General features: G+C 38.7%; 10 protein-coding genes, 1 long non-coding RNA gene and 1 other non-coding gene across 24 annotated transcripts in view; 9 read left to right on the top strand and 3 right to left on the bottom strand.

The window, feature by feature from the left end:
* The window catches only part of sacm1la (SAC1 like phosphatidylinositide phosphatase a), a 23326-nt gene extending 20290 nt beyond the window's left edge, over nt 1-3036 (bottom strand). The window contains exon 1 of the mRNA XM_041809994.1: nt 2978-3036. Coding sequence (XP_041665928.1) covers nt 2978-3006 — 29 coding nt within the window. The 5' untranslated portion in view covers nt 3007-3036. The remainder of the gene's footprint in view (nt 1-2977) is intronic.
* Nucleotides 3037-5932: 2896 nt separating this feature from the next.
* On the top strand, nt 5933-8500 carry LOC121524141. The gene is made up of 7 exons (XR_005993096.1): nt 5933-6306; nt 6560-6629; nt 6816-6848; nt 7541-7587; nt 7936-7978; nt 8171-8242; nt 8330-8500. It is a non-coding gene; the product is annotated as an uncharacterized LOC121524141 (long non-coding RNA).
* On the top strand, nt 6889-6957 carry LOC121524603. The gene has a single exon (XR_005993139.1). It is a non-coding gene; the product is annotated as a small nucleolar RNA SNORD52 (small nucleolar RNA).
* A 3965-nt stretch (nt 8501-12465) lies between the features above and the next one.
* On the top strand, nt 12466-26059 carry c16h6orf47 (chromosome 16 C6orf47 homolog). Of its 3 annotated transcripts, XR_005993080.1 has the most exons (5): nt 12466-12713; nt 14754-15352; nt 16156-16900; nt 20591-20649; nt 22839-26059. XR_005993080.1 is itself a non-coding variant. In XM_041809071.1 (4 exons), exons 2-3 carry the CDS (start codon nt 15176-15178, stop codon nt 16891-16893), a joined length of 915 nt encoding a protein of 304 aa, XP_041665005.1. In that variant the 5' UTR covers nt 12466-12713; nt 14754-15175; the 3' UTR covers nt 16894-16900; nt 20591-26059. The 3 variants fall into 3 exon arrangements, 2 of the variants coding, with proteins under 2 accessions (XP_041665005.1, XP_041665006.1); XM_041809071.1 differs by having other exon boundaries at nt 20591-26059; XM_041809072.1 differs by having other exon boundaries at nt 12481-12532; nt 20591-26059.
* A 457-nt stretch (nt 26060-26516) lies between these two features.
* On the bottom strand, nt 26517-39426 carry ppp1r11 (protein phosphatase 1, regulatory (inhibitor) subunit 11). Its single transcript, XM_041808711.1, has 3 exons — nt 39073-39426; nt 36633-36741; nt 26517-32461 (listed from the first exon to the last, which is right to left on the bottom strand). The coding sequence occupies exons 1-3, from the start codon at nt 39148-39150 to the stop codon at nt 32283-32285; spliced, it is 366 nt and encodes a 121-aa protein (XP_041664645.1). The 5' UTR covers nt 39151-39426; the 3' UTR covers nt 26517-32282.
* Nucleotides 39427-42193: 2767 nt separating this feature from the next.
* Nucleotides 42194-66870, top strand: vars2 (valyl-tRNA synthetase 2, mitochondrial). Of its 4 annotated transcripts, none has more exons than XM_041809903.1 (31): nt 42194-42402; nt 42530-42761; nt 42844-42925; nt 44703-44803; nt 45030-45151; nt 45450-45516; nt 45780-45877; nt 45967-46048; nt 47018-47137; nt 47492-47600; nt 47684-47772; nt 48007-48097; nt 48200-48327; nt 48407-48510; nt 49986-50067; nt 50149-50225; nt 51556-51643; nt 52388-52484; nt 53823-53893; nt 53970-54095; nt 54585-54689; nt 55034-55102; nt 55194-55272; nt 57469-57602; nt 58388-58540; nt 58630-58869; nt 59509-59620; nt 59924-60126; nt 62542-62691; nt 66391-66524; nt 66638-66870. In XM_041809903.1, exons 2-30 carry the CDS (start codon nt 42531-42533, stop codon nt 66475-66477), a joined length of 3297 nt encoding a protein of 1098 aa, XP_041665837.1. In that variant the 5' UTR covers nt 42194-42402; nt 42530; the 3' UTR covers nt 66478-66524; nt 66638-66870. The 4 variants fall into 4 exon arrangements, with proteins under 4 accessions (XP_041665837.1, XP_041665836.1, XP_041665835.1 ...); XM_041809902.1 differs by having other exon boundaries at nt 66611-66870; XM_041809901.1 differs by having other exon boundaries at nt 66391-66870.
* A 2710-nt stretch (nt 66871-69580) lies between these two features.
* mgat1b (alpha-1,3-mannosyl-glycoprotein 2-beta-N-acetylglucosaminyltransferase b) lies at nt 69581-96253 on the top strand. Of its 2 annotated transcripts, none has more exons than XM_041808965.1 (3): nt 69581-69900; nt 81025-82232; nt 90401-96253. In XM_041808965.1, exons 2-3 carry the CDS (start codon nt 81369-81371, stop codon nt 91100-91102), a joined length of 1566 nt encoding a protein of 521 aa, XP_041664899.1. In that variant the 5' UTR covers nt 69581-69900; nt 81025-81368; the 3' UTR covers nt 91103-96253. The 2 variants fall into 2 exon arrangements, with proteins under 2 accessions (XP_041664899.1, XP_041664900.1); XM_041808966.1 differs by lacking the exon at nt 69581-69900 and adding an exon at nt 73834-73878.
* Nucleotides 96254-106898: 10645 nt separating this feature from the next.
* polr1h (RNA polymerase I subunit H) lies at nt 106899-115016 on the top strand. 2 transcript variants are annotated; one of them, XM_041809922.1, is made up of 5 exons: nt 106899-107273; nt 112399-112520; nt 113391-113491; nt 114677-114786; nt 114868-115016. In XM_041809922.1, exons 1-5 carry the CDS (start codon nt 107200-107202, stop codon nt 114890-114892), a joined length of 432 nt encoding a protein of 143 aa, XP_041665856.1. In that variant the 5' UTR covers nt 106899-107199; the 3' UTR covers nt 114893-115016. The 2 variants fall into 2 exon arrangements, with proteins under 2 accessions (XP_041665856.1, XP_041665855.1); XM_041809921.1 differs by lacking the exon at nt 106899-107273 and adding an exon at nt 111069-111252.
* Nucleotides 115017-116855: 1839 nt separating this feature from the next.
* gtf2h4 (general transcription factor IIH, polypeptide 4) lies at nt 116856-130426 on the top strand. Of its 2 annotated transcripts, none has more exons than XM_041809919.1 (14): nt 116856-116994; nt 119105-119223; nt 119809-119913; nt 120225-120356; nt 120857-121042; nt 121202-121310; nt 122199-122267; nt 122370-122453; nt 125467-125641; nt 125757-125887; nt 128268-128315; nt 128464-128542; nt 129439-129500; nt 130099-130426. In XM_041809919.1, exons 2-14 carry the CDS (start codon nt 119108-119110, stop codon nt 130207-130209), a joined length of 1407 nt encoding a protein of 468 aa, XP_041665853.1. In that variant the 5' UTR covers nt 116856-116994; nt 119105-119107; the 3' UTR covers nt 130210-130426. The 2 variants fall into 2 exon arrangements, with proteins under 2 accessions (XP_041665853.1, XP_041665854.1); XM_041809920.1 differs by lacking the exon at nt 116856-116994 and adding an exon at nt 117695-117871.
* A 3874-nt stretch (nt 130427-134300) lies between these two features.
* sh3bp5lb (SH3-binding domain protein 5-like, b) lies at nt 134301-144736 on the top strand. The gene is made up of 6 exons (XM_041808198.1): nt 134301-134766; nt 135202-135264; nt 136549-136677; nt 141703-141864; nt 142173-142346; nt 143461-144736. Exons 1-6 carry the CDS (start codon nt 134503-134505, stop codon nt 144094-144096), a joined length of 1428 nt encoding a protein of 475 aa, XP_041664132.1. The 5' UTR covers nt 134301-134502; the 3' UTR covers nt 144097-144736.
* Nucleotides 144737-161025: 16289 nt separating this feature from the next.
* Nucleotides 161026-263373, top strand: gabbr1b (gamma-aminobutyric acid (GABA) B receptor, 1b). 5 transcript variants are annotated; one of them, XM_041809853.1, is made up of 25 exons: nt 161026-161329; nt 175404-175487; nt 181315-181377; nt 181615-181679; nt 183188-183326; nt 183531-183716; nt 184139-184156; nt 209453-209613; nt 221524-221658; nt 224245-224415; nt 224548-224649; nt 225199-225264; nt 225373-225564; nt 229498-229743; nt 232039-232102; nt 233318-233395; nt 244915-245065; nt 245563-245695; nt 245807-245923; nt 248544-248651; nt 249262-249355; nt 249454-249581; nt 256541-256669; nt 258352-258495; nt 259439-263372. In XM_041809853.1, the coding sequence occupies exons 2-25, from the start codon at nt 175412-175414 to the stop codon at nt 259712-259714; spliced, it is 3042 nt and encodes a 1013-aa protein (XP_041665787.1). In that variant the 5' UTR covers nt 161026-161329; nt 175404-175411; the 3' UTR covers nt 259715-263372. The 5 variants fall into 5 exon arrangements, with proteins under 5 accessions (XP_041665787.1, XP_041665786.1, XP_041665788.1 ...); XM_041809852.1 differs by having other exon boundaries at nt 248541-248651; XM_041809854.1 differs by lacking the exon at nt 181315-181377 and having other exon boundaries at nt 248541-248651.
* A 5697-nt stretch (nt 263374-269070) lies between these two features.
* On the bottom strand, nt 269071-272244 carry tnfa (tumor necrosis factor a (TNF superfamily, member 2)). The gene is made up of 4 exons (XM_041809448.1): nt 272045-272244; nt 271626-271653; nt 271364-271420; nt 269071-269740 (listed from the first exon to the last, which is right to left on the bottom strand). The coding sequence occupies exons 1-4, from the start codon at nt 272192-272194 to the stop codon at nt 269262-269264; spliced, it is 714 nt and encodes a 237-aa protein (XP_041665382.1). The 5' UTR covers nt 272195-272244; the 3' UTR covers nt 269071-269261.
* Nucleotides 272245-288358: the final 16114 nt, after the last annotated feature.

The raw sequence follows: 288358 nt of genomic DNA, 5'->3' as shown, positions 1-288358 counted from the left end.
TGATATCAAAATCACAACAATCAACATGACTGCTTATTGATTTTAAAACATCTGCATCACATGAATTAAATAAACTAAATTTCACAAAGCATTGGCAACATTTGGACAAGACAATAACGCTGGAGAGGAGTGAGGGAAACCCCTTGTTCTGGTACCAAAACCAATATTTACAACACTGGTAAAATTTCGTGTTTTATCATAGCTTGTAAGAAAATTTCCAAACAAGATCTAACTTGCCAAATATTTTGACAAAGACGATAGGCTTTTCATTTTCAAATTCTTCTTGATTACTTTTCCATTGCAGTTTTTTTAACCACACAGTTTGACCTTACGCTTGATAAAAACTTGGAATCCTCAATCACATTTTTAACAGATAGCGAAAGAGAGCATTAAATAAATTGCAAGTTGGAAACCTAAAGTGTGAGGGCAGAGCTGGAGAAGAGCAAAGGCAAATCCTTGTTTAGCAACCAAATACAATATTGACTATAATAGGATTTTACTAAGTTACCTTAGCTTGAAGGTAAACTCCTGCAAATCTAAACTGAACAAATATGTTGGCAATGATGATAAGTATGTTAGTTTTCCATTCTTGATTACTTTAAATTATATTTTGGTATTTGAACGGTTGCATGGGAAAAGCTTTACAAAAACAACAAATTCTCAGTCATATTTAACAGAAAAGAATGATGAACCACTGTCTCCATTACACAAAAACATTGGCAACAATTGGACAAGAGGATGAAGCTGGAGAGGAGCAAGAAAAAACGCTTTTTTCTGACCGGAATCAATATTGCCAACACTGGGTAATTTATCATTTTAAATTATTGCAGGGAAACTCCTGCACACCATCTCAATTGCACAAACATGTTAATGATGGATCAGTTTGTCATTTTTTTCATAATTTACCACTTTTTGTTACCACATTTCTTTAAGAACCTGATCGTAGGTATTGAAAATGAAAAGTACCAAAGCTTTACCAAAACTAAAGATCTTCACCCATATCTTTGAACAAAGGGGGAGCGATGTCTAAATTGCACAAAACCTTGGAAATGTTTTTGCACTGTTTAGAAAATGTGCAGGATTTTGCCTGCATAAACAGGGATTAACAAACAACAATAAATTACACAATACTGAGGGCGTAATGACGACAAACAGGCATCAATATGGTTTGATTTTTACTAGATTCACATTTCAAACGCTGACATGGCCCTATTTTTGCAGATTTTTTTGCAGAACACAACACACACTGTTTGACAACAGATGAGACATTTACTCTGTTTTTGAACACATTTTTATTATCAGATATTTATGAGTCATTTTAATCCCCTAGCTCATTGTCTTTGAAAAGCTTTATCTAACTGCACCATGCAGAAATTAAGTGTGAGAAAACTACAGTATGATCCTTTAAAGTTTCCGTTAAAACCTAACCCAGACAGCGATGGGTCCTCTGACTCAGTATTGACAGGTAGGACAAACAGGTATGACTAGGTGGGTGAGCTGCTTTAACGAAAGGTGTGTCAGTGAGAGTACACAGAGATCTGTCAACTTTAGGAGGAGTTAAACAAAGGAAGAGCTAACGCCAACAGGGTTCACACCAACAGTGAATTTAAGAATAAAACTTAATAAATACCACCACAATTTAACCATCTCAGCTGCAGTTAACAACTGTATGGTGTAAAAAATGGCTTAAATATCCAATAGGACTGTTAAAATATTCAATACTTTTATATCTTTAGATCACCATTATATTAATGATCAACAATATTGAAAAGTACTGATGCTTTGTAAAGAAACATCAGAACTTTAGATCTAATTTTAACCAGCAGCTGCTGTAAGATAAATGAAGACAGCATTATCAGAAATGGACAAAAACAGCCAAGGTTCCAGGACTGAGAAATTGCTAACATGTTTGAGCAATTTATAAAATGTGCATGCAATTTCTGTTATGAAAATCAAACTAAAATGTGATGCCTATGACTTTTATTTTTGGTTATTGAGATAATATCAATAACAGTTTTTGGCTTCCTTACCAAATTTTGCCAGTTTATTTATGCAATTTAGACAAACATCACCAACATATTTGCACAACCAAGACAGCTGGCAACATTTTGTCTAAATTGAACAAAGTTTCTTTTGTCTCAGCTGCACAAATACATGTATTTTACATTGCAACAGTATTATAAAAACAAGGCCAAGTGATTCTTGCAAGTTGGGGAAAAAGTTGAGTGAGGGTTTGCCTGCAATTTTAGTCGATTAAAGTCAACACAATATGACATCTTGGGCGTCTTTTTGTTGCTATGGAATCAAAACAGATATTTATGTTGTTGAATTTGTAATATAATCATATACAAGTTGGGTTGCGCAATGCCAGATTTTCAAAAGTTGGTAATAAAATATTGTCAATGTATTGCTGCAATTTGGCAAACGTTTCCAAAGTAATTGTGCAATTTCAACACCATTGTCAACATGAAGCATATGTGAAATTTCGATCATGTAGAGGAGTTGTCTTGTGGTATTTGTTAATCATAGTCAATAAACCTGGTATAAGTTGCCCTGGGCTTGTATTTTTTTTTTTATCTCCGTGATAAATCGTATTGAAGTTTAAAATTGTGGAATGGTGACAGCCCTTCCTCCTGCATCCTAGCAGAAGATCAACCCCTCTCTTTAAAACCGTTTAAACCCAGCACTAAAAGCTCTATCAGCTCAGTATATCGATGCCTTCATGTATATTTAATTACGTTTATTTTATAATGAATGAATGTTGAGAGAAACTTGGCTCCTTCCTGCTCCGACAGCTCAGCCAGTCAGCGAACTTCAGCCGCTGTGTCATCCGAACACCGAGCGAACGTCGCGGGTTCTCTCTGACGACAGCGCCGCTGAAAACCACGGTCGTCAGCGGTGTCTCTCGTCCTAACGTTAACACGATCACATGCAACATAAGTCTCAATAAAATGTTTATTTCAGGATTTGTACTTACAAATTGTATCTCTCGTAGGCGGTCGCCATCTTCGCTCCGTCTACCTGACCTCAGTGACGTCAGCAGAGAGAGTTCCGGGTGTGTTGCAGCCAGGGGCGGCGGAGAGGCGGGCAACAAGGGGGCTGAAACCCTGAGAATAGTTCATTTATTGTGGCTTGTGCTTCCGAATAGTAGATGGAATATTATCATATAACATTTTTTATTATTTTATAGCTGTTTAGATTTGTTTTTTAGCCAAAATGTCACAACCATTTAAAGTGAACTGGCCACGAGCTACCTGAGCAAGAAACCATTACATGTAGGAGAAGTCACATTTCTCATGTAATCAACCTCATTTTATAATAAAACACTTTATTTACAGTCTCATTCAGCAGCAGAAGAGCTCAACAGTGTGGCTACGGAAGTGAAAATCCAATTCATTTTATCATTACTGATATGAATATTAGCCATATTATCCGATAAGTCAGACTTACCATGAGCTACCTGTGTAACACATGGTATATGCTACTGTACAGTCAAAAGTTTGTAAGATAACAATCTATTTTTAAGGAAAGCAGTTCATCTGCAATCTCTGATTGGCGGAGTCTCTGGTAACTGTCAAAATACGATGAATAGCTACTCAAACTATAATATATTAAGATAGTATCAAATAAAATGTAAAGTCTTCAATAAAAATAAGCATTGGTGAAAGGTACACATACTGTTTTAAAGCTTGAAAAACTGTCCTGAACAACAAACAAAATAAATCATAATGGATTATAGGACATGTAGTTCCTGCAGCTTCGTAAAAGGAATGTGTACACAGTCTTGTACCTTTTCCCTTTTCTCTGCTTTCGAAATCCGTTTTTGCACTGAGTCGTATGTTTTATAGTCATGATGAGTATACAGGTAGCTGGTTAGCTTAGTTCATACACTCAAAGCATTGTAATGATAATTTTGTTTCTGGAACCAGAGCTGCGAAAAAGTCCACGGGCCATGTTGAGCTATTCGATACCCTATATGAGGAGCGAGGAGATGGCTTATAGAGCTCAAGCCCCAAATCTTTCAGGTTGGTTAAAAGTATTTACTTATGTATGCTATGATAGATAAAAATGAAAACAAAAGTATTAAACATTTGGGCCTTGCTGATCACAACATGGAAGTTTTATTCTTAAAACCAAGCATGATAAAAAAAAAAAAAGTTTGCATATTGGTAAATGAGTATTCATAATCATTGTCGCATCCCTGCCTGTTACTCATTTCAGGGGTAATTGTATGTAGTGTGGTCACACTGATAGGGCCTCTAAAGGAGCTTCAAATCACAAGAAGTTCAAACAAGTAGAAAGCTTTTTACATTTCACGGTGTTGTTCTCATTAGTGGGTGGTGCACATGTGACGCTCCCTCTGACTTCCTGTTTAGTATTCTAAACTTTAATGTCTATAGCCTCCACTTTGAAATGCAGTCCCGCTGTTTTGACCGCCTGTTGCTGTTTTGTCCACAAGAGGTCAGTATAATGTTTATTAATAATAATGATCATCATCGTCATAAACATCTCAGGGAAATTGTTCACTATTTGCTCTTTTTCAAACTCACGTGAATGAACAAAAAATAAAGACTTGAACCCAAGCCAGTATGAAATTCACTGACTCTAGCATAATCATATTAAATGAATTAATAGCATAAATGGGGGCTCATAATTCTTACTTTAATCTCAGAAATCTGATATTAATGGCAGAATTCCGAGATTGAAGTAAGACTTCTATCTTGAAAAGAATTAAGACAAATTTTAGAAGAATTCTGATTTAAATGTTAAAATTCTGATATTAAGGCCAGGTTTCAGAGATTAAAATCAGAATTCTTGGATCAAATTTAAATTCTGAGATTAAAGTCAGAAATTAGAGATCAAAATCGCAATTCTGAGATTAGGGTCAAAAATCTGGGGGAGAAAAAGTCAGAATTCAGAGATCATAGCTAGAATTCAAATGAATTAAAATGGAAATTCAGAGATTAAGTTCAAAATCGTAAATTAAAGTCAGAATTCAGAGATTGCAGTAAGAATTCGGAGATTGTCATCAGAATTGTGGTGTGACTGTCTTCAATTTCCGAATTCCAACTACAGTAAGTAACTTTAAAAACGCACATTGTAAAATTTGCTAGAATTGTCATGAGATGTACTCAGATGCTTCAAACAACTTATCAGACACACCATATACCTTTGTTCTGCATGACTGATTGTGCCTTTTCTCAACCACAGACCAATTCATGAGAGCTGTACTCACAAGTGTATAAACTGGGTAGGTGAGTGAAATACTGGCATGGGATAAATTGTTGACTACAAACGTGTAGACGCGTACAGCTCTTCAGGAGGAATGGCAGGCGATCCCACAGAGACAGATGAATGGCCTCATAACATCTATGCCTCGGAGAGTGGCCGATTTGGTGCGAGCAAATGGAGGTCATACCAGATATTGAAATTTGGACTTGTAAGAATGGGTGGTACTGTCAACTTTTTATATTGCGTGATTGAATAAACTGTTTCCTTGATTCCTGATTTTTGTGTGTATGTCTCCCACAAGATGTGTGCAATAAGAACAATACCTATAATTGGAAATACAGTTCATGAATTACAAGTAATATATTCATGAATTTCAATGTGCGTATTTAAAGTGACTTAGTGTATTTTCCTCGGAGTTAAAAACACACACACACACAAAAAAATGGATCTCGGAAAAAAAATAGTGGCCCTTAGCCTCATACGTGATTTTTTATCTTTTATTTTTTTTAAACATATTACAAAGCAATCATTTCCGTCTATTGCAATGTCCAGTTTTGAAAATTTCAGTGAATATTATTATTTCTTTAGAAAATTTATTTTAGACACAACAATCATCATAACAGGAGTGAATATTATAAACAGGCAGTATAAAGGGCACCTTAGTGACGTCATGCTGTGAAGGACCCGCCTATATAAACAATTGACTCGCTCTGATCTTTCTCTTCTCACTGACTTCTCTCTTGGAAGTTGACCGAGAGTATACTTGACAGTCAGTATTGTCAAAACGTATTCTGTTTAAGTATCGAATCGTGCTTATTAATTAAATTGAGTCTACTTTTAAAGAGATAATCGGCCTATTTTGTCGAAAGTCTACTCGACGGTAAGATGGTGCCATCAGCAGCGCGTGCTCTGATTCCGCCATGCCCTGCACGTGGCGTGGCGGGGATCTCGCAATGGAGGAATAGAGACATGATTACTTAACTTACTTATACGGTGTTTTAATAATGTTAACTCGATTTAACCCATGAGACCTTGTGGATTTCATGGTGGACCGTGAGCGCTGATCTAACAGCGGTGAGTTCTTTATCAGTAATTTATCTTGGTTATTTTTATGCCGTTAAAATACTTTCACTAAGTTTTTTTATAATACAGATTTTTAATATCAGTGCCACTTTTGGTAAAGGAGAATAATTTCAAAGTGGGGAAGTTCGAAGTAATGTTGTGTATAATATAGTTTTGCAAGAATACATTTATTTTTGTTATGCTGTTTTAGGGCTCTTGGAATTGCTTGCTCTCGTGCCTAAAATAAAATTCTTTTGTTTATCAGGATGCAGCAGAGGTTCCTCCCCGTGTAGACATCTGCAGGCCTTCGTTCAGTCTGCAGCCATGAGCTGATGGTGAGCATCTTATCTGTGATCCACTGGAGATATAATGCTGAAACAATGCTACTATGATGATTCACAAGACTAGAGTCTCTGATGAAACCATGAAGCTCTTTCACAGTGCACTGAGCATGCTCATTACTGATTTGATACAAGCTAAAGAGAGCAGGCATCGTTTTAATGCAATTCTTTTCTTATCAGATTTCACATTGGAGTAGCTGGTGTCTCTTCTTGGTAAGTGTAAGATTTAAAGCCTTTTCCTAGTTTCTGATTGTGGGATGATGATTTATTAGACTAGAGTCTCTGATGAAATAGTGAAGTTGTTTTCACAGTGCACTGACCACAAACCCACACCAGTGATTGGATGTTTTAAAATCAATGTGCTGCTCATCATGGAGCTCATCACTGCAGTGCTTTTAAAGCATTCTTAATTTCATGTGAGACAGATCATCTTGAAATATTTTCTTTCTGGATCTCTGCATATCAACATTTCAATTTGGCAAAGGCGTAGTATATTGATGAATCCTTAAGGTTCTGGCTCTCATATATTCAGAGCTTTAGATGTAGATACTTTTAATGTCACTCCCCTTGTTCAGGTTATCAGCCACTGTTTTATGCCTCTACTCGTTGTAAATGATGGAAGCCCTTTTTGTCAATCATCTTTTCATATGGGGGCTACAAACAACCTTGTTTCTCCCGTCTGCCATCCTTGCATGGTTTACCAAATCAAAAACTTGCATTGAAAACATGCCAAACGTTTAATTGTGGTATTTGTTTTAACATCAAGTGCTTGTTGAAGAGATTTAGTTCTGTTGAAGAGAAACTAAGCAGTAAATGAGTTGAAACATCCAAACACATTCTTAATGACCCTCAACTTTTTCCTTTTTTTTCATGTATTGGATGTTAATTTACTTTTTCTTTTGCAGGAAGTTCACACAGAGTCAAAGAAAAGTGCAGTGGACGGACCTCAGCTGTGAGTATAAATGCCTCTTAAAGTAAAGCCTCATTAAGGTTTGGTCTTACACCGTTAATAACCTCACTTTCAAGTCATGAAAGTGGTCTAATGGTGATCGTCCACATGTAGTATAGACTATTTTCCATCAGGGTTTGTACTGTGTATTGTAAAGCTTGTATGATGAGGCTTTTTTCATTCTGCTCTGATGTCTGAGTTTGTTGATGATGATTCAGGTTTTCGGTTCTACTGATCTAAAGTGAAGTTTTACTCGCAGCGCACTGAGACTCTCAGACTGTCAGACACTCTGCTAGAATAGATTTAAGAGTTAGACATGCATGAGGACTAACTAATGTTCATCTGTTTCAGGTTAACTGTGGCAGCTCATGCACATAGAGATGGAAACATAAAGGTTTGTGTTTGAGTCTGACTGGCTACATGCCACAGCATTTTCAAATCTGACTGTTTAAAATTGTGGTTGATCAGACAAAGAACAGATTCAGATTTTTATTTTCACACTTAAAATGAGTGACATAATTCCCTTTAGTACAGTTCATATCACATTTGCAAAATGATGGCAATTTGATTTTTTTTTTCTTCAAAGGATTTCGTCCTAGAGCAGTGGTTCTCAGCTGGTCTAGCATAATGACCATCACCTCAACAATGCACAACAAAGGTATTTCTGAAATCATAACCAGTTGTTCTGAAGTGTTTTAATGCTGAGTTTTGCTGACATTAACCTAGAGATTTTCTTTCTTTGTAGATGGTGCAAGTTTGGACCAAAACGCCAAGAGATCAGAATGACCGAAGGAGTTGAGGGTCATTGATTTCATTTGTTTTTAAGTCTTAACTGTTTTTCTTGAAACAGCCTTTATTTTTGAAAATTTTAAATAAATTGTCCATGTATTTTCTTTGTTTGAAATCAATAAAAAATTGAGCCTTTTTGGTTTGTAATGTTCCTTTTTTGTGTATATAGTATGTTATTTAATTGCCGTAGAAAGTCTTGAGGGTAATTTTTAAACCCTGCATTAAAATGATTTGACATGCTTAATTGTTCCCTGGGGAGAAATTTGTTGACTTAAAGTGGTGCTTACATTTGACTGATTTGAGAAACTTTCATGCAAATTATGAACCACAAATATGGACAACATAAAATGTATTCTCAGCTTTACAGTGGGATAGGGTTGAGATTAACATAAGCTATGTTGCTTCAACTAAGCTCAGTTTAAGGCATTATGCAGTTTGATTGTAATCATGTTAACCAATCTGTTTAGAGCTTGCTTTATAATGGTTGAAGTTGAAGAGTTATTCTTTTGACGCTTTGTATGCTGAAGGTAAAGACTTTGACTTTCATGAAAGAGTTTAGGAAGAAAATGTGATGGAAATTGTTAGGATGTACTGTGAAAGAAATTCAAAGGAAGTTTCCAAAGACCTTAACGTTAAGATTTTGCTTGAATGTGGATTTGTTAAGGTTTCCAAGAAACTGGAATAAGAGCTTTCAGAATATTTCTTACATTTGAGTGATTTATTCGAGTGTACGGGTGCAATCAGTGTGAAATTGAAACTGTTTTGAATGTCGGAAAGACAAATTCCTTTCTCAGAGCTCACCACAATAAAAACATTCTTTTGTCAGCAACTTGGATCAATGAAACAATGGTATATTTTTTTAACATGTTTCATGAGTTCTCACCCATTGTTTAGTAATTTAGAGTCCCCAATATGAGACCCCTCTCCAACTGAAATCAGTCAGTGAGTGAACAGAATATTTTGAAGTATCTTTGTTCAGGTATCAAATTCAGAGAGCAACAGGACATAACCAAATAGCCAACAGTACTTCATCAGAACGAAATGCCCCATTTTATGCATAATGTATGCTTCTAACTAAAACGGCCAAATTATACAAAAATATATATATATCATTCGTTATCCCTCTACCATTTTTAGAACACGTATACCAACAGTCTTTCCCTTAGTTGACTTTCTTTTGTTGGGAATTTTTGGCAAAGTGGGTTGAACTGGCAAGTAACGCCTCACACCTCGCCAGTTCCTCCCACTTCCTGAGGCCTACAAGTAAGCCAAACTAAGCACATCCTAATATTTATCATGTCTCTAGGCCAGGTTGACCTTGGAAAAACAAAGAAAACAGATGCTCACTATTACTGACATCTGTTCTGACAGTAATCAGATAACTGGATTTATTGAAACTATTTTACCACAGTAACCCACCAATTCATTGTTTCAGTGTATCTATGGGAAACTACCTAATTAACATTAGACTGATATGAAGACACCTGGGGGCTTTATTTAAAGGAATTTAGACCTTCCTGTTGGGACCGGGAATCCTCCTCATTAACCTTTAGATAAATCTTTTTTTTATGCTGTTTCATTCATTCTTGGTACGTTATTTCCATCAAAATACATGTCCAAAATAAAGTTATCCACAGGTTGCATTATTCGAAAGTAAAGCTGAGTGAAATATTTGATTCAATCTCCCCCCTGTGCGACAAGTGTGGCACTGCAGAAGGTTCACTAGTGCATCTGTTCTGGCAGTGTCCAGTGCTCAGTAAATTCTGGTCTGACATATTTAACTTGTTCTCCCAACAGTATCAAATGACTATTCAGCCAGACTGTCTTTTTGCAATATTTGGTTGCTCTGACAGGACAAAATCCCTTCCATCCCATCAAAAACAAGCCCTAAGCACCGGCATGGTGGTTGCAAAAAATTAATATTGTTAAATTGGAAGTCTCCAACACCCCCATGTCTCAAAAAGTGGCTTAATGAGATGCTTTCTGCTGCTAAGATGGAACAGATCCGTGCTAGCTGTTGAAACTCCCACAGCTATTTCTTAAAGATGTGGAAACCTTTTCTGATGTTGCTAGACAAGACTTAACCATAAGAATTATAGTGTTTGCTGCTACCTTGTATCTGCACTCTGTACATGTTCCTCCTTGATGGAATACTGTGTGATGTAAATAGCAGAACCCCACCAAATGTGTTGTTTTGTTCTTGTTTCTTGTTTTATTTTATTCTCTGTGTGTCTGTCATCCTTGTTTGTATTTTGTTTCCACCCAGGATGGTACGATAGTGGGGCTGTTTTCTTTTAATTTTTGCTGACACCTGTCAGTTCTGAACTACATGCGACATCTCACTTCTGCCCCTATAGACTGTTTTTCTTTAGCCTATATATTCTTGTGATACCATTGGGTTCTTTTGTCCTTGTGTCTGCCTGTTTGGTTATACTGAAAAACTCTAAATAAAATAAAAAAAGAAACAAACATGTCCAAATCAGTGAAATCATTGAAAGCCATTTTAACTCATATTTGATGTACACCTGCATACTTCTTATGGCCCTAGGCGCATGCCAACCTTTACCTAGTGGTTAAACTGCTAGTGGGGCCTCAAAAATCACTACCACTGCTTGGAGATTAGACAAAATTATAGAAGGCTTACTCTAGAGGAAGTTTTTAAAGCCAAAGCTGAAAAGGGAATCAGATAAGTCAATATTCTTATGAAGCCTTTTTTTTTTAGTGTGAAAGGCATTAGTGTAGTTGAGGGTATATGCGGGTATATGGAGTATACCCACTTATTTTTTAGTCTCCATACAGTGGGCCCACTTCTTAATATAGAGTATATCTGATTAAGAATATGCAAATTAAGAATATACCCACTTCTGCATGCACCACAACACCACTTGTGAAAAGGTAAAGAACCCATTTCTGCCACTTAAAAAAAGAGAAAAATTGTGAAAGTTAGGTAATTATTTCTTTTAAATCTTAAATCGTTAGTAGTATTTGTAGTATTGTAAGTTATTATCGTGGGAAAAAAGTCTAAATTTTTCGGGTAAAAAGACATTGTGAGATTTAAAGTTAAAAATAAGTGTCATAATTGTGATAGAAAGTAAAAATTATCGGAATCAAAAAATCATAAGCTTAAAGTAAACATTACGAAATAAAAAAGTAAAAATTATGAGATTAAATAGTCAAAATAAGATAAAAAGAAAAAAGAGATAAACAGTCAACATCATGAAATTGAAATAGTCACAATTGTGAGATTAAAAAGTCAAAATGAGATTTAAAAAAAAAACCTTATGAGATAAAATGTCAAAATAATGGGATAAAATATGAAAATAAAAATTAAGGACAATTAAAAAGACAATATTATGATCTAAGTTATAATCATGAGATAAAAGACTGAAATAAGGAGAAAGCAATTCAAATATAAGATAGTAAGTATACATTTAGATGAAAGTTGAAAACTAGATGGGATGTCATAATTGTGACATAAAAAGTTTTCATTTTGACTTTTCTCATTATTATGACTAGTATCTCATAATTTTGACTATTTTTTTCTTTTTTCTTTTTAACTTTTTTTTCTTTATTTTCTAATAATTAGTTTTTGTCTTATAATTATAACTTTGTATGTTACCGTTATAACATTTAACCTTATAATTTGGACTTTATATCTCATGGTTGGATTTAAGGTTTAAGTTCTTTAAAAATCAGTGATCTAACTTTAATATTTTGTTCTTTTTTAAGTAGCAGAATGGGCTTTCATTGAAGTGTGCTTCAAAAGAAAGGAGCTCTGTTTTGAAGTTAAAAACTCCTTAACACGTGTCCAGCCGCAGTCACTTGATTATATGTTTCAAAAGGCTAAATTATATTTTACTGTTGTAGACCACGCCCTAAACAACACCCATGCTGAAATATGTACTTTATATGCCTTATACTTCATGTTATAACTGTTACGAGACAATGGATGTAAATCAGAGTACTAAAAGACACTAATTCAGGAATTAAAAAGGCAAAATTGTTCTTCTTTGATCTTTTTGAAAATTCAAGGAGGCTTGGAGACTTTTATTGTGAAAGGTGTAGAACGGACTTCTTCTTCTGGACTTCTTTGTTAAATTGGGTGAACCGAGCCGAGCCAAGTGGAAGACCTGGACGATACGGTGTTTTCAGCAGGCCGGTACATGACATTTTTAACTCTGAATTTATCCTACAAACAAAGAGGGATACCCAGGAAACACGTGAGATTCCCCTTGTGTTGTTTTTACAACAATAAGTGTCAAAAGTTTAAGTCTGTAACGAATTCTGTGAAGCTAACAGGAGGCTAACCTAGCTGTACTCTGAAGCTAACGCTGATGAAGGTGAGTGTTTATCATCGATTATTAGATTAACTAGCCGATTTAAACTCTTAAAATGATTCTCAGGAGCTAACTGAGAGCGGGGAACACGTTTACTTATCTTTCTTTGTAGTGAAAACAGATAGGTAAGCAGGGAATCAATGCGCATGTTAGCTTATAAAAACATTTACAGGTTAGCGAAGTTACCGGAGAACCGTAGGTCAGCTAAAGGTATCTAAATGCACAGGTGTGCTCATTTAAAACCTACAGGTAGGTTAAGTCTCGGTTAGGTGAGGTTGATTAAAGTGGTAAATATAAGCAGTGAAATTCAATGAGGTTGTCAACTGAAGTTGTTGATGGACAGTAATGTCGTCACTGTTACCACACTATCTGTATCAAAAATGTTGTCCCTGCAATTTTAAATAAAGCTCTAACAAAATATAAAAAAATCAACCGATTAATGTCTTAGGAATGTCTTTTTGTAGAGTTGCACGGTATTGCTTACATTGTATCGTCATCAGCTGATGTGAAATAATGCAACAGTGTTTACAATAGTTATATCTGCTGTTATTAGTTAATACTGGCCTATATTAACTGTTTATATAGCTATATACAGGCTGTTAATATTGGCTTATATCGGTTGTAAATAATGGCCAGTATCAGCTGTAAATATTGGCCTATATGAGCTGTACATATCAATCGATATTACCTGTAAATATTTGCCAGTGTCAGCTGTATTTATTGGCCTGTATCAGCTATAAATATTGGCCTGTATGAGCTGCAAATACTGGCCTATATTAGCTGTTAATATCAGCCTATATAAGCTGTACATATCAATTGATATCACATGTAAATATTGTCCTATATCAGCTGTAGAAATTTGCCCTATATAGCAGGGGTGGGAATCACTAGTGGCCCCACGATACGATAACAACACTTGGGTAACGATTTGATAATTGATAGTAATGCAGTTTTAAACATTTTGTGATACAGGTAGTATTGCGATTCCATATATTGTGATCTGTACCATTTTTTCAACCATTTAGCTGATGTAGCATTATTCCTGCCCTCATGTTTGTTGTATTTCTGTAGTATTTTATTATCATGTAGCACTTCTTGCAAACCTCATGTGACATGTCCATCTCATTCGTGCCTGCTTGGATTCCTAATGTCCTTCCTCTGGTGCTGCCATGTTTGCTGTACTAAGTTTTTCCTGCTCTATGACCATCACCTCTTCAACCTCACTGGATAAACAATTGTCCAAACAATTTATTTTATTTTTCCATTATCATTAGACTTCAGTTTATATTAGCGATTAATTTGAAAACATCAATACATGGTGGATGAGATGATGTGATATATCACCAGACAAAATATCACTATACTATGCTGTATCGATTTTTTTTCTCCCACTCCTACTATATAGCTGCTATTACTGGCCAGTATCAGCTATAGATATAGGCTTTCATCAGCTGTTAATATCAGCCTATATCAGCTGTAAATATTGCCCCATATTAGCTGTTAATAAAGCCTGTATGATCTGTAAATATTGGCCTCCATCAGCTGTAATTATCAGCCTATACTGGCTCTAAATATGAGCTGTAATATCAGAATTTATCTGTTATAAATATCAGCCTATATTGGCTGTAAATATTGGCCTTTATAAGCTATAAATATCAGCATTTATCAGCTGTAAATATCAGCATATATTGACTGTAAATATCAGCCTATGTCTGTTATAAATATTGGCTGTAAATATCCTCCTATATCATCTTCCTATATCAGCTGTAAACATCAGCCTTTTATCCAAAGTGATGTGCATCTGAGACATAGACAGGTGTTCATGGCATTAAGAACATTGCCCAAGGGTCCACATTGGATGCTGATTGAGCCCAGGCTGGGATCTGAACCCCTGATATCCTGCATCAAAACCATGTTTTTCATATCATTGGTCCTTAAAATAGCTGAGATTGCTTTGTCTAAGAACAGTTATTAAAAATTTGACAACTTTGTACTGCAGTTGAAGAAGGGGAGGATTTTAAAAGATTTGTTCTGTCGTTGCAGGTTTGACAAGTGAAGCAGTTAATTCCTGGTTGCTGAAAAACAAGTTTCATCCAAATTGACAGCATTGACCTGAAGCCTATTTAACTTAGACCTGGTGTTAACCTCCACAGCAAACATACGTGACGGCAGTCTGGACACTTCAGCAGGTCAAACCAAAGACATGTAGACGAGAAGCTTGACTCCTAAATGCTCCCTTCGTCTTGGAAAATTACCTGCTCAAACACACCCCCAGGTGTTTCTATGGCACATACCTCTGCCCAGGCCCCGTGAGCAAGTGCTTCGAGGTTAACGGCTGAGCTGGCAGAGCGTGCATGCTTTCCCAGTGAGCTCACATAGCTGCTGGGCCAACTCAAGCAAGAGGAGCTTAAATCATACAGAGAGGACTCATTTTAATTTGGCTCCAGGCGGCTCACTGAGCCAGGATGACAGCTGTGGTGGGTCGGGCATGGGGGTGGGTTCGCTCCTGGGGTGGTGGCGGCAGTAAAGCGACGTCTGAGAACCCCCATGAAGTAACAGCTGAGGCACAGAAGCCAGTCAGCCAGAAGGGTGGTGGCGGGTGGACGTCCTGGATCTGGGGAGGATGGAGGCGTCAGCGTGTGGTAATGACACTTTGCTCATTTATTTCTGCAGATTTTTAAAAATGTTGCACTGCTATTTATGCAATTTAGAAAAATGTCAGCATTTTTGTGTTATGTAGATAGTTGGCAATTTAGTTTAAACTGCACTTAGTACATTTTTTGTCTAAATTGCAAAACTACATTGATATTGTTTAGGACTGAAAGTTTGCCAATACATTTGTGCAGTTCTTGAAAATATTCCCCTGGTACAGTGTGTTTATGACTTGAAGAAATATTGTCAAAGTATTTTTGTGCTGTAAATAGTTGTTAACATTTCATCAAAATTGCACAAAGTTTGGTTTTATTTAAATTGCACAAACATGTTGGTGCCAATTATTTTTTTCAGATATTTGTGCAAATGAGACAGATGTTGTCAAAGTATGTGTGCAGTTAAGATAATGCTTCATTTAAATAGCACAAATACATTGACAGCAGTGCTACTGAAATGCTTGTGTGTTTGAGAAATTTAAACAAATGTCAAAGGAACTGTGTTATTGAGACAATTTGCAAAATTGTCATAATTGTGCTAACACATTTGCGTTGTCTGGTATTAAAATTCTGCTGATGTATTTGTACAGTTTCTAAAAAAGTTCCTGAGATATTTTTGCAGTTTAGACAAATGTCAGTGTTGTTTTTTTTAGCATTTCCCAGAATGCATTTTTTAAAAATGTCCTATTAATTGAAGCTATAATGACTCCTGGTTTGATGTTGTGGCAGCAAAAATCAATGTTTGAGATGTCCACCATCGGCTAATTTATTGCTTATTTGATTTTTTTCATCGTCAGATTGATCTTGGCAGCCCAGCTGAGGAGTTCTGGGAGGCACAGGAAAAGTTGCAGCCAATGGAAATTGAAGTTGTTGGTGCAGGGAAACAGGAGACAGAAACCAGCCAACAGCAGGTTTCCAGATGGTGGAGTAAATATGTTCCCACCTCTTACCTGTCCTGGCCAAGAAAAATTGAAGCAAGCGGAGTGAGGCGGAAAAGACGTGATGGTCGGAGTAGAGATGATGTTGACGGGGACTTTTCAGACTACGGGACGCCACCTCCATCTCCAACTCCTCCTGTAACATCTCCTTTCAGACTCTTTGTCGACGGCTTTAAGATAGAAATCCTCCCAGAGCACCACGAGATCTGTTTCAACTTCCTGCGACACCTTTTTGATCTGTTTGTGGTTGGCTTCTTGTGGACCGTGTCCCCACCAACAAAGCTCATCCTGGAGGTGCTGGGGGTGCAGGGCGCTCTGAGGCTATGGCTCCACGGCATGGCAATGTTCTTTGTGTCCACAGTGGGGATGGCGGGCTTACTCTGGCTTGTTCAGGAGTACCTTCCTCAGTTCGCTCTGATCTACGGGATCATCCAGGCGCTTGTGATATCTGTCAGCGTACGGCAGAGTGTCATCCTCGGCATGGAGGAGGATGGCGGAGGAAAAGAAGAGGACGACAAAGAGATAGATGACACTAAGGACAGCAGGGAACAAAAAGAGACGCTCACATCTGTGAAGGACAAGTTGAAGACAAGTTAGACTTTAGGTGAGTCTGATTGGCCTTTAGTAGACGCTTTAGTATTATTGATACTATTGATCATTAAAACAACCAAGATTGTGCCATCTGGCACCACATGTTGAAAGGACAGACTTCTCTGTGCGTTGCCTCATAAAAATACTAAGAGAGTAGCATCATGATGAAAACCTGCTGTTCAACAGGAGCTGACGAGTGACAAACACTAGAGGCAGTAGTATTAATATACTGTAGCTCCTGTCTGTTCAGCCTCAACTCAATTTTAAAGACCATTAATCCAGCAGCTTCCTGTGTTTTTAAGTTTTTTAGAGCGTAACCTCTGTGAAACACTCTGGAAATAACATCTTATTTCTCTCCTTTAATGTCATAATTGCCTCTCTGTCAATTTCTCCCTACTTGGTCACCCACTGCTTCATACTCCACTCTCTCTTTTCAGTTTTTTGCCCAAATTTAATTTTGGATGGACAACCATTCATAGACCAGTGAATTCACCAACAGACTGGAGGGTGGGAATAGATTGTTTGCAGATGATGTTAAAATATCAACATTTAGTTCTGTTTAGGGCTGTTTAAACCACTCAAATTAAAAAAAAAAAAAAAAACACTACAGCATTTTCAGTCGTATTCAGTGGTTCCGTGCAGACGTTACCTGAAACGATCCTGTGTTAACGGAAAACTTTATCTAAACCAAACAGAAATACATTGTTTTTGTCTCTGTGTGAACAAGGCCTCAGTCTTGTGCACTTTTATACCAACAATCTTTCTCTTATGTTGACTGTCTTTTGTTAGCAGCTTTAAAAAAGTGGGTGGAACTGGCAAGAAGTGAGGGAAACCCTTGCTCCTCGCCATTTCCACCCACATTTTGTGAAAATGCCCAAATAAGTAGACAGACGCTGAGCAATGGTTTGGTCATGAACAGAGCTGAGTAAGTTGTATTTCCCTGTGAGACAAGTGAGGGGGGATTGAGCTGTGACTTCTTGCAGAGAACCGGTTTATAGAGTAGTTCTTAATGGAAACAGTGAAGGTGGATGTGACGTCAGTGGAAGGATCAGAGTGTATTTTCATGTTTGTATTACATCTTCAATCATGTTGGGAGACTAGAGTTTGTTTAACGTTGGATTATTGAGCTTTTATTTGTTAAAGGACTCTGCTGAGAGGACTTACTGGTCTAGAACAGAAGATTCATGTTTGTCTATTTAAGTCATTCTAAATAAACCTCACACAGTGAGGCCATGTTGAATCTATTTCGATCCTGTTACCATAGCAAACTCAGTATGACTTTGTCTGATTGGTGTGAAACCTTCGACAGAGAGCAGCTCACATCCTGTGGGAGATTTACTTAATTCAGTTTATCAGCCTGAGGCGTCTCATCAGCTGCTGCATGGTTTTAAAATCAGCTCTGTATAAAGACTCCTTTATATTTGAATAACCATTAGATAGAGAAAGATGGGATAAGTTTTATAAGCATCTCTTTACAGTCCTTTTTGGTCAAATAACCATCAGATAGAAGGATACTACATTTTTCTAATCATCCTTTTATACAAAAGGCCTTCATGTTCAAATAATAGCCCACAAGGAAGTGATAGATACTGAAGTACATTTGGTTAATAATATACAATTTTACTATACATTTACAGCTTTGGAAGTGGAAATATATAGGATTATGAATATACTGGTGTTTAGTTTAATACTTGATCATTATCAATACCACAGGTTTTAACTGATATAATCTGTTATTTTAATAGTCATTTGTATCAAAGAGAACACGATTATCTGGTTAAGATAATCAGCACCAGATTAACTTCTCAGTTAATGTAAGTCTTGGTATTTTTAATTATTTCAGGCCTACAACCCTAGTCACATGCACTGTCTAAACTGCAACACATCTGTCCACCACTAGTAGCCACTGATGCTCCAGTTAATAGCTACTTCCATGATGTTAAAATGCTCTCGTAAACAACTGTGAACTGATAGCACCGATAGCGAAGCGTAGGAACGGCATGGTTAGCACAGTTTTAATCTTTAAAATGGGGATAAAGTTATCTGTAGGTTGTATTAGGTCAGCATGAAGCACAGGTGTGTGGGCGTTACCTTACAAAGAGGATCAAAGGATAACAGTACAGTACAACCTAACATTGTTTATCCACAGTCTTAGAGCAGTTTTGACTGTTTCCTGGGGGGTTTCTTGACATTAAGTCGGCTAAACACTGTTATGATTAATGTTTGATTGGATTTAAAATGAAATGATTAGCCTAGGACTATTACCAATGATAACCTGGATGGAGAAAACGAAAACCAGCGATGCTAGCACTGCTAACTACATTCGTGACAATACCAGAATTTAGAATTTCAATATGATACTAGCTTAAATCAAACAAACTGATGTCTGTTTTGAAACCACACCAACAAATATGGGTACCTTCATTTCTTCCCAAAATCAAATATATTCTGTATATCCTGACATCTGCCTGCAGGCTGTAAAGGAAAACTCTGATGGACCAGGAGACATCTCTGTCCTCTGCTCTATCTGTAGCACACACTTATGTTAAAGGAAAACTTTTATGACCAGGAGATATCGAACTTGTTTCTAAGGGCCTTTGTATTGGCCTCTGATTCAAGACAGAAAATAAACTTAAAGAAATAGTAACAAAAAGAGGAACTGTTGTATCTAAACTTATAACAAGAAGGGGAGCGGGATCTGGGTAAAAACTGACCACTTGAACAACAGGATATCGTAATACATAATACGAACTACCATCAAATGTGTACGATACAAACTCATACAGGTAAGGATTTTACACCTGGCTTATGTAACTCCACACAAAATTAACTCTAGGGTGGCGTATTTGTGCTGGCATGGGTGTGGACATATGTTGTGGCACTGCCCAGAAGTAAAAATATTTAGGAGAGTCTAAAACATGTTGAGTCTAATATTAAATGTATACTAGTATTTCCAGAAGTGTGTCGGTTGGGAGTTAAAGTGGATGGTGTAAAGTCTGTAGAAACGCAACATCTGTTAACATTGGCTTTCCTGTCTGTGAAAAGAATTATTTTAACTAATTTGGAAGTTGGTAGATTGTTTTTGTTGGAATAACTGGTGGAAGGACTTTGCAGAACTAATAATGACACGTGCAGCCTCAACCCTGCAGAGGCTTCATAGCAAATGCTTAGATGGAGCGTGGACTCTAATCGGGGAATATACAAACAAAAGGCATTTAAACTAGTTTACGAAATTTTTTATTATTATTTGTTGAATGCTCAATTGAATTTTCCAGTTAAAAGGCAGAAACCCCCCTGTATGCAGCAGTGATCATGATTTCCTACGCAAGCTATTCCATTGAAACTAAACTGTAGTCTCTGGTGAAATGTTTTTGTAAAGTATATTTGTATTGATTTGTACTGTGTTGTGCTTGAACTTTGTGTTTGTCTTTGAAATGTAATTGAATTGCCACAAAAAATCTTCATGTCTGTGCAGAGTCGTTGGTGTGCTTCTAACTTTTTAATTCTCGACAGTATGAAGAGTATGAAACATTTTGACAACTGCTGACATTATCCACACTCAGCTAACCCATTTCACATTGTGTTTTCTTTACTTATGACCAGAAAACTAAACAATTAGACAGAAACTGACTTTAATACTCACTGTTTTTCCCAGACTAATATGTTTTCTTTGTGGATAACAGAATTTTGTTCTTTTCTACAGATGCCGAGACCTCTGTCTGATCAGGAGTTCACCTTTATCTCACCTGTACCAAAATGCAGGTGTGTGATATCACACAGAGACATTTTACCTGGAGCTGGACTCACATTGTGTTGCACATTTCTAGACGTCGTACTCGTGTCACTTTATGTTAAACACTGACGACCTGCAGTTAATCATCACGTCATATTTGATATTGAGTTAGAAAACCACGATCAGAAGAGGGTTCATGAATGTCAGAGATGGACGAGGTCATGCAGTATTTAAGGGATCACATGTTGGATTTTATCTGGTTTACTCTTTATTTCCTGTTCTGTTTGACTTTATTTGTTCTGATTCTCTAACAGAAGCCAACTGTGTGCCTTTGGTGCAATCTGAGGGAGCAAAATTTAGCAATTCAGCATAAAACGATACAAAATGGCAACAAGGATGAGCAAAAACTTGTAGAAGCACTACCAAGAGGAGAAAAATGTGAAATTTGAAAAAAATCAGAGCAGTCTGGATGAAATGTTGATGTTCTACCATAACAGATACTTAGGAAAAGTTTTGTCTGATTCACATGAGTGCATTTGGCTGAAACGTTTCCAAATTATTACTAAATAAATTAAACATACTTTATAATTTAGAAAAAATGAAATGTGAAATCCAGATGAAAAACTGAAAGTGGGCAAGGTGTTACAATTTCCCAGAATTTGGGTCAAACTCCTGCATACGTTCTTAATTGCAAGAATATTTTGACAACAGGACATCTAAATAACGCATGTATGTTTGCAATGTTTTTTCTAAATTGCACAATCTGCGACAATGCGACTGTAAAACACTATAAAAAGTTGCCAACATTTGTCTAAACTACACACTTTATTCTGTTTTGGATATTTTTTTAAAAATAAATTGCATCCATACATTGGCAACATATTTGTGCAAATTTGTGAAAAATGAAATGTTCAATTGAGATCAAATGTTGTCAACTGTCCAAATTGTACAATTATCTTGGCAGCATTAAAAAATGCATTGATACAATGGCAATATGTGCAATTTAGAATTAATGAAATTTCCTAAAGTGCAAAAAAAAAAAAAAGGATGATAACCTTTAATTAGATTTGCACAGTAAAGTTGCCAGTAATTATGGGGAAAAAAAAGTTTTTTTGCAGTTCAGACCAAATGTTGCTCCTACATTTCACAAATTCTTTTGAAATGTTTTGTCTAAATTGTACAATTATATTTGGCTGGAAGGCTAAAATCTTTGCACAATTAATTCAAATGAAACCCTATACGATGTAGATTGATTCCAATCTTCTAAAGAAGCACAAAAATAATGATAACCTCCTTCATGAATTCACTGCCATTGAATATGTGCAATTTTAGACAAAATAAACTTTTGTACAATTTAGCCAAAATTTAGCTTAAATGTCGTGTCTGAATTTCACATACTGTATACATTAGCATGAAATGTTGCCATCTTGATTAAGTGATTTAATCAAATGAAACCTAGTTCATCTTAAACAGAATAAAGTTTGGTGCAGTTCTGCTGAAATATTTCTGATGCTCTAGATTCAGTAATTAGTACTAATTACCCTCTACTTGTTTTTTTCAAAATTGCAAAAATACATTTGGGTGTAAAGTTGTCAACATTTATGTGCAATTTAAACAAGACAATTCATAAAAAAGAGAAAATTAAATGTACTATTTAAATGAAACACTATCAGCTTTCTAAGTACACAGATGTTTCGAGGACCTTTAATCTAGATTTCTTAGATAGGTTGCCATTTTACTGGGGCAGTTTTGATGTATTAAAACGTGACTGTTTCATGGTTTAAGGCGTTCAGTGGGAATATCCTCAAAAGGCACCTAAGTACAGACAATCTTCTTGCACCGTGCTCATGTTTAAAAAGATGAAAATACTTCCTGAACATCAACACCTAGGTGAAATGTTCACAGACAGATCAAGCTGTTAAAAAGCAGCTCCCAGTGTCTGATTGATTAGTGATCATTACATTTATAAAAGTCCATGTTTGGTGGTTTCTGAACTCCTGTAGGTTTGCAGCTTTATACTCAGCCTGTTGTTTTTGTTCTGAGCAAGAAATTTCAGCTTGACTCCCTTTAAAATATTCACCTGAGTGGATCACACAACCAGTCATAATTTTCATATTCAGTCATACTTTGCATGCTTTACACATGCAGTGACCCTGCCACCATCATCATCGAGCTCTCTATGGACTAAGGCTCAGTCTCATTTACCCTTGATTTCCAGTGTCCCCTTCAGAGTTGCAAGGACATCTTCCCTGTGAAATGAGACAACCCTCCAAGTTACTGATACGCCATCAGTAGTCATCGACAGTTTTTATGGAAACTGACAAGATGGCAATCCTGGACATTTCTAGTAAGATGCTTGTTCTTAATCAAAAGGACCATAATACATTGAAAAAACATTGTTGGGTTCAACGGTGCGTTTCCTGCAGTAAAATTCACATTTCTCCATCATGGATTTGATTAGTCGCCATAATGTCATAACCACCCAAGTTAGACTTCAACATCACTTGAAGAACAACATGGTTTATTCACAACCTCAGGGAAAACAACTACACTACCCATGATCCTAGAGAGCCACAGCAATGTCTCTGATTGATGAAGACTGCTGTTACCATGGAAATGTTTGATCTACAAGTACATCAACATTATGATTAAAAGTATTAACACTACAAAAAGATAAATGTTGAAAGACTAAAAAGCTATCATTGGCTGAAATGTCACACATCTGTGGTGCAATTTAGACAAAAAGAAACCGTTTAATTGTCTCAGTTGCAAAAATACAATATTAACGTATTTGTCCAAATGTTGCCAATACATATGTGCAATTTAAATGAAACACATTTTACAAGTTAGACAAAGTTAAATGTGAAGTCCAAATGAAACACTGGCAACTGTTGTAAAGTGCACAAAAATGATGGTGATGTTTCATCTTAATTAGAAGAAGATGTTGCTATTGTATTGTTCAATTTGAATGTAAATGTTTTGCAATCCAGACATCCAATACTAGACAATTTATTCTTTTAATTCTGAACATTTTGAGTCCTTGTGCACTGTCTAAATTATACAAATACACTTGCAGTGTTTCCTCAAATTTGTATTATATATTGGCAATGTTAATAATGATTGCACAAATGCCATCTTAAGGTCTTTGTGCAATGTAGATGAGATTTATTTGTTTATTACCATGTAGTACACTTTAAACAGTTGGCAACATTTTGTCTACTACACATTTTTCGGATAAATTCCAATTTCAACATGTTTTTGTAATTGGTTAAAAATGAAATATTCTGCAGTTTAAAACTAATTCTGCCAGCTGTCCCATTTGCACAATTACTTTGGCAGCATGTTGTCTTAATTGCTAAAATACATTGGCAATATTTTGTCTAAATTGCCCAAATACCTTTTCAGTGTATCTGTGCAATCTGGATGAGATGGATTTGTTGAAAAAACAACACTTTGCAGTTAAGATGACATGTTGCCATCTTTCCAAAGTGCACTTTTTTTGGAAATTGCATCAATACAATGACCAAAAGTTTCCAGCTCTGTTAACTGAACTTATACTTTGGCAGTATTTGATCTTAACTACACAAATACCTTTGGCTGAAATTTTGGCAACATATTTGTACAATTTAATCCAACTAAATCCTAAACAGTTGTTGCCAATTTACTAACAGTATATTAAAATGTCCAAACATAACATTTTAATCTTAATTACATGAATGCATTGTCATTGAGGATATCCAGTTTAAACACGGAGGAAATATGTTGGTGGTGGTGTAGAAAAAATATACCTGATGATAAAAAAAATCACAATTCTGACCTTTTTTCATGATTTTAAGACAATCTTGTTAAATGTTTTGCGGCATGCTATGTTTATTTTCCTTTCATCCAAACTGAGGAATGTTTCGTTTTTCTCACTAAGCCTGCGTTTGAAATGATAAAGGTTATTTCACCGCTGTTTTAGGACTAAAACCTCTGCATGGCTTTGCTGTCCTGTCGTGCTGTCAGAGATTAACTGACAGATCGTGCCTTTTTGTCTGAAAGAAGGACGAGCTACCAACACTGCAGACATATAGGTTATAAATAAAAGTTCAACGTTAAAGCCATGAGAGATGTTAAATCGAACATGGACTTTTTGCAAAGATTGTGGAAGTGAAATTTGTGTTTGGAGACAAGTGGAATGGAGTTGAATGTTTGGTTTTAACAAGCATCAGTCAGCCTCACCAGTGTCCTGTTCTTTGGTTTATTCTCAGTAACATGTTCTTTTAACGTTCAGGATTCCTGCTGGTTAATCTCCTTTATTTTAATGTTTCCACAAAGAGACTGTGAGCCATGGAAAAGACTTTTTCTCCCACTATGGGACACAGATCACTCAAAAAATGGACACGGTATCATGGATGTTTGAGATTGAACCACCAGCAGCACACCTTCATGTTTCTGTGCCACCATGTTGCTCGTTTAAATCTTCATGGGGAATGTAAATGAAGCTAAGACGTGTTTGTACCAGTTTATACTTCCTTGTTATGCTTCAGTTGAAGGCACAAAATAAATAAAACAAATGTGCTCTTTAGTTTCACTTCATCAGAATATTAGATTTGATGTGATTAGAGATTCAATATTAATGTCAGAAACAGAAATCAGACATACCAACTTATGAATAAATTCCAGTGGTATTTGTGCACTTCAGACAGAATGAGATGATGCCAACTGTCTGAACGGCACAATTACTTTGGTAATGTTTCATCAAAATTGCAAAAAAAAATTTGGCAAAAAAATGCCCCAAAATTATATGGATTTTAAATGAAAACGTATAAATTGCACAAAATACATTGGCAATGTTTTGTCTAAAATGGATAAAGCCATAGTTGCAGAGCCATATCAACTTATTTTTGCAGTTTTTCCCACAATTATGCAATTCAGAAAAAATGAAACATTATTTTCTAAATTACACAAATTGGCAATTTTTCATCTCAAAATGGACAAAAAAAACAAAATGTGGCAGACATATTTGTGTTATATAGACAAAAAATTATCAACTAAATCCTGACTCTCTTCATAATTGCACAAATACTGTTACTTTGGCGATTTTTGTCTGAATTAGACACATATTTGAGAAATGTGTCATTATTTGTGAAATTTTAATAAAATTGTTTTTGTGCATTTTAGACAGAACGAAACTTTGTGCAATATAGTTGAAACAATATTAAATGGCTTAGTTGCACAAATACAATAGTAACAGAATTCCTAAGATTTTGGATGAGATGGTTGAGTGTTGAACTTGTCTTTTCACATCAGGAGAATAAATACTTTTTCTGTGACAGTGAGTTGACTTTTTGGAGATCATAAGAAAACAACTAAAATGTCTTTATTATCACAAAAACTGGGTGAAATAAAATGTATGAAGCATGTCTTCCTAGGGCTTTAATTGTCTTCAGTGCCAATGTGGATATTGTGCTGATAAGGTTTTAAGGATTGTCTTTTTTAATATTTCACTAAATATGATTATTAAACATTAAATATTCACCTTAAAGCAGCTATGAGGATTTTAGTGTGTGGTTTTTGGTACCCCCATGTGGACAAAGTAAGTAGTGTTAAGACTCCTTGAACTCCGGTTTTCTGGATGTATAATCCTGGATCAGATCGATAGAAAACACAGGCAACAAAGCACTGGAGCACTTTTGTCCAGAGTAAACATTTGACATTCAAGAACTTATTCAACCTTTTGTTGTCATCAAGACTCCATCCATCGATTCCTCTTCTACTCCAGGGCCAGGTCCCAGTGTCCACTATATAGTATTTAGATGATCTTTATTATACCTAACCACCAATGACCATCAGGGCACAATCAGCAAAAATAAATGGAAATAAAAAACTTAAATAAATAAACCACGAGTTCAAGTCAGATTAATCACAGTCGAAAACTTTATTTCACATTAAATCGTCTCTCATTATGCTTTAACATTATATACAGAAAGGTGCATTACAAGAACGATGTACATATTTAACAATGTGTGTCGATAAGAGGACGAATAGCGAGCCGAGCAAACGCCACACCTCGCTGTCAGAATGAAGACAGGTGTGCCGATAAGAGGACGAATAACGAGCCGAGTGAGCGTTAGATGTCATCCGCTGTTGGAGTGAAGACTACGATGGAGGCTTGGGCAGGTGAGTCGCTGCACACATGCACCTTTACCTTCAGCCCACCTGCCGTCACGCTTTTAACAGTGGTCTGACCAGGGCCGTCACGATGACCAATGTTTAACTTCAATATCCTTTGAGTAAAAGTGTAATATTGTCAATTCCACTATTCAACAGAAATAGGCAACCAAAACTGGCAAATTTATGGTTCTAATAAAAACTCCACGCAAACTCCTGCACACTGTCTGAAATTGCACAAACGTGTTCGGACAACCTGGCACCAAAACGCTGACATATTTTTGTTTCATTTATATTGCACAAATCTGTTGACTTGATTAGTACTGAGGATTTGAAAATGGATGTGTGGGATTTATAAAAAGCATGCCAAGATATTTGCACTATTTAGAAGAATGTTGACAAAGTATTTGAACAATTAAGACAGATGGCAATGATAGGTCTAAATTGCCCAATTTCATGTTTCATTTAAATTGTACAAATATGATGACAACGCTTGATGGGGAACTTTGACAACATACTGTATCTGCACAATTAAGACAAATCTTTTGGTAAATCTTGTCAAAGTATTTGATCAGTTTTGTTTGTTGGCAGTTATGTAACCTTTGTTTTGCCTACACTTCCCAATGTTTGTCATTTATTTTGCATAAGTAGGTTGACAATCTGTGGTCCTAAGGGTCTGCCAACATGTTTATACAATTTAATCATTTCCAATGTATTTGAGCAATTAAGACAGTTCTCAATATTTTGTCTTAAATTAATATTTAAGTTGCACAACTGGCTTGTTTATATAACAGATATGTTGACAATGTGCTGAAACTTTGACAACAGATAAGTTCAATATCAAAAATGTTGTCATTAAAGTAGGGCTGCCAAAATTAACGAGTTAATGCGGATTAATCCATCATCATGATAATCTGATTAAAAATTTTAATGCAATTAACCCATCTACAGTGCAGAATGACTCAAAATCCCTGAAATGTCTTCGGCAACGCATTTCAGGCAGTTTGTCCAAGTAAGTTTACCGTCGAGCATGCCGCTGCGCACGGCAAATGGACCGTTGATCTGGTAGTGACCAACCAACTCGATATGGGAGATGCTAAACTGCACTTTGGCCCTCTCGGTGGGAGATTTGAGTACAAAAAAACAAATGGAACAAAAATTTGGCCCAGTTGAAATTGTAATTCAATAGCCCTGGCATATATATTCCCTTCTTTCTTGAGTCTGTTTGCTTATGCAAAATGAAACGTGATTAATATAGAATAAAAATGAATGATATCTATTCATGATTAATCAAAATTAATCGATAGCAACCCTGTGATTAATCCGATTAAAAATTTTAATCGTTTGACAGCACTACATTAAAGTATTTCTGTTTCTTCTGACATAAAGATATTTGTCAGATTTTAGTTATGTCAACTGGATGTTTCATTTCCTCTAAATTGCACAAGTAGGTCAGATAAATATTGATGAGATATTTGTGCAATATTGATGAAATATTTCGAACGTAATAACCAAGTGAAACTGCCTTTTTGATACCAGGGAAACTAAAGCAGAAGTCCTACATACCCAATATTGTGTATTTTAATGATGAAACAGCTAATTTTGGCTAATTTGTTGTTTAAACATCAACAACCAGTTTTGTTCTTTGTGAAGTTTAAACAGTGCACAGGAGCTTTTGGTAGAAAAATACGATTTAAGATCTGCTTCTTAACTTTTGGATGCTGTGGATCAATAATTCAGTGACTGGATTGTTTATTAAAACCTTAATTGTTTTTCATACCATGTTGTTAATGTTGACAACTTTTTATCAAAATATTGAATAACCAAAACAGTAAAATTAAACTTTACCTCATCCTCAATTAAAGTTGACCCTCCTTATGTGGTCACTCAGTAAAAATGTGAAGAAATAAATATTAAATGTGTCCTATAAATCAATATTTGCCAGATTGTCCCGGTGGGAAATTAGTGCAGAAAAAAAATCAATCAAAAGCAAATCAACTTCCTTCAATTAATCACTGAAAAATGTGAAATAAAAACAGATCAAATCAAAGCAGCCAAGAGCCATATCAATCTGATTATTTACAACAAAAACAGAACAATGTTTGACTGATGAATAAAGGTGAGTCTCACTATCAGCCTGTGATCACAAATACTGCAAAAACTCAAATCTTTCAAATCCCTCACTCCTCAACAGCTCTTCTGTCATCCAAAGTTTGCCAACATTTTGTGCAAGTTTTGTGACAGTTTTCTTTGTTTCTCTCGTGGCGCATGTGCCAAAATTTGGGTATTGAGGAGTTACAAACATATTTATATGATTAAGACAATGTGGACGAGCTTTTTGGTTAAAATATGAATGAAGAACTGATCGTTAAAATAAGAGAGAGACTTGTCCAAAAGCTGCCAACATATTTGAGTGATTTATAAGTTGCCCTCTGTTACTTTCACTTGTTGCAGCTTTAAAGACTTTTAAAAAAATCTTTAGCACTTCTAAATACTATTGATGATTAAAGTAACTGAGAATGAGTCATACAAATTGTAAAATAGGGGAATTTTCTACTTTATGTTGAATTTATAAATCTGAGTAAATTGTTCCACGTATGAAGAAGGCAGGAGGGTGAAACTCTAGAATAGTCAAACATCTTTATAAACCTGGATTATGTGATTTTAGTCTAACAGTGATAAAAATTCTCTTCTATTAGTGGCGTTATCACGCAGGCCATGGTCGGCTGCTCGTCAAGTATCAGAAGAGTTAAGTCCAGAAATAAATAAAATCATAAATACATTGCGAGCTGCACTCTCTTTGTGCTGCAGTAAGAAAGTCCATCAACAAAAACACAGCTCTTCATAAACAACATCATATTAACACAGGAATAATTTGGGGGGGCTAAAGACGGAGATTTTAACTCATTATTGATGAATCAAGTTACATTTCTGCAGATCCTTTTCTTAAACGCTTCGCAGTGTTCTAAAAACAAAAAAGGGGGTGATTGATTTTTTGACTAAAACCAATCAGTTAGTGAAGCTATTATTTCAAGTTTAATTAAAAGTTATCAAGCATTTTCATTTAGTAAAGCAAACGATTTAGCTTGAGAAACATGGGTAAGGTTCTGAACCTATGAAATATGAAGAATAAAGGGCGTTAAAGACAAAACAGAATAATCCATTATAACGTATCGATTAACGTTTGTTACACGGCAATAAGAGCAGAAGTCATAAACCTCTAATGAAGGGCAGGGTTTTTTTTCAATGTAACAAAAAATGCAAACAAAATGGCAACATTCTGTCTGCATTGCGCAAATATGTATGAAACATACTGTCTAAATTGCAGATATACATTGGTAATGTTTTTGTGCAATTCAGAAGAAATAATATAAGAAATTTAAGCAGAACAAAATCTGCCCTTTTATTGACAAAATGTTGCCAAATTTCTGAATTGAAATTGTAATAGTAGTTTTTTCATTTATTTTTCACATATACTTTACCAACACTTTAATGCAATCATTAAAAAAGAAATGGTTTATAATTTAGAAAATATGTTGCCCATTGTCTAACTTGGAAATTTGCATTGCAAAAATAAGTTGATTTTGGGGAGATAAATGTCATCAACATATTTGTGCATAGTCAACCGAACAAAATATTGAGAAACTTAAACAAATTGCTGTCATTTTTGTATAACATTTGTTGCCAAAATATGAGTTAAATTTGAAATGATTGAAATGAGCAGTTTTGATGAGATGTTGCCAACTGTCTTGAAAACCTTTTATTAAAAATGTACGTCTTCCTTTTCAAAATTGCACAAAGATGCTTTAATTTTTTTGTCGAAATCACACAGCGTTTCATTTGATTGAAATGTTGCCAACATGTTTGTGCAATGTACACAAGGGATGCCCTCAGTCCTCTGTGTTCTCTTTCTTTGTCTTGTTATGAATTTGGGTTAATTTGGTGTTGCCAACATTTCTGTGCCAGTTTAAACCGTATTCTCTCTCTCTCTCTCGTAGTAATAAAACATTTCCGAAATATTTATGCATTAAAAACAGTGTGGAGTTTTTTTAAATAATGAATGAGTAGTTGTAATTTTTTTTAAATCAATCAATGCTATTGATCACTGAAATATCAGAGATTGTGTCATTTGAAACATGTGGTACCAAAAGAAGTTTTGAAAATGTTTGAACAACTCGAGTGAATAAAGTTTTGTACCAATGTGCCTATGCAACACCAACACAACATATTAAGTTAACACATTAGCGTCAAATCTGGAATATAAACTGAAGTCACTTTTTTAGAGTCTCTCAAAGGAAAAACTGTCCAGTACCATCTCTTTCACTGGATGGAGTTTGCACTTCTACTACCAATGATGTGGTAGTTGAGCTCATCCACTAACTATAATACGGTAGTTGAGTTCTCAGCCTGCAGTGATTAGACAGACTCACAGCTCTCTGCCCTCCTCCATCTGTCACTTGTTGTCTTTAATCTAGGAGTGTTTTCAGTCAAGCTCGCACTTTAGAAGCTTTATTTACTGAACACTTACCTCCTCTTTATTTTTACATGCAGGATTATGACCTGACAGGACAACGATGGTAAAAAGTGGCGCCTAACCCTCATGGGTGTGGTTTGCATTGCTGTATATCTCAGCAGGTTGTGAGCTATGAAGCAACCACTTGAAATAATGGGAGCAAGTTTTCAACCACATCAGATCACATACAGTGGATGATTGTAACACTAGTGGTATTGATTTTAGAGGATGAAGACAAATTTTAGATGAAGTGGTAAAGGTTTGGCCTGTACACTGGATTTTATGGCAAGTTGAATTATGACTTTATAAATCAAAACTAAAGATTCTTACCAACTTATCACTAAAATACTGGTAAATGGATCACTGATGGTTCAAATTTTAATTTGGGAGAATGTGCCAGTATGTTTGAAACTGAGCACATGAATGCGAAATGGAAATCTCCAGTCTTTGAAACAAAATTTTCCAATGGATTTATTCACAATAAATAAAATCACAAACCTGCGCGCATACATGGATTTTTTTTAATCTCAGCTCATCTTCTTTGGTCACGTCACATCTACACACTGGACGATTTTAGGCCTGATTCGACCCCCAATGATCAGGGGGCGTGGCCTGATTTATGGATTGAAGTCAATTATTAATCCAATAATCTTCATCTGTTTTTTCTGACGTCATGTTTGATCACGTGACTTCTGTGAGATGTGCTTCGCCTTTAAATCAGTAAAATTTGAAAACCATCTCGTGTGCAGCTAGCCTTTAAGACTTTTACAAGTGGGCGTGTCCTCATCAGTCCATGTTTATGTGATTGGCTGGCAGGTTACTGAGCATGCTCTGTGCTGTTTGAAGCAGATAAATGGATGATTCATGGATGTTTCTCAGCAGGACTTTCTGACCGTCGGCATCCTCTCTGCGATGGAGCTAAACTAAAGACAGTGCAGTTTATATGACGTGTGAGAACCCCACCCTTCCCTTAACACCCCCCCTCATTTAGCCTCATTAGTGTGCCCCTCCAGTGTTTGGGGGCCCTGGGGCCCCCCGACCCCCCCTCTGTCCGTGGTCTCTCCTGCCGTGGCCTAGGATGCAGTGAGCGCTGCCACAGCCTTCATCATCATCCTCACCCTCGCTCTCAGAGGACGACTCTCCAAACTGTCGGGGCTTCTCATAGATACAGCAGCCTACAAGACAACAACCAGGGTAACAAAAATAAATACATAATAGAATTACTCATATAATATGAGCTGATATACCAACAGTCTACAAGACAACACCCAGAGTTTAGACAATTTAAACTTAATGTTTTAATATGAGTGATTGTTACACACCGGCACCAAGGCTTAGAGAGAGCGGATGACAAGGACAGGGACTCAACTCTAACCCCAGTAATAGTCAGACCATCTCCTGTGGACATATGACCATCTTTCCTTCACTGATGAGTACCATGCACCACTCCAATAAATGTTAGCCCATTGCAAATTGATCCTCCTTCCACAATAATAATGAATAATCTAGATCATCTAGATCATTAAACTGAGATTTTCTTTGGCAGAATAAAATCAGTGTTTTAAAAATGGATGTGTTAGTCTACTGCGTCCCAAAGTTTAGGCCAAAGTCCCCTCATGGTCTCCAAGGGTATTGCAAGTGTGCTGGGAGAAGTCATTTAAAATAAATAAAAACCATCAACAGCAGGTTAAAAATCAGGTTTTAAATGATCATAAAATACTTGTTACATGTTTATATACATACAGTGTCACGGTTTAACTAGATTAGGTGGTAGTTCTGATTTTTCTTCAAACTTCCACTAAACTCTGCTTTCTGCTCCAAACTGTTGCTTCTGCTTGTTTGTAAAACTGATTTTTCTCTGCGCACTTGAAACTTATCTCTGCTTCTGGATTTTCTGATGAACCAATCAATAGGAAACAGGTAGAGGATGGACCAATCATGATTGCTCCGCCCGTTGTTGCTGTTTTCTAGGAGACACTTGGATTTCCCAACATTCTATCACACACACAGGGTAAAAGTATTTGAGCCAAAATCATCATGAAACTTTCACAGTTATTATCAAACATCTGTCAGACATGAAAAAAGTGAATCCAGCATAAACAGCTGAATAATTTGTCTACTTTTAAAAGCCAAAATGAAGTCTTCAGGAACTGAGTTGGAGTCGTAGGGCTTGGAAGTCGCTTTAAATAATGTGTGTATTTAGAGCATGCAGAGAAAGTTTTGTACGTGTACAGAGAAAAGCAGAATCAAGCTGAACGAAATGAGAATGGTTTGAGTAGAGTTCAGGAAATTTAAGCAAAATTTGAGAACATCAGACATTTCAAGCACAGAGAAAGTCTAAGCGCAAAGGGCAGTTTAGAGCACAAAAGCAGGTTTGAGTGTAAAGTTGAAGAAAAATCTGAGACCAACATCATTAAGTCATGACCTCAAAATGATAAAATATGCTCTGATATATATATATATATATATATATCAGTTATGAGTTTTTCAACAAAATGAAGTTCACACTTGTCAGTGTCTTTGGCAACATTAATGTGACTTTGCAGAAACCTGATCAAATAAATACATACAGTGGTAGCTCCTTGATTGTACTTTTCTTCCCCAAAATTGCTTTCTCTCTAACAATGTGGGTTTTGAAACAACTGTAATTTGTGCATCATATCCAAATAATACAGGAAAAATGTCAGTCAGTATGACTGACAAAAACACAACCTGGGTAGGAACATGTGAGCAGAGCAGAAACATTGTTCAGGACAGCTGGAAATGCAGATGCTAACTCTTTGTTGCAATAAAATTAGTAAATTATGAACATTAAATTCTGTATTTTGTGCCTTTAATTTGCAGCAGCAGTCATGTTCATTTGAAAGATAGGGGGAGCACTGCACAGGAAGTTCTTGTAGAATCCAAACACTGACGGACGCCATCTGAAGGCGTTTGTGTTGTCAGGAATAGAAACTAAAGTGAGCTAAAAATAACCTCAGCAGCTCAGTCTGATCAAACAGAGTCGTGCATCACACAGGGGTTTAGATTTTAAGTAGTCCTACATCAGTGTGCATGAGTACAGAACATGGTGGATGCCAAAGTTAAAAACAACATGTTATTTAAATTCTGTAAAATTTAAAGACATCCAGCAGAACACCTCCCAAAAATCTGATCTGCACCTTTTTATATTTTACTTTATTTTTCTTCAATTTTCACTCATTATGCATGCAAAGAAGAAGGCCCATCTGGCTGATCGGCTGCAGGTTGTCATTACTATGTGCGGTCTTTACATAAATGCTTTTTGATTTGTTACAGTGCTGTGAAAAGTATTTGCTCCTTACTGATTTTGTTCTCTTTCTAAATTTAAATTGTATTTATTAGGGAAAAAACCGCTCCACACCTACCTGGCCCTATGTGCATAGGCAAAGCCCCCTTCAGTGAAATCATGAACTAACTGTGATTAACCATAGTTTTTTGGAAAGCAGAGTTCAATTTCATTAACCATACCCAGACCTGACTGCTGCCAGACCTGCTGAATCAAGAAATCCCTTAAACAGAACCCGTCTGACAAAGTGAAGTCGGCTACAAGATGTCAAAAGGCAACACATCATGGTGCCTTCTAAAGGCATCCAAAAACAGATGAGAAACAAAGTTATTGATCTATCAGTCTGGAAAGGTTACAACACTATTTCTAAGGCTTTGGGGCTCCAGCCAACCATGGTGAGAGCCATCATCCAAAAATGCAGAAAACTTGGAACAGTGGTGAACCTTCCCAGGAGTGATCTGTGTGTGTTATGCTCATTGAGGATGTGCATCGTTAAAATGAGGAAATGGGAAGCTTTAGATTAAACACGACAGCACACCTCAATGAATAAGCAAACTGAAGAGACGCACCTCCTGTGGACTTCCTCTGCTCTCTTCTCTTACACACGCTCCTCCGTCGAGCACATCCAACGGTAATAAAATACGGATTTAAAATAATAAACGTTTAAATTTGGAAGTTAAAGCCTGTCTTCTTTATGTGGGTAACAGATTAATTGATGTGACCTACCATGAATCTTTACTGATGACTGTGTTTACCTTCGTAAAGGTTTTTAGTTAAAGTTTGTGCAGCTGTCTGCTGACATGCAGACACGCTCAGCCAAAGGAGGCAGCGACACACTGCATCTGGCTACTCGGGGGCTCCGTAGTAACAGAAACAAGAGAGGAAAATAAGAAAATTAATGAATAGAAAAGCTCAGTTGTGCTTGCCCGATCGGGCAAATCCTTACAAGTTTTGCTTGCCTGTCGGCTTTTTGAAGTTGCCCTGGGCATTTGGGCAACCGTTATTAATGTCGGACCCTGAAAAACAACATCAAACCAACAAACAAACAAACGTGGTGGTGGTAGTGTGATGCTCTGGGGCTGCCTTGCTGCTTCAGAACCTGGACCACTTGATGGAACCATGAATTCCAATCTCCAGAAATAAATCCTGAAGGAGAATGCCCAGCCATCAGCTAGTGACCTCAAGCTCAATCTCACTTGGGTGATATAGCAAGACAATGATCTGAAACACAACCGCAAGTCCATCACTGAATGTCTTAAAAAAATGAAAACGTTTTTGAGTGGCCTAGTCAAAGTCTGGATCTGACTGAGATGCTTTGATATGATATTAAACATGCTGGAAAACCTTCCAATGTTGCTGCAAAGAAGTTTTTTTTTCAGTTAGCAGGCCTGCAGCAGCATTCAGATCAAGCTGGAGACGCTGAAGGCTAGCTGCTCCAAACATACAGAGGCTTACAGTAATCCAGCCTGGACATGACGGAGGCATGAATGACTCTCTCAGAGTTAATTTGACAGGGATAAGGTTTTAACTTTGGCTGATAAGAGCTGGAAAAAGGGAGTCTGAACTTCTGAGACTAACTAGCTTCCAACTAGCTAACCATGTATGTTCCCAAAAACCAACACTGGATTGATTCCAAACCGAGGTAAACACCTCAGCATGAGGTTTATTAAGCATGAACTTTGTCAGCTGATTCCTGAACATTTTTCTGCAGGACAGAGTTGTGTGGAGTCTGAAAGATTTATCAATTATTAAACATATTCTGGTGTTTTCCTTGTACTTGGATGTGGATTGCTGCTGCAGGATGGAGGCTGTAAAGCCTTCACAGCTCTTTAGAGACACAGTAAGCCTCAAAATGTTGACTCTGGAGTGACCGCCCATCATACTGTGATATGTCAGGGCTCGCTGGAGTGGGGATTTATTTGATCAAATCCCTCTACTTTCAAAATTTTCCAAACAACATGTAAAGCAGCAGAGAAACATCTCCCCTGCAGTGCCATTAAATACATTTCAGTGTGGTATCAGGACAAGGATAGACTCACACTTCGAGGATCTCCTCCCCAGGTGCTCATTGTCAACAGTGTCACTGGACCACTCCACCTTCTTCTCTGTCTTCCTCTTCCTCAGTTTGATGGTCAGACTGCGTCCCTCCTGTCAGACACAAGACAAAGACACTGCCGTGAGGATCAGATGGATACAACACCCCTCTTAAAGGCAGTGTTAGTGCTGTTTGTGATCAAATAAGAAACTCCTGAGTGCTGCTGTATGGTTGATAAATATTTATGTTTACTACAGCTTGAAGATTTCCCTCACTAAGATCGTCATCACGCCAGAGTTTTAAACTTTATGATACTAGCAAATATCAGACAATATTGTTTGACATTTGATAGCACAGCAATAAAAACAGACTTCCTAGACAACCAGAATTGGATAATTTGTTGTTTTGAAATATCAAAAATTGCTGGCAAACTCCTGCACATGGTCCAAACCACCTAAATAGATCAGCTAAGTTTGGACAAAAGTGAAGCTGAAGAGGAGCATCTTTTTATAATAACATTAAAAAGGTTGTCAAAATCTTTGATAATTTCATTCCTATGTTTTTAAAATGATATAGTCTGTGTTGTTTTAATGATCGAAAGTGAAAAAAAAATCAAAACTCAAAAAAAAAAAAAAAAAAAAATCAAAAGCAGTTGCAAGTGAAAGAGGAAGCACCCTCTAGTTGGCAACGCTTCGTCTATATTGCACAATGTGTCAAATCTGTATTAGTATTGTATTGAGATAAAAGGCTGACAAAGCATTTGCTTAGACACTTTGCACTGCTTCATCTAAATTCCACAATGTATTATTTAGACAAAATTGCAATTTTTTTATATTGCAAATGTATCTGTGCATTTCAAACAGTTGTCAACATCACTTCTAAACTGCAAAAAAAATTAATTCTGTCTATACTTCACAAATACATTGGCAACAGTTTGATACCAAAAAAGCAATTTGTGCAATTTCAACAAAAGGTTGCAACTTATTTGTGCAATAAAAACAGTTGACATTTTATCTAACCTGCATATCATTATAGTTGATATTGCACAAATATAGAAATCCATTATTGTCGTCATACAATACTAAAAGGAAATTAGAAAACATGTCCCCAAAAGGTTGTCAACCCATTTATGCAATTAAGACCAATGCATTTTTGAAAATGTAGTAAGTGCGCAACATTCAACAGTTTATTCTAAATCACACAACATTTTGTTTGTAGTATGCGATGCAATTTAGACAGCTGGCAATCTTTTCTTCAAATTACACAACATTTTGTTTTATTGAAAATAGGGATGCACAATTGTATTGGCACAGTATCACTATCAGCAGCAATAAAAGACATTTCTGCTTATATTTACAACCGGTATTTTGACTATAAAACTCTGCCTCTATCAGCTATAAATAAAGGCTGTATGAACAAATAAGCTAATGAGGACCGACAGACCTACATCAGCTCAAGCCCTTATTAATCAACACTCCTTAAACTTTAATTTCTGTTAAGAACTAAAGGTTTAGGTCTGAACTACTTTTAAATATTGGTATCAATACCAGTATCAGCTCAAATTAATTTGTGAATATCAGCATATTGGATATCAGCAAAAATCATCATTCAACTCTAGAAAACATTTATTATCATTATACAGAAATACAAAGGAATATCCAACTATGTTGATAAAGTTTAGAAAATGTAGTCAAATGGAAACATTAGATAGCATTTTGTTTAAGTTGCACAACATTTTATCTGAAATTTGTTAAGAAATTTAGACATTGGCAATGTTTTGTCTAAGTGACAGAGCATTTTGATTTGTTGAAATTGCACTAACATGCAGTGCATCAGACACACAGTTTCCATCATGTGCATGCAGTCAAGATAGTTGGCAACATTTTGTTTTGTCACAGTTTCCCGCATTATTTCATCTGAGTTGCACAACGATTGTACATTGCGGCAGTATTTGAAAACTTAGAAGCAATGTTGCCACTTAGCACATTTTAACCAACGTTATCAACAAATGTATGCAATGTAGATGATGTGCATGTGTTTACCTGCTATTGTATTTGGCTGAACAGGAAAACTGACCCTATACTGGGTGTCTATGACATCTGTTTTTGTTTATATGGTTTCATTTCACTCAGAATCCTGTCAGTTATTCATTCTGGCGTTGACAACCATTTGTTATAGTGACCTGGTTTATATCGTATATGTAGATGTGATTATTATTGGTCGGTGTTGTCCAGCCCTACCTAGTACCGATTGTTGGCGTATATTGACCAGATCAGGCCTGTTGTAGCTTCATAAACAGATCAAACACTGTTGGGTTGATAACATGAACACTGTGTTCCAGCAAACAGGCCTATTAATTACTAATATCTTTGCCATTATGAATTAACGTTAATACTGCCTATCAGACCTTTAATATCCTTCATCACCATCAACATCACGGTTACCTGCTGGGGCGGCGGCGGGGTGCTGGTCTGAACCGTCTCCGTTATCGTCTCACTGGATGTCCCGGGAACCTCCGCCATACCTGCTGCTGTGCTAACGCTGCCGTTAGCTTTGAGCTAGCTCTAAGATGGAAAAGACCCGTAGTCCGTAAATAAAGGGTGCCTGGGATCTAATGTGCTGTTAGTTGCAGCAACTGAAGTTTGTTCCTCAAATTAGTAGAGATAAAATAGATAAATGTTGACGGTAAGCCTGAGGCTGGTAGTCACTTTAAAGGGATGTGGCTAATACTCAGACAAGATGTACAATCACGCTGCATTCACGTGCAGTGGAAATACTAGAAAAAGTGAGACTCATCCTGGAAAATCACTAAGTCACCAAAGTCAACTTGGCTTTAGCCATTTTTTTAAATCCGAACAAAAAGAGTAGCCTGTTAATTAAAGGCTACATACGGCATTTGATTACTTGTCTTGTCTATTTTGTTTTGATCGTATTATTAAGAGAGAACAATAAAAGGAATACTCCAACCGTTTACGCGGAAGAATCCGAGGAGTACTTAAATCCAACACAAACAAGACGGACTAAAACAGGAAGATAAATATTTTCACATTAAAACCACTGTTGCACGCTGCTGTAACAGCAAAATACCTCTTTTGTAATTAAATCATTCTATTTTTAAATGAGTTAACATTTTTATGTTTTCCTGCTTATATAAAATATATTTAGGAATATGTTAGAAAAAATAATTAGTTATTTTGATTAGATTTTTTTTCATCTATTTATTTAGTTTTATTTATCATTTACTTAAACACAATATTTTCACAAATGTATATTATTATTAATATGATTATGATTATTAATAATATCAATGTATTATGTCAGCAGTCCTCAACAGATCTAGCCTCAAGACTCACCATCAACTACTCAATGAGAAATCAAGACCGAAATTCCTCCAGATTTTCCAACACCTAATTTTAGTCAGAGTAAATGTTGAAATTTTCACCTTATGGAACAGATCGTGACTAAAAAAAAAAAAACAAGGGACAAAACAAGTAGGTTTAAAAGAGCAACATAAGAGCAAATGCATAAATATTTTTTATTATAACACATTTTGCCATTAAACATGCGAACTGTAGTTATTTTCTTGAAATCTTGGGAAACTAATGTGTTAATCATGGGGCTATTTTCCAGAGAAGACAATTCAATTCAATTCAGTTCAATTCAATTCAAAACTTTATTACAGATTCTAGGTCCAGAAAATAAAAAAAAAATAAAAACAATACAACATTAATTATATATATATATATATATATATATATATATATATATATATATAGATAGATAGATAGATAGATAGATAGATATAGATATAGATACAGTGCTTTATTTATTTATTAAACCACCTGTCACATTTGTCTCAGAGACCATCCAGCATCATGAAGTGCTTTAATGCGGACTCTTTCATTTTCAGTCAGCTCTCCACGTTTTACCATTTTGAACAGGAATGAGGGATTTCAAACTGAATTCACCCAAATTAAAGCCAGCTCACTGGGCTTCTCTGAGAAGTCAGAAATTCATCAAGCATAACATTCAACCAATAATATTCATTTTTCTGTTCAGGAATGCAAGTAAATAACTATAATTTGACATATTAATCAAGAAATAATAATGTGCTTTACTATTTTTTCAGTTTTTTTTGTAAATCAGTCAATTTAAAAATTCATGGATAACAATAATAATTATATTTTAGCATTAAAAATATCATTTGGGTTAAAGAGCTTCTACATATTGGTGTATTAACCATTGCAGAAACATAAAAAAAATGATTTTGGTAATTATCAATACTAATTTAGGGCAGCTGTGGCATAAACCTTATTTTGGTTAGGGTTAGGGTGGTCTAATACATTTGTTAAGCACTGTATATATATATATATGTATGTATGTTTATGTATGTATATATATATATATATATATATATATATATATATATTACACATACAAGGACAGAATAATACAAAAATGTTTTCATAAAGGCACAATAAAAGTTAATAAACTAAATTCAGTATGAAAGAACATAATACAAGATAACACTTAAAGGAGACATCTGTTCCGATGTTTCCATAGTGGTGACATGTATCTAACAGTACTATGTTTGATGTCAGTCAGGGCCAAAATGATTTTGTTCCCAGTGGAATCAAGTCGGCATATAAACTTTTACATCAGATTTCTTAATACAGCATGAAAAATATTAACTCTTGCAGTTACAAACATCTCACACTTGCACTGCATCATCTTGGTATTTTCAGTAATAATCTCAGTGCATCATTATAGGCTACTTGTAGCCTCTGCATACTTGATTTCTTGTAGTTCATCCACAAGTGTGCAGCATACAGAGGTGTACAATATGCCTCAGACAAAGACATCTTAACAGTATCTGAACAAAAACTGAACCTGCAAGCAAGAATGTTTGCTTGTGCATAAATCTTGCAGTCCTTTCTGTAGATTTCAATCACCCATCATTTTTTCTGTGATAAAATGATCAAGATATCTAACTTTACTACAGACCTCAAGAGCACCGTTAGACAGTATGAAACAGGAAAGTTCAACAACTGATCCTCTTTTGTGTGGAATATCACAATTGAGCTCTTCTTAGAAGTATATTTAATATCATGCTCGACACCATATACAGAGCAAATAGACAGCAACTGCTGAAGACCAGCACTACTGAGTCTAAAAACAACAAGGTCATCAGCACACATAAAAGAGAAGTTAGTCAGGATTTTGAGAAAACAACTAAAACCAACGTACTGTCATAGGAAAACCGCACAAAATATAGATTCAGCTTCCACACATAAAAGACTCATGACATCCAGGCACACTGACTCACTGGAAAGCTCCATGACCCAGTTTTGGTCCCGATTCAGCGGCTGGGAACCACTTAAAACAAAGTCAGAATTGCTTGAAAAAAGACAGATTTTTTTTTTCGTGGCTCTGATCCTGTTGCGTTCACAATCATTTTAGTTAAGCCCCCTCTTATTTTGAAATATTTATATAGGATGATTTCTCGATTAGCTTTACAGCGGAAGTGCGTTGGGGAAGATAATAGTAGACGGACAGCTTTGTCGGCAAAGTTTAGGTCCGTCGGGAAACCTCGTCCTCATGCTGAAACCTCAAAATATGATCAAAAAGTTACTTCAAATGTCACAATGACAGCACATAGACACGATTATTCAGCATCACTGCTAAATTAATAACTCGATACAAATTAACTTTCTCTGCCCTCCGTTTCCGGAGTAGCTGTTAAGTTGTTGCAGAGGTCGATAGAGGCATGCTAGGTAAGTCAAATCAGAAGTGGGAAATATTGAATATTATTCAATTAATTTATAATCTCACTGATTTGGATTAATCATGGACTTTTTACACTTCTCTCTCTTTCTGTGGTGTTATCACTGTGTTACTGAGGATGTGGAGGGCAGGTCGAGTCCTATGTTTGAGGTTCACAGAGGGAGGAGGGACCAGACTTTGCTCCAGAAAACTCCTAGAACCTTCCACCTCCTTTTCATCATCATATTCATCATCTTCATCATCACCATCATCATCGTCATCGTCGTCTCTCTCCTTTCCGCGGCCCCAGGCGGAGAAACAGAGGAGGAGGAGGCAAAAGGATGAGGCCATTCTGACATCAAAACACAGTGTAAGTATCAAATAAACTTCAGGAGGAAAAAATGCTTCAAATAAAAACATAAAATAGATTATTTTGATTGATTTGTTTGTAGACTATTGAAGAAAACACAATGAGATGGAGTGAAAAAGAGAAGATCGAGTACACTGGGTCAACTCCTCCCGGAGCAAAGAAAGGTATCAGACCACTATGGCTGGGCGACATCAACAAAAAGTTGTGTCTGTTTTCCCCCCAGTAATTTAAGAAAAAAAAGTTGAATCCACGTAAGGCTGGCCATACACTACACAACTATAGGTCCAGTTGTTGGTCAGGTTCCCCTTATTTTTCGTGGGTGTCTTTCCCATATGGAGGCTTGTTGCCAACGATTATTTGTCCAAATAATCCTCAACATGATTACTTTACTCAACTATGATTGAACTAGAGCCTCCCTGACCTCAAATCCTAAGTATTGAACATGTTTGATATTTATGATTCCAGGTTGTGGTGGCCCTGCCCTACTTACTGCCTGTCAGAGAGGGCGGAAGAATTTTGAATACTAATATTTTTCTATACTGCATTTTTATGATTATACAATCACTGTTATGTCATTGATCAATGGTAACAAAAGAATAAAAACATGATAAACAAAAACTTTTCAAACACTGAAAAATCTGCTAGTAGAGAATGGGGGACCACTGCCTAGTCTGCAACATTTAATCTACATTGCACAATGTTTTGTCTTTTCTAAACTGCACTAACACATTGGCAACATTTCAATCAGAAACACAACTTTGTTGCAATTTAGTCAAAAGGTTCCTGAGCATCTTTGTGCAATCTAGAATGTTGACAATGTTTCATCTAAACTGCAGAGTGTATGTTGTCAACATTTTCAAACTGAAATAAAACATTTTAGATGAAAGGTTGCTTTTCTATTAGTGCAATTGGGACAGCTTGTAACGCTGCATTTTAGCCAAAATTTCCAAACATGTTTTGTTGCAATATTGCCAACTTATTGTGCAATTGAGATAGTATTCTGTTGACTTGCAAATATATTTTGCTAACATTTTAGTGCCAAAATATTAACTGTGAAGTTCCAAGGAAAGGTTGGCAACTAATTTGTGCAACAATGACAGTTGATGATGTTTGTTGAAATCGCACAACATTCTGTGTTTTTATTTTTTATAAATATATTGATAACATTTATGAAATTGAAACTCATCAGAACATTTGTGCAGTTCAGATAAAATATTGACCATGTTTTTTTGTTTTGGGGGGGTTTGCAGTTTTGACAGTCGGTAACATTTAGTATAATTTGCAAATCTTTTTTTTTTTGTCCAGATAGCAATGATAAGTTGACAGACTATTTATGCAATATAGAGGAACCTTTGCATTTATGCAATTCAGACAGTTGACAACATTTTTTTTCTAAATTATGTAACATTATGTTCAGTTCAAATCTCAAAATTTTCATTTAAATTGCATAAATACATTGCTATTATAATGGTGCAACTTTGACATGTTGTATTTTTGCAATTTAGACAGTTGGCAACATTTTGCCTAAATTTTATAAGGTTTTTTTTTTTTTTGGTCCACATTTCCAACATTTTTTCATCTGAATTGCCCAAATAGGTTTCCATTAGATAAGAACAGTTTAAACAAAATATTGCCAACATATATGTGCACTTCAAACAAAGCGTTGCTGATGAATTAGGGCAATTTTGTCAAAAATGTTCTGCTATTTATTTATTTATTCATTTATTTTTTTTTTTTTTGGTGAAATTGAGAAAGTACAATAAATTACCCAATACTGGGTGTGTAGGACAGCCTGTTTTTGTTTTCATGTTATCAAACTAGTTTTGATATATGATTTGATTTTTAATAGTCAAATCAAAGTTTAAAATTCTGAGATCATGACATCCTTGATAGCCTTGTATATTTCATGGCAGACTTATTAAAGAGTGTTTGTCTCTGAAGACAGTCGCGTGCCATTCCCATCGGCCTACAGTCCGGATTTCGTGGAGTCTAGCTGGTATCAGTGGTGGGAGACAGAAGGATTCTTCAGACCTGAGCAACATGTAAGGATTTAAAATCAGCTTCTTGAAATTCATATTTCAGTGTTTGGATATAAAATGATTCTAAAATCACTTAGCAGTGGGATCTCCAGTATTTCTGTCCTTTGCAAAAACATCCATACATGTCTGTATATCTAAGTTGAGCTGATAATATCTGTGTTTTGGCTGTCATGGCATCTGTAACGTCTCTCATCTTCTCTAAACATTCATGTTGTTATCATTTCTCCAGGAGAGTCTACCTCAAGCCATGGACCGGACCTTCTCACTCTGTATTCCTCCTCCAAACGTGACAGGGACTCTGCACCTTGGTCATGCTCTCACTGTGGCTGTGGAGGACGCGCTGGTCCGATGGTACCTGGAAACATCACAATATTAACCAATGGCTTTCAAATAATTCTTACCCAAGGCACAACATATTATTATCCATGTGAAATAGCCTCTTTAACATGTGTTACAGTATCTCTAGATTTTTTTAGTTGGACTAATAATGGATGGTTTTAAGAATTCCCATGGCAAACCTAGATTTGCTTCGTAGAGCACCATTTGGGAACCACTTCTGTAGGCAGCATGCTGTGTCCATTCATGTTTAATATGTTTAATATGTTTTATCTTTGGATGGAGACGTAACATGTGCTTTTGTCTCCATTAGGAGGAGGATGCAGGGATATAGAGTCCTCTGGGTCCCTGGATGTGACCATGCAGGAATCGCTACCCAGGTATGACAACTTCCTCTCTACTTTATGAAGTTATGTTTTGTTCTGTTTGATGCTTGTGAAGAAAACTCATGATGAGGTAACTCAATAAAGTGGGTCAGATATTTATGACCTCGGTGGTCATATTTAGTGGAAAACAAAGGAATTATTGATGCTCTCTCACTTTTATAAATCCTTTAATTAGTCACTGCCATGTTGTTCACAATTTCTACATACTTAATCTCTGTGGATCATATTTGGGTCTTAAATGTTAAAAACCTGCGCAGAGTGTGGTGGAGAGGAAGCTGCAGAGGGAGTGGGGGCGAAGCAGGAATGATTACAGCAGAGACGACTTCTTAAACGAGATCTGGAAATGGAAGAATGAGTGAGTCTGCACTATAAGATCTTAATCTGATGTTTATCACACAGGGTACAAGTGTTAATGTGTGTCTTTTATGTGTGTGTTGATGTCAGGAAAGGAGATGAGATTTACGAGCAGCTGAGGAAACTGGGGGCATCTTTGGACTGGAGCAGAGCCTGTTTCACTCTGGATCCTGTAAGAATCTTTAAGAACTGTTTTTTAAAACTTCATGGACGTGTTGAAAATGATTCATATGGAAGGCTCAACTCTTCCGCCCTCCCACTGACGTTATGATATGATACTACAGCATACACTCCCAAGCGCTTCACACCTCAGGCTGTCAAATAGCAACATATGAGTGACACCTTAGAACAAAAGACAACAACTTAGCCCTACTCCTGCATTTGCACGTTTATGTTATTCTTGTTAGAAGTGCTAGGGCTACACGGTCCTTCAGAAAGAAATGTTCAAAAGGCACACTTGATCTGTGGATCTGGGGCATCTGATCAGGATCTTCCTGGTCTCCTTCTTGTGGAGAACGTGGCTCATCCAACTGGAAGGAGACCCCGGGGTAAACCCAGGACTGACTGGAGAGATTATATATATCTCCACTGGCCTGGGAACACCTCAGGATCCTGGTTAACAGGAACATACATGTATGAATGGATGGTTGGATGAGTAAATTAATGGATAGATGGATGGATCAATCAATGATGGACTTATGGTTGGATGGATGGATGATGGCGATTTGAATGGATTGCTGAATGGATAGACAGATGATTAAGTGGATTAATTGATGGATGGGTTGATGAATGATGGATGGATGAAGGGATGGGTGGTTGAATGGGTTGATAGATGGATAAATTGATGGATGAATGAAGATATGATTGGGATAGAGAACAGAGCAGGTATTTTAGTTTACGGTGATAAAAAAAAATCCAAATATAGATGCATTTCAATTTCATCATCACAAATAACTATCATTTTATCATGTTCCATTTTGCCCTTGTTGCTCCAAGTTTCCATGACCCCACAGCGCCCCCTGGTGACATTTCCAGTGGGTCATGACCCCAGTTGGGGCCATCAAGTATCACTACCATAAATGTAATAATGAACAGTCTCAGCTGATGTATTGGGCTTCTGTTGTTTTTCATCTGTTTTTAGAGTTTTAGCAGAGCAGTGACTGAAGCATTTGTCCGTCTCTCAGACCGCGGTCTCATCTATCGCTCTGAAGCATTGGTTAACTGGAGCTGTGCTCTGGAGTCCGCTATCTCTGACATCGAGGTAAGTCACATTAACAAAATGTTAAAATACAGTGATACCTTCTCATACTTTCTGATTTAAAATGTTGAATCTGTGTTATTATAATGACTGATCAAATCATAAACTGTATAAACCCTTAAAGAAAAACCTAACACCCTATGTCACATTTTAACCACAGGCAGCCACCAGAGACTGCTGTGATGTTGGCTGTTTTTCTCTGTAGGCATATCTTAACCTCTCCTAGATTGGTTTGACTAACTTTATTACTCTAAAACTGAAAGGGATATCAGAGGGACTTCACCAGCCTGATATTTTTCTGTTTGTGACTCTAAGTAGAAAGGTGTGATCACCCACAGTTGTTTATTATGGTTTTAGGTGGACTCTGTGGAGCTGGTTGGACAGACCATGTTGTCAGTTCCTGGTTATGAACACAAAGTTGAGTTTGGGACGATGGTTACATTTGCTTATCCTCTGGACGGACATGGTGAGACTTTAGTCATCTGAAAACGTCAAACATGCTTATTTTTTATTTGATATAAATATTTATATTTTATTGCCCCCTGTCAGACGGAGAAGTTTGTGTGTCTACCACGCGTCCTGAGACAATGCTAGGAGACGTAGCAGTAGCCGTTCACCCCGATGACCCTCGATATCAGGTGAGTATTTAGGCCTGTCTACCAAAAAGTCCAGGCTCCTGAACAACCAGGTGAAGTGGCCCTCTACAGGTGTGATTTCTTTATACTAAGGCATTTAACAGATCAGTAGTGTTGGCGCTAACCTTCTGACTAACATCTGTCTCCTTTGAGGTTATGAAAATGTTGTAGTTAATTTTTCTTTCAAATAAAGCTTCATTAACATGTTAGTATCATTTTTTTCCACGTATGTATCAGGGCGTTCATGGTAAACAGCTCCGTCACCCGTTCACTGACGGACGTCTACCAATCATCACAGACCGTGCCGTCGACATGACGCTGGGGACAGGTGAGAGGCACAGTCCTGTGTCATCAGAAACCGCTCCTGCACATGCTCAGTGAGTGTCTTTCTCTCATATGACCTGTCTCTCCGTGTGTTTTCGATGTTTAGGTGCGGTAAAAGTGACCCCAGCTCACGACCACGCTGACTTCCAGCTCTCTCAGAGGCACTCACTGCCTCGCCTCACAGTGATTTCAGGAGACGGCACCATGATGCCACCTAGTGGACACTGGCTGCAGGTACACCATCTTTAAACTATCGTTGAATGAAGGCTGTAGTTGTTTTTTGATGTTTGGTGTTGATTTTGTGTTTTTTAAGGGAGTGAAGCGTTTTGATGCTAGACAGCAGGTGGTGGACGCTCTGATGGAAAAGAAACTGTTCAGAGAAAAGAAGAGTCATGCCATGACCTTACCGGTCTGCAGGTATTTAATTACCTCCGGCAAGGAGGTTATGTGATCTTGTGGGTTTGTTCAATTGTCAGTTAGTTTGTTTGTTAGTTTGTTTATTAGCAACATAACTCAAATAATTGTGGTCGGAATTTGATGAAATTTTCAGGGAATCTCAGAAATGGCATAAGGAAGAACTGATTAGATTTTGGGAGCGATCCGGATCATCTTCTGGAACCGGGATTTTTTTTAAAGGGTTCTGTACTATTGGGAGATAGGGCTAATGGCAGAGGTCTGCGCTCTCCAAGTGCTTTTCTAGTTTAATTCTGTTTTAAAAGGACAGTTATTTACTTTAACTGAGTGGACAAGCTTAATGCTGCACAGAGACGTATTACCTTTACTAGTTTCCGGGGTGATCTGCTGGGGGCCTATCTCTGAAGAACAAGGGCTAACCATTTGGCCTAATACATTTTGACCTAAAGGTCTCATCAGTTCATCCTTAAGGGATAGTAAACACTTGTGCGGATTTTGAAGAAAATCTGTAAAAATTCTTGAGATATCCCCTTTCACAGTGGCCGTGACAGACAGAAGAACAGAAAACCTGAAAACATAATGCCACCAGCCTTGGCTATCGCTTGCGCTGAGGCATGAAAAAAAGTTGAATAAATAATTAAGGTCTGCAATTAAAGGTCTTAAATACCAAAATGAGCTGTATGATGAAGCTGGGAAAAGGGAGAAAAATATCAGTGATCACATGTTCAATCTCATTTGTTTTATCTTCTGTGATGGTAAATTAAATATCTTCAAACCAGCAGGAAATTAACTCTATCTCTGTTTCTGTTTCAAGCATTTAGGCTAAACTCAATCTTGACTGCACTGTGGAAGCCGATACATCCCAATTTTTTGGCAAACTTTCACAAAATGTCATAAATTACCGAGCAAATTGATTTCCTGCAGTGGTTATTCCTTATCCTGAAACATTTTAATAGAGTCTTTGCTGTCCTGACTTCTAAATATTTACTCAACTGTGTTTTATTTCTAGTCCAACTCTTCACTGTAACTTTTACTTTAATATCTTTGTGTATATCTTTTGTGGGTTTTATTTTCTTTTTCATCCCTTTTTACATTTTTCTTTTAAAATGTTTCTATTTTGTTTCTTTTTCCCTTTGTCATTGTATTGCCATTGAAGCCTGAAAACACAAAATATAGCCAGAAAATTCTAATTTTTGGAACTGAAATGTTTATTTCACTTTCTACTGAAATCCAAAGCATCCAAATTTCCATAGAATTAAACATATTTTTTATATCTCTTTTGAAACAGCAGTTGTATTCAGTAGTTTTTTTTATTAATTTATGATCATATTGGTTAGATAGGGGTATCATAAAAGTATGCATCAAATATGATACAACAGGCTATAAGGGGTTAATGTCCTGTGTGAAGCACTTTGAATTGCCTTGTTGCTGAAATGTGCTATACGAATAAACTTGCATTGCCTTGCCTTACTTGTCAGCCGCTCAGGAGACATCATTGAACCTCTGCTGAAGAAGCAGTGGTTTGTCCGCTGTGAGGAAATGGCTAAAAAAGCTGTACAGGTGAGCAGAACTTCATTTTTACTTTAATTTTTATGTTTAAAAGTTCAGATAAGAGAGTAATGACATTTGTTTGTGTGTCAGGTGGTGGAGGAAGGAGAGCTGGAACTCATCCCGAACGTCTACACCAAGACATGGAAGAGCTGGCTGTCTAACATCAGGTACGCTCCTCATCACAGGCTGGCACCAAATAGATGACATTCAGATCTTAGCTGATGTTTTAAACATGGTAAATGTAGGCTTAAGGACAGCTATATAATCCTCCAGTGAGACCAGACAGCTGCTGTTTGTAGTGGAGATTGCACAGACATGAGGGGGTATGGCCAAAATTAAGAACTGAAATTGACAATTTGGGGGAGAGGTGTCTAAGATGAGGCCCAAAATCAGGCCCCAAATGTGGCCAAAGATTAAACCTAAAACTGCGCTCTGCCTCCTTGATAGTGGGGGTTGTGGGTGGGAGGGGAGGTCCAGAGTGAGGACAAAAGAATCGAGCCCAAAGTCAGGCCAATCATAAACTGTTGGCAGCTGGGAGATAGGGCAAATCCATCCCAAAATCAGGCCTATGTCATGCCATGCCCTCCAGGTTTTGGGAAGTGGAGGGAACCTTGGCCCACAATCCAGGAACCAGGCATTAAAACTGGAACTTTGTACCAAAAGTTGGGCCTTTAAATTGAGAATAAAAACAGATCATGTTTTTTAGCACAAATAGAGGACGGGTCAGGTCCAAAATATGGCCTTAAATTAAGATTTAAACCAGGCCATGACGTGACAATCATAATATCAGGCCAGGCCCCCAGATTGTTAGAGGAAGCAGCAGGAGACTGGGCCCAAAGTCTGACTCGGACTTGATGGTTATGGGGCTGGGGTGAGAACTTTGGGCCTAAATTTGGGGCTTGAACCAGCTTAAAATGAGATTTTTTCCCCTTCAGATGTCAGGGGTGGGTTACAGTAAATCAGGCCTAAATTGAGCTTTAACCCAGGTGAGTGCCCCAGATTTTAGCAGGAAGAGAAGGTGCTGGTCAGGTTCAGAATCAGGCCTGAAAATCAAAGCTTGAATCAGGCCAAGACCCTGCAACCGTTAGGGGGTTGGTGGTAGGGAAAATCAGGCACAGAATTGCACCTGTGAGGTTTTTAAGATCGTTTTAACACATATAGACTCTGATATATTCAGCTACTCAACTTTCATAAATCAAACTCATTGCAGAAAATCATCACTGTCAGACTTTTTCTTAACCAAACGCCCTGCTCTTCCCCCTCTGTTCAGTTTTTAAATTCCAGGTGTTTGTCAACACGTGCTGCTCACTTGGATAAATCCAGACATTTCCAGGATGTAGAGTTTGGTATTAAAGGATCTTTAGTCAGACCAGTGTTGTAATGATAAACAATGCCTCATTGTGTCTTTACTGTCCTGACATGTGAGTGAAATGACCACAGCCTGATGATGAATGACCTCCTGTCTTATCAAACAATGTCTGTGTGTTTCCTGTGCAGTGATTGGTGCGTTTCCCGACAGCTCTGGTGGGGTCATCAGATCCCTGCATACAGAGTACAGCTTCCTGAGCCCACTGACTCTCAGCAGGTTAGAATCATGGATGTAAATATACAGTGCTGTTTCCCAAAAAGTTGGGACAGTGTGAAAAATGGCCATAAAAACAGAATGTGATAATTTCGAAAAATTTAAAGCAACAAATTTAATCTAAATAAAAAAAAAACACAAGACATCACATCAACCGTGAAGATGACAAATGTTCCGAAAAATTGTTTGTGCTTTTTGAAACTGTTGTCACCAACATGTTCCTACGGTGGCCTGGAGGTGTTAGAAATCCATCTCCAAAACACTTTGCATTAACAGATAGGAGAGAGATGCAATTAGCTACTTACATTCATGTCGCAGATTCTTGCAGTCTTTTTTTCTGTTCATTCAAAGCATTTTGTATATGCAATTGTCTGACACCTCCAGGCCACTGTACTTTCCACCTGTTGAAAGAAAAGAAAGCATAGATCAGTTACAGCATAGAAATGTGTATTTTACAGAAAATAAAGTTTCACATTTGAACATAAAATAAACCTCATCTTTGAATTTTTAAGTTAAAAATGTCACAGAAAATTGATGTTTTATTTTATTTTGATATTTTTCTTGTGCCAAATTTTCATGTTTCAGGTTTAAATTCATATGATTCATATGTATAGTCTCTTTTAATCCTGTTTGATAAATTAAATAACACTCAAAGGTTTGTGTGGTTAGACTTGGGTTTGAGCATTGGAATAATTTTCTGATTCATTACATTATTTTACTCTGTAACTGCATCATTGTATGTTCCAGGAGGAGCTGTGGGTATGTGGCCGCAGCGAAGACGAGGCTCGGCATCGAGCAGCAGATAAATATGGAGTCAAACAGGGAGACATCATTTTGACTCAAGGTGACCGGACCTTAGCAAAGCTCAGGGCCAGTATTCACCCACTCACAGTGTGAACCTCAAAGTACAGGAATGTTGACAACATATTAGTGCAACATAGGAGGTAAAAACAATGAAATCCCCAGTATTGGATGTCTAGGACATCTATTGTTGTTTCTGTGAGTTCATTTTTATTAGAATTATATCAAAGTTTATCATTCTGGTATTGCACCAACCCTCATGCCCATTAACTCTCTGAGACTGGCATTGGCATATTCGACAAAAAGAGACACAAATTGAATAATGTTTGAACCATAAATCATAGCCACTCCCTTTTTCCTCTGAAAGCCCTCTGTTGTGCTGTTCTAATAACGCTATCCATGCCTTCAGTAGATCTTAAAGAACGTTTTCTAGTGAGCCTGGAACTTAGCGGACTTTTCGGGTATTTGTGGAATTTAGACAGTAAAGCCTATATTGCACACCATTCTAGGTTTTCTTTTAAGATTTATTTTTGGGCTGATGAGAAAGCTGGTGAGGGACATGCAGGAAAGTGCCACAGGATGGATTCAAACCTGGGCCAACCACATATATGGGACTCATCTTAAACGACTAGGCCACCTGTGGCCCCATGTTGCTATTGTTTTGATGCAGTTTCCAAAATTTGCCCTCTGAACAGCATTTTGTCTAAACTGCAAAATTTTTATTTTGTCTACAAATGCATGTTTTGTTTTTTCTTACTTCAACTGCCAGTATTACTACTACTACCACTACTAATAATAATCATAACTAGAAAAGCACTTGGAGAGCGCAGACCTCTGCCATTAGCCCTATCTCCCAATAGTACAGAATCCTTTAAAAAATTCCTGGATCCAGATGGTGATCTGGATAACTCCCAAAATCTAATCAGTTCTTCCTTATGCCATTTCTGACATTTCCTGAAAATTCATCAAATTCCTTCCACAACTTTTTGAGTTATGTTGCTAACAAACAAACTAACAAACCCTGCCGATCACATAACCTCCTTGCCGGAGATAATAACAAAAATTGATAATAATATTAAAATTCACTGTTCTCAGTCATGTCTAGGTGCTAGTTTAGCTCAGTTAGAGGAGGCGTTCATATGCAGAGGCTACAGTCCTTAACGCACTGTAGCAGGATTGATTCCTAATCCTGACTCTGTTTGATGCATGCCCCCTTGATCTCTCCCTGTATATACTTTCTCTCTTCAGCTGTCCTGTCAAAATAAGATCAAAAGCCTCCCAAAAACCTCCAAAATAACCTGTGATGTCTCATTTTTCTACTCTATAGGTTTTAAATAAACATGCATTTCTTTAAAACCTTTGCTCGCTCTCTGTATCTCAGACCCGGACGTCCTGGACACCTGGTTCTCTTCAGGGTTGTTTCCCTTTGCCATGTTGGGCTGGCCTAACCAGGTAGGTCTCCTCTTTCCCATTGAAACATCACACAGCCCCTTCTGTGTCTGTTATAACACCCAAACCACCCCCACAGACCCCCGACCTGCAGCGCTTCTACCCCAACTCCATCCTGGAGACAGGAAGTGACCTCATCTTCTTCTGGGTGGCGAGGATGGTGATGCTGGGCATGGAACTGACGGGACAGCTGCCTTTTAAACAGGCAGGTACACCAGTTAAAGCCAAGACAGTTTGAACTGTACCCTCAGCAGTGTTAATTTTGTCAACTAAAACTCTGACTCAAAATGTTTCTTTACTACCTTTTTTCATGAGGAAGACGTGGTAAGATCATCTAAAAATAGATCTTTGATGACAAAACTGTGACAAAAAGTAGGTATAGTTTTCATAAAGGAGACTAAAACAAGACTAAATGTGTTTAGTTTTCATCAGACATTCAAAATCCATGATATTTCTCCACTGTGTGTAAATTCATCAAAACTCAACATATCTATATTTAAAGGGAAAAAATGTCAGACTCAGTCTCTTCATATGCCATCTTTAATTCCTACAACGCCTTTATTACATCATGTTTACCCTTCATGAAGTTGGAATGATTGTGGGGATGACTGTCCGATATTTTTTTTTAATTTCAAGAGATAATTTTTAAAAACAGCAATGTTATTCCGTCTCCAATCTTCCCATGATGTATTAGGTTCTCTTCCACTCCATGGTGAGAGACAAACACGGCAGGAAGATGAGCAAATCTCTGGGAAATGTCATCGACCCATTGGACGTCATTCATGGAGTCTCTCTGGAGGTGAGGAGCATCTCTCTATCTCTCTGTTCATTCATAACTACAGCAAAATCTGTGTATTGGTCACACTTCTAATACCTGTATAATTATCTAAAGAGTTGGCTGCATTTTATAGACTAGTGTTACCAGTATAAAACACTGAGACACACACTGTTGTAACCACAAATGAAGCCGCTGTGCTCTTTTTCTTAAATTCTGATTCACAACTTGTTTTAAAGAATTTTCATTTAGTCATTTTTTTGCTTGTTGGTTTGTACATAACATCACAATAATATTTTCTATCAAACATAGAATCTGACTCTTTCTTCTCTTCTTCTGTCTCTTTCTTTATCCTCTTCTTCATTCAGAGACTTGAAGAGAAGGTAAACGAGGGGAACTTGGATCCCAGGGAGCGGCTGGTTGCCATAGAGGCTCAGGTGAGCTCCTGTCTCTCTGATTTCTTTTTTCTGTATCTTCTTCAGACTGAGCGCACTCACTACTTTGTCTCTCTTCTCTATCTCTCTACAGAGACGAGATTTCCCTGGAGGGATTCCTCAGTGTGGGACGGATGCTCTGAGATTTGCTCTGTGCTCTCACAGGATCCAAGGTGAGTTTACCTGCAGAGGAAGAAAGAAAATAGGAAGACGAGCTTCATTATGACTTTCATAAAGAGAGCAACAGCAAAGAAACACCATTGTAGCTGCTGTCTTCATACCAGAATGATAAACCATATTGAAACCTGTTTGATACCACAACAGCAGCAATATAAGTCATTGTCGCCCAGTGCTGGACAGTTTTCTTGTATTTATTTATTTTTTAATTGCGTGCAAACTCCTGCACCCTGTCTAAATTCTCCAAAACATTAGTGAAATTTCCATTAAGATTAAACTGATTTGTACCATTTAAAAAGTAAAATTTGCAATTTATACAAAAGGTTACCAACTCTCTAAATTGCACAAAAATGACAGTAACCTTTCATCTAAAATGCACTAATATCTAACAAAAAAGCTAACTCTCAATTGCACAAAAACATTGACAACTTTTCATTAGATAAACTATCAGCATATTTGTATAAAACATTAAGTTAAAGCATTGTGCACTTTAGACGAAACATTGCCAAAATTTGAACTTTAAGAAATACTTCGGTAATTTTTCCTCTAAATTGCATAAAGCATATTTGCTGAAATGTTGCCACCATATTTTCATGGTTAACACAAAATATATTTATGCAATTTTGACAAACATAATCTTGTTCTATTTAGATGAAATGTTGCAAACAGTCTAAGCTGCACTAATATTTTGGCAACATTTCGTCTGAATTGCAAAAATATGTATTTGCTCAAACTTTGCATATGCATTTGTGCAGTATCAACAAAATGAAATATTGCCAGCTGTTCAAACGGAAAAATATGACTGCATCCTTCCAGCTAAATTGCAAAAATACAGTACATTGCTGGTATATTTGTGTAGCTTTGACAAAATACTGCCAACTGCCAAATTGCACAAATACACTGGCAACTTTTCAGTACATAAACTATTCCTGTATTTTTTTAAGACCAAATGTTTACAAATATTAAGCTTTGCTGAATATTTTGGCATTTTTTGTCTAAATTGCAGAAAACAAAATTGCTGAAATGTTTCCACCATTTTTTATGACTAATGTGCAATGCATATGTGAAATGTTAGACAATGTTGTGCAATCTTGATGAAACTTTACCAACTGCTCAATTGCACAAATATTTTGGCAATATTTTGTCAAAATTGCACAAATATGTGTTAATTTGTCCCACTTAATGGAGTGTATATGTGGTATATCCGTAAAATTGCCAGCACTTTAAAATTCATAAAAATGATCGTATCCTTCCAGCTAAATACTGTGCTGGTGTATTTGCATAATTTTGGCAAAATATTGGCAACAGCCAAATTGCGCATATACATTGGCAACTTTTCTGTATATAAACTATCATTGTATTTTGCAATGCATACAAAAGACATATTGTGCAATATTGGCATCACTGCCAAATTTCTAACTTTACCTAATACTTTGGCAATATTTTGTCTAAACTGCAAAAATCATAATTGCTGAAATGTTGCCAACATGTTTTTACAATTGAAACAAAATGTATTTGTGCAACTTAGATAAACAAAATGTTATGCCAAAATAGATGGAATGTTGCCAGCTGTGTGAGTTGCATGCACACAGTGGCAACTTTTCAGTACATCAACTTTGTAAACGTGGTTGTGCAACACAAACAGAGCAGAATGTAGTGGCATTTAGAAAAAAACATTGCCAACTTTCAAATTTGCAGTTTCTGCCATTTTGTATCTAGATTGCACGAATGCATATTTGCTGAAATATTGTACCAGTTTTTGTACAATTAAAAAATGTATTTGTCCAATTTTAACAAAAGTAAATGTTTTGCTGCTCCAAAGAAACATTAGCAACTGTCTTAATTGCTCAAATATGATGGTAACTTTTTAACAGGACTTTTGGATTAGTGGGTGGGCAAGACAGCTCCACTCTCTTGTCCGAAAGTTGCCAATGTTTTTGTCACAGGCTAAAATATCTCTAAAGAACTTAAGATTTTTAAATCTTATCATTTTTTGGCATTTATAGTTTTTTACTGGATCAATTTCTCTCCTTCACAGCCATCTGATTAAATAGACAGGGTTATATTTAGGTTCTTTATGTTACCATTGGTCATCAGAGGTTGTCTCTGGAAACAAGAGATATTGATAAAATATTGAATATTGAAGGTTTGACACATATGTCCCTCTTTGTCCACATCCCTGTCCTGCTCAGGGGACACCATCAGCCTGTCGGTGTCTCAGGTCCTGAGTTGCCGACATTTTTGTAATAAGATGTGGCAGACGCTGCGGTTCACCCTGGGAATACTGGAGAATAACAGCACCACAGCAGTGGCAACGCTAAAGGAGGTACGACACAGAAACATGCTCAACTGCATGTTTGGTGTTTGGTTTATGTTGATCTTTTTGAAAGAGTGCTGCTTTTGTTTAACAGGCATCATGTTTTTATTCTATAGGTTTTCAGGAGAAATCAAAGACAGAAGATTAAACTTATAAGGTGAAAGATCAGAAGGTTTCTTGGATGTCTCCTGTGAACAGAATGTTTTTTAGCTGAAAACAACATTAACATTTACCAGTCTTTTTAATCCTTTGTTCCTTGTTTCTCCTCAGACATTTTTCATGAGCAGTGTGGATCTGCAGCATTAAAACCTGCATGTTTTATGTTTTTATTTTATTTTTTATTTTTCTTATGTCTGCTCTTCTTCATATTGAACCAGTAGCTTTAAACCGTAATATTTTTTCCTGCCTTTTTTAACCTTTTGTTTCATCTTTTCTCATCAGATGTCTTTGCTGAACAGGGTGGACCTAAAACTTTTAAACCTGGATGTTTTCCTTCCAATTATTGTTTGTTTTCTTCTTTTCACTTCAGAGGTTTCCCGCTAGGACCATGCACATAAAGCTTTTAAAAAAAACTTTGATATTTATCTTTCTTTTTATTATTTTGATTTCTCCTTTTTGTTTCCTCAGATGTCTTCAGTGAGCAGCATGGACCTGTAGATTAAATAAAATATTCTAATATTCCCATCCTTTAAAATTTTTTGTTTCTTTTTGTCTCTGCAGACTTCTCCGGTCAGCACCTATAAAAAGCTTTAAATTTACTTGTTTCATATTTTGTTTTCTTATTGTCTTCTTAGACATTTCCCATGAGCAGCATGGACCGGTGGATCTGCTCGCGACTCTACAGCACGGTGTTTCAGGTGGAGAAGGCATTCGAAGCATACGAGTTGCACGTCGTCACATCTGCGTTGCACTCGTTCTGGCTGCAGAGCCTGTGTGACGTCTACCTGGTGAGGATGAGGAGCAGATCGCTACAGAGCATCATGGGAGCTCTTTAACGTCTCTTTAACCCATCTGTCCTATCGTCTTTGTCCTTCAGGAGTGCATAAAACCTTTGTTGACTCAGCATGGTGGGCGGAGTCACAGGGAGGACACGATGAAGGCAAGACAGGCGGTGGTCAGCGTTCTGTATCACTGCGTGTCCTTGTCTCTTGCTCTGCTGTCCCCCTTCATGCCATTCATCACCGAGGAGCTGTGGCAGAGGCTGCAGCCGTTTGGGGTCGGGGCTTCAGCGCCGAGCAGCCTCTGTCTGCAGACGTACCCACGATCAGAGCAACTGGTAACAACATACACGCCACAGCACATTACACACACCAGAACTCCTTATTTTATTTTCCATTTTTTCCTGATTTTACTAATCTAACAACATTATGTCCTACTCTACCTTACTATTGGTCACCACCACTTTAAAAGAACCTACAGCTTTAATGCTTGAGTTTTTTCTTTTTTCTTTTAAACTACAGTTACTCTGGTTAAAACTGAATTAAGTAAAGGTAAAAGTTTACTTTGAGTAAATATAATTAGTTACTTTCCACCCCTGGTTTTTACCAATACTCTTTTAATTATGTAGACTGTCCGGTGAAAGTGGTGAGAGGCATGAGAAACTCCAACCACTTTTCCAAAAGTTGTCATCTATATTACAAAATAATGAATCTAAAAATTATGGGTTTCACTTTTGGAATTGAACCACTGAGGTTAATTAACATTTCCATGATATTCTAATTTATTGAGATGCACCTGAATACCTCCAAAAAACTGCTGGTGTAGATGTGATACATCTCTTCATGAATCAGACGATGAAGTGTTTTTACTCTGCTTGTTTCCTCCCTTAAACCAAAGCCAGCTGGTGTTTTGAATCTTAAAGAGATGTGTTATTTTCCTATTTTAGCTGACATGTTTTGACCTCTTGTTCCGTCAGGCTCACTGGTTTTTCCCTGAAGAGGAGAGAGATTTCATGCTGGCACAGGACGTGATCGCAAAGGCTCGATCACTGCGAACTCAGTGTAGACTGACCAAACAGAAACCAGACAGTGAGTCTGTAACACGAGTCAACAAATATTCACAAATACGCAATACACAGTAAAACACAAATATATACAAATAAAACTAACAACCAATGAATACACAAAAATGACTGAAGAGAAACCAGAAGTATGGAACAAACACAACACAAATTCAGACAAATTCATACCAGCCAACTAAAGTGAACATAAATACACAGTTTAAACAGCTCACAGCCAGGTATAATACAGCTCTGGTTTATTACTGAATGAATAATTTAACATGTTTGTTTCCATGCTGGGTTTGTGTGTCTTTGTGATGTTATGTTTCAGTGTGGGTGGTGTGTTCTCCCGCTCAGGCTGACATCCTCCTACGCTTTGAATCAGCTGTTCAGACTTTGAGTCAACTCTCCAGCCTCCATATTTACTGTCCTGATAGCGCAGAAGGCCCACTCACTGTAAGCTCCACCCCTCCACCTGCAGGCAGCCTGGTCAGTGTGGTCGACCACACCTGTCAGATACACCTGCACGTCCAGGTAAGGATCAGTACTTAAAACGACTCTGACCCGAATTAAAAAATGTACTAACATGGATTTTTATCCATTTAGGCTATTCAGACCAAGTAGTAATCCTTAATATATGTGTAGACCACCTATTTATGACAACAGGAGGGAGAAAAACTGTTGAAGAGGCACTGCTATCCTATTGTGTTGACTGTCCTTTGTTGCAAACTATGGCCTACTATATGACAAAAGTGGAGGGAAAACGCCCCCACATCCCCAGCTTCATGAACACTCTGTCTTCTCCCTTTGATGGTGATGTCATCTTTTAAAGACTTTATGAAGGCTTAAGGATAACATGACTGTCATTATTTCCCAGCGCTATCATTGTCATCTTTAGTTGTTAATTTGTCTTAGAGCTCGCATGAAGTCTGAAATTACATACAAAGCACTTCCCTCACAGGGAAGTGAGGCCAAACCTCCTCCTGGCATGCAGCTGTAACACATCCCTAATCATGCAGATTGATACATAATGCTTACCTCTAATGTGATCAGTTGAGATGTAACAGTCAACCACAGTTTTCACAAATAAGGAGAAGAGCTTTAGAAGAGCAGGGCAAAATGCAAGTACATTTGACGCCAAAGCCTCCTGTGTCATGGCTGTTGGTGTCTCAGTAATGATAAAAACCTCCATAGTAGCAGGATTTATGCACAGAACATAAACATACAGTCATGGACGAAAATATTGGCACCCCTGGAATTTTTCCAGAAAATACACCATTTCTCCCAGAAATTGTTGCAATTACAAATGTTTTTGGTATACATGTGTTTATTCCCTTTATGTGCATTGGAACAACACAAAAAATCCGAAGAAAAAAAGACAAAATTGACATAATTTTACACAAAACTCAAAAAATGAGCCGGACAAAATTGTTGGCATCCTCAACTTAGTATTTGGTTGCACACCCTTGGAAAAAAATAACTGAAACCAATCGCTTCCTATAACCATCAACAAGCTTCTTACACCTCTAAACTGGAATTTTGAACCACTCTTCTTTTGCAAACTGCTCCAGGTCTCTCAGATTTGAAGAGTGCTTCTTGCAACAGCAGTTTTGAGATCTCTTCATAGGTGTTCAATGGGATTTAGATCCAGACTCATTGCTGGCCACTTCAGAACTCTCCAGCGCTTTGTCTCCAACCATTTCTTGGTACTTTTTGAGGTATGTTTGGGGTCATTGTCCTGCTGGAACACCCATGACCTCTGATACAGACCCAGCTTTCTGACACTAGGCCCTACATTGCTGCCCAAAATTTTTTGATAGTCTCCAGATTTCATGATTCCTTGTACACAGTCAAGGCACCCAGTGCCAGTGGCAGCAAAAATAACCCCAAAACATCCTTGAACCTCCACCATGTTTGACTGTAGGTACTGTGTTCTTTTCTTTGTAGGCCTCATTCAGTTTTCTGTAAACAGTAGAATGACATGCTTTTCCAAAAAGCTCTAGTCTCATCTGTTCTCAAAATGTTCTGAATTTTTGTGGAAGTTAACTGAGGATGTTTATCCACCATTCCAACTATCCTGCGTTGCATTCTTTTGTGAATTTTTCTCTTCGATCCTCGTCCAGGGAGATTAGCCACAGTTCCATGGGTTATAAACTTCTTGATTATATTACGCACAGTGGACAAAGGAATTTCAAGATCTCTGGAGATGGTCTTGTAACCTTGAGATTCTTCATATTTTTCTACAATTTTGCTTCTTAAGTCCTCAGACAATTCTGGGCTCTCCTCTCTCTTCTCCATGCTTGGTGTGACACACACAGGCACACAACACAAAGGTTGAGTCAACTTTCATACATTCTAACTGGCTTCAGGTATGATTTTTGTATTCCCAGCACCTGTTACTGCCACAGGTGAGTTTAAATGAGCATCACATGCTTGAAATAAAATGATTTACCCGCAGTTTTAAAAGGGTGCAAATCATTTTGTCCAGCCCATTTTTTGAGTTTTGTGTAAAATTATGTCAATTTTGTCTTTTTTTTCTTCGGATTTTTGTGTGTTGTTCCAATGCACATAAAGGCAATAAACATGTGTATACCAAAAACATTTGTAATTGCAACAATTTCTGGGAGAAATTGTGTATTTTCTGGAAAATTCCAGGGGTGCCAATACTTTCGTCCATGACTGTATGTTGACTTGGGTGGTTTCTGTAGTTGCCATGAATTCACTCATTGACACCAACATGTTTTTTTTTTTTGTTTTTTGTTTTCACGAGGCTGTAAACATGTTTGTTGTTGCTGTAAAGTTGGATGTTTTAACATGGGCCTCTATGGGGATTGACTCACTGCCTGAAGACATTCTCTAATGGACACTAGAGGAACTGCAGTATTTGACTTTTCTGCACTGTGCTGTTTCCTGTCTAAATCTCGGTATTTTCTTGTTTTTGTCTCTCAGAGTGGAGGAAATGTGGATAAACAGATGCAGCAGCTCTCTCTGCGCAGAGACAAACTCGTTCTAAAGCTGGAGACAATGCTGAAGAGAGTCCAATCTGATGACTATCAGACCAAAGTTCCTGCCCACGTCAGGCAGTCAATGGATGCAAAGGTGGGCACAGGATGATGCTTTGGTTTGATCTGAAGGTTTGATGATAAAATTATGCAGTGGAAGGATGAATATGGAATTAAAGGTCACACATCTTACCCCTTTAAGACAAGTTGAGAGGCAAGTATTGGTCTCAGAGGTCCCCAAAACATGCCTGTGAAGTTTGTTGCTGAAAAAATACTCCAGTATTGGATTTTTGCATGGCTAAAAAACCCCTGACTACACCCCTTTCAGGAAATGGATGTGGCCCTCCTGATCCTCCTCTCAGCTGGCAGTTGAGAGGAGAATCAGGAGAGGAGGAGGGCGTAACTTTCTTCCCAGTGGGGAGGGGTGGTGATAACTCCCCACATGACATCATGTGGGGAAAATCTGTGAATGGCTTGTTTCAGCACAAATTTCTTGAGAGGTGGAGAAAGAGGGGGGTTGTGGATTTTTTTTTTCTTCTTGGGGGGTTTATGGACAGGCTAGAGACACATTTTTTTGCTAGAAATGCCTGAATAAGTGTATTTTGCATAATATGTGACCTTTAAAGGTGTATTCACAACCATACTTTTACAGTCAAGCCTGAAATTTTTGTCTGTAATTGGGGTTTTTACAATACCAAATTTAAGATTTAATGTGATTGTACCAAAATTGAAACATCATTATGCTTCTTGATGTTTACGGTGGCCCTGAAGGCCAACAGGATTAATATTTCAAAAGTGTGAAATAAATTTCACAAAACACAAATACATTTCACAGAGCACAAAATATATTTCAGGAAAACGGAACGGGTAGGACCCTGGTACTTGTCTCTGATTGGACAAAATCCAAGCCATTTCTTGTTTCCAGTGAATACCACAATGGCCGATCTAGCTAAATATAAATTGTATACCAGGATTTAAAGTGTATACCAGGATAGAAAAGGACATTGAGCTGATAAGGCAATACTTTAACAAGGGACAAACATATAGTGTGATTCTTGAAATGCTCTCTAAATATTTACACATGATTGTGTCACTCTCGAATGTAATCTCCAGTATGTCAGGTCCCAGCAGCTCTGATAGTAGGCTATTTTCCTCTTATCGATATTTAATGAAGAATATCGGCTTCTTCTCCCAGTCTGAGGTCCTTTACGTTAGATTTAAGGGTTCCAAATAGGACTGGATGGTATCTGTTTCTTGATACTGTCATTCTGTCTCTGAATTTCACTGGGGTATACAGTGTTACCGCCAAGTTTTTACATTATAATCAAACTATACACTTTTTAAGATTTATTTATGTATTTATTTATTTATTTGTAAAGGGACCATGTGCAATGAAAAAACATAAATGTTTCCATTTGATGCATTGTACCAGAGTTAGCTTAAAGCTAATTTACATCTGCAGTCCCTTGACAGGTCACAATTAAAACATCAGTTATAAAATATCACAAAGAAAATAGAAACACAGTTGTCGGGTGGACATGCAAGCACAGCAAGCAGAGCATGCCTGCCCCAGGGTTTCATTAAATCCTTCATCAAAACGCCTCAAGTCTAAAAAAATATGTTTGTAAGGCAAGGTTTGCAAAAGCACTGGAGGGATTTGTAGTTGAGAAATTGTTCTTTATAATATCTAACTTTATAGAAAATAAGCTACGTTCCCTCTATTCCTCACTGTTTTCTTGCACGTACATGTGCTCTTTTCATTCCTCTTCCCTTGTCCCTTGTCCCTGATTTAATATGAGAGATGATAACCACTATCATAAAATATCTGGGGATGTGATTTTTTTTTTCCATGTGCTTTTAGACAGATAAAGACAGGCCTTTATTTATTTCCGTGTTGTGCGTAAATGGAGATCTCTGTCTAGCCACAGTTTCACTTCACAGCAAGCTTATAAAATATGAGAGACTTCAGTGCCTAAAAAAACCCACCAAGCACCAATCAACGATATCTATTTCACTAAAAGAGTGGTGAATATAATTTCAAACTTTTTAAAAACCTTAGATGGTTTTAAATGTTTCTGACTTTGCTGCAGGTCACAGCATCTATTTTTTATTAATAAACTTAAACATTCCTCATCATCAATCTACACACAGAAGAATAAATGTGTTTTTAAACTCACTCATGGATCAAGCTACAGCCACTGGTGCGAAATTAGCCCTGCATCATTAACATGAGTTCTTTAATCATTTGTAGTTCTAATTGATATACAGTGCTTAACAAATTTATTACACCACCTGTCATATTTGTCTCAAAGACCATCCAGCATCATGAAGTGCTTTAATTTGGATTCTTTCATTTTCAGTGAGCTCTCTACATTTTACCATTTTGAACAGGAATGAGGAATTTCAAACTGAATTCACTCAAATTTGAGCCGGCTCACTGGGCTTCTCTGAGAAGTCAGAAATTCATCAAGCATAACATTCAACCACTACAACTCATTTTTCTGTTCAGGAATGCAAGTAAATAACTATAATTTGACATATTTATCAAGAAATAATAATGTGCTTTACTATTTTTTCAGTTTTTTGTAAATCAGTAAATTTGAAAATTCATGGATAACAATAATAATTATATTTTAGCATTAAAAATATCATTTGGGTTAAAGAGCTTCTACATATTGGTGTATTAACCATTGCATGAAACATAAAAAATGATTTTGGTAATTACCAGTGCTGTTAATTTAGGGCACCTGTGGCATAAACATTAAACATTACTTTTATGTATGTATTTCTGTATGTATCTCATGATACGTAGAGAGCATTTTAAGAATTAAACAATATGTTTCTCCCTTGTTAGAGTATTGCCTTATCAGCTCAATGTCCTCTTCCATCCTGGTACACACTTTAAATTTCACACTAGATCGGCTATTCTGGTATCCACTGGAAGCAAGGAATGACTTGGGTTTCGTCCAATCGGAGACAAGTACCAGGGTCCTACCCTTCCTGGTTGCCTTAAATATATTTAGTGCTCTGTGAAATCAATGTCATTCATTGTCCTGCTGCCTAACCCAAGTGCACTTGAGCTTTAGGTCAGGAACTGATGGCTGGACATTCTCCTTCAGGATTTACTGGTAGAGAGCAGAAATCATGAGTCCTTCAAGTTCAGGTCTTGAAGCAGCAAAGCAGCCCCAGACCATCACACTACAACCGCCATGTTTGACTGTTGGTGTGATGTTCTTTTTATGGAATGCTGAGTTAGTTTTATGCCATGTGTAACTGGATGTAAAGTTCAACCTTTGTCTCATCAATCTACAAAATATTTCCCAAAAGACATGGGAATCATCAAGATTTTTTTTGTCAAATGTGAGACGAGCCTATATTTTCCTTTTGGACAACAGTGGTTTTGCGTTTGAACTCTCACATGGATGCTGTTTTTGCCCAGTCTCTTTCTTATGGTTGAATCATGAACATAAACCTTAACTGAGTCAAGTGAGGCCTGCAAGTCTTTAGATGTTGTTCTTGGTTCTTTAGTGACCTCCTGGATGAGTAATCGATGCGGTCTTGAAACCATTTTGGTTGGCCAGCCACTCTTGGGAAGGTTCAGCACTGTTCCAAGTTTTCTCCATTTGTGTATAATGGCTCTCACCATGGTTTGCTGGAATCCCAAATGTTTAGAAATGGCTTTGTTACTCTTTCCAGACTGATACATGTCAATGGCTGTTTCTCATCTGTTCCTGAAATTCTTTTTTAAATCTCTATAAGAGAATGTTTGTAACCCTTGTTGGTGTGTTGTGTTCAGGTGTCAGCATTGCAGCAGGAGTTGAAGACATTGGATGAGCAGATCATCGTCCTGCAGGATACTCAGAGAAATAACAACACCAGCTGATGGACGTCTCCATCTCTGTGAGGACATCGCAGGAAGTATTTAAGTCTGTAAGCTTAAAAGCTTCATGCTGCAGAGACATTATAGATTATTATCATTATCCAGTTCATAAAATACTGTTTAATGCTTCAAACAGTCAGACCACATCACTCACCTGCTGCAGGTATCAAGAGGACAACATACGGCATGATGGGAGCTTTGGTCCTAAACAGAGAGGATCTAAGTGTACACGGCTGCTCTGAATGTGATCTGCTCTGTTTACTGTCCTTCATATCAGTGATTGTTTTAGAAAATAAATGTTTTTTATTTATAAATGTATTTCTTTGGTGGGGAAACAGAATCAGTGCCCTGCATATCTGTCTGAAGAAATTGTAAATAAAATCTTGGTTTTGTGGAGTCTAGTCCTGTTGTAAATATGACAATTTACAAGCAGACAGTAAACATGGAAGCAAATCAGTCATTTACTAATATCTAAGGAAATTTAAGGAATGACACCACTGAGTCACATTCAGCAGGAAAACAAATCATTTCTAACAGACAAATATGTTTTAATCCTGAGACCCTGCATAAGAGGACATTACATTTGGGCTTTCCTACAACATAGAGATAAACTCTGTTATTGGAATTTTGAGATAATTTTCCCTAATTTCCATAGAAGTTTCAGTAATTTGCTTAGGATGTTTGGGGAATTTACTTTGAAATTTTGGAGAATATGTTTGTATATTTAGCTTTTATGTTTGTATATTGAGTTTTATTTGAACTTTTGGTGTGTGGATGACATTTTAGGTACTTTCATGGGAATTTGGGAAACTGACTGGAATTTTAGGGGGAAAGTTCCCTTGAAACTTTCTTCAGTATTCTAGGAGTTTGTTTGGATATTTTACATAATTGCCCAATGAATTTTGGTGGAATGTATTGGTAAATTGTTGTGAAATTTTGGGGAATTTCCTTTCAAATATTCAGGAACTTTCATGGGATTGTTGGAAAAAGTTTGATTTTTGGACTTTTTCCTGAAATTTTTACTTACATGTTTGGGGGGATATTTGAGGATAATTTGTGTTTTTATGTTTTAATTAAATGTTTAAGAATTTTCACAGAATTTTTTTAATAATGTCTTGGAAATTCTAGGGAATTTAGGGGGATTTTTTTTTTGGTTATTTCTAATATTTTTTAAAGGAAGTTTTCAAGAATTCCAGAACTTTAAGTGGAAATTTAGTTCATACTTGGCCTTAACAAGTTATTTTGGTCCATCAGAGTAATGACACCATACTTCTCTTAATGACTGACACCATCTCTTACCAACTGGCCCACACAGCCAAAACATATAATCAAGAATCTACTCAGCAAAGTGCTGATTCAGCAGAAAAAGGGCATTCTGGAGATGTGTTGTGCTGTTTAGTGTTGCTTTTTAGGTTTTACACTGATCAGGACCAACTTATCCAAAATAAGTGGGGGAAACTAAAAATGCATTACAAACAAAAGCTTTGGTCTCAGGAGATTAAACCTACAAAAACACAAATGAGTCAGATTCAAGAACAAGAGAATAACAATAGACAAATTTATGATCAAAAACTAGTATGAGGAAAAACATACAAAAAAGTTGCTTCACGTGTAAATGTCACACTTAAAAAAATAGAATATAATAAAAAAAGCTTTTTTTTTTAAACCAGAATTGAATTCAGCACTTTAAACTTCCATATATTGTGGATTTATCTCACAAAGTGAAATATTTAAAATGTTTTTTTTTTTTATTGTTATACAGCTCACTAAAATTAAAAGAGAATCCTGTTAATGAGAAGGTTTATGGAGACTGATTTCCTTTTCACCTGCACACTACCAGAAGCCAAACTACCAGAAACTGGTTTGCTGACCATGGTGATACTAAGTTTAATTGTGACCTGAAGACAATCTATAGATTCATAGAGAATCTCTGGGCTATTGTCACGAGAAGGATGAGTGACTCCGGGTTCAACAATACAGATGAGCTGAAGGTTATCAGAGCAACCTGGGCATCATAACACCCCAGCAGTGCTGCAGACTGATTGACCCCATGCTATGTTGGATAGATGTAGTAATTCATGCAAAAGGAGCCCCAACAAAGTACTGAGTGATAAAAAAAAAAAAAAAAGAAGAAGAAACAGAAATTTATGCAAGTTCGGCTATTTTGTATCATAAATCATTTTTGATTGGTGTTTAGTAATATTTGGATATTAAGATACGGTATATTTGGGATTTTCAGGAGTTGTAAGCTGTAATCATCAAGTCTTGAAATATTTAATTCTGTGAGTGATGAATCTAGAATATATGGTAGTTTTACTTCTTGAATTAAATTGTAGAAAATAAATTGACTATTTTGATGGCAGCAACACATCAGGGGAATGTGCAATATATTTTCAAATTGTTTACCGCAGTGAAGCCAGTGCAATATTACAGGGCAGGAGCAATATAAAATTCTACCTGTAACTCTCTCTTATTCTGGTCAATGTGGACCAGTCAGTCTCTGTGTATTGCCTGTTTGTTTTTTGTTTTTTTCTTCTTGATGAATGTATTGATTGTGAGCAGCACTGCACTTAATGTCCATGACAAATTTACCCCCGGGGATAATAAAGTTGATCTTATCTCAAAAAAGTCAGTCCAGGGCCATGATTACTGTTGTGCAGCAGCTCCTCTTTTAACAACAGTCTGTAAACATCTGGAAAGTGACGAGATCAGTTGCTGGAGTTTAGTGAGAGGAATGTTGTCTCATTTTTGTCTGATGTGGGATTCTAACTGCTTAAACAGTCCTGGGTCTTCTTTGCTGGATTTTTCTTTTATGATGATCCAAATGTTTTTGGTTTTATAATTTGTATTTGTATCAGTAACCAATCAATTTGAAAATGTTACATGTTACACATATTGCAGAAACTATTTCTCTATGAGTATGTACATTTACATATTTACATTGTTTTTTTGTTTTTTTTTGTTTTTGTTTTTGTTTTTTGGTTTCATATAAAGTTTCTGGCAGATTTGTGAAATATTTAGGGTCAGCTGGGTCATAACAACCGATGAATTAATCCGGAAGTGTATGAGTGTGGTGTTCGAAATCATTTCGTCATCCTGAGCAGAGAGGGCACCCTCAGGTTCAGCCAGCCGGACTGAGGAGAGCAGGAGCCGGCGGGAGGAGAGCGCCGAGCACCGTTAGTCCGTGGAGCTTAGCCCCGCCATCGTTAGCTGCTCCTGGGGCAGTTACCGAGCAGACCCCGGGGGGTGATGGGGACCAGAGGAGGGAGATCAGCCCGTGGAGGAGCTGCTGAGCACGGACACAGGAATGTACTGTGAATGTGACTCTGATGGAGCTAACGTTAGCCTGGTAGCTAGCTGCAGCCTGATGTCAGCCTCCTTGTGAAGATGAAGCCGCTCGGAGACGCTCAGGGGCCGCTGTGAGAGGTGAGGCAGAGCCGCTGGAGCTGCTTTATCTTCGGGCACAAACATGAATGAAACACCCTTACTGATGGTTAGTTAGCAGGGGAGCTAGCAGCCCGTCAACTGTTAGCTTAGCCTGCTATTTACATGGATTTAAAGCTATGAAATCTCCAGCAGAACACTGACTTTGTTTAAGGTTTAACGCGATACCAGAATGATAAAGTTCGGTACGATACTAAACAAACCATATCAATACCTGTGTGATACCACAGCAACAAACATAAAAGCCACAGACACCCTCTATTGGCTAATTAATTGTAAATGCAGAAAAAGTCCTGCACTGTCTGAACTGCACAAAAAGATAATGTTTTGACAAGAGGATGAAACTGAAGGAGAGGAGGATCTCCCTCCAGCTTTTCATTCAGATCATTAACTCTACAATAAATTCAAAATACAATTGTCATTTTATGTCAACTACATTTAAACACACAATGATGACATTTTATTCATTTTGGAGAAATATGCTTTTCACTAAGTCAACCTTAAACACATTGTAACGTCTTTGATTTAAACATTGGATTAATTATTCAACCCCCAGGACTTGTGTGGAGGATCTTAACCACTTTTGCTTTGATTTAAGGAAGATGACTGACCAGCAGCAGACAAGGTGATAGCGTTTTTATCAAGCAGACAGTTTAAGACACTGCATTTTAATTGACTGGTGGGTTCATTAGCCTATATTATGACATCAGCATTCAAACAGTGCTTCTCTCAGCTGAAGACATCAGAATAATTATAACACAGGTTAAGCAGGAAAGGAGACTCAAATTTGAAACTTGGACTTGTGTCATGCAGAGATGTGACTTGAGACTTCACAAGGGCTCAAGGCTTGAGAGTCCTGCCCAGTCATTTTTAATTATGTATTTCTGGTATAGGAGTTAAATGTCATTTTTTACATCATGTGTAACTCTCTGCATCTGGTGCGTTAGTGGTCAATTGGGCATATCACCTGCAGCTGCTATAGACAGGCCCGCTTAAGGCATATATGATTGTGGCCACGAGATAATTACCCCTCTTCCACAACTTCTAATCTAGTGGCCAGGACTTAATATTTTGTTCCCATATCTTGTTTTTGTTGTGGCCACACCTTATTTCTTTTTTTCCAGATGTCACCAGGGTGGGCTCCATGAGTTCCTGATTAATCATGACATCTCTCAAAAACAAACATAGACCCTTTTATACAACACATTAACAGGTGTTATGTCTGTTTTTGACACTCAGATACCAAGTGATAATCCTTAATGCTTTGTGTGGACACACCTCATTGTGTACTAAAAACAGTTTGACACCTGATGGCTTGGACTGCATACAGTGGTGGTCTGGGATGTCTCCATCTGGACTGGATTGGTTGTGTAGATCCAATGAGTACTGGCACCAATTAAACAGCATCCCATCAGCTGACTAATCAGCTGTGTTCTGCTACTAAACCAAAAGCATGGCTTATTTACATCCGTCCGGCCTTGCTCAGCGTGATGAGAACTGTGGCTCTTTTTAAAGATCTTAGATTATTTGGCTCAGCTCAGTAATTAGCCAGTCTTTCAGCATCCAAACGGCTCTTCATTTGGTTCCAGTTTGGCTCTTTTATGTGTTTTTAACAACAGCAAAAATGCAAAAAAAGAAAGCTGTCTCTCAAACAGGAGCCAGCTCTCATCTTTCACAAAAGGAGTCTACTCTTAGAACTTCGGTGAACAACACATCGCAACTTCCTCCTAACTTTTTATGACAACATGACGACATTAAAACACATATTTACTGACTATCTGTCCTTTATGTTAACTCTCCATTGTTGCCAACTATAGCCGAGTATTTGGCCCCCAACATCCTAGCTTCACCAACATTCTGTCCTCTAAATTTGAAGATGACATCATCCTTTAAAGCTTTTTATGTCTTTTTAAAGGATGACATCATCCTCAAAGGATGACATTCCATCCTTGCCTTTTGCATGCAGGCAAGTCTAGGACCCCAGTTGTCATTTTCAGTCTAACCAGTACCCCACAAGATTTATTAGCTTAATAGTATATCAGAGTATCCTGTAGGGATACCAAGCCACAGTAAGAGAGCCACAGAAATGATGGATGGGCTTTTACTTGAATTGGAGGAGGGGCAGGGAATACAAATACCCCAAACTAATCACTTATCAGTAATGCATCTTCTAACTGACCCCAGCGACCATACTGGCTGGTAAATCCCTTGTTTGTTGTGATTTTAGCCCAGTTACAGCACGGGTAATCCAGGTTTAGTAATCCTTAAAAGTTTGTCTTCCATTAAAGATAATCCAGTGTTGCTTTGAAAAACGTGTTAGTCAAAATGATCAGCCAATCTGGGATTGTAGAAATTGTGAGTGTTAAACCTGGATAATTTCAGTCTGGATTAAATGTTTTTTTGTTGCCCCTTACTATATGTCCTGTTGAACCAACTCTGAGTAACACCAGCCATTTGATTAACAAAGGGGACTTTGGAAGTCAATCTTTGGCAGTTGCTACATTGAAAACGCTGTCTTGGATCTAGCAAGTTTACTTTTAGTAAGAAATAATTGAACTATTGTGTCATTTTGACTCAAACGGGATTTTTCAAAGCCATTTTAACATGTAAGACTGCCTGAAATCATACTATATTAAATCTCTGAAAGTCAGACTAACACAGCTTAGTCAGGTTTAAACTCAACGAGGCATTCTGAGCAGGCTTCACAGTCAGTGATGGGAAGTTTGTCTCTTTATATAGATTCTGATCATTTGGCTTCATCACTAATACGATAAGAGCAGGTCTTTTGGTCTCCAAGCGCCTCTTCATTTGGTACCATTTTGCCTTTTTTCATGTCTTTAACATTCAACCCAACCAACAAGCGTTCCATCCTCAGCCTTTTAAGATGGTATCATCCTTTAAAGCAGTGTTTCTTAACTGGTGGGTCGGGACCCAAAAGTGGGTTGCAAAGCCCTTTTTAGTGGGTCGCAGATGTGTGCTTGGGAAAAAAATTGCACGATATTGTCTGTGAGACTCTGTAAAACATGCACATTTTGTCTTATTTCATTGTTTTTGTTACACCTTTTGTACTGTCTTAGGCCCAAGCTCTACTATTTATACATCTGATTGACCAAAAAATTCCCCCAAATTTGGGTCACAATTCTCCTTCAATAGTTGATAGTGGGTCCCGTGACGCATCCAGTTGAGAACCACTGCTTTAAAGGGTATAAAACGTTCCGTCCCCTGCCTTTAAAGATGTCATCCTTTAAGGTGTCTAAACACATTCCCTCCTTTCCTTTGAAGATCATGTCATACTTTAAAGCTTATAAAACATTCCATCTGCCTTTGAAAATGATGCCATACTTTAAAGCCTTTAAAACATTCTGCATGCAGGCCAGTCTAGGCCCCGCCCTCTTTCACCGTGAGTCCATGCTGTTGTGAGTCTGACTTGTCATTGTCTTGCTGAAGTTAAACAAACAACAAATCACAAATCAGCATTCTTATCTGTGGAATGTTCGATGTTTCTGAGCATTCCACAACTTTCCCAGCCTTTTCTTACCCCTGCCCTAACTTTTTTTGGAACATATTGCAGATGCTGATTCAACATAGGCTTCACTTTTATAAGGCCAGAGGTTACTGCTTGGTCTGAGGTGTAACAGCGGAGTTTGATCTCATCCCAGCTGCTCCGCTGCTGTTAGCGTTAGCCTCACTTAGCGTTTGTGATGTTAGCTCTTTGCGCTAACGCTCTGAGCCTCCTCAAAGTTCAGTCATGTGTTAGCGGGATGGTATACCGTCTGATGCCTGTGATGAATGATCTTACCAGCCGACTCCACGTGTCTGACAGCAGGGAGGGATAGAGGGAGGGAGGGAAGTTCCCCCCTTCCTCCTCCTCCTCTGTCCCTCTGATCGTCTCTCTGCGCTCCGATTAACTCCTCACAGAGCGGAGAGAGAGGACAGGTCTTTAGGCAGCTCTCAGCACAGGTAACAACTACTTCATGTACACAGTTCTGACCGTGTCTTTCCTTCATAGTCAGACTTTATTTCTGCTTTTATTCGTCTGTTTCATAAAGGTTTCTGTATGATAGTGCTGCTGATTGAACTTTCTGATCGCTAAGAAGTCTGCAGTTTATGTTGTTGCTTTTTTTGGTAGAGAATTTTTACATCAGTTGGCAAGACTAGTCCTCATTTAAACCAGAGCCAGTCTGCCTTCTTTAAGATACAGTCAAATGAAATGTTGATTTCAGACATTTTTAAAGAAAATCAAACTGAAAAAACAGCCATGGACTGAGCATACAAAACAAACAACAGAAAGAGAGAAAAGCATAATAACCATAATACTAACAATAAGATCAGAAGATCTGATTTTTTTTTCTTTTTTTGATGGCACTAATAATTAGACTTAGCACTGATAATCCTGTCCTGTCTCAGCCGACAGACTAATACTAAAATCCTGACCAATCATGTACGCTGTCTGTTCAGTAATTGGGGCAAATAAATAAAGTTAATTAATAAATCATTGATAATGTTGACTCATTGTAGGTTTTAATGGATAAACTCCATCAGATTAATCTCCAGTTGTTTTAATAATTTGGGACTTTTGCTGATTCATTTTTGAGTTAAAGAGTGTTTTAGTGAGGCTGCTAAATTATAGCAAGACTCATCAAAATCATAATCATAACTAATTCAGTTGGTATTAAGATCATAATTATTAAACACAATTACACATTAATTTTACTGCATCTTCATTATATGTATTTACTGAACTTAAAAACTCTACATTTTGCTTGTTTTCAAAGCAGAAAAGAAAAATAAATGAGTTGAAAAAACAAAAGACTGTAAAAATAATTATGTATAACAATGAAGTAGCAAAAAGAATGGCTTTTATGGACAAAATATTAGGAATGCATTGTAGTATCATTATATTGGTATCAGCAGATATTGGCTCAAAAAGCTGGTTATAAGTATTGGTGAATAAGAAAATTCACTTGAGCCCAAAAGACCCAAACTAGAAAAAATAAGATCCGTACAGTTCAGTTCAGACGACTTTATTAATCCCTGAAGGGCAATTCAGTTTATAGATCAGGACTTATTTTAATTGTTTCATTGACAGAACCCTAAGAACACACTTTCTCTCTCTCTCTCTTTTTTTTTTTTTTTTTTTTACAAAAGACCTCTGCATAAACCATTTGGTCCAGGTTTTGTTGAGATTAGCAAATCCAATTCAAAAACCTCAGAGCAGACAAAGCCTCATAACCCCCTTGAGGGTCCCAGACTCCAGGTTGGAAACCAGTAAATGAAAAAAATCCATTATCTTAGTGTTGTCAAGTAAATAGTTTCTTAAGTTAAAATGAACACCAGCAATGGTAAATCTGATAACTTCTAACTTCCTGGAGACTCTGGTGAGACATGGGGTTGTGAAAGTTTTTCAATACTTTTTGAATGTTGCCAGTATTTTTGTGTGATTCAAACAACATGCAGGATTCAGCCTGTGTTGTTAATTTAAAAAAGGAAGTAACGTTTTATTCATTATCCTGGACTTTTATTATTGTGACTATTGAAAAGAAAAGGTTTGTTTATGTAGGTTAACAGGTGTAATGGACTAATTTGTTGTAGGTGTGAGGTTTTCCTCTCCTGCAGATTACCGCTGATCTCTCCGTTTGCTCGACTCCTAGTCTCTAAAGGATTATTCTGCTCTATATTTATCGGCACTAATGGGTTTAAGTTGTCTAATGCTGAGGAGCTCCTCAGGAGGAGGAGGAGGAACAAGCTTCATCGTCTGAACTTGAGACAGAAAGTGAACACGGTGTACATGCTGACGTTTCAGCTTTATCTGATCTGTGTTTGTTGGCATTTCATTGTTTGCTCTGCAGCCTGTTTGTCCTGATGAGATGAACTTTGTTAACAGACACCAAATACAGGAGTCTCTAAACATTCACTACTGTAGTGTAGTGACACCGACCTCCTGTGGTTTAACCCAATGTGACAGAGAGATGTTTAACATTTCCATGGTGTGTGCGATATCTAACACGTTGTTTGGACACGTTGTTAGCAAGTGCTTACAGTAGGGCTGTCACATTAGAATTTTTAAATCATGTCAGTACCTGTTTAATACCAAAGCAACAACAGCAAAGACCTAAACACTCAATATTGAGAGCTTTATTAACAGGTGTATCAGGTAATACTCATATAGGGCAGACATTTACAGCCGATATATATGCCAAGATTTACATCAGCTGAAGTTTGATAATATCAGCCCATATAGACTGATAATTATAGCCAATATAGACTGATATTTACAGCCTATAGAGGTCAATAATTATAGCCTATAGAGACTGATACTAACAGGCAACATACATTCATATTATAGGTCTAAATAGGCTGATATTTACAGCCAGTGTAGGCCAATGAGAATAGCTCATGTAGGCATATATTTTCAACTGATATTGGTTGATATTTACAGCTTACATAGGCTGATTTTTAGAGTCAATCTTAATAATTACAGTCAATATAAGTCAATATCTACAGCCTGTATAGGCCGATAATTACAGCTGATGTTCGCTGATATTTACAGCCTTTAAAGGCAAATTATTACAGGTGATGATGGCCGACATTTTTAGACAATAAAGGCAAATATTTTCGGCAGATAAAGGCAGATATTTGCAGCTGATATATGCCAATATTTACGGCCAAAGACAGGTCGATGCAGCCCAAAAATTTTGGCTGATAATTAGAGCTGATGTGTGCAGATATTTACAGCTTATGTATTGGTTTCAACTATTAGCAGACACTTTCATATTAACTCATATTGGTATCATGCCTATGGTATCTTTAATTTATTTTCCAGGCCATTCTTATGAACTTTATGTCTCAAGAACATTTTGTGCACATTTATGTGCATATTTCCACTGGTACACATTTTCCACCAATCAAGTTCTTGGGTAAGTTAAGAGCCAGGGCTTTATCCAGCACCAGTTCTTTGTTTTCATAGCCAAAAACAGGTTTTGTGACAGAGGAACTGGTTCCAGCATGCAGGTTTGCCCACTTACTGACTGTGCCTCTGAAAGATACAGTAATTTAAATCTATCTAAATCAGATTTTTCCCTATGACTACGGGAGTCCCATTCATTTCTCTTTTTAGACATATCAATTTGCATTTTTATGCATTTTATATCTATGGTTAACAAGGCTGTATCCAACTTTCATGGGCCCCCTTTTTCGCCATGGCCCAGAAAGATTTCCCCTTTTAACCCCCTTATGTGCAGCCCTGCCAGCATGGCACTAACTCCTTGCTGGTCTAGGTTTATGTTTAGGCCTGTTTACCAGTATGCCTTTGGCTTGGGATGGTATGGCAATGTACAAATAACCAGGAAGAGCGTTGCTTGCCACCAGCAAAGCTTTAATCAAGACAGCAGGACAATGGTGCAAACATTGATGTAAAGGTGAGGAAGTAGTAGTTGAGGAGAGGGGCTGTCTCTGGGGGCCAAGGATAAAGAATAAAGAAAGAAAGTGCTGGGAAAACAACCCTAACCCAACTGTGAACCAGCTCCAGCTCTAGACCAGCACTTTACATATAGATGATTAATTATTTTAAAACAGCTTGCATTGAAAATCCATAGAAGTATCAAAAACTTCAAAACCTTAATCTTTTCTGATAGAAACCCGAATCATTGTTTGTGAAGTTGAAGCTTCTTCAAAGTTCCTCCGTCTTTTACAAGTTCGTCTTTGTGTCCTAATTTGGTCATGTGGGTTGTTGCTGAGTAATCTCACATATTTACTGAGTTATCGCCGTGCTCTCAGGGAACAATGCCCCCATCAGTAAATAACGTCAGTGATTAAATCCACTGTCTCCATCCTGGAGCTGCTCAGCAGGAAAAGAGGCAGAGTTTAAACAGCAGATGTGAGTCATATCCACAGAGCTTGGTAATGTTCTTCACTAATAAAAAGCTTCTGTTTATGATCTCTCTAACTCACTGTCTTAACATCATTCAGAGATAAAGAGTCCCTGCAGATGTCTGATCCTGAGTCTCTCACCGTTTATCCCTCATTCTCTAAAAGCTTTAACCCTCCTGAGTCAATCTGAGGACGTAATGAGCATCTACATTTCTGGATTTAACTTAAATGATAAAAATTTAGATCTATTTAAACCAGCTGCTTTTACACAGAGAGCTCTAGACTAAGGCTAACTGACAATGGAAAAAGTCATGATCACAATTATTTAGATTGATATTGAGATCATGATTATTAAACATGATCACTTTTTGATTTTACAGCATGTGCTTCTGTTGTTTTATATACAAGACAATCTCTGTTATTTTAATGATTGATAATTAAGTAGTATAGCTTTTGGTACCAAAACCTTGCAAATGTTTTGGGGAATTTAGACAGTTTGAAGGAATTTGTTGCATTTTTTGTTAACTGAAAACAAGTATTTGCTGTCTGTGACTTCTGTTTTTGTTACTGTGGTATCATGGTTATCTATATTTTTTGATTCCTACTAAGAGGATATCATTTTTTTTTTATTCTGGTATCATTATCAGGGTCTGTTGAATATCATTATGTGTAAGGGTGTTGTTGTGTTTAATGTACCATATGTAATGATATATTGTTCTAACATATGGTATAAGGTCATTTAACTGTTCACATTTGAATATTTGGTATCTGCTGCTAATATTTATTCCTAAGAAACCCTCTGCAGTAATTCGGAATAACTTTCTGTATCTTTCATATAGGGATGCATGCTATTGGATATTGTTGATATCTATATTTAAAATCAATATTTAAAGAACAAACAAATTTGATACTGATATATAGATGTAAACCCTGTTTAGACTTCAGCTGACGGTGATCTGCTGTTCCTTACTAAATCTCCACAAACTTCATTGAACATGCTGTTGATATTTACGGCTAAAATAGGATGATATTGACAGCTGATACAGGCCAATATTTAAAGCTAATTTATGCAGATATTTACAGCTAAGATATACCGATATTTACAGCCAATATATGCTGATATTTACAGACATTATAGGCAATATTTACAGTGGTTATAGGCCAATATTTACAGTTGTTATAGGCCGATATTTACAACTGATATATGCAGATATTTGTAGACAATACCGGCCAATATTAAAAGCTGATACATGCTGATATTTACAGTCGTTATGGGGCGATATTAACAGCTGATATATGCTGATATTTACCGCCGTAAGAGGCCAATATTAACAGTAGGGGTGAGTAAAAATATCGATTAATCAATGCATCGCAATATTTCCCCCCTCAATTCAATATCGATTCAGCAAATCCTCTGAATCGATTCACCTCCTCACTGTGTGTGTGATTTGCATTGTATGGATGGAGGCTGCACTCAACCAAACAACAACCAACCATAACCATGTTATGTGAGGTTTATCACAATTTCCAAAAGGAAAGAAATATTATTAAAGTTTCTATGCACTTTACTTTTTCAGTGTTTATACAGAACTGGCATGTTTTTTACTTTTGTACTCCTTATGCACAAATAAGTTATTATTGTGCACATATTTATTTTCAGATGTTTTATTGCTAAAAAAATGTGAGGTGACCTACCACATATGTTCACATGGGCATGAAAATTATTAAAAATTGTCAACAGGTCATTTGTGTATTTCTACTTCTTACTGAATCAACATCAAAGCATTTAAATCAATATCAAATCAATATCGAATTGAATCGCAACCTAAAGAATCGAAATTGAATTGAATTGTGTGGTTCTTAGCAATACCCAGCCCTAATTAACAGCCAGTATTCACCGATATTTACAGTCATAAGAGGCCAGTATTAAAAGCTGATATATGCTGATATTTACAGTCGTTATGGGCGATATTTACAGTTGATATATGCTGATATCAAAAGAGGCCAATATTAACAGCCAATATATGCTGATATTTACAGTCGTTACAGGCCGAGATTTACGGCTAATATATGCTGATATTTTCCGCCCATATGTACTGATATTTTCAGCCAACATCAGCCCATATTGACAGCAAATGTGCTTTTATAAACAGCTGATATAAGCTATTTACACCCTATAAAGGCCATGTTTACAGCTGATATCTACAGGTGATATGCGCTGATATTTACAGCCAATATAGGCCATTAATTAAGCTAATGTATGCCAAAATTGACAGTTGATGTAGGCAGATGATTAAGTTGATTTAGGCCAATGATTGCCACAATTAACAGCTGGTATTTACAGTCAATACAGGTCAATAATTGTCAACAATATAGGTTGATATTAACAGCAAATATAGGCCTATATTTACAGCTGATATACACTGATATTTAAGGGTGATATAGACCAATGTTTACCGTTGATAAAGGCCAATATTTACAGATGATATATGTTGCCATTTACAGCCTACATAGGCTGATATATACTACACATTTATACTGTTGGTCAGAGCTCCTACAGGCTAATAAATAGGCTGATACTTATAGAAAATATTAGCCAGTATTGCAAGCTGATATATGCCTGTATTTACAGCCAATGTATTGATTTTAAATACTTGCCAAAAAATGTGTATACTTATAGCATGCAGATAATTTCAAACATCCCTAGGCCAGTTAGAAAATGACAGGACAAATCAGCGTCAAGGGGCAGTACTGTCTGGCGGAATCGTGATGTATACAAGCAGCAACAAGAGACCAGTGCAATTATGGTGGAAGACATTAGTGTGGATGCTGCTAGAGTGTAAGTTTTATCAGAACTTGACAACATTTCTTTGTTAAAAGAAGACAAAGCATTGTGTTGTTTTCTTTCTTTTTGGGTTATAAGATACTCCAAACACACATGAATGAGCCAGAATACTGAAATAGTGGGTTTTTATCAATATGTCTTCATCTCTCAGCTGTCAAAGACTGGTCTAGACTTCCTGTGTCTCTGAATTGAAAGTAAAAGCACAAGATGTCATACTGTTGAAGAGGAAACTGACATTTACAGAGCAGAGAATTAAATAACTGATTCAGTTTTGACAGCAAGAGTCTGATGCTGCTGTGAACTGATATTTGATGCTCACTGTTGGGACAAGATGTGATGTTCACCTGTCTCTTCTTCATCCTCTTGATGTTGTTGTTTTGTTCTGTTTTCAGGATCATGTCTGAAGGATACCATCAAAAGAGGAACATCTAGGCCCAATGTAACCCAAGCTTTCTTCTTCTCTGACTATTATCTGACCATCCTCTTCCTACTGGCTGTCAGCTCACCATTGGTTCATGGACTGTGTGTGTTCTTCATTAGGATCATGTAAATTCATCATTGATGGGATCATTTTCCTGCTGATGGCCTCCTCACCACAGATGCCATGACCCTGTGTTTGACACCATGACCATGTGACCAAGTCTCAGCGTGTCTGTAGGATCCTCACTCTGCTTCCTTTACTCATTCCCTACCTGGCGGCCTTTCCTCCCCCCTCCCTCTTCTCCCATCGTGGGCCATGGTTCGTAAGAAAGGCTCTCTGATACTCTGCGGCGGTTTCCTCTTCGTTGCCTGGAACGCACTTCTTCTACTCTATCTGTGGGGCCGCCCCCTTAGCGGCCGGCTCGGGGAGGGGGGCGGAGCTGAACCGGGAGGGAAGGAGGAGTGGGGGGTGGGCCGGGGGAGAGGAGGGAACCTGGCGGGGGAGGTCATCCGGCTAGCAGAGGAGGTCGAAGTCCAACTGGAGACGCAGAAGAAGCTGCTGAAGCAGATCGAGGGTCACCGGGCAGTGTGGGCACGGCAGAGGGACGTTGGGAAGAGAGACACAGCAGCGGAGAAGAAGGATGCCAACGAGGAGGCGGTGCAGCGGGAGCAGAAAGCTCCTCCCCTTCCAATAGTCAAAGACAGCGAGGACGTCAGGGAGCAAACAGATGTGAAACAGACTCAGAAACCAGCTGCTACAGAAGCTGTGGGCTCTAAACCTGAGCAGCAGCACGCCACAGAGGTCAAACAGGAGAGCCAGTCAGTCAAATCATCAACACCCACCCCAGATGTCATCATCCCCATCCTGGTCATTGCTTGTGACAGAGTCACCGTCAAACGCAGCCTGGACAAACTCATCCAGTACCGCCCTTCCCCGCAACTCTACCCAATCATCGTCAGCCAGGACTGTGGCCATGCTGAGACAGCTCGCGTGATTGGCTCGTATGGAGATCAGCTGACACTCATCAGCCAGCCGGACCTGTCGGACATTAGAGTCCGGCCAGAGCACAGGAAGTTCCAGGGGTACTACAAGATTGCTCGCCATTATCGCTGGGCACTCAACCAGGTGTTCAACGTGTTTTTACACTCGACCGTGGTCATCGTGGAGGACGACCTGGAGGTAAGTGCTGTCCTTGAATTGATCATTCTGCTTCATGAGTTCTAAATGAATTCACTTTAATGAAGAGCTATTGTCATCATGGTATTAGTACTATATAATTTGATTTATTCTAGTAAACATTTAAAGTTATTAAAACCCTGACTGATACTATGGCAACAAAAACAGAAATCCTGACACCTATTGATGGGTAATGTTAAGTTTTTTTTGTCCTGGTTCATTCCTCCACCTACTGTATCAGACTGTGTACACACACAAGTGTGGCATGGTATGACATAATGATTCCTAATAGGGGTGTAAAGGTACACTTAATCTTACTTCACTGATTAAAATAAATAAACTGTGTTGCAGTTTTTTTTGTTACTGCAAACCTGCAGTATCTGGCCAGGTAGCATTTTCTTATGTCCAGCTTGGCCTTTGGTCATGTGTCAATGACCTTGTTTATCAACCCTCTAGTCGGTTCCATTAACCAGGTTTTTTCATGTCATGCAAATCCACAGTGTCTCTGTTTACAGCCTCCATTTCTTATGCAAACTAGAGTGCTTTTTCAAAAGTCAGTCCATCCTCCGACAGCAACCTCTGCTGTATCCTGTCTTCATTTACGCCATGGATCAAATGATCTCTCAACCTCATTGTCAATGAATAACCAAAGTCACAGTCCTGCGCCAGCCCTCTTACTTCTGCCACATAATCATCCACACTTTGCATATTACTCTGTGCCCTTTGTTGCGCTACGAAGCAGTAATATTCCACAGTCACTTCATAACACATAACAAATAATGTCATATTAGAATTTTATTGAAAATCTGTACATTTCTGATATCTTTATGGCACCACTTTTGAAGCGGTACACCCAAGAAGTCTTCTGAGAGGTGTCAAGGACAGTTGGAGCAATGGTGTGGCATGCAAATTGACACAGACAGACAGCCAAACAGACATTCTGCCTATTATAATTGCCTGTTAAATTGAATTATAACTAATTTTATTTATTTTGTGTATTTTATTTTTAATTTTTTAATTTTTTTTATCAATGTAAACAAGTTAAGTCAGCCTAAGAGCCTAAACAGTCGATGCTGTATTTCAGATAAGGGAAATTTTAAGTTCTCAACTAAGAAAAAGCAATCTTGTGTTGCATTTACTTCATCTACTCTACCAAAAACATACCAAACCATGACTTCAAAAATGAGGTACGCACCAAACCAAAATTTTTGCATACCCGGTCTGGTCATGCAACTGTTTTTTTAGGTTAAAAATTAGAAGAAAAAGCAGTATAAGTACTCTTTCTGAAACAGGGTGCAGGTCTTTAGGTAAGAAACCTAACCATATGAAATGTTTTGTGGTGTAAAGCCACACCTTAATTTAACAGAAATGGTACAACACTAACCCTAAAATCCCCCTCATTAGCTCTAAAATTCCTATAAAACAGAGTTTAGTGTTCCATAGTTCCACTGGGATATTGCATATTCCATGTTCTTAGGGCTGATTCATTCACTCTATCCAATGGAAATGGCTATTTTCCCATTTATTCCTTTGTTAACACGGGACTCTGACGTGCTCAGTAACCCTGCGGAGGATTTGGACCAATAAAGTCAAAGTCTGGACGTTTAAACTGTCTCATTTTGATGCTCCTGCTGTAGGTCTGTCTCGTCTGAGAGGCATCGACAGCCTCTCCGTGGTTAGAGTATAATTACACGTGGCCCACATTCAGAAGTGAGTTAATGATGGCTGGAGCTGTTCTCTCTGCTTCCCCATTCGTCTTAAATAATCTTCACTAAAGATCAGTTTCCTGTGAAGGAGCAGCAGACGCCCAGGCAGAAAATGTAGTTCTGTCAAAGTTTTCTAATATGAGAGCAGAAACACAGCTGTGGTTGTCACAATACCAGAATGTCTTTAAGATTTGATATCAGCGTAGTAAGAGTCAAACCATTATGATACCTGTGATGCCAGGGCATCAAAAATAGAGGACCTAGATGCTCAGTGTTTGGCTTTTTAATAGGGGTGTAACGGTTCATAGAGTTCACGGTTCAGTGCATTGATGTTAAAAAAAAAAAAAGTCCCAGATGTATAATTCTAAATATCCCTCACTTATTATTTGTCTCTCTTTTATCATCGTTAGTGCCCCTTTTACTATCATTAAAAAAAAAACATGTTAGAAATATGCATTTGAATCAATCAGTCAGTTAATACTTTGAGCCATCCATTAAAAACTATCATTGATAGTTGGTACAAACTTTAATATATTAAACATAAGACAAAAAAAGAGAAAAAAATAAGCAAAATGAAAAACAAAACATAAAAAAAGACTTTATAGATATAGACTAATAATTACATTTAATAATGGCTGGTATTTACAGCGTAAATAGGTGAATAATTTTGGCTGCTTTAACCTGATATTCACAGCTGATCAAGGTTGATATTTACAGCTGATAAAGGCTAATCATTACAGATGATATAAGCCAATATTTACAGCCTATAAAGGCCGATATTTACAAAATGTTTTTTAAATAATAATTCTTTTCAAATCAATTCAGCAGCCAAATCTAACAACAGCACTCAAGGCTGACAAGCACAACCGGATGTAATCACAGCAACCTCTTTTACCCACAGAAACCCTATTAAGGAATGCCAACCAATCAGACAGCAATAAAGCCAAATCATAGCAATGAAATCATGGATAGCTAAAGAAATGTTTGCTGTTTTAATTTGTCATTTTGATTCTTTAAATGTTTTACACACTGAAAGACATGGCTCTTAAAATTTACTTGATTAAATCCCCATAAAAATTTACACACACTCTAAGTAAATGTTACTGCTCTCTTATCATGTACAACTTACTTACGAGAATCAAGTAAAATATACTTACTGACAAACCTGAAGTAACAGCATAAATTAAGTAAATAGTACAAAACCAAATTTAACTTATAATTTTATCTATTTGAACTTACTAAGTCAATTTAACTTTTTCAGAAAAAGGGAACATTAGTTTTACCAAAATATTACATAAATGTAATGTATCTTTTATACTTACCATTATGGAATTCTTTAGTATTTTTTAATTATTCTTTCACTGTTTGACGTTGTTAATTACTTAGTTATATGAGGTAAAATAACCCTGCATAATCATGCATGTTGCTAATTTACTTTTGTTAAAGTTACATGATTTATAAAAAACATTTAACAGAATTTTGGTACAAACTAAACTTCTGCAAAAGTACAGTAAACCATGTTTATTTTTTTAACTCAAACTCCACGAATGGCACACAATATCACACTGTTAAGTTAGGAGACAGCTAAGTAACACAGCATTAACTATCACATTTGCACAACAAACCCCAAAAAATTTCACAACCATTAACTAGGAATGTTGGGTGGCTCTCTGCTGACAAAGATTAGACATTTTTTAATCATAAAACATAAACACTTTGTAAAAAAAGGCTTTGTGCCTGGGCAGTCAGTGGGGGCCCTCAGCAGAGTATGTGTTAGCTGCAAGCCATGTCTCTTCATTTTTACATGTCAGCTTGAATTTCACTTTGAATTTAATCTAAAATAAATATGAAACTGCTTAGTGGAGTTTGGTTTATAATTTTGTCTATGACTGGATCTACATATGTAGAGGCTGAAAATGTATTATGTCTATGTTAGAAAAGGCATCAATGCAATTTTTAAAACAGGTGAAAGACAAGATTAAAGTAGATAAATGAGCCTTCAGAGCTTTATCTATACAATAGTCTAAAGAATACATAGTTCATCTATTTGTCTTACACCTCTGCATAATTTTCTGCACAGACTGAGTGTGAAATGATCTTTAGATAGTCACCTTGACACTGCTGGCTGTTTTACTCTTTTTATTACATAAGCTATATCTGTACAATATGTTATAGACATGAGAACCAATTCTTTTTTTTTCCCAAAAATTAGTCACATAATTTTGTCTAAACTTAAGAATCTTTGTATACATGGCATGAAACATTCAGTTACCAGTATGTCTCCAGCCACACTGGTCTCACCATCTATATTAGTGTAAATACTTTAATTAGGCTGGCAACTAGCCTATGCCTTTAATGACGAAAGTTAACTCATATAAGAAGCATTTTTAATTTATTCTAATTTTATTCCATCAAATGACAAAATGGTATTTTTGAACCATTTAGTCATTTTATGGGAAAAATATACAGACCTTACACCATGCTTTAACTTTTTTCTTTGTTTTACACTGTCTAACTTCAACGACTGGTGCATTTACTCTAGCCTGTTTCAGACTACTGTTTCTCCTTTCAGAAAATTCAATGGTTTACTCATAAGTGTTGAAGAGGTGGAATTAATAACGTTAGAGCATATGTCTGCATACTTGGATGTGATAGTTATAAAAGCTTGTTAAAAAAATGGCTTAACTGCATTCTGAATCATATCGCATTTTGCTACGGACTTTATGGTCTGATACGCTACTACAATGGTATTTACATAGAGAAGCAAGCAATATTAGAATCAGATCAGTAGTATAAAGCTCAAAATCAAACTGCACACTTACCTTAATTTCTAAAATAAAAACAAAAAAAAATCAGAACTTACTGTGAAACTGAAAGTAGTCCAGTACTGATACTGCTGCTCTGTTGAGAAGTGAGGAAAGTTGTCTCCATCCAGCAAAACTGCGCACTGCGTCTGATTCAACTGAGCATGTGCAGATTCAAACAGTATAACTTTATTTGATTAACATTCACTTGTTTTTTTAAGTTTATGAGTTACTAGCACTAAACATTTACAAAGACTGAGAAAAATGGAAGTAAGATTTTCTTTTTGCACACAGTTAATCGATTATGATTATGATTTAAAAGTGTATATTTACTTGAAAATTCTAGTTTTCATCAAATGTTAATTTTACATAGTACGCATTATGACAGTAACCTTAGTAAATAATACAAGTGCCAAAAGTTTGTCTTTTTCAGTGTAGTTACAGTCATATTGGCAATGTTTCCATACCAAAATTCTGCCAAGTTTTTGTGCAATTTAGACAAGTGCATGGGTTTCTCTCTGATTTTCAGAAGTAGAAATACAGAAATACCAACTACTGGGTGTTTGACTTCTTTTTTTATTGTTGTGGTATCAGATTGAAATGGTTTGATGTTAGCACCATACTGAAGTTTTAACCCTTTGCTTGCCAGTGAACGGTGAGGATGTGAATGAAGTGTTAAAGCTTGAGAAAGCATTCGGCAGTAAAAAGTGCCTCAGCAGCAGGAAACAAGAAGCAGGAAGTTCAGAGTAATTTGTGTTTTTAGCAGCAGCTGGAGGAAGAGCGTGTTCCCTGTAAATCAGCTAATATTTCAGCTGTGAGGAAAAATCTGGATTTACTTAAGCAACTCCTCACGTCTTCCTCTTTTTCTTCACTGCAGGCAACACAAAGAACTTGATGGTTAAATGAAGACACATTAAATAAAGTTCTTGCATTGACTTATATTTTATTTCCATGCATTTGTGAAGGGATCAGTTGACTGAGTAAGGTGAAAGAGAGATGGGCCAAATGTTCAGCGCTGTTCTTCAGCCAGTGATGTTGCAGTGACAGTCGATGTTTTAAACTCTCTCCCTTACGATATATCCATGAAAAGGGTTTTAAACAGCTGTTTGGTGGATTTTTCTCTTCTCTGAGTAAAAGATCTGAAGGTCAAGGTTGATCAAGGTTGTGGTGATGTTCCTTGGAACCTGAATTTTGCTGGAAATGAGGAGGATAATTTCACATTTGATTTTTTGCAAATTCTGCTTGTGTTTTGTCGACCAAAGTCAAGGAAACACCAAAGAAAAAGATCAATTTGAGCTCTATTTCTTAAGACAGGATTTTCTGTCCACCTTCCTGAGCTGAAAGTCATTACTCAATGCTTCTATTATATGCTAATATTACTTGATACAGCCTACGGACAACTTTATCCCCATTTCCTAGATCAAAATAGAGCTAAAACGTACTTACTCTATGAGATGCTATCAGTGCTATCAGTTTTCTTGTTGTTTACATTGGGTTAAAGGGCATTATGGCAGCATGACATTGGCCATTAAGTGGAGCTACTTCTTTTGTTTTTTTTATCCTGACATGCTCAGGAGAGTGGGGATGGGAAATGTCAGTTGCTGGATATGCGAGCGACACTTCTGCAAGCTTTCCCAGGCCTGACTCACATCACCATATACTGGTGCCTGGGGCCTGGTGGGCTGGACCAGACCTCCTGGGGAGGCTGTGTGTTTCAGAGGGTTCAGCTGGGAGGGAACCTGGATAGATGGGGCATGGGCCTGGAGCACGACTTGATGATGGCCATCAGGAGACCAGAGCAGTACATGGCCAAGGTTGGCACAGCAAAGTGCAAACCCGGCATATACTCCTGTAGATGACCTGATCTTATTTTTATAGCAGTCAGTGTTAGCTTTCTACTTGATGCTTCAATTCTTTTAACTTTTACCACTGAATGACATAATTTAGGCAAAGAATTGAGTGATGCTGTCTAGGGGTGCCGGTATAAATGATATAAATTTGGCCTATGGTAGAGATTTGGACTCTGCCGACCAATCGCGATAACGCTTGTTAATGAAGTCACCATACCTGCCGTAGTGTGAGTCTCAAAGTCTGACGGTTGTACCGCAACAAAGTTAGTGTGCTGTCCCTGTCAGCCTGCCTGGGGTTTTAACACAAGCTAAATGCTGCTTTGGCTTGTCTCAGAGCCCAGCGCTGCAGCTCTTCCTCTTACAACCGTTTAAAAGTCTATTTTAACTTATGAATTTCCTTTCTAAGTCCACTGTGTCGAAGATCCAGGCTGCGATGTTAAATGAGGTCACAAAAGCTGCTGTAAACTAGCCGTATTCTCCGGTACGGCAGCCAAAGCTAAGCTAACTCAATGCTAAACACAGTACTTCCATCAAGCTTTTCAAAATAAAAGTCCACGGCTGTTTAATTTTCTGAAACGTTTTTATTGTGAACGCCTTCATTAGGAAACGTGTTCACGTCATTAGTAGCTTAACACACCTCATCAGATTAGAGATGAAATACGAAATTTGGAGTGCAGTTAAACAGAAGTAAACTTAGAGAGACTTAAAAAAAAAAACATGTTTTCTGTGTTTCTGTACTTAGAGATAACTTGACTATGCCATCAAAGGCTTGTTTTAAGGGGAAAAGGGGGTTAATAACACTTGAATTTGGATTAAAAAGCATTATCTCTTTTTAATTTTGTAATACCGTGATATAATACCGTTATCGTCAAAGGCAAGAAAAATACCATGATATGATTTTTAGGCCATATCCCCCAGGCCTAATGCGGGCAAGCAAAGATGAAACTTCTGGAGGGGTGGTAAGGATGGTTCAAGGACAGTGATAAAAATGATCAGTATAGATCTAAGTCCTTGTTTCACTGGTTTGGCTCACAATCCTGAATCTGTTTTGCTGCATGCCACACCCCCACTCTCTCAGTCCAGATTTTCCATCAAAACTAAAACTACCCTTACACCTGCCTTTGTATCTGCAAAGTATCCGATGACCAGACAGTGGAAGTACAGCAGTCGGTTAAGAAGGACTGAGGGGTTTTCTAGAATACAGATGTTATAAGCAAGTGATGACCAAGAGTTCTAATGGCACCAACCCTTGAACTTTGACCCTTCAAAACGCAATCAGGTCATCCTGGGGCCAGGATAAACATTTTCGCAAAGTTTGATGAAAACCTGTCAAAAGCATTCCAAATATATCATGTTCACCAGAATTGAAAAGCATTCCTTGAAAGCAAGGAATGATCATGAGTCCCAATGACCTTGAACGTTGACATATGAACTCCAAACTCTGAACAATTCATCCCTGAGTGAGGATGAACACTGGTGCTAAGTTTGATGAAAATCTGTCAGTTTTGTTGAGATATGGCCTTCTCAAGTCCCATAAACATAACACCACAGGGCTTGGCTATCACCTGTGCAGAGGCATTAAAATGCCGACAAAGATTTTATCTTTGCATTAACATAACAATATATCTTGCAAAGGTAATCTTATTTATTCTAAATAAACTGGTATTCTTAGTGAAAGAGGGCTAGATCTGGTAACAACAGCTCTAGAAGTCATACTTCTTTTAAGACTTCTTTAATCCTGTTTAGAGTTTGTCCCATTTTGACCTGAAGTCTCTCTTAAAGTCTCACCCCTGTCTGTCTCTGTCCTCCAGGTGGCACCAGACTTCTTCGAGTATTTCCGAGCCTTGTACCCAATCCTGCGCTCTGACCCATCCCTGTGGTGTGTTTCTGCATGGAACGATAACGGCAGGGATGCTTTGGTGGACTCATCAAAAGCTGGTCTCCTCCACAGGACAGACTTCTTCCCCGGGCTCGGCTGGATGCTGCTGAAGGAGATGTGGGACGAACTGGAGCCAAAATGGCCTTCGGCCTTCTGGGATGACTGGATGCGCCAGCCGGAGCAGCGTAAGGAGCGCTCGTGTATCCGTCCGGAGATCTCTCGGACAATCACGTTCGGCCGTAAAGGCGTCAGTCTGGGTCAGTTCTTCGATCAGTACCTGCGTTACATAAAACTCAACACGGAGTTTGTGCCTTTCACCAAAATGGACCTGTCCTATCTACTCAAAGACAAGTACGAGGTCAAGTTCATCCTCGAGGTTTACTCTGCCCACCTCGTGAAGATAGAGGATCTGCAGCAAGGGGCAGCCTTAAAGGGGCCCGGACCGTTCAGGGTCCAGTACTCCAGCCGAGACTCTTTTAAAGTGTTTGCTCGAAATCTGGGCGTCATGGACGACCTTAAGTCTGGTGTCCCTCGTACTGGTTACAGGGGCGTGGTCAGCTTCCTGCACCGTGGGCGGAGAGTGTTTTTAGCTCCACCTGAAGGCTGGACTCAGTATGACGTCAGCTGGAGCTGAGAGACCTGGATCAGTTGCGTGGACGGTGTCACAAAGGAAGAGAGGAGCATCCTCTCAGACCCCGTTCATACAATGCATTAACATCTGTTTATGGTATTTGGATACTAAACGGTAATCCTGAAGGCTCAATGTGAAAACAGTTTGATATCTGATACACTGCATACAGAGGTGGTCAGGGATGACTTCATCTGGACTGGACTGATTGGGTAGATGGAACACCTACTGGCATGCAGTAAGACCACCCTGTCTTATGTGATCTTCTGCAGTCCGCCAAACAAAAAAAGATGGTTTTATTTATGTCTGTCCAGTCTTGTAGGTCACTTGTCTTGAATCAAGTTGTCATTCCAATCCAACCAGTACCCCACAAGATTTGTTAGCTTAGTATATCAGTGTGGCCTTTAAATGCATGTTTATGACAGCATGAGGGAGAAAAGCTGTTAAGGAGGCTCCACTGGCCTCTTAAATACAAAAATCGGATGACGCCTGAGTGGCATCAGTCATGTGGTTACTAAAGAGGTCCTTCTTTAACCCAAACAGACAAGGGTTAAAAAATTCAGCATACTTCTCCTCTCTGTCATCATAAGAACACATATCTGCAATTTTTTCCCCTATATTGATTGTCCTTTGTTGGCAACTTCTGGAAAAGTGATAGAGCTCCTCACTAGTTCCAATCACTTTTCCAAAAGTTGCCAGCTATGGCCTACTATTTTGCAAAAAATGGAGGGAAAAAGCCCCCAACATCCCAAGCTTCACCAACATTCTGTCATCTGTCTTTGATGATGATGTCTTCCTTTACAACTTATACAATGTTCCATCTTCGCCTTTTGCATGCAGGCAAAACTAGGCCCCATCCTCTTTCACTGTGAAGCCATGCTGTTGTAGCTTGTGCAGTATGTGGCTCTATATTGTCTTTCTGATATAAGAACCAGTCACCAATTTACCTTTGTTTTGGTTTTTTTTTTTTTTTTTTTTTTTTTACCTGTGGAGCTTAGAGGCTAGTGGGGCCTCTTTAGCAGCTTTATCCCCCTCATGTCATAAACAAGCTTTCAAAGGACATGCTGATATACTGTTTAGTTTATTTTAGTAAATAAATCTTGTAGGGTACTTGTTAGATTGCACAATTTATGTGTCCAACAATGCTGGATGGACGTACACAAGCCACAACAAGAGAGTCACAGAAGTTATGCATGGACTGTTATTTGTGTGAGAGGCAGGACAGAGAGTCCTGATATCATGTTGCACTGAAGATTTATTATTACTGCAAAGTGTGAGCTTGGTCTCTTTCACCCAGCATGGATGTTAATGCACAGTGTAAACGGGGTCTCAGACCAAAGATCAGATCTGACACATGAAGGCGTCAGCAGCGTAGAGGAACAGAGGCTTCTAGAAATGTTGGTTGTTCAGTATGAACAGACTTTTAGGATGAACATCTATCGGCACCGTGCCTTGCTTTCTGGGTCCGTCTTTGTTCAGTTTATTTTCTATTCCTGTGAATTCACCGGCACATGCAGAAGTTTGAAGTGAAGTTTGGTAGCAGAAAACTTGGAACGATTGTCACCATGAAGGAAAATGTTTCATCCCAACCGCCTGGGAGACAGACAGTGTTATGGTAAAAATATTTAGAGGAGGAGAGGGGTGCATTTCGTAACATTTCTCAAAGAATCTATTGTTATTGACCCAAGCTTTCCGAACGGATGTTTCTGTTTAAATCTACTGAACTAATCAGAAGCAGAGCAGCGTGTGAATGAGGGGAAATGAAAGCAGTATTTAGCAGTAAACAGCAGCTAAGCAGAATCATTACATGAAGCCCCGATGGTTCATATTAAACACCATCTCCCACAGCGAAAGATGCTGACTTTGTGACCAACAGTAGTCCTGATCTGGACAAACAAACAGCCCATCACTACTGAACACTTCTGTCACCAAGCTGATCATTAAAGCTATCAAAATTATTCAATTACATCCTCAAAATCAACCAGGAATTTGAGATATAAGGTAGGCTGCCCACTCCCCTGGGGCCTTTGCATACTCCTTGTACAACCCTAACATGAGTCTCAAAGTACTGACTTATTTTTCTTAACATATACAGAGAGTTTCAACATGAAGGCTTGTTTTTTAGAGGCATATGGTTACTAGGAAAGCATTGGAAGATCAGTTTTAAAAATGATGCTTACTGTTTTTATTTCATGTAAATGACCTCTTGCAGCCCACACTTTGGGAAGCACTCTGCTTTGGTGACTTTCTTGTCCTGTAGATGATCAGGGGCTGATTTTATATTTGATCTATTCCTTTGATAGACTCTTCCTTCATCCTCTTGGTGACTGAAGTGTTCCTGTTCTTGGAGATAGGCGAATATAGTGATGTTTGGTTGGATGGTTCTAAAACTGAGCCTGAAGGAGTGCTGCTGATGTGTTTTAAATGGGACCATGTTTCTGTGGAAAACTTTAGTTAGGTAGACGTTGAGCTTTCCGGAAAGTGAAGACACTAAAAACTTGACAATACTCAGTAACAAAAAGTCATTTTTGTAAATGAAGAGTAGCATTTTGTTTAATGGTGTTTAAGGATGATTTAATCGATCAGCAGAGCTGTTCCTGAATCAGTTAGTGAACTCGGCCTTTAAAACATAATGACATTAAAACAAAGCAGAGATGATCTCAGTGTTAAACACTCAGGATGGTTCCGATAAACACCCTCAGATCACATTAAAACATTTTGAGAAGAGAAGTATCTCTGAATGAGGAAAGGGGTTTCAATTTTAAATTGGAGTGATCAGATTTACTAATATATAAGAGGAGGTGGGTTATTTTAGTGTTTTAAGAGAGTTAATTCACCTGTAGTTTCCACATTGTCTGCTTCTCTCCATTGTGCATTCAGAATCATGTTGATTTTATTTTTGACATCTAACTTTGTTCCAAACATCTTAACTGGACTTCAACATATCAAATTTATTTGCATCATTACATATCTTTCTGGATTTTTTACTCTGTGATCTATATACTTATCTTGACTATACTGTCAATGTTTCATTTCTATGCTGGGCATTTTGACTTTATACAAACTTTCCGTCTTAATTATCAACATTTCCAAAACTGCAAACCTCTGACGAATTTCTTTTATAAAATAAGAAAAATAAGAGTTTTTCTCTCAATTTTTCCTTTTCATTTGCTTTAACACTCTCCTGTCGAATCATCTCGGTAAAAGAAGATAAAAAATTTAGTCATCATGAATCCCAGAGCAGAATTAGTTACTTGAATGTTCTCCTCAGTCCCTCATGATTTAAACTGTGCTTAAAATAGGGCAAAATACAAAAAAGTTTCTGTTGAAGAAATTCTACCAGATCTGATGGGCTTTTATTTTGAAACATCCTGAAGGTTTTAATGTTTGATCTGCTGCTCAAGCTGGACTTGTAAGGCCTGAAATGATTTATTTAGATTTTAATTTTGTGTCTTAATTTCTTAATTTAAAATCTTTAATGTGATACTGATGGAACCCGGTCAGACCGCCACACATCCTTGGAGAAACGCCAAGGTCAGACGGCACGATCTAAGCTTGACTGATATGACAGTGGAACCTGACTAGTCATGATGATGTTAGAAAGGAGGGGGGTGGGGCTAGACAACACCTGAAAGAAGACCGTAAACAAATGTACGGGCTGTATTCACATGGTCTAGTGGTTCTTGCAGGACATACTAAAGTGGTCAAAATGCAGTGTGGGAACAAAAGCGAGATGTGCAGTTGATCAGTGTAGTTTACAGCTGAGGGATTTTTAAAAAAAAAACAGAAAACAGACAATTTTTTCCAAAAGAAATGAGTTGATGAGAAACAGTTTGTTTTTCATATTTTGTTTTTTTTTTCTGATCAAAAAAAGGAAGATCAAAGAACAGAACACTAAGGCTGGAACCTTCTTTTTGCACAACAGCAGGTCAGACATAATGGAATAACAGAATGTTACATCACCAGTGCTCTGTTCTTTGAGCTTCCTTTTTTAAACAGAACAAAAAAAGATGAAAAATGAACAGTTTTGCTTTTCTTTTATTTACACATAAAAATGAGGTAGAAAATGGACAAGTTTGTTTTTTTGTTTTCCAGTTTCTGATTCCCAGTTGGTGATAGCATTAACTTGAAGTGACTGAAGATAGAAGATGTTTGACATATTTATATAAATTAAACAGCTTTTTGAACAGTACATGTTCACAGAAGATCAAACCACACAAAGATACCGTCGATGAAGCTTAATAAAGAGGCATCTCATTTTATTCAAGCAGGATAACAAAGATAACAAAACATGGCCAAAGCAAAATGAATGCTTATAGATTAAAGTTAGAATTCAGGGAAAAAAAAGTCAAAATTCTGAGATCAAAGTGAGAATTCTGACTTTAAAGACTAATTTAGAAGAAAAATTGATCTCAAATTAAAAGAAAACATTATTGGCCATAATCTTCTTTCATATGACTTTAAACATGCAACAAAGAAAACAGCTCCAGTCTCGTTATGTGATTTATGCAGTTACAAAACTCCAAATGAATCACTTCTAGGATGTTTTCATACGAGATGTGGCTACTACACCTTAGTGATGCTAGTGGTTAGCTGTACTATTGTTGAATTCTCTCAAAAACCCAGCTCAGTCCCAGGCGTCCCAGATGTGGCCTTGACTGTTCTTCTCTATGACACACTGCGCAGCATAAAACCATCCATTTTCAGGGCCAACGAGTCCTGAAACCCTACGAGTGCTGAGTTGGGTTTAGTCATGGTAATGGTGTGTCGTCTGACCTGGGCATACAGAGAGAATTTGTTCATATGAAGGATTAAACTTTGATGATGTTTTCAGATGATTTAACGTTGCGAACTTGAAGTTCTAATATTTTTTAGCTGCAGATGAGATTGAAAAAAAAAACTTATTCTGACATTAAACTGACGATTTTCTGATGTAACATCCAAACGTGTGTTTGGTTGGCTTCGGTTTGTTCAAAAACCGCTGATTGTTTGATGACAGAGGATGGCAGACAAACGTTTATCACTGTACTGTAATCAGCTCGGGGAGGTTATCGGACACTGAGCAATCCCTGTCTGTATGGTGAAGTGTTCAAACACTGCCTGATGTGTTTATAACTTTAATACAGGATCAATAAAATCAACTATTTTGATATTTGTCCACAGGCTCATCGAGTCTTTCATTCACCAAGTTCATATGAATGTTTGTGTTTGCTCTTTTGTTGATTCAAGTGATGGACAAGGCCAACTGCTGCTGCTGCTGCAAAAAAAAAAACAAAAACATAAAAACCTCTAGTGTGGTGTTCAAATTAGGGCTGGGCAATTAATCACAAATTAGATTAAATCGCCATTTGGCCTGCTGCAATTTACAATCGCAAAAATTGCATTATTCCTGTAACTTGAAATGTGTCAAAATACCATTTTAATAAATCAATTTTTGCAGAGATTTTCTCCACATTATGCAAACTTTTAAGTGTCATTTTTTAATAATGGTTTACAAAAATCCTCCTTTTCGTGTTTTTATGTGTTTTTCTTTATCAAAATAAGTGGCATAAGAAGGACAATGTCCTCAAAGCAAATGACATCACATTTGCAATATGAGCAAAAATAGTAAGCTTATTCTAAATAAAACTGTTGAAGCTTAGCGTTATTTCATCAAAGTCAATGCTCAGCTGGTAGCCAGCTTCACCTCCCCCACCCCAGCTGCCTCCTTTATAGCTTAAAGCTTGTTGCACCCCCATATTCAGATTCATTCTACTGTGTATTAATTGCCTTTGAAATAATTTCACTGTTTTCAATGCACATGGTCTTATTTATGTAATTATTTATTGCTCAAATTTGCTGAAAAATACATAAGCTTGACTTAAGAATAATTGCATATTAAATCGCAATTTTTGGGTAAAAAAATCACAATTAGATAATTTTTTTGCAAATCATTCAGCCCTAGTTCAAATCACTTGGAGAAAAGTCAATTTATGTTTCTTTTTTTAATTTATCTTTTATTTTGTATTTATTTATTTATGTATTTAGTAATTTACCAAAGTATTCCCATATGGATACTAAAGTTTCTTTTCAAGACAGAACCTTTGAGACATAACTGTTTTGTTTTTTGTTTTTGTTTTTTTTCAATTTCTTAGAAATGAAAGTCTAAAACCTGAGAAAGAGTCAGAATTTTGAGGATTTGGAAGTCAAAATCTTTACATAAAAGTCAAAATTCTGATATTAAAGTCAGAAGTCTGTTGAAAAAAAAAACAGTTCAAATTCTGTGATTCAAGTATAGATTCTGTGAAAAAAAAATTCTGTTGGAAAAGTACAAATCTATAGATTGAAGCAGGAATTATGCAAAAAGAAGTTGAATCCTAAAATAAAATTCAAAAAACTGTGAAGTATGAATTCTGAGATTGATGTTAGAATTCTGATGATTAAAAGTTTAAATCTTGAGATTAAAGTCAGAATTTGGCAGAAAAAAGTATGAATTCTGAGATGAAAGTTTGAATTCCTCTTAAAAAAGCAGGATATTTTAAGATTAAAATCAGAATTCTAAAGAAACACTTTAAATTCTGAGAATAAATTCAGAATTCTGAGGTTTAAAAAACAAAATCCAGAGATTCGAGTCTGTATTCTAAGATTTAAGGAAGAATTCTTAGATAAAAGTTAGAATTCAGAAAAAAAAAGTCAGAATTCTGAGATTAAAGTTAGAAATCTGACTTTAAAGACTATTTAAGAAGAAAAATTGATCTCAAATTAATATAAAAAGGTAGTGGCCATAATCGTCTTTCACATGTCAGCACAAGAAACTTTACACATGCAACGAAAAAAAATGACTTCAGAAGTTGGTGACTTTTTTTGTAATATTCATTAAATTTAAAAAAATTATTGTTAAGACACATTTTACCAAAAATGATTTTGAGAGTCAAATGTAAAGGTCACTAGGTTTCATGAAGGCATATAACCACCAAGGAGGTACTACAACAAACAAGTCACTTAAGACAGTGAACTCTCAGACTTTCCTTCAAACAAATGAAACCTGCATCCTTTCCTTCCCTTGTGTTCTAGTTAGTTACAGCTGCTGCAGGAAACGTTGTTCAGAAATATTTCAGTTTATGCTGATGGTTAACGATCTCTCATGAGGCTGTGAGTGGAGATAAGAACAAACTGTTCACAAAGATAAACCCAAAAAACACTGACATATTCAGAAAGTGAGCTGACATCGGCGGTTTGTTCAGTTTCCTGACTTCCTGTTGAAGCCCTGATCTGTTTCCTGTTTCACAAACATGTCAGATACACACGGTGGGAAAGGACCCGTCTAACCCTGAAGCACAGTAAAAAAAAAAAAAAAAAAGTCACACAGTATTTATGTGCTCGATGGATGGCCACTCATTGGACTTGTATTATGAGCTTTCTTTCCTGATGTTGAGTCTAATCGTGTTTTCACATAAGAATGATTGTTTTGTCCCATGCCCAGGACAGCTGCTCTCCCCTCATCATCCTCATATGTTCTCTGACCACAAGAAAATTGAATTGAAATGTTTAATGTATAATATTTAAGTCACACTTGTTTCTCAACTTTACAGCTGTACTCTTTGGTGAGTACTCCATACTTGAGCACGTTGCATTCACATCTCCTGCATACCTTGCCTGAGTCCACTTCTTCAAGCAGAATTGGTCATGGTGCCTGAGTAAGATACGCTGGTGTTCTCACTGATCAAATGAACCGGCTTTGGTGTCTCTAATATGAATCCAACGTAAATACCAATCAGTCAGACTTTGTGTAGTGGTTGTTGCTGTTGTGTCATTAAGTAAGTATAAATCTCCACTTTTGGTACCAGCGTCGTTTATTTAGAGAACAACAGAGGCACAATATATACAGTCTGTCGCAGCCATTCTTATAGTAATAAGTTTCAAATATGCTGAAAGTTAACTATTTAGCTAACTGTTTGGTTAACAGCCTACACAATCAAGAACAAAAGTGCAGCTACAATTTTAGCCAGCAAAACTCAGGTCAAGTATGAGAGCATGTGCCAGTTAAGCACTTCCCCTCAACAATCTTGGCCCTGTACTGCTCCGTCCTCCTGGTGGCCATCGTCCAGGCCTGCTCCAGCCACATGCACCATCACTCCAGTTAACCTCCCAGGCCCTGACCTAAACTGACTGCCCCAGGGGTTCCTAAGACACAGAGAGAAGGTTGACCATTATTTCAAACTGTATATACACATACACTATATTGCCAAAAGTATTCACTCACCCATCCAAATAATTAAAATCAGGTGTTCCAATCACTTCCATGGACACCGGTGTATGAAATCAAACACCTAGGCATGCAGACTGTTTCTACAAACATTTGTGAAAGAATGGGTCGCTCATAGGAGCTCAGTGAATTCCAGCGTGGTACTGTAATAGGATGCCACCTGTGCAACAAGTCCAGTGGTGAAATTTCCTCACTCCTAAATATTCCACAGTCAACTATCGGTGGTATCATAACAAAGTGGAAGTGATTGGGAATGACAGCAACTCAGCCATGAAGTGGTAGGCCATGTACAATGACAGAGCAGGGTCAGCGGAGGCGCATAGTGCACAGAGGTCGCCAATTTTCTGCAGAGTCAAGTGCTACAGACCTCCAAACTTCATGTGGCCTTCAGATTAGCTCAAGAACAGTGCATAGAGAGCTCCATGGAATGGGTTTCCATGGCAAAGCAACTGCATCCAAGTCATACATCACCAAGTGCAATGCAAAGCATCGGATGCAGTGGTATAAAGCACGCTGCCACTGGACTCTAGAGCAGTGGAGACACATTCTCTGGAGTGATGAATCGCGCTTCTCCATCTAGCAATCTGATGGATGAGGCTGGGTTTGGCTGTACTTGTCTGGCTGCATTGTGCCAAGTGTAAAGTTTGGTGGAGGGGGGATTATGGTGTGGGGTTGTTTTTCAGAAGCTGGGCTTGGCCCCTTAGTTCCAGTGAAAGGATCTCTGAATGCTTCAGCATACCAAGAGATTTTGGAGAGTAAGAGTGTAAGGGTCAGGCAGGAGGACAAGGCAAAAAGAATGGAGGAGAATTGAAGTCAATGAACTAAAAAAAAGGCAGAATGTTCAAATCACAACTGAAAAAAAAACAACCACTCTTTTCTCAACATTTTAACTATTTTCTTGGCATTTCAACTTATATTTCCTGATATATAAACATTTTGTTGAGACATTTTTAACATCTTTACTTAAATGGTCAACTTTTTTACCTAATATTTTAACCTTTTTCTTAATGTTTGAGTTTTTTTCTCTACATTGTGACATTTCTTAATTTTCTAAGCTTTTTTTCTGGGACCTTTTGACTCCCATTAAAACCAGTTGTATCATATTTGATGCACACTCTGATACCTCTATCTAATCAACATAAACAATAACCTTTTGAATACAATCTGATTAATGACAAAAAGGCCCTCAGGGGATTATCATTTGAAAGATATAAGTAATGCTGCAAATGTGACACAAAAAAGTGAATTTTTATGGCAATTTTTCTTTTTTTGGATTTCAGTAGAAGGTAAAAAAAAAACTCTCAATTCCAAAAAAATGAGAACTTTCTGGCAATTATTTGAGGTGTCAGGATTTTAAGGGTTGATGTGTGATTTTCCCTTTGACATTTTGACTTTTTTCTGGCATTTAAACTTTTAAAATATATATTTTAACTTTCGTATCAGAAGTTGTCAATTTTATCTCAACATTTCTACTTTTTGACAATGTTTCTTCTGTATTCTTCACCAATACACCTTGGTTTCTCCTCATGTCGCATGTCCCTGTCTTTCTTAAGAAAGGATAAAACTGAATAAAGCTTCAGGACCTGATCAGATGCTGAAAGTCTGCTGCAGTCAGTTGTCTGGTGTTTTCTGCTCTCTCTTTTACCAGTCCCTGGCTGAATGTTTAACCCTAACATTTAAAGTTCCATATCATCCACCTGTGCTGAATTAAATTGATTGGTCATGGCTCGGTTTTTGCTCTGATATCATTGTCAGCTGTGAGGCCTTCTCTAGAGAGTTGTGTGCCACTCCAAAACATGTCCAATCAATTAATTTACCACAGGTGGACTCCAGTCAAGGTGTAGAAACATCTCAGCTACATTTCAAGTTTTGCAAAGGGTCTGAAACTCATTTCAGCTGCCTGTATCCGTGATCTCGTTCTTTCGGTCACAACCCACAGCTCGTGACCATAGGTGAGGGTAGGAACGTAGATCAACTGGTAAATTGAGAGCTTCGCCTTTCAACTCAGCTCTCTGTTCACCACAACAGATCGATGCAGAGACCACATCACTGCCAACGCCACACTGATCCACCTGTCGATCTCCCGCTCCATTCTTCCCTCACTCATGAACAAGACCCTGAGATACTTGAACTCCTCCACTTGGGGCCGTATCTCATTCCCAACCTGGAGGGGGCATTCCACTCTTTTCCGACTGAGGACCATGGCCTCAGATTTGGAGGTGCTGATTCTCATCCCAGTCACTTCACACTCAGTCACAAACCGTTCCAGTGAGAGCTTGAGGTCATGGCCTAATGAAGCCAACAGACCCACATCAGCCGCAAAAAGCAGAGACCTAATCCTTAGGCCACCAAACCAGACGCCTTCAAAACCCTACTTGCACCTAGAAATTCTGTCCATGAAAGTTATGAACAGAACCAGTGATAAAGAGCAGCTCTGGCGGAGTCCAACACGCACCGGAAACGAGTCTGACTTCCTTCCTGCAATGTGGACCAAGCTCTGACACCAGTCATACAGGGACCGAACAGCCCTTATCAGGGGATCCGGTACCCCATACTCCCAGAGCACCCTCTACAGGATTCCCCGCGGGACACAGTCGAATGCCCTCTCCAGGTCTTGGAGAAACACATGTAGACTGATGGGCAAACTCCCATGCACCCTCCAGGACCCTACAGAGAGTGTAGAGCTGGTCCACTGTTCCACGACCAGGACAAAAACCACATTGCTCCTCCTGAATCTGAGGATCAACTATCTGACGGACCCTCCTCTCCAGGACCCCCAAATAGACCTTACCGGGGAGGCTGAGAAGTGTGATCCCCTATAATTGGAACACACCCTCCGGTCCCCGTTCTTAAAGAGGAAAACCACCACCCCACTCTGCCAGTCCAGGGGCACTGTCCCTGATGTCCATGCGATGTCGCAAAGGCGTGTCAGCCAAGACAGCCCTACAACATCCAGAGCCTTGAGGAACACAGGGTGGATCTCATCCACCCCAGGGGCCCTGCCACCGAGGAGCTTTTTGACCACCTCTGCAACCTCAGCCCCATAGATAGAAGAGCCCACACCCGAGCCCCCAGACTCTGCTTCCTCATCGGAAGGCATGTCAATGGGATTGAGGAGGTCTTCAAAGTATTCCTTCCACTGACCCACAGCATCCTGAGTCGAGGTCAACAGCGCGCCATCTCCACAAGGTGTTGACAGCACACTGCTTCCCCCTCCTGAGACGGCGGATGCAGAATCTTCTTGAAGCTGTACGAAAGTCGTTCTCCATGGCCTGTCCGAACTCCTCCCACGTCCGAGCTTTGCCTTAGCAACCTCTGAAGCCACAAACCGCTTGGCCTGCTGGTACCTGTCAGCTGCATCTGGAGTCCCACAGGTCATAAAGGCCCAGTAAGACTCCTTCTTCACGTGGTTGAAGCTCTGTCGGAGGTGAGAGTTGAAGCGCCTTCTGACAGTGGACTCCACCAGACATTCCCAGCAGACCCTCACAATACGTTTAGGCCTGCCATGTCTGACGGGCATCCTCCCCCACCAGCGGAGCCAAATCACCACCAGTTGATGATCGGTTGACAGCTCCGCCCCTCTCTTTACCCCAGTGTCCAGGACATGTGGCCGCAAGTCCGATGATATGACTGCAAAGTCGATCATTGAACTGTGACCTAGGGTGTCCTGGTGCCAAGTGCACATGTGGACACCCTTATGCCTGAACATGGTGTTCATTATAGACATTCCATGATGAGCACAAAAGTCCAGCAACAGAACACCACTCAGGTTCAGATCAGGGGGGCTGTTTCCTCCAGTCACCCCCTTCCAGGTCTCAATGTCATTGCCCACGTGAGCATTGAAGTCTCCCAGCAGGACGAGGGAGTCCCAAGAAGGAGCACCCTCCAGCACCCCCTCCAGTGGCACCAAAAAGGGTGGGTATTCTGTGCTGCTGTTCAGTGCATACGCACAAACAACAGTCAGGACCAGTCTCCCCAACCGAAGGTGGAGGGAGGCAACCCTCCCGTCCACTGGGGTAAACCCCAATGTACAGGCTGCCAGCCCGGGGGCAATCAGTATGGCCACACAACACCACACCTAACCCTAACCCTAACTCTAACCCTAACCATGGGCAACTCCAGAGTGGAAGAGAGTCCAACCCCTCTCAAGAGGACTGGTTCCAGAGCCCAAACTGTGCTTTGAGGTGAGACCAACTGTATCTAGCTGGCACTGCTCAACCTCACGCATAAGCTCAGGCTCCTTCCCCACCAGAGAGGTGATGTTCCACATCTCCAGAGCCAGCTTCTGCAGCCGAGGATTGGACCGCCAAGGTCCCCACCTTCGGCCGCCGCCCAGCTCACATCTCACCTGACCTCTATGGCCCCTCCTACGGGTGGTGAGTCTATGGGAGGGGTGACCCACGTTGCCTCTTAGGGCTGTGCCCGGCCAGGCCCCATGGGTGCAGGCCAAGCCACCAGGCACTCGCCATTGAGCTCCACTCCCAGGCCTGGCTCCAGGAGGGGGCCCCGGTGACCCACATCCGGGCAAGGGAGATCGGATTCCGTCCTGCCGTTCTGCCATATGAGGTTTTTGAGCCGCGCTTCGTCTGGTCCCTCACCTAGGACCAGTTTGCCTTGGGAGACGCTACCAGGGGCATGAACCCCCGACAACACAGCTCCTAGGATCATTGAGACACGCAAACCCCTCCACCACGTTAAGGTGGCAGCTCAGGGAGGGGATTTTAATTAAATTTTAATTTCAATTTTAATTTTAGCAGCTCATGGAGGGGATTTTAATTTAATTTGAATTTAATTTTTATTTTTGGGGAACCGAAGCACTCAGAAAAAACCCACACCACACAGAAGTCCATGCAAGAGTTCACATGTAACTCCTATGTGGCCTTGTAGGGGCCCGAAGTCTGTCTTCATATCCTGGTTATACTCTTTGTGCTAAAAGGCAAAAGAATATCCTGGACATGAGGTCTGACAACAGGCCCAGAAGACCCTCCTCACAGCTGACACTCTGTGAGCCAAGAGCCAAAAGATGCCTTGCTACACAAAATGACGGCTATAAGAAAGGTCTGTCCCACCCACCCACCCTGAGCCTGTCGCAGATTTTTATCTTCCTGTGATGAAGTTGATGAACTTCCTGAAGCAGCTGATTTCTTTGGGTGCCAGGTGCTTTTTCAGAGTCTCCACCACAAACTCATTGACTGATGGAGACTGTATCAGCATCTTCCTCCAAAGTATCCCACCGTATTTGTTTCTCAGGTCCTTGATCACCTTTTTGCATGTCTTAATAATACTCTTGTGTCTTAAATCAATTTCAGTGCCTGATGCTTTTACCCATTCAAAAAGCATGTCTTTTAAATTGTTTTCAGTGACTTTGATAGCAGAATGGGACTGATCAATGCAAACGTCTTTCATGACTGTGACCACTAGCTCATGAACAATTATTTCACAAGATATTTCATCCAACATCACCACTGCTGAGGCTTCATTGCAACACTCAGGATTATCAACTTCTTGACAATCAGTTGCAGTCATAGGTGACCCATCATCATGATCAACAATATCAGCATCACCCTCATCATCCCTGTCAACACAGCCATCATTATTTTTCCCATCATCTGGTTTGATGGCTCTAAATGGCACCACATCAACAGTTTCAGCAGTTTCCTGAGTTTCCTCAATTTCATCATAGGTGGTTGAAGTAAAATCCCAACTGCTGATTTCGCAACAAGCATTTTTTTCTTCAGTCTCTACTACAAACTTGTTTGCTTCTGACTCTTGGAAGCCTGCGTCCAAGGTGACTGGAAGAGAGGCTACAACTTCTTCAACCTCCCTCATCACTTTGCTAACATTGTCCTTCCTTTTAAAATATCGCTGTGCCTCCTTTTTCAGCCAGGTCCTCATCCGCTTCATAAAAGAGTCCACTTCAGGCTCGACCTCTGCCCTTATGCAGATATGAGTGAACTCATCAGCTTCTTCTGCAGATGATTTCAGGTGATTGTACACAATATCACTCAGCTCCTTGGCAACACCACTGTGCTGGTCGCTGGAAATGTTGCTGGCAATCTTCTCATACAGGCAGACTAATGGCTCTGAACACTCTGTAGTAATCCCTGCGTCCTGGTCTTCGTCACCCTTGGGGATCATCTTTTGCACCAGGTCATCAACGCTATCAATGAGACTAAGGGTCAAAGATTTCTCTTTCTTTGTTCTGCAACACTTAAACTTGCTCTTTAATTTTGACACCATGTTCAAGACTGACTCCCGAACATAATGGCAAACAAAGAATGCTTTAGTTTTTCTTTCAAACCTCTCCTTGAGTGATGATTTGATTGATCTATTAGATTCTGTTGCCAATCTGATCTCCCCTTCAGGTATGTAGTCCAAATCCTCTTGGAGGTCATTGAATACAGCCTCAGCAAACTCTGATGCCAACTTCTCTGACTCCTTTGAGGATCTCTGAATGTGCATGTCATATTCCTTCACAGACATGTGAGAGGTGTGATCATAATAATCATTAACGTTGGTAGCGTTTTCCTCCAGGATTGACTTGACTACTTCCTCCAATGTTCCTAAATCCACAGACTGACTTTTAACTTCCATCTCATCTTGATGAAGACTTAAAGAGGTCTGTGCCTCTTCACTAACCTCCTCCAGATCAGTCAATGTTATTTCAACATCGGATTCTTGCTCTGATGTGGGCACTGCCTCATCCTGCCGAGATTTCCTCTTCACAGACCTGGATGATACCTTTGCCGCACATGTTGTGAGAATTTTCCCAATGTGTTTGGCCAAATTCTTAATTTTTTTTGTAAACACCACACATCCTTTGTTCTCTGCGCAGCCATCACTACTTCCCTCGCTTTCAGCCAGCTCTGACAGCTTTTCACATACCTCTTCCAACATAAGCTCCGTCACCTGCTCAGTGTTGGGGATAAAGATTTCACCTTGGACTCCCATCACCTCAGCCAAAGTCTCAGCAACTGCAGCACCCATGTCACCGAAACGCTGCTGCATCTGTTCTGCTGACACAGTTGTGCCTGTCTCTGGTTCTGCAGATCCTGAAGAACCTCTGTCCTGTTCATGTTTTTCATGTTGTGCTTGATAAAACGTAATCATATGTCTGACAAAAATGTCAACAATGTCAACGCACATGTTCATTAAGTTGTTTTTTGTTTGCCGATCAAAGGTTCCCATCTGCAGATTACTCCACTGAACGGCCGTCAGCTGCTCAAGAAAGTCACTGATTATCGTGCGCAGCATTTCTTTATCAACTCCTGCCACTGTCTCCTCCATGTCCTCAAAATCAATTGTAGTTGACATTTTACTGTTTGGCTTTTCCAAAAGGGATAAAAGTAAAATGTACTTGAATAAAATGTTTAACACCTAATGCCACACTTAAATGTCCTCAATAAAGAACTCTAGACTGAGGACTCTACTGAAGTTAAAAGACTATTATAAAATGTTGGTCTTTGAGTCATTGATGTGTGACGTCACAACATTCCAGTCCCTGTGTTTGTAAACAGGGATGACGTATGTATGGATGCGTGCGCATCTTGGCAACGGCGGTATGCTCAGTAGCGTGTCAAGCTAAGTGAGAGGATTACCTACAAAAGATGGCATTTTCTTACACTGACTGATGGAAAACTGCTTCCATATTCGTACAACATCAGTGAGTGGACAGAGGAAGTGGTCAAAATAGACAATGGTCGGATATACAAACGGATTTGATCAAGAAACCGAGCTTACAAATCACTTCATGCATACGCGTCCGTTATCTGTGGTCATGTAGAAAATACTAAGTACCATGATGTAGACCATGAATTTTGTGTTTTGAAGTCAGAAGTCCTTCTAAACCAGAGACACGATGAATACGGCTTGGGTGATACCAAACAAGACTGAGTACTACGTCCTGGCAGCGAACTGCATCTGCATGGTAGGGTGAGTATTATGCGTGATTGGTTTTCTAGCTAGCAACTATTTTTTTTGATTATATACTTCTTACATGGACACGAAAGCTCCAAAAAGCATCTTATTACTGTACCGCTTATCCATGTGAAGTCGGTATTATCTTGCCCTTGTAATGCAGTCCCAAGCCGGCATTGAGACTAACTTTTCGGTAATCACACACAGTCCAAGGGGTTTAAAAACTTCGGATGTATTTTTGCTGTCATAAGCTGACAGAGCTGAGGTTTTGTATGTTGGAGCGTCATGCCCATTAAAACTGGTGGGGATGTCTGATTTTTGAGACATCAGTTTTTAATATCTTATATAACAATGATGAGTAACAATTGAATTTGATTGCCATAATTCTACTTTAAACACAAGCCGTCCCCTCCCTGTATTTGGTTTGATCCAAAAGTTTGCTGCACGAGCTCAGCTGGTCATTCAGAGATGCTGACAACAGGTACCCTGTGTGAGTGAAGTTATAAAGGAGACTGTAGAGTATCAAGTTTTGTTTTTAAAGGTGTAAATGTGAAATTTAATGAGTTATACATCATTATGCACTGGTCAGATACATTTATTAACCATTAATTCAATTGGTTTATTCCCCTGCCTTGATAGTTAAAGAGGGAGTGAGCACTTGAACATTTTTTTCATCTGTACACTGAGGTATCTGACTGAACTATGATGAAACACATCAATGTTGGTTTTATGGCTGAAATTTGCACCAAACTGAAAAAAAATCTGGGTTTTACTGCTTTTAATTAGCTCAAACGGACATCTGCCTTGAAAAATCTTTTCTGAAAAGGTGTGCTGCTTATGTGACGTAGAATCCTGCCATCCGTAGAATTCTACATCACAAATTCTATAATAAAAGGTAGAGCGTTAACGCCTCTAACTGACTTTACCATTCAGAGACCACTCCCATGCTCTCCTGCCTGCACCTGCACTGCTTCAGCTCTGAGAGCTCCGGCTATAGTAACGCCACTGCTGGAGCAAAGGGACCGAGCAGGTAGTGCTCAGAACCACCACGGTCCGCCACCACTCCACAGCCTGCTTCAAGGGACTCTGGAGGGAAAAACTCCTCCACCTCAAAAGATCACTATGAGGCAGCATTACTGTGGGACTCTGTCTGTGTCTCTCTCTGACAAGGGGACGTCACTATCACTCCTGCCTCATCTGGAAAACCCTGTCCTTTTTCTTACATAAGGTCTTATAACCTTGATTCCAAAACCTGAAAAAGATGTGCTTCTTCTTGATAATTGGAGACCTATTTGTTTACTCAACAATGACTACAAAATTATTGCTCTGATATTTGCCAAAATAATTAAAGAGGTCTTTGACACAATGATAGACGAGACTCAGGCAGGTTTTATGAGAAATAGGCATCGAACAATATTAGACTCGTCCTGGACATTCTCAACTATTCGGACTTAATTTCTGAAGAAAGTTTCATTCTCTTCCTCAATTTCTATAAGGCCTTCGATACGATCGAACACCAATTCATCTTTCACTGTTTAAAGAAATTAGGCTTTGGTGACTTTTTCTGTACGGCTATTAAGACTCTGTGTGCCAACGGCATTAGCTCCATTAAGATGAAAAATGGCATGAACCCAAGATTTAATTTGAAATGAGGAATCTGTCAGGGATGCCCCATTTCGCCTTATATCTTCTTACTCTGTACTCAAATTCTTAAAAACCATATTACTAACTTTGCTGTGCAAGGAATCTCCATAGCTGGTAAAGATGTAACTATTAGCCAACTTGCTGATGATGCAACTCTCCTCCTAAAAAATGCTATCCAAGTTCCTGTTGCTCTCCATGTAATTAATGATTTCTCTAAGGCTGCTGGCCTGTGCCTTAACTTGCATAAATGTGAAAAACCAGTAATGTAAAATTCCATATGTAATATTCCTGTCAAAGAATAAGTCACCTATTTAGGTCTCCTGATCTCTAAAGATCAAAACTTGAGATGTAATTTAAATTTTGACCCAATCAGTAAAAAAAAAAAAAAAGTAAATTAAATCAGTGGTTACAGAGGGACTTGTCCCTAAAAGGCAGAGTTGTTATTACCAAAGCTGAAGGAATATCACGGCTCACATATGCAGCTCTCTCCATAAATCTTGACAATAAAACTATCAAAAATATCGACCGTTACTTTTTGATTTTATTTGGAAAAATCGTGTACATTATATTAAGAAAGGAGTTGTCATGAATGACTATGAGCACGGGGGGCTTAATTTTCTAGTTTTTGCCACTCTTAATAATACCTTTAAAATTAACTGGGCTCTGCACTTCCTTAAAAATCAAGTCTCAGTTTGGAATTTCATACCTCATTACATCTTTTCTGGTTTTGGTGGTTTAAATTTTATTTTGAGTTGTAATTATGATGTAGATAAACTTCCTGTAAAACTATCAGCTTTCCATAGGCACGTTCTTTTATCTTGGTCACTAATTTGCAAACATAATTTCTCACCTCACAGGTACCTTATTTGGTGTAACAGAGATGTTATATTTAAGAATAAGTCATTTTTTCTCACCCCCAAGGAATTTGCCATGGTGTTTGATGCTATCCCTTCAGGCACTTTAATGCTCTTTAGAAATCTGTCTAATCTTCCACTCCCTTCGGTCTCTTTACCTGACCCAACTGACTCACCTATTGGAAAGATCTGTTTTTCACCACTTTCTCGTAATAATAACAGACTTTTACATGCTTTGTTTCAGAAAGATGTTTCTGTTTCACATGTAATATCATATTGGAATTGTTTTGTGAACGACATTGACTGGAACAAGGTTTGGATGATCCTGCTAATCACTACATGGTAAAATTCAAGAGAGACATAAATACGAACTGCGCTTTCTGTGCGGACCACCCAGAGACAGTGTTGCATCAATTTTGGCATTGTCCACATACCAAAAAAACTATGGAAGGATTTCAGCAGATTTATTATTGATTATGTTTTCAAGGACTTTGCTTTGTCGTGGGAAAATGTTGTATTCTGTTTTTACAAAAGGGTCAAAGAAAGAAGAAACGTTTTTTTTTTTCTTATAAATTTATTAATTATTTTGGCCAAAATTTTCAGCCACAAATGCAAATATAGTAACAAAAAACCCAACTTTATCTTCTTTCTCAAAGATGTTGAACAATACATACAGCTAATAGATAAATCTGACAACAAAAACACAATCAAAACCATGAATATATGCTCCTATTTGAATGTTTTTGTTTTAATGTAACCCCTGGCTATGTTATGTTTTCTGTGTGTCTTTGTATACTGTTATTGTATATTTGTTTGGTTGCTAAAGATGTTTAAAAAAAACCTGTCCTTTCCCCCTCCCTCCTCTCAGTACCAAACGACCAAACTGCACACTTTCTTTGCATTTTTTAAATTTCAGAGGTGGGCAGAGTTAGCTCTGAGCAGGGGGTTCACTTACAAGTTTCTGAAGACGTTTACCAGAGATAAATCACAGGAGAGCAAGAACCTCAAACTACCACATTTTTTCATAAAATAAGGAATGAATAACAGGGAAATCACTGGGGGGTCAACAGTTTTATCAAATCAATTTTGAATGTACTATTTATAGTCTGAAAATCCCAAACAATATGACCACCTTCAGTTTACGTCTAATAATTGTTTTTTTTTTCTCTTAATTCAAGAATCAGGGGCTGCACAGGAATTCTTGTCAACATGTGAGGATAAAGATGGACAGGCCATTTATGATCAAACTTCTGCCTTTAATTAATAAACCTTTAATGATAACGAAAAAAATTAACTACAGTGTCTGATCTAGGTAAAACTACAACTATGGCGCGCACTAATGACGTCAGAGCGGGCGACTGTGAGTACCAGAAGGACCCAGTGCATGGTGTCCATGCATGCTTCTTTCTACAGAAACAACAACAGAAACGGATCGGATTAACACTGAAATCTACGGATTATTCCCGTTTAGTAACGTTATTGAGATCTGAGATACGGTAAGTGATTTATCAGTTAACCAAAGATTGAACAAGAAACTATGAAAATGACAGTAAAGAACTGTTTTAATGAAGGTCCTTTAGCGATTTGTGGAGCTTGAAATTCTTGAGTGGTTTTAAACCCCACATCAGTGGCTGTTTTATTAATCGTGTATTATTAAATCGTAACGTCACTTCTGAAACCGTTATTTAAACCGCTGGAGCAGCCAGTGTCAACAAAACTAAACCACTCTTATCAAACTAGGAATGGGCGTTACATCGAGGTTTTTGTTGTGTTTTTAATAATTTATTGATATATTTTCATAGTATAAAGCAATATTTCTTAAACTGATATGCTAACTTGAGTTGGAAAACATGCCGGTCCTAAAGTACATTTAAAAAAAGATCAAATTACAGTTTAGCTGTTCCTTACAATGGCATAATTTTTGGCAAAAATGGAGATGAACAACCCTCAACATCCCCAGCTTCACCAACATTCCATTTTCTACCTTTGATTATGTCATCATCTTAAATTATTAATAGGCTTTAGAAAGATGATGTCATCCTTTAAAGTGTATAAAACATTCCATCCCTGCCTAATATTTTTCCAAAAAATAGTTTTTTTCCTGCTGCCAAAATAAAGGTATGTCTACAAAGTGCAATGGTGACACTAATAATATACAGATATAATATACAGAATAAAATTACATGTTGAGAACCTCATCGTTCACCAGTTGTTAAAGGCACCTGCTGTATTGTGAGAGACATTTTTTGTTTCATACCTACTTTATTTTGAATAAACAGCGCAGCTTGACAGATGAATATTAGATTAAAAGTGTATTGGATTTCTGTTGATATTTTCAAACTCATTGTAGTTGATACTGATGTAACACCTTTTTTTATAGTAACGTACACCAAAGGTCTCCTGTCAAAGAGAGAGGAGCGGGGATTAGACAGTCTGGCAGTTGTTTTATGTTTATGTTATACTTCATGGTGCAGTAGACTATTTTACAGATATTTAAGGCCAACATATGATTATACAGATGATGACACATGAAAGTAATAAATTCCTGTTTACAGTGTACACAATAATGAACATAAACATCTGTAAACTTCCATCCGTTTTCCCTTCAGTTTGCTAACGTACTGATGCTCCCTTTTTCTCAGAGAGATGTCGTGTTTTTCTGCTGATCCAAACTTCTGTCCAGAGTGTGGGAGTGTCCTTCCTCTGCCTGGAGTTCAGGATGTTGTGCGCTGCCCCCGCTGCTCCTTCTCCATCCCTGTAGCAGGTGCCAACAACAACATCTATTTCTTTTTTTAGTACTGTTAAATACTGTGATTTATTCTGAATAATAAATTACATAAAAATTTATTAAAGAATACATGTAGATTAATTGCACTCTGACATTCACATCTTTGTAAACTTCATGAAAATACACGCCGTGAATTCAGTTTGCTCATAATTTTATTATTATTTTATCCGTCTCATAGATCAACATCATCTGATATCAGTTAATTAATACACAGCCTGTCCTGCACGTGTGCCTCTAGTGCAATACAAATGTGCTCACACAGAGAGGTGCAGAGATTCATGTAAACTCCATCCACATCATTCATGTTCTTATGTGCAGTCTTTTCTTTTTAATGCAAATCTACACATCCTGTTCAGGAGCACGCTCTGTTTGATTGTTTCATTAGTGTTATCATTGAATCTACCTGTAACTGTATCATCAATATATATGTGATTAATTGGTAGTGATTGATTACAAATTATTTAGATCAACATCTTCAAGCGATTGAGAGCACTACTTTTTTTTATTTTTATTTTTTTTATTTGTTAAGGCATCTCACACACAGGCAAATTCTCACAGGCACGCTTCTCAGGACTCTCATCAAACACATTAAAGTATACAGATAAATCAGCTGGTTAGACTTTAGAGGTCAAAGGTGACCTTACAGATTGTGAGGCTACTGTAACCTTGTACAATATTGTAGCTCCTGAGGTGAAATCCTTCTTTATGAATGACAAAAACAAATAGAGATAACAGAACACCAACAATCGTTAGTGAGCTCATGAAGGTGAATCTTGCTGTAGTTCTAGTTTATTGATTTTGGCTCTTAAGATCTGCGCTCTAACTTTTCTGTGTTTTACTGTGCAGAGTTCTCTGGTCAGGAAATCCGATCCACAGTCGTTTTTAACTCTGTTGAGCAGTCGACTCTTTCTCTGGACAGCGAGGACTCAGAGCTAAAAGGACCCGTGGTAAGGATGTCAAAATATAGGTTTCTTTTTGGCACCATGTGTTTTAAGACAGCATAATCCTTGTCATTTTAGTAATCAATAGAGTCAAATGTTCCAAAGCTAAAAAAACCTTCAGATTTAAACCAAGAACTCACACATTAATTGCACATTTCCTTCAATCTGGACTAAACATACAGAATGGAAATCTATTTGTGCAATTTAGATGAAGGGTTACAGCCATTTGTGTGCATTTTAGCAGTTGACAACATTAAATCTAATTAGCACCTCTCACCTGTCTATATTGTACAAACCTGTTTCATTTAAATTGCACTAGAAAGTTGGCACTGTTTAAGCCAAACGGTTTATATTTGTGCAATTTAGACATCACATTGCCAAACTGTTTTGACAGAATAGACAGCTGGTGAGCTCTTGTCTAAATTGTTAAATATTTAGTTGAGTCCAAATTGCACAAATACAGTGGCGACATATTTGTGATGAAAGGTATGGGTCATTTTTGTGTTCTTTAGACTGTTGGCAAGGCTTTTTGTCCTAATATGTTTGGTTGAAATTGCACAAAAACATTGGCAGCATTTTAACCAAATGGATCAGAGCAATTCAAGAAAAACTTTGCCAGAGTTTTTCTGCAGCTTCGACATTTGGAGATGGTTTGTCCAAACTGTTCAAAATTAACTTCCTATGTGTCAACGAAAAATTATTAGTATATTTTTTGAATTCTAAAAAAATGTTCATCAAGTATTCATGCAATTTAGACAGCTGGCAACATTTTGTCTAAATTGTAAACACAGTGTCAACCTATTTATAATGACAGGTTCTTTTTAAAGGTGATTTTGTGTACTTTTTCACCATTGGCAATGCTTCCTCCAAATAACGTTTCATTTTTGTTTGGTTTAAATTGCACAAATATGTTTGCTGATTTTGACCAATGTATCCATGGAATATTTTTGCAACTTTGGCAGTTGGAGATGGTTTGTCCAAACTGCACCATCTCGTTTCCTTTGTATTGCACAAATCCAATTATAAAGATAATATAATGAAAGGTTGACAGTTTATCTGGCAACATTTAGGCTAAATGGGGGTGTCATGGGGTGCCATCATTTGTATATTTTAAGTCTTAATTGCTTGGTATTGTGTGAGGATGTATTTGTTGTTGTTCTCTGTATTAATGGGTCAGTGTGCTTCCTGTAGATCGACCGGCGCTGCTCTCGCTGTAACAAAGAGGGGATGATTTATCACACCAGGCAGATGAGGTCAGCTGATGAAGGACAGACGGTCTTCTTCACCTGTATACACTGCAGGTAAACTACATGAACTCACCATGAGACCTGTCTCAGCTGCTGTGGGGTTGTCTTATGATTATTTTCATGTTTTCATTTCAGATACCAGGAGAAGGAAGACTCATGAAGAGATCTTTCAATCATCGTCTTCGTTTTTTTTTTTTCATGCTGCTGATCATTTTTTTGTTCCAACATATTTAACGATGTCTTTCTTCATTGTATCTTTAAAATAAATTTAACTTCAAAAGCTCTGCAACATTGACCCCTATCAGACGATGATTTGTTCTTACTTTGTGAGAGATAGATAGATAGATAGATAGATAGATAGATAGATGGATAGATGGATGGATGGATAGATGGATGGATAGATGGATGGATAGATGGATGGATAGATGGATGGATAGATAGATAGATAGATAGATAGATAGATAGATAGATAGATAGATAGATGGATGGCTAGATGGATGGATAGATGGATGGATAGATGGATGGATAGATAGATAGATAGATAGATAGATAGATAGATAGATAGATAGATAGATGGATAGATGGATGGATGGATAGATGGATAGATAGATGGATAGATAGATGGATATAGTTAGATGGATAGATAGATCGATAGATAGATGGATAGATAGACAGACGGATAGATAGATAGACAGATAGATGGATAGATAGATGATAGATGGATAGATAGATTGATAGATGGATATAGTTAGATGGATAGATAGATCGATAGATAGATGGATAGATAGACGGATAGATAGATAGATAGATAGATAGATAGATAGATAGATAGATAGATAGATAGATAGATGGATAGATAGTCACAGAACAAAGTCATGAAAAAAAAGCCCCAGATTGCAATGATAAACCCAAATCTTATGGTTTCCAGTTCCTGTAATGGATGTGGTTTAAGTGAATGTTAACTCTTTAGAATTCTGAATAACTGATGAACATACATTGTGTTTAGTATGGTGTGTTTGCTGTAGTCTTTTGAAGGGAAATTATTCCTTTTAGTTTGACCATCACACAGGGACTACTTTTCTCTTCCTCTAAACCTCACATCCAGTTGTTTAATAATCAGATACCTGGAGCTCAGACACCATTTATCTCAGATTTCATTAACAGTTCAGTAGTTCATATTGGAAACGGCAGATACTGCTTATCTCTGAGGCTTCCAATAATAAGATGAGGTTTTACTTTGAAAATTCTAATTTATTTACAAAATATGAAATTTACATTTCAAAGTAGAACAGAGCAGTTTGGTTCACCATTGTGTTAAGATCAACACTGATAAAACAGGAGCTGTGATTGGCTGTGAGTGCTGAGATTAATAATATATCACACAATGATATATATTGAAAATAAATCTTCTCTTGGTGTCAAACTTTAGTTCCTTTATAAAGCTTTATTTGAAAGGGAACTGTATGGGGGTCTGAGTGATTGAAGGGGGAAAAAAGAATTCTGTGATGCAGTGACCACCTATAATAGCATATGAGTAAAAAAAAATTGATAGCTGAGATTTTTGGGCCAAATTGGGCCTCTCGTGGCATAAAAGTTGAAACAGGTAATATCAAAATGTGGTGCTTTGGCCTACTGGAGATTTTTGGCCTTCAACTGCATTATTTCTATGGGATATATATGCTAAAATTGCAAGAAACTAGGCAAAATGAAATTTCATTTATAATGTGTGTGCCATCTTGAGTCACTCTAAGTAACATATACATATTTACACTTTTGAATAAATCTCACAAGTGTCCTCTTCATCATTGTACCTTGATCATTCACATAGAACTTGTAGTTACAGAGTTATACACATTCAAAGATGGGCTGGTAATTTCGAGCAGTACCCTTATAAAGGAGGCTAGGGCTTAACAGATTAAAGCACTTGGTAATACATTTGAACATTTAATAGTAGCACATGATAAAACATTAATTAAACCTTAAACAATGACGAAAAACACCCAATGACAGACGCTTGTCATTCAGATGTAGTTTTAATTTGTATCCAGCAGGCGGCGAGACCGCATGTAATTTGTTTTATGATCGCCTGAGGACAAAATTGAAGAAGACAAGGACCAATGGGAGCGTACTTTTCATGTGACGTCACGTAGAAACATGGCGTCTCAGTGACAGAAGCGCTGGATAACAACAATGCCGATGTTTAAATGATAAAGAGGAGTAAAACATCAGGAGTTCATTTTAAAGGTCATATCGATCCTCACGGTAAATATCATGTTTAATACGGAAGCGTTTGAGATTATTTTTAACCTTCTGCGCTGAGAGGGATGTTATAGAAACTGATGTGCAATCTAGGTTGACAACATTAACCATACTGTTAGAAATGAAATGCTATGATACGTTACAGTCTCATAATTTCAATCATCGTTAGTGAAAAAGTGTTAAAGCTTAAGCAAATTACAGACCTAAACATTTTTACAAAAGCCTCGAAAAGCGGGCCAAGTTGTGCTAAACATCCCCAACTTTTCCATACAGAAACGTTAAACAAAGTATGCCAATGTTAGATGTCTAGGACTTCAATTACTGATATTTTTTGTTTGTGTTCTATTGTAGTTGTGGTTTGTGCTGTGGTTTAGGGATGTATACTCTTGATTCAAGAGATCAATAGACATTATCCGGATCTGCTGTTCATGATGTGATTTATCTCAACTTTGAATCATTTTATGATTATATTATTGACGTCATTCTGTGTAAAGTTTATGATTCTTTCTTTTCTATTCCCTGACCATGGAAATTGATAATATCTAGAACTGTTAGCTTGAATGCATTTATCCCAGTGGAGTAATGGTAACTTCGGTTGTGGGAATACTCTGAATTTATCCCCCATCCACTGATCTATATAATTGATATAATTGATTAATATAATTAATTGTCCAGGTCTGTGCCAGGCCCATGCCCCACCTCACCAGGTATCCTCGAGAAAAGCATCTGATGTCCCAAGCATGGCCATAAGCCCAGCCTCATATGCCTATGCAACATCTGGCTCCTCAAGGCAAGAGACAATCTATTTTGACCAGAGTCAGCCTTCGTGTGGAACCTCAGCTGCAATTTCAGAGTTGTGACCAGAAGCTGCTTGTCGCAAGTAAAGAGCTGGGCACTCCCCTGCAATCCTAGAGCATTCCTCCAGTATTTGCCCATAAGTACATAGTCAATCTCCTTCTTTTTAATGCCATCATTGGTATAGCAAGTCAAGGGCCATGAATCAGGTTTCTGGAACCAAGATTCAGCAATCCTCAAGCTTCGACTGCTGGCAAAGTCAAGGAGCATTTAGGAGCTTTCATCTCGTCCAGAGCCGTGTGGACCCAACACATGCCTTGTCTTTGCCAGTAGTAGCATTGAAGTCACAAAGGATGACCAAGATATGCCCTCTATGGTCTGAACCTACCACTTAGTTGAGCTGGGTGTAAAATGCTTAGTAAACGCTCACTGACAGGCCTTACTTCTGATATCAAGGGGGCCAGTCAGCTTGCCAGCGCCATCTCCTCAGTGTGGCGTCCATTAGTGTGGCCAGACCAGTAATGGGTGTACCCACCCACACTAGTCTTGCCAGTGCCAGGGCGCCTCAGATCAGACAAGGCAAAAACAGCAGTCCCAAGCCGAGCCGGCTCCATCAACATCCATCAACATCGCAGGCATGCGGGAGCCCTCCTAGAGAGATGTCACGTTGCAGGACCCATCCTCAGGTTTAGAAGAACCGGTCAATGACACCTCAGCACCACCAATATTCATTGTAACTAACTGATATTTGCTGCACAGGGATTTCCTCCTTATCTGGCAACAAGGGTTCCAAGGGTTTTGCCACACTGCTTTTGTGTATCGTTCAGCTCATCTAATGGCTGTGGCATCAGGAGTACTTTCCCTTTGCAGATCTTTCATTTGTTGTAGTTTAAGGGCAGGAGAATTCAAACCCTGTGCCCCGAGGTCTTGGAGACAAGGGACGCCAACCACCTTTAAGCTACATAGCAAGTGCCTTGACCACGTGACCATTGCAAAACAGACTTTTTGCAGATTGAACTGTTGTTGATAACTATATCAAACACCTACTAGGTATTGCTACACCTATTATCAATATCTTTTATTTTAAACCGGAAATATATCCAAGTAAAAAAAACAAAATGGTATTGTGACCGTCCTTTAAAAGCAAATGCACATGTCAACACCTGAATTTAACAACCAAATATTGGTTGTTATCATCATTAAACAGAGTACAGTGTAAAATAATGATTTGACACTGTCCTTATAGGGCCTCGAGTTGAAGGAAATTTGATATGATCCCTGGTGGTATGTTCACTGACCACACTCTGTCCTGCTGCAGACGATGAAGCTTCGTGTTCAGCTGCAGTGTAAAAACCTTCATGAATATCTGAGAGAGCTGAGTCCAGACGTCCTCGACCGGCTGTACAACCATCCCGCCACATGTCTTGCCGTCTACAGGTACATTGTAAAGACAGACCATTTTTTATATGACGACTATGTCCTTTAATGCTATTATGCTTATGTGCAGACAACTGTGTGGTATAACGTTATCGTGTGTATATGCAGATGACTGTGTGGTTCACCATCATTGTGTTTATATGTAGAGGACTTTATGGTCAAGTAATTATCTTTATATGCAGACACTGTGTGATATAAAGTTATGTTTATATGCAGAGGATTGTCTGGTTTAACATTATATTCATTTTCAGATGATTTTGTGGTTAAAAGTTATAATCTTCATATGCAGACGACTGTGTTTTAAAGTTAGGTTTATATGCAGATGATTATGTGGTTTAATGTTATTATGTTTATGTGCAGATGTTTGGTTTAACATTTTTGTTTATAGGCAGAAGACTGGTTTAATGCTATGTTTTCTGTAGACGACTGTCTGATTTAATGTTACTGTGTTTATGCAGATGACTGTTTGTTTAAATGTTTTTTTTTTTTTTTATATGCAGACGACTGTGTGGTTTAACATTATTGTGTTAATATGGAATGACTTTGTTGTGTAATATTGTATTTATTACGATTGATGTCCCAAAGGGAGCTCCCGTCCTTAGCGAAGAACTATGTGATGAGGATGCTGTTCCTGGATCAGCCGCTCCCTCAGGCTGCTGTCGCCCTGTGGGTGAAGAAGGACAGCCAGAAGTGAGTTATGTCTTCATAACCTTATGCCATTCATCATTCAGTACATACACAAAGTTCATCCACAGTTATAGCTCAGTTAGGGCTGGACTCAACTGGACTGCTGTCCTTGTTCCAGTTTACAAGCAGTGGGGAAAAATCGATTTATTGTTGGGAGCATGCCTCACTCCGCTACACTAATGGAGCACAGATTTGAAGGCTGACATTCCATCCCATTCACAAAGTCTTTCAGGGAAAGTTGCTGTTTATACATCTGCAATTTATTTAATATATATTGTGTCTGTGTATGTGTTTGTGTTTGTGTTTGTATGCAGGGATCATGATGATTGTGTCTCAGTGTTAGCAGGACTACGTCTGTGGCACAGCCAGCAGCTGCAGGGCGGTCTGCAGGGATACATCCTGAACCCTGTGTTTAAAGAAAACCTGAGGATTGCTCTGCTTGGAGGGTACAGAAAACAGCTAAACACAAACTCACACAAACTGTATATACTTTTTGTGGCAGTGGTATCAAACAGGTTTTAGTAATGTTTTTTCTGCTAGTTATTTTCTACTAGAATCCCATCAGTTTATTGTTCTGGTATTGTGACAACAATTAAAGAGATTAAAGATGAAAAATTAGATTCTAAATATAATATTTGTAAAAACACTAAAATAAATTGCTAAATGGAAACATTCTTAGATGATGCAAAATGTAATAAATGCAAAAAAAAAGTTCATAAAAATGCCAAAACATTCAAACAAATAAAAAGATATAAAGAAAACACTTTAAATGTTTTACTAACTTAACAAAAAAAAATAGAAATTCAAAACTTTCTTTTAAATTCAAGAAAGATCTCATAAAACACATCTTTTCACTCTTTGATTGATTTCCATTTTTTAAATTTTAAGATATTTAACACTTTCTATAGTTTGAAGTCAAAATTTCCTCCTCCGTTTTTTAAAAAAGGGGCAAAGCGTGGGCAGACGAGGGTGCCACTCTGGGCCCAGATCGCCATGCTCGGGACATTGAGAGTCTGGACCGCTATGCCATGGAGCGCTGGGAGGTCATCTTGCACTTCATGGTGGGTTCGCCGTCCGCTGCCGTCAGTCAGGACCTTGCTCAGCTGCTCGTTCAGGCAGGACTCATGAAAAGGTACGTCACAGGTACAGGTGATGGTTTGAATCGCCTGGAGTAGACCTATGGGTAGAGCATGCAGAGTTAAGCATCAATAATAGTTACCTAATGCTGCATTGCCCATTAATCTTTCCTTTTTTCACTTGAAGCTGTCTTTTCTTCTTCTCTGGTTTTCAGCGAGGCAGGAGAGTCTCCGTACATCACTTCTGCTGGTTTCCAGTTCCTCTTACTGGATACAGCCTCTCAGCTCTGGTATTTCACCCTGCAGTACCTCAAAACTGCACAGGTAACTATTAAACAGACCTTCCAAAGCCGATATATTGCCCAGTTTCATGTCTGTCATGAGGTCCGTCCATCCTGGTCAGAGAATGATCTGACCAATCAGCATTTGAGCAGAAAGAGGCAGTAGCTACAGATGTGGTTTAGATAAAATTACTGCAAGCCTGTAAACGAGGGCAGCCGGTGAAGAGATTAGCGAGATGCAGCTGTAGCAGAGATTTAATCAGATCTGGACAACATTTCTTTATTAAAAGAAGAGAAAAAAAACGCTGAAAGATTTTTCTGGGTCGTAAAGATGCTTTTGCTCTTCCCCTAACAGGCTTCAGCAAGAGCTTAATTGTCTACCTGGTTCCACTGATAGTGAAGAATCCTGGATTGACATAAAATGGCTGCTCTGATTGCCCATAATGAATGTGACAGACTGAACATTCATCCAATCAGCTTCTGACATTTATTTTGAAAGGTTTTGTCCTTCCCAAACACTGTCTATGGGTCTGTTAGCCCTGATGAAGACCTACTTAGTGGAAACACTGGCTTTAAAAAAAAAAAAAAAAAAAGTTGATTATAATAAAGGCTTTTAAAGTATTTCCTTCTTCATTTTTTACATTATCATATTTGGAGTTCCTGGTTTCCTCCATCAATGGGAAATGTGAAACAGTCTATCTGTTGTGTCAGGCTAAGGCTCCATTCACATTGATGATGCCCTATATCCATACCATGTACCAGTTCTTGCACTCAGGTAGAATGTTACTGTGTCTAACTGTGACAGAATCAAGGATGTGCACAAAGAACTCATATTAACCAAACCACAATGGACTTTTGGAGTCAAAAAAGCTTATAAGCTTCATCCAAAATCCAAACACTTGTTTTTATGTTCCCCTTCTCTCTTTTCCAGTCCAGAGGGATGGACCTGGTGGAGATTTTGTCTTTCTTGTTCCAGCTCAGCTTCTCCACTCTCGGCAGGGTCAGTTTCCCTCGCTTTGATTTTGTTTGTGATCATATCAAAACAACACTGTCAGTTCGCTTTGAGTCTCTGTGTATTGATCATTTCCTGCTTGTGTTTCAGGATTACTCTGTGGAGGGGATGAGCGAGTCTTTACTCACCTTTCTGCAGCACCTTCGAGAGTTTGGACTCGTCTTTCAGAGAAAGGTGAGACACAGATGAGAAAAGGGAGGATAAAACCTTGATATACTGTCAGCATCTGGGTGATTTCACCTTAAAATGATGAGAAACTGAAACAGGAGAAACACGGCTGCAAAACACACAAGTAGCTGATGAAATAAAGGAACTTGGATGGTAGAAAAACAGCAAAATGTACAGGTGAGTGATCGGGTCAGGCATTAAAATATAAGAGGACGTTTTTTCATTCCCCTCTTCAAAAAGTCAAAATGTTCAAATTCAGATAACTTTATCTGCTAGGAACTTTGCGTAAAAGCATCAGTGCATATACACTCAACATACAGTGACAGCACAGAGCCTTAAACTTCATAATCTCTCATCACTGATCTACACACAGAAATAAGATTTTTTTTTTAAACTCAGGTATGCGTGGATCACATTACAGCCAGTGGTACACGTTCAGTAGTTGGCTTTAGAGAAGACCAGAGAATGATGCAAGGATATCTGTGCTGGCAAAGCTATATGTATGTTTTTTGTTTTTTGCCAGATTGGCCTGAAATCATTTCAAGATTTCATTTATCATGTTTAAAGCATCTTCACACACAGGCAGTGGTGCTACTGGAGGAGAAACACATTAAAAAACATGCGCTCATTACATGACACCATCTTCAAGACTGTAATCAAAGCAATATTATCACTATTTTTTTGATACCCGGGATACATTATTATCGATTATCGCCCATTTCTAATCTATAGAAAAATGAAGTAATATGAGTCTGAATATCCATGGACATATCCATGGACAACAGCTCATCACATAACATGCAGGTGAGCTTCATATACAAAAACATGCATGATTGTATATTGTGATGATGTATTTGGTTGTAACACTCATCATTTCACTCATTAATATTTTTATGTATTTATTTATTTTTTATTTATTTAACCTTTATTTAACCAGGAGAACAACCTCATTGAGATTAAACATTTCTTTTTCAAGAGTGTCGTGGCCAAGACAGCAGCAGCACAATCAAAGTTAAAGACAAAAAAAACGAGTAAACATACAAGTAAAATGTCAAACAACAGCACACTGAAAGAGAAAGCAGCAAGTAATAGTTTAAACCAGCTACGATCAAACATATCATTCAAAACATTTGCAGACAGATCTGAGTGCCTCCAAGTCAACCAACCTCCTCTTAAAAGCTTCCAGTGAGACCAGTTCACTAAGTTTTAGGTCTTTCTGTAAGTCATTCCAGGCAAAGGGAGCAGCAAATTTAAAGGCCTTTTTACCCAGTTCATATTTGGGTTGACCACTAGTTGATTCATACCTGTTTGATGGACAGAAATCATAGTTACGCTTCAAAGGCCTCCCTTGTCTCTTGCTGCCTTCACAGAAAACTTTGTATACATGAAGAACGATGAACAGACTATCGCCACCTTGTTCTCCATTGTTTTGATTTTTACTGTGCTCGCTTCTACAAGGAGGCTCCATGAGATGACATCGGTACGTGACGTATCCATGCTCAGATGTTTAGAGCAGTGTGAGTGCAGGCCAAAAGGGGCACTGGGCCGGGGGTTAATGTGCTTTAGCACGATATGAGTACAGGTTGCCTATTGTGAGTGTGCCCTTAGATGAGCTGAGGTGACTGTTGACTCAAACTGTTTGGCATCTCACTGGCCATGAAAGAAGACCCAGAGGATCAGGTGTGGGTTTGTGTACAGCTGCAGCAGTTTATCACCTTTCAGGTGGGGTTAAACAGCAGTAGATGCACTAGAAAAGTCCTCAAAGACCAGTGTGATTAAGGACTATTCAAATGTGTGAAAGTTTCATGCAGCAAGTTGAGAACAGCATAATCCACACTCCTGTGCAGTTTGTAGGCAAACTGAAGGGGACACGCCAGGATACTGACAACCTCCTGAGGCTGGAAAAGAACCAGCGATAGAATGCCACAGGTCGATAATCATTAATATAGGTTGGATTGGTCTTCTAGGCTTCTGGACAGACAACAGCAGATTTCCAGAGTGATCAGACAGAGTGTTCAGCCAGGGAGCAGTAAAAGAAAGAGCAGAAAACACCAGACAACTGACTGCAGCAGACTTTCAGCGTCTGATCAGGTCCTGGAGATTTATTTGGTTTTATACTTTGTTGAGAAATACAGTGACATGCTGAGAAAAAAACGACGTGACCAAGGTGTATTTGTGAAGAATAAAGAAGAAACATTGTCTAAAGGTAGAAATGTTGAGATAAAATTGACAACTTCTGATAGAAAAGTTGAAATTTTTTTTTTTTCAAAGTTTAAATTTCAGAAAAAAGTCAAAATGTCAATCAGGTTGTATTCAAAAAGGTTTTGAATAATTTATTGTTCATGTTGATTAGATAGAGGTCTCGGAGTGTGTATCAAATATGATACAACTGGCTTTAATGGGAGTCAAAAGGTCCCAGAAAAAAGCTAAGATATGAAGAAATGTCAAAATGTAGAGAAAAAAGTCAAATATTAAGAAAAAGGTTAAAATATTAAGTAAAACAGTTGATCATTTAAGTAAAGATGTTGAAAATGTCTCAACAAAATGTTTATTTATCAGGAAATATAAGTTGAAATGCCAAGAAAATAGTTAAAATGTTGAGAAAAGAGTGTTTTTTTTTTCAGTTGTGATTTGAACATTCTGCCTTTTTTTTTTTTTTTTTTAAGTTAATTGACTTTTTCTTGGAGTGCATTGTGAAAATCAATTCTCCTCCGTTCTTTTGGCCTTGTCCTCCTGCCTGACCCTTACACTCTAGGGTTAAAAAGGTTTAAATGGGGGCGCTGATTTGGCTCGTTGGTGGAGCAGGCACCCATGCTAAGGTTGCAGTTCTCAATGCACTGGTCTTGGTGCTGTTTGTTACATATCTTCCCCCATTTTCTCTCCCCATATTTCCTGTCTCTCTTCAGCTGTCCCATCAGATTAAAGACAAAAGCCCCCCCCCCCCAAAAACAACAAAAAATCTCAAAAAAAGGTTTGAATGCTCGTGGTTCTAAAATGTTTTCTGTGTTTCTGTCATCAGAGGAAGTCAAGGCGGTACTATCCCACCAGGCTGGCCATCACACTGGCAGCAGGGGTCACCAACTCCTCCTCCTCTTTGTCCTCCTCGTCCTCCTCATCATTGGCCTCCTCTCCTGGTACAGGAGATGCAGGCTTCATTGTGGTGGAGACAAATTATCGAATCTATGCCTATACCAGTACGTCTGAACAGTTGAAGCTCTGCGGGTTGCATGTAGATAAACAAATGTATATACCACAAACCTCATGTTAATTTCTCCCTGTTTATGCTCATGCCTCCCCTCTCTTCTCCAGACTCGGAGCTCCAGATCGCTCTCGTGGCTCTGTTCAGTGAGATGTTGTACCGTTTTCCTAACGTGGTTGTGGCTCAAGTCACAAGGGAGTCGGTGCAGCAGGCCATCGCCAACGGCATCACAGCTCAGCAGGTACTCAGACTCAAAATACTGCAAAAAATAAAAACTCTCCTGTCAGTCACCAAATCCTGTTTAACAGACCAGTGTTTCATGGCTTAAACAGCACTGTGCAGACATGCCTGTTTTACTTCCTTTTGTCTTTACACTTGCACACATAACTAATCAAAGGCAAATAACTCAATATTTGCAACAGTCTTCTCTCTGCTAAGAATTTAAATGTGGAAATGGTTGGATATCAAGTCCTGTTTACTGGTTTTAGAATTTATTAGTTCTTAAATATATATGTGTGAGGATGCTGATTGTAATGATGAGAACTCTGTACTGTAAAATCTGAATTATACTCTAAATCTTATCATTATACAGCAGGACAAAATATATAATATGGAGGTAGTTTATACAGCAAAAAAACGCCCCCTACTATGGTTCAGTCTCCAGGTCACAGAAGCAACAAAAATAAGATATTTAATATTTTCATTTTGAAAAGTAGAATTTATACATCTGTGATATCTAACTTTAATATGATATTGTCACAGTGCTTTACATTCAGGTTATTATATAATCAGTGTTCTTTACAATGAGCTTTTAAGATAACAAGTGTGTTTTGCCTCTTATAAGAAGCAGCATGTAAACAGGAGAAGGCCAGCCTAAAACTGTCTCAGATTGAGAAGAGAGTGGCTGTGATAGCTCGGTTATTATTATTAATGTAGGGAGGTAGACAATGATAAGCCAGTTTACGGTGGATAAACTGTTCTAGAGAGATAAACCGCTCTCTTCTGACTGTTCATGAGACTTGAAAAGATATTTGGGACTGAACTGTCCAATAGGCTATAAAACAAATAAAACATTTATTATGTTTGTTTCTAATCTGAATAGCTCTCATGGCAATCATAGTAGTTTTAATTCTTACATTTTAAATCACTGGATAAGCTCTTGTCTCTGTCTAATAGCCTCCAGCCATTTGTCCACACAAAAGTACACATAGCCAATTAGAAAAATTATTTATGTCTCCAGACATGCTTATGATCAAAAGCAAAATTATTTTTTTGTGTTCATTTATGGTCGGCTTTTAAACACCTTCCAGGTTAATACAGTTGAATATTTTGGAGTAAAACACTCCTCCTCTGTCTCCTATTTAAGGAGCTAAACGTTTGATTTGATTCCTCTCAGAGTTTCATTCTTTTCCTCTGAGAAACTACACTTTTTTTGCTTTAATCTCCCAAGATGTTTTCCAAGTGACCATATAGTGTACACTAGAACTTTGATAATTACTGTCGGTCTATTGTATTGTTAAAATGAATTGATAAAGAAACTGTCGTTCATCAAAGATAACAAATAATGATAAAATCAGCTGAGGGCGTGTGCTGATCATTATCATGTAAAAAGAAATATTGCTCACATGGATTGTCAGAGGTTTGGTGTAATGTGAAATACATTTTAAATGTAATATCAAATCTAACACCACCAGCTGTACAGCAAATCTATACTGAGTTGAAAATATTCACATACTGAGCATATCCACTGCCCATGTTCAGATTGATAAATGCAGATCTGGGCATGGAAATTCATCTACACCCCAGATTTCTGCAGTACACACATTTGAGAAATGAGGGCCATGACTCTAGCCTCTGCAATCGCTGGCACAGCATCATTAAAAAGTGCCAGCAGCCGTCCCAGAAGCCACTTGCAAAACGCGATTAATGGGGGGTGAATTTTTCACCATTTCAGGTCTTGTGTAAAGTGTGATGGTAGCGGCTGCATTTTTAGCTGTGATGGCACGTCTCAGCATTTTCCACTGGCATCCTGATCACATGGGTATAAGGGATCCAGCCAAGTTTTAAACTGTTTTTAGTTGTCATTTACTTGTTCAAAATAAAGACATCAGTCAATCAAAGTGCACCTTATACAATGGATTTTCATTAATAGAGCATCTAGATTCAGACGACTTCTTGTAAATCAAAATATATCCCCATCTATTAACAGTTTCTTACTTGTTAGTGTCGTGGCTTCTAAGCCTTTATTCCATTGAGCCACCCTCCCCAAAACCCCCAGGATAAAGGGGATTATTGCTGACAAAAATCAACACCAATTTTGACTGTTTCAATGATAAACCCTCAGAAAATTGATCCATGTGTTATTCTCACCAAGACCTTTGGATACTGTCTAAAAAGTGTTTTGTTGTAATTTTAGTTGATATGTGCAAATAATTTTGACAATCTCAGACAAAGCCTTAGGGGGTCCTGGACCCCAGGTTGGTTACCAGTGTGTTATTAGATATTTATTTAAGTACATTCAATTAAGCTTGATTTAAGATATGTTAGATCTTGTGTATATTTTAAGCTGGTTAAAATATGGGTACAGAGAAACTATGTTTTACACATTTTTAATCTTCTAGATTATCCACTTCCTGAGGACCAGAGCTCACCCAGTCATGCTCAAACAGGTACGTTACCTCCGTCTGATCCTCCAACAGTTCGATATGGTGATTATGAATGGCTTTAACATCTTTATTGAACATAATGACATGAGATTGTTATGATTGTCTTTCACAATTTAACACATCTGCCCGTTGTCTTCTCTGCATGTTTCAGACTCCGGTCCTTCCTCCAACCATCACAGATCAGATCAGACTGTGGGAGCTGGAGAGAGACAGACTGCAGTTCACTGAGGGTCAGACTCATTTATTTATTTTTAGAATTACCTTCATACAGTGCTGTGTATTAAGTAAGAGGTTTAAAAAAGGCTTAGAAATGTGTTTTATCTGAAACATACGCATTTATGAAATGAAAAATCAAACAATATTGACTCCTGTTTGATACCACGGCAAGTAAAATAGAAGTCCTACACATCCTTTTTTGGATACTCTTTATTTGTGAGTTTTTACATTTATAAAGCAAAGGTGTTACACCAACGCACATCAACAGAGATGAAGAGAACATTCAGGGTGGCCTGCATGAGTTGAAATAATAATCACACAGTCAGGACATTTGTTGTTTTAATAAAAATAGAATATGCAGACTGTCTGCAAAGTTATTACACTGTACAAATAACTTTGCAGTGTTTCAGTACCGGTATGTTAGCAACAAATTTGTGCAAAGTAGAGGGTATCCTCTGTAGTGATACAGCCCTTTAAGCTCTGATACCAATCGGATATCTAGACTTTGGGTATCTGCTGATACTGATCTAACGTCAGTGCTCAGTTAATGACTGTTATTACTCCGCATAGATTTGCCTCAGATATCAGCCCCATAAATACTGGCACATTATTGCCAATGCCTGATCTAGCTAATTCAGTCTGGATCAGACGGATGTCTAAGACAAGGATCAGCTCAGCCTGTCTCTAGATCTCTCTCTTCTTCTCTTGCAGAACCTTTTGGTTGCAATAGGGGTGATTGTATGGTTTAAAAATAAGGTATCAAAAAGTGCTGACAACTTAAAGTCCTTCCAGACTTTTCTGACAGGAAGACATTGGTTTTGTTGACATCAGTCATCAGAGGAGCTCAGTCGTTTTACCAAAGAAGTGCTGACCTTCACCTCTCTTATGTGTTGTGTTTTCTTTCCTTCAGGTGTGCTGTATAATCAGTTCCTGTCCCAGGCAGACTTTGAGGTGCTCAGAGACCGAGCTCAGGTTTGATTTTTTTTCCACTTTTTTCCACTGGATTTACATGGACTTAGGAATCTTAATGAGCTTTATCTTGTTTGATCATATATGGTAAGGTGTTTTCAGATGATATCTATGGTGTCTATTTTAGGACATCCTTATCTCAGAATCACCTGTCAGATCTCGGATTAAAAATCATCAGGTCTCAGGAAAAAAAGGCATCAGGTCTTAGTAAAGAAAGCGTTAGTTAACAGTGAAAAAAGGGACAGATACTTGTGCTGAAGGGGTCAAGTTTTATGAAACAAGGAAGAAAAACATATTTATTGACATGTTTATTGATCATAAATGTGTCAGACATGGAATATTATATATCATATAGGATTTTATATCATTTAGGATTTATAAATACATTAGCTATAGTTCAGTGAAAAATATTCATCAAGCCAGATGAAAATCATTCTGATCAAAGATTAACTCCGACCTTTCAATCTTTACACATTATATTAAAGTTCTGTTTAATGACTCTACGGCAGTAAAGCTCTCGTTCCTGCTGCTGCACTTCAATGTTTTTGTTCTTGTTGTTAATGTTTTAGTTGTTGAGGTTTTTATTGTCATTGTGTTTCAGGGTCTGGGCTGTCTGGTATGGCAGGATGTTGCCCACAGGGTGATGGTGGTGACGCCTCAGGGACACAGCGAGGTGAAAAGGTTCTGGAAACGACAAAAGACTCACACGTAACACGAAGATCAGATGCTAAGACTCACTTTAAACACAAGAACTACAACTGTACTCTCACATCACACAAAGACGTGAGACGACTTATGTAGTACGAGGGGGGCAGCAGACAGTAACAGTAATGATCACTGTTAGGATGAGGAGAGGATTCAGTTCTTTTGTATATTTCTGATGATGATTCCATGTGTTTTGGATTAAATGTTGAGAAGATGAACACAAACTTCTCTGCTTGTTCGTCATCTTTAAGTATACAGTATGTAGCTGTGTTTCTGTTGTAGGACCACAATGATCAATGATATCCTTCCAATGATAGTTTTAGACTGGTATTTCAGAATCTTTGACATATTTTGAGAACTGAAGGATGCATTGGTTTAAAATTGTTTGAATGTCTGCTGTAGACAAATTAACCCTGCTGCAGGTTATTTGGCTGTAATGTCTTGCAGCATAATCCTTGATTGATCATTTTTTTAACATGTTGTCATATTGCATTTCTTAAAGCAAAAGTTGATCAACTTTTTATGCAAGTTGCAACAGATATACAGCTTTCAGTGCACAAAAATATCTATTGTATTTAATTCTGGGCAATATTTTGTAAAATTAAGAGCAACTAGTTAAAAAAAGTTTGAATGTCTCCGATATGCAAGCTTCCTTAACATAAAAAAATCACATAAGGTGTGAGAAATATCTCATTTTTGATGTCCAGTCAACCCGTCTCCATAGTGAACTTTAATTCCCTTACAGCTGCTGGCTATTTATGACTATTAGAGCCACTCTAAGAAAAGAGAAAATTGAACAGAATCTGTTAATTTTTAAGGAATTTAAAAATGATTCAAGTTTAAAAAGCATAAATCTACAAGAACGAAAACTTTGAATTTTTGAGAATACAAAGTTGAAAATAGCCAATTGTGGGCAATAAAGTCTTACCAGTCAGAAGTGTTTGCCTTACACTGTTCCTGCAGTTGAGAGCCTGATGAAATTATACTTTAACTAGGACTGATCATTATGGAAACTGTGGTTTTAGCCTGAGTCATCACATTATCATCAGCATCTGGACTTAAGAGACATTTCTGTAATTTAGGGCTCTCCAACTACTGTTTTCACAAATCCCCTGACTTTTCTCACAAAAAACTTTGATTTTCTTGAAAATGAAAATGAATAGCTAATGACTCCTTTGCAGCATCTCCATTTTTAAGTAGCAGCAGCAACTTGGTCTGTGAGGACTTTTGAACTGGAGAGTTGCTGGTTCAAGTCCCAGTCAGACCAAGTCAGGAAATGTGATCTGGTAGCTGGAGAAGTGCCAGCTCATTTTCTAAGTACTGCTGTGGTGCCTCATGGGAGGACTCTGAACCTCCAACAGCCTGGATGCTTCTTTATTTTCTGCAGCTCCTGTGATGCCTTCACCAGTGTGTCTGTATGATCCTGTTTGTGCATATATTTCAGCTATGTGTAGGGCATTCAGCCTTTTTCCTAAAATTGTATTTGTTTTTACCAATGAAAAACAACACTGCTTATTCATTCCCTTGTTCACTAAATAGCCTCAAACTTAAAATTCAGAAGCAAAGCAGGCATCTGCTCTGGGGCCCTAGACCACTAGGGGGCCCCAGAGAACTGTGAAATTTCCATCTACAGCAGTGGCTAAATGTGCAAAGTTTGCAGTGACAGTAGGAAACCCCCCTAAAAGGGCCCCATAAGTCTTTCATTGTGCTGCTGAGCATCACATGGATTATTCCCATGAAAACTGAAGTATTCTGATGAAAGTAACCAGAGACAGAATAAAGAGGAATCAATATCCACTTTGTCCACCGAGGAGTGAATAAAGAGAGGGCAAAGAAGATAGCTAGTTAAACAGAATTTAATCTTTATTATTAGTTCTTTTGACTTTAATTATATATTTTGAAATTTTGTTTTAAAAATCTTTTTCAAGTTTTGAAAATACATTTTTGCCTACACCCCCAACAATATTCATTTTGGCAACTATATTAGATTTAGTCTTAGTCTTTATCTTAGTCTAATATTTATTTGGTTTTTGTCACATTTGAGTCATTTTTAACCTTTTTAATTTTAGTGAAGTTTTTGTCAAATTTTAGTCATTTTGAGCCTGTTATGGTTTTTTGTCACATTTGAGTCATTTTGAACCCTTTGTAGTTTTTGTCACATTTTAGTCATTTTGAGCCCTTTATAGTTTTAGTGTAGTTTTTGTCACATTTTAGTCATTTTGAGCCTGTTATAGTTTTTGTCACATTTTAGTCATTTTTAACCTTTATAGTTTTAGTGTAGTTTTTGTCACATTTTAGTCATTTTGAGCCTGTTATAGTTTTTGTCACATTTTAGTCATTTTGAGCCCGTTATAGTTTTTGTCACATTTTAGTCATTTTTAACCTTTATAGTTTTAGTGTAGTTTTTGTCACATTTTAGTCATTTTGAGCCTGTTATAGTTTTTGTCACATTTTAGTCATTTTTAACCTTTATAGTTTTAGTGTAGTTTTTGTCACATTTTAGTCATTTTGAGCCCTTTATAGTTTTAGTCTAGTTTTTGTCACATTTTAGTCATTTTGAGCCCTTTATAGTTTTTGTCACATTTTAGTCATTTTGAGCCCTTTATAGTTTTAGTGTAGTTTTTGTCACATTTTAGTCATTTTGAGCCCGTTAAAGTTTTTGTCACATTTTAGTCATTTTTAACCTTTATAGTTTTAGTGTAGTTTTTGTCACATTTTAGTCATTTTGAGCCCTTTATAGTTTTAGTCTAGTTTTTGTCACATTTTAGTCATTTTGAGCCTGTTATAGTTTTTGTCACATTTTAGTCATTTTGAGCCTGTTATAGTTTTTGTCACATTTTAGTCATTTTTAACCTTTATAGTTTTAGTGTAGTTTTTGTCACATTTTAGTCATTTTGAGCCCTTTATAGTTTTAGTCTAGTTTTTGTCACATTTTAGTCATTTTGAGCCCTTTATAGTTTTTGTCACATTTTAGTCATTTTGAGCCCGTTATAGTTTTTGTCACATTTTAGTCATTTTGAGCCCTTTATAGTTTTAGTGTAGTTTTTGTCACATTTTAGTCATTTTGAGCCCGTTATAGTTTTTGTCACATTTTAGTCATTTTTAACCTTTATAGTTTTAGTGTAGTTTTTTGTCACATTTGAGTCATTTTGAGCCCTTTATAGTTTTAGTCACATTTGAGTCATTTTTAACCTTTTTAGGTTTAGTCACATTTTAGTCATTTTTAACTTTTATAGTTTTCTTCCATTTTTAGTCCGTAAAATGTTAGTGTTTACTTTGAGTAAAGGCATTTATTTTCTTTGAAGTTTTTGTGGCCAAACTGTAACATTACTATAGATTTAAAACAGTCATATTAATACACAATCAATACTTTAACTGATTCAAAATGTACTGATAAAAATATTGACAAAGCTGAAATTCACACTGAAGAAATAGAATTGATTTTGAACTTTCAACAGTCCACCTCTGACATTTAAGTCTCCTTGATGAAAAAACTCTTACTTTTTGTCAGAGTTTTTATCAGCAAAACTTTTTGGAGGATTAAGGCCTATGGAAAAAGAAACATTTACTTGAGATGCAAAGCTTTTTCCCCAATTTTGAGAAGAAATGTAGAATGCTGAGATTAAAGTCAGAATTTTTACTTTTATATCAAAATATGGAAAAATAGCATCTCAATTTTTTCCACTGAATTTTTTTGGCATGTCTTGGTCGCTTCTACATGGAAGAAAGTTGGTCAAATAACATTTTAGTTTTAGTTGACAAAATTACCACTTAGCCCCAACAAACTCTGGGAACATCACTGACAAAACTCAGAATTCAACAAACTTGAATGAAAAGTTTTGGAAAAAAAAGGTTAATAATTTTTCTCTTTTATTTTCTATTTAGTTGTGATGGAAATCAAACTAATTATTTTCATTACTATGAAGAAACTAATCGTTTCAGCACCAACCAATACAAACACAAATATTTCTCCATTTAATGAATAATAAAAACAAATTTATACGAAGATAAACGGATGGACAGGTGGATAAAATGAGCCCGGTGGGGTAGAGTAGAGCAGAGGAGCTTCCCTCCTGTCATCAAGAGCAGAGAGTGAGTGTGGCAACAAGGCTACGAGCTGGCTAAGGCTAGCATTAGCATTAGCCACATAATGTTATTTAAACAGCGGCATAGTCGGACATGCTAACACTTCATTAACAGCGCTTAAGCCCGTTTGTCCTGCAGTATCAACACGGACCCGGAACCGCACTAACCTGGGAGATAAACGCCTCAAAACCGACGGCGAGACCTCAGGCCGGAGATGGAGCCGGGGACCTCACGTGAAACCACGACCACCGCGGGGATCACTAGCCCGGCCGGCCTGCGAGAGGAGACCCCGGGGGAAGAGGCGAGAGGTGGAGCAGGGAGCACGGGGATGCTGAGGCGGAGAGGGAGTGAAGGAGACACCGAGGAGGAGGTGAAGGAACAGGAGGAGGCTGAAGGAGATGCTGGGAGTCAGAATAAAGCCAGAGAGGAGGAAGAGGAGGCTGGGAAACATGAGGAGGAGCTGGACCCCAGAATACAGGTTATTATATTGACTTATACCGAATAATCAAAGTACAGGTTATGGTTTAGAAATATGGACTGGAATATGTAGCAACAAATTCAGGCATGTTTTATAACTATACAGGCATTCATTAAGAAATATACTTAAATATGCACATATTTAATCAGGACACAGGCATGTTATGGTTTTACTGAAGTATGAGTGACTTTTTTGCGTCTTTTGAACACATTTAATCTTGACTGTGTTGATTCATTCTTACAGCTGTAGCTAATATGTAGCCCACATGATGATACTGGTGCTGCTGGTACAGACTGGTACCCAGCATCAGCTGCCTCTCCCTGCATCACTGAGCTGCTGATGACCGCCCACTCAGCTCTGAATCTTTGCTTTACTTCTAGTCTTTCTGTTATCACCCGTCTTTTAAAGCTGAATTTATTTTCTTCTCGTTTTCAGGAGGAGCTGGAGCATCTCAACCAGGCGAGCGATGAAATCAACAAGCTGGAGCTGCAGCTTGATGTGAGACGACTGACTTCTTACTGCCTCAGCATGTTTCTGTCATTTTAGGGTTCACTGAATGTGATGGGGCATGTTTTGCCCTGAGTAGGGTTGTCAATATGTTCAATACCTCAGTTCTTTTCTGTACTGGATGTTTCAAACAATATGATCAGTTTTTTTAACTATCCATGGTATCAAAAACAATCAAAACTTTAGATAAACTTCATCTCTTTAGCCATTTTTGTAAACAAAAGCTGCTGCAAGGGGAGGAGACCACTGTTTTGTCCACATAGCAAAAATTCACAAGTAACTTTTCAGTAGGACAAGTGTTACAAAATTGACATGCAATTTGCCAGTATTTTGGTGCAATTAAGCCAGCAACATTTAAATTGCTGAGAGTCCTGTTAATTGCACAAAATTTGTGTCAAAGTTGCTTGACCAAAATGACACATTGTACAGTTTGTATGAAAGGCTGGCAGAATATTGTGCACTTAAAGAATCAGGTAAAATTTAATCTGAATTGCACACTGTTTCGTTTAGTCATAATTTGGATGGACACCAAACATTGAGCAATTTGCAAAGGTTGTGTCTTTGTGCAGTTAAGTCTGTAAGTCTTTGTTTTATTGAAATTCAACAAATATCTTAACATTTTTTCAAGCATTTGTACAACTTAGATGAAATGTTTGGAATATATTTGTGCAATTTAGATTAAATGTAGCCAACCAATCATGCAGTTTAGATAAAATTTCAATAAATTTGCCCAACTTTGATGGATTGTTGCTTTAATATTTGTAATATTGACATTTAATGTTGCCAGCCAGTTGTACATTTTACATGAACTTTTGCCAATATATTTGCACAGTTTAGAAGAAATGTTGTCAGTATATTTGTGCAATTAAGAAGAAATGTTGCAATAAATGTACATAATTTAGATGAAATGTTGCTAGTCTATCTGTGCAATTTAGACCCAATGTTCAACCAATCAACCTTCATTTGTATAACACCAATTCATAACCAAAGTTATCTCAAGGCAATTCAAAAATATACCGTCTCAGATTAAATGTTGCCAACATATTTTTGCAATATACACATAACGTTGCTAGTATATTTGAGCAATTAAGATGGAGTGGATTATTTTTTCAGTTTTTGATAATAAAACCAATAAATGGCACTGGTTTGAGCACCTAGAACTTTGTTTGTCTTGCTGTGGTACAGATATGTATTAATATCATTGTTTTGTTTTTTTTTAACCAGAATTATAGAAACATTTCTGATAAGGTGACGATCTCTGTTTACTGCCTAAAGGATGCTCGCTCCAGCTATAGGAGGATTCTGACCGACTCTGCCAGGAAACTGAATGGTCAGGGCTCACAGCTTGGTGCCTGCATTGAGAAAGCGAGGCCGTACTACGAAGCTCGAAGGCTGGCCAAAGAGGTGAGTGTTTCACCTGGACATGAGGCATCAGCATGGATGTGAGTGGATCCATGGCATATATTTATACAACTGTCTTTCATATTATATTGGTACTTATTGCATACTTATTGTATTAATTCTTTTATTTTATTTATTCTTAAAATCTTTTATGCTCTTGTGCACTTTTTGTTCCGCTATATTTTTAGGCCATGTATTTATAGTTTTTAGACTTGTTGTACAGTACTTCTTTAGGAAACTTAAATAACCTGGAAATAAGGTGCTTACATGAACGCTGGGACTGTATCACTGTTGTGTTATCTTTACGTCAGGAACCTATCATTCAGTAAGAACTTAAAACCTGCCAATTGATCATGAAGATGTTTGTTCACAAAAATGTGTCTCAGTTGCTGTCCAAGGTGCTGATCTGAGATCTCTGAGATGTTGGAGATCATCTGTCATTTGCACTGAAAGGATTTACAGCATTTTCATTATAGTTTATTTACACAAACTAACCCTAACCCTGCTGTAAAGCTTTAGGGATGTAAAATATTTAGAAGTACACTCAAAATGCCACCACAAAAGCAAAAATAGAATTTCATTCACCAGTCGAACATGTCTGTTTTATAGAGGTATTAAAACGTAATGTTACCTCTGCCAAGGAGGTTATGCGATCGGCAGGGTTAGTTAGTTTGTTAGCAACATAACTCAAAAAGTCATGGGCGGATTTTGATGAAATTTTCAGGAAATGTCTTAAATGGCATAAGGAAGAACTGATGAGATTTTGGGAGTGATCCGGATCATCGTCTGGATCCAGGAATTTTTTAAACGACTCGTCACTACTAGGAGATAGGGCTAACGGCGGAGGTCTGCGCTCTCCGAGTGCTTTTCTAGTTCTATTAGGCATCACACTGCACAAATGGATAATTATGCATCTATGCACTGGCAGAGATATCATCATAAAACCAAGTGTCTAACCAAGTGGGCTGTGTTTAAAACGATGTGACCGATATACCAGTATAAAGTGCTGAGACATGCATTACTGTAATTGAATGCAAATACCACTGTCACACACTGCATGGTTGACAATTCATCCCCATTCATTCAATCATCTGCTTCTTTATCTTGTTTCTTTTTTTCAGACAAATAAATATAGGAGATGTTTTTTATCTTGACATATTTCAACTATCGAGCATCTGCTTCATTACTCAGATTGTGCTGGAATACAAAACAACAAAGATGAAATTGGTGGGGGTTGGCACTACTTTTTAAACACTTTTCTCCCTTGGTAGGTCATAATCCCCTATTTAAAGAAAACAGGAAGTATACAGAAAAGTTAATAAAGCATGTGGAGCACTGGTTTGACTAAAACACTCCTCAGTTAGAGGTAACAAGTGATGGAAGGCGGAGGGCAGAGAGCTTTGAGACTGTCTCATCACTGCAGACTGAGTGCTCAACTACCATATTATAGCTAATAGATGAGCTCAACTACTGTATCATAGCCAATAGAGGAGCTCAACTACTGTATCATAGCTAATAGATGAGCTCAATTACTGTATCATAGCTAATAGATGAGCTCAACTACTGTATCATAGCTAATAGATGAGCTCAACTACTGTATCATAGGTAATAGATGAGCTCAATTACTGTATCGTAGCTAGTAGGTGAGCGCAACTACTGTATCATAGCCAATAGCTGAGCTCAACTACTGTATCGTAGCTAGTAGGTGAGCGCAACTACTGTATCATAGCCAATAGATGAGCTCAACTACTGTATCATAGCTAGTAGATTAGTGCAACTACCATTTTATAGCTAGTAGATGAGCTCAACCACCGATTTATAGCTAGTGGATGAGCCTATCTACCATATAATAGCTAGTGGTTTAGCTCAAGTACAGTATTATAGCAAGTAAATTAGCTCTACTACAGTATTTTGGCTTGTAAATTAGCTCCATAGTATTGTAGCTAGTAGATAAGCTCAACTCCCATATTAAAGATAGTGGTTGAGCTACCATATTATTTCTTAGTGGATGAGCTTAGCTACCGTACTGTATGTATTAGATGAGCTCATCTAACATATTTCAGCTAGTAGATGAGTTTAACTACCATATTAGTTCGTAGTTAGTAGCTAGTAGCTAGCAGAGGAGATTAGGCTCCATAACCAGATGGTACCTAAAGAGTGACACAGCTGCACGGAGCTGGCTCTCAGCAGAATGAAATGAAATCATCTTGCAGAAGGACTGTAAACCTTTTTCCTTTTAGGGGACTCCAATAAACTGCGGCCTCTATCAGGATGACATTCTCATCTCATGTCGCCCTGCCCATTTGATTCACTGCAACTGTCTTTTGAATACTGCTTGATTTTTTGTTGACAAAGTCACATAGAGTAATATCTGAATAATATACAGTGATTGACTTTTGCATACTGATATTTCATGTCCTTTCCAGCTGTGGCTGCACTGAAGAAGTTTATTTATCTTGCTTTATAATCAAAATACATTTATGCTGACACTGATTTTTTAAAAGCACTTTATAAATAATTAAAAAGGAATTTGAATTAAGTACCAACTTGGCATGTGTTCCTGACACACCTCTAACTGTGCTGTTGGACCGGTGACTATAGTAACTGATATCAAAAGCTTTCCTTTGGAAATCAAATAACTGTCAGAATAATAATGATAAAACCAAATCAAATCCTGAGACCAGTAAGCTACACAGACCTTTAAGAGTTAATGTGAGCAGGGATATCTCAGACTGAAAGATATTTGTCTGTAATCAAACTAACAAATGGATCAAACTTTGACTCTTTGCAGCGGTGGGTTAGCCGTGTCAGCCATGTTTAATCATCACAGAGAGGATTCATTCTAAGATTAATTAAAGTGAAACAGAAACAGAGCAGAGGTCTAATGGTTTCAATAAAGCCAATCATGGATTATTAATCTGTTAACGATGTCGTCTGCTCATATAAAAATGCTAATGATGGAGCGATGGTGATTTCCAACATGAACAGAATCCATGTGTTTAACATCTCTTTTATAAAGTTCTAAGTCATTAATCTGTCAGAGCAACCTCGTCTCCTCGTCTCCATCCAGCCAAGCGTCCGACTGCTCCCCTGTGCAGAGAAAGAAACACGTCTGACTGATGATCACAGTAACCTTCACTTTTAATTAATTTATTTCAATTTATCTTTTTACTTTTTGTGTTGATTTAATGAAAATATTTGACACTATTTGCTGTATGATTTTGTTTTTTTTCTTCTATTGAAAACCAATAAAAACATTGTTCAAAAAAACCCTTCACTTCAAGAACTTTCTCCTGAACTAATAGAGACAACTAGCTCGCTAAGCTGCGATAATGTTGGCTATAAACATGACATTTTTGGGACTGGTTTTGCTCTGTATTTGCCTCGAAGACCACTCTGAGGATCTTTAGAGCTTGTGTTCCATGTAGTTGTTCTTTTTGTCAGCAGGATAACTGAAATATCAGCCAGAGGTTAATGAAAATCAGCAGGAGGAGAAGGACAGTGTCAGAAAAACATCATCACATGTAAGGCCGACCTCTGTTTTCCTTTATGGGTACAGTTTTTCACAAGTACTGCTTTTATTTTTAAAATTAAAGTGTGTCAGTCCAAGTCCTTTTTACTCTTGTACATAAGTACATCGTCTTTTACCTTTTTTTTTTTTACTTCCTGCAAATGTGTGAGGTAGGCTGGCTGCAGAGTAGACAATACAGGGCCTGTTACATGGCCCATTTCAAGGCTTATTGCTCCTGACTTTTCCTCCAAATAATCCTAAAATGTGGCTGGTTGGTACATAGGACATAACAATTTAGCTGATTGCCCATTCTGTATGTTAGTATTAAATTGATTTGACAAGTCATAAACCTGAGCTACAGACACTGGTACCTACAGCGTTATTTTCTGATGGGTAGTGATTGTCAACAGGGCTTATATTGGCCAAAACCGCTGTTAAACCCATACATTCTTACTTTAACTTTGTTTAAGAATTATGTAATTTGGTGGATAGGGCTCGACCTAAAATGAAAGCCCTACTCCTCTAAGAAAGACTACGCTGCTGCTATGGCCATTTTTTTATGGAACAGGAAGTTGTTTCTCAAATGCGTACAGCCATGAGAGTCGGCAGAAAAATGCAGATTGAGAAACTAAGATGAATGACATGGATTTTGTTGGTCGGTTAGGCCAAGTGACTCTGTGATGCCCCCTGTAATATTTCAGAAAATCAGCCAGTGCAGCACATTGAACATAAAAAACGTTGAATTTGGTGAGCGTATTTGCATTTTTTTCCAAAAATTCACAGTGCCACCTTGTTACAAGAAAAAGTAACTGCCGCCGATTAATCACTTTTATATCCACTTATAGAATGCGACTTAGATTTGATGAGGATTATTACATAAGCCTTGTTCCTCTAAGAAAGACAATGCAGGTCCTGGAATATGAATCATGCCAGGACCTACAAAAAAGCCTCCTGGACCTTTTTGCCATATTTACAGGAAGTCTGCCATTTTCAATTTTTGGTGAAAATATTGGTAAAGGTAGTTTTTCCAAGGAAATCTGCTATGCTGCCAGAGGGAAAAGGTATTAAGCTTGTGTAAGAAACTCAAAGGGCATGGCTGTGATCCTCCTCTCAGCTGGATCAGGAGAAGGGGCGGAACTTTCTTCCAAGCAGGGAGGGCTAACCGAACCTGTGGGCGGTGCTGACTCCCGACATGACATCATGAGGGGGGAAATCTGAGAACTGCTTGTTTCAGCACACATTTTCTGAAAGGTTGGAGAGAGACAAGGGAGAGGGAATGGATTTTTCTGATTCTTGGGTGGATTGTGGACAGGCATGTCCACATATTTATGCTAGAAAAGCCTGAGAAGTATATTTTGCATAATATGTGACCTTGAACTCTGTGTACTCTCACTTACTGTTTAAAACATGTAACAGTTTAGAGCTTGATAGCCCAATGTGCATCAGTGTGTGTGAAGTTGTGAAGGCCCTTATAGCCCTAGTTAATCTTTTTATTGGTTGTGTTTTTGGCCCATCAGGCACAGCAGGAGACCCAGAAAGCAGCTCTGAGGTACGAGCGAGCAGTGTCAATGCACACCGCAGCCAGAGAGATGGTGTATGTAGCTGAGCAGGGTCTGTTAGCAGACAGAAACACTATGGACCCAACATGGCAAGAGATGCTCAACCACGCCACCGCCAAGGTATATGAATCTGAATCAGCTTATTGGTTATGTTTGCAAAATTTGTAAAGTTGTCAGAATCTAAATTGTCCAAATATGTTGGCAATATTTGGACAAGAAGGTGAAGCTGGCCTGCTAATAACACTACATTACTACAGTCTGGGTGTCTTTGACGTCTGTTTTTGTTCCTGGGATAACAAACGTTTAGATATTGTTTGGTTTTTTATAATCATCGGGTTAATTAGGATGTTTTCGAACTGTTTGTAGGCCATAAAAGTCTTCGTAGGATGATAATTATGGATGTTATATTTCTGGCCTGTCATATTCAGGTGAATGAGGCGGAGGAGGAGCGTCTCCGCAGCGAGCGGGAGCACCAGCGGGTCACTCAGCTGTGTCAGGACGCAGAAGCTCGTGTTCAGACTCTGCAGAAATCCCTGAAGAAGGTCATCCTCAAATCTAAACCGTATTTTGAGCTCAAGGCACAGTTCAACCACATCCTGGAGGTGAGACCAAGCAGAAATTAGGTTTATATGGATGAATATACCACATGAGCAAGAGATGTTAGATCTTGAAAAAATAGAATACATCAATGATCAACTAAAGCTGAGAAACTTTTGTATAACATTTTAGTTTTACATATCTATGTTCACTCACTCCTCCCCTTCTGCTTCAGCAGACAGTGATTTATGCCAGAAAATGAAACTGAAACTTAAGATAAAGTCCTGAAAAAAAACTCAACTGAGCTGCCTCATGTTCTCTAAACTGTTAGGGTGCAAGGAACAGTTATTTGAACAATTTGCACAAAGTGCAGCAATCTCAAAAGGCCACATCCTGGGAGTCAAACAGGTGGAGATGAGAGAGTCAGGCATTTCTACAACTTTTTTGACTGCTTTTTTGTGGAAGGAGGCAGTGATGTACATGTGATCTGGACCTTGGTTGGTATTTAAAAATGTTTATATACATACAAGTACATAATATCAGAGGGACTGATCATCCCAGGATCCTTTACAGCACCTAGTTGTCCTCTCTGATAGGAGACCTAAGGAGACTCTGCAGGGGCTCCATATAATAAAAAGTTCAGTGACCTTTCCTCAGTGGCCATTCTACAACCATTCAAGCAGTAGACCATCTTTCTTCCACTGTTGCTTGTGCTCCCCAGCTTCACCGAAAAGTTCGGCACAGTTAGCAACCGGCCTGGCAAGTCTGAAGAGTTTTCTTTCCTCCTTAAACGTCGTCCAGACAAGACTGCTGTAGAAAGCTTACTGGTATGGAAGAAAGACGTCTAACTCTTCTCCCACTTCCCAAAGGACAATACGAGCTTTCCACTCATCCTAAAGCTGATTCTTGATGCCACAAGACTTTTTACTTGCTTTTTACCAACTGTGGACTGAGCTCTGCTAACTCCTTGACCCAGGTGGACATCAGACTCTAATCACACACAGTAATCACAAAAAAGAGGATTCATCTGGGCAGATATAGTTGTAGGAAGAATTTCATTTGCATTAGTTGAAAGCTGCATTTGTCGTCTCTGCTGTTAAAAACCATTAAAACATTACCTTGTTCGCGTTTTGTTAATATGTCTACCTTTCATCTCTGTTTCCTTCCTATCTGTTTCAGGAGCAGAAGGCTAAGGTCGTCCAGCTAGAGGAGCAGGTGGCAAAGGTGAAGACTCGCTACTCAGTGGCTCTGAGGAACCTAGAGCAGATTAGTGAGCAGATTCACGCTCAGAGGGGACGGGTCACAGCCAGCAGGGGGCGTGCTGCCATCTGCGGGGGGCGGAGTTCTCCAGTTGGAGCTGAGGCCGAGGTCAGAGCAGCAAGCGGGATGCAGGTCAGCAGCTCTGCGGGTGGGGTTGGGGGGATCGAGAACGACTGGGTGGATGGAGAGAAAACCCGCCTATGGGTGGAGCGTCACAGGGAGAGCGGATGGGGCCAGAGGGAGCGTCTGGAGGCGGAGGCGGGGTCGGACTGCCTGTCCGTCATCAGCCTCCAGACCATTGCCTCTGACCTGGAGAAGTGCGACTCTGTAGAGCACCTGGGTGAGCTGAGTGACGCTGGGAGCTTACTGGGGGATGAGTGGGAGAGAGAGAGGAAGCGGGGTGACAGGCCAGTCAGTATGATGGTGAGGGCGGGGCCTGAGAAGGCAGACACACCCCCACAGCAACAGGAGGAGCAGGAGGAGGGTGGAGCCAGAGTCAGCAAGGAGAAACAGGAGAGCTTCACCAAACAGCACCATCGCAGCGTGAGTCTATGAGAGCCATGATGCAGAAGGTTATGAAACACAGTCAACCACAGACATTGGGACAGGATCAGCTGATTTTAATCATCATAATCCTTTGATCCTACACAGTAAATGATCTAGATGGTTAGACCACACAGCGACTGTTTGTAGTAACGTTATCACAGTGGCGATTCCACAGACTTGAGATCTCACAGAAACTCACAGGATCAAGTATTACTTCAGAAGAAATACAAACATGGAGGATGACTGAAATCCTTAGCTGGCTTTTCTGGTGAACGCTATAATCACAGTGAAAACAACGTGGAAAGAATCTTTTCCTTGTTGAATCCTTATTGAGTTGGCGGTATCATTTGTTTACATTCACTGAAACGTTTTGGATCTGTACAAATACAAAACATTCAGTTGGTTACACTATTGGTCTGCTCACTGTATATATAACTGGATGTTTTGTATTTACAGTGCCATGAAAAAGTTATTCCCCCTTTGATTCCTGATTTTTTTTGCATATTTAACACATTTAAATGTTTTGGACCATGAAACCAATATTAATATCTCGGTTTCTAAATGAGGATTTAATTTAATAAGGGAAAAAAATTCTAACCTATCTGACCCAATGTGAAAAAGTAATTACCCCCTGAACCTAATAACTGGTTGTGCCATCCTTGGCAGCAATAACTAAAAACAAGCGTTCGCCTTCAGGATTTTCTGGTAGAAAGCAGAATTCATTGTTCCATCAATCACACCAAGTTGTCCCAGTCCTGAAGCAGCAAAGCAGCCCCAGACCATCACACTCCCACAGTCATGTTTGACTGTTGGCATGATGTTCATTTTATCAAATGCTGTGTTATTTTTATGCCAGATGTAATGGGCCACACCTTCAAAAAAGTTTATCTTTTGTCTAGTCATTCCACATGATATTTCTCCAAAAGTCTTGGGGATCATCAAAATGTGTCTTGACAAATGTGAGACGAGCCTTTCAGCAGTGGTTTTTGTCAGCCCCTGGTTTCTTATTGTGGCTCTTGCAAAAGTATTTTTCTGACAGTTTGGCTCTTGGATACAGAAAAAGGTTGAGTACCTCTACTCTTATGGATAATTATTTGGTCAATAATTGTTTTTTACAAGCCTTGAGTTGAGGCCCACCCCCTCATCATTGGGTGTTTATGTCATCAGTCTATGTTTAACATAACAATTTAAAGTGATGTACTGTACATATGTACACAGAAAACAGGCTTGCTCTGATACCAACATTGAAGCTACTTAACACAAATGTACTCAAATAAAACAGCATCCATAAAAGAGGAACAGATGTCAGATCTTAAATGTGATGGCATGTTGCTCAGGCCGCTCTTCTCCATGTGTGAGTTCTCATCAAAGTCAGGCTTCCTCAGCGTGGTATTCAAACACAAAGACACACACATAAGACATTACTATTAATACAGAAAGCCAGAAGGAGAATATGCATCTTTTGGCATCCATGTTGCACTTTTGTACAAAATTTCATGACTTTCCAAGCTCTATTTGAAGGCTGCACAAGTGACAAACAGTTCTCATCTGTTGCCAAATGCCAAATTTTCATTGCCTTATATGAAGGGATTATTGAAGGGAGTGTATAATATGTAAATATGTATGAAAAAGATTATTTACATGCAGTGTGATGGAGGTGTTATAAGCAGGAATTTTGACAGACCGCACTATCTGTTACATGTGGTCAGTTTTTTGGCCTTAAAATGTTGAAAAGCGGCTATATTTTTTCTGGTTTATCAAATCAAGGCTGTGTCCTAGACCTTCACCCTATCAGGGTGTCCTGATTCCTTCAAGAATCAGGACACCCTACCACTAGACAGGAACATGGAAAATGTAGGAGTAGTGCTAAGTGGAGGGGCAAAGGGGGATTGGGATTGTGCCCAATCTGTTTCAGTACTTCACCTAACTGAAGATATAACTCTTAATTCATTAATATGGAGCTTAATGTAAGATCTTATGAAGACTCTTTAAACCAGAGCCCTTAGTTTTCCTATACCCTGACTCTCATTCCAGTTTAACAGGATTTTATTGTTTGATATCAGCTCAACACCATGACATGAACGTCTGTAGAAATATATGTAGCTGCAGAAGCTGAAAGCAACATCAGAAAGGGGGATGATAGTCTCAACACTGACTATGGCTGACAAACTGAGTGAGGGGAATGACTACTGCAGTATTTTATATTGACTACAACAACAGCTATCCAGCTGAGAATAGCAGATTTTAGGTAATGTTAAAACTCTGTGCAGTTTTTGAGAAAACTCTCAGGTTTTTCACAGTTGTTTTCAAGCAAATCTGGGTTTTACAGGATGCAAGGGGGGCTTAAGGTTTTTTTAAATGGGTTAAAGGATAATTATCTCCTTTTTCAAGTTTGTATCAAGTTAAATGTCCAGAGAAGAGAAGATAATGTAGGTGAAACCCTGTCTGTAACGTTACCAGATCTGCTTGCTTTCATTGACCACACATGAGGATTATTAAGACAAATAATTGTTTGTATCAAGCCTCTAGTCAGGACAGCTCCTCAATTGTTGATGAGGTAAATCAAGCCCAATATCACAGCCATACTTAATTTCTTCTAGAGCTTTCTCAATTACGTGATCTGCTGGGAAAAAATAGATACAATTGAAAAAGAAACAAATTAAAGGGAATTATTTTTGTTAGGAACGTATCTCTATACTAATAATATAATTAGATTGTAAATTAAGAAAATAAATCTTTCCCAGCCATGAACTTTGAGGCCTGTTTGTTTGATCGGACACGGCCAGCCATAAACCAATTAATGCCTAAAATGACATAATAAATAAATTATTTATTTTCTTTAAAGTGCCTGGGGGATCTGATCGAGTTCACCTCGCCACAAAATGATCCTCATATTAATAAGTTAAGAATGTACTTTATTTAACATAAATTTAAGTGTAAACATTGTAAATAAATGAATGTTTAACTACTGAGTGCTAACATCTGTTTAAAATTATTTATACTTTAATTTATTCATGTTAAAGGGACATTAAATGACTGAAAGGAAATGTTTCTGATGGGTATTTTGTATGAATAATGTATGATACTGTTTGAGTGTTATATTAAGGAGTTTTATTTTGTTTGTGTTAGAAAAGTCCATGTTTCAGATGTAAAATTACTCCTGCTAAAACTATGAGCTGTTTTGATTGATGTGTTTGAATTAAACAGTCAATTTATGTGTATCTTTTTTCTGGATTAAGCCATTTTACTCTTATTGTTTTAAGTCTTTATAATAACCATGCCCTAAATTTAAGAAACTACAGATCAAGGGTAATTTTAACAAACAGACGCCACTTAGAAAAGAAAAGGGTTTGGAGTTTTAACTGGCATATAGCTGACATAAATTGATCAGGGATGAAGGTAAGGGTTAAGGAATGAAGGGATAAGGGAGGTAGGTAAGGGTTAAGGAATGAAGGGATAAGGGAGGTAGGTAATTGTTAAGATCAAGAGATGAGTAATGTAGGTAAGGGTCAAGGAATGAAGGGTCAAAGGCTATTAGATGAAGGTAAAGGGGGGTGTACAATTAGGGATTTTCATACGATTCAGGCATGAGTCTTGGGTTACAAGATGGCCAACCATTGCCCCACCAGCTGCTCCTGACTGATCAGATTGATTTCTGACATGTATGATATTTTGGTCATAGGACTGAAAACACTCCCACATTAAAAGCAGAACCATTAGCAGAATCACCAACTTTGCAGTTGTTTTCTTAGTAAATGGTTAAATAGCATCTTAAATCAGCACAACAGTGGGAATGTCTACTGTGCCTTTCTTATGATAAAGGAAATAAGAAAGAAACAGGTTGAGGTGCAGACCTCTTGTTTAATATTTGTTATTATTTAGCTGGTAGTTGTGTTTGCTGGTTAATATGCTTATGAATTAGAGAGAGGGAGATGATGAGATCAGTTTTTTGCTGTTTGAAGTGTGAAAATAAGACAACAGAAGCTGACTTCAACCTCCCTGTGTGAGACTTTTAAAGTAAGATCCACTGAGATGTATTACTGTCTATACTGACTTCACCTATGTGAGCACAAATGTTATGGCCAGGCATTGGACTGTACAGTGTGAACACATAAATCATGAGAGATGGTTGTACATTGTCAACAATTAGTTAAAAAATGTGCGCTGACACTTCAACATGGCTGTTACAGTTTTGTTTTCTAGCTGTACAGTGTACGCCTGGCTTAAGAATCAAAGGGTGAAGAGATGTAGGTGAGGTTTGAGGAGATGAAGGGATGTAAGTTAAGTTCAAGGAATATAGGGATGTAGGTAAAGTTTAAGGAACAACGGGCTGAAGGGATGAAGGACTGTAGGAGAGGTTCAAGTGGATAACGGAATAGAGGTAAGGTTCAAGGGGATGAAGGGATGTAGTAGGTAAAGATCAAGAAAAAGGGTCAAGGGATGTAGTTATGTTCATGGGTTTTAAAGGGAAGCAAGTAAGGGTCAAGAAATAAATGAATGTATTGTGGGTGAAGATCCATGGATGAAAGCAGGGTTCAAGGGATGTAGGGATCCAGGTGAGTTTTGAAGGATAATATACTGTTTGTAAGGTTTGAGTGCTGAAGAGATGAAGTCGGGTCTAGGGATGAGGGTATGATGAGGTTCAAGAAATGAAGGGAAGTAGTTAAAATTCAAGGGATGAAGCGATGTAGGTAAGATTCAAGAGGTGAAAGGATTTTGGTTGGATGGATAAAGGAATGTAGGTAAGACACCAAGAATGAGGGGATGTAGGTAAAACTCCAGGAATCAAGGATGTAGGTATGATGAGGTTCAAAAGGATAAAGGGATATAGATAAGGGTCAAGGGGATGAAAGAATAAAGGGATGTAGATGTTGTTCATTGGGATGAGATCTAGGTAAGGTTTGATGGATGAAGGACTGTAGGTTAAGGGCAAGGGGATGAAGGGATATAGATAAGGGTCAAGGGGATGAAAGGATAAAGGGATGTAGATGTTCACTGGGATGGATGAAGGACTGTAGGTAAGGATCAAGGGAATGAAGGGGTGTGGTTAAGATTCAAGGGATGAAGGGATTTTGAAAAGTTTTAAGAGATGAAGGGATGTAGGTGACATTAAAGGTATAATGTTATTAGGTACAGTTTAATGGATGAAGGGATGTAGGTAAGATTGGAGGGATGAAGGGTTTTTGGTAAGGTTTAAGAGATAAAGGCATCTAGGTAAGGGCCAAGTGGTTATTGTGTATGAAAAGAAAGGAGAGAGAAGCAGTAAAAATCAGAGGAGAAGGAGAACATGGGTTCTGGTCAGGGAGAAACATGAGAGCAGTATCAAAATGAGTTTAATAAGTCCTATCAAAGCCTATACTGTGATGGGAAAGAAAGTTCCTGGTACAAACACTGAGTAGAGTCTGAGCTGAATCAAGCTGGTACCCTGTATAGAAATGCACCAACAGATTAAGATCTTGTTGGTTCCCCCTGTGGACAAAGTATGGGTTGCTTATTCAGCAGGTCAACAGGCTAGATGTTTGCAACAAAATTGTGACTGGATGAAAGTTTTCCTCTAAAAGTTGTGTTTGGGAGAAGAATGAATCCTTTAAAATTGTGTTCCTTTGATAATGCAGTGTGTTGAAGATTGTAGGGAGTGCAATCCTCTCTCTTTGTTGATGTTCGTGTGTGATGTTATCTGAGTAAAAATCTCCTCCTGCTGTCTTTCTCAAATGTATCACAGTGTGAATCTTTGCAGTGAAAATGTAAACAAAGTCTGTTTGTAGGGCATGATGTTAATCTCTTTGACGCCTACGCCTCAGCAGAGATTATCAGCATTAACAGGATTATCTAGAGATTATTAATCGTGTCACCAGGCACTTTTGTTTGCTTTTTTAAGATCATTAAGAGGCATCAGAATGCATTTATTTCTGTCTCATATAAACATGACATCATGATAAAGCCTGAGGTGCAGAGCTTCTGCATAACTGAGCAGTGAAGGCATAAAAGTGATAATTGATGGTGATAAAAAGGAGTGAGGATGCAGACGGAGCATGCTGTGGTGGTGGATAATTCAAGGTCTGCAGTGGGTGAAGGTGACACCCAGAGGAGGAGGAGGAGGCCATCACTATGACAGTGATGAGAGATGCTGACAGCAGAGAGGATGAAGAGGACGCCCTCTGACAGCGGCGCCGCCCCCCTGTAAGAACGTTTGTGTGATAACGAACAGAGCCTTTATAATCCTGTTATAATCACAGCATGAAAAACAGAAAAACAGCAGACACTGCTGAAGCAGAGCAGCAGAGCATCACACAGGGAAATGAGACCTTATTTTTGTATTTCAGACTTTAAAACTTTAGCTACATACTTGTGGTTAAACAAGGTATGTAGTGCCATGAAAAAGTATTGGTCCTGATTTTCTTTCTTTCTTTTTTTTCTTTTCTTTTCTTTTTTTTTTTTTTTTGCAATTCGGCACACTTCAGTGTTTCAGATCATCAAACAAATTGAGTAAATACAAAATGCAGTTTTTAAATGATGTTTTTTTTTTGTATTAAAGGGAAAAAAAGCCATCCAAATTGATCTGGCCCTATGTGAAAGTAATTCCCCTGTCTTTTTGGGCAAAAATGGAGATGATGATGCTGCTGCTGCTGGTTACGGGATGGGGATGATGGTGATGGTGATGATGATGATTATGATAATGATGATGATGGTGATGATGATGATGATGATTATGATAATGATGATGATGGTGATGATGATGATTATGATGATGATGATGATGATGGTGGTGATGATGATGATAATGATGTTGGTGATGATGATGATGGTCATGATGTTGATGTTGGTGATGATGATGATGGTGATGATGTTGATGTTGGTGATGATGATGATGGTGATGATGTTGATGTTGGTGATGATGATGATGGTGATGATATTTGTGATGATGATGATGATGATGATGATGTAGATGATGATGATGTTGATGGTAATGATGTTGGTGATGATGATGGTGTTGATGGTGATGATGTTGGTGATGATGATGATGATGATGATGTTGATGGTGATTATGTTGGTGATAATGATGATGATGATGATGGTGATAATGATGATAAGTGTGAGGATGATTATGATGGTGATGATTGTGGTGATGACGATCGTTGTGATGATACAGGTGATGATTATGTTGTTACATGTGATGATTATGTTGATGTTGATATGGATGATTGAAGTGATGATGATGATGTCATGATAATTATGATGGTATTGTGGTAATGATGGTATTGATTATAATGGTGACATTGATGGTTGTGATGGTGGTGGTGACAATATTTTTGATCATGATGATGATAATGGAATGATGGGATTATGGTGATGATTATGATGGGGATAATGATAATGAATTTATAATGATTATGGTAATGATGATGAAGGTGCCAGTCTCTGACCCTTTCACAGTCTCAGTCCATCCCATCAGTTCATGTCTGACTGCTTGGCTCAGGGAGGTCTCTCTCATTTATCTAAGGGGGGAGTTGGGTGGGGGTTTGTCCATCAACCAATCAGAAGCTTTGTTTCTCCTTGCTTCACACACTGCAGAGAGAGAAAGAGACCAATCTGCTGCCTGCAAGAGTGTGGGAAATCCCACACTCAGAGAGAAACCAACACATCATTATATTTCAGTTAATCAGATTTAGTCACAAAATCAATAAAAATGCAAATAAAATCAATCACGATTATTCATTAAAAACTAATTTGTGAAATAGGACTCCCCATCATTATACTATTTAGTATAATGATATATAATCCTGGTGTTAATCCAAGATACTAAAGTCCTACATTACTCTAAGGATCCTGAATTATGACAACTACAGTACATGTATACAGTGGCTCTTGGAAAATAGCAATAAAAATTAATCAGTGGATGTTTTTGTAATTGAAAGCTATTCAATCGAACCATGATGGTCTCTGCTCTAGTCAGGATGAAGATGCTCCATGTAGCAGAGAGGGAAGGGGGGTTCTTGAAGATGATTAGAGTGATATGATTTGGAAATCAGACCTTGAGACGGAGCAGATAGGTGAGGAAATGATGGTGATATTGGCCAGTCCATTGTAATCCTTTAGTCTCCATTCATCAGGGTGTTATGATTCCAGATATCATTTTGGTAATTAAGATTTTTACCGTTTATGTTTTCATCTTTTTTAGGACCCCACCCGTAGCCATGAAAGAACATGAGTGCAAAATATTTGTTTGCAGAATTAGCACAGCAGCAACATCTAGAGTTGAAACAAAGAAGTAAGATATAATAGAGCTCAACCTTCATATCAATATGTAGAACATCATTTGTAGAATTTGCTGCAGAAAAATTAAAAATGAAAGCCCGTGGACCCTAGTTTGAACACCCCTGCCCTGATGAATCTCATTTCCTACAGCAAGTGAACGTAGCATCTTTCAGTGACGTCGCCAGAGAGAGGGAGGGAGGGAGAGTGCTCCAGCCTCAGTGAGTGTGTGAATCATATGAAGCATGTGTGTGTTAGAGAGTACACAGAGCACCGTGCAGCAGCTCTGCTCCATCAATGAATGAGGATTAACTGATCCGGACTGAGCGTGTGCGTATGCTGCAGCCTGTGGAGCTTCTGCATCATCTGCAACATCATCATAATCATCAACAGCAACAGCAGCAGCAGCAGCAACAGCAGCAACATCAGCAGCAGCAACCTGGGAGCGTGGAGCTGCAGACACAGCAGCTTGGTCTGAGTGAGTAACAGACACGCTGAGCTTCATGTTGAACTTTGATGTTGAAGCTGCAGGTTTACTGTTCACACAATCAGCCTGTCACTGATCCCAGCTAATTCTAGGGCTGGGGAATCTATCCTGATTTTTAGAACAGTGATAAATTTTCAAATAAAATATATTTATGGGCTTTTTATGGCTTTATGTATGAAGGATGCTTGTAAATTGAGTCAGGGACAGGGATGAGCAAGAGGGGACTGACATGTGGGAAAGGAGCCACAGGCTGGACTTGAACCTAGGTGACCTGCATACAAGGGGCACAACCTAAATGCTGGGCTATGTGCACCCTGGCATTTTAGTCATTTTAACAATGAAAATTGCAAGCAAACATCTTCACAGTATCTAAATGGCACAAAACATTGGCAACATCTGAAAAATTACAACCCCTATTCCTAAAAAGTTGGAGCGCTGTGTAAAATTTAAATAAAAACCATAAGCCATATTTTATTCACAACAGAACATAAACAGCATATCAGATGTTGAAAATGAGACATTTTGCTGTTTAATAAAAAGATATTAGCTCATTTTGAATTTGGTGGCAGTAAAACAGCTTTAAAAAGTAGGGGCAGCACCATGTTTACCAGTATGTAGCAACTCCTCTTCTTTTAACAATAGTTTGTAAACATTTGGGAAGTGTGGTGACCAGTTCTTAGTGTTTTGGGAGAGAAATGTTGTCCCATTTTTGTCTGATGTAAGATTCTAGCTACTCGACAGTATTGGGACTTCCTTGCTGGACTTTTTCTTTTATGATGCTCCAAATGTTTTCTGTTGGTGAAAGATCTGGACTGTAGGTAGGCCAGTTAAGCACCCGGACTCCTCTGCAAAGCCATGCTTTTATGATGGATGTGGTTAAGTATTGTCTTGCTGAAATAGTCAAGGCCTTCCCTGAAAGAGATGTTGTCAGGATGGGGGCATATGTACTGTACTTCTATATACTTTTCAGCATTGATAGCTTCTTTTCAGATGTGTAAGCTGCCCATGCCATAAGCACAAATCCAACCCCATACCATCAGAGGTGCAGGCTTTTGAACTGTGCACTGATAACAAGCTGGAAGTTGCCTCTCCTCTTTAGTCCACAGGACACAGCATCCATGGTTCGAAAAAGAGCTTTAATTTTTGATTAATTTGACCATAGAACAGTTTTCCATTTTCCCTCTGTCCATTTTAAATGAGCTTTGGCTTAGAGAAGACAGCTGCATTTCTGGATTGTGTTCACTTATGGCTTCTTCTTTGCATGACGCAGCTTTAACATGCATTTGTTGATGGTACAGCCAAGTGTGTTGACAGACAATCATTCCCTGAAGAGTTACTGAGCCCATGCAGGGATTTCCAGTACTCAGTCATACCGCCCGATGGCCCCAAAGATCACCAGCATCTAATACTGACCTTCAACCTTGTCCCTTGCACACAGAAATATCCCCAGATTCTCTGAATCTTTTGATTATATTATGTATGTAGATGGTGAGGACATTGAGGAACATTTTTCTAAAATAGTTCCACAATTTTTAGACAGTATTTTGCAGATTGGTGAACCCCTGCCTGTCTTTACTTCTGAGAGACTCTGCTGCTCTAAAATGCTCCTTTTATACCCAGTCATGTTACTGACCTGTTGACAATTAACCTAGTTAGTTGCAAAATGCTCATCTAGCTATTTTTCAGCCTTTTGTTGCCATGTTCCTGCTTTTTTTTAGATGTAATGCATGTGATATTTTTCATGAAATTATAATATTTGTCAGTTATTAACAGCTGATATTTTATCATGTTCTATGGTGAATAAAATGTGGGTTTATGAGGTTTGAAAGTCATTGGCTTCTATTTTTATTTATACACAGCACCCCAACTTTTTTGGAATTGTGGTTGTAGCTAGAACTGGCAGGATACCTCTTAAATGCTTAAAAGAATCTAAATTTAAATGTTTAGTTACAACCTGTAAAAATACAAAGCTAAATGATCATACAACTGCAGACAGACATGAACAAATACCAACATAAAAGTAAAGCAGAGAAACAAAAGCAATTATAAAATAGTTCATATATCCAGAAAGGAATGAGAAGAAGTAAAATTTTGCCAGTAGCACTGTTGCAAATATATTTTTTTGCAACTTAGACAATCCTCTCTCTCTTTGTTTTAAATCTGAGCAAAGATCATGAAGTTTCTGTCCTTTATGAACCCATCAATCACTAATATAATACAGATTTGACCCTTTTGAGACACATGATTATTAAGAGGAGAGAACATTTTGATCACCTTAAGATATGGAAATGTTGCAAGGGTAGCTTCATATAAGGGATCAGTGCCCAGATACTTGACCCTGGAGTCAGTCAGTATATATAGTCTTTGACCAGTGTTGGGTGTAATGCAGTATAAAGTAACGTGTTACTGTCATAGTAAAGACCCCCAGAGCCTGCGTGAAGCTCAAGATAACTGCATGATGCCGACACCTACCAAACAACCAAGGCTCAATTTTCAGCAACAGCTACACGTAATCACAAAAGCTGAGATAAATATATCAGGGTTCCCGTAGATCCTTAAAAATTCTTACATAGCCCTATGTTGCAAACTAGCAATTTAAGGCCATAAAGACGTCTTAAATTTTAGTAAGCACTTTGAGTAATACATGTCCTAATACAATCTTTGTTTTTCTAGCCAACCTGAGATGATTTTAATTATCTTCCCCCACCACTTGCTGCATAAATATTCTCCATAATTCAGGAAAATCAGTGCAGGATGTTCCACATTTCCAGGAAGAGGACCCTAGACCCCTCTCAGATTTTTTTTTTTTTTAGATTTATTTTTGGGCCTTTTCATGCCTTTATTTGATAGAGGAAGGACAGTGAATAGACTCAGAAACAGGGAAGGGAATGGGGAGAGACATGCAGTAAAGGGCCACAGGCCAGATTCAAACCCGGGCCACCCGCGTACATGGGTAGCACCTTAAACCACTCAACCATCTGCACCCTCTCTGATTTTGTCCAACTCACTGTGATTTAATAAACTCCGTACTGTTACACTAGTCCAGTTTTCTAACATTTGGGCAACCACGTTATCCACTTAAAGATTTTTGAGGCCCAGCCCTATGTTAACAGGTCTTCCCTGACAAAAAAAAGTTTTATTCTGCTTTTTAATAGTTAAACTGGTAAGAATCAGCTCAGCACACCTGCTCGGCACCAAAAATGTGTTATGATGAATATAAATATACTGCATATTCATTGAAAAGAGTCATTAAATGTGCCATTAATAATCAGATTTGGACATTTATGATCCAATAAAATTATTTTGCCATGTACCATTTGACATTTTGTAAACAGTTCATCGATCATCAATTAGAAAATTCAGTCCTGGTCAGGTGTAACAAGAAATCGCATGCCTTTCTGTTTGACACTTTGCCATGCAAAAAGTGGTATTAATTGTTCTCAGTTAAAGTCTTAAAGAGGTCTTTAATCTGATTTTTTGTTTTTTTTTTAGTGTGTAGGAACCCTGATATAAGGAGGAGAAAATGCTCCCTTGTCCCTACCATGGTCTTGTTCTTGACATTTGACTATAAGGAGCTGGTTTGGTCTGATTTTCACAGTTGTCACCTTTTTTGTAGTAAACAGCTGAAAGATCTTGTGTAAGTCCTGAGGGGTGGGTTTCAGTAGCCCGTTTGTACACTTAGTCCTGTCTTATAACATGACTTCTTGTGTTGACATCACTCATGTATCCTTACGCCTTTTACTGCATGAAATAGTACCGTTACATTATGTTAAACTAATGTGGGAATATGGGAGATTTAGTATTGCATTTTCCATCTGCAATTAAGTAACAGAAGTTCTTAGGTGACGAGTAATGAAAAAATAATGTAACTTGTAGTGTAACTAGTTACTTTTTGTTGTGAGTAAAGGCCTTTGCACACTGAGTCTGTTTTTTTTGTCCAAATTTTGCGCATGTTTAAAAAGGAAATTGATCTAATGTTGTTCCTACTTTGTTTGAACACTGACACCAACATTTTTTCATCATTATTTTTATAACAGGTTTGATTTTATGCGAATTTTTGCATCAGTCCAAGTCATTTAGATGGCTGATTGATGATTGAGATCAGCGCCAACTGCTTCCTTTCGTTGTTACTCACTCACCCTCTCCGACCCCTCCACTCTCTCTCTCCCTGTCTCTCTCCCTCTCTCACACCAAAACTTTGCTTTAAACACTGTAGTTTGCCTGTGTTTTTATGTGGATATTTACAGTGGAAAAACAACAGATAAGGCATAAGTTTGTAGCCTACTCAAAAGTCATAACAGAGGCCTGATAAAGAAAACTTGTTTTCCATCTCTCCAACTTGGCTCAGCATGATGATGCATGAGCAGGTACTGTATGAAGCTCTCTGTCAGGATGGATGGATCCAGTGGGATTTTAAATGAGAGACAGAGCCACAGGCTCACAATACAAAACACTGACACATTCTTCTTTTGCATTGAAGGAAAATAAAAACACACTGGACTCAGTCTGCAAGGTTTGAGTGCGTGACATCTTTTGGATTAGTGTTCTGAACCCCCCCCCTCCCCCCAAAAAAAACACATTTGAAAATATCAGACCCAGTGTGTAAAGACCTTCACTAAGTAATATAACACATTACTTTTTTCTAGAAAGTAACAAGTAATTTGTAATGGATTACTTTTTCAGTAACTACCCCAACACAGGCAACCATGGATACAGTACCTTATAATCCTGATTAAAAGTTTCTTGGAAGACATCACTTGGTCTAAACAAGCCTCATCAGATTGGCTGACAGCTGTCTTTCTAAGAGTAATTCTCTACAATTAAATGTAGAAACCAGGTAGGTGAGGTTGGAATGTTCATAGGCTTTGAAGGATGACTTCATCTTCAAAGGCAAGGATGAAATGTTTCATAGGTTTTGAAGGAGGACTTTGTCCTCAAAGGCAGGGCTGGAATGTTTCATAGTTTGAAAGATGACTTTGTCTTCAAAACCAAGGATGGAATGTTCATAGGCTTTGAGGGATGACCTTGTCTTTACAGGCAAGGATGGAATGTTTAATCGACTTGTCCTCAAGGGCAAGGCTGGAATGTTTAATAGTTTGAAGAATGACTTTATCTTGAAAACCAAGGCTGGAATCTTCATAGGCATTGAAGGATGACTTCATCTTTAAAGGCAAAAATGGAACAGTCATAGTTTAAGGGATGACTGGCAAGGATGGAATGTTTTTAAAGGCTCTGAACGATGACCTCATCTTCAATGGTAATGATAAAATGTTTCATAGGCTTTAAAGGATAACATTATTTGCAAAGGCAAGGATGGAATGTTTGTAAACTTCAAAATGTCATCATCTTTACAGTCAGAGGACTGAATGTTGGTGAAGCTGGAGTTGCTTGGGTCTTTTATTAACCTCCATTTTTGCCAAATAGTAGGCCATGGAAAAGTTGCCAACAAAGGACAGTCAACAACTTACGTGTGGACAGGGCCTCTTTCATATGTCATATGGAGATCAGTCTTTGAATATACTATTACTTTGACCAAAAAAAGTGTTTGTATTTTCTAAATATCTCTCCTTTAAAATGATGGGCTCATGTATAAAGTGCTGACATTCTCCTTCAGTCAAAGTTAAAGTTGATCTCGTATCTTTATAAATGTTCTGCAGCCTCACCACGTCTGTCTGTGATGCTGAAGCTCGTCTCTGATGTCAGCTGTTATGGAGATGGAGCGTTGCTCTCCAATGAGACATTTTTAGTTTGCATATATTTGCTCCTCACTTCTCTGTCTGTCTGTCTGTGGTGTCTTTTACAAGACTCAGCCTTTAAACAGAAGAGTTGTGAGGCTGTAGTGGGGCTGGATAATACCTACCAAACACCACCTCTCCATATTTTTTAGCTGAATAGTGAAACATATCACCATTAACCATATCTGGAGGTTTTATCTGTATATAAATAACTACAGGCTGTCACAGATATGATTCCAGTAAAAGTCAAACCAGATTGAAACCTGGTTGGTACCACAGCAACAAAATAGTCCTAGACAAATGATGTGGAGTAATTTTTGAGAATTAAAAAAAATCTGAAGACCAGCTCCAATACACCATCTAGATTGTTCAAAACCATTGGCAACAGGGTGGCATCAAAAAGGAGAAAGTTCATGATCTTCAGTCAGGTTTTCATCTAACAGGGTGAGAGTACTGTCAATTGCACTTTTCCTCACTCCTATCAAATTAGATCAAATCATTGATTGTTCTCATTTCTTTGCTTTACTTGTGACTTAGCCACACAGTTTGGGTTGATAGCTAGTTTGAGATGGGGATTTTCATGAACACAAACCCCTGCATGGTTAAATCCCCTAGCTCCTCCTATCCTAGTGCTGTTGTTTCTTTTTGTGATGTAGGGGTACATCACATAAAGGTAATCGGGCTGTTTTTGTCCTAATTTTCCCCCTTCCCGACCAAGGACAGCAAACGCCCGATCATCTTATGTCTTATAAGATTATCCTATAAGATTATCCTGTGGTCTGAGGTGTGTTAAGAGTGAATTTGTCCCAATAATTGGCTCTGAAAACAGTCAGGACTGACAATCATAAATGTTAAACTTGATCAACATTTATGACCAAAAATCTTGATGTGTGTGGGGCAAGCAGACGACTCCCGAGTCATGACTCCGTGAATTGTGACGTGGAACGGAATGTAGCCAATCAAGAAGCGAGCTGACTGACAACAACCATAGACATTACATACGTATATACAGAGGTGTCAAAAGTATTCACATTCATTACTCAAGTAGAAGTGTAGATACTAGGATTTAAAAAGACTTCTGTAGAAGCTGAAGTATCAATTCAAGCTTTTTACACAGGTAAAAGTGTAAATGTACTGGTTTTTAAAACTATTTAAAGTATAAAAGTAATATGAGGAGGAAAAAAATGCCATTAAGGACAAAAGCTTAGGCCCTGTCACAGGTGCCTATAGTGCACTACTCCACCTCCCCAAAAAACATTTTTTCTAAAGCCCATAATGACTTTAACGTTATATTAAAATGTTAATGTTAAAAAATTTGGGATGCACCTGTTTCAGCCGCGTTTATGCCCATTGAAAATGAACACATTTTAGTACTATACAAATACATTCAAGAACCACATATGTGCACTACTGAGCATTAACATGTGTTTCATGGAGCAGAAGATATGATGACTAGTTGCCTATAAGTATTGGTCTTCCTGTCTACCAACCTCCTTGCTGGTGCTTGGTTGGGACATTTCGCTTGAGTTCTCTTGAGTCTCTGCCACGGACATCTTCGTACTAGGCTACATAAGTCTGCTATTTCCTTGCAGGAGTGTGACGTGATTTGTGTCATGCGCAGGTGCGATGGATTGCCTACAAACCAATAGGGTGTCGGAATGGTATTATGTTTATACTACTCATCCAACCACAATCAAACTCACTCTATCCGGATGGCGTGATTTATCTGGATAGGTGAAATGAAATAGGAGTAGACGAGTAAAGAAGAGTAGAGTAACAAGGCTATTTTTAAAATGTAAGGAGTAGAAGTAAAAAGTAGGCTGAAAAATAATTACTCCAGTAAAGTATAGATACTCAAAATTTCTACTTAAGTAAGGTAAGGAAGTATTTGTACTTAGTTACTTGACACCACTGCGTATATAATGTCTATGACAACAACTCACCTCTAGCTTGCCCAGTAGACTGTAAAGTCCGTGTTTGCGCTGTCTCCAGGATTTTCTCCACAGTCTTCTCTTTTTTTCTTAGTTTGTGATTTTTCTGTTAAAAATAGTCCCAAGAACACGATCATTCCCTCTTCTTGTATGTCCTCTTCCATGTTGCGTGCTGTGTTTTCCGGTTGTTGCTATCATTGTTGACATGTTTCTTTTTCGTAGTTTTTGTTAGATCACGTGTGATCACGTGAGATTTCTGGCTTGGAGGACGAGATTCTAGATCGGTGGTGGGACAGAATCATGATGTGTGTGGTGTGCTGTGTTGAGATTATCGGAGCACACCACACACAGTACGATCAAAGCTGTTCAATGCCTGATTTTTAATCTTCATGTGCGGGGTCTCTAACAGATAAAAATCTCTTAAGATTTAGACAATCATTATGTGTGTACCTCGCTTTAGTTGCAGTTTGCCTGGTCAGGTGACTGGCTGCAGCCAGGTTGATTCAGGTGTGCAGTGGGGGTGGGGCTGGAAGAGAACAAAGGGAAAAGGTGCTGGTGAAAAAACACCGCAAGGGCTCTGCCTCCTTGAGGGAGATGGCAGAAGATTGCACCCTTGTTATGGTGATGCCTTCTCCATGCAAGACTTGAAGGACTCTTTTGGATATTTGAGGGCTTCTGCAACTCCGACGAACTGCAGCCGGTCAGTCAGGATGTAGCTACATGTGCAGCAGCTTGTCCCTCAGGAGGCAGGGCTGGATGGTGTAAAAGAAGTCAAGTCAAAGAACGTGACCCTCACAGCGCAGCGCTACTTCTCCAGGTGTGATAGGGCCTTGTGGGTGAGTAAGATAATGTTATCCTCCACACCAATGTGCTGCTGATATGCAAATGGCAGGGGATCCAGTAAAAACACCTTATTTAGTATTTAGCCCATATATTTTTGTATCCAGACTATCTACTGACCCACAAAATGTGAAATAAGCTAACCCAGTTCTGTCCCAGCAGTCAGAAAACAGGCTAAGACATATAAACAAAACAGTATCCCGTTGCTCTGAGTAAGGGTGCTCCAACATATCTAAAAATCATTAAAAGAGATAATATCCTAGTTTTTTAAACCAAAATTTAATGTTTACATGCCCTAACACAAAACAGGATACATTAACAGACCTGTAGGTTCTGTTTTATAAAAATGAATCCAGATTAAGACATCAAAGCTGGTTCCTGGTCTGCTCACTGCTCGTTGTGTCTCAGCTGCTCTCTTCTTATTAGGATAATCAGAGTGCATGCTGGGATACACTCCAGCCTCCATCAGCCCTCTCGGAGATGGCTCATCACGCAGTATTGTTTCACCCTGTTTGTGATTTCAGCCTTTCGTCAGGTCGGTTGGTTACAGCTCATCTGATAGCGAGTTACCTGTAAACATGGATACCTACAGGCTCAGCTGTGGCTGGGTTAAAGGCCTAATGAATCTCAATAAAACCATGTCTTTATAAACAAGTCCAGGTCTGCTCTATCTGGTTTGGCTGTGCAGCATTACAGCTGAGGGTTTGGCTTTCAAATGTCAGAATCAGCTCGATGATGTTCTCTTAAAAAAAAAAAAAAAAAAAGTATATTTGGAGATAAAGAATTGACCAGAATGAGCAACCAAATATTCAAAATGTATTCAGCTGGAGACCAAGGTCATTGTTAGTGGCCCTTGAAGTAAACTTATGCTTAAAGATGATCAACACATTTTTTTTTTTCTTGTTTTAAATGTTAGTTTATCACTGAGTGTCAACCTAGGCGACAATACAAGAAAAGTTCGGACATTCTAGTCTTGTCAAACCGTGGTCATATAGCATCTTGGATGTGCCAGTTAGATGTCTGATGGCTGTAGAATCAATTTAGATTGAACAGGGACTGACTCATGTGTTACACTGAAAAGTAAAGTCAAATCTGACCCTTGTAGAATAATTAAGGACAATCTGGCAAAGTTCAGACACATTAGAGGCTGTCTTTAAGTGAAAGCTGCGAAGACATTTATGCACACTATGATCTTTTTTCATACCCAAACTGTATCACATGCTGGGGAAACAGTCATTGAACCACAGGAATCTCTGTATGAACAGAACACCCCTACATCTGTGTCAAAGCAAAGGGTGTAAAGCATGCAGTACCTAGTGGGGGTCAGACATGCTCAGGCATAGTACTGATCACTTAATGTGAGCATCATAAACATTTTTATACCACACAGATTATTTTCAGCAGTAATCAAAAGACCCACAGGTGTTCTGTCAAGCAAACGTGATACTAACGTTTTGGATAGCCAATAGAAATACATCCTGCAGAGCTCTATAAGTCAGTTTGTTCTGGTGACATAAATCATCTCCGCTGCAGCTGTGTGGACATGCATCCTGGCAAATCCTTGAATCAGAGTAGAAACGGACGGAGGAGGAGGGCAAAGGGGAGGGCCAAAGGTTATCTCCACCAACACTCACAGGCGTGAAGAGAAAACCCAGAGAGATAACGTCTGGGTTCAGCGTCTGTTTCACACATAATCCCAAAACATCAAATTAACCCTCTAGCACCATCCAATCAGAGCTCAGCAGGGAGCAGTTCTCATTCAGAAAGGTTCCCGCTGAGAGAAAGATTTCTGCAGAATTATCAGCACAGCAGCGACACTCATTCACAAAAACATGAAACATCCACATCATTAAAAACAGCGGAGGAAGCTTTCTATGAGGGGTAGAAAGATCAAAGAGAAGAAATATCAGGAGAGTACGCTGTTTTTACAGGCAGGGACGTAGACGAGAGAGGAGGAGGATGGAGGGGAAACAGAGAGAGAGAAAGAGAGGAGGATGGAGGGGAAACAGAGAGAGAAAGAGAGAGGAGGATGGAGGGAAACAGAGAGGGAAAAAGAGAGAGGACGATGGAGGGGAAACAGAGAGGGAAAGAGAGGAGGATGGAGGGGAAACGCAGAGAGGGAAAGAGAGGGGAGGGAAACAGAGAGGGAAAGAGAAAGAGAGGAGGATGGAGGGAAACAGAGGGAAAGAGAGAGGAGGATGGAGGGAAACAGAGAGGGAAAGAGAGAGGAGGATGGAGGGGAAACAGATGGAAAGAGAGAGGAGGATGGAGGGGAAACAGATGGAAAGATATAGGAGGATGGAGGGAAACAGAGAGACAGAAAGAGGAGGATTGAGGGGAAACAGAGAGAGAAAGAGAGAGAGTTTCAGATTTTAATCTCGGAATCCAGACATTATTCTTAGATTTTGACTTTTTCCCTTTATTTCTTAAATAAATCTCATAAATCATCTCAAAATTCGGAATATTTTTCAGAATGCCAACATTTATTGTGGCATTCTGCCTTTATTCTGAGAAAGCAAAAACACGTATACTAAATCTTTTTTTTGTGTGTGTGTGTCAATTTTTTCCCAGTAACTCTAATCCTCTTCCATAGATATCACTTTGTGTGGTTGTTAGTCCATTTTGAGTTGGGAAGTGTCTTTGGAGCATCTACACCAACCTTAGGTTGGGGATAGTTTCCACATCTGTCATCAGTGAATCCGTCTACAAAAGCTTTAAGCTGGTACGTTTGCTCCCAGTCAGAGCATGACCTGACCAATCAACATCATTTCAGGAGAAAGAGGTGGAAGCTACAGGTGTGGTATTTATTTATCTTTATTTAAACTCGAAAATCATTGAGGGCGAGCCCTCATTTACAATGACGTCGAGCATAAAAATAATGAAAATACATTTCAAACATATTCAAAGGAAATAAAGTACATTAGCAAGTTAAAAATACTGTACACCATATCAATCAGAAAAGGTACATTAAAGTCAGGTCACAAATGTTCAATCAGAGCACAAGATATTCAGCAATAATGATTTGAAATGCCCCACAGTAACCAGTTCTTTGATTTTTAAAGTGTTCTGCAGTGAGTTTCAAGCAGATGGTGCAAAGAAACTCAAGGCAGATCTGCCAAGCTCAGAATGAACTTTTGGAACCTGGAGAGTTAGCCAGTCACTAGAACGGGTTTTATGCGTTCCTGAGGACCAGGCTAACATGGAGGAGATGTAAGGAGGATGCATCCCAAGAAGAGCCTTGTAAATAAACATGTACGTATGCAGGTTGCGTCTCTCTGAGAGCGATGTCCACCCCATCTTACTGTATAGGATGCAGTGGTGAGTGTTATAGGCATCACCAGTAATGAACTTAAGTGCAGAGTGGAAAACTGCATCCAGGGGTTTTAGAGTTGCAGCCGAGGCATGCCTTTAAAAAATATCACCATAGTCCAACACTGATAAAAAAGTTGCCTCAACCAGAGTTTTCCTACAATGCAGAGGAGAATACGATTTAAATATGGCATAGTTGAAGAAACACCAAGCGTGTAAATGGTGGTCGGTGAAAAGATTGGCAAAGATTCAGACCCATGCTTGTTGCCGGTTGCACCTTCTTTTTCAGAAGTTGCCAACCATGGTCTACTATTTGGTAAAAACAAGGGGAGAAGACCCCAACATCCCCAGCTTCACCAACATTCCATCCTCTGTCTTTGATGAAAAAAATGATCCTTTAAATTTTAAACATTCCATCCTTCAAACCAACAACACTCATACCTCAACCTACTGTATCAGACTGTGTACATACACCAGTGTGCTCTAACAGAAGGATGCAACTAATCTGAAAACAGACCAGAAGGGGGAATCATGCCTGGGTACAGTGAAAAATAATCATGCCTAATATAAAAATGCCCTTAGCCTGTATAATAACAATACAGGGCACAGCTCGTGTCTTTTAGCTGCAGTAGAAAATCTCAATAAGACGTCCCTGAGTGATGGCTGGATCCAAAATGAAGAAGAAGCAATCCTTGATATTTTTGTGTATTAAATAGTTTCATGGTGTTATTTAAACTTTGTTAGTTAAATTTCCCTTTTTTGGTAACTGGAAACCAAAGGATCAACCACAGGTGGTTGGTTTGGGTGATTGGTGACTAGAAGCATTTATTGTGATCCACTGATCATTCAGTTTCAATTTGGCAAAGAATGATTAGTTTCAGGTTAATCTGGGTATCTTTATTTTCCATCATTCTTTTCTTCTGTTTACTCATCTTGTTTTTGGTGATTATTAAAGTTTATGTCCAAAGCGTTAGAGCGGTCTCACCTCCACCAAACATCAGTCCTCATTTCTCTACCTCTGCAGAAGAACCATCTCTCATTTATTCTCTGTGTGCCTCAGAGTTATTACAACATCACCTTACATCTTCATCACCTCCACTCTCTCTTTTCCCCCTCTCTCTCTCTAGCTGATTTGCATACGCCGTTGCAGGAGGTTTCTTTCATCTCGTCTCTATCAGATTGAAGCAGAGAAAATTTCATTAGCTCTCCTGTGGAGTTACAAAGCGCGTGGTGTGCAGGTTCAGCAGATCAGGACGCTGCTTGTCTCGGTGACAGGATTTGAAAATGTAAAAGTGTTCAAAGGAAAATAGTGAGTGGTAGAGAGGACAGAGGTCAGGAGAATGAGCGTATTCTCATAATGAGCTGAAGCAGAGTGGTGCATGAGGTATGGAGTCATTTTTGTTGCAAAACTCAGAATGCATTGTAAGGTTTTATCAAAATCATGACATTGATTCTGACACTGCCTCCTTGTGCTTAGATAGTTTCTTGCTCAAATTTCAGGTTGCCACTCTCTTATTTATTCTGTGTTCGTACGAAACTTTCTCTGAGCTAATATCAACAGTGCACACACACTTTTCCTGCAGTGCTGGTTCCAGAAGCAATTTTCGCCATTCAAATCCCCCTTAGATGTTTTGTAAAATCAATGCTTTTAATGCATGAACCAAGCTAACCAGCTTCCTGAATATTCATGACTAAAAAAATTCAATTTGGTGCAAAACGGCGTTCAAATAGAGAGAAAAGGTAAAGGCACAAAACTGTGTACATATTCCTCTAAAAGCTGACAGAACTACATTTCCCACAATCTATTTCGATTCATTTTGTTCGTTGTTCATGACAATTTTTTAAGCCTAAAGGAGTAGTGAACACTTTAACATTTTTTTAAGCTGTACACTGAAGTATCTGACTGAACTATGATAAAACACATCAATGCTGGTGTAATTTCTGACATTTGCGCCAAACTGATATAAATCTGCGTATTTCATTTGCTCAAATGGACATCTGCCTCGAAAAATCTTTTCTGAAAAGGCGGGCTTATGTGACATAGAAACCCACCATCTGTAGGAATCTACCAAGTGGAAATCTCTGGTTCTGAAAAATGAGGCCAATATGGAAATGCAAAAAATTGCAATACAGTGAGTGTCCACTTGAGCCTGGCTGCAGGAACACCAGAAGTCCTGTCTGAACAGCTGTTAACTCACTGAGTGCCGGCCCTTTTATAAAATGGGGAGTGGCTTGTGCCAGCATTTTTTGCCATTTTGAGTCATCTTTCAATACCCACAGAATATTTTGTACCATGACTCTGAAAACACTCAATAGCTCAAATGAAAGAAGAATCTCTCTATTTCATCATGGGGAAAAAATGTTCCGTTCTTGATTTATCTTAAGTTGAATAGAGGCTAGTTTCACCAAAAAGACCACTTTTTTTCTAGAAAGCTGAGAAAAATGCATTTTTGTGAAAGAGAGTCTGTCAAGCAGAACACTGATATGAATGTTAAAATTTTGCCTTCAATAACATAAAAGACATCTGAAAATTGTATAACAAATGTTATTTTATTGTAAAATAAATGAAATAAATAAAGATAAATACAAAATACAGCACAGTACAACTGGACGGCCGCCACGGGACCCCAGATACGCCCACGTCCTCTCCTTGTGTGTCCCCTGGCACTACCTGCAAATTATAGAATATAATATAAGTTGTGTTATATATATTATATATAATATAGATTTTTTTTTGTTCTTACCTCTTTTTCTGCCAACAGACGGTGTTGCAGAATTGCATGGGGCTTGCTCTTCTCTCAAGTCTGCTTCTGAAATCACAGAGCAGGAACGCATGAGTGATGGTTTCTTTTGATAAATTTGTCTGAATAATCAGTGGGTTTCTAACGTTAACTTACCTCTATCGCTCTGGGATGGAGAACAAGATCCGCTCCCCTCACTTGGCAGCCATTCTTCAGAGTCTGGGTTGGAAAAGTCCATCTCTGAAGTGTCATCGCTGTATGCGTCCAGCTGGCCAGTGGATGCCGACGCACGGGGGGAGACCTGGCGGCATTCTTTAGCCTCTTGGCCGGCCAAATCAAAGCGCTGATGATGGACTCGGTGTCTGTTTCAGTGAATTACAGATTTCTCACGCAAAAGTTTAAAGTTTCTTCTAGCGTCCGCTGGCAAAACTGACCACTTGATCCCCCAGTTTTTTGGGGGGCATTTTGTGCCGATACTTAATATTTTAAAATTTTTAGCTTACCCCAGTCCCCTGAGTGACAGACATCTATATTACCGCTGAACTACCTGATAAGCTGATGATGTAGACGTTAAGTACAAAGCAAAGACGACACCTGAATTGGCTGGAATGTGTACGAAACAACACAACATCTACTACTGCACTGACAAATAAACCTGTTTAATCAATAGTTGGATTTAATAAAGAATCAATAATTCGGTCAAACAGATTCAAAAACAAGAGTCCGCTGGTTTCCTTAAATTTCCCAAACGTGAGCTGAACAACTTCCGGAGCATCTGGAGTGACTGAGCCATCACTCAAAAACTCGCTGGCCAATAGCGATACACTCCAGAGCCCGCCCACACGTGACATTTGTGTCAGAACTGAGACCAAAAGCTCAATAAACAAAAACAAAGGATGAGGCAGCGCAAACACAAAACTGAGAAGCAAGAGCAAAAGTCTGATCACCAAGAGAGAAAAATAGGAACTGTAGACAAAAAGATAGATGTTCAAAATTCAAAGACTAATAATTTGGTTGCTATTTTAAATTTGTTCTCTTGATGTGAACATTTTTTTGCTTGATCACATTTTTTTTGTTCTCAAATGCTAATTTTTGTTTGATACTGAAAAAGTTTTGTCTGAATCTTTTTGCACAAATCTCATTCCATAAGCACAGCAACAACGGGCAGAGCAAACATGATTGGTCCAATCTCTCCCTTTTTCCTTCTGGTTTGTTCATCAAAAAATTAAGTGCAGGAACACATTTAGAGTGCAGAGAAAGTTTTGTATGTACACAGAGAAAAATCAGAGATTGTAAGTTTCATAAACCAAGCAGAATCGACCTGAATGAGAAAATGGTTTGAGCATGAGCACAGGAAATTTGAGTAAGTAACTGAAAATCTGCAGACAAAGCTGACATTTGGAGCACAACTAGAGAAAAGCTAAGCCCAAGGAGGCAGTTTAGAGCACAAAAGCAGGCTTTAATGAAAAGTTTGGTGACAAATCTGAAGCCAAAATCGATAAGTCATGCTCTCAAAACGTGTACTCTTGAGTTTTGCAACAATAATGACTCCGTAATGAAGCAGCGCATTCTGAGCGCAGATAACCCTAATGCTTTGTCCTGAATGACTCGTGTTTTTCATTTATTCAGTGAATCCAGAATTGTATCATAAGACAAGACTGTTTGAACGAGCTGCAGATAAAAGTTAGGAGATAAAGACAAAGCCGAGTTGTTTCTGTCTCTGAATATTTGAACACTGACCATTTTCTAGATGCCCATCAGTCTGAGAAGAGACGACACAATGCCAGCGTGTTGTGCTGGTTCATCTTTAAAGTGATGGTAACATAACGACACTGCAGGTTGGAGGGCCCATAAATGTTTAATTAAAGCATCAATTATTCTCAACTTTGATAAGCATTTAAAAAAGAAAGAAGATTTTAAACACAGGGATTGCATATATAAACATCCTGTAGTTCTTCGGCACCTAAGAAGAGATGCCGATTTAAGCTGAATGGAGAAGGGACCTCATTTTGGTCCCTAACTAGGGCGTCCACATCACTAGAAGGGCCCTGATTACACTCTTGTTGACTTTGTGTAAAAAACAAAAGCATAATAGTGACTAAACTTTTTAACCATGCTGTTGTTAAATAGCAAGAGAGATCTCTGGTAAATGTAACACAGACTTTCTGATAACGAAAAATGGACTGAAATTCTGAGGTATTTAGTACTGACAATGTAACACTTTGAGTTCTTAGATTCCTGAGACCTGGGCTTTTCTTTAGAAAGCATTTTTAGTCTCTCCCACTTATTTGGGATCAGTGGGACCTGACAAATTTAAAACCTAAGCCTGGTCTTTGAACAGGAAGTAGTTTTCACCAAAAATGATGTCTGTGTATGAGGACAACACACACACACACACACAAAAAAGATTTTTAATGTTTTTTTTTAATTCTATATATATATTTTTTGAATTGGTATGGGCCATTCAGTCAGTAAGAAATGGTCTCAGTCATTAAGAGATGTATGTATGTTGTGGTCATTTTTCTGAGGATGGACCACAAATTTAGGCCAGGTATGAACCAAATTTCCACTAAAAGTTGCTTTAACTAATTAGAGATCCACAAAATTTAAAAAGTACCCCTGAATTCCCCAAAATTCCCAAGACATTATCAAAAATTTCTGTGAAAATTAAAAAATCCCTTTAAAAATGGCCCAGAATGTTCTCCAATATTCCACAAATGTTGTCGCAAATGTGTGAAAAAGCCTATAGATGTAACTAAAATTTTCACCAAAAATACCTTGAAAATTTTCAAGCAAATTCTTCAAAATTTAGAATCAATTTTCTCCAAAAATTTCTAATCAAACAACCCCAAATTTACAGGTACATTCTTTCAAATTTCCATGGAAAAATATGGAAAATTCCCAAACAAGTTCCCCCCCCAAATCCAAACAAATTCCCTAAAAAAATCCAGGAAACTTCAAAGGAAATTTTCCACATTTCCAAACAAGGAACCAAAGCCCCCACCACCACCACACCACCCTCCACCCCTTTAAATACAAACAAAATAAATACAGCATGAGCAATTTCTCCAGACAGACAAAGGAAATTACTTAAAATTCTGGACAATTATCTTAAAATTCCTATGGAAATTTTACTATACTGTAGGAAAGAACAGTATGACCATATACGTAAATGCATGATCAGGAGGCTAAAGTAAAGTAAAAAAGAAAAGGAAACAGCAGCAGAGATGATCCTAAAATCATCAATTCATTCATCTGCTTAGAACTCAATTTAGGTTGAATTGATTACAAATTAATATCTCTCTGCGCAAACATCCTCTACAAGTGACCGATGACACATGGAGCAGAAGGTGGACTCTCTCTCTCTCCCCCTCTCTCTCCTCACTGAGGATGAAGCTGGATGCGGGCTAATTCTGTTGCCTAGCACCCATTCACACACTGTGCGGTGTGGACAGTCGTTTATGTTACAGTGATGGTTGCTCCATCACAGCTCAGAACATCACATCTTCCTCCTCCTGGTCGTCCCTATCCATTGAGCTCCATTTAATTTAATAGAGATATATTAGGATGAAGTTTGAAACAATAACTACCATCCCTTTTCTCAAATTATTTTCAGGATCAAGAGGATGTTTTGGATTGTGGCTCCTTAGAGATGTTAATCATCAGGGTGGCTCCTGGTAAAGACTGAGGTCAGAAACCACTGATCAGCTGTATAATTAGTTCATTTTAAAGTTTATGACTCACAGACTGACTAAAACACAGAGGCTGTTCTGGTTAAATCTCTGCAGGCTGTTAGTTTTCATGTGAGTTTCTTCTCTTGTAAAAAATTAAAACCATACCATTTATGTCAGCAATTATGTGTTTACAACCAATTTTAAAAAAATTATGTACGCCTGTTGTTGCTGCTTGCTTACGTCATGACTCTGCCCCTCGATGCTGATTGGTCCTGTAACTTTCTAAGCGGGCCTAAACTGAACCGTTTGGGCCTGCTTAGAAAGTTACAGGGAGCTTTGCAAGATGGATTCGCCTGTGAGAAACACGGAAATGGAATCCATCTGCTTTGCAAGGTTAAGTAGGTTTAATAGTAGTAGCTATAAAAATTATTGTAAAGAACAGGCTGCTGAATGGCATCAGAACTTTTAACAACCTTCTGAAACTGCAACATAAATTTGTGTAAGTCCTTCACAACCCTAATTCCCAAAAAGTTGGGGTGCTTCGTAAAGGTAATAAAAACAAAATAAAATGATTTTCAAATGTATTAAACTCATTTTTTTTCTCACAGTTAAATAAACAACAAATCATATGTTTAAACTTTAACATTTTACCATTTCATGAAAAATATTACATCATTTTGAGTGGGCAAAACATTTTAAAAAAGTAGGGACAGGGAAACAAAAGAAGAAACTTTGCTGTCTTCTCATTTGAAATGGACTGTGGCAAAATGGAAAACTGTTCTGTGATCAGATAAATAAAAGTTAATTTTTTTTTTTTTTTTTTTTTTGGAAACCATGGCTGCTGTGTCCTATGGACAAAGATGAAAGGGACTTTCCAGCTTGTGATCAGCAAACACTTCAAAAGCCTATATTTCTAATGGCATGAGGTTGCATTAGCACCTATACATGGGAAGCTTACACATCTATCACAATAGCATGTTGTAGAGTCACATGGAGTCCAGAAAGACTCAGAAGGTGATTAGACAAATGTTTTGTCTGTCACATTCATTATGGGCCAATCAGAGTGACAAGACAAAATTAAGTTGTGTGTGTGCACAGTTCAGGTGTTATGCTGATTTTTGCTACCTATTGAAATGTTCTACTTTGTGCTTCTGCACATGGGTAAAGGGTTAGGGTTATACTGTGTCCCGTTTACATCGTAAGTCGGATGATTAAACTGGGAGTGACATCACACCTGGTTCCATTTACTACGAGTCATAGCTGGGGGAAATGTGGATTGCTCCGGCTTACAAATTGGAATCATAAGTTCAGGGTGCATTTTTGATTACGTCAACTCAGAATTTCCAAACTGGGAGGACAAATGGAATGCACCATTAGGGTTAGGGCTAGAATATGCAGTTTTCAACAAAGCAGCAGAAATCATCAGAACACCAGTACAAACCTGAGCTCACAAGGCAAACGCTGCCATGGTTCACGAACGATGGAGCTTGATGTGAATAACAAGAGTGAAATGTTCTTGGCTAAGAGGAGCTTTTAGTGTGACTCTTTGACCTTGTTTTAATTAAGACATGTGACCTAACTCTGATAAACTGCCACTTTACTAAAGCTACAGCCAAGCTAATTGCTACACTGGTGGCTGCTATTGCTAACAACTTCCAGTACAATTCAGCCCTGCCCAGCAACCGCCTCGTTCTCCTCAAATCACAAACATTGTAGATTGGAGCTTTACACAATGGATGTACCTGATGACAGACATGTGGGGTCTGGCAAATTCATCTGCTTTGCAAGGTTAGAGACATTTTGGACTGACTTATATCTCTACTTGCTGATGAGTACCCGTACTTGAGCACGGTTGTTTTCACATCTCTCGCAGAGCGTGTCTTAAACCCCCTCTTAATGCAGACTCGGGCATGATGCTTGAGTGTGGCACACTTCTGTCCATACTGATCAAATAACCTCAACTGTGGGGTCAAGTGTACTCTGATTGGGGCAGGTGTTGTTGAATGCACCCAGCATGACAGCCTGTAGAGGGAGCTTGTGAGGTTTAAGGAATCATCGACATTTTGATAATTCTTCAGTCAGTGTTTAAAGGTTTGAATCTTTTTTTATTTGTGTTTTGTTGTCACCACAGCAGCCTTACTGTCCCAGCTTTCTCTCTGTCAGAGGATTTTTCTCAAAAACACAAAGCATCACTCTCTGACAGACATTTCTCTCCCTCCCCTCAGGCGGCAGCTACAAAGGCAGCTGTTGCACTCTGGTCACAGTCATTTAGTGGAGCTGTCAGAGCTGCATGTTGTGTTCCTGTGCTGCTGCATGAGCATGAACATAGCAGCTTACACTGCTGTTTTAGAGGAGAATAAATTGACATGTATGTTTCATTGTTTCAAGGCTGATTGAAGTAAAAATGGAGCAGTATAAATGAAGGCTGCAGTGTTTCTGCAGCAGAGCAGCAGTGATGCAGAGCATCTGGATCATTTACATGCAGGTTTTTGCAGCCTCATATCACAGCCATTCATCTGTCTCTGCTGCTGCTCTTTCTCCATTTTTGGTTTTCTCACATTTATATTAAAAAACAGTAATACCACTTGGTAGATACACGCCATTTTGAAGGGTACAGTCCAGGGATGTCAAAAAAGGGGGTCATGTACAGAAAAATACCAGGCTGATGGGGCCACTTTGATGTCCTTCCACTTCAGTGTATTTAAGTTAGCAAACCAGTCCAACGGAGGCAAAGGCAAAAAGCCAATGCAAGAGATGCCAAAGCTGAGATGCTGATGGCTCATCTCCACATTCAGACACAAAACAGGAGCAAACTGCCAAACTTTATAGGAGTGTTGGTGCTTGAAAATGATTAGAGCGATGTGATTTGTAAATCAGACAGAGCAGAAAGAGGAGAAAATGAGAACCATTCATGCTGCTGTAATCCTGATGAATCCAGATATCATTATTATTTAGGCTGGTCTGTAAACAACAATTTATATTGTCGTCTAAAAAAAAAGTACATAAGTGAATTCTACTTGTCAAAATGTTTATTTACAGAATTAATACAGCAGCACCACCTAGATTCCAAACTAATAAGTATAATACATCCAAGCACAAGCTTCATGTTCTAATGCAGGCTGATTACAAATGGAGCATGGGCTGCATTTGGCCCAAAGGCTGTATTTTGGACTGCCATGTTGTAGTTGAATAATACAAGTCAAGCAGCTTTTCAGAAAGAAGGGCTGGGCTGCTCTCTGTGCTACAAATGTAATAAGAAAGGCCTGACCATGAGGCCTAATGACCTTTGGCCTCCAAATCTAATCTGTTCATCCTTTAGTCAGGTCAAACAGAGCTCATCTCTGCTTTATTATCAGCTCTTTACAGTCAGTCAGTATAAATGGTCTTTTCTTTTCAAACAGGCAGCAATAAGTAATTACACCTCCTCATACACAGGACAGAATGAACCTTTAGGTCTCTGTGTGAGCTCGGCAGTCACGATGGATTTTCAGATAAACTGATGAACTGATTCAATCAGAGCACATACTGAGCTTTATATTCAATCTTTAATGTTTCAAACAAATATTTCATGCTTTCATAAGGCATAAATATATGGACTCATCATTGTTGTTGTTGAAGGAAAAAGCTAAGCCCAAAATCATTACATCATCAAATGTAAGAAATAACCCAACTGTTTAGTAATTTCATGTTCAGATGGAAATGTTTGGATTATGAACAGGCTTTTGTTTGGTGGTTGATACATGACATACGTGACATTTGGAAGATTTTAATCAGGTTCCAGAGAGCAAACTTTGGAAAACACAGCTTTAGTCATGTTTGAACTACCAGTATCCAGTTCATTTGTAAATGGAGACTTTAGACTTTGGTGTGTTAGCCATTTTTGGATGTTAACACCTGTTGAAAAAAGAGGATGCAAGCGTGCTCATGTTGTTTTACTTCGGTGTCACATCGCCACCTACTGGCCTAGTTTTAATTAAGTAAAAATTTCCATTGCACTTAAAACTTTGTTTGTTGACTGTAAAACACATCAAATCATGTTTAATCTTCTAGCTTGTCTTTTTTTTTACAAAGTAGCAATGGTAAATGCGGTATAATGACGCCCATTTCCAGGTTTGAATGGTTGACACAGAGATCAGAGTGTTAACTGGATGACATGCTGTGCAGCTTTTTGTTGCTGTATAACAAACAGTGAAACCTAATGGATATCAGGCTGATTATAAGATGATGTAAACAAACAGAGAGCGTGTAATTACACTGCGCCATGGTGGGTTATTGTGTTTGTGTTTTCATGCTGTGTCTCTGCAGCTCTCTCTCTCTGATGTTTCTCTCTCCGTTTGTTTTCTCAGGTGAAGGGATGGCATTCGCTTTCCTCATCCTCTTCCTCAACGTGCTGCTCTTCCTCAGTGTGTCGGCGTATAACACATCAGCTGGTAATGACTGTGTGCTGATAACTTTGTTTCTCTGTGTAATTGAATTATGTGCTCAATAAGGCTGTCAACATGTTCAATGCTCCATGATACCACATGTTTTAGAACATTAGAATTTCTCATTATTGTGTAAATCAGTAGCTTAAAAATCTGCCAAAGCTGTAAAAAAAGTCTCCAGAACTTCAGTCATAACCAAAAGCTCCTGCACAGTGGAGGGTTTCCATCCAAATGTATGGAAAGAAATTAAACATGCTGCTCGTAAAAAAACAAGTCTAGTGGTTCTCAACTGGCTGATAATCAGAAACCACCACCACCTCTTTTAGAAGGAAAATCATTAACATTAGCATGTTAGCAGCTAACAGCAGGAAACACTGGCAAATATGTTCACAGTAAGACCAAACTGCAAAAAGAAACTATCAGTAAAGTTTTATGAAAAGGTGCCTGTTTGATTGGAGCAGGATAATGAGGACAATGTTACCAAATTAAGCCAAGGGCAGCAAATTGGTGCTAGAAGTCTCACAAGTAGGGAAATGGGAATCACCTGAGTGCAGTGAATGTGTCTCAAGTGATTGTAATATAAAGACATCAGTGTCTGCAAGGTCCAGTCACTGGTTAATCGGTTTTCCTGGATACCATTACACCATGGAGACAAAAGAACACTCCTAAGTAACTTAAAGAAAAGGTTATTGAAAAGTAAGTCAGGGGATGAGTACAAAAAAATCCAAGGCACTGAACATCTCCCAGAGTTCAGTTAAATCCATCATCAAGAAATGCAAGGAATATGGCAGGTGTGAATTTGTCTGAGTGACCGTGCAAGAAGGAGACTAGAGAAAGAGGCCACCAAGACACCTCTGACTACTCTGAAGGAGGCATAAGCTTCAGTAGCTGAGATGGGAGAGACTCTGCATAAGAGTCAGGGATAAAAGTTCTTTAGTCTAATGAGACCAAAATGATGCTTTATGGCCATCAGACAAGACACTGTTTGGCGGACACCAAACACTGTGAAGCACGGTGGTGGTGGCAGCATCATGCCGTGGAGATGCTCCTCTGCAGCCGGCCCAGGATGGCTTGTAAAGTTAAGACGGTGAAAATAATGGAGTCAAAATATAGGAGAATCCTGGAGGACAGTCTCATTCAGTCTGCAAGACTGAACTATGGCTGGGAGAAGATTTATTTTCCAGCAAGACAATGACCTGCAGCAGACATCAAAAGCACAGAAAGAGTGACCACGATTGATTTATAAACCCAATAAAAGGGTAAAACATCTAAGGGGGTGAATACTTTTTAAAGGCACTGTATGTAGATGCATTTGAACAAAGCCTCAGAAAGATTTCCAGAAACTTTCAGGTGTGACTAAGGGTGGATCTCTGTGTTTTCTCCTCTGATGGCGAGCTCAGCTCTCAGACTAAAGCAAGGGTTAACAGCTCTGAGCTTTCATGAACATTCCTGGGAAGTAGACATGACAGTCACGCAGAGTTTATGCTGCGCTCCTGCTTTGACACAGATGCTCCCACACATGCCACATCTACCAAACACCTTACCCAGCTGAGGTTAGATGAGCATGGAGTCGTGGGGGGTCTGAAGGTGATTGTTAGTGCAGTCACGTCTGACGGTGTTTCCTGGACTCTGCTGTCTGTTTAGTAATGAGAGCTTTACACTGACCGTCAACCTGCAGCGTGGGGGGCGGAGATTATGGAGTGAGACTGTGCAGGTAATGAGAAACATGGCAGCACAGCTCAGATGTGAAATGAAGCTTTTATAATAAAGAGGAGCTGCAGGACTCAGTGAGTTCATGGTTTTAATAGACCAAAGAACTGACAGAGAGAGTGAAATGTTATAGGAACAGGGGGTGGGATGAATGGGTACAAGGGTGAAGTCCCCATACAGCAGAGGTTTAGACTTACTTATGCTTTTGTGTTGAATCTTCTGTAGCACATGGCTGGAGATGTACCTGTTGTTAACAATGTGAACACACAATTCAGGGCTCAGATCTCAGATTGATGTTATGGTTCAAAATGTGACCATGTAAACTGGTGACTGTTAGCAGAGTACATCCTGCTGGATGTGGATGTTTGTTTTAGTTTAGTTTTTGTATCTAGTTCAATGTATTTGATGTATTTGTAATTCTGGGGGGTATGATTGGAGTTTTGAGGGGAAATTGCTCTGAAATGTTTTAAAAAATTGCATGGAAACTTGGGAATTGTTTTGGTTTTTTTGTGGGGGGGGAGTCTTTGACATTTTCATGAATTTTTAGGTAAATTTTATGGAAAAACTATATTTTTGCATGTGTGTAGGAATTTTCAGTTAATCTATGTCACTATTATTATTATCACTGTAATCAAATCAGTCAAGTGACGGAAAATGATAACCCCCTTTGAGTCTGAATTTAAGTAGAGTCACTTTTTGCTGCAATCACAGCACTGAGTCTGTGTGGATAGGTCTCAGTCAGGCTTGCACATCTGGACACCTCAAATGTACTTCATTCTTCTTTGCAAAACTGCTCAAGCTCTGTCAGGTTGCACAGGGATCCAATGTGAACAGACCTTTTCAAGTGCAGCCACAATTTCTCTATTGGATTAAGGTTTGGGCTTGACTTGACCACTTGAGATCAACCAACTTATCTTTAGCCCTTACTGTGTAGCTTTTGATGTATGCTGTAGATCACTGTCTTGCTGGACAATTTTGACTATTCATTTCACCGTCTAACTTTACAAGCCATCCAGGGCCAGCTGCAGAGAAGCATCCCCACGGCATGATCCTGCCACCACTATGCCTTACAGTGTTTGGTGTCCGCCAAACATAGTGTTTTGTCTGATGGCCATAAAGCATCATTTTGGTCTCATCAGACTAAAGAACTTTTATCCCTGACTCTTATGCAGAGTCTCTCCCATCTCAGCTGCTGAAGCTTGTGCCTCCTTCAGAGTAGTCAGAGGTGTTTTGGTGGCCTCTTTCTCTAGTCTCCTTCTTGCACAGTCACTCAGTTTGTGTGGACGGCCTGATCGAGACAAATTCACACCTGCCATATTCCTTCCATTTCTTGATGATGGATTTAACTGAACTCCGGGGGATGTTCAGTGCCTTAGAATTTTTTGCATCCATCTCCTGAACTATACTTTTCAACAACCTTTTCTCCGAGTTGCTTGAAGTGTTCTTTTGGTTTAATGGTTGCAAGGAATACTGATTAATCAGTGACTGGACCTTCCAGACACTGGTGTCTTTATACCACACTCACTTGAGACACATTCACTGCACTCAGGTGATCCCCATTTCCCTAATTGTGAGACTTCTAGCACCAACTGGCTGGACCTCTGTTCAGTCCCTTTAAAGGGGGTAAATATTTACGTAGTCACTCTTTACATTGCATATTTTTGTTTAGTTGACATTACTTTCTGGAAATCTGTTTTCACTTTGACAATTAAGAGATTTTTATATTTTTATTTTTTTTATAAAAAAGCCAAACTCTATTGACTGATTGATTTGTAAAATTGAAAAAGGTTAAAACATTCAATAGGGGTATTCCATTTATAGGCACTGTATACACACACATACCAAGAAGAAGACATTGCATCAACGGAGATAAATGTAAAAGGAAGTAAAAGATCAATAAAATATAGAGCAAGAGCAGCACGTCATATATCAGTCACATTTAGAAATTTTTAAACTTTAAAGCTTTAGTCAAAAATTTAGTTCAGTTTTAGTCAATAAAAAGTGTCTACATTTTGATCAAAATTTTAAGTCAAACATTTATTCTCTTTTTCTCTTTATCCTGTGTGCTCTTTGCACCCTGATTAACCTGGATCCCTACTCTCTGCAGCTGAAAGGCTGCTGAGCTACAGATATGTTGTGCTTTGATGGATTTACCTGCAAAGGAGAATAATGTGGGTTTTGAATATTGATGAAAACTAAATAACATTTAGTCTTTTTGACAAAAAATGTAACTTTCTTTTCATCAGAGTTTTTATCTCTAAAGAATTTTTAGCAATAGTCTTATCAACACTGTTAGAGAATGGGTCTGATTTTATTCAATTAATATCTTCACTTCTATGATTAAGTTATGAACACCTTTTATTTAAAAACGGATGTTTAATATCTTGAAAAGTGTTCTGATGAAGCGATGGAGCAGTCCTTTTCTCTTTATAAGTTGGCCATTTTTGTTACAGAAGCCTGGAGGAAACATCAGGATGGATTATTGACTCAGAGTTATCATTGTGTCTGCTCTCTTTGTTTGCCTGCTTAGCCTCTTTGAGTTGACCTTTTTCTTTAAGTAGTGCACATTGATAAAATTATGTCAGTCAGAACTTAACCTTATGTTTTTTTATATTGTATTTCTTAATGTCTTTATCTTGTTGTGTTGAAGTTTCCTGTCAGTAAGAGTCTTTTGGTTTCATAGCATTTAACATCTTTATTCTACATTTATGTCTTAATGTTTTTGTACCAAAACACGAGGAGAAATTCCTGGTTTGTACCTAAAAAATTCTTTGATGGTGATGAATCATCTCTGCTTCTGGTGACAAACTGCAGTGAAAAGGTGATTTGAGGTCAGCTGCATGATTGATGAATTTGCCTCAGATCAGTGAAGATGATCTGATTTGACTGTCATTTGTCTCAGCTGGTGGAGCAGACATCCATGTACAGAGGCTGCAGTCTTCAGTGCACCGGTCATAGTACCAGTTCCTAATCCTTTGTGGTGAATGTCTCCCCCCATGTATCCTGTCTCTCTTCAGCTGTCCTATTTGATAAATACAAAAAAGCCCACAAAAATAAAATACAAATATTTAAAATTAAACAAATAAGTCGTGTCATCTTTTGGACAGAAATCAATGAGGCTGCATTTAATTTGGTTTAAAAATCATCTCTTCTGTCTGCAGTCTGACACTGATAAACACCAGATCAATCCACTACATACTAATGCTTTTTTCTCTTCATGTTAGGGTGTTTTCTTTAGTGGCTGCTTGGACTTGACTCGTTTTATTAAAGCTGTCGTCTGTCTGAAATGCCTGTCATCATGTCAAACACTCAGTCAGACGATAAATCAGGTCCTTTCACAGAGGCAGTCCTCAGTGTGAAGCAGTTTCAGGCTCACTGGTGCTGATAAAGGAGAGGACCTGCTGCAGGGCTGTGAACACAACAGACAGCACACCCTGGTGGTGGAAACCTGAAACAGCATGGTAGAAGGAGCTCCCTTTGACTCCTACAATGAGTGATTTTTTTTTCTCGAACATTTGAACTGGATTTTGATTTTCAGTTGTAACTACATAGAAAGTTGCAGCTGGCTCAGAGCCAATGATAAATAACATGAGGAAACATGGAGTAGAAATATAATGGATAAAGAACATCACAATTAAAACAGTCAATCTGTTTAATCTCTATTATCTGTTCCACTTGTTGTGTTTGGGGTCTGGAGCTGATCCCAGCTCCAGGGAGAACATGTAAACTCCACACTGGGACACACATGTTCTTACTGTGAGGTGACAGAGGTAACCACTGCATTACTGTTCAGCCTACATTGTAGCATAATTAAGCAGCATCTCACTGCCTTTGTGCCTGGATCAAGAACACAGGGCCAGGTGTTCCTGATCCATGATGACCCAAACACTCCTACTGACACCTGAAGAACCAATAAGCTCAAAATCATTCACAGTCTTACTCTTATTTTTGCTGTATGACTCCATAATGTCATCAGTCATCTACTGCAGCTTTCACTGTGTCCAACAGGAGGAATCAGGGCCACATGGGGACTACTTTTTTGTGGGGAAGGATCTACTTTAGTGCTAGTGTGAGTGTTTGTACATGCATCATGACCGAGAGCTCCCCTTTCATTCCTGTACAGGCATTACTAATCAATCACAAGCATCATCTCTAAAGCTCTCAACTCTCTTAAAAGAATCAACAGGTAAATCACAAACAACTCTGATCAGGAAAACATCCATAGATTACTACTAACCAATGAGAAACTGTTTTGAAGTGTTTTTCCTTTTCTTTTTAGAGGGATTCTTTTTTTTTAACGTTTCAGTCTTACATGAATTTTAACAATTGTTTTTATGGCTTTTTTACAATGAATTAGCATTCATATGTCCCTTTATGTCACTAATTAGCTCTTTAAAAGAATTTAAAATCTTTCATGTTCCAGGTTGTGCGATCATCCGTCCTCCCAGAGACGGAGGGATCAGGTACCGAGGACTGACTCAGGAACAGGTGAGGAACATGAGTACGTACATCAGCTTCACACTGAAGAAAGAACAATCAGGCTTCAATGTTAAAGTCAGAGTTGTGTCCATTCAAAATGTGGTTCTATTTTAATAGTTGGTTATCAACAGCAGATGTTGATCAGCCAGGGTCTGTGAGGAGAGACCGGCTGGAGAACACAGAGCCTCGGCAACACGCAGAGCCAGCCCTAGTCGCTTTTGGTGTCCCCATCCCACAGTTTATCACCTCATTGGAGAAAAGTTATATAATACTCAGTAATAATAGTGTAGCATTTCCTTTAGTAACAGAGTCTCACTTTTCACATGTCACAAACCTACGCCTGTTGGACCCAGCGACCTTAATAGGGTGTTTGTGTCATAAACACCTCTATTAATGGTAGTTTTTACGCTCTCTGAGTGCTACAGTAAAAGTCACTGAAAATTTGAAATGTGTACTTCAAATTTGCTTCACATCTTATTTCACTGAACATTTATTGTTAGAATTTAGAATTTCTGTTTATTTATGTCACCAGCTGACAATGTTTTATTCACATATAGAACCTCACAATACTCGTGTTACATAAATTTATTCTGTGCACGGAGTAATCCAACCTAACAGCAGCATACAATGCACTGAAAGATGGTGGCACACACTGATGCAGCGGCCTCTCTAGCTCCTGGTACTTTTCTTAATTCAACCGTCTTTAGCGAACTAAATCTTTTTAGATACAGTCCCTGTGAACTGTTTAGCATCAGTAACTCTTGAAAGCTCACACTTTTACTGTTGCAAATATTTGTGATAGAACATGTGTCTGAAGAGCTCAGTGACTTCAAGTGTGGTACTCTGATGGATGCCATGTTTGCAATAAGAAACTTAATCCCTGCTGGATATTCCACAGTCAGCTGTAAGTGCTATTATTAGAAAGTAAAAGTGCTTAGGAGCAACAGCAACTCAGTCATGAAGCATAAGGCCACGTAAATTCACAGAGCAGGTCAATGGCTGCTAAGGCGTATGGCAGAAACGTGGTCTGTGGAGTGACAAATCACATGTCTATGTTTGGCCATCTGGCTTCAGTGGAGGACATTACCTGCCCAACTCCACTGTGGCAACTGTAAAGACTTCTTAATGCTTGGCATACCAGGACATTTTGGACAATGCTATGCTTCCAATTTTGTGGCAACAGTTTGAGGAAGGCTCTTTTCTATTCCAACATGACTGTTCCCCAGTGCACAAAGCATTGACTAAAAAGACTTGGTTTGATGAGCTTGGCGTGGAAGACCTTCACTGGCCCACACAGAGTCCTGACCTCAACTCCATCAAGCATCTTTAGGATGAACTGGAATGGAAATTGTGAGCCAGGCCTTCTCATACAGGACACAGCTGTTTGATACAATTAGAGGACAGCTACTTAATATTTTGGGCCCCTGTGCCGTCTCTCCCCAGCTCTTGGTGACTATTGTGGGAACTGTGGCGTGAAGTGAGATGTTAAAGTTGGGGTTTTTTTTGTATGTATGTAGATCCGCAGCGTGCAGCTGCTCCCTGTGGACTATGAGATCGAGTACATCTGCAGAGGAAACAGGATGATTGTTGGGCCAAAGGTCAGGAAGTGTTTACCCAACGGGACATGGACTGACCTCAACGTACGCAGCCAATGCTGTGAGTGAGTTAATACACACTAACACACTGTTATATATGATGTTATATGGTCTCTACTCATTTACATGATGGAAATGACCACATTTGAAGGCACCGTTCAACCTGATACCCAAATAACATGTCTTTGAGACATGATTTTAACGTTTTTGTGTCCACTGTGTCGACAGCTATCTTAAAAAACCACGTTCTCTATATGACCTTTAGTGTTGGTGTGTCCTCGTATGTGGACGTCTCTGGAGAACGGTCGAGTGACTTCATGGCCCCTGGGGCCCCCTCTAGAGGGGACGGTGCTGTACTACAGCTGTCTGCCTGGTTTCATCCTGATGGGACGAAACTCGACGCAGTGCAACAAGATGGGGAAGTGGGACAGTCCTAAACCAGTCTGTCACTGTGAGTACTATCAATCAATCAATCAATCAGTTAATCAGAGTAGAAGGATTAACTGCAAAAAATCAAATGTTGAAAGTATTAACAGATTAATTCCATCAAGAATTTAATAAAAAATAATAAAAGATTAATCATTAGAATGACAAGAGATGATTATTAAATTTCGGACGGAGCCTCATGTGAACACATACAGCTGATTTTTTCTTAGTAAGCTATTTCATGAAGCAGAGGCATGCTGATTTGAGAACAAAGCAGGAATATTCAGGAAAATTCTAGTGATGTGTGGTTCATGAACGAGTTGGTTCAAAGATTTACATTTTTTGCGTAAACAATGATATCCAGAACAAGTTAACATCAAAATCTGACTGAATATGAGCTTTTTTATCTGATTATTTCTCTTTCTCTTTTTTCTTGTTTGCACAAAGACGATCGACACTACAGAGGTAAGATTACTTTTCATTTTTTAGCGATGCTGCTGAAATCTATTAAAATCAGTAAAACTATTCCATCAGATAACGGTTGTAGTGCTGATGTTCTGGAGGTTTCAGTCTCTCCTCGTTGTTTCAGTGAATGTTTGAGGTAAACTCTGCAGCAGAGAGTGACTGAAGTAAACTCTGATGGATGCTTTGGTTTGATTCTGCTTTTAAACAGAAAACAAAAACGCCATTTATGTCAGAAATAAGAATGAAAAACACAGACACATCACGTCCATCCAGTTATCTTCATTTGAATAACTTCATTTTGTGATATGAAATACTGAAAATGCTCTACATTTTCAATCAGTTTTATTGACAGAAATAACTGTGGGGAGTAATAGTATCGTATAAACTGAAGCCTTTATTAGAGGGTTTCTCCTCTTCTACATCCCAAACACCTTCACCAGCAACGCAGTACTCCTCTCTGACCTCATGGTGGCAGTAATGAATTGTTTTAACCAAGGATGGTGACTTTGCCTACTAAGAGGGCCACATTATTTCACTCTCATCACTGAAGGGCCAAAGCATTAAAAAAATGGGCTCTCTTTATGAGGAAGCCAAAATAACTTCTAAGTTAAATAAATAGATAGATAGATAGATAGATAGATAGATAGATAGATAGATAGATAGATAAATATCCAAAGATTTCAGTGTAATTCTTCACAAAACGGTGCTTTTCTACTTGCCTACCATCAAAACTCATCATCTCATCCTTCATGACAAATGGTGTCCCAAATTAATTTATTTTTTTCAATCACAGTAAAATGTTTTTAATGAAAAAAGGGCATTTAGAACTGAGATGGAACAAAAGATGTTAGAGACAAAGAGATGGAGACATTTCCTTCAAAATAAAGGCACATCATAGACTTTCTCCCCCATACATTTTTTTTCCCAGACACACATCCATGACCCACTGAAAATGGCCTTGAGACCCACTTTAGGGCCCACCAGTTAATCCCACCACCGATTAAGCTAAACAGACTATTAAAGCTTATTTAATGAAGTTAGCAGGATATTGACAAACTTTTGATTTCCATGGTTCTGTGGCAAATTTTAGTCAAGTTTTCCTTGTGCTTACTCTTTTTCTATATTTAAACTTGACTTGAAGACCACTGTAAGTGAGGAAGGGAACTGCATGGCTGCTTATTGTCCATCTCTGGTTTATACCAGGACTGATCCTTTCTGTCCTATAGATGTAGACAACATCAGTTTTCATGCCTGTGAACATCACACACATGATTTTAACTGATCAATCAAAGAGCTCTTGATGCTTCTTTTGACCACCTTCAGTCTTTTAATCACCTTTTATCACCTTCTGTCCTATCTAGACACTGTAGATGGCTTTCCCACTTTAGAGGATTTTTGTGCAGTATATTTACTTTATGGAATAAAAAAAAAATATGCACTCACACAATAACATGCACTTTACATTGTAAATGTACAGTATGTCGTTTGTTTTGCCCTTCCTTATTACCTCCACCAAGGAGGTTATGTGATGGGGATGGTTTGTTCATTTGTTAGTTAGTTTGTTTGTTAGTTTGTTAGCAACATAACTCAAAAAGTTGACTGATTTTGATGAAATTTTCAGGAAATGTCAGAAATGGCATAAGGAAGAACTGATTAGATTTTGGGAGTGATCCGGATCATCGTCTGGATCCAGGAATTTTTTAAAGGATTCTGTACTATTGGGAGATAGGGCTAATGGTGGAGGTCTGCGCTCTGAGTGCTTTTCTAGTTTTATCATGTTTTAGGAATAACAATTGATAATCCTTAAATCACATGACTTAATAAACATATCTTCTGAAAGTACATGGGCTAATATCAGTGTTACGAAATCTGTCTTAATTCTTTCTTTCAATTTTTGTTCTTGGCAACAGATTTTAGAAGAATCAGAGTCATATGAACAATATGGAGGCATGGAAGGAGAGAAGAGTTTAAAATAAGCTCTAGGTACCATTGAACAGTATTTGGAGCTGCAGCATGGGCTTGTTAAGTCTTTATCTCTACACAAAATCAAACATGACCATTGCAAAAACACCCTATGTTAGTGTGTCACATTCAACAAAAACTGTCTGCCATTTTAAAAAATAAAAATAAACCACTTTAAAACTAGAGTTTCCTGAACCTTGCAACACCTAGAACTAGGGCTAATTGATTTTGAAAAAATACATTGTTGTGGTTATTTTGAGACATATTGTAAATGCGATACTAATCTTTGTTTTAAAGGGATGACAATTTTGATGTCATGCTAATTTTGATTTAGAAAAACATAAAAATAAGGATTTTTTTTGTAAACTATTAGAAAAAAATTGCCATTTGAACGTTTTCATGATGTGTAGATCATAACATTTTACTGGTATTTTGACGCATTTCAGGTAAACTAAATACTGCACCTTCTGTGATTTGAAAACTGCAGTAGGACATAGTGCTATTTAATCCAAATTTTGAATGATTGATCAGGCTCATCAAGGACCCCCATAAAGCATCGGTCTCCATTAGAGAATCCTCTCTTACATTCACTGAACAAGATGATGGCTAGTATTAAAACAGTAAACATAATACTTCCTCAAATGTTTCTTTTATTGATGATTGATAATGTTTATTTATTAAATTAATGTCATTTTGTTAATAGCCGTGTCATTTCCATTGGAATTTACCTTTTTAGTATACTTCAATCTTAATAAGAACCTACTTTCCTTGTTTTTGTATGTTTTCTTATTAAAAATGAGAATGACTTTAAAATCATCATTGCCTTCAACACATCATATCAAATTAGCAATGAGCTGTAATGACCAGAATCAGAAGAATAAACTGTGTTATCATGAGCAGCAGTGTGTGTAGCCATCATACATAATAACATGCTGAAGTGACTCTTCTTCTCTCTGATAAAACGTCATTAAACCATCAAACACTAGGTGGCAGTATGGCTCCATCCTTAGTATGACATCTTGATATGATTATGATGTATGAGTGCAGCTTCAGCCAGCTGTGATTGCTCATATTAACATGTTGTAGATGTTTGAGCCTCTCTGAATGCTCATGCTGAGCCGTGATGGATTACCTGTCAGAAAACAGGAAGCAGGTCGTCTGAGAGCTGCAGGTACGCAGGTGGAGGAAGATGAAAGGGGGAGGCAGGAGGAGATGACGGGGGGGAGGAGGGGAGAGATTCGTGCGTGCTCCTGTTCTGAGAGAAAGGTTGATGTAGAGTGGAATGAATGAGACCAGAGACACTTAGTGATGTTTTATTAAAGTCTGACTGTCTGCAGAAACATGCCGTCCACCTGTCTGTTTACTTACTTACCTGATGTCTCTGTTTCAAGGCCACATTCACATTCAGATAACTGGTCACTGAAAGCAGAATTATTTAGGTTACGCTTCTTTGATAAAGTTAAAGGTTCAAATAATGTACGATAACCAAGTCACTCACAAGAATCCAACAAAAACAACTAAAACGCCATAGTATCCATGATGGACAATGATGTGGGGATGAGGAGCAGTGCATTGAAAAAGGCAAGGAGAGACTGTTTTATAAACTTTAAAGGGCAACATCTCAAAGGCAGAGGACGAAATATTCATGAAGTTGGGGATGTTGTAGGCTTTTTCCCTTCATTTTGCCAAATAGCAGATCATTGTTGGCAGCATTTCCAACAGTTGCCAATAAAAGACAGTCAACATAAGGGAAAATTTGAATTTTTCCAGAAAATACACAATTTCTCCCAGAAATTGTTGCAATTACAAATGTTTTTGGTATACTCATGTTTATTTCCTTTATGTGCATTGGAACAACACAAAAAATCAGAAGAAAAAAGACTAAATTGACATAATTCTACACAATACTCAAAAAATGGGCTGGACAAAATTATTGGCACCCTTTTAAAACTGCAGGTAAATCATTTTATTTCAAGCATGTGATGCTCATTTAAACTCACCTGTGGCAGTAACAGGTGCTGGCAATCTAGAAATCACACCTGAAGCCAGTTAGAATGTATAAAGTTGACTCAACCTTTGTGTTGTGTGTCTGTGTGTGTCACACCAAGCATGGAGAAGAGAAAGAAGAGCCCAGAATTGTCTGAGGACTTAAGAAGCAAAATTGTGGAAAAATATGAACAATCTCAAGGTTTCAAGACCATCTCCAGAGAACTTGAAATTCCTTTGTCCACTGTGTGTAATATAATCAAGAAGTTTATAACCCATGGAACTGTGGCTAATCTCCCTGGACGTGGATGGAAGAGAAAAATTGACAAATGAATGTAACACAGGATAGTTGGAATGGTGGATAAACATCCTCAGTTAACTTCCACACAAATTCAGGCTGTCCTGCAGACTCAGGGTGCTAAAGTGTCAGCCTGGACCATACGTCGTAATCTGAATGAGATGAAGCGCTATGGCAGGAGACCCAGGGGAACCCCACTGCTGACAAAGAGACATAAAAAAAGCCAGACTGGAGTTTGCAAAAATGTACCTGAGTAAGCCTCAATCCTTTTGGGAGAACATTTTGTGGACAGATGAGACTAAGGTAGAGCTTTTTTGAAAAGCATGTCATTCTACTGTTTACAGAAAACTGAATGAGGCCTACAAAGAAAAGAACACAGTACCTACAATCAAACATGGTGGAGGTTCAAGGATGTTTTGAGGTTGTTTTGCTGCCTCTGGCACTGGGTGCCTTGACTGTGTGCAAGGAATCATCAAATCTGGAGACTATCAAAAAAGTTTGGGCCGCAATGTAGGGCCTAGTGTCAGAAAGCTGGATCTGTGTCAGAGGTCATGGGTGTTCCAGCAGGACAATGACCCGAAACAAACCTCAAAAACACCAAGGAATGGTTGGAGACAAAGCACTGGAGAGTTCCGAAGTGGCCAGCAATGAGTCTGGATCTAAATCCCACTGAACACCTACAGAGAGATCTCAAAACTGCTGTTGCAAGAAACACTCTTCAAATCTGAGAGACCTGGAGCAGTTTGCAAGGGAAGAGTGGTCCAAAATTCCAGTTGAGAGGTGTAAGAAGCTTGTTGATGGTTATAGGAAGTGATTGGTTTCAGTTATTTTTTTCCGAGGTTGTGCAACCAAATATTAAGTTGAGGGTGCCATTAATTTTGTCCGGCCTATTTTTTGAGTTTTGGTAAAATTATGTCAATTTAGTCTTTTTTCTTCTGATTTTTTTTGTTGTTCCAATGCACATAAAGGCAATAAAAACATGTATACCAAAAACATTTGTTGATTGCAACAATTTCTGGGAGAAATGGTCTATTTTCTGGAAAAATTCCAGGGGTGACAATATTTTCGTCCATGACTGTATGTGTCTTAATAATGCTAGAGAGATGAAGTATGCAGAATTGTGTAAATAACTCATCTGTTTTGGATCGAGGATGGACACAAGTTGCACTGCAGCAAATAAAATCCCTTTAGTTACAATGCCAGGCCAGTAGTTGGCAGTGTGACTTTCTGATGAAACTATATGAGCATGCTCACAACATCGCATGGCTAACTCTAACATTTATGTGATGAGGGGGGTTGTTCCAAGTGAGCCTAAACTACAAAAAGAGTAATATTAGTGAGTTATGCCAAGATTCAGGTACACCTGACCCCAAAGGGATGGTCTAAATTTAATCCTCAACACCTCCTGTCCCATCAAGAAGTATTGTATCAGTACAGCACAGCCCTATTTTTCTTGCATTATAAGATAATTTAAATAAAGAACTCAGGAAAACAACCAAAAATTTAAGTTATTAGGGGTGTGAATCTCCTTCTCAAGACAATTCAATTCGAATCTTGAAACAAACTGATTATGGAATCAAAATAACTTTTTGCTTTAACAAAAATTAGAAAAAAGGGGGAAACAAGATATTTTCACATTAATTTAAGTTTATTTGAGCTTATTATTAAAAGAGACTAAATGCCAGGCCTCCTGTGTACAGGAGAACAAGGGGTTAAAATGATACTGAAAACAGTAGAATAAAAACAGCTTTCTAAAAATACAATTTTCTCTTCCTTTTTATCAACAATAATGTGAGTATTTAGTCTACATGTGCCAAATGGTTGATTGTTTTTTCTTGAATAATTCACAGGAGATCAATTGATCTGTAGCTCAGTGAAGTCCTCCGTGTTGAACATCAATCAGTAGGTTCAGGTGTATTGATTCTGTCACCAAATCAATTACTCTGATAAGCATGTTACGGTTGTGATAAAACTGATTGTTTTACGGTGATAACTGAGTACTCCCCCGAGTTTTAACTCAGAAGAGTGCTAATTTTGGGGTCTGTTTGTGCTACTTGGTGTTAGCATCTTAAGTAAACTTTAGCTCCGCCATCTCAACAGGTGAGATTTATGAGCTGCCGTAGTTCTTACCTGCTTTCCCTCCAAAGCGTACAGATGGGCAGACATTGCGAAAGTTATCCTTCCTTTACATTAAGTCCATGTGGCTTGATTTCTGAGGTGCCGATATTTAACTGAATGACGTTTCGGAGATGACCAGTAAAACACATCCAACTACCTAGCTAGAACCTATGGCGAACAGAACTCTCATTTAAAGACAAAAAGTCACTGCGGGTCATGCAAGATTACAGACACTGAGCCAAAGCATGGCGAAATGGCTGTGATAACAAGCTGCAGAGCCTCAGTGAACTGATCTCTAACGTTAAAACCAGTCCAAAGACCGATTCATTGCTCATTTTTACCGATCCAGGGCCTCACTGACCGATGCACTCTGACATTTGATGTTAAGATCAGTTAACCAATCTATATCAGATTATCTTTATACCTCTATTCATTATGTCATCCTTTAAAACCCTTAAGAGGCTTTTGAAAGATGATGTCAACAAAGCTTATGAAACACTCTGTCCTTGATTAGCATGCAGGCTAGTCTAGGCCCTACCTGGTTTTAGTAATGTGGAGGCCCGTGCAAAGAGGGCTTTTCCCATTTAGCTCATATCAATTATAGTGAGTGAACAAAATATTCTGAGTCATCCCTGTTTAGGTCCCAAAGCCAGAGGACTACAGGACCCAAATGGTACATCCCAAATAGCCAACAGTACTTCATCAGCTCTTAGAAGAGCATCAGAACTCAAACTCAGCATGTCCTGATATGTGAACATGCCTCTAGGCCAGGTGGAACTTCGACAAATAAAAAGAAATGCTCTCCACTGGTGACATATCCGTTCTTCTGACACTGATCAGACATTTGGATTTATTAAAACCATCTTACCACAGAGTAATCAACCTATTCATAGTTTCAGTATGCCTACAGGTCTAACTATCATAAGGTTCCTATGAGGACATTTAGGAGCTTTTCGAGGGGTTTGGACCTCGCTGTTCGGGCCATGTGTCTTTACAGGAATTTTTTGGAGAATCAAAATCTATTTTGATGCTATTGTATTCTCTCTTGGGCCCTTATTAACATTCAAAATACACATCTGAATTATTGAATGTCAAAATCATAGACCTCTACATCATATTTGAAGCTCATCTATAATGACTAAAGACTGGGGCCCCTTAAAGCATGAGGCTGCAGGTAATTGCCCACCTTTGCCTGAAGGTTAAACTGCCTATGCATTGATCAAGGTCATGTTGGAATAAGTCTGAAAGAAAAATCAAATATGACTTTCTGTTAAGAAGTCCTGAGCCATCTCAGATGTGGCTTTGATTGTTGTTTTCATTATGACACCTGCTCTGGATAAAATTGTTGATATTCAGGGGCTGGTGGGTCCTTCAAACCAAAGACTGGCATTGGCAAAGTCATGGTTGAAATGTGGAGTCTGATGTCAGCATTATTCGGTAAAACAAGAATGTTTTCTGCACATTAAAATTAAAATCAGGACTGTTTTTATTGTAGCACTTCAGGGCGAAATGGCAGGAAATTTAACTCCAACTGTGTAAACCAGAGATATCTAATGAAGTCTAAGTCATTAATATTGTCATCATTTCCTCTGGGTTTTACTGACCTATGTCTCCCTCAGCTCTGAAATCAATATTTGAATCCTCTCATGGTTTATTATTTCTGATTCCTTCTCTCACTGATGACATTTTACTGAATTCATCAGCAGGAGGGATGCTAGTCTGATGCATTAATCAGCATGAATTAACATTATTGGACCCAAACAAGATAGAACACCACCATCCAGGTGTCTTGGCAGATCCAGGTTTATTTTCTATCTCTACATAAAGACATTGAATTAGCAGATCAGTTTTCATGACATCAGCATGACCAAAACAAACCAAATGTAAATCAACTCTCTATTTAAAAATCACTGTAGGCGTTTTCTTGGATGTCTGAGGAGACGAGCTGGAGCACAGATACTGTCTCAGTGTGTATAACCAGAGATAGCGGTGCAGTGTGTATAACCAGGGGAAATAGAAGAGCCAGAAATAGCTGAACAGGTTGAGCTGTGTGCCCACCGACAGCCAGAGAGATTAGAGAGTGTTTTATGGACGAGCTGCACATCACATTAATGATATTACACCCAGAGGGGAGGGAGAGGGACGAGAGATGAGCTGGAGGTGAGAGATGGGGGAGGAGATGGAAACAGTGAGAGGATGAGACAGACCCAGGAGGGACAGGTAGAGCTGGAGCAGCAAAAAATGAAATGATTAGGTGTGAAAAAGACCATAATTATCAAGATGAACGTAAGACGGCCATGAAGAGAAAGAAGAATATCATGAGAAGGGGAAGGGTCATACTGGATCTGTTCTGATTGTAATCAACCAAAGCTGCAAAGGGGCAGGGACAGTCAATCATAAAGTGATCACTGATAACCAAAAATCTGGTCACAGAGGTGTTGACTTTGATTACAGCCAGTCTATTAAAGGCATTAGAATGTGACATCTTATTCAAAGGCAGAGAACAGAATGTTTTATACTTTAAAGGATGACATCATCTTCAAAGGCATAGGATGGAATGTTTCATTAAATTTTAAAGATGACATCATCTCTAAATGCAATGGACAGAATGTTTGATAATCTTTAAAGTATTAAGTCATCTTCAAAGGCAGAGGACGGAATGTTTCATTAAATTTTAAAGGATGACATCATCTTCAAAGGCAGAGGACGGCATGTTTATTAAACTTTAAATGATGACATCATCTTCAAAGATAGAGGACAGAATGTTTCATTAACTTTTAATGATTACATCATCTTCTTAGGTAGTGGACAGAATGTTTAATAATCAAAAAGGATGATATTATCCTAAAAGGCAGAGGAAGGAATGTTTTATACTTTAAAGGATGACATCATCTTCAAAGGAAGAGGACAGAATGTTTAATAAACTTCAGAGGATGACATCATCTTCGTAGGCAGTGGGCGGCAATGTCAAAGATAGAGGACAGAATTTTCATAAACTTTAAAAGATGATATAATTTCACAGGATAGAATGTTTTATTAACTTTCATTGATATATCATCTTCAAACCCAGAGGAAGGCATATATAATAAACTTTAAATGATGACATGATCTTTAAAGATAGGTTTAATAAACTTTAAAGGATAATTTCATCTTCATAGGCATAGGATGGAATGTTTCATTAACTTTTAAAGATGACATTATGCTCATTGGCAGAGGACAGAATATTTGATAATCTTCAAAGGATGGTATCATCCTTAAAGGCAAAAGGAGGAATGTTTTATACTTTAAAGAATGACATCATCTTTAAAGGCAATGGATGGAATGTTTCATTAACTTTTAAAGATGACATCATCTTCTAAGGCAGAGGACGGCATGTTTAATAAACTTTAAATGATGACATCATCTTCAAAGATAGAGGACAGAATGTTTCATTAACTTTAAAGGATGACATCATCTTTAAAGGCAGAGGACAGGAATGTCAAAGGCAGAGTGCAAAATGTTTAATAAACTTTAAAGGATGACTGAATTTCAAAGACAAAGGATGGAATGTTTTATTAACTTTTAATGATGATATCTCCAAAGCTAGGGGACAGAATGTTTTTGAAACTGGGGATGTTGGAGGCATAGTTCCTCCATTTTTGCAGATAGTAGGCCATATTTGGCAACATTTGGAAAAGTTGCTGGAACTGGTTCCAGGATGTGCATGTGTCACTTTCAGTTTGAACGTGGCAGTGCACTCTTCAGTGCATTTCCTCTCTCATTATGGTTTTTCATTAAGTAAAACATCTTATGAGGTGACGTTTTTACTGAACAGAGTACTCAATAAGCTAGAAGTAGTATTGGGAGGGCTGCCATGAAGATTGCAGAGATGAGCAGTGCAGGTCTTAACTTGCCAGAACTGCTGAGTGTAGGGGTTTCCATGATACAGAAGTAAGTTTGGACGATTGAACTGACTACCTATGGCTGCCTCAATGACAAGACATATCCTGCTACAATTATAAGGATTAATGATTTCTTTGTTTTTGTAAACTTAGGAAAATATTTTAGATACTGTAAGACCTAAAAAAAGATAGCAACCATACAATGGAATGGTCACTTCTTAAATTGATATATATTTCATTGTTAAAATTGATTGTAACTTTAACAGTAATTATTAAAGATTTGTAAAAGTAAAAAAAAGTGAATCCAGCATAATAAAAGCAGAAGAATTTCACTACTTTTTTGAAGTCTGTTGTAGAAAACTGAGATGGAATTTTAGGGCTTGGAAATCTTCCTGTCAGTAGGAAAAGCATTGCTTGGCCGATCAGCTGACATGTTGCAGTGAAGTATGTGAGTGTGAGGTGAAACATGTTAAAGGCTCGGTGCTGTCAGATGTTTGAAGTGAAGAGTGAAGAAGAAGAAAACATAAAGGGAATGCAGGGGCTGAGAAAAGGCTGAACTAAAGAAAAGTCTGGAAATCATTCGTTAGTGACAACAGTATGTCATGACTGGGGGTCTTTTAGTCACAGGTGGCAGTTATGCTTCCAAACAACCACCCAATCATGAGCAGTGGTTGTTAGTTATCTAGGAGCTGAAATAGGCCAACATTTACAACTTACATAGGCTGATATTTACAGCCGATATAGGCCAATATTCACACCTGATATAGGCGGCTATGGACTGCAGATATAGGCTGATATTTACAGCTGATATAGGCTGACATACACAGCTGATAGAGGCTGACAGTCCATTTAGGCTGATATTAGGAGGTGATATAGGCCGATATTCACAGCTCATAGAAGCCGTTCTTTACAAATGATAAATGCTGATATTATAGTTAATATAGGCCCATATTATAGCTAATATATGCCAATATTTACAGCCGATTTAGGCTAATAATACAGCTGATATAGGCCATTCTTTACAGTTGAGATATGCTGATATCATCAGCTAATATAGGCACATATTTACTTCCTATATAGGCCAATATTTACAGCCAATTTAGGCCAATATTTACAGCTCATATAGGCTTAATTTCACAGCTGATGTAAGTCAATATGTACAGCTAATATTGGCCAATACTTACAGTCGATTTAGGCTGACATCTACTGCTGATATAGGCCGATATTCACACCTGGTACAGGCAAATATTCACAGCAGATATAGGCCAGTACCGACAGCTGATATAGACTGATATCTACATTGATGAAGGCTGATATTTGCAGCTGATATGTTGATTGAAAATATTGGCAGAAATGTTTGTACTTAAGTAGCCAGACTTACTTAAGTATGTACTTAAGTAACTCAATATCATGCTACTACAAAGGCTTTTTAAACTGATAAAATTAAGAAAATATTGGCTTACCATAAGTGCTGCCCAAATATCTGTGTTTTCACTGATCATCTTCAGTGTGTAAAAATACCCTGCATTTTGTACATCCAGCTCTAACATTTTAGTTTCATCTTAGTCTCTTTGATGTAAACTAAACTTTGAAAAACATTTTACATTAACACTGCTACAAGAATGAGGGAGAATGATATGAAGATAAAGGATGATGATATAAAGATGTGGGAAGGAGGAGGTGAAGATGTGAGTGGAGACAAAGGCCCATGAGTATAAGACATGATGTGATGAACAGACGGTCCAGACAGCAGGAGCGTTAGAGAGCAGCCCAGATTGAATATTCTGAATGAATCCATCTCCGTCTGTGTCTGACTGTGTCTCAGCCTTTATTTTTCTCTATCATGTGTTCTGATCATCAGTGGGAGAGCTGCTCACCGCTGTGATGTGTTTAATGTCCTAAATACGAGGAATAATGTGGTTTGGATTCAGATTATTAGTTGTGATTGGAGTCATGGCTCTGTAGTGGACTGATGAAACCATTATTAATTTGATGAAATGAGAAGATTGGATGTGAAATGAAGAAGCTGATGTGGAGCAGTGACAAAAAACACAGAGCTTTCAAAAACTCAGCCCAGAATGTTTAAACCTTTTCTAAAACTACTCAAGTAAAAGTAAAAAGTAAAGTTTATTCTAAGTAGTGAGTAGCTACTGAAGCTACCTCTAGAATAAAGATCATGTAGTGAGTTAAATCACAGATTTTCCCTCATTCAGGGTAAACAGACTGAGTTTACATACTCAGAGTTCAAAGACTCGGGGTTAACAGACTAAGAGTTTACATACTCAGAGTTCAAAGACTCGGGGTTAACAGACTAAGAGTTTACAGACAAAGTTTACAGACTCAGTGTTAACAGACTCTGTTATCAGACTAAGAATTAAGAGACTCAGGGTTAACAGACTCAAGTTAACAGACTAAGACTCTAAGTTAACAGACTCAGAGATATCAGACTCAGAGTTAAAAGGCTCAGGGTTAAGAGACTCAGAGTGAACAGATTTAGAGTTAACTAACTCAGGGTGAAAAGACTCAGGGTTAGAAGACTTTGAGTTAACTGATCCAGGGTGAATAGACTCAGGGCTAACGGACTAAGACTCTGAGTTAAGAAAAATGGTGTCAACAGACTCAGAGTTATCAGAATCAGGTTTACAGACTCAGGGTTAACAGACTCAGAGTCAGGTTTACAGACTCAGGTTAAAAGGAGTTAACAGACCAAGACTCTGAAATAACAAACGTGGTCTTAACAGATTCAGAGTTATCAGAATCAGGGTTAAGAGACTCAGGGTTTTGCATTAAGCCTGCTTTATGACCTTGGCCTCAGCTATCTTAACATGTCTTTGTGCTGTTTCTGTTGTGATGTTGTTTTTGACTTCTGCTTGTTTTTGTCTTGTTGCTCCTGTTGTTGTCTAGCTGTTGCCTCTCTGGTTGGTGTTGTTGGTCAGAATTTGTCCTCACTGTGTTGGTGTGAGGTCATTTTTAGAGCAGCTCCCTTTACTTGTGTTCATGCCGTTCATGCTGTTATCTTGTTTTTGTCATGTTGTTCCTGTTGTTGTCTTGTTGTTCATGTTGTTATTGTCTTGTTGCTCCGGTTGTTGCTGTTTTTATTGCCCTTCCTGTTGCTCTTGTTGGTCAGAATCCGTCCTCACTGTGTTGCCACGAGCTGTGAGGTCATTTTTAGAGCAGCTCTCTCCGCCTGCAGAGATCTTGGCAGCCTGTTGAGCCAAATGTGTTGTCCTGCAGTGATGGAGGAACCAGCACTGCCAAACACGCCGCTCTTTGTGACCAATCAGAGCACAGGAAACATCGATCCGGGCCCCGGGTGAAGATTTGTTTTCCAGGACGCCTGTGGTCACATTGAAAGGAAGACAAAGAGCGATAAGAGCAGATCTGATCCTGTTTTCTCCTCGTATGATGAAGACGGTGTGAAATGTTAGAGAGACCTACAGAGCGCTGAGTGGGAAAAAAGGATTAAATTAAAGACTGTGAGACTTCCTGGTGGTGCCATCGTTTTAATTTAGATCAGGATTTTAATGCAGGATATTTTTATGACTGTAACATCTCTTAATAAAAGAAATCAGAGTGAGCACATCAGGGGGTCGCCTCCTGCTGGCAGCTCTTAATTAATGGAAACCAGCTCCATGGTCACATGACCTATGGGACTAAACGTGGAGACTGCCTGTTTCTCTCTTCATCTCTCAAAGCCTCTGATTTCTGCATGCTAATGCTAAGCAACTCAAACACAAGATGAATATCCCAGAGACCAAAGCTCAAAGAGTTATTTAAAGACAAAACAACAAACAATCAACACATTATCAAATCCACGCACATCCATTCACCAGCTGCCATTGTTTACAGGCTTGGAGTCACTTCTAAACCATGCCCATAGATACCACCTCTTTTTCCTCAATCAATGCTGATTGGTCCGGTCATTCTCTGAACGAGAACAAACGTATGAAACATCTTTTTACAGGACAGCAACATCTTTCGGGGATTAAAGTTTCACCTTTATCACCTGCCGTCCTCAAAGGAGGTGGTTACCCACCTATGGTTTACAAATATAATTTCAGGTGGCTTTTGGGCCCGAACCCACATCTGAGTGCACTTCAGCCTAAACTCTGGTTCACTCTGGTCGCGAACCGCACCGCGGCTGTGTGCTCAAACCTTTTTTGAATGAGTGAAATTAATTGTTAATTCTATTCAAAGGTCTAAAAATGTCTTCAATTCTTTTAAACTTTTTAAAATCTGCAAACGAAACTGTGTACCTGCAGTACCAGAAACTTTTGATTTCTGTTCTTCTGTCTGTGTTTCTGTCACCGCTCGGTGGGCTCTGCAGGACTGTGAATGTTAATGTGGCTCCGTGCAGCCAAGCATGACAGGCCGACAATCTGACAGACAGCAGGAGAGAGCGAAGGAGCAAGGAAGGTCCTTGGTGTGAGGAATACAAACAGGGACAGAAGAAGAAGGGGAAAGAAATTTAACTGTTAATACCAATCAAGATTTTAAGGCTTCTGTCTTTGTTGATACCAATGTTGATTTAAAATATGTGGTATCAGGAAGTACTGAAATATTTATGCCAGCAACATACTCCTAAAAATTAGACTGGGGTATGAATAGACAGGGAGAGTTTGGAATGCTAAAAAAAACCCCTAGAGCATTCCATGGGTAAAAGGGTTAGTTGGATATATTGTCTTGCTTATTTCATCAAAACTCATTCAGCCTACCCTACAACAGCTTGGCTTCACAGTGAAAGAGAGTGAGGCCTAGACTGGTCTTGGGCAAAATAGAGTTGTTTAAAGTCTTAAATGGATGATATCATCTTCAAAAGCAAAGATGGAATGTTTTAAGGACATTAAAGGATGACATCATCTTTAAAGACAGGAAATGGAATGTTTTATAGACATTAAAGGATGACATCAACTTCAACGGCAGAGGGTGGAATGTTTTATAGACTTTAAAGGATGACATCATCTTCAAGGCAGATGATGGAATGTTTTGTGGACATTAAAGGATAACATCTTCAAAGGCTGGGAAAATGTAACATTTATAGGCTTTAAAGGATGACTATCATAATAGGCAGATGATGGAATGCTTCATAGACTTAAAAGGATGACATCATCTTTAAAGGAGGGTAAAGAATGTTGTGAACATTTTTAAGAATGACTTCACCTTCAAAGGCAGGGGATGACATGTTTTATAGACTTTAAAGGATGACATCTTTAAAAGCAGGGGATGGAAGTTTTAAGGAATTTAAAAGTTTGACATCGTCAAGGCAGATGATGGAATGTTTTATAGACATTAAAGGATGGCATCATTTTCAAAGGCAGAGGATGGAATGTTGGTGAAGCTTGGGATTTTGAGGCCCTTTCCCCTCCTTTCCAAACAGGAGGCCGTAGTTGGCAACTTTTGGAAAAGTTGGTAAACTGGCAAAGAGTGAGGGATTGTTTTGTCAAATTTAAACCATATAAACGAGAGATCCTGTTTAATCATCAAATAGTTCAAACAAATACATAATGCTTTGAAGGATTTTAATCAAACTTTGCACAAGTGTTAATCCCAACCCATAAACTGGATAAACTGCTTACATTTTGAAGTTCATGGCTTTTTGATTTGATAATTAGCCATAATTTCATAGCCATTCAAAGTAGATTTACCATGAGCTATCTGAGTGAGAAACCGTGATATACAGCATAGGAACTGAAAAGACTATTTCTCTTGTAATCAACCCTGTTCAAAGACAAACATGGTTTATTCAAGATCTCAGCCAAAAGCACTACATCACCCAGAATCCTAGAGTGCGACGGCAATGTTTCTGCTGGAGCTGTGGGCTGCTACTAGTGAAGTTAACAGGCTGGTGATGGCAGATGGGGCCACATACAACACAAAGCACCACATCAGAGAAATGTATCCAAATAATTCAGTTGCATTAGATGTTTTCAACCTCTAGAGGGCAGTCACTATGCACATTTTTAACACAAAAGTATAATTTGAATACTTGGTGTTAAAATGTGGAGACTTGGACCCTAACTGATCAACAATACTATTAAATGCACAGACACAGAAGTTTACATCTGAAAAAGGGCTCTGAGGGTTTAGTTACAGTTTCACCCTCATGGTCTTCATCATAACATTTATTCTCAGAAACTTCCCTAACCCTTTTTCTTGACCCACCACTAAACTGTCTCCATCCATCGACTGGAAACTTTATGGAGGCATTTAATCTCCAGGAGATTGTTCTAGATTGTTCTAGTTTTGTTTTTGGCCCTAAGCTCTTCCTTCTGGTTCACCTGACCATGGCTGTCTGGTCCCAGTGATGATCTAGATTCTCTCTGAGCCTGGTTTTGACTCACGTGCCGTCGCCCTGCTCTGGTTTGGAGCTGAATGTGTGCGTTGAGTGTTCCCGTGTCTCAGCATGTTAGAGAACATGAAAAAGGAGAGCAGCTGCAGCCTGAATGTGGAGCACAGCAGCAGCGTGAGTAATACTAACATGTCGCATGTGATTCTGCTCTGAAGCCTCCCCACTGGGCTTTACTGAGCGGGCAAATACAGACGTGGAAAACAGAGAGAGAGAGAGGAAGACGAGGAACAAAGAGAGAGCAAAGATAAAGAAGATGAGTAATCTCACACTCTCAGTTTGATGTGTTTCTATTTTATAGAACTGGGACTCGGATAGATGGATTATTTATTTAAATAGAAAAATGGAGCAGGAAGATTTATGGATCTAATCAGTGGTAGTTTTTACTCATGAAGAGGTTCAGGGTCAGTGTGTTTCACAGCCAACTGTTTTTTTTTTTAAAATGGGAATCCAAAAACAAGAAACAAGCTGTCTCCCAGTTACCCTTTTATCATTTTTACCTTTTTCTATTCCCCCCATGAATTTTTAAAAAAGGGTTCATTTTTCATCTTATTGTATTTTGTGTTTTGATCAAAAAAGGGAGATCAAAGAAAGGAACACTGCTGATGTAACATCCTTTTTTCACAACACCTGCAGCGGGTCACACATGTTGGAAAAACAGAATGTTACATCACCAGTGTTCCATTCTTTCATCTTCCTTTTCTTTCTTAAGAAATGAACACAAAGTCAATGGGCTCTATGCATGGCAGTGTTGTGTGTCTTCCGCCCAACGATACGTGCTAAGCCAAACGGAATCTAAACCCCCCTATACTGCCTGGATTTGTCCATTTCATTGTTTTTTTTTTTGTTTTGTTTCGATTGTTGTTTGTGTTTACTCTATCATCATTGCTTGGCATCCAAACATGCTAAAATGATGTTTCAACAACAGGTTAAAAGCACCTCTGGACATCGTTGCTGCGTGCTGCAATGTACATCTTCAGCTAAATTTAACTCATCATTGACGGTCAGCTCAGGTAACTCATGCAAACAGCGAGTAAACCGCAACGAATTTGCCATCATATGCCTTTCTCTTCTCCCGACTGGAAGTGTGGGAGCGGTCTAATGCCAAATGCGGAAGCAGTTCATGCATAGGGCCTGTAAGATGAAAACAGTTTTGTTTTTGTTTTTTGTGCTGCTGGTCTCTACTCATACAGTCATTGCTTTGATAAGGAGCCCCCTAGTGGAGGAATTTTACACATTTTGCGTTTAACTAGGAAAGGTTATCAGTGTTTTTCCCGTGATGATTTCTGTGACTGTCAGACATAAATATGAACCAGGACGTGGCTGATGTCTATAGTAGCAAACATGTTATCAGAGGAATATTTAACTTGAAATGTGGTCTGACTCTGATCTCTCTCTAGAATTTCAGTATGGGACATCTTTCCCTCAGGAAATAACTAAAACCAGTCGTTAGAATCTCAACGTTTAAATGACAAATGACCTGGAACTAATTATAATTATGTATAACTATGTTTGAGCTCCACACTCCAAGTTTGACGTCACAGGAACATGGCCACCCTGGGAATATGGCGTATGGCCCCTCTTTACAAACATGATCATTCATTTTTCATGTGTTTCATGGTTTAAAGAACATATATGACTGTGACTCATAAATCACTGATGAACATGATAACGAGAGATGATGTATAAGAATATGTACAGTGTTCCATTGAATATTCTGATCATTCATGAAGTCAGACTCAGTAATCAGCTCTGAATGTGGACAGAAAGTTAAGCTCCTAACAGAAAATAACTCAGTGAAGTGGTGTGAGAAGCATATAATTATGGTGGTGACATGGAGCAAGCTCAAACAGTTTCTGATCTCTGTGTGAGCAGATCCTAATCCCAACAACAGAAACCGATACAGATCCACATCAACAGAGGACTCCTTTGTGACGACATTTCTTTAGTGTGTCTTTGGGTGCCGATGTTAGACCCTGTGTCTAACTCTGACTTGCTCAGGAGAGCGAAGATGGAAAGGGTCAGCAGCTGGATACAGAAGCGGCAGCTAAGCTTCTACAGACAACACGTTTTCCTGGGCCTAATCTGGCCCACCTTATAATTGGTGCCCAGGGAGGATACCTGCAGGCCGGGATGATGGCTGGAGCAAGACAGGCCCAAATTTGACAGAGGCAGATCTAAAGCCCCGTTAAAAACAGCTCCAAAAGTTGGATTAGAGTGATATCTGCCTTGCACTTAATCATATGTAACTTGTATTCTTCTTCAAACCAAAACAGATAATTTTTTTTTTTTTTAATTCAGCACACTCCATCTTTTTTTTATTATTAGAACACAAATATACCAACAGTCTTCTCTTATGTCGATTTTCCTTTGTTGGCAACTTTTGGAAAAGTGGATCTTGCCAGTTTCACTCACTTTTCAAAAAGTTGCAACTATGGCCGACTATTTGGCAAAAATTAAGGGAAAAATGCACCAACATTTCCAGCTTCACATTCCATCCTTGCTCCCGAAAACGTTGTCATCCATTAAAGCCTATAAAATGTTCCTTCCTTGCCTTAGAAGATGATGTAATCCTTGAAAGCCCATAAAACTTTCCATCCTTGAGTTTGAAGATGATGTCATCCTTTTATCCTTATAAAGCGTTTATATTTGTCTCCAAAGATGAATTCATCCAATAAAGCCTAAAAGCATTCTATCCTTGCCTTAGCAGATGATGTCCTCCTTTAATACCTAAAAGCATTCCATCCTTGTCTTTGAAGATGCTGACATCCTGAAAAGCCTTTAAAACATTTCATCTTTGCCTTTGAAAATATCATCCTTTAAAGCCTACAACACATTCCCTCCTTGCCTTTGAGCATGATGTCATCCTATAAAGTCATAAAAAGTTCCATTCTTGCCTTTGAAGATGATAAAATCCTTAGAAACGTAGTAAACATTCCATCCTTGCTTTTGAACATGTCATCATTTAAAGTCATAAAAAGTTCCACCTTGCCTTTGAAGATTATGTCATCTTCTAAAGCCAATAAAAAAAAACCTCCATCCTTGCCAATCTAACCAGATTGAAATGACAACTATAAATTTGTCTCTGTGTGTGTTAGATTAAAATGACTGAGCCCGAGAGCCTCAGAGATGATGTATGGGCTGTTGTTTAAAAGGTCTGATATCAGATCTTCACTGAAGACGTGTGGTTAGTGCAGAGTGTGGATGCATGTACTACAGTGCAGTAACTTGGTATCTGAGCACCCAGCACGGATGTTGAAGCGAGGTATAAACAATTCGAGAGAAAGGGAGAGAGAGAGAGGAGCCGAGTGAGATAATCAGAAACTCCACAGTAAAAAGAGGTGATAATGAGAAGGGTGGGTGTCAGCTCATCATGGCTGATACATTATTAAAGAAACACTATACCCAGACGGATGGATGGCGTGTAAGGCGTGAACAATGGACGTGTGAACACAGGAGGGCGAGGAGCAGAGAGAGAAAGAATTATTATGTCTTAATGACTTTCTGACTGTGATTCAAGATTAAACATTTCAGTTAGTTTTTAGGATGATTTATCTCAAACTATCACAAAAAAGGTAGAATAACACAAACTGCTGGTTTAGATTAATAAACATGTAAAACTCTGAGGATGTCTAAATATTTATTACTCCGATTCTTTCTAATACCACATGTTTAACAATCCTACATTTTCTCTTGTTTTAATGATTAAAAGTATAAAAAATATTCCAGTGCTTTAAAAAAGTAATTTTTTAAAACCAACAGGAAAAATTTGCCAACCTTTATTTGCAATTTAGACAATATGCAAGTGTTTGCTTCCATTTTTTAAATTAAAGACGAAAAAGAGAGAGGGAAAAAAAAACATTGGTTGTCTAGGATTTTCAATGGCATGGTGTTGAAACCAACATCATTATGATTTGGTTTTTACTAGATTCAAGTAGAAGTAGATGACTGCTGAATGAACCAGTTAAACATTGTATGTATAATCTGATGCTGCTGCAGGAGCCTCACTGGTTAGCACAGCTGTCACTAATGGACCTTTTTATAGCATTAAATAATTCATTCGAAGTAAACTATTCAGACACATAAACACGGTGGGCCCTTTTTTAATGGCACGTTTTAACTATCCAGACAGTGTAAGGCTTCTGAGGGCAAACAGGTTGGATTATGTGACTGCTGGTATTTTTCATGGTGGAATTTAATGCTTTCTTCTAAATATTAAACTGTGCCACAGACTTTAGACTAGGTGGGTCCAGACTACAGCCTGGGGCCAAATGCAGCTCAGTGAATGGGTCATTGACTGACCCAATGAGCAAATTCTGAAAAACAAAATGAAATATGACCTGGATTAAAACTTTCACTAGACAATAAGACAAGAGGAATAAGCTAACATAGTTTTTTCAAACTGAGGCGACAGGATAAATGGTAGAAATATTCTTGAGCGAAATACCTTGTTCATTATGCCCCGATTAATAAAAACAAAAGTATTACAGCAGCCAATAGCAGCCTCCTTTGCTCCTCAGTCTGCTCTGTCTCAAGGTCTGATTTTCATATCATACTCTAGCACCAACACTCCTAAAACGTTTGACAGCTCCCTGCACTTTGCTCTTGTTTTTGTCTTAATGTGGAGATGAGCTGTCTCCCCTCTCTGCTGCACTTCGTGGCTTAGCGGTTCTTATCCTGACAAGTGGTGGAGCCACTGGTAACCAGGGCTGACCAGGTTCCCCCTGAAATATGATCAGCTGGGCCAAAATGCTTGACAGCAATTAGATATTTTTATTTGTCAGATTTTTACTAACTGTCAGCCTTATATTCTTTTTGAATGTTGCCCTCAGTGAAAAAAGTACAGACACCCCTGCTTTAGACCTTAGATCAGATGTAAGGTGGTCTGAGACACAGCAATGTCTGTGTCCTCATGAAAGAAACATGCCAGCTTTGTGCCAGACTACTCCTCACATAAAGACAAACATCCATGGGAACTAACACAAGCACTATTTAATTATTAAAACAGTGTGACAGAAGGGTCAAAACATGGAGGAGGCGGAGCTTATGGACTTTACCACAATCAGCCAGCAGGGGGCAGCTCTAAAATAATTTCTGTTGCTAAAGCCTGCAGTTGTATTTAGAGCTGTAGTTATGTTTTTATCAGCACATCTGACCAGGTGTAGTTACTTTGGAAGGTTGTGTAACCATGTCAACAAACCCTGCTTTAACAAGTTTTCATGATATTAGTTATAAAACATGATCCAACTCTTAAGGATTGATTTAGTCTACTTGGTGATACATGAGGATAAAGAACCCTTACCATTGATCGCACACCTGGAAAAATCCTTTAACTCTTGGGTGATGGGACATGGGATAATTCTCGTCTATGTTTTGGCCTTAGAACATTACCCTGTTGAACGCTAAATGAGTGCAGGATTCAGAGAAGTGGGTTGATTGTGAATTAATCAAGCCACTACTTTAAATTTAAACAATCGCTGACCATTGCTTTCTTTTTTATTATCCTGCATATCCTGCATGGCATACCGTTTAGTGCTCAAATATTGTAAATGAATTTCAACTAGATTACACAAACTGTAAATATTGTTTTTGCACTTTTAGAGCACTGTATCATAATGATAAATAACAATCTGCAGTCACTTTTAATCTGTAAGACTTTGAACTGTAATAAAAAATCTTCTCTAATGTGGATGCTTGTAACTCTGGAGCTTTCTCCCTCGCTGCTCTGCACGCTCTAAAAAGATTCAGGGCAGAAATTATGAGAAAACTAACAACACAGCTCCCAGAGGAGCCGCCTGCAGAGATCTACATATCTACTCATCTGATCAGCTTCACACACCAGAACCATAGCACGCTCCCCCGGGTCGTTGCACGCACACGCCCAGTGTGAAGACTGCCACGAGTGATCCCTCAGATATCAGACAGACAGGCTGAGGATCCTTTCTGAAAGTTAAACAGAGAATTAACTGAATATTCATCAGACTGAGCAAAGCCTTAATGTATTTAATTTTTGAGCCAACAGGTTTATTTCAGCGTTCAAAATATTTGCAGCATTGCATATTAGGAGCTATTGTTTTGTATCGTGCAAAGATGTATTCATTTTTGTTGTCTTTATCACAACTTGCGGTAAATATATTAATTCGTGACCAAATGCATGTGAGGGGAGGTATTCTACTACAGTGAGCTTTCTCTGAGATATACTAAAGCAAGAAGAAACAGTGCATTATATTTTACATTAAGCAGGGCTAAGGTGCTAGTCAAATGAAAGTCCTGTTATCTGGTACTCTGTGACTGTTGAGTGGTCATCAGAGTGACTGTGACTGTTGAGTGGGCATCAGAGTGACTGTGACTGCTGAGTGGTCATCAGAGTGACTGTGACTGTTGAGTGGGCATCATAGTGACTGTGACTGCTGAGTGGTCATCAGAGTAACTCTGTGACTGTTGAGTGGTAATCAGAGTTACTCTGTGACTGTTGAGTGGTCATCAGAGTAACTCTGTGACTGTTAAATGGTCATCAGAGTAACTCTGTGACTGTTGAGTGGTCATCACAGTTACTCTGTGATTGTTGAGTGGTCATCAGAGTAATTCTGTGACTGTTGAGTGGTCATCAGAGTAACTCTGTGACTGTTGAGCGATCATCAGAGTTACTCTGTGACTGTTGAGTGATTATCAGAGTAACTCTGTGACTGTTGAGCGATCATCAGAGTTACTCTGTGACTGTTGAGTGGTCATCAGAGTGACTGTGACTGTTGAGTGGTCATCAGAGTGACTGTGACTGTTGAATGGTCATCAGAGTGACTCTGTGACTGTTGAGTGGTCATCAGAGTGACTGTGACTGCTGAGTGGTCATCAGAGTGACTGTGACTGTTGAGTGGTCATCAGAGTGACTGTGACTGCTGAGTGGTCATCAGAGTGACTGTGACTGTTGAGTGGTCATCAGAGTGACTCTGTGACTGTTGAATGGTCATCAGAGTGACTCTGTGACTGTTGAATGGTCATCAGAGTGACTGTGACTGCTGAGTGGTCATCAGAGTGACTCTGTGACTGTTGAGTGGTCATCAGAGTGACTGTGACTGTTGAGTGGTCATCAGAGTGACTCTGTGACTGTTAAATGGTCATCAGAGTAACTCTGTGACTGTTGAGTGGTCATGGCAGTAGCTCTGTAACTGTTCGGTGTCCATCAGAGTAAGTGAAAGTAGGGTGTATTAGACCAGAGTGGGCAACTTTTGGAAAAGTTGGTGGATCCAGTGGGGAGCACTCAAGAGTTCAAGCCACTTTTGAGCCTGGGCATTATGGCCTGCTAAGAAATTTTTTCCAAAAGTCACCATCCGAAGCCTACTATTTGGGAAAAATGGTGGGGAAAGGCTGCAACATCTCAAATTTCATAAAAAAAAACTTTTTTTCTTTGCCTTTGTAGATGATGTCATGCTTTGAACCCTTTTATAGGCTCTAAAGGATGACATCATCTTCAAAGAATGGCATCCCATCCCTTTCGCATACTGGTTCGTCTTCGCCCGCAGCTGCTTTTTTCAATCTAACCAGGACCCTACAAATTTCTTTATTTTTGCTGTTATTTCGTTATTACGTATGTTATTATTATTCATTTTGTTATTTATTAATTTGCACTATAATTAATGTTTTTTCATTTGGTATCTGAATGACTAAAATGCAGAATGTAAACAGCAAGTTAAAGCACATGGTTTAAATGATGATGACTCACACAATAATCAGTTCAGGAAAATTATCATTAAATAGTGAAGGTGAAAGGAGTAGAGAACAAATCGTGGTAACTTTGACGGATAATTAACATTTGTCTCTGTCTGATGGGGGAGGAAGGACTGATGGAGGGGGAGGAGGGGGATGGTTTGTTGTGGAGCGGGCGGAGCAAAGATAAATGAACGAGCTGTGTTAAGGGATCACAGATTCAGAGTGGTTTGTGAAACAGAGAGACTGAACTTCCCTCCTCCTCTCCCTCTCTCGGTCTCTCTCTCACTCGCCCTCGCTCTCTTGCTGCAGTCAGCCTTAGTCTCCGTCTCCCCTCCTGAGGGGCTTCACCGCATTCCAGCACCACGCAGCTCGACCTTGCTTTAAATGCAGCGCTCTGCTGTTTGACTCTATTGGATTATTGGGAACAGATGTTGGCCATTTGCTGCGGTGTTTCTCTGTGACATGTGGCGTTGTGTTTTGTCTGTAGGCGGGTAGAAGAAGAAGAGATAAAGAGGAGAGGATCGGAGCTTAACTGAGCTCTGTGTGTCTGCTGATGTGGATTTTTCTCTCTGTTTCACGTCCAGGCTTTGTTTTCTCTGAGGTTTGAAGCTGATCGTAGTTTCAGGAACACGGAGCTCCAATCCTGATTTAATTTGGACTTCATGTTGGAGTAGAGTCTCTGTGGCTGAAGGATCTGCTCGTCTCTCTGCTGCTGATTGATTTCTTTAAACCAGTTTCAAGAGGACAAGCTTAGGATGTATGAAGTTCTCTGAGTGTTCATTTAGCAGCAGAGCAGCAGACTGCTTCACGTTAGGTCTTGGATGACTTTACAGAACACATACGGACTAATTAAGTTGTCAACGTGAGGAACATCTGATGGGAGTCCAGATCTCCTGATGCTTGCTGGTTTTTGGGGATTAAAGCGACTCAATCTGCAGAGATGTCCCGGCTCCTCTTCGTCTCTCTGACCCTCCTCATCTGCTCCTGCCCCACTTTAGGAAAGAAGAAGCTCTACATCGGCGCTCTTTTCCCCATGAGTGGCGGCTGGCCGGGGGGACAGGCCTGCCTCCCTGCTGCTCAGATGGCCCTGGACCTGGTCAACAAGAGGACAGACATCCTGCCAGACTACCAGCTGGAGCTGATCTACTATGACAGCATGGTGAGAGAGAGAAGGACCACAACTGCTCACTCAACTTCATCAAAGTCATCATCTCCATCATCTACCAAATTTTCATCTCGCCTAACACCAGCCAGTCTCCATCATTTTTATTCAACCAGTCCCCACAAGGTTTTTAAGCTAAATAGTATATCAGCATTTCCCTTAAAAGCATGTTTATGCCCACATTAGAACACATCTATACCAAAAATCTTTCACTTGTTTTGACTGTCCTTTGTTGACAACTTTTGGAAAAGTGGGTGGAACTGGCAAGAGGTCAAGAGAACCCTCAGTCGTGTTATCTACTATTTTGCAAAAATTGGCTGAAAAGGCCCCCAACATCCCAATATTCACCAACATTTTGTCCCCTGCCTTTGAATATGATCTCAAACTTTAAAGCCTTTAATTTGCTTTAAAGGATGGCATCATTATCATCAACTCCAACCAGCTAACCTCCATCAAGGTCTAAGCTATCTTAATTAGTACCTTAAAAGACACATTTGTTGTCCAGATGTGGAGTTTAGCTGTTCTAAAGACAAAAACAACAAAAAACCATGAGACTACTCCACAGTTCAAGACACATACACAAAATACATAGAAAAAAATATGAGAAAAACATTGCTGATGAAATTGAATCATGATGAAGTATTTTCAAAGACACTTACTCTGAAGTTTAAATGCATCCTCCTGTACTATCTTTGTTCAGATCTGCAAAAGCTACAGGTTTATAACGTTAAATGGATAGCCAAGGTTGAAGCTGAAACTCAGAATTTACAGGATGAGAACGGTTAAAGACAACAGAGCTCACTGTAAGCTGCAGCTGTGAAGAACAAAGATCTGATTGGATAAGCTATGGCTCACCTATAAGATCACTTCAGGCCCACTTCATGACTTGGTTAGGAGCACATTTTTGTCTCACCATACTATACCATACCATACCATACCAAACCAAACCAAGCCATGCCATGCCATACCAAACCTTACCATAGTAACAATACCATATCATAGTAAACCATACTATACCATATTTTAACCATACCATACATTAGCAAAGTAATGGTATTATACTGTACTAAAAGATACTGTACCTTACCGTACTGTCTTGTACCAAACCGTACTGTTCCACACAATACCATAATGAACATACTCTACCATAACATTCAAAACCATATCATATCGTGCTGTACCTTACAATACTATGGCGAACCACATCGTATAATACAATATAAAGTCATAGTGTTTTGTACTTTACTGTAACTGTACTACACCATAATATAACATACAACACTGTACGATGCCGTACTGTTTTACAGCAGTTCTTAAACGCTTTAGCTCAGGACCCTCATAATAAAGGTGCCAGAGACCGGGGACCCCCACCTGAACCTGAAGGTGGTTGAAGCATAGTTGCATAGCATTGTTGAGCCATGCACATTCAAGAATAATTATTTGCAGACTTATATTTTAAGTATTTTTAAACATTACTTTGATTCCAGCATAAATGTCACCAAATGACCTTGTTTTTATTTTACATTTGCTGATATTATGCATATATTTTTATTTAAAAATATGCATATATATAGAGAGAGGTGAAAAATACAATTTCAAATCATTTGAGTTGTCTTTGTTTTTTGGAAGTCATCTGGTGACCTCCTTTCAGTGTCTCATGACCCCAGACCCCCACGTTGAGAACCATTGACATATCATACTGCACTGTACCATAACTTACCATATCATACCACACTATCCCATACCCATACCATAATGGGCTTAAGTACAATATTAAAGGATCTCATACACTTTGACCTTGCTTCTTAACTGACTGATTGGGACCTAAGAGTCGATCACAGTTATTTTTAGGTGGATCACGAATGTGTGCCTGGAAAAAATTATGTGGAAAAAAGTCTGTTCTTTTAGTTTGAAGTATACACTATATTGTCAAAAGTATTCACCCACCTGCTTTGACTTACAAATGAACTTAAGTGACATCCCATTCTGAATCCATAGGGTTTAACATGACATCGGTCCACCCTTTGCAGCTTTAACAGCTTCAACTCTTCTGGGAAGGCTTTCCACAAGGTTTAGGAGTGTGTTTATGGGAATTTTTGACCATTCTTCCAGAAGTGCATTTGTGAGGGCACACACTGATGTGGGACGGGAAGGCCTGGTTCTCAGTCTATGCTCTAATTCATCCCAAAGGTGTTCTGTCGGGTTTAGGTCAGGACTCTGTGCAGGCCAGTCAAGTTCATCCACACCAAACTCTCTCATCCGTGTCTTTATGGACCTTGCTTTGTGCACTGGTGCACAGTCATGTTGGAACAGGAAGGGGCCATCCCCAAACTGTTCCCACAAAAGTTAGGAGCATGGAATTGTCCAAAATCTCTTGGTATGCTTAAGCATTCAGAGTTTCTTTCACTGGAGCTAAGGGGCCAAGCCTAGCTCCTGAAAAACACCCCCACACCATAATCCCCCCTCCACCAAACTTTTCACTTGGCACAATGCAGTCAGACAAGTACCGTTCTCCTGGCAACTGCCAAACCCAGACTGGTCCATCAGATTGCCTGATTGGAGAAGCGTGATTCGTCACTCCAGAGAATGCGTCTCCACTGCTCTAGAGTCCAGTGGCGGCGCGCTTTACACCACTGCATCTGACGCTTTGCATTGTACTTGGTGATGTATGGCTTGGATGCAGCTGCTCGGCCATGGAAACCCATTCCATGTAGCTCTCTACGCACTGTTCTTGAGCTAATCTGAAGGCCACATGAAGTTTGGAGGTCTGTAGTGATTGACTCTGCAGAAAGTTGGTGACCTCTGCGCACTATGCACCTCAGCATCCGCTAACCCCGCTCCATTATTTTACATGGCCTACCACGTTGTGGCTGAGTTTCAAGTACAAATGGCCTCATTTCTAATTTAAAAGTTTTGAGTATAAATGCAAATGTAAGGAATTTTGGGTTTCAGTTTGCTGTTGAGGAGGTATTGGTGTTGGTGGGTCCGAATGCTAGATCAACTGAGAACACTACAATAAGATATGATACAATACAATAAGTTAAGAAACCATATGATACCACAATTTTATGATACTAGCCATAATTTCATATGTGTCAGTATAATGTGACTTTTTTGTCCCTTTGGGTAAATCTGTCGTCAGTGTGGTTCACCACAGAAATAAATAGGAACAACAGAAACAAACAACAATCCACGCGTACAGTGAAAGGCACATGCACATCAACTAGGAATAAATCCCTGACATTTGTGTACATTCCTCACATGCTCTGCCCTTTACTTTGGTATAAGTATGATGGGTTTTCATTATCCACCACTAAGGTGATATCCAAAGACACAGGACAGTGTGCTTTCTGCCAGGGCTAGTGTTGATGCTGTTTCATTTCCTGATTAATGTTTGTTGCAGAGGCGTTTAGAATACTCAGATCGCCTAAAAGTCTAATTTTTGTTGCACTAGCATGACAAATACACTTTGTAAATCATCCCATCGTGCTGTGCATGTCTCTACACCATGATCTACATCATGACACACACTGTGAGTTTGTCCGTCATCTTGGTAAGTGTGGGATCTGTGTGTGTTGTCGGGTAGCAAAAGAGGTCAGAGCCCTGGAGAAATGATCGCTGTACCTGCTAGAACAGCTGTTTGCATAAGAACAACAGAAACAGACTCCCATAATAGCTCTCTGTTGACCCACTCACCTCAGGACGTCACTGCTCGTCTCTTTCTGTTTTTAAAGCTTATGAAAGAGAGAAGAAAGCATTCAGCTATATTTAAATGATATAAAGAAAGATGTTAGGATCTATTTACATGTTCACACAACAGAGCTCGAGCAGGACATGGAGTCATTATTGCTGCAAAATTCAAGGGCACATTTTAACATTTTGAGAGCATGACTTTGATTTCCTGGATCAGGGTTTTCTTCAAACTTTACATTAAAACCTGCCTCCATTATTTTCCCCCTGTTTTGCCATGATATATCAAAGAAAGTCCAAACAAAAACAAAAGAACATATAAACAGATATAAAAACAAAATGCACTTAATTCTCCTTCATCTATCATGAATGGGTGCTGGATAGGACGATCTTAGATCATGAAGAAATAACATGTAATGATCTGCTAAAGCTGTTTTCTCATAGAATCAGCTCTCTATGTTAACTTACTCCCTCCTCGTGCAGAAAAATGCACAAATATGTACCATAAAATAAGTCAGAATGCAGAAAAACGGTATTTAGTGCTTAAATATTCTGTAGAAGACATCCAGACCCCACATATGGATGGTTGCAACAATGAAAATGGCAAATATTTCACTATTCTATGCCATCAGGTTATTGCAGATGAAAAAGGAAAAAAAAGGGGAGGATGTTGGCATGCCAACAGTAACCAAGACAACAGCAGTTCAAACACAAACAGAGATCTGGCTCCTGAAGACGGATGAGATGAGGCACACGGGCAGATGGACATCACAGACAGTCGGCGGGAGCTCACCGAGACAAACCATGGACCAATCGTTGATCACAGACCGGCTGCTCGTCACACTGAGTGCGCTCAGATGATCTCAGGCCAGCAGCTTCACACGCTAATGTGCTAATACTAACAAAGATGCTGCTTTATTCCAGAGAACAGAAAAGACCAAAAGAAAGATGATGTAGAGAGCTCACCGGAACAATTAAAAAGGACACTACTACAACTGCTTATAAAAACGTCAGTGGCAATGTTTGATTAAACATTCAGTGGGAGATCAATGATTAATAACAGTAGATTTAAATCTCAACCTCCAGCATGTCTTAACGGCATGTGAGTGTCAGGGATCACTTCACATCAGGACCTTTCTGTCCACACAACATCTGTTAAATATTTGATTCTCTACTTTGTGACCTCTTATGACATCCAGGAGCAGTTTTGATAATGTGGAGGCATCAAAGCTTCTAGAACATTCCATCCTGGCTGTTTGCATGCAGGTCAGTCTAGAAGAGCATCGTAAGGGTCTGTGTCGGTGATACTCCTATGCATTACTGATAATAAACACTGTCAAAAGAGCAGAAGCATAAAACAGAAGTTAGAACGAGGCAGGGTGGAGTGATGTGTCTGGGAGGGCTGCAGGTGTGAGGCAGGCAGGGTTTAGTCATTTGGAGGCCCAGGGCAAAGACCAAAATAAGACCCCTCCACCTTTAGTTTAACGTATTTATAATGAGTGGAAAAAATAGAGGGATCTATTTCAAGTTAACAGAGCCACAGAACTACAGTAGATGTTCAAACATGGGATATAAATAACCAGCCATAATTCACCAGCTCTTTGAAAAGCATCTTATAGCTCAGACTTGGCACATTCTAATATTCTAACAAGCCTTCAGACCAGATGGGACTTGTAGATAAATAAATAAAATATATAGATATATTTTCATTAACTGTGACATTTTCTTCCTTCTGACACGATACAGACATTTTTTGTTGCCTATTGCACCCCATTTAACCACACAAAAATCCACCAATTCATTGTTTCATTTCATTTCAACTATGGATCAGTTGATCTATGGAGCTACCTAGCTCTCAGCTGGTGGCGCTTGTTTTCAATTTGAAACCCCTTTTTTTCTGTGGTGCTTGAAGCACCTCTCTTTTGAAATTGGCTCAACTTTCTGAACAGTCGTCGCTCTTCATCAATGTCAGTTCTCACTCATGTACCAATCAAAGTTAAGAGGGGGCGGGACCTCTGGCACTGGTGGAAGGAAAAAAAATCTTACTGGTCTTTGCGAGGGCAAACTTTTTAGGTCTACAGCTGCTGCCTATGTCAGGACAAGTTCGTGTACATTGTCTTTTTTTTCTTTATGTTTCTTGTGTGATATTTCCTTTAATTTGGACATATGAATTACATGGCTTTAAACAATGTCACAGATTCTTCCGAGGAAAGCAGGCGTCTTTTTTGTAGTGCTCGATGAGCTCTGGATGAAAAGTCTGACTCTGTTTTTTTCATTGGTATTCATTTCTGTCCTATCAGACAAAGATAACGGATATTGTGTCTTTCAGAGGGGTATCATTTAGACTGATATCAAAGAATGATATAGACAAACTACCTTTGTTAAGGCACTTTTTATGAGGTTTTCATCTTTACTTTTAATATAATAATTTTCAGATGATTACACAAACCTTGTAGACTTCTCTGTCCTGGTTAGATTTATAGTGTTTTTGATATCAAACTTGATAAGAGGATTTTAAATGACGAAGAAGAGCTTTTTGACAATTTTCAAAAAATTCTAACAATAATTTGATGATATTGATAGTTGTGGTATGTCGGTCAGTCATAGGTCTTATTTTCACACCTCTACTGTCTGATATCACTGATACTGATAATAAACTTCAGCACTGGTGCATCCCTATCTATGAGAGGGAAAAGAGGAGAGAAAACTCAATAAAATCTTCCTGTAGGGCACTCCCAGCCTCTGGTAGATCTCCCACCTTCCTCCTCCATGTCAGTGGTATTGGCATTAGGGAGACAGAAATGTAAAAATGGGGTGTTGCATCACACTGCTCTGTGTACTATTGCTGTGAGGATCCTCCAATAGGAATCAGATAAATTAAGCTGATTTTAATGAAGAGAAGGAATCTGATCTGAGAGTTTAGTGATGTCCTCTGAGAGCTGTACTCAGTTAATCAATGTCCACAGACCCCCCCGCCCACCACCACCACCACAAACAGATATATGCGGTAAAAGAGGAGGATGATGCTCTCAGACACAGTGATGAAGATGAGGAGCAGCCTCCTCTCTCTCCTCAGCAGCTTTCTTCCCTTCACTGAGACAGGAGTCAGGATCCTGTTGCTAGGAAACCTGGTGGTCTAAGTTTACATCTTATCAGAGAAGATAACAGAGAAGATATCAGACAGATTTATCAGCAGGAAGTAAATCTGAATCTGTTTGACTCTGATTTTCTGCTGTGATCATCTTCAGCTCTAACCCTGCAGCCTCACAGATACAACTGAATCACAGCAGAGATGATATTCAGTCAAACATCTCCATGGTTGTAAATCACATTATGAAACGACAGTGACACAGAGACATGTTTCTTCTCTCCTGCCCCATTGTGATCCTACGAAAATAATCCTGTCCTGTCCCATGCCAGATAGCCTGTTCTACATATCTATGGGATATACAACCCTGATTTCAAAAAAGTTGGAGCCATGTTTAATTTTTAAATATAAACAGAATGCAATGACTTTCAAATTTTTATAAACTCATTTTATATAGAACATAAACAACATGGCAGATGTTGAAACTGAGACATTTTACCATTTCATGAAAAAATATTTGTTTATTTTGAATCTGTTATCTGCCATGTTGTGTATGTTCGATTGTAAATAAAATATGGGTTTATGAGACAGTTGCTATTTCCAAATTACACAGTGTCCCAACCTTTTTGAAATTTAAGTTGTATTCCCCATCCATCAGGGCAACACCCAATATACGATGTTTTGGAAGGACAGAATCTTTCTAGATAAAACCCATGGCTGATTGGATGAACATTCTCTCTATCACATTTGTTATGGGCCAATCAGAGCAACTAAACATGAAGTAGTACACCACCGTTTAGTAAAGTACATGACGGGATCTCTACAGGCAGCAGTTGTTATGTCAATCTGATAGAGCAATGCTTCCCAAACCCCTCTGGTGGGCATTGGAGGTACTGCAGGTAAACCATAAACACAATTTTTAAAACTGAAATCCTTTTCAAATATATTACCTTAAGATGAAATTGCTAGAACAGCTGCAACACAGCCAGAGGATTTAAATAGTTTTTAATCTGTAATTTCATCTAATTTGCAAGACTGGTGTCATAGTTTAACTGGTGTTGAATTAACTTATGACTAAACCATATGGCATCCACATTTAGTCAACTAAGGTGTCTTCCTAGAACCAAGCAGCAGTCAGACCCCATATCTGTTACTCATGTTATCCCTGTGAGGGTGCAGGCTCATTACTATGATTACCACTCCCACAGGCTCCCATTGATGTTTTTTTTTTCATTTGCCAGCCCAATCACATGATTAGTAGGCAAACCTATTCCTGTGCTGTGGGACCCCCTTGGGACTCCCAGTGCTCAGCTGTTAGTGATGGATGAATTTCACCGCTGTGTGGCCTGGTGTGTTTTAAATGTGATTACTTTCAGTGTCTTTTTAAATTTATTTATATCATGACAATGATAACCTAACCCTAACCCCTAACCCCTAACCCTAACCCTACAAAGATCCACAAAAGAACACAAGACACAATAGAAAAATCAGATGGAAAAAGACACATAAAACTGACAAAACACTATTTTGCAATGCAAGCTTTTGCTCTGCTCAAAAGATGCTTTGACTTTCCAGGTAGCACGTAGCTAGAACCCCCCCATATGGATAGATACATTCATGACGATGTGTATTGAATACAATAAAATTAGTTCAAAGCAATTAATCCATAGTCACATGAATCTGAATATGAGAGTGTAACAGTTTTATGCTATGAAGGAGGAGGCTGGGTTGGAGGAGGATCAGATACACAGCAATGTGCTGATGCGCCACACTGCTGCTGCAGTGTGGCGCATCAGCATTAATGCAAGCGGGGATTAGTCAGAAGTATGTCATATTTAAATACACCACTATGTTGAGAGAAAGAGCTGTGATTGGGAACATCTTACCGTCAGCTGATCCTGGCTGGGCGTATGACAACAGTGTCTTGCATGAAAATAAACAATTTTGACTCGAGTGATGATGACATGCCATTTGCTGTGGACACCAGTGGCTATATTTGTGAGTCATGGCACACAGAAGACAAACTGCTACAGATGGAGACTCAACGGAAAGAAAGAGGGAAAGAAGCTTTAGTGGAGACCTGTTAACCCACCTGGCGGTGTAGGTGTGGAAACTGTGAGCCCATGCCCACGAGATCAACTGTCATGAGTGTGATTTCACATCACTTCTTTTGGATGTTTTTGATCAAGAATAGCGGCTCACAGACACCTGCAGCCTGCATCACTCCCCATCCAGAGTTCCCTGCCATACTGAATGCCAATATTATAACTGACCTTCTTTGACTTTCTGAAGATAGATAGGAGAAACTTGATCCAGACCAGAAAAGCTGAATGGAAATTTGTCACCTAAGTAAGTTTATGACTGTTGCTTTGTTCATCTAATGGCTGATAATTAGACAAGCTTCAGACAGCACAATACAAAACACTGTGTCTGCTGTTGAAATGGATACTGAGCTTAAATATTTAGTTCAGGCCTAATTTGTTTTTTTTCCTCTGACGAAACCTGCAGACCCAAACAGCTGTTAGGGTATGCTGAACCAGAAGAACATACAGTCGGTCGCCGAAAGTTGCAATGCAAAATAGTGGTTTCACACACAGTGGCTTTCAAGGTGGAAGATTTGACACTTCAAAATTTGCAGTAAGGTGTGCAATAGAGCCAGGATTTCTTTTTGGCCTATTTTTTCCTTAAACTCACTAAATTATGCCAAGCAGCTATACCTGAATCAAACCAAAGTTTAGTTCGATTTTTATTTCTGGTTTGTTTTCCTCCTGTACCTCAGACGCTGTGATGGTGATCCTCTGTGGGGGAGGGGCCAAGATCGGTGGCTGTGACCACCGTATTTGAGACATGACGACACAATCGCAGTCACAGTCTGTCCTCCAACATGTCTGCTCCATGATTAAACCCCTGCCTCCACACACATGAACACATTATCATTTAGACAGTGTATTGATTTTTCATTAATGATCAGCATTAATAAAAGAGAGCAGCGTGTCTGTATCAGGATAAATTGGAGGGGCTGTTGGGTAAATGTTTTCCCTCTGATGAATGTATCTCTGCCTCTCGCACTCATAGCCAGGTGACCTTGGGACGTGCCTCACCTGCACCCCCCCACCCCCACTTCAACCCCTGGCTGTCTCTGTCTCCGCTCCGTGTCACCATGTATTTGTGTGGCTCATGTCTGTTTAAAGCAGATGTCTGTTGGTTCTGAAACCATCCATGTTTATCGTTAAGGTTTCTCATCTCTTTGTCTATGCTCAGGACTGTCCACTGCCTCCTTAATGAGAAATCCTAACCCAAATTTCTGTTAATGTTCAACCAATCAAACATATTCAAAGCTTGTTATTGCGGTTTGGACCTTCAATGGACTAAAACAAACCTGTTTGAAAAGTAGCCTTGTAGGGACATGCATCCAGACAGTTTGATTTTATTCAGTTTCTCTTCATAACATGATTTATGTTATTTTTTTATGAATATTTAAAATTTGCATTATCATGCCTTCTTGTCCAATCAAAACAAGATAGATAATTCCAGATTTGGAGAAAATTACCCAAACTAACCTGTTATTTCAGAAAATGAATTGTACGCATGCATACATAGAATTTTAGCCACATTTTTTACACTGGCAGATCCACCTGTTTGAAACCACTGGACAAAATGACTAAAAGTAGAAACCGATTTATTTCCAGACTGATTCTTTCTCATTGTGAGGATTTAACATTTTCTCAGTCTTCATTAAGAGACGCTCATTTGATCATTATTCATCAAATTGAAATGTTTCACATCATCAAACAAACGTTAGTATTAGAGAAAAAAATTCTTGAGTAATGAAAAAGTTCAGTTTTTAAATGATGATTTAATTTATTAAGTGACAAAAGCAATCCAGATTTAGCTTGGAAATAGTAACCCCTAGTAACCCCCTAACCCCTGAGTTCACTCAGATTTTTACATGCCATTCCCAGACGTGATTATTGCCAGACCTGTTGAATCAAGAAATCACTTGAATACAGTAGAACCAGTCTGACAAAGTGAGGTAGGCTAAAAGATCTCAGAAGCAACATATCATGCTGCTTTCTAAGGAAATTCAAGAACAGATGAGAAACAAAGTCATTGGTATCTATCAGTCTGGAAAGGGTTACAAAGCCATTTGAGACTCCAGCAAACCATGGTGAGAGCCATTATCCACGAATGGAGAAAACTTGGAACCGTGGTGCACCTTCACAGCAGTGGCCAGCCTACAAACTTTACTCCCAGGGTGCATCAACGACTCATCCAGGAGATGACAAAAGAACCCAGAACAACATCTAAGGACCTGCAGACCTTGCTTGACTCAGTTAATGTCAGTGTTCATGATTCAACACTCAGAAAGAGACTTGGTGAAAATTGGCATCCATGGTAGAGTTCCAAGACCAAAACCACTGCTGACCAAAAAGAACACAAAGGTTCATCTCACATTTGCCAAAAACATTTTGATGATCCTCAAGACTTTTGGGAAAATATTCTGTGGACTTATATCTGGCATAAAACTAACACATCAAAAGAATTGTACCAACAATTAAACATGTTTGTGTTTGTGGTAGTGTGTTTACCACTGAATGGCCTAAAAAAAACAAAATGAAGGTTCTGGAGTGGCCATGTCAATGTCTGGACTTAAATCTGATTGAGATGTTGTGGCATGATTTAAACAGGCCATGTTGGAAAACCCTCCAATGAGGCTGAATTTAAGCAATTCTGCAAAGAAGAGAGGGCCAAAATCCCTCCAGAGTGATGTGAAAGACTCATTAGCAGTTAGTGCAAATGCTGGCAGTTGCTGCCAACAAGGGTATGACATCCAGCTACTAGATGGGAATTACTCTTACACTCAGGTAGGTTTGGGTGACTTTTGATGAATTATATAATTATTTTAAAACTGCATTTTTTATTTACTCAGGTTATCTTTGACTAATATTGAAATTTTTCTGGTGATTTGAAACATTTAAGTGTGACAAATATGCGAAAAACTAAGAAATCAAAAAAGTATTTAAAACATAAACTCAAAGCCTCAAAAAAACAAAAATCAAAGCAAAAACAAAGCAGTACAAACTTTTGGATAAGAAATAATGATATCTTCTTTCTCTCACCATCCTCAGTGTGACCCCGGCGAGGCGACCAAGCTGCTGTATGACCTTCTGTACACAGAGCCCATAAAGATGGTGCTGATGCCGGGCTGCAGCTCAGTGTCCACACTGGTTGCTGAAGCTGCTCGGATGTGGAACCTGATTGTGGTAAGAAAAATCTACTCCAGTTTTTTTAAATTAAAAAGACTCCTTTTTTGTCATTAAAGTAATTTCTTAAATTTAGTATGTGTTTCTTCTTTCATGTTGAAAGATTAGCCACATTGAATTTAATCATTGATTATTTACATCTTTAAAGACATACAGTCATGGATGAAAATATTGTCACCCCTGGAATTTTTCAAGAAAATACACAATTTCTCCCAGGAATTGTTGCAATCAACAAATGTTTTTGGTATACACATGTTTATTGCCTTTATGTGCATTGGAACAACACAAAAAACCCAAAGAAAAAAGACAAAATTGACATAATTTTACACAAAACTCAAAAAATGGGCCGGACAAAATTATTGGCACCCTCAACTTAATATTTGGTTGCACAACCTCGGAAAAAATAACTGGAACCAATCACTTCCTATAACCATCAACAAGCTTCTTACACCTCTCAACTGGAATTTTGGACCACTCTTCCTTTGCAAACTGCTCCAGGTCTCACAGATTTGGAGGGTGCCTTCTTGCAACAGTAGTTTTGAGATCTCTTCATTGGTGTTCAATGGGATTTTGATCCGGACTCATTGCTGGCCACTTCAGAACTCTCCAGTGCTTTTTCTCCAACCATTTCTTGGTGCTTTTTGAGGTTTGTTTCGGGTCGTTGTCCTGCTGGAACACCCATGACCTCTGATGCACACCCAGCTTTCTGACACTAGGCCCTACATTGTGGCCCAAAATCTTTTGATAGTCTCCAGATTTGATGATTCCTTGCACACAGTCAAGGCACCCAGTGCCAGAGGCAGCAAAATAACCCCAAAACATCCTTGAACCTCCACCATGTTTGACTGTAGGTACTGTGTTCTTTTCTTTGTAGGCCTCATTCTGTTTTTTGTAAACAGCAGAATGATGTCCTTTTCCAAAAAGCTCTACCTTAGTCTCATCTGTCCACAAAATATTCTCCCAGAAGGATTGAGGCTAACTCAGGTACATTTTTGCAAACTCCAGTCTGGCTTTTGATTATATTATATTATATTATATTTGATTATATTATGCACAGTGGACAAAGGAATTTCAAGATCTCTGGAAATGGTCTTGAAAACTTGAGATTGTTCATATTTTTGTGGAAAAATTCCAGGGATGCCAATATTTTCGTCCATGACTGTAAATGCTAATGTCACAAATAATGTCAGTTGATTTTGATTTTTGAACAATTTTGGTCACTTTCTTCAATGATTCCATCATATTTATTTACTGATTTCTTCAATGGTTCATGTCTGTCAGCTTCATTTTACCCTCTCAGATGAAAGCTCAACCCCCTCAGGGAGCTGCAGCTCATCTTTACTTCATTAACTATCTGATACTTTGCAGTGTCCTGGAATGAAGCCTGGACAACTCTGGAAAGTTTAAGGCATGCCAAATTAAACTAATGTGCTGAAGCAGTGTTACTGAACAGAGGAAGTGGCTGATATTTCTGCTCTGGTAGTTTTATAAAGTCATAAATGATAGCTGTTAAAAATGGCTCAACAGTTTCATCTTTAAGTCAGTCAGAGATCTGCTGCTCCACAATCACTAATCTGGTTTACAATCCTTTAAGATCATCATAGAAACATGATCTGCAATAATAATAATACAAATAAATGCAGGTCTGAAAAGTATCAAAAGACTTAAAATACTGTATGTTAAAGATTCAACCATAAAGAACACATCTTTAGAAATGAAAAATGGCCTTCTTCCTTGTATTAAATCATCTTCAGTGGATCATAAAGTCACACAAAAAGTGAATCTACTGACAGCTGTAGAACAAGTTGCAGAAAATGTTCCTACAAAAGAAATGGGGATTTAAGTTTGCATCATCAAAATTTGGTTAAGGTTGACATGTCCAAAGATAATAAGGCTTCTGTTTTCAGTCTTTTTCTGATGTTTGATGGCAATTTGACAAATACCATGATATAGTGTCTGCCAAATACAAGGGTTGATAATGGTAAATAAAACTTTGCAATTCTTTGCATAATGCACAAAAGCATATACAGGTGCATCAAAAAAATATCATGAAAGTTTTTTTTTAACTGTGTTTTACTTCAGAAAGCTACATTTCCATTTATTCTAATTCTAGATTCATCTCATACAAGTGAAACATTTCAAGACTTTGTTTTAATCTTGATAATTATGGCCTACAGCTCACACAAATCAAAAATCTACTATCTCAAAATATTAGAGTCAAATTTACAAAGGTGTCCTGAGCGTTCATTCTTTCACTCTGGGTCAGCTCACACAACCACAATCATGGGGAAGACAGCTGACTTGACAAATGTCCTGAAAACAATCACTGACACCCTACACAAGGAGGGGACTGAGACTGGAGTCAATGGATCAAGAGCCACAGGTCCAGGAAGTGGATTACAAGTGTGGCGTTCTTAGTGACAAGCCAATTCTGTGTTGCCGATGACTGTTGAGCTCAGTGTTCCCTCACTTTAAATCTGATTATTCTTTCTTTTTCAGCTCTTATTTTAGCTCTCAGTCTTTCCAGCTCTGTGTACCTCAGCTGTGCATTATAATCAGATTCATTTTTATATTTCTGTTTTTTAGCTCTCGTACGGCTCCAGCTCTCCGGCTCTGTCCAACCGTCAGCGTTTTCCCACCTTCTTCAGAACCCACCCGTCGGCCACACTACACAACCCGACACGAGTCCAGCTGTTCCAGAAGTGGAAGTGGACAAAGATAGCTACAATTCAACAAACCACTGAAGTCTTTACATCTGTGAGTCTATTTCAGAATCAAACAGCTCTTATTACATTTCAGCATCTTAGATTGAAGTGCACGCTGCTCCACTTATCATTCAAATATAAACCATTGTAAATTATAACTGTTTTTCTCTCTTGTTTTTCTCAGACTCTGGATGACTTGGAGGAGCGAGTGAAGGAGGCAGGGATTGAGATCAGCGTTCGTCAGAGTTTCCTGACAGATCCTGCTGTTGCCGTTAAAAACCTGAAGGTACCCAACCTCCTTTAAAAATGCTCTTTCTTTTTTATTAACTATTCCAAAATCTCAAATCTGACCGCCTTATCATCCTCAGAAATTCAACAAAGATGGCAGAAGAGGTGAAAAGCTAGATATTTTTAATGGTGTTACAGAAGAGTTTTGCTAAACAGCTTCCATAGCACCCCCATAGAGGGTCCCCACAGAGGATCCTCATAGTGGGTCCCCATAGAGGCTTCCTTCAGTTTAACGTTGTAAATTTGGTAGATGTTGTTGGACTGAAGTTTTAAATTTTTCTTTAAAAAGTAGTGGTGATAAGTGTCTCTTCTGCACCAATCTAGCACGTTTAAATGAAATCATTGAGGAACTTCACATCCTGTCCTCTCCTCCCTCCTGCCTCTCCTATTGACCCGGCCTTCCGTGATGGCCCAGTTCTGACATTAAGAACTGATTGGCTATCCTGAAAGTTACCATGGTAACAGCCCTGGAGCACAGGGAGCATGTAGTTCTGTGTTCTCAGGGGGGGTTCTCTAAATGACTCTATGTCCTCTGTTCTCCTCTTAGCGCCAAGATGCCAGAATCATCGTGGGTCTGTTCTATGAGACTGAGGCCCGTAAGGTGTTCTGTGAGGTAATGAGACCGGGGTTGTCAGACGGAAATATTAAAGAGAAGGAAGGATATGGTCTGTTTGTTAAAATTAAGATCATAACTCTCATCTGTCTCTGCGTCTGCCTGCAGGTGTACAAGGAAAAACTCTATGGGAAGAAGTATGTCTGGTTCCTGATTGGCTGGTACGCTGATAACTGGTTTAAGATTAAAGACCCTGCCATTAACTGCACCGTGGAGCAGATGACGGAGGCTGTGGAGGGTCACGTGACCACCGAGATCGTCATGCTCAACCCTGAAACAGTGCGGGGGGCCTCCAACCTGGTGAGTCCACCACTATCACGTGACTTATTATTGAGTGTGATGTAATGGGGCATTTAAAGATGGCGTCACATCACAGCAAAGAGCGCCAGATGAAGGACAGGAAGGGAATTCTGCAAACAAGAGTGACCTCCAGGTCTTGAAAATAATGACACAATCAGGAAAAATGTTTAAAAAGCTCACAAAGAAACAACGGCAGACATGAGCTCTTCTTTGGTACCAGGTAGGCTTTTTTTTTTTTACATGTGGATTAAATAACAACAAAAATAGAAGAAAGAAAACTGTCCGTGAGTGCCTGTCGTTCACATCAATGAGCTAGCTCGTAGAACAGATTTATGCATGAATAACATCATTACCCAGTCTTAGCAGTATTAGACTAGTAGTTGTAGTAAAGTTTAGTGCCCCAAATGCTGTCTAACAGCCTTGTATCAATTAGCTGGTAAACAATAGTTGGTAGTTATTAGATATAGTTCGATAGCTGCACCTGAATTGACAGGGCGTGCCAGCGCGGGAGAGCCAAGCCAAGGGTAATGGGGCTCTACATGACTTGCTCATGTAGTTACCAGGATGGTGTACAGACCACACAGGACTTAAATGGTACTGGATGAATGATCCGGCTAGGTGAAGGACACCTGAACCTGGTTGTATCCCATATGGGTTTTTGGGGCTAGAGCACTTCTGGGTGGCATTTGGACAAGGTCAGAGCCTGTGTTGGATCAGTGTACATGACCTGCATTGCTATGTTGGCCAGGAGAAGGTCAAAGGCATGTTATTCTTTCATGCCTTCACAGGTTGTGACACTGTGTCAACCTTCTGCAACAAGGGCAAGAAAACTGCCTGGCAAACATGGGGCATTTGTCCAGAGGCCTCCCCTGTCTTCTCCAAGCTGAGCCAGTACCCTCTCACAGTGGAAGATGGTGACCTGGAGATACTGGAGAAGTTTGTCATACTGATGTATGACAGGTGCAGCACTGCTGCCACTGTGGACGAGGCCAGACTTGACATGTTTGCCAGAGGCCTTACGAGGCAATTCAACCAACCAGAGCAGCTCTGCTCCAGCACACCAGGCGTGCTGCCTACCAGGCTGGCTGTGTTTGTGCCCAGGCAACCAAATGTCAGCAAGAAGCAGAGAGTCCTGCTGACTTGGGATGGCAGAAGGTTGGTGAAGAATGGCAGGTCTTCTGGACAGCCAACTCCCCCATAGCCAAGAGTTGCCAACAGCTGACCAAATGCGGCTGCAAATCAGGCTGTTGTGGCAGGTGCAAGTGCTACAGGCGGGGTCTCACCTGTAGAGCTCTGTGCACTTGTAAATGTGAGGTGTGACTCTTTACCCCTCTGGCATTTTTTAAAAATGTCTTTATCATTATTTGTAATCATGGTGCTTATTTTTACTAACATGAATGTATATATACATGTGTGTTGTTTCCCATGCACCATTCCTATGCGCCATCAGTAAGATCTTTCACTTCGAGAAGTTTTAATATTCACAGTATGACCTTGGTGGGTTAGTGTGACATGAAAAAAATGTGTCAGTTCAATTCATTCTGTTCTTATTACTTGTTTATTTATTTATCTTTTTTTTAATGCCATGTTGTAATAGTTACTATTGTCAACGTACAAAAAGTACCTTTGAATTTTGACCCTGGTGGTTATTTATAATGGTGAAAACAAAAATAAAAATCATTATTATATGGCTGTGTTATTATATTTTCCTTGGCACCTGCACTATTCAATTCACATGAAAATTATTTAATCACCTTAAAGGGTTACATTAACCTATGAATCAGTGTAATGCAACATTCTTGACTATAAAGGTCATTGCTGGTTCTTACCGAAGCATTCTTGATTACTTTTGAGATACATGACAAGTAGGATGAAAAAATAAGAATTATTATAGGGCTCTGTTATATTTTTTTTTCTTGGGACCTATGCTATTTGTAAAGGGTTACATTAACCAATAAATCAATGCCACATTCTTGACTACAAAGATAGCTGCTGGTTCTGACTGAGACGTTCTTGATTACTTTGACATCCATAAGAAGTACAATGAAATGAACCATTGCCATTGCTATTTGCCTTCTTTTGGAGCTAACATGGCAGCTGACAAAATCTTTGAATGAATATACAACTTTAAGTTTTTTATAAAGTTTTCCTTTGAATCACCTAACCTTGAAAATATGGGTTTTAAGCCAGGATATGCATAGATTTGTGTATCTTTTTTTGTTGGATAAAAAAACCTTGGAAGGCAGGATCAAACAAAATAGGCAATATTTTTAAATAAAAATATATGTTTCATGGCAGACATCCTTAATGCCATTTTTGATGCAGCAGTTCAGGCAGCCTTTATGGTTACTGGAACAAGTCCATTAGATTCTCTGACCTGAAAAAGGTAGGATTAGACACAAAAATTATTTGTCTATCTCTACTAGTAACTGAAATATGGCAAAGTTTGTCTTTTGCAGCAGCCATCTTAGACATCTTAGACATCTTGGTTAAAGTCTAATATGCAACTGCCATGGACAAAATTACCTTCACTTGCCATTTTAGTGTCCAAAAACCTAGACTTGGACAATTGTTGTGTTTTTTTCTTCAGCTTTTAACCCATTACAATGGGGCTCAGTGTGACATGTTGGCCATCTTGGAAAATGGTCACCATCTTGGATTTTTGCATGGCCAGTGTTTTTTTTTTTTTTTGTTAAAGTAGGCTTTGAACGGTACATGTACCAAATTTCATGCTTGTATCACCATTTGAACAATTATTTCACTTACCTGCTCTGCTATGATACATTCTAGACCCATCAGTACATTCTAGAACTCTTAGTACTTTCCAAAGCCATTGATACATAGAACCACGGATAAATTCTAGAATCCTCAATACCTTCTGAAACCCCTGATACAATCTGGAACAAATGATAAATTCTAGAAACTTTGTTGTACTCCAGAACCCTCAATACCTTCTTTAATCCTCAATACATTCAAGAACATTGTATAATTCTGAAAACACACTAGGACCCTTGATACATTCTAGAGCGCTTAGTGAATTCTAGAACCATCAACACAATCTAGAAACCTCTATAACAGAAGCTTCTATACATTCTAGAACACTTAGTCATCTCTAGAACCATTGATGCATTCTAGCACTTGTTTCTGTTTTGTGTGTGCTTCGTTTGATGTAAAGCACTTTGTGACCTCTGTCTGTGAAAAGTGCTCTATAAATAAAGTTTACTGACTTACTTACTTACTTACTTACTTACTTACTAGAGCTTTAACAGACTACCTTTCCTCCATTCACATTCATTCATAACCCCTGTTCTTCACTTCCCCATAACCATCTGACCTTCATCAGGATAATGTGACTGAAAACAACCAATAGACATACTTTACAGCCTGCTCTTTGTCTGCAGCAGTAGTTCCTATGAGGGCTTCTAGTTTTAAGAGGGTTAGGTCTTAAAATTCAAGATGGAACTGAGCCTTTGTGTATTTCTTAGACAGTAATGTACTGATGTTTCTCAGGGTGATCAGAATCATTGAGATGCAGCAGACTGATTCTTATTGATCACAGAGAGATGAAAACTCTCGCTCTGAGTTATTCTTCAGTCAGCACAAATTTTAAATCAAACTCTGTCTGCTCTATGACAGAGCATTTGGAACTTGTCTGATTTCGTGTTTTATGTTGTCTCTGATACAGACGGTATTCAGGATTCAGACGCGTAATTGTATCATGGTATCAAAAGATAAACAGTTATACTGATGAATCTCAGCCTGTAGTGTCATTATGGTGCTTGTTATGTCACCAGTCTTCTCCATGATTTATCCAATATTTGTTGACAAAAAAAAACTTATGAAGGCCTTTACACACCTAGGGTGATATGAGTAACTTTTTTTAATGTAAACTTTTTATTATACCATCTCTCATTCTTTCTCGTCCTCTGTTAGACCTCTCAGGAGTTTCTGGCCCAGCTGATGTCCAAACTCGGCGGAAAGAACCCAGAAGAGACTGGGGGGTTCCAGGAGGCTCCTCTGGCCTATGATGCAGTGTGGGCTCTGGCACTGGCTCTCAACAAGACAGTAGGGCCCCTGAGGGTGAAGGGCCACCGTCTGGAAGATTTTAACTACAATAACCGAGCAATCACAGCTGAGATCTACAGAGCACTAAACACCAGCTCCTTCGAGGGGGTGTCGGTGAGTAGAGAGGAGTAGAGGGGAAGGAGGAGAAGATGATGATGATAATGATGCAATAAAAGTGGTGAAAATAATGATGAAGACAAAACAATGATGACATTAGATGGCTAAACTGATGATTGCAATGAGAAGACTGATAATGACAATGATGACCGTGCTGACATCAATGGCAACAGTCGCAATGATGACTATTTGATGACAATGGCAGTGATAATGATAATGACAATAATGACTCCAGTGACACCAATGGCAATGATGGCTACAATGACGATAATGACAATGGTGACTACAATGATTACAACTACAATGATAACAACAATGCTGTGTTAATTTTTTCCACTAAAACTATGACCAAAAATATTCGTCAACAGCTTTTTTTACCGATGAATTTAGACTAAGACTAGACAAAGATAGATCTGTCATGACTAAAACTGACAAAAAGTATGTTTAGTTTTCATCAAGTTGACTAAAACTAGACTAAAATGTAATTTAGTTTGTGTCAGACATTAAATATCCATGATATTACTCCACTGTGGGTAGATCTGTCAAAAAACACAATTCATCTGTATCTCTTTTGCCTCTTAGCAGTAGAAAGCAGGAACCCCAGGTTTGGTAGGGTGCATAGAACACACTACCATGATTTGGTACCAGATTAAGGCATGATAATAAATGCTCGGTCTAAAAGTAAAGACTAAAATGTGAGGACTTTTTATGGACTAAAGCTACACTAAAATGTTTTGGAATTTACATTTACTAAAACTAAAATACAACTAAAAGGGTAGAAATGACTAAAATGGGACCAAAACTAAAAGCCCTAATCTCCTAATATTGAAGAATCCTTGAAAAAATTCCTGGATCCGTCCCCATGTGCCCCCCACCACAGCATTTGCCAAGTACTCCCTTCCCGGTGGGGTGGAAACATGGTGAGGCAAAGCATTGGCTTTGCTACCAGTGGACTGTCAGGGTGGAAGCATTGCCTGCTGGTGCCAACAGATGCACTGACAGTCTCACCCATGGTCTCACTGGACAACTGGAAGTCATGGCAGAGGGTGAATATTCCTCTATTCCTCCTAGCATTGTGAGTATTCTCGCTAAAATTCACTGTCTTTCTCTCTGTTACGCTCCGTCGTCTTCTCGACCGGGCATGCGTCTTTCAAACTCTATAAACTCCAAGACTTTGAATAGAAACACATCCAAAAATCCATATCCGCCATCTCCTGGTGTAAAGTGGTAACAGCGCAGACCTCCACCATTAGCCCTATCTTCCAATAGTAAAGATTCCTTTAAAAAATTGCTGGATCCAGACAGTGATCCGGATCACTCCTAGAATCTAATCAGTTCTTTCTTATGCCATTTCTGACATTTCCTTAAAATTTCATCAAAATCCATCCATAACTTTTTGAGTTATGTTGCTAATAAACAAACAAACTAACAAACAAACAAACTAACAAACAAACCCTGCTGATGACATAACCTCCTTGGCGGAGGTAATAATAATAACCACAGTGATGACACTGGAAGTGGTTATGACCAAGACATTGATAATAACTGACAATGAAAATGACACTGGTGATGAGTACAATGACAAAAATGGCAATGATGGAAGCAATATCAATGATGACTTCTGTGACAACAATGGCAATGAAAACTATAATGAGGGCAATGACAATGATGACTTCAAATGCAGACAATGGCAGTGATAAATTCAATGATGACATAGGCATTGATAATGAAAATGACTACATGACAATAATGACTGACATGACCACAATAGCAGTGATGACAATGAAAACAACAATTATACGATGACTAAAAGGAAGACAATGATAACTAAGAACAATGGATAAGATGATGCCAATGATCAGTAGAATGAGAACAATGGCAATGGCAATGACAATGATCATTAAAATTAGAACAACGGCAATGATGATGGCAATGACAATGGTCAGTAGAATGAGAACAATGGCAATGATGATGGCAATGACAATGATCAGTAGAATGAGAACAATGGCAATGATGATGGCAATGACAATGATCAGTAGAATGAGAACAATGGCAATGATGATGGCAATGACAATGATCAGTAGAATGAGAACAATGGCAATGATTATGATGACGACAATGATCAGTAGAATGATGACAATGACATTGATGATGACAATGAAAATTATGACAGTGACAACGATGACAGTGATGATTGGAATAGCAACAATGACAATGTCAGCTACACTGACAATGACGGCGATAATAACCTTGGTTTTTAGATATTAAAAACAGTTCCTCTTGCTCCTCCAGGGTCATGTTGTGTTTGACGCTCAAGGCTCTCGGATGGCGTGGACTTTGATTGAACAGCTTCAAGGTATGACAGCTTGTTTATCTATCATGGAACTAGTGTCAATAGTCTTAATGTTTTCATATCTAATGAAATTTAAGATAAAGATTAAGTAATTGGTGAAAGGGTGTCAGTATAGTTTTTCCCAGACTAAAAAACAGAAGGACTCACACCAAACTCAGATCCTAAAAATGAGACATTGTAAAAGTTAATGTCATTATAGAAACATAGATGATAAAGAGCTGATGAATCCTGAGTTTGATTGAACTTTTGATAAGAAAGGTGGTGGTGGTTGACAGTTGTGAAAACCCTAATTGGATGACAGAGAGGATTCTGTTTAATTGTTGGATAACAGAGTGGATTCTGTTAAATGATTGGATGACAAAGAGGACTCTTCTTCATGATTGGATGACAGAGAGATTTCTGTTCAACGATTACTGTCGTCGTTGGATGTCTGTGGGCTTGGCCTGCATGCTGCTGCTCGTTGATATTAAACAGTTTAATGGCAGAAAGCCTCGGCAGTCGACTCTCTCTTTCACATGGATAGTTTTATTTTTGATTAAATCTGGCCTGCAGGGACGCCTGTGGCTGGATTTCATTAATGAAATGTCTCCTAAAGTGAAGTGGCGCTGGGAGCGAGAGGACTTCAGACTGTCAGGACGTCCCAGGAGACTAACAGAGACATGAATGTCAGAAAATGACATTTCTATGAAAACAAACCAAAGTTGAATGCTTATTAAAGGAGAGAGAGGCTGGGAGCTGTGTCCGTCTACCACAGGAGATGTTCTGTTTTATATGCTTTGTAAACATGGGGTACATTTTTATACCGACAGGGAGATTAGAACTTTAATGCCTGGACTTTATAACCTAAATTAAACTTATAACATCATCACTTTAATGAGCAACTGATGGAGAATATTTCTAGTATATTAGAAAGTTGATCATTTTAACAGAATAAGGCTGTGCAGTTGAGGATTTCATCATCAATGTAAAACTGCACATGAGCCATTGTCTTTACTGAAACAGATCCTGATTTATCTTTGTTTTTGTTAACACTGAAGATGTTGACTCTCAACATGAAAATAAAGGTCTAAAAATCAAATAACAGTATTTTCAAAAGATACTGTACATAGAAAAATATTTTCTCCTTTTAGCAAATCACCTTTACAGTCCTAGAGATACAAGACTAAATGATATTGTAGTACCCAGTGTGGTGACCCTCATTCCTTTTATTTGTCTCAGGAGGGAGCTATAAGAAGATCGGATACTATGACAGCACCAAAGGAAACCTGTCCTGGTATGGAAATGACAAGTGGATCGGTGAGTGACCTTCATCCTCAGGATATTTACGCCCACAGTAAAGTTGAACAATAGTTACAGCTCTGTTTGGATCAGTAACTACTTTCCTTCTCCCGGCGTGAAAATATAAATCTGGATGGGCCCGTACATAAAGTAAATGGGCCAGGCTGGGCTTAAAGAGAGCCTGAGTGGGCTCATGTAGGGTCTATTTAGATATTTTGGTCTTTTTTTTTTTTTTTTGGTCTTTAGTACACATAGTGAATTAAGGTTATCAACAGGAGCATACTCTTTTCCCCTACATTAGGTGTGGATTTCTCATTTCCCATTGAAAATCCATTGGTTGTCAACTAAACTGACCTCTCAACTGGAAACTATGGACCTTCTTCCTGTTGACGGGGCTAACAAGTTAGCAAGAAGCTAACTGTTTGTGTGTTTAACAGTAAAAATTCTTTGCTTTACTTTAGGTACAAGTACGATGTAAATATCCCTCAAGCCAAAGGAGCATTAGCTGTTATAGCATGCAGAGCTAATGGCTCACAGACAGCCTCCCTCCGTCTCTCTGACTTTGGTCAGGGTGGGTCAAAGAGAATGTTAGTGAAATGTTAAAGTAAAGGAAGTGGGGGCTGATGGGATGTGGTCTCTGCGTGTTGGGTGAAAATACGCAACAACCTTGACTTGACTCTGTGTGTGTTTTTGTGTGTTTTTTGTGTGAGTGTTGCTGTCTGTGCTGCTGATTGGATTTCCTGTTTGCTCAGGGCGACACTGATTGATTCAAGGTGGGGGGAGACAGGGGAGGGAGATGGGGGACTACATCAGTAAACAAGGTGACACAGTGACAGTGGAGAGGATTTTAAGAAATGATAAAAACACTCATCTTTACTGAGAGTAACTTCAAGTAAACATTGGAAAATTATTATCAAAGCATGCTCTGTTTGTATTTGTGCAATTTCATTTTTAAGATACAATATGATATGATCATTGCATTTCCCTGAGGATTAATGAAGTATCTATCTATCTATCTATCTATCTATCTATCTATCTATCTATCTATCTATCTATCTATCTATCTATCTATCTATCTATCTATCTATCTATCTATCTATCTATCTATCTATCTATCTATCTATCTATCTATCTATCTATCTATCTATCTATCTATCTATCTACGCTGTGCATCAGACGGTTGCCTCCGTGACGTCCAATAATCCCTTATAATTGGACACCTTGAAGGGCATTAACCCGCTTATACCATGGTCACGTGCCAACAAAAGTAATCAATGAAACTATTAATTTATAATTTCATATGTTTTATGATCAAAATAGAAAGTTTTACTAAAACAACAATTTCTTCCCCCTAGCAACCCCTGAAGACTTAACTAATAACTGGAATAGCCATTCCAAGCCCATAATGTTTTTAGGAATGTAGAAGTTATTCAGTACCCCAGTAGATAGGGCGGGCCATACATACGAAGTCACAACGGAACAAAAAAAAAGTCCGCTCAGCGCACTTTCTGAACAGATTTATCAATGAAAAGACATGAAGACAAGTGAGACTGAGAATCATCTGTGATCAGATTATAAACCTGTACGTTAACATGAACAGTCATCTGATAGAAAGCTTAGTTTTAGCAGACCAGCTGTTTGAATAAACAGAATAATTCCACCTTCTTCACTACAAGGTCACAGACGTGAAACGGAGCTGTCCACGCCCTGCAGGTGCAGATTGTCCGTCAGACACGTCAATATTTATCAGATATTATCATGCCGGTTTATCAGAAGCGTTTCCTTTGGCTCTACAAAGAAAAAATGGCTTCTTTTCTTTTGTTTGCGTTATTTGGATCTTCTGACAATAGTTTATAGCAGTTAGAACAGGAGGGAAGTGAGTTTTTGTGACACTCACCTCAGTGTTAAGGTGAGCCTGGAAACAAGATGTACATCAGATATAGGAGATAAGACCGTCTTAGGTTACTGGTCTTAACCTGGAGTCTGTCATTTTATTTATGTCAGTTAAGTGACGGTTGATGGTGGTCCGCAGGCTCCTTAGGCTGGCAGCTCTGTACTCCTTGCTCAGAAAATATGACTGTCTCAGGTTGCTATGGTTACTCCTAACAGAGTAACGGCTAATGGCTGCTGTGCATTAATTTGGAACTGTGTAATGTTTTTTGACCTGAACTACTTGTGAAGTTTGAACGGTGTCCATATATCAGAAGTTAATGGACACCAATGGAATTTCCAGAGCCAATCAGAATCGAGTATTCACCAAGACCATGGTATAATATATGATATATGATATGTTATGATATGATATGATATGATATGATATGATACAACATCATTAGATGTAAGCATAGGATAGGATACAGGATATGATGTCAAACAGGTGGTTACAATAAGATATGATACATCAGTCCTCCATACTCTTCCATGGTCATGTTGATCTTGTCAAACTGGTTTGTTTTGTTCCCCATCATGAAGAGTTGTCTGTGGTCGTTTTGACGTCACTCCATCTGTTGTCAGTGAACTCAGTGAGCTGAGACTTTGCCAGCTGTGACTCAAATGTCATTTTATAACACAAGGAGCACGCAGCAAGGTCAGCCAGACACCTTACACAGACAGACACTCCACCATGACAGCAGGGGCCGCAGGAAGTGCTGACCCCGTGTTTTTGGTATTTGACCCCGTGGTCATTTTGTCTCTCTGGACCAGCTGGGCTCCAGAAGTCAGCACAGAAGGTCAGACCGACGTTTACCAGGACAGAGAAAAAAAACTTTTCTTTAACTGAGAGATCACTCTGAAAGCATCATCATACCTTATTTATAAACTTTAATATGACTTTATTCACCATCGCTTTCTCCATTTATCATCAATGACCAACAGCAAGACACAAACTTATTCATCTTCTTAGCTTCATTCATGAAAATCTCAACATGAACACATAAATACATTTAGTCCTTTAATATCAGACAGTATGTCAGAGTTCGCTTACAAATCTTTGTGGACATGTTCCTCTCCTACACTACTGTCTCATAATATAGATACAAAACATTTTTATTAAAATCAAACATAAATAAATAAAGAAGGAAGGAAGGAGAGCTACATGCAACCAGTTTTGAATGGTTAATGGAGGGAAAATATAATCCAGCCTTTCAATGATGTCTTCTCACCACATGCCCCGGCTGGACTCATCGTCAGTACCCGCCTGCTGAACGCACTTACTACAGTATTTCAGGGAGTCTCACACTGCCAGAACCCCACCTGAGGCAGAAGAACTCAGCAACCGGAGCTCTGTGTGCATGTGGGTTTGGGGCATTCTGTGTCCCAGGTCTGGTTCATGTAAGCAGAACGCTTGTCTATCATTGACAAAAAGATGCAGTCAAACAGCAAACCTTTCAAACCAGCAAACCCTGGCCACCCTTCTGGACACGCCCCTGAATTTTATTTTTAGTGTTTATGTCCACAGCCACTGTTTTTGGCTAGCACCCACTACCTCAGAGTGTTTCACAGTAGTGTTTACAGTTGTTTGGTTAAGAAAGTGAACTTCAGTTCTCATCAGTAGTATCTGTATCATTGTCTTTAAATAGCTCCTTGCTCTAAATATTTACCTTTAAGTAAATCTCTCTGGTAAAACATGGGGCAGAGTTCATCTGTCATCAGCAGCTGTAGATCTGGAACCCCAAAGAAAAAGATCTGTTTCTCCTTCACCATTTCTGTCTGCAAAGCTTGCATCATAAGTGCCCGCTTATCTTAATTTTGATTGGCCGGTGAGGGAGAAGTGACATTGACAGCTGCTGTGTTGATCCAAAAGTTAGACTTTTTTCTACTGAGAGTGTGGCGGCATAGTCTGTCTGTGCATCTGTGCCATTCTTACTAGAAATGTAATATTTAAAAGACCTTTTAAGGCATTTTCTCCAAACTTGGTGCTTTTTCTTAAGGAGGAACTGATGAGATTTTGGATCTTAAAGGTCAAGGTCATTGGGCTTCCTTTCCCTTGCCTCTATGAGTTCTACTAATCAATAAACCAGTGAAACCCCAGCTGACCTTCTCAAACCTCCTGTATGTCCACTGTCTGGTTATCATTTAACTGGAGGAGGCGTGTGAGCACCAGGTGATATTTCTAGTTTTATTTAATCAATTATTGAAACATTTTTTGAACATTCATCTCCTACACGCATCTTATTGGAGAGATGCATTTGATCTGAGTTTTTGATATCATAGCTAATTGAAATAACAATCTGACTCAAATCACTGACAGCCTTAGTGAGGATGTTTCAGAGCTAGTCTGAACATTTTAGTCCAGGAAGCATCACAGTTCTGCTACTTTCTCACCACCGTGTGGACTTCTGCATCAGTGAAGTGTTGTTTTTCCCCCTCGGTCAGACCGTGTGAGAGTGACACAGTAAAAGAAGTCGCCCCCCCCCCCCCCCCCCCAGTCCTTCTGTCACAGCTGTTTTTAGGATGTCCCCCTCCCCTCACCGTTAATTCAGCAGTGTTCTCTGCGGCGGTGAAACCAGAAATATCCAGGATCAGGCTCTGACAGAATGAGGTCTGTGAAGGTGATGAGGACATTTTATTTACTGCAGTTTGTCCTGTCACTGCTCTGGGTTCACTAAAACGCCAGATTCTTCTTGTTCATTGGGTTTATGTTTAACACCAGATTTAAATCAAACTCATATCTTTTTATGTAGAGCACACAGGACTGAGGGTGGATTATTTCAACATGGACCAGTTAAAGTGAGATTTTTAACAGTCAAGGATCCCTTTTTCCAACATTATAATATTATTATTGCTAGGGATGTCCTGATCCTGCTTTTTAGGTTATTAATCATGATACTGATGATTTCTGAGTTAAATCAACTGATGCAGATGGCCATCGGAAACTGGGAAGAGAGAAAGAGCAGTAAATCTGAACCCAGGCTGCCCAATTTATGACAACATTGTCTGAGCGTTACCACAGCACTTCTATTCATTTATATGATGTGTATATTTATGGGGATGAGTATGAGTAAGACCCAAACTAACCCCAAAGCTGAAGTATGAACCAAACCCTGACCAAAAAATTGTGGTTTAAACTGTGACCCCAAAGCTAAGATAAAACTATACCATTACCCCAAAAATGAGGTGTTGACCAAACTATAATGCCAGAACTGAGGTATGAGGTAAACCTTGGGTTCCAAAACAAAAGTACAAACCAAGCTGTGACCCTAAAACCAAGGCAGAACTGGACTGTGACCTCAAAATTGATGTATGACCCAAACTGTGAGCCCAAAACTACTGCATAACCTGAACCAAACTGACCCCAAAACTACTGCATAACCTGAACCAAACTGTGACCCCAAAACTACTGCATAACCTGAACCAAACTGACCCCAAAACTACTGCATAATCTGAACCAAACTGTGAGCCCAAAACTACTGCATAACCTGAAGCAAACTGACCCCAAAACTACTGCATAACCTGAAGCAAACTGACCCCAAAACTACTGCATAACCTGAACCAAACTGTGACCCCAAAACTACTGCATAACCTGAACCAAACTGACCCCAAAACTACTGCATAACCTGAACGAAACTGACCCCAAAACTACTGCATAACCTGAACCAAACTGTGACCCCAAAACTACTGCATAATCTGAACCAAACTGACCCCAAAACTACTGCATAACCTGAACCAAACTGACCCCAAAACTACTGCATAACCTGAACCAAACTGACCCCAAAACTACTGCATAACCTGAACGAAACTGACCCCAAAACTACTGCATAACCTGAACCAAACTGTGACCCCAAAACTACTGCATAATCTGAACCAAACTGACCCCAAAACTACTGCATAACCTGAAGCAAACTGACCCCAAAACTACTGCATAACCTGAACCAAACTGTGACCCCAAAACTACTACATAACCTGAACCAAACTGACCCCAAAACTACTGCATAACCTGAACCAAACTGTGACCCCAAAACTACTGCATAACCTGAAGCAAACTGACCCCAAAACTACTGCATAACCTGAACCAAACTGACCCCAAAATTACTGCATAACCTGAACCAAACTGACCCCAAAACTACTGCATAATCTGAACCAAACTGACCCCAAAACTACTGCATAACCTGAACCAAACTGTGACCCTAAAACTACTGCATAACGTGAACCAAACTGACCCCAAAACTACTGCATAATCTGAACCAAACTGACCCCAAAACTACTGCATAACCTGAACCAAACTGTGACCCCAAAACTACTGCATATCCTGAACCAAACTGACCCCAAAACTACTGCATAACCTGAAGCAAATTGACCCCAAAATTACTGCATAACCTGAACCAAACTGACCCCAAAACTACTGCATAACCTGAACCAAACTGTGAGCCCAAAACTACTGCATATCCTGAACCAAACTGACCCCAAAACTACTGCATAACCTGAACCAAACTGTGACCCAAAACCAATGTATAGACCAAACTGTGACCCCAAAACAACTGCATACCATGAACCAAATTGTGACAACAAAAATAAGGTATAACTGAACAATGAGCTCAAAACTGAGATATGAATCAAACTGTTGCCCCAAAATAGAGGTATGAAAAATCATGGGCCCAAAACCAAAGTTTGTAAAAAACAAACAAACAAACTGTGACCTAAAAACCAAGGAATGAAGTAAACTCTGGTCCCAAAACTAAAGTAGAACCAGACTGTGACTCCAAAACCAAGACCTCTGAGAACCATGAGAGCCTGAAGTTTTTTTGAAGTTGACCCATAAAGTTGGAGTGGCAGGTTTCCTTTCTTTTGATAATCTCATTTTAACCCCTGAACATGACTGCAGGGCTGTTAAAGGCTGTCTGATTGGTATCAGTCTTGTTTTTGCTTCCTCTAGCATTTTGTCGTTGCTCTGTCACAGGGCGTTTTGTTGCTGTGACATAGGGCGTTTTGTTGCTCCTCCCACTGCTGTCTGTCTCAATAACAGAGCTTCAGTTGCTCCGATCTCACCTTGCTCTTCTTTCTTACCTTCACCTTCTCTCCTCCTACGTCTCCATGACAACCACTGCTGCATCACTGCTTCTCTTTCACACATACATTGCCGTGGTAACCATGATGGAGCCAGTCGCCATGGTAACACATTGTCCCGATTCCACCATCAAGGGCAGAGAGGTTTTAGTGCTGGAGAGCATTTCCCAGAGGAGACACTACCACACCTCCTCCCCCTCCTTCTTTGATGCTCTATGTGAGAGTGATGAAGGTGTATCTGTTTAACACGCTGCTTTATCAGAGCTGCTGCTGTAAACAAGGAAAGAGAGTAGGATGATTAGAGAAGTCCATCATCATCATCATCATCATCAGCTTCATCACAGCAGACTGACGAAATGTTGCCACATCATCTCTATAGGATGTGACTCTTTAAAGAGTACGTAACCCCTCATAAACCTTTATTCAGATGTAAACCTATGTATCTGTGTATTTAGTAGTACTGTAGATCAGTTAGGGGTCAGATTTTGACATTATGACACAAACTATTTAATCCTAATTTTGTGTTAAAATGTACATAATCACTGCCCTCTACAGGCTGAAACCATCTATGTCTTCACAGAGCTCAGCAGTTACCGCCCACTTTTTCTACAACCATTAACTTCACTAGTAGCAGCCCACAGCTGAAATTCACACACCACCAATCAAAGGTGTTGTTGTGGCACTCGAGGATTGTGGGTAATGTAGTTCTGTTGGCTGAAATTGAGAATAAACCACGTTTTTCTTAAAGTGAAGTTGATTCTATGAGAAATAGTGTCTTCTCCATGACCATATGCCATGGTTTCGCACCCAGATAGCTTGTGATAAGTCTATCCTTGAATGGCTAACAATCAAATCAGCACAAACTAGATGATGTTGTGGGACACTGGGAAGGAGGGTGTAGGCATTTTTTCAAATTTCAGGGTAGAAACACCTCTGCTGAAACTCTGGGCTTTAGTTACTTTGAAAGTACAGAAACACAGTGACCTAAAACCATGAACTGAACAATGTAGGCCACAGCCATTTGGACAGTGTTCCTCTGTTGTTGTTTTTTCAAAAGAAATGAAAAAAATGACAGTTTTCAATTTTTATGTTTGGATCAAAAAAGGAAGGTCAAAGAAAGGAACACTGGAGATGTAAAAATCATTTTTCCCAAATGTGTTTTAAAAAAAGAATATTACATAATTTTGATCCTTTTTTGATCCAAAAATAAAAGTGACAAGATGAATAAAACACTGTTCTTTATTTATTTTCTCCTTTTTGGAAAACAAAAACAAGGAAACAGAAAACAAAACAACAATTTGTCTTTGGTTTTCTGCTTTTTTCTTGTTTTTTCAAGATTTATTTTTGGGCCTTTTCATTCCTTTATTTGATAGAGGAAGGACAGTGGATAGATTTGGAAACAGGGAGGAGAGTGGGGAGAGACATGAAGTAAGAGCCACAGGCCGGATTTGAACCCGAGCCGCCCGCGTACATGGGCAGCGCCTAAAACCACTCGACCATCTGCACTCCGGTTTTCTGCTTTTTTTATAACTTAATTTTATATTTAACTGCTTCAAAGCATCCAGGTTACCTTTTTCGGGTTTTTTCATGTTTTTTTTCTCCTATTTTCAAATGGTGATTTACTTAGGATGTCTCATTTCAAATAAAAAAAATCTGCAAATACATTTAGTGTTAATGATCATTAACTTTATGATTAATGTGTCAGTTAACTTTTCAAAGAACAAGGAAATGTCCTGAAGTTACTGGACAGATGAATATATTGGACAATATCAGTGCCAGTGTTTAACTGATGCATCAGTGCATCCCTTATAGGAAAAACCTTTGAAAATCTAGTCCCATCTATTTAAGAGGGCTGCTACACAGAGCAATGACCATAACACAAAGTTTAAGAAGAGATGGTAGTCAGAAGAATTAAAATGTTTATTTTGAATGATTCAACATGTTTTGACATCAACATCTACCTTTTCTTATTCTGAAGTATTCATCATGTTCACACACTGCATCGTGACATCTGGACTGTGACAGTTCAGGGGGAATACAGATACCCTTATCAATCGTAGATCGTTTGTTTCTGCCTGTCTGTCTCATGTTGTGTTCTCCCAGTCTGATGTGAATAAAAATAGCTGCTATTACTCTGCCTGTGAAGAAAGATCCTCAAAGTCTTACTGAGCATCACAAACTGCTGCTGACTCCATGGTAACACGCTGCTGTTAGCATCCATTCAAACAGACATGTTGCTACTGTCACTGCTCAGACTTCAAACACAGTGGCGAGCAGAGTAGATGATGGAAACGACACTCAAATGAGCAAGGGCTGGCAGTGAAGACCAATTTCTTTGACCTTTGACCTCTAATGGAGCTTAGCTAACGTTCAAGCAGGAAGACTGTTTTTACTCATTCTTCAGTCACCACTCATTCACATCTCTCCCTTTTCTATTCTTTCTCTCTTCCTGCTCTGACGATCAGCTGATTATGGGCGTTCACTCTCCTAAGTACTCAGCCAGTCAGATTCTGCCACAACCTTGTTTGACCAATCATCATGCACCTGTCAGATTTTAAATCTATCATTCTCTCACAGTCAGCCAGTCATTCTGTGCAGACGCTGCAACGCTCCTCCACCCCAGCCACCTCCATTCAGTTATTCAACATCTTGTCCAGATCCTTACAGAGCTCCTGCTAATCTTATCCTGCATTTCTGGGTTCCTGGGCAGCTTCTCAGAAGTCTGCTCCTCATCTGATCCTGCATCTTTCAACACCACCACCAGTGTATGGACACCAAGGGGGGATCCTATTCCTGCCTTTCACTTCTCTACCCCTTCAAATATATATCGTCACAGTGGAGTCTAATCGCCAAGGACTTTGCACGGTTCTCTTTCATTCATTTGTAAAATAAATCATTGTCAAATTTGTATTAAGTCTCTCCTGATTGAAATAAGTTCATGCTGAAGTCAAAGTGGACATCTGTGCAAAGTTTGATGAAACCAATCAGAGTTTGAGACCTCTGTGATATGAGGCCATATCCTCAGAAAAAGGCTTTGGAGTGGCTGGTGTTGGTTTTTATGGCGGTTTATTATATCAGCCTGCATATGTAACAAAACAACAGGGTATTGAGTTGTGAATGTGACCTCAAAGGCAGTATGAGTCTCTGCCATTCCTGCCGCTGAGCGGCAGAAAGCATGAGCTGGAAACAGGAATCAGTGGGGAAGAAACAGTAAGTGGTGTTATTTCAGCTGCCGTTGCAGTTGCCTTGTAATTATTGAAATTTTGATGATGTTCACTGTGGTCAGTACAGATCCTCAGCTGATGAAAAATTTTTAGAGAAATGTTTGAAATCGTAACAGTACGTAAAAAAAAAATAAAAAAAACACAGGCCAGAAGCATTATGTCAGTGATGAATATAAGCTAAACCCCACTCCATTCTGCTGCCTCTTATCTTAAAAGAAAATTAAGACCTTCAATTTCAACAAATCAACCATACAGTTAAATAATATTCAAGGTAGGGGGAACTTAATGACAACAGATTATAATCTATAGCATTTACAGGTAGTCCCATGATGTCTAATTAGCATAATTGGTTTTATATGGGAGAGATTAAAAAAAGAAACAACAATAAAAACTGTCTCGTCCATCACCCCCGAATAAATTAACAAAATGTGTGTTTCGTTAAATTCTGAAGTTATTTCAATGAATGCTTCAGTAGGTGGACATATCCGACACTATAACAATTTATACAACGTAATACAAAAGTTGAGAGCTGCACTGTGTGAGTTTGTCACATGAAAAACAAAAAAAGGTTTAACTGGAGTTAAAATTGAACTAGACAGCCAGGGAACTTTGATCTTGTCTGAAAAACACTGAACTTTTGCAAACAAATTGAACAACGAGCAATCTCTACAGACAAGCTAAAGTAAGAAGAAGTTAACAAATCACTGAAATACGGAGAAACAGCTGATCTAGAACTTCATATTAACAAAGCTTTGACATTAATTCAGCTTCACATCTGTCACTGATGAACCAGGCTGATATGTGCTTTTAGCCTCTGCTTAGTGTTCTCAAAATCAGGTCCATATAAAGAAAAGTTGATTTTTTGGGGGGTGTGCCGGTAGTCGAGTGGTTAAGGCGCGCAGCACAGGTTTCGAAACCAACCTCATGCTCTTTGCCGCATGTTTCTCCCCCACTTATCCCTATTCCCGAGTCTATCCACTGTCCTCCTCTATCCAATAACGGCCCTAAAACAAATCTTTATCAAAAAAAATGAAAAGTTGATTTTTGACCACATATCTATGTCTACAGCCCACTGTGTTTTTAGGAAATGTTATGGGTCTCTATTGAGTCTAAATATCCCAAATATAAGTGGATATTACTTTGTTTCTTCTCCCATTGTCATCACTTTCTCATTGAGCATACAGCAGTGTTTCAGACCATTTTGCCACTCAGCCTGGCAGAACAGTTGTGATAGTCCACACCTAACCCACTAATAGCCAACACAGAGGATTTATTTCACTTTTGTAAGTAACCTGTATTTGTCTGTTTCAGGCTCTGCCCCCCCAGCAGATCAGACAGTGGTCATCGAGGAGTTTCGTTATCTCTCTCAGAAGCTCTTTGTGTCCGTGTCAGTGTTCGCCGGGTTTGGGATCATCTTAGGAATCATCTGCCTCACCTTCAATATTTACAACAGCAATGTTAGGTAGGTTGGCAACTTTGGCAACACAGCAACTTCAGCAACACACCTTTAACATTAACAACAGCAATGTTAGGTAGGTTGGCAACTCTAGCAACTTCAACACACTTTCAACATCTACAACAGCAATCTAGGGTAGGTTGGCCATTTCAGCAACTCAGTAACTTCAACAACACATCTTTAACATTAACAACAGGAACGTGGGGTAAGCAGCGATGTCAGGTACATCTGGATACACACTAAAGGATATCAGGCCCAATCCTGACCAAATTTCTTTCCCCCAGCGTTCAAGGGCCAAATCCTGATTCAAGGGTACACTGAATTTTTTGTCAAACTAACCCTCAAGTGTGTGTCAATACAATTATTTGAGTGTTGTAGCTTTTCTATCTTTGTATTTTAAAAGTTATATTATCCTGTTTATTTTTGTTCCGGCCGTGTTTTACATCCATGTTTTTTAATGAATTAGTCTACATGGTAACAACCGTATTATTTGATCTGTGCAGGTACATCCAGAACTCTCAGCCGTACCTGAACAACATGACAGCAGTGGGCTGTATGATGGCGTTAGCTGCTGTTTTTCCCCTGGGCATCGATGGCCTACACGTCCACAAACACCACTTCCCTGTTGTCTGCCAGGTATAACAAGAAGTACTGCTTCAAACAGAATGTATTTTTATATGTGGACATACGGTATTTATAGCTCATTTTAAAATTCTGTCAAATACTCTGTGCTTCTTTATTGGCCAGTTCCGACTCTGGTTACTCGGCCTGGGCTTCAGTCTGGCGTACGGCAGCATGTTCACCAAGATCTGGTGGGTCCACACCGTCTTCACCAAGAAGGAGGAAAAGAAGGACAGGAGAAAGGTAAGGACACAAGGAGACTGAAGCCCAGTTTAAATCAAACATCAGTGTTTGGTGTTAAAATAGACTGGCCTGCATGTAAAAGACAAGAATGGAATGTTTTATAGGCTTTGGTGGATAACATCATCATCAAAGGCAAGGATGGAATGTATTTAAAGCTATAATGAAGGATGTCATCCTTGAAGGCGAGGGTGGAATGTTTGATGGACTTTGAAAAATGGTATTTTCAAAGGCAAGGAAGGGAGGTTTTTTGACTTAAAAGAATGCCATCATATTCAAGAAGAAAGGATGGATTGATTTATAGGATTAAAAGGATGACCTTATCTTAAAAGGCAAGGACGGTGTCAGGCTGTGGTGAAAAACTCAAAAGGAGGACCCAAATGCAGATAAACACAAACTAAATTTAATTAAAAATCCAAGGAAAAAACTCAAACAAAACTTACTTCAATCCACAAAATTAACTAAGCAGGTAACAGAGGTCTCAAAAAAAAAAAAAAAAAAAAAAAACGAGGAGGAACTGGACAGGCAATGTAGACATCAAACAATGAACTGATAAAAGACAGGGAGAAACACAGAACCTAAATACACAGGGAATGATTGCAGACAGAGAGGCAGGTGTGACTAATGAGACACAGGTGAAACTAGTGAGGGTAGTCAATGTGTGGGGAAACTCAGGCAGGAAGAAAAGTAGAATCACACACAACTTTTTAAAAAGTTGCCAACAGTCAACATATGGAAACAATTGCTGGTATATATGTGTTGTAATAATTTTTGGGGGGGAAAAGTATGCTGACTTTTTTTAATAACTTTTCATCTTGGTTTAAAGAAGAATATGAGCATAATGAGGGGATTGGCTGATATGACTACAAGCCAGCAAGTTAGCTGTTTGTCAGTAGGCTTAAGACCTGTCTCAGCCCTCTGTCTGTTTCTAGGTTGATATAAAGTCAGCCATTATCAGTATGGTGCCCTGTGCGGATTGGCTTCAAAGGCCCCCTTCAATAACCAAATGGCAGATGTCACTCAGACTTTAGCCAGTATTTTCTACAGTCTATAGCAGTTTTAGGTCATTGCAGGAGACACTGTTGCTCACTGTTGCTCAGTGAACTGAGCCATTGCAGCTTGAATCAGGCCAGCTGTCAGTGTTGCCTGTGATCTGGTTGTCAAAGTTACCAACTGCTGGTTTTGAACCATACCGTGTGTTTCAACGGCCAATCAGAGCCTCAGAGCCTGGAGAGGAAGTCAGCTGCCATTGTACACAGGCTATAGTACATTTTCATCAGCGGTTATGGTGCACTTTGAGGCAAGTCTAGGTTTGCCTTGGGATATTTGCAAACATATGTTCGCATGCAGGGCTGTACGGCGGTGCAGGGGTTAGCGCTGTTGCCTCACAGCAAGAAGGTCCCTCGTTCGTATCCCAGTCAGGGCCTTTCTGTGCGGAGTTTGCATGTTCTCCCCGTGCACGTGTGGATTCTCTCCGGGTACTCCGGCTTCCTCCCACCACCAAAAACATGCTCATCAGGTTAATTGGTGACTCTAAATTGGCCGTAGGTGTGGATGTGAGCATGCCTGGTTGTCTGTCTCTATATGTCAGGCCTGCGATTGACTGGCAACCAGTCCCGGGTGTACCCCGCTTCTTGTCCTAATGACATCTGGGATAGGCTCCAGCCCCCCGGTGACCCCTAATGGGATAAGCGGTATAGAAAATGGATGGATGGATGGATGTTCACATGCTAAAGTAGCTATTTTGCTTGACATTGAACATGGTGTGCCTTATGTATTGGGGTTGATCTTAGGTGTGCCTTGGCTGGGCATACAGAGTTTAAAACCCACCAGATAACTCTATATGTGTTTATAGCAGTCATCACCAAGACACCAAGACCAGACTGCTCCTGGAATAACTAGCAGCCTCTAGATCAGTGCAGATCCAGTCTTTGGAGATGTCATGGCAGACAGCTCCAAAGACCGGATCCTCTTGTTTTTTTCTGTTTTTATACTCGAGTACAATGTCAACCATAGACTTCAACTCACTGCCATGGTCCTGGTTCACATCATACACTTCCAGTTACATGAAGCTAGAGATAGGCGTGATACTGAAGCACAGGGAGTCATTGCCATGGAAACGATACATTGTCTCCTCTAGTTACAGCAGTATGAACTGACAGGCTGTGAGAAAGTTGCTGAGCAGCCCATTGAAGCAGTTGTAGACTGGACTTGTCTGTGAATGTTTGGTCTGAAGCAGGCTGAAAATGTTCTGTAGTAGTCGTATTGGCCTATAACCAACCATGTCCCATGGCGTCCATGTTCCTGTTCCTTCCAGGATGTGAAGCTTAAATGTTGTCATCATGCTGTGCTGTATTTAACATTGCTTGTTCTCTAAACATTGAGATTCTGGTGATGGTTTTTATGTTATCATTTCCTAACTGAACTACAAAGATGATGGATATTGAAAATCCAGTGACTGAACCACGTTTCCTGTCAAAAACCATTTCTGATATCCCAATAGCTACCATCAGATAAGAGATAACGTTTGCATACAGCTACATCTGAGTTCACATTTTTACATTTGACTCCCTCTTCAGTTATCTTTCTCACAAAATTACACTGTTATTTATTTTCCCAGCAGCATTTGGAGCCATGGAAACTATACGCCACGGTGGGCGTCCTGCTTGGGATCGATATCCTCTCTCTGATGATCTGGCAGATCGTTGACCCTCTGCACATCACTGTGGAGGTAAGATATTTGAAAGGTTTTAGACCAACAAGAATGAAGCACATATTAATCAACCTGCACTGATTAATACCTGTCTTGTGTCCGGTTGTGTTTCAGCTGCCTTTAAGCATGCTGCTGTCCAACGGCTGTTAAAAAGCAGTAATTTTGACCCATCAGTGCTCTCCAACTTCAGGCCTATCTCTAAACTACTTTTCTTGTCTAAAGTATTGGAGAAAGTTGCCTTGGCTCAGTAACAGGATTTTCTAACTCACCAAAAATTAAATGAAAAGTTTTAGCCTGGGTTTAAGTCCTGTCAAAGCACTGAAACTGCTCTTTTAACAATTTTTAATGATATGATTTTGACTGTAGACTCAGGAGACACTGCTACTCTGGTACTGTTAAATTTAACTGCTTCTTTTGAGACTGATGACCACATGGCAATTCACACCCTGACTTCATCTACAAGATAGCCTCCAAGACCCATACCAAAATCCTAATCCAAAATCTATGATGATTTTCTGATTAGTTCTATGATTATCTAAATGATGATTGCTTTGATTATTTCTAGGAACATTTCTGTTTTTTCTGTAATGATTTCTATCATCTCCACGTGTCTGTGTTTGTTGAGCAGAAGTTCACCAGAGAAGCTCCTAAAGGCGATCTGGACGTCCTGATTCAGCCTCTGCTGGAACACTGCAGCTCTCAGAAGATGAACACCTGGCTGGGTGAGTCACATCTGCTCTGACATCACCTTCATCTTTCAGACCGCCTTCTATGTGTATACAGCAAAGTTAAAATGATGGCTTCCATCTTGTCTTCCTAGGCGTGGTTTATGGTTATAAAGGTTTACTGCTCCTGCTCGGCATCTTCCTCGCCTATGAGACTAAATCCATCTCTACTGAGAAGATCAACGACCACCGTGCTGTGGGCATGGCCATCTACAATGTGGCGGTGAGTCTCTGAGTCTTTGTTCACATTTGTGTTTAAAGTTAAACAAAGGTAGACACAAACACGCCAGACTGTTGTTGATACGACCACCAGGTTTCATTAATGAGAGCTGAAGGTTTTCCGTTCTGATGGACAAATTCTTTATGGTCATCAGCGTTTAATAACAGATATTTAACACCAAGGACAGGCACCATGATCTTTTTATGATGGTTACTGGGTCAGTGGTCACTGGTTCAGAATAGCTGATCACAGGGAAGAACATGACAGACCTATCCGTGGTTCTCAGTCAATCATCACAACTGATGTCAGGGTGGCGTAAGAAAGAGGGCTGGACTAGCCAACACCCTGAAAGAACCTACTGTATTTACTGCGCTATAGGTTGTTTTCAGTCACTTTTTCCCAGTGATGCGCTAAGAGCAGGTGGTGGTCAACAAGAGCTAAACAGTGGTTATGAATCAATGTGAATGGAGGAGCAGTTATCCTAAAATTTTAACAACCATTTGTTATGATCCCTACACTTTGCACTAAAAATATTTTTCCCACAGGTCAACCAATTACCTAGCGTGGAGGTGATCAATATCACTAATGGCTTAGTCCTGCTAGACCTCCTACAACACATCTAGACAGATGGGGGGTGACAAGAGTAAAGAGTAGTCTTGTACTGAGCTGAGAGGCTAGCTGAGCCGCTTAAATAGTTTTCCTGCTCATTTTTACAAAAACATGCTTTTAATCTAACTGCTGATGCCAGTTAAGAAGGTTGCAATGTTTTAAAGACATTAAAGGATGGTAGCATCTTCAAACACAAGGATTAAATATTTTAGAAACGTCAAAGGATGGTTTCATCTTCAAAGGCAAGGATGGAATGTTTGAAAGACATTTGAGGATTATGTCACCGTCAAAGGCAAGGATGGCATGTTGCAAAAACATTGAAGGATTAGATCATCTCCATGAGCAAGGATGGAAAGTTTTAAGACATTAAAGGATTACATTATCTTCAAAGGCAGGAACTAAATTGTTCATGAAGCTGGGATGTTTGGGATTTTCCCCTCAATTTTTGACACATAACAGGACATAATTGGCTACTTTCTGAAAAGTGGATGGAACTGGTGAGAAGTAGGGTTTCCTTCACTCCTTTCAAGTTACACCCGATTTTCCAAAAGTTGCCAACAAGGACAGTCAACACAAGAGAAAGATTGTTGGTTTATGGAACTTAGTAATAATGTATTGTTCATGAATGAGCCGGTTCCATGAGCCAGCTCTTTTATATGAACAACAGGAGCTGGCTCCTGTTTGACAGCCAGGTTCCTGTCATCCATTTTTGATGCTATGTAATCAATATTTAAAAAGCCAAACTGGTACCATATCAAGAGCTGTTTGGGAGCTAAAAGATTGGCTCTTATTGCTGGGCTGATCCCAATGATCCAGATTTAGAGGCGCATTTCTAATCACAATGAGCGAGGCTGGATGGACATCTGCTGATAAATCACAGGGTTTACTGTGATGAACTGGACAGATCCAAACCAGACCACTTGGTGGAAACAGATTTTATTTGAGCATTTGATCATCTGGAGTTCTCCACTGTGATGTGCCATCATGACTGTGTCTATTCATGTGTTATGATGAAGGGCTCTGCTCCTCCTCCCTGTCTTCCTCCTGTTTGTCCTTCCAACACCAGTCTTCATCCCCTCCTAGTGAGTCTCTCTCATTCTGTCAGGTTTCGTGTTATAATGAGGACACAGGTGGCGGTGACTCTGCAGACAGACTTGTATTCTAAATGATGACAGAAGGGCATGCTGCAGGATGCACTGAGCATGCTCAAACCACACACAGACACAGAAGCTCATCAGCAAGAATAAAGTCAGATGTCACAGATGTCAGTTCATTACAGAAACGAGTTAGATCACCTTTAGGCCTGTGTGACCTACGCTTTCATGACCTACACTGTGTGACCCACACTTAACAAATTCGACTTATGTGTTGGTGTGTCAGCATCTATCTCCAGTCCTCCACCTAATCCCTAATAGGTGGTGTGGTTTCTATGCTAGTCGTATGACCATTACCTGTTCCAAATCTTACATTTCCTGCTTGTTTGTGTACAGGAAACCATGGTGACTGAGAGGGAGCATATTCTTTTGTAGTTGTAGCTAAAAAATACTGATCTACTGTTGATTATACTTCAGTTATTGCTGAGAAGAAAACAGAGGAGACATCAGAGGAGATGGAATGTATAGTAGCTGAATCACCTGAGGCAACGGGATGGGGAAATGTTAGAGAAAGACATGGATGAGGAAATGACTGATATTCACACGTTATTCACATATTCACATGTCAGTGACTAGACTTGGTTAGTTGATATTTTCAGATGTCAGTGAGTAGATCTGACTAGTCGTATCTCTGCAGACCTTTATCTCAAAGCAGAGTACATTCAATATGTCTGTAGACATTTCTCAGACAGTAGCAGAGATGTGATGGTGATAGATTACTGACAAATGTGAGTGCAGGAATAAGATGCATGCCGCCCATTGACTGGTACACATGGTACAATTCTGAACATTCATAATGCCATTCCTCCTTCATGATGTGAACGTCTGTGCTCAGGCAGAGATGCTGAGTGTTGTGAGAGCATCACAAATGAAACCTATGTGTTGCTGTTTGATTTGTACTCATGTTTTTTTCTAAATCAGTATCATTGATGGTATTATTGATTCACATTAGGGCCCTGGTCCCAAATCTGAGTACACACTTGACCCCAAAGTCCAGTTCATTTGATCTGTAAGAACATAAATGTACTGGACTGAAGCACTGTGTTCAGTGGTCTCATTTATAACGTTGCATATGCACATAACGGGGTCCAGAGTTGGTGTACGCCACTTTCCACTCAGAGTATGTGATCTTAAAAACAGATCTGACAGTAAAATGTGTTGACATGTAAACATACTCGGACTCAGACGTACGAACATTTTAAAGGTGAAACAGACTGTGAGTTGGTGAAGTGAAGCCAGTTTTTCCATTAAGACATCTGCAATAATTTATTACACTAAATACTAAACTTAAGTCCACCATCTACGTTATCATAAACACACAGTTTCATATCTATGCATGCCTAGCAGCTGCGCTGTGTCCCTACCTTCACGTCTTTCATATCAAGCGTTTGCTGCTCTTTGTCTGTGTCTTACTACTGTCTTCTTCAGTTTGACTCCTGTAAATCTCCCTACAAGCGACCTTTTCAATAGTGGTACTGAGCTGGAAAATTTAAGAATAAAAGCATTCTTTGCAAAGGAGGGACTTTCTCCACAGAATGGCCAAACTGGGCTTTTACTTTGAAAATCATAAACCGAACATTCACTCATACTGGCCCTCATTTATCAAATGTGAGTATGCCAGAAACCTGGGTGTAAGGTCACCTCTGTATTTAGCAATCTGCTCAAATCCCACGCCAGCTCTCAACTCGTGTATATACGTTTTCAACTCAGTGTGGACTCACTGTGCAGTTTAAATCTACAGGTGTTAGACAGAATTAGATATGACATTAAAAATGTATTTACCATTCACCCAGCCTCCGACAATCCATGTGAGCAACGATGCTTTCTAACGATGTTAGAGAGGGGTCTGATTCTTTGGGGGATTGTGGACAGGCCAGGGGCACATATTTTTGTTAGAAAAGCCTGAAAAGGTCTATTTTGCACATTATGTGACCTTTAATGTCCCTTCTGTTAATGTAGGAAAATAGTGAGACCTCATGACATTTTAAGTGTTTCTGCATTTGATGCTGTTAATGTCTTTTTGCACTCTATTAATTTTGGGTCATGATGCACCATCAGAAGCCCTCCTTGCACAAATCAGCTTGTAGCCTAAACACTGAATGTTTAGTGACACATTTAAAAGAACTAGATCTTTTTTTCGTGAGATGGACAGCTAAAATATCCTGACATAAGATAAGGTAAAGGTAAAGAGAAGGTTTAGGAGGCACAGCTGGAGTGCTGTGCATATTAAAAGAGCAGTGGTGAACAAAGACTATAGAGTAGAATAAATAGTTGAATGACTTAAGTGAAATGAAGTAGTTTATGAACATAATCTAAAAAAAAACTGAGAGAAAAGCAGCATTAATAACTTTTATTCTACAGCAACCTCTATTCTTTTTCTTAGGAGAAAAGGGAGCAAAAAAACAAAAAAAAAAAACAAAAAGGACAATACAAAAAAAATCCCAAAACATAATAATAACCACCCTGAATTGCAGAGATGCAGATTCACACAGGATTAGTATTTACCAGCTGACCTCCCTGTGTGCTCAATGATGGTGACTTAACTTGAACATTTAACTTTGCACATTACAGAATAACACTATTTTCATGACATGTGACGGGGGCCTTAAAACAGACATTATTCCTCTGTGCAGGAGAATTTACCAGAGAAGGGAAGCTGTGCTGCTCACAGACAGTGACTTTTTAATCACTAACGTGCCCACTCAGCTGATTTTTGTCATTTTAATTCAGAGGATAATCCAACCAGTGTTTTCTCTCTAATATGATGAGTCTGACCCTAAAGCCTCTGTATGCTCACATCGTTAAATCTCTTTGTAGAATCTTCTTCATGTTTCTGATTTAAAAAAAAGCTCATGCTCACGTTTCAGCGGCACGCTTATACCATATGTTTCTAAATTCCTATTTGTAACACGATGATTTACACCAGGGTCATCAAACACATATGAACAAAGGCCAGCTTTTTCCTGTCAGATGCTATAGGGCACAGAATTTCAAATAAACTAAAATAAAATAAATGTTTTGGACTAATTAAATTTTTATTGTTTAAATATTATTTTTTAAGTTTTTGTGGAAAAAAAAGAGCACTACCATTTTGCCTCATTCAACATAAGGCCCAAGGGGTCGGTTTTGTTTTTATAGTCAATAGATTTTTAATTCATAATAAGAAATCTAAAACCATTAAACAAGCTGTTTCCCAATGACTGTTTAAAACAGGAATGAAAAACATGAAAAATCTGCCCTTTGCCCTTACAATCTCATAATTCATATTAAATTTGTAATAAAACAAGAAACTAAAAATGAACCATTTTTTATTTTCTCATTTTTCGTTTTCAATTTTCTTTTTACATTTTTAAAAGAAATGAAAAATGAAAAAAAAAAACATTTGTTTTTTGTTGTATTGTTTTTGTGTTTTGATCAAGAAAGGGAAGCTCAAAGAACGTAACTCTGGTGATGTAACATTCTTTTTCCCTTTGTGTGAACAGCTGCAGGTGTCATGAAAAAAAGAATGCCACTTCACCAGCACTCTTTTTATCTTCACGTTTTGATCAGAACACTAAAAAGTAAGATATAAAACATACTTTTTTAAATTTTTTTAATTAATTTTGGAAACGGTTTGTTTTTTTGTATTTTTGATTCTCAGTATTATATGAATTGTCTTAAAGGGTCTGGCATGGGCTTGTCCATGTTTTTCCCCTCTATTTATATAGTTATCAGGAAGGTGATTGGCTGTAAAATACACAAGCAACATTTCAGTCATGAAAGAGGAGGATTTTTTTCATTTTCACTGACTGTCTGCTACAGCTATTTAAATTAGTGCAACAAACAAAGCTTTATTTGAGAGCAGTAGCTCATACTCCTGGTTGAATATTCACTAATAATGGCTGACAGGTGATTTTTTTTTTTTTTATGTAAAACTCATTAAACTTGGAGGTCAATCCTGATTGAACTGTTTGACTCTTAATTGTTTTTGGCTCTGTATTCTAGTGAATCACACTGAAGTTTATCACTCTTGTCATAAAAACACAGAGTTTGTCCTGAAGGCACAGATGGTCTTAAGGTAGAAGTGTGCCAGCATTACATTCAGTCTAAATGGATTAAGAAAATTCTACATAATGTGCATTTAAGACATTCAGATCATTTGAGCTTGGTTTACAAGCGTCCTCTGCACAGTTGGTGGCCGAGTGTTGACATTCTTTAAGTAGCATTGACTTTCACATACTGGTCCTTTAAAGTTCACCACTGAGCTGTATGATCCAAAATAAAACAGGCCGTCTACAGGTCGATAACACTCGTCTCCTCACCACCCAAACATGTCTGCTCCAGAACCTTCATCGACAGTGAGATGAGGTTTTCACTCTGAGCTCTGGGATGATTGACAGCTGATCAATGTGGATCGATCGTCAGTCTGACATTCATCTGTCTCTTCATTTATCTCACCGCCTCATTGTGACTCTGATCATCTCCTCTCTCTGTCCGTCTGTCCCTGCTTATTTTTTTCTAGTTGTTTCTCTCCTACTCATCTCTTTGTGATTATAGAGATGAAACCAGAGCTGCTGCATTGCCCCTCTGTTAAAATGATGAAAATCAATAAAAACTAAACTGCATGAGTTTGATCTGAACATTTATCAGCAGCTCAGGCCCCAGTATGTCTAATTTGAGAAGGGTTAAAGTAGACATCAGGCAGATTAGAGGAAGGTGTCTGTCTGCTGGTTTTGACATCAACACTTTGGTAAAAATGACAAACATTACCCTTAAACATTTCATGTAAACATAAATACAGGCTCTGTTTGTCAAAAATGTAGAATATTAGTGCATTAAAAATAAGAGACACTAGAGGGCGATGCTGCCATTCAGCTGAGGCTGTAGCACTCTGATTTCTATGGAGGGCTGAGTCTAGTTTAATTTATATGTCTAATGTCTTTTAATGTGACATGCTGTTTAAATGTATAACCATGTATTTACATATTCATAAATGCAGGCAAAGACAAATTTCTGTGTTTATATGTTAATAGAAATCAAAGACTCTCCATTTTATTCTGTTAAAAATTCATTTTAGAGATAAAATTTTGCTGTATTAAAACCATCATTTCCCTAAGTTATAAAATATTAAGAAAATGATGTCTAATGAATAAAAATGTATTTTTTCAGACATCTGCCATGTAAACCTGCAATTTTTCTCTCTCTCTGTCTCTCTTGCAGGTCCTGTGTATGATCACGGCTCCTGTCACCATGATCCTCTCCTCTCAGCAGGACGCATCCTTTGCCTTTGCCTCCCTCGCCATCGTCTTCTCCGTCTACATCACGCTGGTTGTTCTGTTTGTCCCAAAGGTAAAAAAAGAGCACCATCATTGTCCTCCTAATCTTCATCATTACCATCATCAGATAAAAATGACTAAAAATGAACTGACAAATAAACAAAAGCAATAAAATAAATACAGTTTAACACCCTAAAATACAAAAATTAATAAGCTCAACTACTATATTATAGCCAGTAGATGAGCTCAACTATTGTAGCTAGTGGATGTGCTACCCTACTGTAATGTAGCTAGTAGATGAGCACAACTACAGCATTATCGCTAGGAAATTAGCTCAACTTCTTAATTACAGCTAGTAGATGAGCTCAACTACAGTAATATACCTATTAGATTAACTCAACTATCGCATTATAGCTAGTAGATTACGTAAACTACCACGTATAGCTAGTAGATGAGCTCAACTATGGTAATATACCTATTAGATGAGCTAAACAACCATATTATGGCTAGTAGATGAGCTCAACTATCATATTGTAGCCAGTGGATGTGCTTCCCTACCATAATATAGCTAGTAGAAGAGCTCAACTGCTGCATTATGGCTAAGAGATTAGCTCAACTACTATATTACAGCTTGCAGATGAGCTCAACTACAGTAATATACCTATTAGACGAGCTATCACACTAAAGCTAGTAGACTATGTAAACTATCATGTTTTAGCTAGTAGATGAGGTCATCTACCCTATTAAAGCTAGTAAATTACATCAACTACCATATTATCGCTAGTAGATTATGTCAACTACCATATTATAGCTAGTAGATGAGCTCAGCTACTGTATTATGGCTGGTAGATGTGCAGACTATCTATGATGAAAACAAGTGGTACTTAAAGAGCATCACAGCAGCACAGAAACTGACCATTGTGTACTGAATGAAATTTAAATCATCATGCAGAAGGGCGGTTTAAACCTTTTTCCTCTTCAGGAGATAAAAAAAAGACTGTGGCTTATATAACAGGACAATTTATATACCAGATTTTACGATAAATATGTTCAAAGTAGTGCTCAGCTCAAAAGACACTCAAACAGATAACCAATACTACTTGGAGGAACAATCCAAGGACATTTATTGGAGAATGGTAGTTGGTTTCACATTAGGGACCCAGGCTTGTACCTGAGTACATTGGACCCCTAGTCTGGTTCACTGGGTTAGTGTGAACACAAGCAGTCCCTACTCAGGCACCATGCCTTAGTCCACTTGAAGAGAAGGTAACAGGCATGGTTTATTTGTATGGTGTGCAGATTTGAACACAACCTTGCTCAAGTATACGGTACGCACCAGAGTTGTAACATCAATCCTTAAAGTCTCCTGTCTCCTCTTCCTGCCTCTGTCATGTCTAATGTGAAAATACCCTTAATAGCATGTCCTTGGGTCCAAAATGTTACTGAAGAATCAGTTTCATATGAGCTTATTTGATCATGTTCTAACACCAGATGTGTTTTGTCTGATCATTTGGATAATAGCTGCAAAATTACATGATATATGCTAACATATTCTAGTCAAATTAGTTTCTTACCTTTAGTTTCAGTTAGAGAGAACAATAAATGGACTCTTTCAGCGTGAGGACAAATCCTCAGCAGTGGAGCTCCTTTTTAAAGGATTTTATCTGTGAGGGGTTCAAACACAGAGCCCTCCCTCACAAAATGATGAACTTTAGGTTGTACAGACCTCATGTATTTGGTGTTTTTGTGCCATAGATGAGGCGTCTGATCACACGAGGGGAGTGGCAGTCTGACGCTCATGAGACGATGAAGACTGGCTCATCCACCAACAACAACGATGAAGAGAAGTCCAGACAGCTGGAGAGAGAGAACAAGGAGCTGCAGAAGATCATCCAGGAGGTCAAACTAATCTACTTTTTTCTTTAGCCTAAAGAAAAGACATGAGCACACTAGACCAAAAAAAGGGCTTTCAGCACCTACTGTTGGACCTTGATACAGAAAAGATCCCTTTGAAAATAATTAACCTCCTCTTTGCACCCGGCTGCAGTGGTGGATTTAGGACGTTTGAGGGCCAGGGGCTAAAATGATAAAAAAGGACACCTGCTGTATATGGTGGGGCACTAGCGCACACAAGGTTGTTATCCATTTAAAGTGAAAGTGCCCTCTGAGGTTTGGTTCACCAAGTGAGCACCCTAGAGGACACTTAAACACAATTCTTTTCTAAGGACATCCTGTAGGACACTTTTCACTCATTGTCCACATGCAGGGCCCAATAGAGGGATATTAGTCGTTTTGTCCCCTGTAAGGGAGCTATGGAAGGCAAGCTATCATATATTTTCCACTTTAAGGACACCGTAGGGGGCACTTTGTCAAACTTTGTTCACTGGAGAGGCTCTTGAAGGGGTACTTCATTAAAAATTTTGTCCACAATAGGGCACCAAAGAGGGCACTTGGTCAAATATTGTCCACTAGAGGGCACGTTACCTTGTTCACCTACCATAGGCACATCAGAGAGGGCACCTTGTCAAATTTTGTCCACCAGAGGGCCCTTTAGAGGGTGTTTTTCAAGCAGAGGGGTGTCCAAAAGGGCACTTTCATTGGGTTTAATCAATATTAGGGCACAAGGAGGAGGGATAGGCATCCACTGAGTCCAACAGTGCCCAGCTTGACCTTAAAAACAGACATTTAAGAATAAGAATATCAGCTGGAGGATTCTAGGAATGCTACCCACCACTGAAAGCCGCTGTAGCTCTGGTTGATGTCTCTCATAGGATCATCATAGCCCTGTTTGATTAAGAAACTTCAGACCATGTGACATTGACCCTCTCTTTTGACCAATCAGAAAGAAGAACGAGTGTCCGAGCTGAGGAACCAGCTGTCGGAGCGTCAGGCACTCAGATCCAGGAGACGAGCGTCCACAGTGTCCAATCAGAACCATAGCTCTCCACCCCTCACAGACCCCCGCTCCTTAGCCCCACCTCCAGGGTACCCTGCCCCCACCCTGGACCCCCACCCGGTCTCTGCATCCTACGCCAACTCGTCCAGCCTGTACCAGCCCGACAGCAAGATCAGCAGGAACAACTGTCACGCCAGCCACCTTCAGCTGCTCTACAAGTGACCGAGATGACCAGGAGGGAACGATGGGGAGGAGAGGACAAAGACAACAAGGACAAGGATGAAAGCAGATGGAGACAAAAACATTAAGTTTTTCTTACATGTTTATTGGAGATCAGAAAACAGAAATCAGAGGAACATTCATATCAAGTCTTTATTTGTTATGTTTCCTCTATTTCTGATCTGTCCATGCTGATCTGTGTATTATTTTCATTTCCTGTCAGAGACAGAAACATGTACATATCTTGTGAATAGTCATGAAGCCAAACTGAAGCATTTTATAGGTTTTGTGTGCCATGTAGAGTTTTAGCCCCATTAGCGACTGATGCTAACATGTCCAGTTTTCACCATTTGTTTTCATTGAGTCGTAAAAAGTGAATTCATTGAGTTTGATTGAGGTCAAACAACACGTCATAACCACAATTATAGCTCAGTCTGATGGCTGAGGGTTTTAGGACTCCGTCTTCCCTGAAGATTGATGGTTATATCCTGTTTAGTGTGTCATAGTGAACAATAATCAAGGACACATCTGAGATGCTTCAGAACCACCTGAGATAAAGTCTACCATGTCTGATTTTTCTTTCTGCCTTCAAGTAAAACTGTTAAAACCTTTGGGTCCTGAACAGGAGAAGCTTGGTCTTCAGGTGGGAACCATTTGAAAACAGTGCTGCTCGGTAACATGGACACCATAAGATGTCTTGTTCTCCTCCTTTCTCAGTGGAAATGCTGCCATTGTCAGGTTTTAGTAAAACTGTTAAAGAAGAAGGAGGACCCAACTGCAGAACACCCAAAAAATATTTTAACTAAGGCAAACACACAGATAATAGAACAACGAAAAGTCCAACAGATCTGAATCCAAAGGGGAAAAAAGTCCATGGAGCAGAAAAACAGTGGAGAAGAATGGGAAAAATCCACATGGAACAACAGAGGTTCTTATGGGGGCACTTCATCAAATATATTATAGAGCACCAAAGAGAAACTAAGACCTGGGAACCAATTATCAGAGCCACACAAAGGGAATAGGAACATAGGAGGTTAAAATGACAATAAGAAACACAAAAGCACAATAGGAACAATAAAAACAAATGGGTAAACTACAAAATAAAACAGGAAATGTGACAGGCTGAACTAAGAATATAAACAGCACAGGTTTGTACATCTTGTACAGAAACTCAAAAACTGAACAAGTCAAACTTAGGATCATTACAAACATTACAGGATTTATTGGTGTCTAAACACCAGTTGAGGAACAAGACAACCAGAGACGAAGACCAAGGTGAAGATCTAGCTCTGTGGCTCCCAAAGTGGGGGTCAGGACCCCCTACACCAATGGGGGGCTGGGGGGAGCAAGATGTGTTCCAAAAAACAATTCAACAACTCCACTACATGAACATATTTGAATATATTTCAAAGCTGCAGTTGTGCCTTATTTTCAAACTGTATGGTTTGCCTCCTGTGAAAACTGCTAATAATATTTTTTGAAAGTCATACTATACATTACATAACACTATGTTACATAGTAGGCCATAGTTGGCAACCATTAAAAAAGTGGGTGGAACTGATGAGGAGCGAGCTCCTATTTGGTAAATGGAGATTAAAAATAAATAAATAAATAAATAAACTACCCCATGCCTGGCTTCACCAACATTCCATCCAGCCTTTGATGATGATGTCACTTTAATAGGCTGTAGAGATGATGTCATCCTTTAAAGCTTATAAACGTTCCATCCTTCTAACCCACTACATTCATACCTCCACCTATTGTATCAGACTGTGTACATAAACAATGGTATTGGTGCATTCCTACACTACATGCTAACAGTATCAAACAGCAGGCAGTAGATGCTAGGGTTGTATCGGTCAGGGTCATTGTTCTTTTGGGTGGTGTTTACCATGGTGCAGAAGCACTTTAAGTCCTTTAGCGGGCGCTAAAGTGCACCATATAGAAATCAATCATGTCTCTTTGAAGGGGCCAGGTATCGATTTCTGTGGTACTCTGTGGTCAGGATGTTTTTCTCTACCATCAAAAGTGTTTCATGAAACCAAAACATGTCAGCCAGTTCTTTGCCTTTCTCACTGAAACTCCAAAAAACATAGTTTCTGGTTTTTATTTTCCTCAGCATAAAACCCAAAAGTCGCTGTCAGAGTTCCCTTCTCACTGTTTCTACCCTCATCTTCCCGCTTCTGCTTTTTGCCTTCATGACCAGAGAATCACTTCCTCTTTTACCGACAGAGAAAATATTTATCTTTAATAACAACATGTGGTTCACTTCTGCTTGACTGAAATAACTCAGAGAACAGAGAGAAGGGTTCACTGATTTCTGAGTTTCTCTGTGAGCTCCATCTTTGACCACAGATCATAGTTACAAGGTTATTTCAGTCATGAAGAAAGAGTCACCAACTATAAAAAAATTAGCACCTCAAATGCTGAGCACATTTTTAAAGTCAAGCTGCAGATTGTAAAGAATTAACACTGGTGTAGAGCTTGTTGTGATCAAGTATTTTAGCTCTTAACTGAAACTTTAGAACTGATTATTTGGTTTTTGAGATCTGGTTTCCCTTTTCTCCATTTTTGTTGTACTTTAGAAGACAGAAAAGTAAAATGACACCAAACGAAGAGCTGTAGGAGCCTACATTGATATGAATGCAAAAGGCAAGGCTGGAATGTCATCCTTTGAGATGATGTCATCCTTTAATGTCTATATAAGGATTTAAAGAATGACACCATTAAAGGCAACGGGCAGAATGTTGGTGAAGCTGGGGATGTTGGTTGAGTTTTCCCTCCATTTTTGCCAAATAGTAGGCCATACTTGGCAACTTTAGGAAAAGTAGGTGGAAGCCCGTCAATGGTAGAGGCTATCAGTGCCTTTTTAACAGCTTTTCTCGCTCATATTGTGATAAAAAAAAATGACAAATAATCCAGATCTCTAAAAAGAGCCAAAGTTCCCATCACACTAAGCGAGGCTGGACAGACATGAATTAAGCCACGGTTTTTGTTTACTGGAAGAATACAGAAGATCATGTCAGCTGATGGAGTCTTTAATAAATGCCAGTACGTCCACTTAACTAATCCCAGACCACTCCTGTGTCCACACAAAGCATTAAGGATTGCCACTGATGAAGGCCTAAAACAGATGTATATCCTGTTAATGTGTTGTCTAAATGGGTTGACATCTTCAGCAACTCTAGACCCTAAAAGATCAACTTAAAGTTTCCCCCCAGAGACAGCTGGAATTGGTTTAAGGTGCTCCTTTAGGAGGAGACATGAAACATGAGTAAGACCTTAAACTTAACCAAAGGAAGTTTGTCTGCAGGATCATACTCATGAAACTTTTTTTTAGATTATTTCGTTTTTTGTGTTTTTTTTTTTTCTCTATGCCTTTTTTTTTTTTTTTTTTTTTGATAGGCCAGGTGAAGAGAGACAGGGAGAAAGCATGCATGACTGATCCCATGACCAGTACATTGGGGACTCTAGCCTTTGTGTGGGTGCCTGCTCTACCAGCTGGGCTAAACCAGTGCTGACCAGTGATTATAAACGAATGGTTTGTGTCTGTTTAGTTTAGTACGCCCCCAATAATCCCACACATTTACAAATGTTGTACATACTGTATGTCCGTTTGTCTGTGTACTGATGTATCTGTTCCTGTGATGCTGATGTGAATATGGCTGTAAATAATGAGACTGTAAATAATCAACACAGTGACTGTATGTACAGGCTTATTTCATGTGTTACAGTATTAATATATATTTCTATATGCTGTTATATCAGAGTCATAATTAAACTTCATGTTTTTCTCAAACTGTCCCTTTTCTTCCTGCTTTATCGTGAAGGGACAAGGCTGTGGTTTGATTCCTGCAGCTTCAGCATTACGTAATGAGCAAATATTACAGTCCAAATATCAGCATCCTTTGCCCCATAGGTGGTTTGACCACTGGAACAAGATTGGCAGAAGCTAAAGATATATAATAATTAGAGGTGAGCATCAAATGTGAGGTAGACATCAAAAATGACTTTCAGTGATTAATGATGTCACTCTTAAAGTTTAAAAAAATTCCATCCATGCCTCTAAAGATAATGTCAGAGGTCACTGCTGAGTCATACAATACCCAAAAAGGCACAAACCTCAACTCCAATATTGGTGGTTTTGGACCACACCTGGCTCAGGTTAATTGGTGGGACAGCTTTGAAAATGAAATGGTCATCACAGAGGAACAGAGAGAATGTTCTCATGTCAAGGATCTGGTTGGTGTCTGTAAGTCATAGACATTATATACGTAGACACCTCATTGGCCAGTAGGCCATACGTCAATGCGCTGCCATCTTGCTAGAGGTATTCCACGTTATATACAAATATAATAACATACTCATAACGACCACTTAAATGTAAACTTGTGTGTTTTTAATCACAAAACCCTTCATCCCTCATTGACTTACATTGTTTATGGAACGGTCTTTCCTCTGGTAATATGGCTGACACATTGACGTATAGCAGCAGCAGGCAAATACAGTCAATGAGGCGTCTATGTATATAATGTTTATGTCTGTAAGTGTGCTGCTTCACCATCACAGTGAAGGACAGACTTCTGCTTACATGGCGTGATCTTTACAGCATGTTTCAGAGAAAATTTTGTGTTGCAAGTTGGTACAACAATCTCAGGGAAAGCTTTGTCTGCTCTTAGTCAAAATTAGGTTAGCAGGCATGATCTAAAATCAAGATAAAACCCTTTCATCAAAAGGTCACACAGTAGAACATTTTTGAACCTGTTTTCTCTGGGTTTTATTGATGAAACAATTCAAATTGGTGTTGATCAACAGCAGTATATCACTTTCACTTTAAAACATGGTTTCCATTCTAAAAGTGGCATTTATGGCTCACTTGATTGTAAATTAACTTTGTGGCCCTCCTGCAGTACCTCTGGGGCCTACCAGGAGGCCTCAGCCCACACTTTGTTGCACCGTGTCATATTCAGCCTTAAAGGTCTGAGCTAAAGTAAAACTCTGAAACAGACACAGAACAGTAAAATCCTCCTCTTGCATGCTGACAATAACAAGGCTTTTTGTGTGGTTTCTTTACTTCTTCTCCTGTGACATTTTCTCAACCAATGAAAAACGAAACTTTTCACCATGAGGTAACAAAAACACTAAGGAGAGTTTTTTCCTCTTACAACAGGAAGTGAAGCGATGAAGGAGAGCAAAAACCGAAAGTCTGGTTTATTCCCTGATTTTCCTCCGAGGGTTTGTTTATCCGTGGGAGGCTGAAGGAGGAACCAGGGGGAGTCCCAGATCACAGGGTGTTCCCCCCTCCCCCAATCTTACTCAGTTTCATCGAGTGTCTCTCAATGGAAACTTCCTGTGCTCTGTAAAACCATGAATGATCATAGTTGGTGGTGTACCAGCAGATCTAAAATTATCAGTGATGATGACACCTACGGCGTGCTGCTGTTTGGCAAAGATCCATTGCAATAACTCAAACAGATCATGCTCACCTCTAGCACAAATATTAGACATCAGCAAGAGTCATGTCTGATCAGTTTTGGAGGAAGAAACTCATCAGTGAACTCATCGATGAACACACCAATAAACTCATTGATAAACCAAGTTTAGGAGACTGTTAATAATACTAAAATAAATCTCCTTAATAAAAACAGGATGGTTTACTAAAGCTAGGGAATGGGAATTTTAAATATTTATCAGCATACTTATCTAGAGGTGTCCAAGGAAGCAACCGGAGGAGAGCCAAGAACAGGCTCCTTGTTTACTATAAACAAAGAGAATTAGGACTTCAGAATTTTTCACTTTTATTCCTTAAATTTTTAATCCTTGTTTTGTTTGGCTTTGTTTTGTTTTTAATGGGAAGTAACTTTTTCAAATTTTGAGAACAAACTCAAAATAATAAATAATGTGATATGATGTGATGTGGTATATGAGTTATATAAGATATGATATAATCAGAAAGACTTGATTTAGTATTTGACATCTGATTTGATATGATATTGTATCTAATGTGGTATGCTATTATATGATATGATGATATTCTATTTAATTTGATGGTTTTAGGGTTTTTGAAGTTTTTATATTATTATTGTGTCTTACATACAATCATATGCCCAGCTCACATGGGTTTACATGACACCAAGAATTCAGACAAAACCAGGATCAGAGTGCATAGTAGTTCCCTCATCATTAAATAACAGAAAAGGAAGCTGAAGACAAACTAAAAATAAGTTAATTAGTCAAAAAATATATATCTTATCTTCTTTTCCAGGCTTTTGAGACAAAATTAGCTATTTTAAAGACATCTACTTAAACAGCCATTTCAGGGTTTTTTTTCTCATCAGGCAACTGCAGGATTCAGGATTTTGACGAGTGATTTATGACATGGTATGTGATTTGACATGATATGACGTGGTATATAATGTGATATGATATCAAATATGATCTGATAAAATATGAAAGGATATTATATGATGCCTCACATTTAATATGATACAATATGGTGTAATGTGACATGATGATATAATTTGATTTGACATGATGGCGTGATGACATACATGTTGGATGTGAAACAATATGATTTGGTATAATGTAAGAATGCAAGAATTTGCATTTTGCTGTGTTGGATCTTAAGAAGCCTCAAAATGCAAAAAGAAAAAATGGGAGTGAGACAAAATAGGCAATTTATCAAAAACAACAATTATACTGAAATAGGCTGTTCATCAGCTGATCAAAACTTTAAGACCATAGCTCAAAAAAAAAAACGAAAACCCCTTTTAAAACAGAAATAAAAGTTTAAAAAAAAGGACTCAGTAACAAGTAGCTCAATTGTTCGTGTTGATCACCACAAAAATTCGTTTCGGCATGCTTGATGCAAGTGTATCCATGAGGCTGGTAGGAACGTTGCTCCAACAGTTGAAGATGGCTTCACGAAGGGCATCCACTGTCTAGAACTGATTTCCATTTTTGTAAAATCCCCTTGCCATCCATCCTCAAATGTTCTCAACTGGATTTAGCTCAGGGGAACATGCAGGATGGTCCAAAAGAGTGATGTTATTCTCCTGTAAGAAGTTCTTTGTCAGGCGGGTACATACAGTAGACTAGAAAGAATTGGACAAACCCTGTGTGATGTCAACCGTCTGCTAACAATAGACGGAACAGCTCTTGAAGCCAATCCACAGCAGCTCCCATATTGAAATTGCAGTCTCATCCGAACTTTGGATCAACCTAATGGTCCGCCCACTAAGCTCGACTTCCTGTCAACTAGCTAGCTAGCATTCTGGCTGACAGAAACGTAGCTTCTGCCTGTCGAGCGATCTGTCAATCAAATGAGATGTGCCAATCTGCAGTGAGGTTTTTCCTATATGTAATCTAAATCATTGTGGTAAAAATAAATTCATCCCCTGTACACTGAGAGCTCTTCTGTCAAACCGCTTCAGCATGAGTGTGTGATAGTTAAAGGGGGAAAGGGTTACTTTTTGTGCTTGTATACAATGGTTGCTAGCCGAACGTTAGCCCGGCCTTAGCCAGACCAACACATTTCTTCATCACAGCGCTGAGAGGAACACGGAAAGCTTTCTGCGACAGAAAACAATCTTGTCGCTCTTCTGTCGCCCCACTTTGGCATGATCATGTGATAGTTACAGGGAAAGGGTTAGTTGTTGTATACAGCTACTGAGTTGTTGTGTCCCAATTAATGACTCTAGCAGGCCTGTTTTTAGCTGGGACTGAGCTGCAGTGGAGCTTTTGTCTGAACCAGACAAATGGTTCAGACAAAATCTAAATCCAAACAAGCGCAGAGAGCAACACTGAAAGCTTTCTGTGACACAAAAAATGTTCTTGCTCTACTCCTGGTCTGTTTCGGCATGGCTTTATGATCAAGGCAGTGGGCTTGTCCCACATTGTCCGGCATTAGCTATTAGCTTGGATGTCGCTTTAGGACTGCTGTTGTTTACTCCAAACTGGACCACTGTTCTTGTACTTGATTTGCACTCATGATTTGAGACTCCTGCACAACCTTTGTTTTTTAAGTTTTCCATCATGATCTCCTGTCCCCTGTCACTCTCTCCTATCATCCCTTTATCTTTGACCCTTTGTGGTTCTTTTACACAGCAGCGTTGGCTGCTCTCCTCTCATCCACGTCTGCTTTCATGCTGCAGAGTGACACACCTAAACTGAAACGCACGCTAACATGTTGGTAGTGTAGACTTCAGGCTTCTTGAGGGCAGAAGTTTCAGAATACTGGAGGATAACACCTGAACTTTCTCCAGGCCAGGGGTGTGCACTATGTTAAAAATATATTTGGTAAATATTCCCTTAATACCTTATGTTTATTGGGACAAATAAATGTTAAAATCTCCACATTTGCGTTTTTAAGAGAATGCTACTTAAACGTTTAGCACGCCTTTATTTGCAGGGAATATGATAAATGTGCTGTTTTTTAATAATGGGTATAAAAAACAATAGGAACACTAAAGAAGAAATTCAGCTTCATTTTACACTTATAAAGACCCTTACACAGCTGTCTGTTGAGAATTACAAATGTTCATGAATCCTGCTGCAGTTTTTATTTTATTTTAGAACAAACTGTTCATTAACAGCTAGTGTTTTATTGTTAATATAAACTTACTACCATTAAAGACTTATATCTGCCACAAAAACATTTAATCTCCGGTGACTCACTGTCTGTCTCTATCAGTGAAGTATGACACATGTTTCTGTTGAGTTTCATATGTACACAGAGCAGAGCTTTACTACGAGGAGAGACAGAGAGTGAGAGGACAGCATGCAGCTATGTACATTTAAGTTGCCACAATAAATTTGGCTCACAAAAATAACAATAATGACAGAATCACTCTGCCAGTCAGGCATTTTAACAGGCATCCCAGATAGTTGTGGTAGTTAGGTTTTTACTTAGTCTTGTTTTGTTGAAGCTTAGTTTTTATTTAGTTTCAATTAACTAAAATGATTTTCACATTTTAGTTTTTGTTATTAGTTACCTTGGTTTGGACCAATGATAGTACAAGCCAGTTGGGGTCGGGTCAAGTAAGGGGAAATTTGGCAAAGCATGAAAGCAACCTCAGTGTTTGCGAGCATGCAGTAGTTTATGTTTATGTGGTTTGACTTGGTTTTAAGTTCTTTAAATCTACACTCAGAAATCATTTTGTTATGTAGAAAAAACTTTTTTTTTTTTAATTTCAACATCTTTACAGCTAACAAAACATCTCAACATCATCAATGGTTATCAATAAAAATACAAAAATCTGATCAATAATTTAATAAATAATGTATCAAACAGAACACAGTCATAAATAAATAAATACATCAATAAATAAGCAATAAATAAGAGCTGATAAATAAATAGATTGTCGATCATAGTGACATCATCAATACTGATCAGTTATCGATCATGGTAACAGTACACAGTACCTAACATTACAGACCTCCATGGATCTCCATGAGCTGCAGATAAAAATGATCAATACGGTCAATCAGTCCTGTTTTAGTGAAGATAACCTCCTGTGACATCATCAGGAGTAGACCAATCAGATGGCTCTCACAGAGCGAACACTCCGAAGAACGTCTTCCCTGCATCATCCTCCAGCTGCTGCAGCATCCTCTCCTCCATCACTGTCTTCAGACGGTCCCCACGTCTCAGGTTGAACACTGCCCCCATGTAGACGGCGGTGAACCACTTTCCATCCTGGTCGGGGTCGCTGCTGTTCATCTTCTGACATGCGGTGCGGACTGAGTGCAGGATGGTCTGGTACTCCCTCCTCCTGTTGTTCCCGTAGGAGCTGGACCAGCGCTTCACTGTGTGGCTCACATGCACCAGAGGATTATGAGCAGAGTCATCGTCCTGATCATTGCCACCGCTGCAGCTGACCCTGAAGGATGCCTGGCTGTAAACAAAGTAGAGTCCATTCTGGGGAATCACAATCTCGTTATCATCCAGGGTAAAGCCGCCCTGAGAGTGGTACTGGTCCACCTGAGCCTGCCACTCCACTGATGTCTTCATGCTTTCATTATGGTGACCTGATGGAGAACAATGGAGACAAATCATGAAACTACTTTTAAAGATTTCAGGAGGATTTATCAAAAAGATCTACTCTCTACAGCTCTCTGATGGAAACTCTCCAAATCATCCACAGAATTTGTAAAACATCATGAAGAGAAACTTTACTAAGTGCACAAAATGAGTCCACAGTAAACCACTTGACCTGGGCCTAAGCTCACTCTGATCCTGTAACTGACAAAAAGGCTCAAGAACCGATCCAAGGACACAAAGGATCCCCCCCATCGACTCCACTAAGAGTCTGTGAATCCCATCAGAACCCTAATACACCCCACAGAGTGAACTCCTCTAGATCCAGGTGGTTCATTTCCACAAGAGCATTCTTACAAACATCAGGCTGACATAAGTGATTGTAGACTGCACACCACTGGCCTTAAAACAAGTGTGGTCCAGCAGAGGGAAAGTATTATCCCCCAGTTAAATACTCGTTCAAGGAATTAATCCTAGGTGATGCTCTGGACACAACCATAAACTAAAAAAATCATCACAAAAAGACGAGTTAAAGAAATGCTCCAGGGACACGGTTCTATCAGCATCCTACTAAATCAATCTTCACATGTAGCTACAGTTCCTCAAACATGCTATATGAAGGCATAGAAGGCCATCCTTCTACTCGTCATTACCTTATTTATAAAGAACCAACATTAATCCACCATGACTCCTGGCCTGGCCTGGTAAAGGATGAGAAATCCACTTCAAAGAGCCTATCTAGCAGCTCAACAGTGATGATCATACAGTAAAAATCCTGTTCATTCTCTCCATAATGGATCTGTTTATTCCCCGTGATGCCATAACCATCCGACTTAGACTCCCCACAAGCTACCTAAGTGTAAAACAATGGTATATGCTCCTGTTGAGGACACATGTTTTTATGATGTCAAACTATTTTGTGGAAGAACCTAGTTTATTCACGATCCACAACTACACTACCCACAATCCTAGGATGCCAGCAGAATGTACACAGTCTGATACAGTAGGTGGCAGTATGCATGTAGTTAGTTTGAAGGATGGAATGTTCTGTAAGCTTTGATCTTTCTAAAGCTTATTAAAGACATCATCATCAAAGGATGTTGAGGTCTTTTTCCCTCAATTTTTGCCAAATAGTAGGCTATAGCTGGCAACTTTTGTCCACATCCGTGCAGCAATGATAAAAGGGAATCATAATGGATTGTGGGATGCGTAGTTCCTTCACCCCTGAAAATAATTCCATACAGTCTCGTCCTTTTGCCTGTGTCTCCATTTTCTAATCCTGTTTTTGTGCTGAATCAGATGTTTCTGGTAGCGTGGTTCAAGGATCACAAATATTGGAGATGATGAGATTATCAGTAATCATAGCTGAGCTCAACGACACCCATTCTGTACCAAGAACCTTAGGAACAACATCAGGAGGCCTTCAAAAGAAGATCTAAACCCCCTAAAACTTCCACAGGAAGCTGTCAAGCTTCACCACCAACCATGAGTCTTAAATCCTGACTGAAACCTCCAAACAGTCCATCAGAGAGGAGAGAAGTCAAAGGTCAGACTGCACCATGGTTCTGTCTGTTCCATGTATACTTTAATACATTGCATGTTTGAGTGTTTACCTTCTAGGTGAATGGCTGCTCTCACATTAGAAATCTGCCTCAGCGTGTGATGGAGATCTGCGGAAAAGAAGTGACGGATTATTACCTACAACTCTTAGTTATCACTGTGAGATTCATTAAAACACTGCTATCAGACTTTCAACAACAGATTTACCATTAGATTGATCTAATACCAGCCAATTAAATATTAAAATTGGTAGAAATGGGCTTAAATTTAGAATCTGTTTTACGATTTTCAGAGAGCAAAGATGAAATATCTCACCATATGTGTCTTCATCTTGTCCAGGTTTCTGTTTGAAGAGAAGCAGATTTAAAGTTAGTCAAACATGCTGACATTCAGGATGTTTAAATGTAAAGATGATCTATAGTTCTTTATCCATGAGGATCTTAGACTAGACTTCCGTCCTCATCCCATACTGTATGGTAGCTAGCTGCTAAACAGTTTTATGTCACAAACAGACATTTTACAGCCCATGCATTTCTGATAGACTACACCAGCCATTTATCAATGTCAGTATAGCAGCCCTGTCAGAAACCTGAGGATGATTTTAATAGATTTTATATCGTGCTTTGAATGAATGATTTTGTTTCATCAATAACATTTTACAAAAGTCACTAAATAGGGTTAGTCATGCTAACACTTTAACTGGACTCTTTATAACACCATGGACAGGCACTTACCTGTGTGTAATTGTTGAAGAGGAGAACGGCGGCAGCAGCAGTGGCGAGGCAGAGAGTGAAGACGAGCAGAGCCGATGTTACTTTACGGCTCAACGTCTGTTTCCTGTCTGAGTCTGTCTCCAGCTGAACTCTGCACTCAGAAGTTGACATGTTTGAGAGTTTTCGTGGCAAAGATCCTTCTGTCTGTGTTTCTGCCTGTGTGAGCGATGGCTGTCTGACTATCAGTCGCTCTGCGTCTCTTTTAAAAAGGCTCCATGTGGAGGGAAACTCCACTGATGTCACTCAGTGAGCGATGGGCCGACCACACTCACAGCCACACTCCCACACACATCACACTCTGAAAGTGTTTGAACTCTACTGTAAATACACAGTTATTACTGATTTTATCAAATACAAATGCTTAGAATCAATATCTGTTTGATCTTTATTTATCTTGAACTTCTTCAGACCAGAAGTGTTCTTTAATGACACGAGAAGTGCAACATACACTATACCTCATACTGTCAACATTAAAAGCAGCAGTGTTTGAGAAGGAGCAGAACAGAGCAGAAAGCTGATCTAATCCAGCCTCTTCATTATAAATAATGTTAAATCACTTCATGATCGATGTATAGGCATATTCATCAAAGTAGAAAACAATTCAGATTCACCAAAGTAGAAATATTTATTTGATTTACTTCAAAAAGTAAATAAAACATCTCATACAAAGTGAAATATTCCAAGGCTTTTTTTGTTTTTTATCTTGATGATTGCAAATCACAAAAAGCAAAAAATCCACTACCTCAAAATATTTGAATATTATGGAAAAATCTAATTTGCAAAGGTTTCCTGAGCTTTTATTTCACTCTGGTTCAGTTCACACAATCATGGGGAAGACTGTTCACTTGTATTTTGTCCAGTGGGCAATCATTGGCACCCTTCACAAGGAGAGTAAGCCACTTAAGGTCACCGCTGAACGGGCAGGCTGTTCTCAGTGGCTCTTTCAAAGCATACGTATTCATGGAAAGCTGACTGAAGGGAAAGTGTGGTAAGAAAAGGTGCGCAAGCAGCAGGGATGAGCTCAGCCCTCGGAGGATTATCAAACACGCAGATTCAAGAACTTAGGGGAGCTTCACAAGAAATGGACTGAGGCAGAAGTCAGCGTATCGAGAGCCACCACACTCAGATGGGTCCAGGAAATGGAGTGTCAGGTTCCTTGTGGTGAGTCACTCCTGAAATACAGTCAACTACATCAGCTTCTCACCTGAACTGAAAGGAAAAAGAACTGAACTGTTACTCAGTGGTCCAAAGTCCTTTTTTCAGATGAAAGCAAATTTTTAATTTGGAAATCCGCTGACCGTGGTATTACTGCATTTGATTGTCCAGCCAACTGGCCTGAACCCCATAGGCAATCTCTGGTGAAATGTCAAGAGGAAGCCGAGAGACACCAGACTCAACAATACAGACGAGCTGAAGGCTGCTATCAGGGCAACCTGGGCTTCATTAAAACCCAGCAGAACCACCGTCTGATTCACTCCCTGCCATGTTGCATAGATGCAGTAATTTGTGCAAAAACAGCTCAAACTGGTAACTGAGTGATGAATGAGCATAATTTACCAGAATGCCAACATTTCTTTATTGTAAATCATTTTTAGTACTGATGTTTTTTGATATTCTAATACTTAAAAATAGTGCCACAGCTGCCCTAAATTAACAGGTAATTACCAAAATCATTTTTTATGTTTCTGCAATGGTTAATACACCAATATGTAGAAGCTCCTTAACCCTGATGATATTTTTAATGCTAAAATATAATTATTATTGTTATCCATGAATTTTCAAATTTACTGATGTACAAAAAAAACTGAAAAATAGTAAAGCACATTAATATTTCTTGATTAATATGTCAAATTATAGTTATTTACTTGCATTCCTGAACAGAAAAATAAGTTTAAGTGGTTGAATGTTATGCTTGATTCATTTCTGACTTCTCAGAGAAGCCCAGTGAGCCGGCTTAAATTTGGGTCTAAAAAGGTGAATTCAGTTTGAAATTCTTCATACCAGTTCAAAATGGTAAAACATGGAGAGCTCACTGAAAATGAAAGAGTCCGCTTTAAAGCACTTCATGATGCTGGATGGTCTCTGAGACAAATCTGACAGGTAGTCTAAAAAATTTGTTAAGCACTGTATGTATATATATATATAATTTTCCTTTTTAACTGTATTTTTCTCTGCCCCTTTTTCTTTACTTCACCCATCAAGATCCTTGATTTTATACTTATACTGGTCTATTAAGAAGTGTTTTTAAGAAGATTTGAAACTAATAATATAATAATATAATTGAATTTGATAATATAATCTCACATTTTCAAGTTAAAATCAAACAAATACATCTTAACTACCCATAATAGCAAATATAGATGCTTAGTATAAAAATGTCATATGGATGGATGGATAAATGATGTATGAATGGATGGATGAATGATGGATGAATGGAAAAAAGGTTGATGGATGATGGATGGAGGGTGGGTTAAATCAGATTAAAGGGTAATGACCAGATCAGTTTCCCTTTTTGTTTAACTTCACTGTTTGTGCAAAAACAGAAACTCTGCCTTAGTTCTGATTTTATAAAAACACTGAGGGATTTTCTTCAGACTTGGTACAGATCTTCATCCTGACTAATCAGATTTTGGAGGTCAAAGGTCACAGTGACCTCAGGTCTTCGAGCACAATGTTACAAGAGTGCATTTTGGGAATTTTGTGTTTGGCGGCAAATTTTGTTTCGCCTTTTTGCCTATTTGCAAATTTGCAAATAAATTATGCACATTATAAAAAAACATTTGCGCTGTGAATGTTTACGGTGTGTCTTCTCTCAACCTCTGATAAACAGTGAGATAGCTGGAGCGGAAGATAAAATGAGGTCTCTCCTTCTCCTTAAGGTTTTACTCAGTGGTTCTCAAATGGCATCATGACACTTATCAGAGTCAGATGCAGAATAAAGGAGCAGCTGGGGTGGAGGAGAGCTGCAAAAGCAGCTTGCAGATGGAGCAACAAAGGGTAGCCAGGCAAAAGCAGATTAAATATGGCAGCATGAGTGCAATTTGCCAATAGCGTGCTTAGAATGAATCAGCTTGCCGTCAGCTGATGAGGGCTTGTGTGGGATCAGCTGATCTCAGTTATATGGCAGGGCTTGACTCCTCGGCCTGCCCGAACTAATGAACTAACTAAAACTATACACTTAATTTACTGTAACATGTAAGAGACTATTTCATATTGATTTGGTTTTGGTGTGCCTTGAAATTTTGGTTTGATCTTAGGTGTGCCTTGGGCTAAAAATGACTGAAAACCACTGGTTTAACTCATCTTGATTTTGGAGATTTTGGAGGTCAAAGGTCACAGTGACTTTGTACTATTGTAGCTTTTCAGGAGACTTCCCCTCTTTAAGATGCTGTCTCATGGAGTGGTGATACATCTGTCTTTTGACAAAATTAACATACTTTTGTTAACAATGTGAGTACAGAAGGCAATTTCAGCCTGGTTTCTGTTGTGTTGTCCTCATGCTGTGCTGTTGTGTTGTGTCCTGTTATGTTGTTGGGTTTTTGTCTCTATGTGGGTCAATCTGATGGATGAGGGTTAACGTGGGTTTAAATCCTTCCCTCATTCAATCCCTGTTGGATTGGATCTTGAGTTTGTGTTGAGTCATTGTTAATATTCACACCGAGTCACTTCTTCTTTAGTCAAAAATAGAGCCTGTAGCCCGGTCATAGACTTCTGCTTTTCATAATCGTGTGTAATTTTTCTCTGTGTAACGTGTTTATGTGTGATATCTGAGTGATGTGTAATATTTCTACAATGTGTAATATTTCTGTGATGTCTGTGCTAGGGTCATCATGGAAAATAGAAAAAAAGAAGAAAAAAGATTCCCAGGTTGAGGTCAAAATGATTTAGTACTGGGCAGGGCTGGTTGTGGACTGAATCAATGCTGCAGTACACAACTTATGAATGCACTGTACTGTAATTGTGTAACTGATTAGAACTGGGCATCATCAAAGAATTAAATTAACCTTGAAAAGCAGTCGAATGCTGTAGCCAATGTTGAAATAAGATGAAGTGATGCTTAGTTTGTAAATCCACAAAGAAAAGGAAAAAAGAAGAGAAACCATGGCAACCACTTGGGTAAACATTAGGACTGTATTCTGCAACTATGGATATATTTATTATTTTAAAGACACCAACAATGACCCTCTACTTCCATACCTACTTCCACCCTACTTCTACGGAGCAGCTCAGAGGATGAAATAGGCCACAGTTGTACACAAATGTGTTCACATCTCTTGCTGTGCCCAACACATGACTGAGAATTAAAAACTGGATATCAGTGGGAACATTCCTGCAAAATGACTCCATGTTGGACCTTTTTTGAAAAACATGCCAAAGTTCAGTATCAAGAAAAATCCTTGTCCCTAATATAAAGACGAATCTTTCTATCTTTATCAGCAGTGCTCATTTCTTTGTGTTTTAAATGTTTGAGTTAATATTCTTAGTTGGCTATATAATAATATAATCAAACACAGACATGGTCAGACTGACCCAAAGGTTTATAAAAACATGACAGTAAATATTTGGATCGATAACTAATGAACTCCCACTACAATGAATTAGCTGAAACTGATTTTTTTTCTACAGCTGTTCAGGCTTTCATGGTTACCATTGCAATGACACACAACAGCTATGCTATCAGTGAGAGGAAGGTTGAATAATGATGAGTGTTTTATTTTAGCACTGTTAGAGCAGGGAGTGTTAAGGGGTCGAGATTATGATCAAAGACTGACTCAGATTATTAGGATTATCAGGACTGGAGAATTGGCTTGATGGAGAAATATGTTTTCACTTGATTGACTAGGATCTTTACCTTTTTCTTATTTGTGCTTTTTTCAGAATGTGAACACAACCCAAAGACAATTTCAAAGCTGCTAATGGAGGATGAATAAAACAAAATCAAATAATGAATCAGAGAACAACAAGCATACTAAAGAGACTAGGGCTACTATGGAGTCCATACAATTGCAACAGCATATTTTAGGGATTTTAGAACATGATTTGATTTAAGGCTCAGATATTTTTTCAAACTTTCTATTTAACTTTCCTATGTGCTTTAAACTGCCTCCTTTTGCTTAGATATTCTCTTTGCTCTAAATGTCAGCTTGCTCTCAAATCTTTAGTGGCTAGCTGAAATTTCCTGCGCTTGAGCTCAAAACGTTCTCCTCTCATTCAGGATGATTCTAACCTGACACGCCAGCTGGAATTTGTTTCACACATCCATCTGGAAAACCTCCCATAGACTGTGTTTGGGAAAGGGCAGAGCCTTTGGAAAAAAAAAAAACTCAAAGGGTGATTGGATGAACTTTCTGTCTGTCACATCTTCACGGGCCAATCAGAGCACGAAACACATGACATCATAGCTGCTACTAGAGCTGGGCAATTAATCGAAAAGTAATCAATCTGCTGTGTCAATTATTTCACTTTTTTCCCTTGTAATTCTCTCTCTAATGTACCATCCCCTTAAAAACAAACAACTGGCTGTGTAGTCATGTGATAGTTAGCCAGGTGTTGCAAAGCAGGACGCCTGCTATTAACCCAAGAAAAGAAATACTAGTCATGCACTCATTCCCATCCAGTCCACTAACACTAGAACACAAAGCTGACTGTGCAATGTGAGCAGCAAGGTTATTTTAGTTTTTATACAACAGTATAAAAAAAATATTTTAGCCAGACATACAAGTTATTTTCTACTTTTCTTTGAAAATTTGACATTTTACAAAAAAATATCATTTCAGCTGATGTGTGTTTTGATTTGAATTGTTTCAATAAATAACCATAAATTGTTAATCTGTGCTTGTTTCTTTCAGTTATTGCTTTTAAAATTATACAAGTAATTTTAAGAACAAACAGAGTAGGACGTTGGGGGTGAAATAATTGTTCATTAATCATAACTGAGGTAAAAAAGTTGAATCGCCCAGTCCTAGGCGCTACCGTAAACTCCATAGAGAACTGCATAACGCAAACCATGGCGACTGTAGACTTTTGTCGTTTTTTAAAAGAAAACAACTCAATGCTGTTCTTTGTTCTTCTTTTAACGAAGAAATGTTGGAAATAATTCCTCTCTGCAGACCTTCAGCTCAAAGACAGACACAGACAGTGAAGATGTTTGTGGGGGGGATAGAGAGAGATAGTGGGAGAGGGAGAGAGGGTGAGAGAGATAGAGGGGAGAGAGAGAGAGAAAATGAATGAATGAATTCACCCTGAGCGTGTGAGTCTTTTTAAAAAGGAAACTCTGTGGGTTTCTGTCACAGTCCATCCTGATTTCAGTCACACAGTGTGAGTACACAGGTCATGCACGACCGTCGGATCGTTCAGTGAGAGCACACAACTCTAGCGCGATGGTCGTACATTCAGTCGTACAGTGTGAGATGACATTCTGCCACAACCGTTATACGGTTGGCTTGAAATCGCACAGTGTATACCCAGCTTTAGCTAATCTTACAAAGCAGATACGCCTGTTTCTGTGTTTCTCACTAGCGAATCCATCTTGCAAAGCTCCCATTTGAACCGTTTGGGCCTGGTTAGAAAGTGACAGGACCAATCAGTGACAAGGGGCAGTAATTTTCTCGACAAAGAGACTGGGTAAGGGAGAGCCCGCCTGCCCTGACGGAAAGTTTGCAGCCGGATACACGATGGACTCCTGGGAGGAGTGGTGGATCGTGTGCCTGTCGATCCTTTCCATTGAGGATGTTGAAGACGTGTACATAATTGGAATTATGATAACAGGTTTTCTGCTGTTTGGAGCTAGCAGCTTCCTGATCTATCGCAAAGCTCAGAGGATGTTGGCAGCACTTTTGGCAATTAAGAAGCTGCCCGTCATGACTGAGGGAATGTGCAGGGCTGTCAACACTCAGACTCAAGTGAAATGTGAGCTCAATCGCAAACAGAATGCAATTTTTGAACTCCTTTGCAAGATGGATGCCAACTGGAGAAGTTGTCAGCTCGGCTCAGCTGAAATGGGCCACCGAATTCGGACATATTCGAGGTAAAGCCACCGGGAGACTCAGAAAGACTCAAAGGCAGACGGAAAATTGCAGTGTCGGCCTGACCCAAAACAATTGTTATCCTCATTGGCTCCCTGAGATAACCAGCCTTCCCAAGGCCGGTTGTCTCTCCACTCTCCTGGCTGTTATGCGGACAAGATGCTTCCTACAGGAGCCTAGTTTGGGAGTTGCTTTTTTTCCCTCCTCCTTCCTCTTGTTCTCCTTTTTAGCGAAGAAGAGAGTAGTGGCGGCGCACTAAGTTTGCAGCGGCCTGATGCTCACTTATCAAACGCAATTTCGTTGAAATACTGTACCTGTACTTGTACTGTACTGTGTGTCAATGACAATAAAGGCCATCTATCTATCTATCTACTTTAGGGCACGGAGGATGCAATTATGGCCAAAGACATTAGTGTGGCTGCTGCTAAGGCATAACCTAGCATGCCAGATGGATTTGTTTCAAACATCCATCTGGGAAACTAGTCATAGACAGAGACTGGGAAAGGGCAGAGCGTTTGAAAAAAACTCGGACGGTGATTACATCAGACTATAAAGCCTGATGTAGGCTATAAATCGGTTCCTACACTTGCTATTTTCAATACTTTTGTAAAACAACATAGTTAATTTCACAGTACTGTTTGAAGCAGCGATTACAATCTGAAGTGTCCAGTTACTCTCATCACTAACCAGTTTACAAACCAATCTAACCAGATACATTTTTTTTTTCTAAGTGGATGCCTGAATAAAAAAGTTTAAATAAAACCTGTTAAAGCATTCTTGAGATATCAGGCTCACAAGGATGGCACAGACATATAGCAGATGAACAACCCAAAAACATAAAAACTCTGGCTCAGTTATCAGAGGCATAAGCAGAAGTGAGAAGGAATAAACAAAAAAAAGCCCTCAATTACATACATCATACATGCATCCAGAAACATCTGAACATTCTGGAAAAGTTATCTTTCTCCCACAACTGCAACATTTTTTGCTGAAAACCCCCATGACTTTCAAATCACGTTGAAGGTGTTTCTCTGAAATCTCTGACCAATCAGATCGTAGAAAATGTTAATATTATGAAATAAAAAATCTAAATGCCTGATGTTTTTTAGTGTTTTTCAGCTGAATGCGTCAGCCTCATTGGTTTTAATGAAATCCTCCCCAGGTCTCCTCAATAGGTGTAACTCAGGAATTTACCATCAGCTGTTTGATCAGCTGTTTGGTCAGCTCATGTGGTCACAGTGAGTCTGACGTCCACACCGATGGCATGTTTGGTTTAATACAATGAATCAGATAATTTCAATTTTCTCATCTTAGAGGGGATTTTTATTTTTCAATAGAAACATAGCTGCGTTTATCTGCTCCACATTCTGTCTGAGATAGACAAAGGTGTTAACGGTTAGCCACACACCACAGGACATTAGACATGATTTTAGGCCAGATCTTCCACCATGATAGGAGTGTGACAACATTTAAATCCTGTCACAAACAATCAGTTATTTAAATGATCTTCATGTGTGGTATCATTACAGTTATTCAGCCCCTGATAAAGTCAGAGCCTCCCAAATTCATTTCATAACTAGCACGTAAGTTATCCATAATTCTAGGTGAGACTATTTGTCATCATGTTGTGGTGTCATAAACACCAATGCATCAGACTTTATTTCAAGATGAAAAACTTCATCAGTCAAACAGAAACCTGTGGGGGCTGGAGAAGTAAAAACCACAAACACTGATCACATTACTCTAAAAAGTCACTTTATGAGAAGCTGCGCCAACTATCACTGCAATAGAAATCACCGCCTACACTCAACTGTCCAAAAGTATCTACTGTAAACTACAACTGTTATCTACACTATCTACTGTAAACTACACCTGTTGTCTACTGTATCTACTATAAACTACACCTGTTGTCTACTGTATCTACTGTTAACTACACCTGTTGTCTACTACAGAATCTACTGTAAACCAAGCCTGTTCTTTACAGCAGTGGTTCTCAAATAGTGTGCCGTGGCACACTGGTGTGCCTTGAGACAAGTATAGGTGTGCCTTGAAAATTCATCTAACTTTACAGAAGTACTACAACTATGCAACAACTGAAGAGACTATAACCAATGTCCCTACTGCGTGCAAGTGTTACACTTTGCTTTGCATCATATAGTATTGCATGCTCACTGTCCATATCTGTGAAATATGCAAATGTAAATATACATGTAAAAATATGACATCTCATGCTTTTACTTAGAAAATCGGAGGTATGGTGTCTCTTACAGCTGTGAGCCACATAGTTTTGTCTCCATTTTAGCACATGTCAGACCATAAAAATTCATAAATGGGTATGGAGAATATCCATGCAACACACTCCTCTTTGTAAAACAAAGTCGGAAAAAAAATTAAGAATATCCTCTGGGGGGACACTCCTGGTGTCTTGTCATCCTTTAAGCTACCTCTTCCTTTGTTACTTGTCCAACTTAATAGAAGTGACAGCGAGAAAATAGGAACAGGGTGACTGGGGATAAACCTGGGGAGCTGCAGTGCATCACTTGCAGAGTGTCAGGATGCTACAAAAGGAAACTCTGTAACCAAACTGATGTAGCTGGCACTTGCTCACATTGCATGCAGTTGGGACTGGGACATGATGCTACTTGCTACACATGCTAAAGAGGCTATTTTGCAAGGACATTGATATGGTGTGCCTTTAGACATCAGCTTGCTTTTTGGTGTGCCTTGGGTAAAAAAAGTTTGAAAAACATTGCTCTACAGTATCTACCGTAAACCACACCTGTTATCTACATTATCTACTATAAACTACTCTTGTCCTCTACAGTTTCTACAGTAAACTACACCTGTTCTATACAGCATCTACTGTTTACATCTGTTGTCTACTACAGTTGCAACTGTTAACTACATCTTGTGGGTTATTGGTAGTAGAGTATTTCTTCTCCTTCCCTTCAGGTAAAACTGAGGGCTGGATTTACTTCCTCATATTTTAAGGCTTTGTTTTGATAGTCATGGTGTCAGGTGTACAGTTTTTGGTTGCCCTGTATTTTTCCCGGAAGTCCTCTCACAAAATTTCCATGCTTTGCAGTACCCTATCTTGGGGCCATAGGCCCAACTTTGGGAACCACTGCACTAGATAATTTAAAGCCTTGTTTTAAGTCCAGACTCTAACCATAATCAAACATGTTTGATATTAATGATCCTAGATCAGACTTCCTCAGCATAGCCTCAAAAACCAATCTGAGCAAGGTGACTTGATAGCACCACAGGATGTTACTTCAACAGCTCACAAGCATCGACACTACTCTACCTTCATCTTAGACAGGATTTCATCCTGATTATTTCCGTTTTTGTTGTTTGTTTTGTTTTAATTGTTTTACAGAGTGCAGATCATGACATGATTCGAGATGTTAAAAATGTTGTAATGTCTGGAGGAAGCTAAATGCCATTTGATTCTCATCACATAGACAACAGCCTCTGTACATGGGGTGCACGGACGTAACCATCAGCGCCCAAAATTAGTTTCAAATTGATTCAGTGAAAACCTGCACTTTTTCAAGAAAATACACCCCCACCCCACCCACTACCTTGACTAGGCCTGATACTGCATGTAGGTCAGACCAGGAGGTCCTGTTCATGTTGGAGGACATTTGAATACTTAAAAACCTGAGAACAGGGCAGGAAGGAGGAACTGAAATCAGAGTTTTTTCCCCAACTGGCTTCATCAGCCCCCATTTGTTTAAAGATTTTCTGTTTTTATGTTAAAGGAAAAGTTGATTGAAGTTCCTGATGTGGTGAACGTAAGCATCTCTTTCCTCTCTTACTTAACAGAGTGGGTCAGGAACAGGAACTCTCAGAGGGGTTAAACCTCCGGATGTTTCCTCTCACAGTCACACCTCTGAGTTCCTCTTAGTTCTTCTGCGTTTCTTTGAGCTCTTCTTCTCAAGCCGCTGAGAGAAATGTCCAGAAGAAAGAAATTATCTCAGGATGCTTGAATGCACCTCTTCAATCCTGGTGATTTCTCCTTTAGTCCCTTCACTCCCCACTCCTTATATCTCTCCTCCTCTCTGTAGGGCCTAACTAAAATGCGAAACTGATTTTAGTTTACTGAAACTGAAATAAAACTAGGCTTTCAGCTAACTTTAATTTTGTTTATTTGTTTATTTGTTTAGGATCCCCATCAGCTGTACTCTAGAGCACAACTGGTCTTCCTGGTCCAATTAAATAAACATGTTTATAGGCGTATCAATTTAAAATTAATAAATATAATAAAACACCACAGTCTGTACAAACCATCAGCTTTTGGAGAGAGACATCTAAATCTACTTTACACAAATAATGAAGCTTTTAAGATATCCATTGAGCTTTAAACTTTATAATAACTTCTCACCACTCTTCAAAAATGGCAAGGCAGTGGAGGTCACCACCAGAGGTGGAAAAAGTGTAAGTCTATTGTCAAAAAATAAAAGTGCATGTAACTCTGGTTAAAATTTACTTTAAGTGGGGGTATTATGCCTTTTTTCAAGGCTTTACATCATCTTTCTGATACCCATGTAGTAGCTTTACATGGTTTACAGCTCAAAAAACTCTTCATGTTTCTCACACTGGTATCCTGAAAACCCCTTATTTTAACCTCCGTCCGAAACGATCATTTTCGCTGCTGTCTCTTTAGCAGCAACCCCCCCGCCCGGAGGCTGGCCGGTGGCAGGACTCAATGTTTTGTGCCCACCCCCTCTAATGTGGCTAATGTTGTTATGCTAGTAGTTGTAAACTTTGAATGAACCGGTCAGACTGAGTAAAATATGGCGAATTTTGATATACGTCCGTACGTGTTAGACCCGGAGTCTGACCCTGATGGTTTGGAGAGAGAGGGGGAAGAAAACCAGCAGCAGCGAAGAATAGAGCAGGACGTATCTGTTTGGTAAGTGTTTAATTACTGCGGTCTGTTCCGCTTTGCGGTAGCCTAGAGGAACCACCAACCAGTCAGGAGATAAAATTGCCGTGACCTCATCAGTTTGAGCAGGTGGATTCATCTCACTCCCCGCCCTCTACACACCCACATTTTACCATGAATGGTCAATGCAAAGTACCTCAGGAATGTTAATGCATATAAATAAGCCTGCTGATCGACGACATTTTACGCATGGCAGAGACGACAAGGAAAAGGAATTTCACGCAGACCGAAATAGAGGTGCTTGTGGGTGAGGTGGCGGCCAGAAAAACGATTTTATTTGGTGGTCACAGTAGTGGCATCACTGATAAAAGAAAAACAAGTGAGTGGCAGCATGTTCTCACCGCTGTAGCCTAAATAGCGTGAGTGCCACAGAGTGATCTGCAGTCTGTACCCTACGCTGCTTTGTGTCAGGATGAATGAGTCATGTGTTGACCCAGGCCACCGTGCCACTACATTTTTCAAGCCCCATTTTGTGCGTAAGCAAGCTTTATAAATGAGGCCCCTGGTCTGTAAAGTAAAAAGTATTTGATTAAAAGTTCACTTCACAAGTACTGGTTTCCGACTTGTATCCACTGTCCTCCTCTATGAATAAAGGCATAAAAAGCCCCCAAAAATATTTAGAATAAACACGTTGTTTTTAAGCTGTCACCTACATTTTCAAAATAAAGATATCAATCAAAAAACTAAAAGAAAAATCAGAGAAACATTTAACTTATTCAGGATCATTATTCCAAAATCATCAGTGAATATCAGTCTACATCCTGTCATGTCCTTTCTAGCAAAAACATTATCATATATTGCTGTGGTTCCTCTGTGTGCCGGAGAATGATGCATAAATACAAACAGAAAGTTGAAAATAAGATAAAGATGAGCTGTGCCGTTATCTTTGTAAATTAAACCACAGTGTCATAATTAACCTCGCATCTGCTGTCTTATCTGACAGTCTGGGTTTTGTCAACGATCATAGACTGATTGATTTAAACTGGGTCAGACTTTATGCATTTAGCATGTCTTTGGCCTAATATCATCGTCACAGTCGTTATGAATATCAGGCCGCAATAAGAACGTTAGGGAGGACAAAAACGACAGTTTTGCTCATATATTCCATCTTCATTGACAGCCTGACCTGGCATCTCTGTATTTTCATTTAGCTGGGAGACTTTAAATTATCCCCAAACCAAGGTTTTTATCTGTTCATCATCAGTTTGGATCTGCTCCAGTTTTCTGCCTGTTCATTACAGGTCCAGTTCTGCTTGTGGTTCTATCATCAGTCTGGTTTTGCCCCAGGTTTCTGCCTCTTAAAGGAAGTTCATCCCTCCAAACAATAAGGGCGCCCCACTTATCATTAGCAAAAATGACTGGCTATTTTCTATTCAAATGCCTGTAGGGGGTGCCACTTTAAGTCCGTTGGTAGAACAGGCATCCACAGAGGCTAAAATGCTTGATGATCCCAGGCCTGTGTTGTGCACCCCACACACACACACACACACACACACACACACACGCGGATCAATATGTTCCACAGTCATGATGAATGTCACTGCAGATTTAGCTCTGTGGAACAGAGATGGGCATCACTGACAAAATGACTCAACCACAGGAAGAGGGGACAACGTAGGTGACAACAGAGGTGATGATGGAGGTGACGATGGAGGTGATGATAATGATAATTTAGGTGATGAGGAGGAGGAAGGTTGTGGCTGCTGATTCAGAGAAATTCAAAAGTGTTTTGAGGACAGTAGAAGGGGAGAACCCCACCTCTCACATCCTCACCTCTCTGTCTCCACACATGTGGATGAAGTGTGGGTCTCAAGCCGATTAAAGACATGGTTATATTAATTGTCAGAGTCATATCTGAAGACCATATTTACATGTCATTTACAAACCCCAGTTCCAAAAATGGTGGGACATTCCGGAATCCTTGATGTAAACTGAGTCTGAGTCTGTTTAACGTTTAATAATAATGTTGGGCCTTGTTGTGCTCTGACCTGTTGATGGTGAGGCCTTTAAGTAACAGTTGTGATGTGATGTTGACAAAGTCATGAAATTTAAAATCATAAGTGGTGTTTTATTCTCAAATTTTGCATATGCTCTGTGTGTTTGACTTCCTGTTGGTGTGCACTACGTGTGCACTAAAGGATTATGGCGGTCAAAAGAAGCATGAAGGACGCTCATTTCCTCCTGTATCTGTTCCATCTCAAGGTCTGATTTCTAAATTATATCACTCTAATCATCTTCAAGCAGCAACACTCCTATAAAGTTTGGCATCTTCCTGCAGTTTGCTCTGAATGGAGAGATGAGCTGTCAGCGTCTCCCCTCTATGCAGCACAATGCGGCGCGCTCTTCCTGTGTGGAGCCCTAAGCCCAACCCTGGCCGCCCAAAAAATCTTTAACAATGACTGGCTGTAAAGCTGTAAAGCTGTGATGTAGGCTGTTTTTCCTCTTTAATCACTAGTCATACCCACTGGATTTGTTTGACTAACTGTAATACACTTAAGTTGAGGGACATCAAAGAGGCAACATCAACCTGATTTTTTTCTGTATGTGGCCCTCAGTTGAAAAAGTTTGTACACCCCTGGTCTAAGAGGTTTATGTTTCACTGGTTTATTTCTAATTCTGTTAAATTCAGAAGAATTTTCAGAGAGAGGAAGTGAAAAAAAACGCAGAAAAATCCAGAGAGAGTTTTGCCCTTTGTTTTCTACCATTAGTTTTTTTATAGTAATGAAAAGTCCCGGTGAAAGTAGAGTCAGAATTGTTGCCTCTGGTTAAAGCGTGGAGGGAAATGTGGGTCAGGCTGATTCTTGTTTCTGCAGAAGGATGGAAACACAAACACTGACAGTTTTAAAAAGGTTGTCAGGAAACCACCAGTTTCATACTGTTCCTCTACCTGGTATCACTGCCCTGCCCCCCCCCCCCCCCCCAATGCTGAAGGGCCGGTCTGAACAGGTAGAAAGGTGAGCAGCTCCCTTCTGTGTCATCACTCACTCTCTATTTCATAACTCTGGTGTTTCCTTTATTTGGACTAAACCATGTCACTCCCTCTCATAACCATGTCAGAACATGCAGGCTGCACTAAAATTGTTCCTAATCATTAGAAGTTTATCCCCATGGATTGAAGGAAGTGACCATATTTGGACAAGAGGGTGGGGCTTCCCTCGTTTTTCTCCAGCTCCAAAACATGACATCTAACATCTATCTTGTCAGAGCTTCTGTAGGGGCCTCAAAATGTTTAGAAAGTCATTTTCAGTCAGGGAATTTTTTAAGGATTTTGAGTTTGAAATGAGAAATCCAAACTTAAGAAACAAGCTGTTTCACAATTTCTGTTTAAAAATAGGAAAAGAAAACACAGAAAAACACAGAACTTTCCCTTGGCTCTCCAAAGCAGGCATTTCGAAGTGAGAAACTAAAAATTAACTGTTTTTGTTTTGATTGCTTTCTTTTTTTTTTTTTTCAAGAGTTGTTTTTATGTTCTGATTAAAAAAGGAAGATAAAAAATGGAACACTGGTGATGTAACACTCCTTTTATCACAACACCGGCACCATTGTCAAACATGTAAGAAAAAAACATTACATCTCCAGTGTTGTTCTTTTATCTTACTTTTTAAAATCAGTTGTTTCAAAACCTTGTTTTCATGTTCTGATTAAGAAAAAAAAAAGATATCACTGACCTTTATAGCCACAGACACAGAAACATCTCTTTTGGAGAAAGGCTGTTTTTTTGGGTTTCTTTTTTTTCTTTTACTATACTTATACTAAAGTGTTTTTTCAGCAACAAACTTCACAGGCATGTTCTGAGGACCTCTGAAAACAATATAAACTTGTCTTAAAAGGGTAAAATATGTCCCCTTTAGAAATACCTCCGGATGTGAAAACAGAGATAGTCAAAGATATTATACATTTTAAAGACAACAGACGGACTGGTAGAAGTAGAGAACACAGACTGAAAATGTGTATTTAAGCACTCAGACTGGTTGTACCCTGTGTTTACATGAGCTAGTCTGGGATCCTTCACTGACGCATGGGGCAGGATTTAGCACAAGGAAACACTGCACCAGCGGTTTTAAAATTAAAATCGGTTTTACAGTACTCTTCATTAATCATAAATATGAGGCATTGCTCTAAAAAAGCAAGTATTTTAATTTGCAAATCTATTTATTTTACTTTTGTTATCCAGGAGAATTTTGGCTGTTTTCTAGTTTGCTTTCCATTTTGCATATTTTTTGTTGTCCACTGTTTTGTCTCTTGTTTAATACCACAGGCTGTACCAACTATCACTGATAGTTCTTAATAACACTAGAC

This window comes from Cheilinus undulatus, linkage group 16 (assembly GCF_018320785.1).
Source record: "Cheilinus undulatus linkage group 16, ASM1832078v1, whole genome shotgun sequence".
NCBI lineage: Eukaryota > Metazoa > Chordata > Actinopteri > Labriformes > Labridae > Cheilinus > Cheilinus undulatus.
This window is presented reverse-complemented; position numbering and strand designations above follow the sequence as displayed.

Coding starts and splice junctions, on each gene's coding strand:
- mgat1b (XM_041808965.1), top strand. CDS start 81,369: ATGGTTCGTAAGAAAGGCTCTCTGATACTCTGCGGCGGTTTCCTCTTC. Junction 82,233..90,400: donor TCGTGGAGGACGACCTGGAG/GTAAGTGCTGTC, acceptor TCTGTCCTCCAG/GTGGCACCAGACTTCTTCGA.
- polr1h (XM_041809921.1), top strand. CDS start 111,083: ATGGCGCGCACTAATGACGTCAGAGCGGGCGACTGTGAGTACCAGAAG. Junction 111,253..112,398: donor TTATTGAGATCTGAGATACG/GTAAGTGATTTA, acceptor CCTTTTTCTCAG/AGAGATGTCGTGTTTTTCTG. Junction 114,787..114,867: donor TTCACCTGTATACACTGCAG/GTAAACTACATG, acceptor TTTTCATTTCAG/ATACCAGGAGAAGGAAGACT.
- c16h6orf47 (XM_041809071.1), top strand. CDS start 15,176: ATGACAGCTGTGGTGGGTCGGGCATGGGGGTGGGTTCGCTCCTGGGGT. Junction 15,353..16,155: donor GATGGAGGCGTCAGCGTGTG/GTAATGACACTT, acceptor TTTCATCGTCAG/ATTGATCTTGGCAGCCCAGC.
- ppp1r11 (XM_041808711.1), bottom strand. CDS start 39,150: ATGGCGGAGGTTCCCGGGACATCCAGTGAGACGATAACGGAGACGGTT. Junction 36,742..39,072: donor CCCCGCCGCCGCCCCAGCAG/GTAACCGTGATG, acceptor TGTGTCTGACAG/GAGGGACGCAGTCTGACCAT. Junction 32,462..36,632: donor GGGGAGGAGATCCTCGAAGT/GTGAGTCTATCC, acceptor GTTGTCTTGTAG/GCTGCTGTATCTATGAGAAG.
- tnfa (XM_041809448.1), bottom strand. CDS start 272,194: ATGTCAACTTCTGAGTGCAGAGTTCAGCTGGAGACAGACTCAGACAGG. Junction 271,654..272,044: donor TCTTCAACAATTACACACAG/GTAAGTGCCTGT, acceptor CTCTTCAAACAG/AAACCTGGACAAGATGAAGA. Junction 269,741..271,363: donor AGCAGCCATTCACCTAGAAG/GTAAACACTCAA, acceptor GTTCTCCATCAG/GTCACCATAATGAAAGCATG.
- vars2 (XM_041809903.1), top strand. CDS start 42,531: ATGTGGAGGGCAGGTCGAGTCCTATGTTTGAGGTTCACAGAGGGAGGA. Junction 54,096..54,584: donor GACAGCTGCCTTTTAAACAG/GCAGGTACACCA, acceptor ATGATGTATTAG/GTTCTCTTCCACTCCATGGT. Junction 62,692..66,390: donor GGCAGTCAATGGATGCAAAG/GTGGGCACAGGA, acceptor TGTTGTGTTCAG/GTGTCAGCATTGCAGCAGGA.
- gtf2h4 (XM_041809919.1), top strand. CDS start 119,108: ATGAAGCTTCGTGTTCAGCTGCAGTGTAAAAACCTTCATGAATATCTG. Junction 121,043..121,201: donor CAGGCAGGACTCATGAAAAG/GTACGTCACAGG, acceptor TCTGGTTTTCAG/CGAGGCAGGAGAGTCTCCGT. Junction 122,454..125,466: donor GACTCGTCTTTCAGAGAAAG/GTGAGACACAGA, acceptor TTCTGTCATCAG/AGGAAGTCAAGGCGGTACTA.
- sh3bp5lb (XM_041808198.1), top strand. CDS start 134,503: ATGGAGCCGGGGACCTCACGTGAAACCACGACCACCGCGGGGATCACT. Junction 136,678..141,702: donor CTCGAAGGCTGGCCAAAGAG/GTGAGTGTTTCA, acceptor TTGGCCCATCAG/GCACAGCAGGAGACCCAGAA. Junction 141,865..142,172: donor TCAACCACGCCACCGCCAAG/GTATATGAATCT, acceptor TGTCATATTCAG/GTGAATGAGGCGGAGGAGGA.
- gabbr1b (XM_041809852.1), top strand. CDS start 175,412: ATGGCATTCGCTTTCCTCATCCTCTTCCTCAACGTGCTGCTCTTCCTC. Junction 221,659..224,244: donor GGATGTGGAACCTGATTGTG/GTAAGAAAAATC, acceptor TCTGTTTTTTAG/CTCTCGTACGGCTCCAGCTC. Junction 245,696..245,806: donor ACTTCCCTGTTGTCTGCCAG/GTATAACAAGAA, acceptor TTTATTGGCCAG/TTCCGACTCTGGTTACTCGG.